The sequence below is a fragment of the Bombina bombina genome, chromosome 9, assembly GCF_027579735.1.
Source record: "Bombina bombina isolate aBomBom1 chromosome 9, aBomBom1.pri, whole genome shotgun sequence".
NCBI lineage: Eukaryota > Metazoa > Chordata > Amphibia > Anura > Bombinatoridae > Bombina > Bombina bombina.
The window spans coordinates 208,384,240-208,672,597 of NC_069507.1; the positions used below are offsets into that span (position 1 = coordinate 208,384,240).

General features: G+C 37.0%; 1 protein-coding gene across 1 annotated transcript; it reads left to right on the forward strand.

The window, feature by feature from the left end:
- Positions 1-207,736: 207,736 nt before the first annotated feature.
- Positions 207,737-209,251, forward strand: LOC128640499 (putative nuclease HARBI1). The gene is made up of 2 exons (XM_053692977.1): positions 207,737-208,346; positions 208,878-209,251. The coding sequence occupies exons 1-2, from the start codon at positions 207,737-207,739 to the stop codon at positions 209,249-209,251; spliced, it is 984 nt and encodes a 327-aa protein (XP_053548952.1).
- Positions 209,252-288,358: the final 79,107 nt, after the last annotated feature.

The window sequence follows — 288,358 nt, forward strand, 5'->3', positions numbered from 1 at the left end:
AAGAAAATTTTACTACAGCTCCCATTCTAGTTATGCCAGATTTTGATTCAGAATTTATCCTTGAAGTAGATGCATCCGACTCAGGTATCGGTGCAGTTTTATCACAACAAGATAAGAACAAGACTGAGATTCATCCTATTGCTTTCTATTCAAAAATGTTAACTAGTGCTGAGAAAAACTATAGCATAGGAGATAAAGAACTTCTAGCTATAAAACGTGCTCTAGATCATTGGAGACATTTATTAGAAGGTTCTAAGCTACCTTTTAAGATTTATACTGACCATAAAAATCTTGAATTTCTAAAAACAAGTAAGACCTTGTCTGCAAGACAAGCAAGATGGTCTATATTTTTTGATCGTTTCGATTTTCTCTTAACCTACAGACCAGGACATTTAAATACCAAAGCCGATGCCCTCTCTAGATTACATGAACAAGACACTCATAATCAAATTTACCAAATCATTCCAAAAGAAAAAATTATAGGTTTATTAACACCTTTAGAAGAGGAGATCTTAAAAGAATTAAAACATGAACCACCACATGGAATAGACTGTCAAAAAGATTCCAAGACTGGTCTTTTCTATCATAATTCTAAACTATATATCCCCAAACAAATTAGATCTTCTATTCTTAAACAAACCCATGACGGGACACTAGCAGGCCATCCAGGTATTTCTAAAACTATAGACCTAACCAGGAGAAATTATTGGTGGCCACTCATGGATACCTATATTACAAACTATGTAAAACATTGTGATACCTGTGCCAGAAACAAGTTAACACACAAAAGACCATCAGGTCTTTTATCTCCTCTGCCTATTCCTGACAAACCCTGGAGTACCATATCAATGGATTTTATTGTCGAGTTACCTGAATCCCACCATTACAATACTATTTTAGTTGTCATTGATCATTTAACAAGACTGGCTCATTACATTCCCCTAAAAGGTCTCCCTACAGCTTTCACTACAGCTCACGTTTTCCTAGACAACATAGTTCGCTTACATGGACTGCCCAAAGTTATAATAACTGATCGTGGTACACAGTTTACCTCTAATTTTTGGAGATCCCTATGTAAGTTAATCAAAATTGATTCTAGATACTCGACTGCTTTTCACCCTCAGACAAATGGCCTTACAGAACGACTCAACCAAACCCTTGAGCAATATCTTCGTTGTTATATATCTCATCTGCAGGATGATTGGTCATCCTATTTACCTTTGGCTGAATTCTGTTATAACAATACTACTTCTACATCTACTAAACTATCCCCATTCTTCGTTACTTATGGATATCATCCTACTACTATTTCATTGTCCTCTCAACAAGTGAACTCTCCCTCAGCATTGGATTTCGCAACTACCTTACAAGAAAGACTTAACATCCTGAAAAAACATCTTTCGGAAGCTAAAGATTATCAAAAAAGGTTATATGATACCCATCACACTGCTAGCCCGGCTTATCAGATTGGAGATTTGGTACTACTCTCGACAAAGAATCTCAAACTGTCAGTCCCTAGCAAAAAGTTAGCAAATCAATATGTGGGTCCTTTTAAGATTTCTAAAATAATCAACCTCAATGCGGTGAGATTAGAGCTTCCCCAGGATTTTAAGATTCACCCCTCTTTTCATGTCTCTCTGTTAAAGCCATATCTTCCTTCACCTCAGTCTCTCTCCTTGTCTCGACCACCTCCAATACTCGTTGATGATCGAGAGGAGTATGAAGTTGAAGCTGTATTGGATTCTAGGATCCATAGGAAGAGGTTGGAGTATCTTGTGAAATGGAAAGGTTATGGTTCGGAGGATAACTCTTGGCAGCTTCATTCAGATCTTCGCACTCCCCGTCTTCTACGAAATTTTCATCGCCGCTATCCTGAGAAACCTAGTTTGGAAACCCCTGGGGTGCTTCCTTGAAGGGGGGGAGATGTGGTATACCTTTAACTATAACCCCTCCTATTTGGTCTCCACCCTATATAAGGATTACCTGTAACACTCATTTACTGCCTGATTATTGAAGTCTTAGCTACTCTGGTGTAGCTTTCCTTATCTCAGGTCTCCTATTGCTTGTATCCTGTGCAAGGTGGTTTACTTTGTTTACTCTAGCCTTTGTCTTGAATCTCTTATGCTCAAATCGTTACTTTGTCATTACCGACTTTGGATCATTCAACGGCCGGATCTACTTTTTCACCGCTACCCGGAAGTAAGCCGCATTCACACACGCTGCCTCTCCAAACACGGATCTTCCAATGCGGTAACAGAAATATCACGGTCCTCAAGGTGGTAACGTATACGAACAATGCTAAAGCCTTTAAACTTCTTACCTGCTTGTTTTTGTTACCATACTGAATTATTGGACATCTCCTTTTACCTGCAACATCCAATATGAACAAACATTGTATGTCTGTGGAATGTCTGAACTTGTAAATATTTTAGGCTGTGTGTGATTGCGTGAAGTAAGAAGAATCATTTGTTTCTACCAATTCAGATTCTGAGCTTGTCAGTATTTCTGTTTCATCTGTGGCCTCCGGTTATATATATATATCTTGAACATAAGATATATATTATATTAAATAGTCCTTATATTTTATTAACACTTAAGTCAGTAGTTAATATACAAATTCATCATATATTAAATGTCTCATATTGTTTAATCAGGCTACATAGAAGTTGTTTTCTGATTACTACAAAAAAGAGCAACAAGCTCTAATTTTAGAGCTAACCTTTATAACCAATGTGCAAATACTTGTTTATTTAAATACGAAGCTCAGAATACCACAAGAAGTCTTCATCCAGGCGGCATCTTCTATCTTCATCCATCCGGCGCGGAGCAGCTCCATCTTTAAGACATCCGACGCGGAGCATCATCTTCAAACGAAGTCCAACTGAAGAATGAAGGTTCCTTTAAATGACATCATCCAAGATGAATTCTATCAGCCAATCAGAATTAAGGTAGAAAAAATCCTATTGGCTGATGCAATCAGCCAATAGGATTGAGCTGGCATTCTATTGGCTGATTGGATTTGTTCTACCTTAATTCCGATTGGCTGATAGAATTAGGGGGGTTTAGGGTTAGGGTTAGACTTAGATTTAGGGGTTAATAACTAATATAGTTGCGGCGACGGGGGCGGCAGATTAGGGGTTAATAAAATCCTATTTAGTTTTAAATAGGATTTATTTAGTTAATGATAGTTATTTTATTTAGATTTATTTAAATTATATTTATGTTAGGGGGGTGTTAAGGTTAGGGTTATACTTAGATTTAGGGGTTAATAACTTTAATATAGTTGCAGCAATGTTGGGGGCGGCAGATTAGGGGTTAATAAATGTAGGTAGGTGTCGGCAATGTTAGGGACGGCAGATTAGGGGTTAATAAAATTTAACTAGTGTTTGTGATGCGGGAGTGCGGCGGTTTAGGGGTTAATATATTTTTTACAGTGGCGGTGATGTCCGGTTCGGCAGATTAGGGGTTAAAAAATTTATTTTAGTGTTTGCGATGTGGGGGGGCCTCGGTTTAGGGGTTAAAATGTAGTTTATGGGTGTTAGTGTACTTTTTAGCACTTTAGTTAAGAGTTTTATGCTGCGGCGTTAGCCCATAAAACTCTTAACTACTGACTTTTAAATGCGGTATCAGTCTTGACAGGAGAGGCTGTATCGATCACTTTTTGGAAGTCTCGTAATACCAGCGTTAGGTAAATTGAAAAAAGAGGATACGCAATTGACGTAAGTGGATTTGCGGTATTTTCGAGTTTGGCCAAAAAAGTGAGCAGTATACCTGTACCTGCAAGACTCGTAATACCACGGGCGTTAAAAAGCAGCTGCTTTTTAAGGCTAACGCAAGACTCGTAATCTAGCCGTTTCCAGAATATAAGAAATTGGTTTTAATTCTGCAGTTTTATTAGATCTTACTTCCGATTTGTGATATACTTGTATTCACCTTAGGGTTTTATGTTATATCCTTTAGTGGAGTTATATATTATTATTCTCCCCCACAGGCCACAGCCACTTGCTAAATGTTTGTCTTTGTACTCCCTACGGAAGCTGCTGTGTTATGGATAAGCAAAAGGCCACTCGTAGTCCTGTGGGACCTCTGTCCTTTATTTAATCTGCAGTTGTATTGAGTTGAGGATTATCGTTTCATAGCGCCTTTATGCCGATCCCAGCCACAAAAAAATATTCTGCAGTGGCACTATTTACCCTGTTTTTGTAGGCCTAATTGCATGTTAGGGTTAAATGCTATTTTCAGCCCTCTGCAGCTAATACTTTTTCTCAGCTGACTTCTTTAAGGCTAATGTGGTTGGTATTTTTGTTTATATTGATGTCCCTTCTACTGCGATATTTATTTACCCCTTAGCTATCATCTGTGCAGTTCACGCTCTTTTACTTTAGTCTGCCAAGGCCTGTTATGTCCTAAGGTTCCCGGTCCAGTCCCCTAAGCTGTCTCCTTATGTGCCATTTCCGGTATTATCACTGATGATGGTAATGCTTATATGCTTGCTAGTCTGTGGGGAGTAAAACAAGGACCTGGGACTGAAAACTGTGAGGAGACTCCTTTGTTGTTCCGGTTCGTTAGCGGTCCATTATGGAGCCTTATTTAGAGCCTCTGGTAGACGTGCTGAGTGATGGGGTTATATTTTGTAGCTATAGGGTGAATTGACATGCCTTAGCTTTGTCCTCTAGCTAAACTCGGCATGGAGCTCCAACTAAGTGCGACCGTCCATGTCAGCAGTCGACTCCACCCCTAGAGAGCAAACATTTTAAGAACAATTTCCAGCATAGAAACTGGACAGGTTACCATAAAAATCACTCTTCCCTCGTATGTGGGGGTTATGTACATATAGAATATAAAAATGATAAACTTTATTAGTTGCTTTTAAAAAATGGGTAACATTTATTAAAACATTTGCAGCAAGTTCAGTGTTGTATCTAACTTGTTATTCTTGATTATATCTGGTAAGTAGTGGTTATCCTGGATTAATATTATCAGCCCACAGACAAATACTCATATTAAGGGCTAAAAAGGACTTTAATTGGAAATTTTTGGTTGGCAAATACTAATACAATTGTATGGTAGGTGTTCACAGTAATGGATTTGATAATGGCCAACAATTTTGTGCAGCATGCCCGGCCACACATGCCCGGCCACACATAACAGGACTAAGTATAATAATCAAATAGCACTGTTATATATAGTGCAATTGAAATTGTGCAGTCGGAATTGCAACTGTCTATATAAAGTATATTGTTGAGAGTACTATGATGCAATGGAGCAATAGCTGAGATACCACATATATGGTGGATATTGTGATTCAGTGGAGCAGTAACTAAGATGCCATACAGCTTACAATCAAGTCCAAATAATTAAATGTACAGATACTAGGAGTATAAATCTTATGCCTGTATTAACTCCACTGATAATATTTGTAACTCAACAGACTGATATACAATTCCCATTAGGGATTAACATGTGTAGTCGAGTGAGCGTGGAGGGAGTGCACTATTGATTATTGGCTACTGACAACTACGTAATGCTGTTGGCCTAATCCTGGGTGTTGGAATACTCCACTTGGCTAAAGTTAATAATAACCAGTATGAGATCCCCTACTGTTTTTTATGGTTAAATGCTCCACTCTAAATAGTATGTCAGTTGCGGTATGTCCGCTTTCAACTGCTCGCTAATAACTCAACAGCTGCTAAGTTTATTATGCTTCCACCTGCTGTGATCATATATTATGCATTGAGCCCTTATAGTGGTGTGTTCGTTTGAGCAATGCTACAAGTAGATAGGTATAGCCCGCAGTACCGTTAGCATATTCATCTATATATGCTCTCTACATAGAGCACAGTATTCATTATAAAAGCTACAGTGGTTGCTGTGGGTATACAAATGGCCATAAAAAGCCGGTATCAGTTACTGGATCGCACCAGAACTAAACAACAATTAAGTCATAAACCCCTTATATCAATTGGTAAGTTATTAGTGATACATTACAAAACTATTTGCAACTTTTATATTCTATATGTACATAATCCCCACATAAGAGGGAAGAGTACTTTTCATGGTGTCCTGTCCAGTTTCTATGCTGGAAATTGTTCTTAAAACTAATCAGTAGCTAGCGCCCTCTAGTGTAGGATATGTGCGTAGTCTTTTTCAACAAGTAATACCAAGAGAACAAATCACATTTGAAAGTAGAAGTGAATTTAAAAATGTCTTAAAATTACCTGCTCTATCTGAATCAAGCACGCTTAGTTTTGACTTTCCTATCTCTTTAAAGTAAAGCAAATGTCAATGTTTAACGAAAATTCCGTTTTCATTTTGTTTTAAATTAAACAAAAAACGGATAGTGCAGCCACTGAATATTCTGTCTTTTCTTTTTTTTAATTCATGTTTTTTTGTAAATCTCAATTAATAAAATCTGAGACCTTAAATCGTGTGCAAACAAGGATAAGGTTAGTATAGTAATACTTCACTTACTGAGGTGCCTACTTGTCGGTTGTATGTCCTACGGCAGAAAAAGCATGTGGGCATTATACTGCACGATAAAAGCCTCTCTTTTTCTTGACTATATAATAGCAAAGAACCAAACAACAGGACAGAAAAAAATGTTACTAAATCATAGAATAGTCATACAATAGCTCCATACAAATTTTTACATAAAAAATCCTTTCTTTTCTGTTCCTTTTGATGCCAAAAAAATTTCTTCACTGTTAAGATGTTTAAATGTTCATAAAGTTCCATCAGTCTAATTAAAATAACAATGTGTGAAGATGAAAGGAGTTGCTTTGAGTTTTGAAAACAGATCTAATTTCTTAAAAAAACTTTCTTAATAATATTGAGAAGTATAAGGTGTTATATACAAGCTATTTTTCATGTTCTTATACACAGTAGCCTTTCTATGATAAATACCTTACTATTTGATGGAAATAATAGGTTATTTAGGTATTTAACTCTTTGGAGCTATATGCAGTTTATATGATTATAGGTAAAAAGATCATGGAATGACAAAGTATTTTTTGTAAAATCAGTTGTTTTTTTCAATGGAATGGAAGCATTTTGGATTTTGGAACAAAAAATGGTCAATTGATCATAAGTGGAATGTGGTCATAAATTAATTACTTCAAACTTTTTAACTCATTCTTTAATGAAAAATGTTTAAAGGGACACTGTACCCAAAAATTTTCTTTTGTAATTCAGAAAGAGCATGCAATTTTAAGCAACTTTCTAATTTACTCCTATTATCAATTTTTCTTCGTTCTCTTGCTATCATTATTTGAAAAAGAAGGCATCTAAGCTTTTTTTTTGTTTCAGTACTCTGGACAGCACTTTTTTATTGGTGGATGAATTTATCCACCAATCAGCAAAGACAACCCAGGTTGTTCACCAAAAATGGTCCGGCATCTAAACTTACATTCTTGCATTTCAAATAAAGATACCAAGAGAATAAAGAAAATTTGATAATAGGAGTAAATTAGAAAGTTGCTTAAAATTTCATGCTCTATCTGAATCACGAAAGAAAAATTTTGGGTACAGTGTCCCTTTAACAAATTACAAACACTCTGAATGCTTCAAAATGCCTGGGATAAGCATGAGTCTATATGCTATGATCTAATTATGTTTACAATATTTATTGGCAATATGTTTTTTTTCTGCAGTAAACATCTATGTTCCTATGTTAAATACAGTTTGATAGACAATAAATTATAGTTTCATCTACATCTTTATTAAAATTTAGTTGAAAGGGACATGAAACCCCATTTTTTTCTTTCATAATTCAGATAAAACATACAATTTAAAAATAATGTTTCTGTTTACTTATATTATCAAATTTGCTTCATTATCTTGGTATGCTTTGTTAAAGGAGAGGCAATGCACTAATGGGAGCTAGCTGGTATTACAAGTTAGGCGCAATGCGAACACGACCTGGAAGCCTTACGCTCATGAGAGTGTGCTTCCATAGGCTCCAATGTGAGCTTCGTTTTCATGCCATGAGACAAGGCAAAGCACCTAGCATAGTGCAGTGGGTAATCTGCGCAGTGTTGGACAGCAAATGAAAAATATATATGTGTATATATATATATATATACACATAATAACACATACATATTTATGTATGTAAGCATATACATATATATTTACATGAAAACACAGTCCCCATTAACCTCCTCCTAACCACTTAGAGTGAAGTAACTTCCCTATTGTCTTCCTCACACCCAGTTTACCCTATTCCTTCACATCTAATACCTTCTCTGTCTCCCTCCCTCACTCCAGCTCTTACCCACATATTCAACCTATCCCTTTCTACCGGCTCATTCCCTGCCTCCTTCAAACATGCAAAGGCAACCCCCATCCTCAAAAAACCCTCCCTTGACCCTAACTCTCTTGCAAACTACTGCCCCATATCACTGCTCCCGCTAGCTTCAAAAATCCTTGAAAAACTAGTTTACAATCGCCTAACCCAATTCCTGTCCTCCAACTCACTGCTCGACCCCCTAAAACCTAGATTCCATCCCCAACACTCAACTGAGACTGCTCTCATTAAGGTTACTAACAATCTCCTTTCTGCTAAAAACAAAGGTTACTACTCTATACTCATCTTACTTGACCTCTCTGCTGCCTTTGACACTGTTGACCATTCTCTTCTCCTACAGACTCTCAGCTCTCTTGGGCTCTTTAACACTGCCCTCTCCTGTATTCACTCTTAAAAGATCCTTCTCTGTCTCTTTTGCTGGTGACTCCTCCTCTCCATTGCCTCTGTCTGTTGGAGTACCTCAAGGCTCTGTCCTGAGTACTCTACTCTTCTCTATTTACACTTCTTCACTGGGTAAACTTATCAACTGCTATGGCTTCAACTACCACCTATATGCTGATGAAACTTAGATCTACCTTTTCACCCTGCACTCTCTCCTTCTGTCAATTCTCACATCAGCGACTGCTTATCTGGCATTTCCTCCTGGATGGCCTCTCACCACCTAAAAATAAACATGTCTAAGACCAAACTACTTCTAATCCCCCCCTCTAACTCTACTCCAGTTTCTAATTTTTCCATCAATGTTGACGGCACCACTATCTATCCAGCACACCAAGGCCGCTGCTTCGTAGTCACAATTGACTCAAATCTGTTCCAGGAGGTGAGGACTGCAAGATTGAGAAAGATGTTAATGCAAAGTTAGATGAGGGAAATGTTGTTAGGTAAGAGAAATATTATTGAGTTGGGTGGTAGGCTTCTCTGAACAGAAAAGTCTTCAGAGAACATTTAAAGGAAGAAAGATTAGGGCAAAGCCTGACAGCATGAGGGAGAGTGTTCCAGAGGGTAGGTGCTGCATGACAGAAGTCCTGCAGTCTAGCATGAGAGTAGGTGATATTCGCAGATGCAAGGAGCAGGTCATTGTTAGATCTTAGTGGGCGGGCTGGAGTATACTTGTTGATTAGAGAGGATAGGTAGAGGGGAGCGGTGTTGGTGAGTGCTTTGTATGCAAGGGTGAGAATTTTGAATTTAATTCTGCTGTGAATGGGGAGCCAATGAAGGGACTTGCAGAGAGGTGCAGCAGATACAGAGCGATTGGAAAGGTGGATCAACCTGGCATAGGCATTTAGGATGGATTGAAGGGGGGAGAGGTGGGAAAAAGGAAGGCCAGTAAGTAGGTTATTACAGTAGTCAAGTTGGGAAATAACAAGGGAGTGGATTATTTGCTTTGTGGTGTTAGCGCACAGAAAAGGTTTAATCTTGGAAATATTGCGAAGATGGTTGTGGCAGGATGTAGAAAGCAATTGGATATAGGGCAAAGGATAGATTTGAGTCAATTGTAACTCTGAAGCAGCGGACTTGGGGCGATGGGGAAATGGTGATGCTGTCGACAGGGATAGAGAAGTCACAAGTCAGTGTAGAGCTTGAGGGGGGATAAGAAGGAGCTCAGTCTTGGAGATGTTAATCTTTAGGTGGTGAGAGGCCATCCAGGAAGAAATACCAGATAAGCAGTCGCTGACATGAGAAAGGACAGAGGGAGAGAGAGCCGGAGTGGAGAGGTAGATCTGGGTGTCATCAGGATAGAGGTGATATTTGAAGCAATAACTGTTGATAAGTTTACTCAGCAAAGAAGTATAAATGGGGAAGAGTAGAGGACCCAGAACAGATCCATGAGGTACTCCAACAGACAGAGGCATTGGAGAGGAGGAGTCGCCGGCCAATGACACAGAAAAAGACCCGTGGGAAAGATAAGAGTGAATCCAGGAAAGAGCAGTGTCACAGAGGCCAAAAGAGCTAAGGGTCTGTATGGGAGTGACTTTTGCATGTTTGAAAGAAGATGGGAATGAGCCGGTAGAGAGAGAGAGGTTGAAGATGTGGGTAAGAGCAGGAGTGAGGGTGGAAGATAGGGAGGATATTAGATGGGAAGGGATAGGCTCGAGTGGGCAGGTAGTGAGGCATGAAGAAGATAGTAAGGAAGAAACTTAATTCTCAGTGGCTGGATGGAAGATGCTGAGGGTGGCAAAAGGAGTAACTGGGCCTGTTGATGGAATATTGCAGGTTGGTGTTGGGATATTACTTTGGATAGTACGTGTTTGGTTTAACAAGTAGTCTGCCAGGTCTTGAGCATTAAAGACAGATGGGGGGGTGGAGCAGGTGGGTAGAGGAGAGAGTTAAAGGTGGAGAAGGGTCATTTAGGATTTGAGGAAAGAGTAGATATAAGAGAAGAGAAGTAGGTTTGCTTGGCTAAGTGAAGGGCAGAATTGTATGAATGAAGAATAAACTTATAGTGTATGAAGTCAGGTTCAGAGTGAGTTTTCCTCCAGACACGCTCAGCAGTACGGGAGCATTTTTTCAAGTAGCTTGTTTGTTGAGAGTGCCAGGGCTGCAACTGATGGCGAAGATGCTTGTGGCAGGATGTAGAAAGCAATTGGATATAGGGCAAAGGATAGATTTGAGTCAATTGTAACTCTGAAGCAGCGGACTTGGGGCGATGGGGAAATGGTGATGCTGTCGACAGGGATAGAGAAGTCACAAGTCAGTGTAGAGCTTGAGGGGGGATAAGAAGGAGCTCAGTCTTGGAGATGTTAATCTTTAGGTGGTGAGAGGCCATCCAGGAAGAAATACCAGATAAGCAGTCGCTGACATGAGAAAGGACAGAGGGAGAGAGAGCCGGAGTGGAGAGGTAGATCTGGGTGTCATCAGGATAGAGGTGATATTTGAAGCAATAACTGTTGATAAGTTTACTCAGCAAAGAAGTATAAATGGGGAAGAGTAGAGGACCCAGAACAGATCCATGAGGTACTCCAACAGACAGAGGCATTGGAGAGGAGGAGTCGCCGGCCAATGACACAGAAAAAGACCCGTGGGAAAGATAAGAGTGAATCCAGGAAAGAGCAGTGTCACAGAGGCCAAAAGAGCTAAGGGTCTGTATGGGAGTGACTTTTGCATGTTTGAAAGAAGATGGGAATGAGCCGGTAGAGAGAGGTTGAAGATGTGGGTAAGAGCAGGAGTGAGGGTGGAAGATAGGGAGGATATTAGATGGGAAGGGATAGGCTCGAGTGGGCAGGTAGTGAGGCATGAAGAAGATAGTAAGGAAGAAACTTAATTCTCAGTGGCTGGATGGAAGATGCTGAGGGTGGCAAAAGGAGTAACTGGGCCTGTTGATGGAATATTGCAGGTTGGTGTTGGGATATTGCTTTGGATAGTACGTGTTTGGTTTAACAAGTAGTCTGCCAGGTCTTGAGCATTAAAGACAGATGGGGGGGTGGAGCAGGTGGGTAGAGGAGAGAGTTAAAGGTGGAGAAGGGTCATTTAGGATTTGAGGAAAGAGTAGATATAAGAGAAGAGAAGTAGGTTTGCTTGGCTAAGTGAAGGGCAGAAGTGTATGAATGAAGAATAAACTTATAGTGTATGAAGTCAGGTTCAGAGTGAGTTTTCCTCCAGACACGCTCAGCAGTACGGGAGCATTTTTTCAAGTAGCTTGTTTGTTGAGAGTGCCAGGGCTGCAACTGATGGCGTAATGTTTTGCGCAGCTGGGGAGGGACAAGTGTGTCTAGTGCAGAGGAGAGAGTTTTGTTTTAGTGGGCTGTTGCAAGATCAGGGCAGGTTATAGTGGAAGTGTGAGGGAGGAGATCTTGAATAATTTTTGAAAATTGGAGCAGATCCACAGCATGTAGATTTCTGAAGGTGCAGGGGCGGGATGTAGGAGTAGGTTGATTTTGAGAGACCGAAGGAGGATGTGAGTTTAGAGGAAGCAGGGGCTGACGGGTTGTCAATAGGAATGTTGAAGTCCCCAAGAATTAGGGTTGGTATATTTGTAGAGAGAAAGTGATGAAGCCAGGCGGCAAAGTTGTCAAGGAATTGGGAGGTAGGTCCAGGAGTGTGATAGATTACTGCCACTTTGAGGGAGAGGGAGGAGAACAGGTGAATACAGTGGACTTCAAAGGAGAAGAAGGAGAGAGATGGTATTGGAGGTAGGTACTGATAAGTGCAGGAGGGGGAGAGCAGGATCTCAACACTGCCACCACATTTCTCACCTGGCCTAGGGATATGGCTAAAGTGAAGACCACCATGTATGAGAGCAGCAGTGGAAACGGTGTCGGAAGGATATAGCCAGGTGAAAGGGTGAAAGCATTTGAAATAAACAGGTCATTAATGGTTGTAAGTTTGTTGCAGACAGAGCAAGAGTTCCATATTGCGCAAGTGAAAGGAGTTTGTGCGTATGGGATGCATTGGATGGAAATGAGGTTATGTGTGTTGCTTTTATTAAAGTTAAGATAAGGAGTGCGTGATTGGGTAATGGTGGAAATGAGGATGGGCCCAGGATTTGGAGAGATGTCACATGATGCTAATAGCAGCAAGATGGAAAGTAAGAGTAGGTGAGAATGAGATTTATAGCAGTGGGTGCATGTCTGTGAGGTGGTGCAGTTTAGTGACATATATTTTAAAATAGAAAGTAGTTCATGAGAGCTAAGGTAAGGAGAGGAAAGGAGAGAGGGGCCTATAAAAACTGCATGTGGAGAAGTGTAAGATATGAGCATGTGAGCATGCCTGTGGAATAGGCATGAGGCTGTTAAAAGGAAAAGCAGTACTGAAAACATAGCAGAATTTTAAGTGCAAAATTTTGGTTTTGAAGAGAAAATATTTAGCTTGCCTCAAATCTTCTTCAAATCTTGTTCAATTATTGACTAATTCTTAGTGCTGCCACTTAAAGATATCACTTAGAGAGATGGTAGCTTAGAAATGGTGTTATCTGCAAATGCTAAACCCAGCAAATGCTACCCCTAAAGCTGATCTCACATTTATAGGGCTTCTGCAGACAGCTGAGTTAAATCAATGAACTGAGTGAATTAACTGAGTGAAGACAGGGAGATGAGTGACACACAGGTGAGAAAATTAATAACTAGAACTAGATCAAAAGGATAGATGCATATAAAACAAAATTGGGTGGGGATTAGTCAATTAACCCCTTAATGACCAGACCATTTATAATTTTCTTACCCTTAAGGACTAGGGCTATTTTTACATTTCTGCAGTGCTTGTGTTTAGCTGTAATTTTCCTCTTACTCATTTACTGTACCCACACATATTATATACCGTTTTTCTCGCCATTAAATGGACTTTCTAAAGATACCATTATTTTCATCATATCTTATAATTTACTATAAAAAAATTGGAAAAAACACACTTTTTCTAACTTTAACCCCCAAAATCTGTTATACATCTATGACCACCAAAAAACACCCATGCTAAATAGTTTATAAATTTTGTCCTGAGTTTAGAAATACCCAATGTTTACATGTTCTGTGCAAGTTATAGGGCAATAAACACAAGTAGCACTTTGCTATTTCCATACCACTTTTTTCAAAATTAGCGATAGTTACATTGGAACACGGATATCTGTCAGGAATACCTGAATATCCCTTGACATGAAAATATATTTTTTAGATGATAACCCAAAGTATTGATCTAGGCCCATTTTGGTATATTTCATGCCACCATTTCACTGCCAAATGCGATCAAATAAAAAAAATTAACTTTTTCACAAATTTTGTCGCAATTTTTAGGTTTCTCACTGAAATTATTTACAAACAGCTTGTGCAATTATGGCACAAATTGTTGTAAATGCTTCTTTGGGATCCCCTTTGCTCAGAAATAGCAGACTTATATGGCTTTGGTATTGCTTTTTGGTAATTAGAAGGCCGGTAAATGTTGGCGCACTACACATGTATTATGCCCAGCAGTGAAGGGGTTTATTAGAGAGCTTGTAGGAAGCTTGTAGGGCTAATTTTAGCTTTAGTGTAGTGTAGTAGACAACCCAAAGTATTGATCTAGGCCCATTTTGGTAAATTTGATGCCACCATTTAACCGCCAAAAGCGATCAAATAAAAAAAATTGTTTTCTTTTTTACTAATTTTTTCACAAACTTTAGGTTTCTCACTGAAAATATTTACAAACAGCTTGTGCAATTATGGCACAAATGGTTGTAAATGCCTCTCTGGAATCCACTTTATTCAGAAATAGCAGACATATATGGCTTTGGCGTTGCTTTTTGCCAACTAGAAGGTCGCTAAATGCCACTGCGCACCACTAGGGTTGCCACCTCAGCCATGTTTTCCTGGGCACTTATGAGTTACACATGCTGCAGGGTGTGCAAGGAGGAACATGTATTGTGTTTCTGGACAGCACTATTCATATTCCTCCCTGCACACCCTGCAGCATGTGTAACTTATAAGTGTTCTGTATTTTAAGGGACGGGTGGCAACCCTACGCACCACACTTGTATTATGCCCATCAGTGAAGGGGTTAATTAGGTAGCTTGTAGAGAGCTTGCAGGGTTAATTTTAGCTTTAGGGTAGAGATCAGCCTCCCACCTGACACATCCCACCCCCTGATCCCTCCCAAACAGCTCTCTTCCCTCCCCCACCCCACAATTGCCCCCCCCCCCCATCTTAAGTAGGTGTTTATTTTATTTATTTATTTTTATTTTTTTTAAAATATTTATTCAGCTGTGATGGACCCCTGCCTTATCCCCCAACCTCCCTGATCCCCCCCCAAAAAGCTCTTTAACCCTCCCCTCTACCTATTTGCCTCCATCTTAGGTAATGGCAGCCAGTTTTCCCCCCAAAACAAAGTTTTTTTTTTCATGTTTTTACACCAATAGCTTTATCTGTAGTGTAGCTGCCCCCCCCCCCCTCAAAATCCCCATCCCCCTCCCAGATCCTTTTAAATTTAATATTTATCTTGGGGTTTCCCCCCCTCCCTCTCAATTCATGAATCGTTGGTGGCAGTGGTTGCTGCACGCGCGCACACACACACGCGCAAGTCCCCGCAGGCCCCCTCCCGCACGCTCCCGGCATCTGGTGTGCACATTGCACTTACAGAAACCGGATGCCGGGTAGCGATGGACCACCCACCCGCCTCCCTGCTAAGCTCCCACCCACCAACGAATGGCACCATCGCTACCGGTGCAGAGAGGGCCACATAAATGCTCTCTCTGCATTGGATGCTTGTAAAAGGGTATTGCAGGATGCCTCAATATCGAGGCATCACTGCAATACCCTGAGAGCTGCTGGAAGCGATCGCAATTGCTTCCAACACTCAATTAGACAAATGACGTACCAGGTACGTCCATTGTCACTAACTGACAGTTTTTGCAGGACGTACCTGGTACGTCAGTTGTCATTAAGGGGTTAAATAAGCTAAGTTAAAAATTTGGAAATGCAAATGCTGGGAACAGGATGTGATCAGATACAGGTATAGAAGGAAGTTTAGATGGGGGACATACCATAGAATAAGTTATAAAGCACTGTTAAAAAAAGTAAATGAAATAGTAGCGCTAGTTTAGGCGTGAATAAGTAGCATTCTGTCCTGTTTGTAATTCTTGACTAATTCTTAGTGCTGTCACTTAAATATGTCACTTAGAGAGATGGCCGCTTAGAGCTGGTGTTCTCTGCAAATGCTGATCCTTGTAGCCAGAATCTGTTAGCGCTTTAACCCCTTATAACTGCTTCTTGCTGTTTTTTTTATTAAAAATTAAAAATAGTCATATTTTTTAATTTATATAAAACAATTGTCCACTTTATTTTGGGAGCAATTGGAGCACATTTGATTAATTAGCCAGAGGTTTGACCTCTGGTTAATTGCTCTAAGCGCAAAATGCTCCTGCGAGCTTGTGAGAGCGTTAACCAGCCACTTGTAATGGCTGGTTATTTAAAGTGCACCCGTAAAGGGGCGCACATTCAAATATCACTCCATTTGTAATCTAGTCCTACTTGTAAAGCAGATTGTGTATGAGAGTTTACAGCAACAAAGTATTTGCACAGTGATCTGAGATATGTTCGCTCATTGACTGCAGTATATACAGAATCAATGGTTCAGTTCCCTTGATAATATTTTCATCCTGCAATATTGGCAACTAGTGTGTTTATATTTTTTAATTACCTGTTTGCTTACATGTTGCACAGAGGAAATGATTTCCAATCAGAAAATTCCATTCAGCTGCGAAAATTGAAAATGTTATATAAGTAAAAATAAATTGCTTACATAAGTAATCACAATTGATAATATTCATAATCCTTCCGTTTTTGTTTTGTAGGACTCATGTATTAAAACATATGATAATATTGTTAAAATGCATCAGTTATATTACGTATGACCTAGATATTAAAATCAAATTTCCTTTTTAATAACAAATATTATTATTTTTTGTATTATGCAATACATTAATGGCATTACACAATTATTTATTTTGACTTTAATTTAAATCTGGAAAACTGTGCTTTATCTATGCCCTTCCAAGAATGGAATGTATACGCAACATTAAAGAGACAAAAAGGTCAGTAATAAAATGTGTTTAGTTTGGTTTAGTTCTAATATTGCAGTCGAACTATAACAAATGTGTTTCACGTTTAGTACAGTACAATCTTGATATTAGAACTAAACACATTCTGTACAGTGCGAACTTGTAGTGGCTAAACAAATACAATGTTAAAAAAGACTTCTTATTAAAACATGTTTTACATATTGCAATGTTTAAAAAGTTCACTATTACGTAACAAAAGTGAAAAAAACCTAACCTTTATCGCTATCGCTAACCCGACCGTATTTGACCAAGTGCACTCAACCCAATGTGAGTTATGAATATTTTACATTCCAATGTTCTTTTTTTTTAATAGATAGTTTTATACATATACAGCTTAGATTTATTTTGTAACATAAAACTCCAAGAAAATTGAGAGGGTGGTAGCAAAATTAAATATTTATTATTTAGAAAGTGAAAACAGAAGAGAGAGAGCACCTAATAGAGTAGTATCGTCTGAAACTTGGCGAACACAAACAATAGCGGCATCAGATAGATGGGTACTCACAAACTGGTTGGCACTCACAGGTAGTGCATGCGAGCAGGCTGACCTTTATACAGCAGTCAGTACGCTGGGGGTTTGTCCTGGAAGTCGTGCCCCTCTGACCGATTAGGCGGCTGCTTTTAGCTGCTGCAAATGCAGGCGTCTCCTCCACACACAGCGTGTGCGCTAATTGAGTGTCTGTAGTACAGCTGTTCAACAATGGGCGAGATTTTCCTCTACATGCAACATATGCAGTCTGTTAGTGCACCTTTGACAAAAGAAGCAGCTCTGGATACACAGTTACACACGGCGTGTGCTTGCCGTTTCTCCGTTGGTGGACCACCAATATAATTTGGGCTCAGCAAATAAAACAATGGTGTTTGAGAATAAATGACAGCAGACAAATGCTATATTTTGTATACTATTTTTTGATTATTTAGAAAGGCCACATTAATACATTTAAGGCTAGATTACAAGTGGCGCACTAACATTAACGTGGTTGTGATATTGCAATATCGTGACCAGTGCAAATTTATATTGAGTTAGCACAACTGAAAACCTTGTGTAAAGAGTTGCACTAAACTCGACATAAACACATTTAAATAAAGTGTTACACTCATATATACACTATCTAATAAAAATATTCATATAACTATAAATGAAAATATTTTATAAGGGCTAAAAGGTAAAAGGTATATCAGAAGGTGTTTGAATGGAAAGGCCTATATATATATTGTGTCTGTGTGTATTTTCTACTACTTTTTTTATTTTGCCTTACAAAGAAAATAATAGACTTTGATTTAGTGCGCTGCAGTGAAGTCCAGTAGCTGAGTATTAGCAGCAGCTTGCTTTAGCTTTAGTTTGCTTAGGTTTGCTTAAGTGCTATTTAATATAAAGTTAGTGTAGGGCCCAGCTGGGCCTGGAGCAGGCTAAGGGTTAAGGCTGTAGGAAAGTGGGATAGGAGATAGAGGGTTGGTTCTAGTGCAACAATGTTGCAGGTTAGGGAAGTCCCCTCCTTACCAGGCAAAAAGCTGATGTTTCCCTTCCAACTTCTTCTTCTCCATCCGATCCAGGCTGAGTAGTGATTTTTCCTGTAGCTGGTCCTCTTCAAACTTCAAATCTTTGAAAATGAATCGTTCCAGGCGTTCAATCCTTCCACCCAGGCGTTACCAGGAACTTTCAGGCACTGAAAATGCAAAACAACTGATAAGTATACAGGAAAATAATGTTGAATATTTAGACATTATCCCTCCTACCCAATATCCCAATGTGGTCTCAGCTCAAATTCATTCAGCCCCTTTGCAAGAAGTAATTCATGAAGATCTAGTGCAGGATTCTCAGTTAGCAGGGGGGGAAAAGCAAACTTCTTTCCTGGTGGCACAGCAGCCTCAGCAAGTGGTAGATGTAAACCTATTACTGGTTTATTGCATGGCCCACAGATTTCTACTCAATAAGCTAGCCCAGTGCCTATTTCTATGAACACACACAGCATTGGTAATGCTTCCTTGTGGCGGGAGGTCTCGGCCCTGTTGTGCAGGAAAAGGTTGCTAGGAGTGAGTGATGACCAGAAAGGGGAGGCGCGGTAGGCCTCATGTGCACGTGAGGTAACCCCCCTCTCTCCCCTTTGGGGGATGGTCACGTGATCTCTGCAACCTCTCAGCGTCATTTCCTTTTTGAGCAGAGACTCCTCTGCTGCTGTTTCCGTTGGGCCGTTGATCTCCTTGCTGTTCTGGGCCTTATTTAGCTCTATGCCGCCATTTTGTTTCTGTTGGCTAAAAATAGTAGTTAATAAAGTTAAAAGTTTTATAAAAATTTGACCTGTGACGGTCAAAATTTTACCCACTACAAAGTTGTCTGTCTTTATTTATCATTACATGTGTTTAATTTATGGTTAAAGGGACACTGAACCCAATTTTTTTCATTCGTGATTCAGATAGAGCATGCAATATTAAGCAACTTTCTAATTTACTCCTATTATCAATTTTTCTTCGTTTTCTTGTTATCTTTATTTGAAAAAGAAGGCATCTAAGCTTTTTTGGGGGTTCAGAACTCTGGAGAGCACTTTTTTATTGGTGGATGAATTTATCCACCAATCAGCAAGGACAACCCAGGTTGTTCCCCAAAAATGGGCCGGCATCTAAACTTTCATTCTTGCATTTAAAATAAAGATACCAAGAGAATGAAGAAAATTTGATAATAGGAGTAAATTAGAAAGTTGCTTAAAATGTTATGCTCTATCTGAATCATGAAAGAAAAAATTTGGGTACAGTGTCCCTTTAAGTAAGTTAAGTTAATTATGGGTTTCCTTCTCTCCTGGAAACGCCCCGATAAGCATTTAATCCCTTATAGCAATTTGTTTTAAAAATAGACTTTAAAAAAAAAACATCTGTTGCATAGCTGAGCTGAACTATTTGGTTTTGCACTTGTAGTCAGTCTTTCTGTCTAAAACAACAAACTAAAATAACTGATAAAAGTGTTTTAAAAGTCCTTTTTTTTTCTGAAATAGAGTAGTTTACAAGAACGTTAACTTTCATTAAAAAGAACCGTAAGAAAAGTTTAGCTGCATAGTGTATTCCATTGCAGTATTTAAAGGGACAAGAAACCCTAACATTTTCTTTCATGATTCGGAGAGAACACACAATTCCAAACAACTTTCCAATATACCTCTATTATCAAATTAGCTTCATTCTCTTGTTACCCTTTGCTGAAGGAACAGCAATTGCACTACTCTGCAGCTCTAGTTAGTCAATCATAAGAGACAAATATATACAGGCACCAATCAGCAGCTAGCTCCCACTAATGTAGGATATGTGTGTATTCTTTTTCAACTTGGGATACCAAGAAGTTTAATTTTGACATTACTATCCCTTTAAGTGTTGTCTATTTGTAAATCCTAGGTGTAGCCATCTGGCAGCAGTGCAACAATGTTTATAGCAGTATTATACATTGTTGCAAACACTCCTGTTGTAGAATGATACAGATATGTACACACTTCTAAACTACTAATCTAACCTAGATGTACCCTTCAACAAAAACATCAAGAGAACAAAGTAAATATAGTAATAGAAGTAAATTGAAAAGTTGTTTGAAATTGCATGTAACAGCAACACTACCAAATGTGTCCATAGCTTTAGTCCTTTTGGTGGCATGCCAAGTCCGTCTACATCAGGACCCAGATTACAAGTGGGGCGTTAATGATAGTGCAAGGTGTGATATCAATTTTGCTGGACCACGCTAACATTTGCACATATTGATATTACAAATCCATGGTAAAACAGATTTACCATAGAAGATTTAGCACGGCAGGCATCCCTTTAGCACGCCCTATACTTTAAATGGAGGTCACGACCTCACTAAATATTGCTCATACTACAAGGTGAAAGTTATAGGTTGCGTTAGAGTACAAGACAATATAGTGCTAGAGGAATTAGCGTGACCTGAGACCTGAAGTAGATATATAGCTATAGACATATATTTTACAAAACATATATACAGATAGATATAGAAATAAATATTTAAAAATTAAAAGAATAATTACTTCTTAGTGAAGAACAGAGTATTCCTAATGAACCTTCAGCTTTAGCACAGCTGGCCTAGTCTAGAACTAAATAAAGAGTAGACATGTGCGGTTCGTTTCGGATTAATTCGTAAATTCGGTAAATTCGGTAAATTCGGAGATTCGGATCGATTCGGATTTCCGAATTAAAATACTTCCGAATCTACCGAATGAATCCGAAATAGCTGCCGTATCTCCGAATAAATCCGAATTAGCTCGTTAAGATTCGGCATTTCCCCATAGGAAACAATGGGAGTTTCGGCTGAAGAAAAACTAACACCGCAGCCCCATTGTTTCCTATGGGGAAACACTAAGTCTGCACCTAACACCCTAACATGTACCCCGAGTCTCTAAACACCCCTAATCTGACACTTATTAACCCCTAATCTGCTGCCTCCGCTATCGCTGACACCTGCATTATTTTATTAACCCCTAATCTGCCGACCGAATATCGCCGCCGCCTACATTATAACTATTAACCCCTAATCTGCTGTCCCTAACACCGCCGACCCCTACATTATAGTTATTAACCCCTAATCTGCCTCCCCCCAACGTCGCCGCAATCTAACTACAAGTATTAACCCCTAATCTGCCGACCCGATATCGCCGCCGCCTACATTATAGCTATTAACCCCTAATCTGCTGTCCCTAACACCGCCGACCCCTACATTATAGTTATTAACCCCTAATCTGCCTCCCCCAACGTCGCCGCAATCTAACTACAAGTATTAACCCCTAATCTGCCGACCCGATATCGCCGCCGCCTACATTATAGCTATTAACCCCTAATCTGCTGTCCCTAACACCGCCGACCCCTACATTATAGTTATTAACCCCTAATCTGCCGACCGCAAATCGCCGCCACTATAATAAATGTATTAACCCCTAAACCGCCGCACTCCCGCCTCGCAAACACTATAATACATTTTATTAACCCCTAATCTGCCCTCCCTAACATCGCCGCCACCTACCTACAATTATTAACCCCTAATCTCCCGCCCCCATCGTCGCCGCTACTATAATAAGGTTATTAACCCCTAAACCTAAGTCTAACCCTAACACTAACACCCCCTAACTTAAATATAATTTAAATAAAACGAAATAAGTTTACTATAGTTAAATAAATGAATCCTATTTAAAACTAAATACTTACCTGTAAAATAAACCCTAAGATAGCTGCAATATAACTAATAGTTACATTGTAGCTATTTTAGGATTTATTTTTATTTTACAGGCAACTTTGTATTTATTTTAACTAGGTACAATAGTTATTAAATAGTTAATAACTATTTAATAACTACCTAGCTAAAATAAATACAAATTTACCTGTAAAATAAATCCTAACCTAAGTTACACTAACACCTAACACTACACTATCATTAAATTAACTAAATAAATGAATCATATTTAAAACAAAATACTTACCTGTAAAATAAACCCTAATATAGCTGCAATATAACTAATAGTTACATTGTAGCTATTTTAGCATTTATATTTATTTTACAGACAACTTTGTATTTATTTTAACTAGGTACAATAGCTATTAAATAATTATTGACTAATTAATAGCTACCTAGTTAAAATAATTACAAAATTACCTGTAAAATAAATCCTAACCTAAGTTACAATTAAACCTAACACTACACTGTCATTAAATAAATTAACTACAAGTACCTACAATTATCTACAATTAAATAAACTAAAGTACAAAACCCCCCCACTAAATTACAAAAAAAACCAAACACTAAATTACAAAAAATAAAAAAATATTACAAGAATTTTAAACTAATTACACCTAATCTAAGCCCCCTAATAAAATAACAAAGCCCCCCAAAATAAAAAAAAATGCCCTACCCTATACTAAATTACAAAAGTTAACAGCTCTATTACCTTACCAGCCCTGAACAGGGCCCTTTGCGGGGCATGCCCCAAAGAAAACAGCTCTTTTGCCTGTAAAAAAAAAACACAATCCCCCCCCCACATTACAACCCACCACCCACATACCCCTACTCTAACCCAAACCCCCCTTAAATAAACCTAACACTACCCCCCTGAAGATCTCCCTACCTTGAGTCGTGTTCACCCAGCCGGGCCGAAGTCTTCATCCGATGGGGCAGAAGAGGACATCCAGACCGGCAGAAGTCTTCATCCAAGCGGGGCAAGAAGAGGTCTTCCATCCATCATACAAGTACCAAAATACAAACAAACACTAAATTACCAAAAATAATAAAATATTACAATAATTTTAAACTAATTACACCTAATCTAAGACCCCTACTAGCTATTAATATAGCTTCAATATAACTAATAGTTACATTGTAGCTATTTTAGGATTTATATGTATTTTACAGGCAACTTTGTATTTATTTTAACTAGGTACAATAGCTATTAAATAGTTAATAACTATTTAATAACTACCTAGCTAAAATAAATACAAATTTACCTGTAAAATAAATCATAACCTAAGTTACAATTACACCTAACACTACACTATCATTAAATTAACTAAATAAATGAATCCTATATAAAACTAAAGACTTACCTGTAAAATAAACCCTAATATAGCTGCAATATAACTAATAGTTACATTGTAGCTATTTTAGCATTTATATTTATTGTACAGGCAACTTTGTATTCATTTTAACTAGGTTCAATAGCTATTAAATAGATATTGACTATTTAATAGCTACCTAGTTAAAATAATTACAAAATTACCTGTAAAATAAATCCTAACCTAAGTTACAATTAAACCTAACACTACACTATCATTAAATAAATTAACTACAAGTACCTACAATTAAATGCAATTAAAAAAACTAAACTAAAGTACAAACCCCCCCCACTAAATTACAAAAAATAAAAAAATATTACAAGAATTTTAAACTAATTACACCTAATCTAAGCCCCCTAATAAAATAACAAAGCCCCCCAAAATAAAAAAAATGCCCTAACCTATACTAAATTACAAAAGTTAACAGCTCTATTACCTTACCAGCCCTGAACAGGGCCCTTTGCGGGGCATGCCCCAAAGAAAACAGCTCTTTTGCCTGTAAAAAAAAAACACAATCCCTCCCCCCACATTACAACCCACCACCCACATACCCCTACTCTAACCCAAACCCCCCTTAAATAAACCTAACACTACCCCCCTGAAGATCTCCCTACCTTGAGTCGTGTTCACCCAGCCGGGCCGAAGTCTTCATCCGATGGGGCAGAAGAGGACATCCAGACCGGCAGAAGTCTTCATCCAAGCGGGGCAAGAAGAGGTCTTCCATCCATCAGAAAAGTACAAAAAAACAAACAAACACTAAATTAGCAAAAATAATAAAATATTACAATAATTTTAAACTAATTACACCTAATCTAAGCCCCCTACTAGCTATTAATATAGCTACAATATAACTAATAGTTACATTGTAGCTATTTTAGGATTTATATTTATTTTACAGGCAACTTTGTATTTATTTTAACTAGGTACAATAGCTATTAAATAGTTAATAACTACCTAGCTAAAATAAATACAAATTTACCTGTAAAATAAACCCTAACCTAAGTTACAATTACACCTAACACTACACTGTCATTAAATTAACTAAATAAATTAATCCTATATAAAACTAAATACTTACCTGTAAAATAAACCCTAATATAGCTACAATATAACTAATAGTTACATTGTAGCTATTTTAGCATTTATATTTATTTTACAGGCAACTTTGTATTTATTTTAACTAGGTACAATAGCTATTAAATAGTTATTGACTAATTAATAGCTACCTAGTTAAAATAATTACAAAATTACCTGTAAAATAAATCCTAACCTAAGTTACTATTAAACCTAACTCTACACTATCATTAAATAAATTAACTACAAGTACCTACAATTAAATACAATGAAATAAACTAAACTAAAGTACAAAAAAAACAAACACTAAATTACAAAAAATAAAAAAAATTACAAGAATTTTAAACTAATTACACCTAATCTAAGCCCCCTAATAAAATAACAAAGCCCCCCAAAATAAAAAAATGCCCTACCCTATACTAAATTACAAAAGTAATCAGCTCTATTACCTTACCAGCCCTTAAAAGGGCCTTTTGCGGGGGCATGCCCCAAAGAAAACAGCTCTTTTGCCTGTAAAAAAAAACACAATACCCCCCCCCACATTACAACCCACCACCCACATACCCCTACTCTAACCCAAACCCCCCTTAAATAAACCTAACACTACCCCCCTGAAGATCTCTCTACCGTGTCTTCACCCAGCGGGCCGAAGTCTTCATCCGATGGGGCAGAAGAGGACATCCAGACCGGCAGAAGTCTTCATCCAAGCGGGGCAAGAAGAGATCTTCCATCCATCAGAAGTCTTGATCCAGGCGGCATCTTCTCTGTTCATCCATCCGGAGCGGAGCGGCAGCATCCTGAAGACATCCCACGCAGAGCATCCTCTTCTTTCTTGATCCGACGACTAGGTGACTGTACCTTTAAGTGACGTCATCCAAGATGGCGTCCCTTGAATTCCGATTGGCTGATAGGATTCTATCAGCCAATCGGAATTAAGGTAGGAAAAATCTGATTGGCTGATTTAATCAGCCAATCAGATTCAAGTTCAATCCGATTGGCTGATGGAATCAGCCAATCAGATTGACCTCGCATTCTATTGGCTGTTCCGATCAGCCAATAGAATGCGAGCTCAATCTGATTGGCTGATTGGATCAGCCAATCGGATTGAACTTGAATCTGATTGGCTGATTGAATCAGCCAATCAGATTTTTCCTACCTTAATTCCGATTGGCTGATAGAATCCTATCAGCCAATCGGAATTCAAGGGACGCCATCTTGGATGACGTCACTTAAAGGTACAGTCACCTAGTCGTCGGATCAAGAAAGAAGAGGATGCTCTGCGTGGGATGTCTTCAGGATGCTGCCGCTCTGCTCCGGATGGATGAACAGAGAAGATGCCGCCTGGATCAAGACTTCTGATGGATGGAAGACCTCTTCTTGCCCCACTTGGATGAAGACTTCTGCCGGTCTGGATGTCCTCTTCTGCCCCATCGGATGAAGACTTCGGCCCGCTGGGTGAAGACACGGTAGAGAGATCTTCAGGGGGGTAGTGTTAGGTTTATTTAAGGGGGGTTTGGGTTAGAGTAGGGGTATGTGGGTGGTGGGTTGTAATGTGGGGGGGGTATTGTGTTTTTTTTTACAGGCAAAAGAGCTGTTTTCTTTGGGGCTTGCCCCCGCAAAAGGCCCTGTTCAGGGCTGGTAAGGTAATAGAGCTGATTACTTTTGTAATTTAGTATAGGGTAGGGCATTTTTTTATTTTGGGGGGCTTTGTTATTTTATTAGGGGGCTTAGATTAGGTGTAATTAGTTTAAAATTCTTGTAATTTTTTTTATTTTTTGTAATTTAGTGTTTGTTTTTTTTGTACTTTAGTTTAGTTTATTTAATTGTATTTAATTGTAGGTACTTGTAGTTAATTTATTTAATGATAGTGTAGTGTTAGGTTTAATAGTAACTTAGGTTAGGATTTATTTTACAGGTAATTTTGTAATTATTTTAACTAGGTAGCTATTAATTAGTCAATAACTATTTAATAGCTATTGTACCTAGTTAAAATAAATACAAAGTTGCCTGTAAAATAAATATAAATGCTAAAATAGCTACAATGTAACTATTAGTTATATTGCAGCTATATTAGGGTTTATTTTACAGGTAAGTATTTAGTTTTATATAGGATTAATTTATTTAGTTAATTTAATGACAGTGTAGTGTTAGGTGTAATTGTAACTTAGGTTAGGGTTTATTTTACAGGTAAATTTGTATTTATTTTAGCTAGGTAGTTATTAACTATTTAATAGCTATTGTACCTAGTTAAAATAAATACAAAGTTGCCTGTAAAATAAATATAAATCCTAAAATAGCTACAATGTAACTATTAGTTATATTGAAGCTATATTAATAGCTAGTAGGGGGCTTAGATTAGGTGTAATTAGTTTAAAATTATTGCAATATTTTATTATTTTTGCTAATTTAGTGTTTGTTTGTTTTTTTGTACTTTTCTGATGGATGGAAGACCTCTTCTTGCCCCGCTTGGATGAAGACTTCTGCCAGTCTGGATGTCCTCTTCTGCCCCATCGGATGAAGACTTCGGCCCGGCTGGGTGAACACGACTCAAGGTAGGGAGATCTTCAGGGGGGTAGTGTTAGGTTTATTTAAGGGGGGTTTGGGTTAGAGTAGGGGTATGTGGGTGGTGGGTTGTAATGTGGGGGGGGGGATTGTGTTTTTTTTTACAGGCAAAAGAGCTGTTTTCTTTGGGGCATGCCCCGCAAAAGGCCCTGTTCAGGGCTGGTAAGGTAATAGAGCTGATTACTTTTGTAATTTAGTATAGGGTAGGGCATTTTTTTATTTTGGAGGGCTTTGTTATTTTATTAGGGGGCTTAGATTAGGTGTAATTAGTTTAAAATTCTTGTAATTTTTTTTATTTTTTGTAATTTAGTGTTTGTTTTTTTTGTACTTTAGTTTAGTTTATTTCATTGTATTTAATTGTAGGTACTTGTAGTTAATTTATTTAATGATAGTGTAGAGTTAGGTTTAATAGTAACTTAGGTTAGGATTTATTTTACAGGTAATTTTGTAATTATTTTAACTAGGTAGCTATTAATTAGTCAATAACTATTTAATAGCTATAGGGTAGGGCATTTTTTTTTATTTTGGGGGGCTTTGTTATTTTATTAGGGGGCTTAGATTAGGTGTAATTAGTTTAAAATTCTTGTAATATTTTTTATTTTTTGTAATTTAGTGGGGGGGGGGTTGTACTTTAGTTTAGTTTTTTAATTGTATTTAATTGTAGGTACTTGTAGTTAATTTATTTAATGATAGTGTAGTGTTAGGTTTAATTGTAACTTAGGTTAGGATTTATTTTACAGGTAATTTTGTAATTATTTTAACTAGGTAGCTATTAAACAGTAAATATCTATTTAATAGCTATTGTACCTAGTTAAAATAAATACAAAGTTGCCTGTACAATAAATATAAATGCTAAAATAGCTACAATGTAACTATTAGTTATATTGCAGCTATATTAGGGTTTATTTTACAGGTAAGTCTTTAGTTTTATATAGGATTCATTTATTTAGTTAATTTAATGATAGTGTAGTGTTAGGTGTAATTGTAACTTAGGTTATGATTTATTTTACAGGTAAATTTGTATTTATTTTAGCTAGGTAGTTATTAAATAGTTATTAACTATTTAATAGCTATTGTACCTAGTTAAAATAAATACAAAGTTGCCTGTAAAATAAATATAAATTCTAAAATAGCTACAATGTAACTATTAGTTATATTGAAGCTATATTAATAGCTAGTAGGGGGCTTAGATTAGGTGTAATTAGTTTAAAATTATTGTAATATTTTATTATTTTTTGTAATTTAGTGTTTGTTTGTATTTTGGTACTTGTATGATGGATGGAAGACCTCTTCTTGCCCCGCTTGGATGAAGACTTCTGCCGGTCTGGATGTCCTCTTCTGCCCCATCGGATGAAGACTTCGGCCCGGCTGGGTGAACACGACTCAAGGTAGGGAGATCTTCAGGGGGGTAGTGTTAGGTTTATTTAAGGGGGGTTTGGGTTAGAGTAGGGGTATGTGGGTGGTGGGTTGTAATGTGGGGGGGGGATTGTGTTTTTTTTTTTACAGGCAAAAGAGCTGTTTTCTTTGGGGCATGCCCCGCAAAGGGCCCTGTTCAGGGCTGGTAAGGTAATAGAGCTGTTAACTTTTGTAATTTAGTATAGGGTAGGGCATTTTTTTTATTTTGGGGGGCTTTGTTATTTTATTAGGGGGCTTAGATTAGGTGTAATTAGTTTAAAATTCTTGTAATATTTTTTTATTTTTTGTAATTTAGTGTTTTTTTTTTTTTTGTAATTTAGTGGGGGGGTTTTGTACTTTAGTTTATTTAATTGTAGATAATTGTAGGTACTTGTAGTTAATTTATTTAATGACAGTGTAGTGTTAGGTTTAATTGTAACTTAGGTTAGGATTTATTTTACAGGTAATTTTGTAATTATTTTAACTAGGTAGCTATTAATTAGTCAATAACTATTTAATAGCTTTTGTACCTAGTTAAAATAAATACAAAGTTGCCTGTAAAATAAATATAAATGCTAAAATAGCTACAATGTAACTATTAGTTATATTGCAGCTATATTAGGGTTTATTTTACAGGTAAGTATTTTGTTTTAAATATGATTCATTTATTTAGTTAATTTAATGATAGTGTAGTGTTAGGTGTTAGTGTAACTTAGGTTAGGATTTATTTTACAGGTAAATTTGTATTTATTTTAGCTAGGTAGTTATTAAATAGTTAATAACTATTTAATAACTATTGTACCTAGTTAAAATAAATACAAAGTTGCCTGTAAAATAAAAATAAATCCTAAAATAGCTACAATGTAATTATTAGTTATATTGCAGCTATCTTAGGGTTTATTTTACAGGTAAGTCTTTAGTTTTAAATAGGATTCATTTATTTAACTATAGTAAACTTATTTCGTTTTATTTAAATTATATTTAAGTTAGGGGGTGTTAGTGTTATGGTTAGATTTAGGTTTAGGGGTTAATAACCTTATTATAGTAGCGGCGACGATGGGGGCGGGAGATTAGGGGTTAATAATTGTAGGTAGGTGGCGGCGATGTTAGGGAGGGCAGATTAGGGGTTAATAAAATGTATTATAGTGTTTGCGAGGCGGGAGTGCGGCGGTTTAGGGGTTAATACATTTATTATAGTGGCGGCGATTTGCGGTCGGCAGATTAGGGGTTAATACTTGTAGTTAGATTGCGGCGACGTTGGGGGGAGGCAGATTAGGGGTTAATAACTATAATGTAGGGGTCGGCGGTGTTAGGGACAGCAGATTAGGGGTTAATAGCTATAATGTAGGCGGCGGCGATATCGGGTCGGCAGATTAGGGGTTAATACTTGTAGTTAGATTGCGGCGACGTCGGGGGGGGGCAGATTAGGGGTTAATAACTATAATGTAGGGGTCGGCGGTGTTAGGGACAGCAGATTAGGGGTTAATAGTTATAATGTAGGCGGCGGCGATATCGGGTCGGCAGATTAGGGGTTAATACTTATAGTTAGATTGCGGCGACGTTGGGGGAGGCAGATTAGGGGTTAATAACTATAATGTAGGGGTCGGCGGTGTTAGGGACAGCAGATTAGGGGTTAATAGCTATAATGTAGGCGGCGGCGATATCCGATCGGCAGATTAGGGGTTAAATAATGTTATTATAGGGTTTGCGATGTGGGGGGGCCTCGGTTTAGTGGTTCATAGGTAGTTTATGGGTGTTAGTGACTTAGTGTACTAAATGGGTGTTAGTGTAGTAAAAACATACCGAATTTCGGAACGGAATAGAACCGAATTCAGCCGAATCCGAATAAATCCGAAACGAATTTATTCGGATCCGAATAAATCCGAAACGAATTTATTCAAATTTTGCCGAATCAGATTCGATCCGAAACGAAATTCTAAAAGTCCGAATCGATCCGAACCGAAAACGAACCGAATTTTTTAGCGGTGCACATGTCTAATAAAGAGAAGGCTTTTTTTAGCACACCACCTAGAAGTCTATATGAAAAAGGGTTTAGCGTGCTTGTGATATCTGACCTCCAGATTTTAGCGAGCTTGAGTCTTCGGCTCTTGTGCTAAATTTTAACTTTCAACTAATACCAACGCTAACATAGGAGCTTTAGTGATTTACTTTGAGTGCAGTCAGCGCTGAAGAGTGATAAAAAATCTTTGCTCCAAGGTCAGTTCAGAAAGAGTTCTATCTCCTGCAAGTACTTGGCCCAGTGCTCATATGCTACAACCACTACCAGTGACTCCACCACCACTAGCAGCAGCTATGCTTCCTCCTCATGGTATGAAACAGCTGCTTTAGAGCATTGTAGGAAAGTGGGATAGTATTTTGATAGTCTGGGAGATGGTCCAATCTCTAGGTGCAAAATGTGCGGCAAAGTCTGCTGTGCTTAAGTGTTACCAGCTCAGAGATGAACCAACACTTACGTTACTATCATATTGCTCCTCTCTCAACTCTGGCATTGACCGCTATCACCAGCAGTGCATGTGTGCATACAAGGTCAGTTTCTGAGAGAACGTCGGGTCAAATTAGTAGGCCGCAGAAGCAGCAGCCCACCTTTGAACAATTTGGTGGTTTCCAATCAAGGGGTATGTCATAACAGCAGTCCAAGGGGTTGGAACAGCTTATTTGACAGCTTATCACTGTAGGTGATTCTTCCTTTAATATGACTGAAGGAAGCCATTCAAACAGGTATTAGAGACTCTAACTCTGCAATACCACCTTCCATTGTATCATGAGGTAAAGGCTAGCAGTATAGATGGAAGGCAACAGGAACTGGGCTATAAATCTTTCTTTCTCTACACAGAGGTTATGAATCAACCTAGAGGTTAATTATCTATATTAATTTTGGAAAAAAATCATAAATGATTACTTTATACATCTGTCCAAAACACTCTGACTAGCAGACAATAGCAAAACATCTTAATTTTAACTGTCAGAATAAAATTATTGTAAACATAGTTTTGTGCCAAATAATATTGGAGATTTTCTACACTACAATAAAATGTGATGCATAGGAAAATTATCTGATTGTCAGCTTCAAGCTGTACCAGATGGTCAAGTTGATCATTATTTGAGGCACATACACAAGTTAATCTATTTTTGCTTTCCAAGGCACTAATACATTTTTATTGATAATGTTTGTGACAATGATACTAAGTAAGAAAGAAAACTTGATATGTGGAAATGTGTGTATAAATCAATACTACTAGTCATTCAACTCAAATTCAATTTCAATAGTTTTGTTTGTGTATATACACACACACAAGAGAGAGAGAGAGAGAGAGAGAGAGAGAGAGAGAGAGAGAGAGAGAGAGAGAGAGAATATGTCACTCATTCAGAATATGTCACTCAGTATGTGTATATATACACACACACAAGAGAGAGAGAGAGAGAGAGAGAGAGAGAGAAAGAGAGAGAGAGAGAATATGTCACTCATTCAGAATATGTCACTCAGTATGTGTATATACACACACACACAAGAGAGAGAGAGAGAGAGAGAGAATATGTCACTCATTCAGAATATGTCACTCAGTATGTGTATTTTACACACACGAGAGAGAGAGAAAGAGAGAGAGAGAGAATATGTCACTTATTCAGAATATGTCACTCAGTATGTGTATATACACACACACACACACGAGAGAGAGAATATGTCACTCAGTATGTGTATATACACACACACGAGAGAGAGAGAGAGAGAATATGTCACTCAGTATGTGTATATACACACACAAGAGAGAGAGAGACAGAGAGAATATGTCACTCAGTATGTGTATATACGCACACACGAGAGAGAGAGAATATGTCACTCAGTATGTGTATATACACACACACACGAGAGAGAGAGAGAGAGAGAGAGAGAATATGTCACTCAGTATGTGTATATACACACACACGAGAGAGAGAGAAAGAGAGAGAGAGAGAATATGTCACTCAGTATGTGTATATACACACACACGAGAGAGAGAGAGAATATGTCACTCAGTATGTGTATATACACACACAAGAGAGAGAGAGACAGAGAGAATATGTCACTCAGTATGTGTATATACGCACACACGAGAGAGAGAGAATATGTCACTCAGTATGTGTATATACACACACACACGAGAGAGAGAGAGAGAGAGAGAATATGTCACTCAGTATATGTATATACACACACACGAGAGAGAGAGAAAGAGAGAGAGAGAGAATATGTCACTCAGTATGTGTATATACACACACACGAGAGAGAGAGAGAATATGTCACTCAGTATGTGTATATACACACACAAGAGAGAGAGAGACAGAGAGAATATGTCACTCAGTATGTGTATATACGCACACACGAGAGAGAGAGAATATGTCACTCAGTATGTGTATATACACACACACACGAGAGAGAGAGAGAGAGAATATGTCAGTCAGTATGTGTATATACACACACACGAGAGAGAGAGAGAGAGAGAGAGAGAGAGAGAGAATATGTCACTCAGTATGTGTATATACACACACACGAGAGAGAGAATATGTCACTCAGTATGTGTATATATACACACACACGAGAGAGAGAGAGAGAGAGAGAGAGAATATGTCACTCAGTATGTGTATATACACAAACACGAGAGAGAGAGAGAGAGAGAGAGAGAGAGAGAAAGAGAGCGAGAGAGAGAATATGTCACTCAGTATGTGTATATACACACACACACGAGAGAGAGAATATGTCACTCAGTATGCGTATATACACACACACAAGAGAGAGAGAGAGAGAGAGAAAGAGAGAGAGAGAGAGAATATGTCACTCAGTATGTGTATATACACACACACGAGAGAGAGAGAGAGAGAGAGAGAGAGAGAGAGAGAGAGAGAGAGAGCGGGAGAGAGAATATGTCACTCAGTATGTGTATATATACACACACGAGAGAGAGAGAGAGAGAGAGAGAGAGAGAGAGAATATGTCAGTCAGTATGTGTATATACACACACACGAGAGAGAGAGAGAGAGAGAGAGAGAATATGTCACTCAGTATGTGTATATACACACACACGAGAGAGAGAGAATATGTCACTCAGTATGTGTATATACACACACACGAGAGAGAATATGTCACTCAGTATGTGTATATACACACACACGAGAGAGAGAGAGAGAGAGAGAGAGAGAAAGAGAGAGAAAGAGAGAGAAAGAGAATATGTCGCTCAGTATGTGTATACACACAAACACGAGAGAGAGAATATGTCACTCAGTATGTGTATATACACACACACGAGAGAGAATATGTCACTCAGTATGTGTATATACACACACACGAGAGAGAGAGAGAGAGAGAGAGAGAGAAAGAGAGAGAAAGAGAATATGTCACTCAGTATGTGTATATACACACACACACGAGAGAGAGAGAGAGAGAGAGAGAGAATATGTCACTCAGTATGTGTATATACACACACACGAGAGAGAGAGAGAGAGAGAGAGAGAGAGAGAGAGAGAGAGAATATGTCAGTCAGTGTGTAAGCATATGCTAGTATAATAAGAGTCTGTTTTAGAACTTTATACATAACCTCTACTTTGCAGTAACAACTATCAGTATATGCTAGAACTGTTACTTAGCCAATAAGGTGGGTTTATTTAGGACTACGATTACAATGGAAATTATTTTAAAGAACTTTTTATCTTGGGAATGCATTGGATTTAACAGTGAGACTGATTTTTTATTCGACAGTTGCAACATTTTATTAAGCGTCCCTTCTTTCTTACGATTATATTATAACTATTGTTGTATTGTTTTAATACTTACATCTGATTAAATTGATTATCGGTTTATGTTTGGGTGTGTTATCATATATTGTGGTTTTGCTTTAGTGCCCTCCTTTCCTTTCTTTTTATTATTATCCTATGTTCTACCAGAGTGGGTAGGTTCTTCCAGGAGTGGCTCTCACATTTCCCCAATGCATCCTTATCTCTTGTTTCTTTTTGAAAACAAACCAATTGTGTTTTGTTTTTTTGTTTGTTTTTTGTATTTGTAATTCAGACATAGGAAATATACCAAACATGAACGACGCAACCCTAACTTAAAGGTACATTATATACAGTAGAATTGCATAATAAACAAATGCATAATAAAAAAGACAATACAAAATCACTAACTGACCATCAACAACAACAATCATAACAATCCTATTTCTTGTGTTAATCTGTAAAAGATAAATGAATGGTCCGTTAAAAAAAAAAAATTAAAAAAAATGCATGGGACAAAATTTTTTGTTGATTCATTCATATGGTAAAACTGTTACTTTAAATGGACAGTCAAGTCCAAAATAAACTTGCATGATTCTAATGGGGCATGTAATTATAAACAACTTTCTAATTTACTTTTATTACCAATTTTGCTTTGTTCTATTGGTATTCTTAGTTGAAAGCTAAACCTAGGTCGGCTCATATGCTAATTTCTTAGACCTTGAAGGCCACCTCTTATCTAAATGCATTTTGACCGTTTTTTTTACCACTAGAGGGCGTTAGTTCATGTGTGTCATATAGATAACATTGAGCTCACACACGTTGAGTTACCTAGGAGTCAGCACTGATTGGCTAAAATGCAAGTCTGTCAAATAAACTGAAATAAGGGGGTAGTTTGCAGAGGCTTAGATACAAGGTAATCACAGAGGTAAAAAGTGTATAATTATAACGGTGTTGGTTGTGCAAAACTGGGGAATGGGTGATAAAGGGATTATCTATCTTTTTAAATAACAAACATTCTGGTGTTGACTGTCCCTTTAAAGGGAGGAAATACTTTTCTAAAAGAGATAAATATTTTCTGTAGACGAGAAAGGCTTCAAATTTGCTCTGTTCAATAATGGTCGACAAAATTCTTTCTCAGTTGATTGATTCCTGTGTCAACCAAAACATTTTTTTTTTTTCTTGTTTAACAATTTTTCTGAAACAAATATTTTGTCTGTGCACATATCTATTACAAGTACACAATAACAGAAATGATTATATGATACTCAAAGCAGGCTGACTATATTATGCTCTTATTTATTTTTCTTTCATATCCAAGTAAACTAAACATGATTTGGTACACATTTGTTATATGATTGTTTTCTAGCAGATGCTATAAGAGCAATTAAATTATTTATATCTGCTAAATGATTTTGTTTATTTATAGAAAATAATATTAATTATACTGTGTTGACTTAAGGTTACATTTTAATTGAGAAGCATAATTCTTCTAATAATAAACAGCCATAAAGGAAAGTAAAAATAACTAAAACACATTAGCTATCTTGTGGTTTGCTCATTTACTACTAAAATGAGAAAGAACGTTTCTTCCGCACTAGGATACAGTAAAATATTAATGTAAAGAAAGGTGTCAAGGTGAGTTAATTAAAAAACCATTACAGAGAAAAAAACAGAGCCATATAATAAGCATAGTGGCATCTTGATGGACATATTTTCTTTAGATAAATGCAGTTTTTATTATATCTACTGAGTTCTTCAGTGTCTGGGACAATAGCTGGAAATGGATGTCATGGTTCATATCTTTTCTCTTTTATCAGAAGAATAATGGCAGATTTTTTTTATTTTTTATAAATTAAGTAAAATCCATTGTACAATTCTAGAAATAAATAGTTAAACTGCAAAGCCTCATTTATTAACTGCATATTTTATATTTATTGCATATATCAATGAAGAAAATGTAGGATTTATATAAAAAAAAACATATAAACATTTACTGTTTATGACATAAAATGTATCTGCTGCAGAAACGTCAGCAGATTAATTTGTAAAATCGGAGGGATGAAGAAATCAAGATTAAGGAATCAAAAACCTCTTTAAAATGTTGGTCCCCTTAAAGGGACATGAAACCGTAAAATTGTATTTCTTGATTTCGATAGAGCATATCATTTTAAACAGCTTTCCAATTTACTTATGTTATATAATTTGCTTAGTTCTTTTGGTATCCTTGGTTAAAAAGCATACCTAGGTAGGCCCAGGAGCTGTAAGGTAGCTGCTAAATTGCGGCTGCATATATATGCCTCTTGTCATTGGCTTACTGATGTGTTTAGCTAGCTCCCACTAGTGCATTTCTTCTCCTCCAATAAAGGATAACAAGAGAATTAAGCAAAATTGATAACAGAAGTGAATTAAAAATGTGTTAAATGTATGCTCTATCGAAATCATGAAAGATAATTGTACGGTTTCATGTGCCTTTAAGAGCGTTATAGTTGGGTAATTACTGTACAGACTGTTATTCTTATGGCTAACAAATATATGGGATTTATATGGATAGTGGTACAATAACTCCTGTTGTATCTTTCTGAGATACCCTGATACATGAATATAATAATGGTATACAATGAATCTGATAGGTATTCTGGAAAACAAAAACAAAAAAATAAATATATAATTTGCGCAGGTTTCACACTGAAAAAATAGTTACAGTCAAAACATCACAGGCCAGGGTGGTGAAATGGTTTAGCAGTTAAGGGGTTAAACTTTGATGATTCAGCTTGTGCATTATATTTAAAATTTCCTTATTGTATCAATGTAACCACTTTATCTTGGTCTCCATTGTTGAAATTACAGAGGTAGGCTCAGGAGCTATCCCATGTCTTGTGTAATATATGTCAACTGTGCTTTTAACAATAGGGTTGATTCTTGATACTCCATAATAAGAATGAAAACAACAATATCATTTTTGGAAAATATTGGAAAAATATTGGATTGATTATTGGAAATGTCCCCCCCCCCCATGCGTTGCTTGGACAGCATTAAAGATGTGCAGCGAAGAAAATTGTATTTCAGATAAAATTTTGGTTCTGAATATTCAGGGAAATTTGTTTCCCCAAATATTTGGCGACTGCACTATTCAGTAATTATTTAGTTTAAAACAAAATGAACACTGAATTTTTTGTTAAACATTTACATTTGCTTGCGTTAAAATGAATGTAAATGTGTCAAACTTACAGGTAAAAAGTTAAACTGTAGCTACAATACTTACCTTGATGCGCTCTGGAGAGCACGGAGATCGCTAAGGTAAGTATTAACCTTTAAAAAAAATAATAAAGTAAATGAATAAATATTGACAATTTTGATTTTTATCAATATTTTTTCATTTTCTTTCATTTTCTTTGTGCATTCATTTGGGTTTTCGTTTAGTTGAAAGTAAACGAAAATCAGATCTTCGTGACGAATATGAATTTGTCTGAAAATGAATGCTCATCTCTAGACAGCATCAACTTTGGAAATCGCAATCTCCCTGACCAAAAGTTATCCATTAAATATGGGCAACAAAATATACACATCAAAATTTAACAGTCAAAAGCACAACTATAATGTTTTCAGCTACCGATCTGCTCGTGCTCAGACTTTAAAAACAAGATGGCACTGCCCATGCTGATAACTAGGGATGGGCGAATGTTTCGCAACATTCGAAAAATGAAACGAATTTTAACATATTTGTTCATTTTGAATTTTGAATGTTTGTACATCATTCTAACATATGTTTGATGTATTCGAATTATGCAATATTCAAATTAAAAAAATTTGAATTTATATATTTTTAATAGTATTTCTAATGCTTTCTTTAAATGTATTATTCAAATTATACAATATTCAAAATAGAAACATTCGAATTGATATATTTGTATCTATTATCTTTCAATTGACTAAATTACCCTACCACATGAACTATTGAACTTCTGAATAGTATTTGTTAAATCGAATGTTACACTCGAAATTTAAAATATGGGCATTTGATCTAAATATAAACATTCAAATTCGAAAGTGACATTAGAAAACTGTAAATAGCATTCGATTATAGAATTTTTAAGGATATTTGTTCTTATCAACATTCTATTATGTAAATAGAATTTCTACAATAGCATTCATTCTAACATTCCAATTTGAATATAAACACATTCGCCCATCCCTACTGATAACAAGAGAGTTTGAAACGAGCCAAATAACAAACAATACTGAGCACCTCTCAACACCATCAATTAAGTGTAATAACAAAAAGAAAACATATTTACAACACAGTTGTAACATGTAGAGAGGACTGAATCAGTGACCTGCTCAGATGGTGAAAGTGGCTAAGTAGCCGGGAGAGCAGTTGTATTTTTTTTATGTATCATTTCGGTTTTCAGTGATCGACAGCCATTATCAGTCAATGGCCCAACGCTACGGAATTGATGATAATAATAATAATAATAATGTGTGTGTGGAAATGAAGATTGAGTATAGTGGCATTTATCAAGTTCGGCTGTTTAAAATAGTAATTGTTTTGATAAAAAAATGAATAAAATTAACCCTTTGATGACAGGGTTAATTTGTCTACATCAAAACAACTTTCCGATGTAAACAAATTGAAATCCTGCGATCGTGCACGCAATCCCGAGATTTAAATGATGGGATCAGGTCAGGGGGTGTCCCTATGAGGCACACCCTCCAGACCGCGATCGCATCCTGGAAGCGCTGTTGGCTTTAGGACAGCCAAGTAGCCAGGACGTTCTATTTCATTTTGCTGCATATAAACATTTTGAAGTAATATTATTATTACAATTTTTAATGTACATTTTAATTCTAACTTACTTTCAATACATATTTTATACTGCTTATTTTATCGATCACTATATCGTCAGTGTCTCTCCACTGCATATGGAAATACAGGCTACAGCCTTTAACAAGATACACAGCGCTCAATGTAATTGGTTTAGAGAATGCAGCGATTTATTTAGCAGCATCTCTTTAGATAATTACGCCTGAGTAATTTTAGAAATGGATATCAAGAGAAATAGATAACTAATAATAAAAGTAAATTAGATTTTTTTTTAATTGCACTCTCTATCTGGATCATAAACATTTAAAGGGACACAGAATCCAATATTTTTCTTTATAATTTACGTCTGTTATCAAATTTGCTTAATTCTCTTCATATATTTTGTTGGAAAGTATACCTAGGTATGCTCAGGGGCAGTAGTGCACTACTGGGAGCTAGCAGCTGATTGGTGACTGATATGCCTCCTGTAATAGGCTCCCTGGATGTGTTCAGCTAGCTCCCAGTCGTGCATTGCTCCTCCTTAAACAAAAGATACAAAAAAAAAATTAAGCACATTTGATAATAGAAGTAAAGTGAAAAGTTGTATAAAATTGTATTCTCTGTCAGAATCATAAAAGAAAACTCTGGGGTTTCATGACCCTTCAATCTGACTTCCATGTCCCTTAAAACATTTTTAAAAGGGCAATATATTTTCATTATTTATGTTGAGTCCTTTTAAGGTAATTTAGCTCTGAGAATTGTGGATTTTGTAATCCTCAGAACAGGAAATGCACAATGCTAACGTCTCAAGGCTTACACTGCTAACCTTGTCTTCTCTAAATAAGACAAGTGACATTTGGCTATTTAAAAACAATTGCAGCAAACAAGATGCTAATTTGTTTTTTCAAAATGTTTAGACTTGGCTGATATGTTATTCTTTACCAGCACAACAGAAATGCTTTGTAGTGTTAAGTATATTTGTGACAAATTGTATTAATCAGCAAACCCGCATAGTTATATTTAGAACCCCTTGCTCTGTCAGTAAATAATGACTGTCTGGAATTTACAATAATTTAAAAGTAATGGAAAATGCTTTTAAATACATCTCTTTGCTTTTTTGTGCACTATGTAATATGATTAGTTACCAATTCATTAGCCTCCCTTTTATTAGTATTTCCTTCTTATAAGGTTGTTAACATGAAATGCAGATATAAATCACGGTAAAACCTGTATTGAAAGGTATATTGCGGTTCTTTGCGTATGTCAGAAGTAGCACGCGTATCACCAGCTGAAAGTAAATGCATTTGCTTGAGTACAATCGAATTTAGCAAGCGTCAGGTTAGCGCGACTTTAGAGCTCTGGTTAACTGTTACGTGAGACAAAAAAGTGGCACAAAAAAATCAAAAATACCTTTAAAAGTACAATTACACTTACTGTATATTGAAATTGATAAAAATTATTTAAAAAAAATTGCATTAAAAAGTTATTAGGGCTCGAGGATAGGAGGTCTCAGGTGTTAGAAAAAAAAGGACTACAAAGGGCTTTAATATAGAGATACATACATATGCATGTCTAAATATATATATATATATAAATGTACATATGTATTTATGTGTTATACTGTATATTTACTGTACATATTTAACATTCCAATGTTCTTCACTTACAGAAAAATGTCCTTTTATTGCAAATATATATATATATATATATATATATATACACACCTTTGCTTGCATACCTATTCCTATAGATATTTAGGTATAGATATATATGTTACATGAACAGTATCAGATATATCTAGAAATATATATTTAATAATAAATAGTAAATTATTTTCTATGTGAAGATATATACATTTTGTGCATCGTGTTTTGCGATTTAGATCTTTTTTTTAAAAAAAAAAAGATTTTTATTGAGGTGTACGACGTATATAAGAACAAACAACAAAGTGTTACAGGCATAAAAGTGCTATACAGATGTTACTCTTAGGTGATTGTAGGAGATAACATTTCTAGGTCTACATAGACTGACTACCCTTTAAAAGTTAGAAGTGTACCTGAAATAATCCAAGTTCTTCTTAGAAATAAAATAACTTCAGTTAATTGCGTGAAATATACAGAATAAATTCTGGTTTGTGTAGCATTGGGGTGACTACTATGAAGGTCATATCTAGACCAGTAGAATGTAGACATTAATGTTAAATTCTAGTTACATAAGTAAGGCGGGAAGATGGGGAAAGTACAGCGGGCCAGAGCCGCTCTAATGAGAGTTTCCGGTGTCTAGGATTAGAAGGGGATAAAAATAAAGGGGTAAATAAGTGTAGAATTGGGGGTGAAGCGGAAGACTGAGATATGTGATCTAGAGCTATATATGAGCTAGACCCTTATATTTACTATTGCACTTTGGTAGAACATGTGCAATGATTATCCCTAAATAAAATGGTCTCTTGGAGTAATGTAGTGCTAGTTGGAGACCAGATATATACATTAATATAATTGTAGATATAGGTACATATAGTAGGAGGGTATAGATGAGAGAGTAGAGCTCAAGCAACACCCATGAGGGAGTGATTAGTGTGATGAATGGTGCCTTAAAAGTCACCGATCTGTACTTCGTAGCTGAATGTTTGTATGGTGTCCATTAACTACCCTTTCTCTCTCAGCCCCCCTAACATATAGCGCTGCCTCAGCCGCAACCAGCGCCCCTTACTTGAAAGCATTGTAGCGGTATGATTGCATGGAGTTAAGGCTATTCTTATCCCTCACAAAAACTAAGGGTCCCATGGAGTTTATAATGAGTTAATTCACAACCATATAGGGATCAATTCTAGAGAGAAATAGCTACTTTAACTATCTCTATTATTTCAGCTGGCACTCTTGGTTCTCTTCTTTTAGTATGTTAGTTCTTAGTGTAAGTATATGGTATCATTAGTGCCAAAAGAGCTCTATGAATCTAATCTAGAAAACTTAAATAAAGCTTAAATAACCTACTTCAGTAATAACAAGGAACAAGTAAAGAAGACAATCATAATGCATTCTGTCAGAACAACAACCTGCTGAGCAAAATGTAATCGCATAGCATAACTTAACCATGCCATTGCCTTTAAAAAACTGGCAGTATAACATATAAAGTGGAAAAGATCATCCAAACCAGGGAGTCATTAATGTCCAGTACAACACCTAAATACAAATGTGGATCTATAAATCCGCTTAACCCACTGCAGATTTTGAGCCAACTAAACAAAATCGAACAGGTTTATGAATGCGGGCCTGCGGCTCGAAAGTTGTCTTATGTCCCATCTCAGCACTAACTGAAGGGCAAGAGAATCCCCTGTAAAATGGAAATGTAACTTGCTTAGCCCATCAAACGCTGTTAAGTCCTGTATGGGTATTTTCTCTCTAGCACAGCTGAAGAGCCCCTGAGGGAGGGGAGTATGCGGCCCAGTGTTAGTTACAGCTGTGGAACACCAATTAGTGTTCCGGTGTCTAAGACCTTAATGTGGAGTGGCTCACCTACAACCCCTGAGGAGTTTTGGTCAGTAGATGCTTCATCTTCTCTTAGAGCTCTCTTTCTAGCCATCAGGAGGGAGATCCCCATACTTCCATGTTGCAGGGTTGTCAGTGACACTTGCGGTAGTTGTCTAGCCAACGCCATTACCGCTAGCAAGCTTTGCTTGAGATCGGCAAAAAGTTCCTCTGAGTGTTGCAGTAGCAAGATCTCTTCCTCTTCCTCATGCTCCATGTCCTTGTTAATCTAAGAGGAATGCACAAAGACAGCCACCAAAAAGTGCTGCAGAGATCATTATCGATTATTCCCCGTTGATAAGGCTGTGGCCTAGACACCAGTAAGAAAGGGAGGGGGAAGGCACAGGGGTTCAGCAGCTCAATTTTCCTGTTAAGCAAGGTAGGTATGTTAAAAATAGAGGAAGAAGTCCGGTTGCAGGTCCAGATTTTCTCCTTCTAGTCTGTCCGCCTGCTGCTTGTTGCGTGTCGTTATGATAAAATGTACCACTTTACCATGCTGTAAAGAAAGGCTTAAGATGGCGTCTTAACTTTTTAGAGCTTCAGAGCTGCTTCATGTAGGAGCGTTGCGTCGGAGCTATGTCCCTTTAGTCTCTGTTAAATGAACCGGAGTAAGTACACAATGGAGACAAGTTAAGGTAGAGCAGGAATTGGTTATTTTCTCAGAGAAAAAACAACTTTTGGGTAGCTTAATATGACATTTGGTCTCGGAGCTCTATATGAAAACGTCTGCTCCATTCGGCAGTTGGCTCCGACCCCCGCACGATTTAGATCTTAACGTGGTTGGGTTAGCACACACATAAAAACTTAGTAATCTTAAAGGTGCCTTATTGAAATATTACATATAAAATATAAAAAAAAAATAAGAAGATAGATATTATTTATATTATTTTACATAAGTTTAATAACTATTATATATATATATATATATATATATATATATATTTAAATTTAAATAATTTATATAGGAATATAAGTATATACAGATATATTTAAAAATATGTTTTTAAGAATAAATAGAACATATTATGCTATGTGAAGAACATTGGAATGTGAAATATTAATATTTCATGTCCGGTTTAGCACTATTTAATATACACAGTCAGGTTAGTCCGCGAGTATGGGTGTTTTATTTGCCATTTTCACGCTCCATGTCTTCTATGGTAGAGGAAGTTAACGCAGTTGCAATACATTTTTTTGCACACGTCAGGTTTATGCTTGCTCAAAAACGTTTTACTTTCAACTTGTAATATGATTGCAACATGACGCTCTCAAAAAGCCATCTATCAAAGTTAATGCTCTAGCAGGAGCGCTATATAGTGCTCTACTTGTAATTTAGGCCAAAGTAGGCACTAAGCGACACGGTTGCACAATCAAATTTTGGATAAGATCTATGGGTTGATTCTATAGTCAAAGGACCTTCTTTATCATTGATCTGGAAAGTGTTATTAGATTAATAGATACTTTATAAAGAAATGCAATGCTATTAGGCCATGTAGAACCTGTAATATTCTACATATAAATAGACATTCATGCAGCATTAGTAAAATTGTGCTGCATTCTTGCTAATATGTTAATAGCATTGGTTTGGTTCCAGTGTCAGTACTAAATAATACAAAGGAGGTTTAGCAGTGATTCATTTGCAATGATTTTATGTTCATTTAAGTTTGGCTGTATTGTTAGCACAAGGGAAAAAAGCATTAATACATATGGAACACCTAGCTAGTGCTTGATTAATTGCTCTGTTCTTTAATGCCTTTTAATATTGTAAGATAAAGTACAAAAGGAGACTTTTGATGTGCAGTATTATGTATTCAGTTTAGTTATTAAAGTATCATAGTATTTCAAATTTGAAATATAGCTGCAAGCAGCAATAGAGGTGGCCAAGCGCATCGCCTTTGCAATGGCATATAAGCAGCTAAGTCACAACATAATAGTATACATCAAGTTTAACAGCTCTATCATAAGAGGTTGCAAAGAAAACTACATTTTTTAAATGTTCACACAAATGAAGATGACTGCCTGACCATGTGACTAATACTTTCATCATGAACAACTCTGACTCTAGGTCACAATATAAGTTTATACAGCAAGTTTCACAGTTCTAACATACGCGGTTGCAGAGAAAATAGATTTTCAAAATTTTTGTATAAAACAAGATGGCCACCAGATCATGTGATATACAGTCTCCACATTACGCACAATAGTCCTCACTATAGATGTCAATAAACGTGGCAAAAATAAAGCATTTTTGTCAAACGGTTTTTGTTTTATTATTAGTTTAAAAATATCGTTAAGCATTTTTGAACAATTCAAAATGGCTGCCAAACCACATGACCTATCAACTTCTCTTGAAAAAATTTGAATGTTGGTCATAAGATATAAACAAAATTTCAAGTCTGTCCCATAAGCAGTTTCGGAGAAGAAGATTTTTGTAGTTTTTAGAAACAGCGCATACGAAACAAAATGGCCACCACGCTATGTAATGTATGGCTTTTAAACTTTACACACGAATGCTCACTATAGACCTTTACAATTTGCTGAAGTTTCATGAAATTTTGTAAATGTTTTATTTCACGAAGGCGACTGCGCAATGCAAACTTTGACGACAATATTGTCTTTGGGGGTCATGGCTATGTGTAATCATGTGTCTACTACACTGTAATATAATTAAATAGTGTAAAACTAATGCATAAAGTGCCAATTTAAAGGGATAGGAAACTCAAAAATTATTTTAACTTGTTTTAAAACCTCATTATATATAAAATATATTTGAAATTGTTACCTATTAAATGTTTCTGGTAATTTTCCTGCAATTTGTACTCCAAAATGCAAATTTTGCCAAACACAAGATTGTCCTCATTATGCGGGCCCTATAATGATGTTCTACCTAGGTAGAAACACCATGGCAGTTTGCATGCACATTCAAATATTTGTCTGGTTAACGCATGCACATATCTGTTTCCCTCTGTCCTCTCTCCTAATCAAGTGCTAGATGTGGACGGGACATATTGTAAGCAATAGTAAGTATGTAACATCCACTTAGCTATTGCTTACAATCTCGCTTATGACATATGAAAGAACAGTAAAGATGGCATCTGGGTCATTTAGTATCAAGCGCGCATGCAATTGCCCTTACAGTGTACTGCGCATGCGATCTTCAGTGAGATAGTACATTATAAATATTCAAATTACATGTGTAATGCTGCAGCACGATTGGACTATGTTTTATCCACTAGTTCAGTCTTCTTATGGGCAGTCGTCGGAGCAGTTTATTGGGGAGGGGGGAAAGTACAAAATATATATAATTAGAAGCTATATTTTTAAATATAAGTAAGTGGATTTAAAACTGTAACTATTAATGTATCAAAGCATTTATTTTATTTTCATGCAATTTAGTAAACATTTCTATACCTTTAAGCAATTAAACATTGATAAAAAGATTAAAGGGGTAGTCAAGTCCAAAAATTTTTTTCATGAGTTAAATAGGGCATGTAATTTTAAACAACTTTCCAATTTACTTTTATCCCCAATTTTGCTTTGTTCCCTTCATATTCTTAGTTGAAATCTAATTCTATGAAGTTCATATGCTAATTTCTTGCCTCTAATCTGAATGCATTTTGACCACTAGAGGGCATTAGTTCATGTGTTTCATATAGATAACATTGAGCTCATGCATGTGAAGTTACCCTGGAGTAAGCACTGATTGGCTAAAATGCATGTCTGTCAAAAGAACTGAAATAAGGGGGCAGTTTGACTGGTGTTGACCGTCCCTTTAATGTCTCATGGCAACCATGTTGATTATGGAAAAATCGCAGTTTGAACAACGTAGTAGATGACCTTGCAAGGAGCATATGTTCAAAATTTTGCTTCATTGTACTCAGCAGTTTAAGAGAAGATGTTTGACGATTTTTGCAAAATCTAAGATGGCTGCCACATCATATGACCAAGGCACTTCTCTTTAACAGTAGCAAGTCTAGGTAATAGCAGCAGTGAGCACAGCAAGTTTCAAAGTTGTAACATAAGCAGTTGCAGAGCAATAGATTTTTAAGCATTTATCGAAATTAGGTAAAACAAGAAAAAACACCAGCGCTCTAGATGGGACACAGGGCGAAAGGGTATGGAACTGGAAGCTGAATATATTTCTAAGGGGTATATGTCTCTCTGAATACTACCCCAACAGAAGTGTATAATAGCTTAAATTCTGGTATGTTGATATATAATTACCTTGACCAGATGTTGGAAAAAGTGTAGAAGGGTGGGGGAAACTATAAGTGATGCCCAACACAAATAGGTAATAAATGTTTACACTTCTGTGCAGTTGGTGTGAAAAAATCACGAATATCAATTAGAATGCTACTAATCACAACAACAGCAGATATTAACCCCTTAGTGACCAGAGCACTTTTCCATTTTCTGTCCGTTTGGGACCAAGGCTATTTTTACATTTCTGCAGTGTTTGTGTTTAGCTGAAATTTTCCTCTTACTCATTTACTGTACCCACACATATTATATACCGTTTTTCTCGGTATATAATATATATATCGGTTTTTCTAAAAATACCATTATTTTCATCATATCTTATCATTTACTATAAAAAAAATTATAAAATATGAGGAAAAATGGAAAAAAACACACTTTTTCTAACTTTGAACCCCAAAATCTGTTACATATCTACAACCACCAAAAAACACCCATGCTAAATTGTTTCTAAATTTTGTCCTGAGTTTAGAAATACCCAATGTTTACATCTTCTTTGCTTTTTTTGTAACTTATAGGGCCATAAATACAAGTAGCACTTTGCTATTTTCAAACCATTTTTTTTCAAAATTAACACTAGTTACATTAGAACACTAATATCTTTCAGGAATCCCTGAATATCCATTGACATGTATATATTTTTTTTTAGAAGACATCCCAAATTATTGATCTAGGCCCATTTTGGTATATTTCATGCCACCATTTCACCGCCAAATGCGATCAAATACAAAAAATTGTTCACTTTTTCACAAATTTTTTCACAAACTTTCAGTTTCTCACTGAAATTATTTACATACTGCTTGTGCAATTATGGCATACATGGTTGTAAATTCTTCTCTGGGATCCCCTTTGTTCAGAAATAGCAGACATATATGGCTTTGGCATTGCTTTTTGGTAATTAGAAGGCCGCTAAATGCCACTGCGCACCACACGTGTATTATGCCCAGCAGTGAAGGGGTTAATTAGGGAGCATGTAAGGAGCTTTTTGGGGTAATTTTAGCTTTAGTGTAGTGTAGTAGACAACCCCAAGTATTGATCTAGGCCCATTTTGGTATATTTCATGCCACCATTTCACCGCCAAATGCGATCAAATTAAAAAAAACGTAAAATTTTTCACAATTTTAGGTTTCTCACTGAAATAATTTACAAACAGCTTGTGCAATTATGGCACAAATGGTTGTAAATGCTTCTCTGGGATCCCCTTTGTTCAGAAATAGCAGACATATATGACTTTGGAGTTGCTTTTTGGTAATTAGAATGCTGCTAAATGGCGCTGCGCATCACACGTGTATTATGGCTAGCAGTGAAGGGGTTAATTAGGTAGCTTGTAGGGAGCTTGCAGGGTTAATTTTAGCTTTAGTGTAAAGATCAGCCTCCCACCTGAAACATCAGACCCCCTGATCCCTCCCAAACATCTCTCTTCCCTCCCCTACCCCACAAATGTCCCCGCCATCTTAAGTACTGGCAGAAACTCTGCCAGTACTAAAATAAAAGGTATGTTTGGGCTTTTTTGTGCATTTTTTGTTAGCATATTTACATATGCTTCTGTGTAGGGATCCCCCTTAGCCCCCAACCTCACTGATCCCCCACTAAACAGCTCTCTAACCCTCCCCCTCTGACTTAATGTGCGCCATCTTGGGTACTGGCAGCTGTCTGCCAGTACCCAGTTTAGTGAAAAAAAATGCTTTTTTTTTTATAAAATATGTCCCTTTTCTGTAGTGTAGCTTTCCCCCCCCCCCAAGACCAACCCCCCACCCCTTCCAGATCCCTTAGATGGTTTTGAAAAAAGTTTATTTCATTTTTTTTTTACTTTAACTTTTTTACTTTTCTGTAGTGTAGCGGTTCCCACCCGCTCCCGCCCCGTGCACGCGCCCGCCCGCCACCCCCCGTGCACGCGCGCGCGCCCGTGCGCGCCCCCGACGGTCCCGTTCCCGATCCCGCCCCCCGTGACGTCACGCGCAACACCGATGGCCGCCCACCCGCCTCCCAATTCGGCTCCCACCCACCAACGATACCGGCCATCGATGTCCGGTGCAGAGAGGGCCACAGAGTGGCTCTCTCTGCATCGGATGGCCATGTATGGTTATTGCAGGATGCCTCCATATCGAGGCATCACTGCAATAACCGGAAAGCAGCTGGAAGCGAGCAGGATCGCTTCCAGCTGCTTTCCACACCGAGGACGTGCAGGGTACGTCCTCAGGCGTTAACTGCCTTTTTTTTGAGGACGTACCCTGCACGTCCTCGGTCATTAAGGGGTTAATATACACAAATATGTAAAGTGCAGCAAGAAGTGGAGATGATCAGTGTACCCCTGACACTGTAATAAATAACAATAAAAGAGAACGAAAATCTTTATACTTCTGCGCAACTTCGAACTGTTTAAGTCTTATACTATAAAGGTTGTTAGTATAGTCTTTAACCATGTGTATTTAAGATAGATGTATAAATGGTATATGTTCTGAGTTCATATGCAACACATCCAAGTCAGAAAAGAGTATAGGTGTCCTCTTACCGGAAATTACCCCAATCATATGAGGTAATGTATAGTCATGTAGTTAAAGATGTAGGTCTATAGTCTGCCGCTGTGGGTGCTTGTTCTTTCCGTGCAGCCTTGTGTATGGTAGTCCTGTGTCTGGAACTTCCTTAATCTTGTGCTTGGAAAACTCTTGGCAATATGGTAGTTTTCATCCCGGGGTCTTTCCCAGATGTTGGTTTATTAGATATTTATTTTCATGTATTTCATCTTCCAATTTCAAGCTCAGTTTTTCATTTTCAAATTGCAATTCCTGTATAGCTTTACGTTGTACATCAATTGTTTTTTTGTTTTCCTGCAGTTTTTTCTCTTTTTGATTTATATCAGACTCTATGGTAAATTTCCATTTTTTTATTCTTTCTGCCTCTCTGTACAGCTTGGAATATAGCTGATTGACTGATTCTGTGTTCTCCAGCTATGTTGAGAGCTTGCAAGAGAATGACCCTGGAGTAAGCACTGATTGGCTAAAATGCATGTCTGTCAAAAGAACTGAAATAAGGGGGCAGTTTGACTGGTGTTGACCGTCCCTTTAATGTCTTGTGGCAACCATGTTGATTATGGAAAAATTGCAGTTTGAACAACGTAGTAGAGGACCTTGCAAGGAGCATATGTACAAAATTTTGCTTCATTGTACTCAGCGGTTTAAGAGAAGAAGATGTTTGAAGATTTTTGCAAAATCCAAGATGGCTGCCACATCATATGACCAAGGCACTTCTCTTTAACAGTAGCAAGTCTAGGTAATAGCAGCAGTGAGCACAGCAAGTTTCAAAGTTGTAACATAAGCAGTTGCAGAGCAATAGATTTTTAAGCATTTATCGAAATTAGTCGCAAATAGCAATATGGCTGCCAGACCACATGATCTATGAGCTAAATCTTGCATGAGATGTAGCAGAGCAATAGACTGCAACAGCATACCTGATTTCAAGAGCTTAGCAATAGCTGTTTAAGAATTATGCGCAATAGAAATGCAGCGGAATAATAATAATAATAATAATAATAAAAATAATAATCCTGACAATAACAATAGGTTGTCCAGCAACTACGTTGCTTGACCACCTAATTAAACCATTTTTTTAAAAAAATATATTAATTTGTTGATATATGGCTGCTTTATCCAATGCAGGAGCTCACTACATTAAAGTGTATTGAGAAATTAAAGGGACAGTCTAGGCCAAAATAAACTTTCATGATTCAGATAGAGCATGTAATTTTGAACAATTTTCCAATTTACTTTTATCACCAATTTTGCTTTGTTCTCTTGGTATTCTTAGTTGAAAGCTTAACCTAGGAGGTTCATATGCTAATTTCTTAGACCTTGAAGCCCACCTCTTTCAGATTGCATTTTAACAGTTTTTTACCACTAGAGGGTGTTAGTTCACATATTTCATATAGATAGCACTGTGCTCGTGCACGTGAAGTAATCTGTGAGCAGGCACTGATTGGCTAGACTGCAAGTCTGTCAAAAGAACTGAAAAAAGGGGCAGTTTGCAGAGGCTTAGATACAAGATAATCACAGAGGTTAAAAGTATATTATTATAACTGTGTTGGTTATGCAAAACTGGGAAATGGGTAATAAAGGGATTATCTATCTTTTAAAACAATAATAATTCTGGTGTAGACTGTCCCTTTAAGTGGGTTCTCATTCAAGAACAACTCAGTGATGCGTTTTAAAAAAAAATATACAGTGCTAGGAGGGCTATAAGGAATACATTGAGGGATTTTGGGGGTACTTAAAATAGAGGACAAGATCTTTTTCAAAGGTGGGCCTCACTGAGCTTCTTAATTGTGTACATACTGCAAAATTATGTAGACATTTTTTCATTATTTACTCTCCCTTTAAAACTACTGATTAGATTTACTTGACATTTTTAGGATTAATAGACACTGCTATTCCTTGATGAAATGTCATTTCAAAAACATTTCAGACAGTTAGAATTCGCTAAGCTTAATTTAACATGTAATGCTTTCTTTTGTTCATCAGGTCCTAAGCAATACTGATCAATATGACTGAATGAACAGATTATGGCCTCAATCACAATCTATCGAGAGCTGCATTTTTGTTTGTTTTGTTCGGGCAAAAATGTTTTGTTTGATTTGGTGCAATCACAATGGCGTGATTTAAAAAAAAAAGCCCTGTCTACTCTATGGAGATAAAAACGTTTCTGAGATCACAATCCGTTTTCAGCACTTTTTGAGCCCAGTTTAGGCTTAACGTATTTGGCACCTTTTGCACTTGATAAATCCTTGGAATGGTCACCTGTTAGACTATTTCACAGCTAAAACAGTAATGATTCTAAGTGCATATTTTCTAATATCTAAATATTGTGACACCTTATGAATAATCGAATATCTTTACATAATAGTGTAACATCAGCTATAGCTCTTGTATATTATACATTTGCAATATTAGTGCACATAAATAACACACCACCAGTGATATTCTAAACTTGAAATTATGATTTATACTATTAAGATACTCTTAAGGTTCAGTTAATTGCTTAATTTGCCTTACCTGGATATCACAATTACATGCTAGGTTGTACCTTAATGCAGACTAAATTACTCTTTTCTTTGCATAATTATCTATAAAATAATACAATGTGACAATACAACAGCTAAGATAATAACTTTTTTACTATGAATATATATATACTCACCGGCCACTTTATTAGATACTCCTTGCTAGTAATGGGTTGGACCCCCTTTTGCCTTCAGAACTGCCTTAATTCCTTGTGACTTAGATTCAACAAGGTGTTGGAAACATTCCTCAGACATTTTGGTCCATATTGACATGATAGCATCACGCAGTTGCTGCAGATTTGTCGGCTGCAGATCCATGATGTGAATCTCCCGTTTCACCACATCCCAAAGGTGCTCTATTGGATTGTAATCTGGTGACTGTGGAGGCCATTGGAGTACAGTGAACTCATTGTCATGTTCAAAAAAACAGTTTGAGATGGTTTGAGCTTTGTGACATGGTGCATTATCCTGCTGGAAGTAGCCATCAGAAAATGGGTACACTGTAGTCATAAAGAGATGGACATGGTCAGCAACAACTTCTGCAACTCACTTCCTCTTTTGGTTTGTCACAATGGACTGATTCTCCCACTCATAAAGATGGTCACTCCCTTGACCTGATCTTTAGCTATCGATGCACCCTCTCAAACTTCACAAACTCCCCCTTTCCTCTTTCTGACCACCATCTCCTTACTTGCAACATATCATCCCTCCCTACAACTCTCCCTCCTTCTGCTCCTCACACCAAACTTCACAGAAACATTACGTCATTAGATCAACAACAGCTTTCTAATTCCATCAAACCTCTCCTCTCATCCTTCTCCTCCTTTTCATGCCCTGACCAATCTATCTGCCACTATAATTCCACCCTTACATCCGTCCTTGACAATCTCGCCCCTCTTACCATAGCTCGGAAATCAAACACTCATCCTCAGCCCTGGCATACTCCACTGACACGATACCTACGCAGATGTTCCCGTACTGCTGAGCGGCACTGGAGAAAATCTAGGAGTTCAGCTGATTTTCAACACTACAAATTTATCTTGAACTCCTACTACTCTGCCCTTAATTTCCATAAGCAACACTACTTCTCTACTCTTATCTCTAATCTTTCTTCAAACCCAAAACGTTTGTTCTCCACTTTCAATACTCTTCTCCGCCCTCCCCCACCTCCTAATACAACTTCTCTGTCAGCTCAAGACTTTGCCAACCACTTCAATAACAAAATCGACTCCATCAGAAATGAAATCAGCTCTCAACATAATTCCATTCCCTCACCCCCTCAAATGCTCTCAATCAACCACAACCCACATAACCTTAAACTTAGCTCATCCTCCCCTGTTACTGAGGAAGAAGTTTCGGCACTTATACTGCGCTCTCACCTCACTACCTGTCCCCTTGACCCTATCCCCTCACAGCTACTCCCCTCCCTCTCTGCCACCCTTACCCCTATACTCACACACACTTTCAACCTCTCCTTCAGCACCGGTATATTTCCCTCATCGCTGAAACATGCACTGGTCACACCTATCCTCAAAAAACCTTCCCTTGATCCTACCTCCCCATCCAACTACCGCCCTATTTCCCTCCTCCCTCTTGTATCAAAGCTTCTCGAAAAACTAGCTTATGCACGCCTTTCCCATTTCCTTACAATAAACTCCCTTCTTGACCCATTGCAATCTGGATTTCGTCCCCATCACTCCACAGAAACAGCAATTGTTAAGGTTACCAATGACCTACTTACAGCAAAATCAAAAGGCCACTTCTCTCTGCTTATTCTCCTTGATCTGTCCGCAGCCTTTGACACTGTTGACCACCCTCTCTTGCTCCAAACCCTCCAATCCTTCGGCATATGTGACACAGCCCTCTCGTGGCTCTCTTCCTACCTGTCAAACCGTACCTTTAGTGTAGCCTTCTCTGGGGCCTCCTCTGCCCCGTCACCACTTTCTGTCGGAGTACCGCAAGGCTCTGTTCTCGGTCCCCTTCTCTTCTCAATCTACACGTCATCACTAGGTTCCCTAATAAAGTCCCATGGTTTACAATATCATTTGTATGCCGACGACACCCAAATCTACTTCTCTGCACCAGAACTTTCTCCTTCCTTGCTAACCCGTGTCACTAACTGTCTTTCTCACATCTCCAACTGGATGTCATCTCACTACCTCAAGCTAAATCTCTCCAAAACTGAGCTCCTTATTTTCCCCCCTTCTTCAAAACTCTCCACCCCCAATCTCTCTATAACTGTCGACAACTCCACCATTACCCCTACCCCGCACGCCCGATGTCTCGGGGTCACATTTGACTCAGATCTTTCTTTCACTCCTCACATTCAGACTTTGGCTAAAGCCTGCCGCTTCCACCTTAAAAACATCTCTAAAATTAGACATTTCCTTACACAAGACACAACTAAGATTTTAATCCACTCTCTCATCCTCTCCCGCCTCGATTACTGCAACTCTGTCCTCTCTGGTCTCCCCACCTACCGCCTAGCTCCTTTACAATCCCTAATGAATGCCTCTGCCAGACTCATCTTCCTTACAAGTCGCTCTTCATCTGCTGCACCTCTCTGCCAATCTCTTCACTGGCTTCCTCTTGCCTCTAGGATCAAACACAAAATTCTCACTCTAACATACAAAGCCCTCAACTGCACTGCTCCCCCCTATATCTCTGATCTTGTCTCCAGATACTCTCCTTCCCGTCCCCTTCGCTCTGCTCAAGACCTCCTACTCTCCTCCTCTCTTGTCACCTCATCACACTCCCGTTTACAGGACTTCTCCAGACTGGCTCCCATCTTGTGGAACTCTCTGCCTCGCTCCACAAGACTCTCTTCTAGTTTTAAAAGCTTCAAGTGCTCCCTAAAGACTCTACTGTTCAGGGATGCATACAACCTACGCTAACCTTACTCTATACCAGTTCCTCTCCTCCATTGCTATCCCGTGATCCCCCCTAGCATGTAAGCTTAAGAGTCCAGCTGTTTGTTGATCACCTTCTCAAGAGCTGACTACAACAGTGCAACTCTTGGCAGGGCCCTCTACCCATTTGATCCCTATAACTGTTTATTTTTTTTTTTATTTTTTTTTTGTACTCCGCCTTTGTTAATAGCGCTGCGGAATCTGTTGGCGCTCTACAAATAACCGATAATAATAATAATAATAATAACAATAATCAGGTAGGCCGTGGCATTTAAACAATGCTCAATTGGTACTAAGGGGCCCAAAGTTTGCCAAGAAAATATCCCCCACACCATTACACCACCAACAACCTGAACCATTGATACAAGGCAGGATGGATCCATGTTTTTATGTTGTTTTTGCCAAATTCTGACCCTACCATCTGAATGTTGCAGCTGAAGTCGAGACTCATCAGACCAGGCAACGTTTTTCCAATCTTCTATTGTCCAACTTTGGTGAGCCTGTGCGAATTGTAGCCTCAGTTTCCTGTTCCTAGTTGACATGAGTAGCACCCGGGGTGGCCTTCTGCTGCTGTAGCCCATCTGCTTTAAGGTTCGACTTTTTGTGCATTCCGAGATGGTATTCTGCATACCTTGGTTGTAATGAGTGGTTATTTGAGTTACTGTTGCCTTTCTATCATCTCAAACCAGTCTGCCCATTCTCTTCTGACCTCTGACATCAACAAGGCATTTTCGTCCACACAACTGCCGCTCACTGGATATTTTCTCTTTCTCTGACCATTCTCTGTAAACCCTAGAGGTGGTTGTGCATGAAAATCCCAGTACATCAGCAGTTTTTTAAATTCTCAGACCAGCCCGTCTGGCACCAACAACCATGCCACGTTCAAAGTCACTTAAATCCCCTTTTCTTCCCCATTCTAATGCTCAGTTTAAACTTCAGCAAGTCGTCTTTATCACGTCTAGATGCCTAAATGCATTGAGTTGCTACCATGTGATTGGCTGATTAGCAATTTGTAATACCAAACAATTGAATAGGTGTACCTAATAAATTGACGTTGAGTGTATATTGTTTTATGAAAGGCATTTTGACCCCAAAACACAAGCCTTTTTTAGCCTATCAGGGTTAGTGTAATGTTAGTTTTTAGAAAATAATGATAAAGTAAGTCCATTAGAATTCACCTGCTAGGTGCCTCATGTTTTTCACAAGGTCAAGACTGATAGCATTTATAATGGCTACCGAAATATTTACATATATGTCAGATTTTTATTTCCCACTTGCCAAAGTACAGCAGCAGAAGGTTGTATTTGGCTCCCATTAAAGTCAATGAGAGGCAAAAAAATAAATGTTACTTTCAGTTTACAGAGAGATTACTAAAAGCTTTCTGCTTGTTTTATGTGGTATTTAATGCGCTCAAGTTTTGGCTTTCACTGCTAAGCGTAAAGGTTCAAAATTCCATTTATATTTGGTATTACAAATTGTGAAGCAATTTTTAAACAGTAAAACACATTTTCTTTCTTTCTTTCTCTCTTTCTTCCTTTACTGTGTACTAGATGTACCAAACTAGTTGTGACTGGCTCTGCATTTAGCTCTCAGTTTGCATGACTTTGCTAGTATATAAACTTTACAAAATGTCACAAGTCTGCCACAGGCATGCTGGTTTATCACAGATCTGCTGTATCCTTCTGTTGCTGTAAAAAAAAACTCTACTATAAATAACGCATTCCTCCAGTTCCCATATGAACTCACTTTTGCTTACATTCCAATATAAACAAGAGTTAGATTTCTGAAATACACTTGTATTTTCCTGATATCAGTGCATATTGGTCAATGCTCCATGACAAACATTTTCATGCTGCTCAGTGTACCCATTACACCACAACCAGTCTGCACTTGCTGGATGAAACATTTAATTCTTGCTTCTGCCGTCATATACTGTTTTTTCCTCAGCGTGTAGCATTGTGCAGACAAGATGACATTTATCTTTTCCTCTGTTTTGCAGTGCTCATGTGCCCCTGTGCAAATTGTTTTCCTGCTTTCAGCTGGTATAAGTAGAACACATTGCAGTTGGTTGCTGCTGTCCAAAGTACCTTTTTTTCTGCTGCACTGCAGAATTATTTAACCAAAGAACATAAATAGATTGAATGCTAAAAAAGATAAAAACATTTATTAGTTATATAATTATCAATGATGACTATAAATGAGTGAGATAGGAATCCAATATATATGTGTGAATGAAGAGATTTTAGGCATTTTGATTGATTCTATTCTTTTCCGAAGCATAAAATCATTAACATTTGAAAAATAATTTTGCACAAAGATTATCAGAAATAGAACCCAAACATAAATAAGGAGTGTCTAAGGTCCATGACCAGTTGTATTGATATTTTTCAACATCAAATGAGATTTATTAATATATTATTATATTTATTATTATTACTATTAAATATTTGTAGAGCACCAACAGATTCCGCAGTGCTATAAACATAGGCAGAGTACAACAAAACATTTATAGGGATCAAACAGGTAGAGGGCCCTGCCAAGAGTCACACTGTTGTAGTCAGCTCTTAAGAAGGTGATCTACAAACAGCTGGACTTTTAGGCTTGCATGCTAAGGGGGTTCAAGGGGATAACAATGGAGGAGAGGAACTGGTATAAAGAAAGATTAGTGTAGGTTGTATGCATCCCTGAAAAGTAGAGTCTTTAGGGAGCGCTTGAAGCTTTCGAAACTAGGGGAGAGTCCTGTGAAGCGAGGTAGAGAGTTCCACATGATAGGAGCCAGTCTGGAGAAGTCTTGTAAATGGGAGTGTGAGCAGGTAATAAGAGAGGAAGAGAGTAGGAGGTCATGAGCATACCGAAGGGGACGGGAGGGAGAGTATCTGGAGACAAGGTCTGAGATATAAGGCTTTGAAGGCTTTGTATGTCAGAGTGAGAATATTGTGTTTATTCCTAGAGGCAAGAGGAAGCCAGTGAAGGGATTAGCAGGGAGGTGCAGCAGATGAAGAGCGACGTGTATGGAAGATGAGCCTGGCAGAGGCATTAATTATGGATTGTAAAGGAGCTAGGCGGCAGCTGGGGAGACCAGAGAGGACAGAGTTGTAGTAATTGAGGCGGGAAAGGATAGGAGTGTGGATTAAAATCTTAGTTGTGTCTTGTGTATGGAAATGCCTAATTTTAGAGATGTTCATAAGGTGGAAGTGTCAGGATTTAGCCAAGGACTGAATGTGAGGAGTGAAAGAAAGATCTGAATCGAATGTGACTCCAAGACATTGGGCGTGCGGGGTGGGGGTAATGATGGAGTTCTCAACAGTTATAGAGAGATTGGGGGTGGAGATTTTGGAAGAAGAGGGGAAAATAAGGAGCTCAGTTTTGGAGAGATTTATCTTGAGGTAGTGAGAGGACATCCAGGAAGAGATGTGAGAAAGACAGTTAGTGATGCGGGTTAGCAAGGAAGGAGATAGGTCTGGTGCAGGGAAGTAGATGTGGGTGTTGTCGGCATACAAATGATATTGGAACCCATGGGACTTTATTAGAGAATCTAATGATGACATGTAAATTGAGAAGAGAAGGGGACCAAGGACAGAGCCTTGCGGTACCCCGACAGAAAGTGGTGACAGGGCAGAGGAGGCCCCAGAGAAGGTTACACTAAAGGTACTGTTTGACAGTTTGGAAGAGAACCAGTAGAGGGCTGTGTCAAAAATGCCGAAGGATTGGAGGATTTGGAGCAAAAGTGGGTGGTGAACAGTATCAAAGGTTGTGGACAGATCAAGAAGGATAAGCAGAGAGAAGTGGCCTTTGGATCTTGCTATAAGTAGGTTGTTGGTAACCTTAACAATTGCTGTCTCTGTGGACTAATGGGGATGAAATCCAGATTGCTGTGGGTCAAGGAGGGAGTTTAATGTAAGGAAATGGGATAGGCGTGCATATACTAGCTTTTTGAGAAGCTTTGAGGCAAGAGGAAGTAGGGAAATAGGGTGGTAGTTGGATGGGGAGGTTGGATCAAGAGAAAGGTTTTTGAAGATAGCTGTGACCAATGCTTGTTTCAGAGATGAGTGAAATAAACCGGTGCTAAGGGAGAGGTTGAAAATGTGTGTGAGTATAGGGGTAAGGGTAGAAGAGAGGGAGAGGAGTAGCTGTGAGGGGATAGGATCAAGGGGAGGGATAGTGAGGTGAGAGTACAGTGCAGAAACTTCTTCCTCAATAACAGGGTAGAAAGAGCTAAGTTTATGGCTATGTGGGTTGTGGTTGATTGTGAGAGTTTGAGGGGGTGAGAGAATGGAAGTATGTTGAGAGCTGATTTAGTTTCTTATGGAGTCGATTTTGTTATTAAATTGGCTGGCAAAGTATTGAGCTGATAGAGAAGTTGTATTAGGAGGTGGGGGTGGGCGGAGAAGAATATTCAAAAAGTGGACAACAGACATTATGTGTTAGAAGAAAGAGTAGAGATAAGAGTAGAGAAGTAATGTTGCTTATAGAGATTAAGGGCAGAATAGAAGGAGTTCAAGATGATTTTGTAATGAAGAAAATCAGCTGAACTCCGAGATTTTCTCCAGTGCCGCACAGCAGTATGGGAACATCTGCGTAAGTACTGTGTCAGAGGAGTATGCCAGGGCTAAGGCTGAGTGTATGATTTCCGAGCTATGGTAAGTAGGGGCCAGATTGTCAAGGACGGATATAAGCGTTACATTTTAGTGGCAGATTGGTCAGGGCAGGAATAGGAGGAGATGGATGAGAGGAGAGGTTCGAGGGAATTAGCAAGCTGTTGCTGATCTAATGACATAAGGCTTCTGTGAAGTTTGGTGTGAGGAGCAGAAGGAGGGAGAGTTGTTGGGAGGGTTGATATGTTGCAAGTGAGGAGATAGTGGTCAGAAAGAGTAAAAGGGGAGTATGTAATGTTTGAAGTAGTGCTTTGATAGCTAATGATCAGGTCAAGGGAGTGACCATCTTTGTGAATGGGAGAGTCAGTCGATTGTGACAAACCGAAAAAGGAAGTGAGTTGCAAAAGATGTTTTGCAGAGGAGGCAGTGGGATTGTCAAGAGGGATGTTGAAGTCGCCAAGAATGAGGGTGGGGGTGTCTGAGGAAAGGAAATAATGTAGCCAGGCATCCAAGTGATCTAGAAATTGAGTTGAGGGGCCAGGGGGTCGGTATGACTGCTACACATATAGAGAGGGGAGAGAATAAGCTAATCATGTGGGTTTCGAATGAGGAAAATGTGATGGAAGAGATGGGATGTATTTCTTGAAAGGTGCATCGAGAAGAAATTAAAATACCTACACTACCTCCTTATCTATTACCAGACCTAGGAGTGTGGTTGTAGTAGAGACCCCCATGTGACAGAGCAGCAGTGGGTGCTGTGTCTAATGGATAGAGCCAGGTTTCTGTTAGGGCCAGAAGGTTAAGGTAGAGGGAGATAGAGAGGTCATGTATAGAGGTGAGCTTGTTGCAAACAGAGCAAGAGTTCCAGAGTGCACAAGTGAAAGGGGTAGTGACTTTAGATGCAAGAGGAATGTGAGTAAGGTTATAGAGCTAGATCTAAAATTAGAAGGATGTTGTTGCATCTGGGTCATAACATAATGTGAGTCTTGCTAGTGCCCATCCCAAATCTGCATAAAAACTTTGATTAAAAAAGTCAGTACTATAAAACATACTGAAGTGGAAAATAATACTATACATTGGACATGCTGTATTTTCCCTAATATATTTTCAGAAGCATTCAAAAATAAATAACTTGATTCATGTCACAGTAGTCACACATGTTCACTGGCTTTATCAAATGGAATGATCTTTAGTACTTTATAAGTCAGATGTGCTTAGTCTTTAGAGAACAGGTATCTGCTTGACAGTGTGTTTTACATACATTTTTTTCTGTAAAAAAAAAAACAAAACACTTGTTTGTGAATATACAAAATGTACTGAAAATGTTTCTACAGCTTAATGTGTTCCCAATAATCCATTTACATGTTGGAGTGTATAAAATAGATTTGTTTACATATAGCTCCTTAACATTTACAATTGCTGCTTTTGACTATTGAAATCAGCTCATGTACTATATACCCACAAACCACGGCTTATATAGTTTTATTATTAATGTTTTTTATTCTTTATTAACAATGGACATCCCATATATAGCAAATAGTATAGGTTTTTGATGGGAGTAAACTGTATAACAATGGGAAACGTTGCAGGTATGTTCTAAAAACAATACCCACTAGCTTAGGTGAACATTTCCCACATACCTACCTTTCCACCCTTTTCCATGGTGAGATGAGCATTTGTGAGAAATATATTTAATTTACTGTGAAATTTAGGATTAATTTATAGAGAGATAGATAATCTTGGGATAACTGCTGTTTCTGAAGGCTCATCCAATTTATGTTCTTGAGAACAATAGACTGAGGCTATAATCAGCAAATACAGCTATTTCATATACAAAAATAAACCCATGGAGCAATTTCCCATTAATATTATACTCTGTAACTACTATAACAAGTTGTTGGGTTACCCAGTACAATGTCCCTTTAAATTCTGGCAGGGAATACTGTGTTGGAAACTATGAAGGTGTAAGGACAGGTTTCCTCTCTAGAAACATTGGCCCCTATTTATCAAAGGTGATGCGGACCTGATCCGACAGTGCGGATCAGGTCCGCAACACCTCGCTAAATGCGGAGAGCAATACGCTCTCCGCATTTAACATAGCACCAGCAGCTCACAAGAGCTGCTGGTGCAACGCCGCCCCCCTGCTGACTCGCGGCCAATCGGCTGCCAGCAGGGGGTGTCAATCAATCCGATCGTACTCGATCGGGTTGATTTCCGGCCTGGGTCTTTAGACCACTGCTTCATAATTTGTGTTTCTGGCGAGTCTTCAGACCCACAAGCTCCGTTCGGCGCTTGATAAATGGGCACCATTGTCTGCACACTTATTGCTACGTTGGGGGCATAATTTGGATTAATAGATTAACTATTCTAGGTAGCATCTGTTGGTATTAAAATGAAACATGACAAACTACAGATAATTTGATATAGACCACAGGAACTTTATTCTCATGGGAAAGTAAAACATAAAACTCTTGCAAATCTCCAATACAGCTGCTTAGCAAAAAATTGAATATTTTCAGCTGATGCAGTGTGTAAAAACATGTTTATGGGCTCCATGTACGAAGCAGCGAGAGCTGCTCTGGAGCCCTTGCAGGACAGGATTGCATATGCAATGTAAGAAGCAGCGATCATTAGACCGCTGCTTCTTACTCCCTACGCCACCTCTGAGGTGGCAAGGGAAAATCACCAAGAGCTCGCTCACTCTCGGTGATTGACAGCCCCTTCAGGGGTGGGCATTACACACTGAGAGGAGTGTGTAATGATACGTACGGGCTAGCGGACAAACAGATCCGCTGCCCGTTTGTAGCGAAAGTGGGCGGACAGCTTTGCAAGTTGTGAAGCTGTCCGCCCGCCTCTTAGTACATGGAGCCCAAAGTTATAAATAAGGTTAATTGAAGGTAATATGCTGAATGCTGATTGAAAATTAAACTTAGCAAAAAGGTCTGGTCTGCTTACTCATTTTACTGGTCATATTCCATTATGACATTTTCAAGAAGGGTTTTAAATTGTTTGTTTCTAGTTACAATGGATTCCTTTCTTATTGTTTGTTTTTTTTTCTAATTTTTAAATAGGCCAGTAATTCTTACATTTTTATTTTGATCTCATCAGATAATCAGATAATTCATTGAAACGTTTTTTTCCACAATGATATTATTAAGTTTGATTTTCTAATCCTGATTGCTGCAGTAGAGTTGGCATCAGTTTGTGATAGAATTAGACCAAGTAACATCTACTGAAAGAGAATCTTAAAGGGTTATGAAACCCCAATTTTTTTCATGATTCAGATAGAGAATATCATTTTAAACAACTTTCTAATTTTCTTCTATTATCTAATTTGTTTAATTCTCTTGGTATAATTTGTTGAAGGAGCAGCAATGCACTCATGGTTTCTAACTGAATACATGTGTGAGCCAATCACAATCGATATATATATATATATGCAGCCACCAATCAACAGCTAGAACCTAGTTTCTCTGCTGTTCCTGAGCTTGCCTAGATAAACATTTAAGCAAAGGATAACAAGAGAAGGAAGCACATTAAATAATAGAAGTAAATTGGAAAGTTGTTTAAAATTGTATTCTCTATCTGAATCATGAAAGAAAATTTTTGGGTATCATGTCCCTTTAACAAAGTTAAATGTTGCTGCATGTAAAATAAGGCTTTTGCAAAACAAGATTTCATATAATACACCAGCTTGTTTTTTTAATACAAATGCAACCCCTTTTTTCTTCTTAATATCAAGATTACTGTAAAAGGGATAGAAAGGTCACCATTGAAATGTGCAGGTATACATTTTAATTTTAAATAGAAGACTGTTTGCAATATACTTCCATTAGCAAAAATGCTTCTAGTAAGAGATATTTTACTGTTTCGCATGCGCTCATACGGTGTGAGTGCGCCGTATGCCAGCACTAAAACACCACACCTTTTCAAAGAGTCAGCAGTGGCTTGTTTGACACAAATGAAATCTTTACTGATGCAATACACACCACTGCCACCTCTCTGTGCAAGAATGGGACCTGATGCTCAAACAATTTCTACAATAGTGATATGTTGTAAAGGTATCCACATTGATGAACAAGTTTATTTTTTTTTATAAAAACATTTTTATTGAGGAAAAAAGAAGAAGTTTACAGGCATTGAATCAGGTTACGATTTCCATAATTTCATATTTCCTAATAACATCATGAAACCTAGATGGAAAATACACAATAAAACAACCTACTGTATAGGTACTACCTGTATGCTGTAACAAAAGATAACAAAGTCTAATCCTCAGTTTTCTATCTCCATAACATAGGTACGGTTATTCTTGGACCTTCAACATATATATTATATAGAGTAGCAGGAGGGCTACATTAATATAGGCCACTTTTGGACCTTTAATAGGCCAATGAAACATAGCAGTTATGAGTATAACATATACTTTTAACTTGTAAAATAAATATGATAAAGTCCCATCCTATAAGTATTATCAACTACGAGAGACAGGATAAAAGGGGAACAAATATAAGAAGAGGGGGTTACCAGCAATTGTAAATAATAATAAACCTCTAAACAGTTGTTTAGGATGGGCTAATAACTAGATAGGTATCCCTAGAGGAGTATACTATTATAAGAGTATGTCAATGACCGCTACAGAATAGCAGGAGTCAATCCTATAAACACATCATACTTGAATATTTGGGCAAAAATCAGTAAGAAAAAAAAAAATATTAGCTATCCTCTATAGGGAAGTAGAAAAAAGAGCTTAACCGTGAGTGGGGCTGTAGGTATAGAATTTTTTGGATACATATTTCAACTTGAGTGGGTAATCACATATGTTTTACGTGGGATTTTAAGGAGCAAAGCCTATGATTTTAAAATATGCGTGACATTAGCTACCTTATACAGTAAGAGGAGCTAAAGGTTAAAAAAAGGTAAGTCATCATCTTCTGGAATAAGATGTACTCTGATCAAACTATACCAGGAATCTCTCTATTCAACTGTGGATATTGTGTTTAACCCATATTAATATAACTATTATTGTACCTCTATAGGGATTAAGAGCAGGTATTTTTACATATCCTCCCCAACCCTGACATCAATCCTGCATATTAAAATCACTAGTGGGGTTTTCTACCAGCATAGATATTTAACATGTACTACATTCATACTGTATTGTAACCATATACATTTATCCCACAGGTTTACGCATCACCTCCACCTATGAGACTGAAAAACATATATAAGATTCAGTAATGGGTGTTGTCACTGATAAGCATTTCTCACTGTTCACATATAATCCTTAACCCCTTTCCTAAACATAGTGTATCGTGTCCAGAAGGTTAAATGATTGCATCCAACTAAAAAGTCCTCATTAATCATTTGTCCGTCATATGTGTATAATCATGGCCTAGGGATCTTACCCTTAACACTGGACATATATATCACTCATAAATGTCCCCGTAGGAGCTTAAAAGCTTAACCAACTCCAACCTTTATTGGCATCCATGGAAATAGGAGCTTGGGCAGCTGTGATAGGAATAGATTCTATCCGTGAAAATCTCTATCGGGCCCCAACCTCCTCTGGTCTGTAACCACATGGGCCATCCAAATTGGCTGCGGAACCCCTGCAAACTTAACAGGCTTTCTGTACGGTCCTAAGTGGTTGACCGCATCGCTCCACACATAGGACCAGACCAGATACCAAACAGATTTGGTCATGGAGTCGGTCAGTACGAGCTTTATGATATTCTGTGACCTCCGCACTTTCCATCCAGTACTGACCTCTCTCTGGGTCTCCTCCAGAGTCTCTGTGAGGTCTGGGGCATGAGCAGCCATGGCAGAAGAAAATTGGTGCATGGATAATGATCTACACAGACCCTGCACCTGAACCACCATGGTGCCACTCCTCTCTGGACCCTGCCAACTTGTAGCTGCCCCAAGATTGTGATCTCCTTTAGGATCCTGGCAAAACAGCTCACCCGTAGGTGTTCCCTGGTTTAGGGGTTTCATTGTGTCTGTTAAAATGTTGCGCATCTGAAATTCAAAATGATCCAGCAAAGCCTGTAGCGCATGGTAGGTCTCTTCCATAGCTGGATTCAGTTTTGTTGCTCTCCTTAAAGTAATAGTAAGGCAGAAGTTATTTCCATGGAGTTTCATAAGCTACTTTTCAATGAATCAAGACAGCTCGTAAGGCTGTTACTCCTGACATATCAGGACTCAGGGAGGGTAAATGAGGAGTCAGGTCTATTACTAGGCCTCCACTGCATACCTAACTTATTCCAGTCTGCTTGGCTGGAATTCAAAGTTGAAAAACATATGAGTCCGTTCTTTAGATATTAATCTACAGATCAACTGGAATTTAGGACTTGAATTATATGCTTGAGAAGTGATAGGCAACGGATCCATCAGCTCCAGAATTCAGCCTAAGTTAAAAGCAGCCATCTTGGTCGGTGTTCGGACCCGCCCCCCGAACGAGTTTATTTTTAGTACAGTGGTCACACTTTACCAAATTTTATTAAAAGTATACAGCTATACATAACACACTATATACACTTGCATAATATACACTTTTTAGTAATTTATTTCAATAATAAACATATATATATAAAATGTACTTTGATTTAAAACTGGAGAGTGCCTTTATATATATATATATATATATATATATATATATATATATATATATATATATATATATATATATATATATATATATACTATTTTAATTGGCTGGTCATTATTATAATTCAATAGGAAAGTCACAATAGGGTAATACTTCATAATTATATTTTGGTTCTGGTCATGTTTCTTAGGAAATAAATGATATCTTTAAATAAACTGATACTACACTAAACAAATTATGCTAAACATATATGATAACTTTACAAGGATAAGTACTTCCTTTCAAGTGACGTTTAACAATGAGGAAAACCCATTTTGCATTATTTTATTTACATAAATAGCACTGACTAAAAATTATGCAAACCATTTATCATGAAGACATTTTTTTTATCCGATATTCATTTATGGAATTGTTTATAATTAGTTTGTTAATAAAAAAACATTTACCTTCTATTTGCACAGAGATAATATCTTCAGGGCAGCAAAGGAACAGTTGGATACAAGATTAAAATAAAGTTAAAGGACCATTAAATACAGTAGAATTGCATAATCTACAAACTTTCTTTGTATTTCAAATTACTAGTGCATTTTTCATCTAAAGAAAGATAGAAGATTTAAAGATTGCTTCCCTTTCCCTGCCCACTGTGTCATGTGACAACATTCAGTCAACTACAGTCTCATATACATATGTACTGTGAGCTCCTGCACATACACATAAGGACTGGTGCCACAGAAAGTATGTATATATATAAGAATGTATATATATAAGAATAAATTGATAATAAAAGTAAATTGGAAAGTTGTTTAACCCTTTGAGTGCTAAGCACTTTCCCACCTGGTTTTTTTTTTTTTTTTTTTTAACAATTTTTAAAAAAATTTACATTGTTGGAGAGGTTAGGCGATTACCTTTCCAACGGTGGGTCTTGGGGGTCTGTAGCTGCTTAGATGCCTGAGATACAGGCTTCTAAGCAGCATGCCCCCAGCTCCTATACTTAACATTGTTAAGTATAAATAAATTTGTGTAGTGACATCATCACGTTATTACACGTGACGTCACCACACAAAACGGTAAGGCCCCGCGATGCCTGTCACTCTACAGGCATGATCGCCGGGGTAGGAGCGGGTGGGAGCCCCCAGATCTCCCTCAAGGTGGGAGAGTGCTAGTGACGGCTCTGAGCCGTCATTAGCACCAGAGTGGGAAACTCTGTGACGGCTCAGAGCCGTCAGTAGCACACAAAGGGTTAAAATTAAATCCTTTATCTGAATCATAAAAGTTAAATCTTGACTTTAATGTACCTTAGCTCCTTACCCCAATTGGAATGTAGATCTATGTCATGCTGTACAAAGCCCATTGAACTGCCTAATGTGGTGCTACATCTGGCATGCTGGAATCCCAAGCAGTCTCAGTTGTCTGTGCTCCCAGAGAAGTTTTTACAACGATTTGTTTTATGACTGCACAAGTAATATGTAAATAATTTCAGTGACAAACCCAAACTTTGAGTTAACAATATTTTATATCATCACATTTGGCAGTGAAATTGTGGGATGAAATATACCAAAGTGGACCTAAATCAATACCTTTGGTTGTTTAGTTAATATCTATATTTATATATGTGTCTCTATAGATACAGTATATATATATATATATATATATATATATATATATTTATGTATATATATATATGTATATATGTATGTATATACAGTATATATATATATATATATATATATATATATACATATATACACACACATAATATATTGAGAGTTGGTCCAGCACTAATAGAGCTTAATCTAACACTTATTATGTAGCTCTGTTTTAAACAAAAACAATATTTGAACAGAGCTACAGTGCACGGGAGGGACGTGTGATATTATTAGATAAAATACAAAAGAAAAAACAATAGATCACCCTATCTGGTACCTGAGTATATCTCTAATAAAAAAAAATTAAGTAATATATTTAGGAATTATATATTCTCAAAGTAACATATGACCTGGAACCAGCCTAGCTAGGACTTAGAAAACAATTCCTAAGCATAATCAAAATGTCAAAATCAAACTAAGTCTGACTTTTAAATATGAATAAGTAAGGATTCCACTTGAAATCTTAAAGTCCCGGCTATTACTGAAGTGAAAATTTCCTGATACATCCAAACATGCTTCAATCACACCAATCCTAAAAAGCCCTTGCTTGACCCCTCCACCACTTCTATCGGCCGATCTTCTCACCTCCCTTTGCTTCCAAATTATTGGAACGACTGTTCTATAATCACCCACTCAATTTCTCACAACTAACTTCTTAATCCACTTCAATTTGGTTTCCGCCCTAAATACTCAACAGTGACCACTCTCACTAAAGTAACAAATTACCTGTTATCAGCTAAAGCAAGGGCCACTACTCCTTACTAATTCTTCTTCACCTATCCGCTGCTTTTGACACAGTTGACTATCCTCTCCTACTAAAAATCCTACATTCATTTGGCATCCGAGACACAGCCCTCTCCTGGTTTGCTTCATATTTCTCAATCACCTTGTTTTCAGTTTCCTTTAACGGAATATGTTCTGATCCTTTGCCAATCTCAGTTGGAGTACCACAAGGCTCTGTCTTGGGTACCTTGTTTTTCTCTATCTATATATATATCCACCCTTGGAAAACTTGTATCCTCCTTTGGGTTTAAGAACCACTTATATGCTGAAGATACCCATATCTATCTTTCCTCTCTTGATATCTCTCCCTCTTTACCAACTGTCTCTTGGATTTCCTGTTTGATGTTCTCACACTATCTCCAACTCAATCTGTCCAAAACTGAGCTGCTTCTTATTCCCCCTTTTCAAGACATCCGACAACTGACATTTCTATGACGCTCGGAGACTCTATTCTCAACACCTCACCCCAGGCCCAATGTCTTGGGGTCAAAATAATTCATCCCCTAAGTTTGTCATGCATTGACTACTGCCATCAACTTCTAAAACACCACCTCTCTTCCCTCCAATCTATTATGAATGCTTCAGTTAGACTTATCCACCTAAGTCGCCGATCTACATCAACTGCTTCGCCCTGCCAATCTCTACACTGGCTCCCCATACACTTCAGAATACAATTTTAAGTATTAACCCCAACATAAAAGCAAGCAAAAGTCTCACTCTCAGGTATATTTCCTCTCTCATCTCCAAATATTCCCTGACCTGTCCCCTTTGATCAACCTCTGACCTATGCCTTTCCACTCCTAATATTTCTACGTCCAAGGTTTCTTACGTGCGGCTCCTGTCCTCTGGAACTTTCTACCCCACTCCATAAGACTATCTTTAACTTTGTATAGCTTCAGACGCTCCTTCAAAACACACCTTTTCAGAGAAGCTTACCATCTCTCCTCATTTTTTCCATCCTAACCAAAATAATTCTTGAACTGCCTGACTCACTGCTGCAACTACATTCCATGGGGTATATTTATTATTCGTATTCGTATTCGATCGGGTTGATTTCTATCCGCCACCTCAGAGCAGGCGGACAAGTTATGGAGCTGCGGTCTTTAGACAAGGGGTATCATACAGAGCTTGATAAATTGACCTCTATGTTAAAAGCTGCCCCAAACAGTATGTCTCTGTAAGACTGTAAGCTCTCCAGAGCAGGGTGCTCTTCCTCCTGTCCTAGATTTGTTTAGTCTATTATATATTTGTATTTTATCACAAATCCTTGTCATTGTATATCCCTATCTTTGTACCCAGCGCTACAGAATTTTGCAACGCTATTCAAATAATTACAATAATAATCGGTTTATATATATATATATATATATATATATATTATAGGTAAATTTAAAAAAAAGCAAGTTTTTCTCGGAAATTCCAGGTAGTGAAGGGGTTAAACATTATAAATTTAAGACAGTAACTCAGAGAGCTTGCTCAAAAGTGGATTGCTAAACTATTTCCCTGTTAAAGTGAGTTTCTCTGTTTAACTGAAGCATTGGAAAACTAATGGCTAGATTACGAGTCTTGCATTAGCCTTAAAAAGCTGCGTTGAGGGGTCCCAACGCTGCTTTTTAATGCCCGCAGGTATTACTAGTCAGGCAGGTACAGGTGTACTGCTCACTTTTTTTCCGCGATTTTCACATACCGCAAATCCCCTAACGTCAATTGCGTATCCTATCTTTTTAATGGGATTTTCCTAACACTGGTATTACAATTTCTTGAAAAAGTGAGCAGTAGACCCTCTCCTGTCCAGACTCCTACCGCATTTAAAAGTCAGTAGTTAAGAGTTTAATGGGCTAACGCCGTACAGGTGTACAGCTCAATTTTTTGGCCAGACTTGGAAATACCGCAAATCCACTTACGTCAATTGCGTATCCTCTTTTTTCAATGGGACTTGCATAGCGCCGGTATTACGAGTCTGCCAAAAAGTGAGCGGTACACCCTCTCAACACTGGTACTGCATTTTAAAGTCAGTAGTTAAGAGTTTTACACTACAACACCATAGCATAAAACTCTTAACTAAAGTGCTACAAAGTACACTAACACCCATAAACTATCTATTAACCCCTAAACCGAAGCCCCGCCCCCACATCGCAAACACTTAATTAAAATTTTTAACCGCTAATCTGCCGACCGGACATTGCCGCCACTGTAATAAATATATTAAACCCTAAACCTAAGTCTAACCCTAAGACTAACCCCCCTAACTTAAATATAATTTAAAGAAAACAAAATAAAATAACTACAATTACCTAAATTATTCCTATTTAAAACTAAATACTTACCGATAAAATAAACCCTAAGATAGCTACAATATAACTAATAGTTACATTGTAGCTATCTTAGGATTTATATTTATTTTATAGGCAACTTTGTATTTATTTTAACTAGGTAGAATAGTTATTAAATAGTTATTAACTATTTAATAGCTACCTAGTTAAAATAAGTACAAATTTACCTGTAAAATAAATCCTAACCTAAATTACAATTACATCTAACACTACACTATCATTAAATTAATTACATAAACTAACTACAATTAACTACAATTAAATTAAATAAACTAAAGTACAAAAAAAACCACTAAATTACAGAAAATTACAGAAAATAAAGCTAATTACACCTACTCTAATCCCCCTAATAAAATAAAAAAGCCCCCCAAAACAATAAAATTCCGTACCCTATACTAAATTATAAATAGTCCTTAAAAGGGCCTTTTGCGGGCCATTGCCCCAAAGTAATCAGCTCTTTTACCTATAAAAAAATACAATACCCCCCAACATTAAAACCGACCACCCACACACCCAACCCTACGGGTCCATCTTGAAGACATCCGAAGTGGAGCATCCTCTTCCATCCGATGGCGACTGAAGAATGAAGGTTTCTTTAAGTGACGTCATCCAAGATGGTGTCCCTTCAATACTGATTGGCTGATAGAATTCTATCAGCCAATCAGAATTAAGGTAGGAAAAATCCTATTGGCTGATGCAATCAGCCAATAGGATTGAGCTCACATTCTATTGGCTGTTCCAATCAGCCAATAGAATGCAAGCTCAATCCTATTGGCTGATAGGATCAGCCAATAGGATTTTTCCTACTTTAATTCCGATTGGCTGATAGGATTCTATCAGCCAATCAGAATTGAAGGGACGCCATCTTGGATGACGTCACTTAAAGGAACCTTCATTCTTCAGTCGCCGTCAGATAGAAGAGGATGCTCCACATCAGATGTACCCGCTCCGGATGGAAGAAGATAGAAGATGCCACCTGGATGAAGACTTCTGCCAGTCTGGATGTCCTCTTCTGGCCGGATCAGATGAAGACTTCTGCCCCTCTGAAGGTCCACTTGTGACCGGCTGGGTGAAGACGTCTTAAGGTAGGGTGATCTTCAAGGGGGTAGTGTTAGGTTTTTTTAAGGGGGGATTAGGTGGGTTTTAGAGTAGGGTTGGGTGTGTGGGTGGTGGGTTTTAATGTTGGTTGGGGTATTGTATTTTTTTTTACAGGTAAGAGAGCTGATTACTTTGGGGCAATGCCCCACAAAAAGGCCCTTTTAAGGGCTATTTGTAATTTAGTATAGGGTAGGAATTTTTTTTTATTTTGGGGGGCTTTTTTATTTTATTAGGGGGATTATATTAGGTGTAATTATCTTAAAATATTGTAATTTCTTTTTTATTTTCTGTAATTTAGTGGGGGTTTTTTGTAATTTAGTTTATTTAATTTAATTGTAATTAATTGTAGTTAGTTTAGGTAATTAATTTAATTATAGTGTAGTGTTTGTTGTAATTGTAACTTAGGTTAGGGTTTATTTTACAGGTAAATGTGTACTTATTTTAACTAGGTAGTTATTAAATAGTTAATAACTATTTAATAACTATTGTACCTAGTTAAAATAAATACAAAGTTGCCTGTAAAATAAAAATAAACCCTAAGATGGCTACAATGTAACTATTAGTTACTATTTACAGGTAAGTATTTAGTTTTAAATAGGAATAATTTAGTTAATTATAGTAAATTTATTTAGATGTATTTAAATTATATTTATGTTAGGGGGGTGTTAGGGTTAGGGTTAGACTTAGGTTTAGGGGTTAATAAATTTAATATAGTTGCAGCGACATTGGGGGGGGCAGATTAGGGGTTAATAAATATAATGTATGGTTCGGCGATGTTGGGGGCAGCAGATTAGGGGTTCATAAGTATAATGTAGGTGGTGGCGGTGGCGGGAATGCCAGATTAGGGGTTAATAAGTGTAAGATTAGGGGTGTTTAGACTCAGGGTTCATGTTAGGGTGTTCGGTGTAGACATAACTTTTATTTCCCCATAGGAAACAATGGGGCTGCGTTAGGAGCTGAACGCTGCTTTTTTGCAGGTGTTAGGTTTTTTTTCAGCCAGCTCAGCCCCATTGTTTCCTATGGGGAAATCATGCACAAGCCCGTTCAGCCAGCTCACCGCTGACTTAAGCAACGCTGGTATTGAGGTGAGATGTAGAGCAAAATTTTGCTCAACGCTCACTTTTCTGAGGCTAACGCCAGCTTGAAGAAAACTCATAATACCAGCGTTGTCTTAAGTGAGCGGTGAGAAAAAAGGCTTGTTAGCCCCGCACACCATTACCGACAAAAACTCATAATCTAGCCGTAAGAGAGTTGAAGTGATTTTAAATTGTTGCATAGGGGGGTTTGCAAAGTTTTTAACTTTATATTTAACTTTAAATTAGCTTTTTAACTAATTCAGATTTTTTCAATTTATTTCTACATTGTGGTTTGGATAATTAAGGGGAGTCACAACAGTATAATTTTGATCCTATAAGATAGGGGGCGCCCTAAATTAATTGGGTGTAACTATAATGTGAAATAATTATACTAAATACAAAATACAAACAATCAGATCATAAGTAAAATAAATTAAGTAATATAAAATAAGATAAAACAATTTGTGCAGCGAATTGAAACAATTCATAAAAGTCGTAAGAACAATTCAAAAAAGTCTCTGAGAAGTAGATAGAAGATATCAAGGCAGCAATCTGTAGAGAATCCGGCCAGGATCCTAAGAAGATGATCTATAAAACATAAGAGAGACAGATGCGCCACATGGCCCAATATTGTTTGTGATTCTTTTTAGCTGACATCAGGCTCAACCAAATGACAAGGACATTACTAAATAGTTACAAGTCTATATAATGCCAATTTGAACTTTCTTTCATGTAATTAGCAAGAGTCCATGAGCTAGTGACGTATGGGATATACATTCCTACCAGGAGGGGCAAAGTTTCCCAAACCTCAAAATGCCTATAAATACACCCCTCACCACACCCACAATTCAGTTTTACAAACTTTGCCTCCGATGGAGGTGGTGAAGTAAGTTTGTGCTAGATTCTACGTTGATATGCGCTCCGCAGCAAGTTGGAGCCCGGTTTTCCTCTCAGCGTGCAGTGAATGTCAGAGGGATGTGAGGAGAGTATTGCCTATTTGAATGCAGTGATCTCCTTCTACGGGGTCTATTTCATAGGTTCTCTGTTATCGGTCGTAGAGATTCATCTCTTACCTCCCTTTTCAGATCGACGATATACTCTTATATATACCATTACCTCTGCTGATTCTCGTTTCAGTACTGGTTTGGCTTTCTACAAACATGTAGATGAGTGTCCTGGGGTAAGTAAATCTTATTTTCTGTGACACTCTAAGCTATGGTTGGGCACTTTGTTTATAAAGTTCTAAATATATGTATTCAAACATTTATTTGCCTTGACTCAGAATGTTCAACTTTCCTTATTTTTCAGACAGTCAGTTTCATATTTGGGATTATGCATTTGAATTATTCATTTTTTCTTACCTTCAAATTTGATTCTTTTTTCCCTGTGGGCTGTTAGGCTCGCGGGGGCTGAAAATGCTTCATTTTATTGCGTCATTCTTGGCGCTGACTTTTTTGGCGCAAAAATTATTTTCCGTTTCCGGCGTCATACGTGTCGCCGGAAGTTGCGTCATTTTTTTACGTTATTTTGCGCCAAAAATGTCGGCGTTCCGGATGTGACGTCATTTTTGGCGCCAAAAGCATTTAGGCGCCAAATAATGTGGGCGTCTTATTTGGCGCTAAAAAATATGGGCGTCGCTTTTGTCTCCACATTATTTAAGTCTCATTTTTCATTGCTTCTGGTTGCTAGAAGCTTGTTCTTTGGCATTTTTTCCCATTCCTGAAACTGTCATATAAGGAATTTGATCAATTTTGCTTTATATGTTGTTTTTTCTCTTACATATTGCAAGATGTCTCACGTTGCATCTGAGTCAGAAGATACTACAGGAAAATCGCTGTCTAGTGCTGGATCTACCAAAGCTAAGTGTATCTGCTGTAAACTTTTGGTAGCTATTCCTCCGGCTGTTGTTTGTATTAATTGTCATGACAAACTTGTTAATGCAGATAATATTTCCTTTAGTAAAGTACCATTGTCTGTTGCAGTTCCTTCAACATCTAAGGTGCAGAATGTTCCTGATAACATAAGAGATTTTGTTTCTGAATCCATCAAGAAGGCTATGTCTGTTATTTCTCCTTCTAGTAAACGTAAAAAATCTTTTAAAACTTCTCTCCCTACAGATGAATTTTTAAATGAACATCATCATTCTGATTCTGATGACTCTTCTGGTTCAGAGGATTCTGTTTCAGAGTTTGATGCTGATAAATCTTCATATTTATTTAAAATGGAATTTATTCGTTCTTTACTTAAAGAAGTATTAATTGCTTTAGAAATAGAGGATTCTGGTCCTCTTGATACTAATTCTAAACGTTTAGATAAGGTATTTAAATCTCCTGTGGTTATTCCAGAAGTTTTTCCTGTTCCTAATGCTATTTCTGCAGTAATTTCCAAAGAATGGGATAAATTGGGTAATTCATTTACTCCTTCTAAACGTTTTAAGCAATTATATCCTGTACCGTCTGACAGGTTAGAATTTTGGGACAAAATCCCTAAAGTTGATGGGGCTATTTCTACCCTTGCTAAACGTACTACCATTCCTACGTCAGATGGTACTTCGTTTAAAGATCCTTTAGATAGGAAAATTGAATCCTTTCTAAGAAAAGCTTATCTGTGTTCAGGTAATCTTCTTAGACCTGCTATATCATTGGCTGATGTTGCTGCAGCTTCAACTTTTTGGTTGGAAACTTTAGCGCAACAAGTAACAAATCATGATTCTCATGATATTATTCTTCTTCTTCAGCATGCTAATAATTTTATCTGTGATGCCATTTTTGATATTATCAGAGTTGATGTCAGGTTTATGTCTCTAGCTATTTTAGCTAGAAGAGCTTTATGGCTTAAGACATGGAATGCTGATATGGCTTCTAAATCAACTCTACTTTCCATTTCTTTCCAGGGTAACAAATTATTTGGTTCTCAGTTGGATTCTATTATCTCAACTGTTACTGGTGGGAAAGGAACTTTTTTACCACAGGATAAAAAATCTAAAGGTAAAAACAGGGCTAATAATCGTTTTCGTTCCTTTCGTTTTCAACAAAGAACAAAAGCCTGATCCTTTGTCCTCAGGAGCAGTTTCAGTTTGGAAACCATCTCCAGTCTGGAATAAATCCAAGCCTGCTAGAAAGGCAAAGCCTGCTTCTAAGTCCACATGAAGGTGCGGCCCTCATTCCAGCTCAGCTGGTAGGGGGCAGGTTACGTTTTTTCAAAGAAATTTGGATCAATTCTGTTCACAATCTTTGGATTCAGAACATTGTTTCAGAAGGGTACAGAATTGGTTTCAAGATGAGACCTCCTGCAAAGAGATTTTTTCTTTCCCGTGTCCCAGTAAATCCAGTGAAAGCTCAAGCATTTCTGAATTATGTTTCAGATCTAGAGTTGGCTGGAGTAATTATGCCAGTTCCAGTTCCGGAACAGGGGATGGGGTTTTATTCAAATCTCTTCATTGTACCAAAGAAGGAGAGTTCCTTCAGACCAGTTCTGGATCTAAAAATATTGAATCGTTATGTAAGGATACCAACATTCAAGATGGTAACTGTAAGGACTATCTTGCCTTTTGTTCAGCAAGGGAATTATATGTCCACAATAGATTTACAGGATGCATATCTGCATATTCCGATTCATCCAGATCATTATCAGTTCCTGAGATTCTCTTTTCTGGACAAGCATTACCAGTTTGTGGCTCTACCGTTTGGCCTAGCTACAGCTCCAAGAATTTTTACAAAGGTTCTCGGTGCCCTTCTGTCTGTAATCAGAGAACAGGGTATTGTGGTATTTCCTTATTTGGACGATATCTTGGTACTTGCTCAGTCTTTACATTTAGCAGAATCTCATACGAATCGACTTGTGTTGTTTCTTCAAGATCATGGTTGGAGGATCAATTTACCAAAAAGTTCTTTGATTCCTCAGACAAGGGTAACCTTTCTGGGTTTCCAGATAGATTCAGTGTCCATGACTCTGTCTTTAACAGACAAGAGACGTCTAAAGTTGATTACAGCTTGTCGAAACCTTCAGTCACAATCATTCCCTTCGGTAGCCTTATGCATGGAAATTCTAGGTCTTATGACTGCTGCATCGGACGCGATCCCCTTTGCTCGTTTTCACATGCGACCTCTTCAGCTCTGTATGCTGAATCAATGGTGCAAGGATTACACAAAGATATCTCAATTAATATCTTTAAAACCGATTGTTCGACACTCTCTAACGTGGTGGACAGATCACCATCGTTTAATTCAGGGGGCTTCTTTTGTGCTTCCGACCTGGACTGTAATTTCAACAGATGCAAGTCTCACAGGTTGGGGAGCTGTGTGGGGATCTCTGACGGCACAAGGAGTTTGGGAATCTCAGGAGGTGAGATTACCGATCAATATTTTGGAACTCCGTGCAATTTTCAGAGCTCTTCAGTTTTGGCCTCTTCTGAAGAGAGAATCGTTCATTTGTTTTCAGACAGACAATGTCACAACTGTGGCATACATCAATCATCAAGGAGGGACTCACAGTCCTCTGGCTATGAAAGAAGTATCTCAAATTTTGGTTTGGGCGGAATCCAGCTCCTGTCTAATCTCTGCTGTGCATATCCCAGGTATAGACAATTGGGAAGCGGATTATCTCAGTCGCCAAACGTTGCATCTGGGCGAATGGTCTCTTCACCCAGAGGTATTTCTTCAGATTGTTCAAATGTGGGAACTTCCAGAAATAGATCTGATGGCGTCTCATCTAAACAAGAAACTTCCCAGGTATCTGTCCAGATCCCGGGATCCACAGGCGGAGGCAGTGGATGCATTATCACTTCCTTGGAAGTATCATCCTGCCTATATCTTTCCGCCTCTAGTTCTTCTTCCAAGAGTAATCTCCAAGATTCTGAAGGAATGCTCGTTTGTTCTGCTGGTAGCTCCGGCATGGCCTCACAGGTTTTGGTATGCGGATCTTGTCCGGATGGCCTCTTGCCAACCGTGGACTCTTCCGTTAAGACCAGACCTTCTGTCTCAAGGTCCTTTTTTCCATCAGGATCTGAAATCCTTAAATTTAAAGGTATGGAGATTGAACGCTTGATTCTTGGTCAAAGAGGTTTCTCTGACTCTGTGATTAATACTATGTTACAGGCTCGTAAATCTGTATCTAGAGAGATATATTATAGAGTCTGGAAGACTTATATTTCTTGGTGTCTTTCTCATCATTTTTCTTGGCATTCTTTTAGAATACCGAGAATATTACAGTTTCTTCAGGATGGTTTAGATAAGGGTTTGTCCGCAAGTTCCTTGAAAGGACAAATCTCTGCTCTTTCTGTTCTTTTTCACAGAAAGATTGCTATTCTTCCTGATATTCATTGTTTTGTACAAGCTTTGGTTCGCATAAAACCTGTTATTAAGTCAATTTCTCCTCCTTGGAGTTTGAATTTGGTTCTGGGGGCTCTTCAAGCTCCTCCATTTGAACCTATGCATTCATTGGACATTAAATTACTTTCTTGGAAAGTTTTGTTCCTTTTGACCATCTCTTCTGCCAGAAGAGTTTCTGAATTATCTGCTCTTTCTTGTGAGTCTCCTTTTCTGATTTTTCATCAGGATAAGGCGGTGTTGCGAACTTCTTTTGAATTTTTACCTAAAGTTGTGAATTCCAACAACATTAGTAGAGAAATTGTGGTTCCTTCATTATGTCCTAATCCTAAGAATTCTAAGGAGAAATCGTTGCATTCTTTGGATGTTGTTAGAGCTTTGAAATATTATGTTGAAGCTACTAAATCTTTCCGAAAGACTTCTAGTCTATTTGTCATCTTTTCCGGTTCTAGAAAAGGCCAGAAAGCTTCTGCCATTTCTTTGGCATCTTGGTTGAAATCTTTAATTAATCTTGCCTATGTTGAGTCGGGTAAAACTCCGCCTCAGAGGATTACAGCTCATTCTACTAGGTCAGTTTCTACTTCCTGGGCGTTTAGGAATGAAGCTTCGGTTGATCAGATTTGCAAAGCAGCAACTTGGTCCTCTTTGCATACTTTTACTAAATTCTACCATTTTGATGTATTTTCTTCTTCTGAAGCAGTTTTTGGTAGAAAAGTACTTCAGGCAGTGGTTTCAGTTTGAATCTTCTGCTTATGTTTTTCATTAAACTTTATTTTGGGTGTGGATTATTTTCAGCAGGAATTTGCTGTCTTTATTTTATCCCTCCCTCTCTAGTGACTCTTGTGTGGAAAGATCCACATCTTGGGTAATCATTATCCCATACGTCACTAGCTCATGGACTCTTGCTAATTACATGAAAGAAAACATAATTTATGTAAGAACTTACCTGATAAATTCATTTCTTTCATATTAGCAAGAGTCCATGAGGCCCGCCCTTTTTTTGTGGTGGTTATGATTTTGTATAAAGCACAATTATTCCAATTCCTTATTTTATATGCTTTCGCACTTTTTTATCACCCCACTTCTTGGCTATTCGTTAAACTGAATTGTGGGTGTGGTGAGGGGTGTATTTATAGGCATTTTGAGGTTTGGGAAACTTTGCCCCTCCTGGTAGGAATGTATATCCCATACGTCACTAGCTCATGGACTCTTGCTAATATGAAAGAAATGAATTTATCAGGTAAGTTCTTACATAAATTATGTTTTTTGAAGTGCAGTAACCCGTTCTCTAATTTACAGTAATAAGTCAACTAACTTTTCTTTGTTGAACGTTTTTGTCTAAGTGACCACTACTTGATCCCTTTCAGTCTAATACAACAATAAATAACACAAATATAGTTGTTTTTTTATATTTGTAGCACATTTGTCTCAATTTGAGTTGAATTACACACATATATATAAACAAATTTGTCAATGTATTTTAAATAAATATAATTCTTTTACCACACAACAGGAACTCACTCAGAGAGGGATATGTAAAAGCTTTTGAACGCAAGTAATAATGAGACTATGAAAATGTCATTCCATGTCCGAAAAAGAACATGGCAATTCCTTGTTGAAAGGTTATCTGTTTATTTATCTGAAGCAAAAACTGTCTTCTATGTGTACTTATTAAATCCATTAAATAAAAGCATAGTATGAAGCCTTTTACAATAGGTCATGAGGAATATTGCCATAGAGCAGGACTGTATTTATCAGTTTTCAGTTAGGCAGTCTGGCCAGTAATGACTAAAAAAATAATTATTTTTTTTAACATTTGTTTATGGTGATATTTAAATTCTTAATTAAACACCTAATTCCATTAGTCCATATTCTTACTTAGTGCTTTAACATTTTTATGACAGACTAGTAGATAAGCCTGCCCAGAGGGCAATCTATTTGTTAAAAATGAAACCCCCCAAGCTACAAAAAAATAAAAAAGTAAAAATACAGAGAAAAAAACAAAGCTATCCAAAATAATAAAATTAAACCTAAACTAATACCCTTATAAAAATAAAAAATCTCCCCCCTGAAATAAAAACACCCCCTAATCTTATAATAAAATACCAATATCCCATAAAAGGGCTTTTTGTATTGTATTGCCCTAAAGAAATCAGCTCTTTTACATTAAAAATAAACAAATTCCCCCCAAACAGTAAAACCCTTCACCCACCAAACCCCCCAAAATAAAGAAACCTAACACTAATAAACCTAAACTACCCATTGCCCCTAAAGGGGCATTTGTATGGGCATTGCCCTTAAAAGGGCAATCAGCTCTTTTTCACTGTCCTTAAAAGGGCATTCAGCTCTTTTTGAAATTGCCCAAAAAACCCTAATCTAAAAATCAAACCCTCCCCCAAAAAAAATACTAGCACTAAAGCCCCAAATAGGTACTAATGTTTTCAGAAGTCCGGCGGAGAAGGTCTTCTTCCAGGCGGGTCCATCATCTTCATCCACAGTAAAGGCGGTGTGGAGCAGAGGTCTGGAGCGGTCTTCCCAGATGTGGCGATCCTTGGTGGTGGTCATCTGTGGTGGCGTCAGTGGTTCTCGGCGGCAGCAGTCCTTGTGGCGGCAGTGGTCCTCGTGACATGGAGGCTCCTCTTCATCCGATGTCCGTCATATACTGAATATTGAATGCAAGGTACCACAATCAATTTGGGGTACCTTGCATTCCTAATGGATGAATTTTTCAAAACAGCCAATAGGATTAGAGCTACTGAAATCCTATTGGCTTTTTAAATCAGCCAATAAGATTTCAGTAGCTCTCATCCTATTGGCTTATTTTGAAAATTTCTGCCAATAGGAATGCAAGGTACCCCAATAAATATGGGGTACCTTGAATTCAATCTTCAGTGTGTGGCGGATGATCGTATGAAGAGGAACCTCCACACCTTTGCCGAGGACCACTGCTGCTGATGACCGCTGCCAAGGATCACCACATCTGGGAAGACCACCCCGGACTTCCACTATGTGCTGCCTTCGCTCTGCGCACATCTGGGAAAACTGCCACATCTGGGAAGACCGCTCCGGACCTCCGGAGCGCGCCGCCTTTGCTGTGGATGAAGATGATGGACCCGCCTGGAAGACGACCTTCTCCGTCGGACTTCTGAAACCGTGAGTACCTATTTGAGGCTTTAGTTTTAGTTAGTTTTTAATTTTTTTTGTTTTGTTTTGTTTTTTTAGATTAGGGTTTATTGCAAAAAGAGCTGAATGCCCTTTTAAGGGCAGTGAAAAATGCCCTTTCAAGGGCAGTGAAAAAGAGCTAAATGCTGTTTTAAGGGCAATACCCATACAAATGCCCCTTTGGGGGCAATGGGTAGTTTAGGTTTATTAGTGTTAGTTTTTTTATTTTGGGGGGTTTGGTGGTTGGGTGGTTTTACTGTTAAGGGGGACTTTGTTTATTTGTAATGTAAAAGAGCTGATTTCTTTAGGGCAATAGCCTACAAAAAGCCCTTTTAATGGCTATTGGTAGTTTATTCTTAGATTGGGGGTGTTTTTATTTTGGGGTGGCTTTTTTATTTTTATAGGGATTAGGTTTAATTTTATTTTATCTTGGATAGTGTTGTTTTATATTTTTTGTAATGTTAGCCTTTTTTATTTTCTGCAACATCAGATTAATGTAAGGTAATTATTTGTTATTTTAATTGTAATGTAGTATTTTTTTTATGTAATTAAGGGATTAATTTAGGGTGTGTTAGGTTAGGGGGCTTAGTCATTAAATTAGTTTTTGTGTTGTGGGGGATGGCGGTTTAGGAGAACTTTGTGTACAAATTTGTATAAAGTTTATTTTTTTTGTTTTGTTCTTGTATTAAATTAGGTTTAATGCATTGTGGGGGGATGGCAGATTAGGGGTTAATAGATGTATTAGTTAGTTTGTGATGTTGTGGTTTAGGGGTTAATAATTATATTGGGTATTTTATATTTTTTTTCTTAATACTTTGTGCGGGAGTTTTTAAAAAAAAAATTATTACTTATTGTGAAGTTAGGTTTATTTTTTTTAATACTTATTGCGAGGAGTTATTTATTTCTTTTTTAAATACTGATTGCGGCAGTTATTTTTTTTTTTGTAATGCTCCATGTGCCTTCGCTGCATCCCGGTGGATTCCGAAAATGGCAGGGTGGTGAAAGAATCAACCTGCGGTGGATTCTTTCACCACCCTGCCATTTTTGGAATTGACCTGGATGAATTATTTTGGCTGTGCACATAGCTAACATTCTTTTGGATGCCTTGCGCTGCCAACATTCCTTTGAGGATGCATGTGCAACTGCCGACGGCAACGGACGTGGTACAAATGCGATTATAGTAAAGATTGGCAATATTATGTATGACATAGCATATCAAACTGCAACACTTAATTTAAAATATTGTTTTCATGAAACAAAAATTAATATTAATATTATTATAATTGTTATTTTTTATAATGTGTCAACATATTCTGTATTGATATACAACAGTCCAATAAATAAATCAAGGCAGAAAAGAGTAGTTTGAGACAAAATGATTAATGGACCCTGCTCCTTAGAGAGTTTGCAATTGCTTAGTTCTTAGAGTGTACTAAAAACATTTCTACCACCATTGACTATCATAACTAATCACTCATGCTGCATTAAAAACTTCCCTAATCCCCTGTACTTTTTCATCATGCACAAGACTAGAATAAATCATTACCTTCCTGTCACTGTTTATTGTAATCTCATTTGCAAAGCAGAACAATGAGGCTACAAACGCTCTGCAATTGTTGTAACTTTAGTACATTTTAGTATCTCTCCTGATAGAGAGTTATTTAAACAGACATATCATAAATTAAAAGGTGCTTCTTGAAATGTGAATTCATTGATCCAGGTGCATTAAAGATCATATTTAAAACAAGTTGATAATGCAAAAGCAGTTAATTCTGCAAGGTCCTTTTTGGAATTCATTAATTATCATTATATATAAGCTATTTTGTTCCATATTGTAGTATTTGTACATATGTGAATTTAAATAGCTGTATTTGATATCTGAACAGAAAGAAAGAAAGAAAGAAAGAAAGACGGACAGGCAGACTGATAGACGGACAGGCAGACTGATAGACGGACAAACTGATAGACATATAGAGGTGTGAGAAATTATGACTATGGTCAGAAAAGAAAAGAGGTTACTAGCCCAAAAGGAAGAAGCACATGAGTAATGCTAAGACCGGAAAGTGCCTTCCTAATTTGTGGTACATTTGAATTTGACGAGTGCCACAACAGGGTAAACTGTGGGTGCTAAGCCACTTGGACATTATATATATATATGAACAAGAAAACTGGAGGGATTGAACTAAATCAAAACCTCTGGGACTACGCTACGGTAGTCTAATCCAGTGTTTTTCAACCAGTGTGCCGTGGCACACTAGTGTGCCGTGAAAGATCCTCAGGTGTGCCACGGCAGACTGACAACAGTGTGACATATTTTTTAAACTTTGCTTGTTTTTTACTCCCAGTGCAGGGGTAGTTTGTAGGAGGCATGGCATAACAGCACAATACATACAGTATGTGTGTGTTTGTGTGTATGTGTATATATATATGCTGTATTAGGCTACAATATGTGATTTTTTTTAAAATTTTGGGATGGTGGTGTGCCACAGGATTTTTTAATGTAAAAATGTGTGCCACGGCAAAAAAAAGGTTAAAAATCACTGGTCTAATCAATATTGTGAACAGTATCTTACTATCACAATAGATTAGAACATAAAAGAATAATTAGCTGATGTAGTAGCTAAAATAAACTAAAAAACTTAAAAAGCTAATCTGTGCACCTGGAAACAAACACCTAGATTACGAGTTTTGCGTTAGAGGCTATGCGGTGCTAACGAGCAGTTTATGCTCATCGCTCACTTACAGACAGCGCTGGTATTACGGGTTTTTACAACCCAGACAAGAAGTGAGCGTTGAGCAAAATTTTGCTCCTTACCGCACTCCAATACCAGCGCTGCTTACGTTAGCGGTCAGAAGTACTGACAATCAGATAAACTTCCTTAACAATACTACATTTTGGAGTGCTCTATATTTTTAACTATATATTTTTATCATATCTGATTTTTGACTTTTAATATTGATTATCATTGATAATACTTTTAACTACTCTTATACGCATTTATACTTTTGTTTTACCAATAAGAGTGTAGTAATGCATGTTATCACTTTGACTTACTTCATAAATCTGTAAGTATACTATTTCTTGTGCGCTAAGAACATATTCCTTGTTTTACAATATATATATATATATATACAAATATATATATATATATATATATATATAAATAAATAAATTATTTATATATATATATATATATATATATATATATATATATATATATATATATATATATATAATGTAGAACAAAGCACTCTCTGGACTGGACTTGCAAAATATCAAAACAAAATGTATTTCTTAGTGACGTTTCAGGGTGTTCACCCTTTCATCAGACCAACACTGGACTGATGAAGGGGTGAACACCCCAAAACGTTACTAAGGAATACATTTTGTGTTGATACTTTGCAAGTCCAGATCATGCTTTGTTCTACATCCATTATCTACATTTTCTTAGCACCCTGGCATTTAAATACCTGTTTGTAAGAGTGCACTTACCCTACAATATATATATATATATATATATATATATATATATATATATTAAAAAATTGAACTGTCCCTGCAGTCACATTTCTAAGACATATTCATATCTCTGTATATTCGTACACTCTGTCTGAATAATTAATTTTGACTTCCATATCCCTTTAACATAGTTTCTTTTGAGCCTGGCCAGCAAAATCACTAATAAATGAATCAATTTAAGTCTCAGCACTTATCCCTGGGGCAACACCAGATACAATTCCTCTTTTGAATCTACTCTGTAAAATACTCTGTCATTTCTACTTTTGACATTATTATACCTATTCAACTATCCCTGAGACAAGTCCCATCTAATTACATTTATGGATTAGTTTACTGAGGAGGAAATTCCCAGGTGAGATCCTTATATAGCTGAAATCTATATGCAAATGGTCTTCTGTAGTAGAACTACATTTGAAAATATTGAGTTTTATATATCTAAGTTTTTAGGCGTTTAAAGGGGCATGAAACACATTATTATGATTCAAATAGAGAGTGCAATAAAAAAAGACTTTTATCAATTTTAGTTTGTTCTCTTTGTGGCCTTTGTTAAGGATCATGCATAAATCAGGAGTGTGCCTGGAGATTTATATGGCAGCAGTTTTGCAAGAATGCTTTTATTAATGTTATACATTTAGCAAATACTGCTGCCTTCTTGTGCTCAAAAGTATATAATATTGTTAAAAAAACATTCTTAGAAAACTGCTGATATATAGTGCTCCAAACATGCTCACATACATTGAGCCCACCGAAATAAGCTCTTCAACAATGGATACAAAGAGAAAAAAATACATTTGATATTTGTAGTAAAATTGTACACTCTGGGCCTGGTGATATAAAACTTTCTGCTCAAGTGAAATTATATAAATGATCCCCCAGTACTTGTGAGATTCCTAAAATACTGATTTTGCTATACTTCTCCAAGGGGCATTCCCTGCATTTTTGTTTGTAAAGGATAAACAAGCCCAGTGCCTGAGGAAACGGTGATGTGCCACTGAGAAACGCGTTGCTGTTTTAACATTTCTATTAAAACTTTTTATACTCATACATCTTCTCGCTGCTGCATCTTATTTTTCCTTAGATTGCTGATTGATGACTAGCTGCTGGGTGCCCTTTGTGGCTTCTAGTGATAATCTCTGGACTTCCTATCATGGTGGGACGAGGATTACCCCTGCTCCAGTTGTGCCTAAGAGTGCAGATCAGCTCTGACAGACATCACTGAATGCGGAGAGCAATACGCTCTCCGTATTCAGCATTGCACCAGCAGCTCACAAGAGCTGCTGGTGCAACGCCGCCCCCTGCAGACTCGCGGCCAATGGGCTCCCAACAGGGAGGTGTCAATCAACCCAATCGCACACGATCGGATTGAATTGTGGCGATTCCTGTCCGCCTCATCAGAGCAGGCGGACAGGGTTATAGAGCAGTGGTCTTTAGTCTGAAGACTTGCCAGAAACATGGGCCCTCAAGCTCAAGCTCTGTACTTTAGTGCCTCTCATCACGTGAGTAGGACTGGCTCCGTTTACACTCTATTGTCTGGTGTGACTAGCTGATTTGCACTATGTGGCACCCTCTATCTTTTGTATTTTAGAACCAGTACAGTATAGCACTGCATGACATGAAAGATCTGCTACATTTACACTTTGTGCTTTATATTTTATATTACATTACATTTAAACTTTACACTTATATTTTGTATTTTGTTTTGTACACTTCAGTTTTATTTAGGTTAGCATTTTACAAATTATGATTATGCTTTCACAGTTTCTGTGTAAATTTAACAAATTAGGATAATAACTTGCATATGTACAGTATGTGTATCTTTAATAAATTACATTGCACTTCTATTTATAATAAAACTGAAAAAATTATAGTTTCAGTTTTCCAGAGAGATTTATTATTTTCTATGGGCCTGATAAGCAAATATTCTCTAATTTGGAAAGGCATTATATTGCAGATCTCACAGTGGCTGAACTCACTGAATTCTTAAAGAAAAAGGGCAGAACCTTAAAGCCACAGAGAGATGAGAGATTCTTTTCATAGAAAGTAATGAGGCTCTCTTGGATACAGACTTTTACAGGGGAGATAGAAGTTAACAGGAGAGCACCTGGGGCTGATAAAAAGTCTCCATTTGTAGCAAATACAAAATAAACTGAATTGATTTCCCTATAATTTAAAGGGATAGTCTAGTCAAAATTAAACTTTCATGATTCAGATAGAGCATGCAATTTTAAGCAACTTTCTAATTTATTCCTATTATCAATTTCTCTTCCTTCTCTTGGAATCTTTATTTGAAAGTAAACGTAGGAGCCAGACCATTTTTGGTTCAGAACCTGGGTAGCGCTTGCTGATTGGTGTCTAAATGCGGCCACCAATCAGCAGACACTTCTAAGGTGCTGAACCAAAAATGGGATGGCTCTTAAGCTTATATTCTTGTTTTTTCAAATAAGGATACCAAGAGAACAAAGAAAAATTGATAATAGTTGTAAATTTGAAAGTTGCTTAAAATTGCATGCTCTATCTGAAATTTTAATCTTGACTAGACTATTCCTTTAACTGTTGCCCCTAGTTTAATGTATATTACTTTTTCAGTCAGTTAAATAAATGTGATGTGAATACCCTGTGAGGTTGTGCACATGCTCAGTAGGATCTTGTACCCCAGAAAGTGTGAATATAAAAAGATTTTTCAAAATCTGATATTGGAAGTAAAAGTAAAGAGTCTTAAAGGGACAGTCTAGTCCAAAACAAACTTTCATTATTCAGAAAGGGCATGTGATTTTAAATAATTTTCAAATTTACATCCATCACCAATTTTGCTTTGTTCTCTTGGTATTCTTAGTTGAAAGCTAAACCTACAAGGTTCATATGCTAAGCATGTTCATATGCTATACACTAAGCCCTTGAATGTTGCCTCTCATCTCAGGGAATTTTGACAGTTTTTCACCACTAGAGGGTGTTAGTTCATGTGTTTCATATAGATACACTGTGCTCATGCATGTGGAGTTCCTAGGAGCCAGCACTGATTGGCTAAAATGCAAGTCTGTCAAAAGACCTGAAATAAGGGGCAGTCTGCAGAGGCTGAGATACAAGATAATCACAGAGGTAAAATGTATATTAATTAAACAGTGTTGGTTATGCAAAACTAGGGAATGGGTAATAAAGGGATTATCTATCTTTTAAAACAATAAATATCCTGGTGTAGACTGTCCCTTTAAAACTGCATGTATATATGCTGTATATATAATTTCAATAAGTAGACATAATATAGACAGGATTTTTAATGTTAAAAATACCTAATAACAAATTATAAGTGAATTATTCTGTACTTTATAGTAACTCAAATCAACAAATCAATCTGGGTTTAATCTATAGTTGTGCTTTTTTCCCCGTGATATATTTACTAAAGTGTCACTGAGATACACAAAGGACAGACAGTATAATAATGAAAGTATTTTTTTCATTTAAACTATATACGCTACACACCCAAATTAGACAGCATATTTTTTTTCACTGTACTTTACACAATCTCCACCATCACTGCATTACAGTACAAATAGTAAATACAAACATTGAATACTTAATGCTATTTTAAAATTGACAAACTTTAATTCCAAAAGTGCATGTAAGAAAGAAAATTCCAGGCAGTAAAAAGTTGTGGGACTCTTGGACTTTAAGGGTCAGGAAAATTTGTTGAAAAGATACCAGGTAGTGATGCACAGCTGGAAGAAGCCACACATCATGTCCATACACTGGCATAAGTGGAACTGGGGACACCAGGCCCAGAGTAAAAACAGAATTATTAAGACACCTAAGCCCTGATAATCAAATCTCAACAGCATGGAGATAAACCACACCAAATCTCGAGGGGCTTTGCTTGATCATCATAGAACCTCTGTTGCAAGTTAAAGAGTTCTAAATATAAAATGTGTCTTTATTAAATTCTTTGAGAGACCTATCAGTACTTATGAGGCTCAGATAATCTTTCTATAGTGGAGATCTTTAAATCACCAGGCCACTGGTCATGAAATAGAAGTAAAAATATGTCTCTTTCTTCTGTGTTGAACATAGGTGATATAGATATCATTTTCTTTGTAGTTAAAAAATGATTAATGTTTAAGAAGAAAAAAATTATGTAGGAAAAAATAGTATTGATATCACTGTCACAATAATTGATTTTATTACTTTGGAGATAGAAATATTTTCATATAGAAATATGTTAAATAAAAAAATGTTAATGATTTAGATACTCACATGCAAAATTTATCATCTGTAAGCCTGCCAGAACCTTGCAATTATAAACCCAAGTCAGTATCATACTTATGAATATTTTGTATTTATACCAAGGGAGAAAACAACTTAATGCCGAACAGTTTTGTTTATTTATTTATTAAAATAAAAAATGAGAAAAAGTATTAATATGGCTCACAAAATAGGATATTCCAAACAAACAATACTTCTGGTAAAAAATATATTTGCTAGTTACACACGTCTGTAATATTTATCCCCAATAACGTGAATTGGGGGCGATTTATCAATGTTTGTCCGACATGATAGGCTGTAGCGTATCATGTCCAACAGACATCACTGAATGCCAACAGCATACGTTGTCGGCATTTAACATTTCACAAGCAGTTCTGGTGAACTGCTTGTGCAATGTTTACCCCTGCAGATTTGAGGCCAATCGGCAGCTAGCAGGGGGTGTTAATCAACCCGATTGTATAGGATCAGGCGGATTGATGTCCGCAGCCATAGAGGCAGTAGACCAGTTAAGGAGCAGCGGTCTTAAGGCTGCTGCTTCATAACTGTTGTTTCTGGCGAGCCTGAAGGCTTGCGCGGAAACAGGGGCATCAAGGGCCATCCAGGCCTTGATAAATCGGCCCCTTTGTCAACTTTAAGATTAACACAAACAACAGTGAAATTTAGATGGCATGTCTGCAAGAGGATTAGGAAAAGGTTAGAAAGAAGGAAAGGGGTGGGGAAAGGGATTTAGATAAGTTGGGAGAGAAAGAGGTCCATGAATAAACAGGACATTAGATAAGATAGACAGTTAAGATGAGAAACCCACAAAAATAAATTTCTGACACAATAATTACTATACGGCTAGATTACCAGTTTTGCGTTATGGGTGAAAAAGCCTTTTATGTTACAAAGCTGTACCATAAAACTCATAACTAAAGTGTTACAAAGTACACTAACACCCATAAACTGCCTATTAACCCCTAAACCGAGGCCCTCCCGCATCATCAAAAACACTAAAATTAAAATATTAACCCCTAATCTGCCGCTCCCAACATCGCCACCACTAGAATAAACATATTAACCCCTAAACTGCCATATTCCCGCATCGCAAACATTAGTTAAATATTAACCCCTAATCTGCTGTCATCGCCGCAACCTACATTACTGTTATTAACCCCTAATCTGCTGCCCCCAAAATCACTGCCACTATACTAAAGTTATTAACCCCTAAACCTAACCCTAAGTCTAACCCTAAGTCTAAGTCTAACCCTAACCCTAACACCCACTAACTTTAATATAATTAAAATAAATCTAAATAAAAATTATAATTAATGCCTAAATAATTCCAATTTAAAACTAAATACTTACCTATAAAATACACCCTAAGCTAGCTACAATATAACTAATAGTTTTATTTTTATTTCATAGCTAAGTTTGTATTTATTTTAACTAGGTAGACTAGTTAGTAAATAGTTATTAACTATTTACTAGCTACCTAGCTAAAATAAATAGAAATTTACCTGTAAAATAAAACCTAGCCTGAGTTACACTAACACCTAACCTTACACTACAATTAAACAAATTACATTAATTAAATACAATTAACTAAATTACAAATAAGAACAAACACTAAATTACACAAAATAAAAAACAAAATATCAAGTATTAAACTAATTACACCTACTCTAATAGCCCTATCAAAATAAAAAAGCCCCCCCAAAATAAAAAAAAAACCCTAGCCTAAACTAAACTGCCAATGGCCCTTAAAAGGGCCTTTTGCAGGGCATTTCGCCAAAGAAATCATCTCTTTTACCTGTAAAAAAAAATATACAAAGAACCCCCCAACAGTAAAACCCACCACCCACACAACCAAACCCCCTATATAAAAAACATAAGCTCCCCATTGTCCTGAAAAGGGCATTTGGATGGGCATTGCCCTTAAAAGGGCATTTAGCTCTTTTTCAGCCCAAACCCTAAGCTAAAAATTAAACCCACCCAATAAATCCTTAAAAAAACCTAACACTAACCCCCAAAGATCCACTTACAGTTTTTGAAGACCGGACATCCATCCTCAATGAAGCAGGGAGAAGTCTTCATCCAAGCGGCAAGAAGTGGTCTTCCAGACGGGCAGACATCTTCATCCAGACGGCATCTTCTATCTTCATCCTTCCGACCCGGAGCGGCTCCATCTTCAAGACATCCGGCACGGAGCATCCTCTTCTGACGATGGCTACTGAAGAATGAAGGTTCCTTTAACCCCTTAACGACACGCGTCGTACAGGGTACGTCTTGCACAAACTGGTCTTTAAAGACCAGCGACGTACCCTGTACGACGTTGGGGTTGAAAGCGGCTGGAAGCGATCCTGATCGCTTCCAGCCGCTTTCCGGTTATTGTAGTGATGCCTCGATATCGAGGCATCACTGCAATAACATTTTTCCCCATCCGATGCAGAGAGAGCCACTCTGTGGCCCTCTCTGCACCGGACATCGATGCCGCGATCGTTGGTGGGTGGGAGCAGACGTGGGAGGCGGGTGGGCGGCGATCGATGATGACCGGTGGGCGGGATCGTGGGCGGGATCGTGGGCGGGATTGCTGGGGGGCGCGCACGGACGCGCGCGTGCACAGGGGAGGCGGGCGGGCGCGTGCACGGGGAGGGAGCGGGTGGGAACCGTTACACTATGGAACAGTGGTTTATATTTAGAGGGAGAGAGGGGGGATAAATATGTTAATCGAAGGGATCTGGGAGGGGGTGGGGGTTTAGTCTTGGGGGGGGGGGAAGCTACACTACAGAAAAGTGGGGAAAAATTAAAAAATATACTTTAAAAAAAAATATATTTTTTTTGTAAACTGGGTACTGGCAGACAGCTGCCAGTACCCAAGATGGCTCCCAATAATGTAGAGGGGGAGGGTTAGAGAGCTGTTTGGGGGGGGATCAGGGAGGTTTGGGGCTAAGAGGGATCCTACACAGCAGCATATGTAAATATGCTCCCCAAAAAAAAAAAGATACCTTTTATTTTAGTACTGGCAGACTTTCTGCCAGTACTTAAGATGGCGGGGACAATTGTGGGGTGGGGGAGGGAAGAGAGCTGTTTGGGAGGGATCAGTGGGTCTTATGTGTCAGTTGGGAGGCTGATCTCTACACTAAAGCTAAAATTAACCCTGCAAGCTCCCTACAAGATCCCTAATTAACCCCTTCACTGCTAGCCATAATACACGTGTGATGTGCAGCGGCATTTAGCAGCCTTCTAATTACCAAAAAGCATTGCCAAAGCCATATATGTCTGCTATTTCTGAACAAAGGGGATACCAGAGAAGCATTTACAACCATTTGTGCTATAATTGCACAAGCTGTTTGTAAATAATTTCAGTGAGAAACCTAAAATTGCGAAAAAAATTACGTTTTTTTTAAATTTGATCGCATTTGGCGGTGAAATGGTGGCATTAAATTTACCAAAATGGGCCTAGATCAATACTTTGGGTTGTCTACTACACTACACTAAAGCTAAAATTAACTCTACAAGCTCCCTACATGCTCCCTAATTAACCCCTTCACTGCTGGGCATAAAACACGTGTGGCGCGCAGTGGCATTTAGCAGCCTTCTAATTACCAAAAAGCAACGCCAAAGCCATATAAGTCTGCTATTTCTGAACAAAGGGGATCCCAGAGAAGCACTTACAACCATTTATGCCATAATTGCACAAGTTGTTTGTAAATAATTTCTGTGAGAAACCTAAAGTTTGTGAAAAAGTGAACATTTTTTTTTATTTGATCGCATTTGGCGGTGAAATGGTGGCATGAAATATACCAAAATGGGCCTAGATCAATACTTTGGGATGTCTTCTAAAAAAAAATATATACATGTCAAGGGATATTTAGGTATTCCTGACAGATATCAGGGTTCCAATGTAACTAGCGCTCATTTTGAAAAAAAGTGGTTTTGAAATAGCAAAGTGCTACTTGTATTTATGGCCCTATAACTTGCAAAAAAAGCAAAGAATATGTAAACATTGGGTATTTCTAAACTCAGGACAAATTTTAGAAACTATTTAGCATGGTTGTTTTTTGGTGGTTGTAGATGTGTAACAGATTTTGGGGGTCAAAGTTAGAAAAAGTGTGTTTTTTTCCATTTTTTCCTCATATTTTATAATATTTTTAATAGTAAATTATAAGATATGATGAAAATAATGGTATCTTTAGAAAGTCCATTTAGTGGCGAGAAAAACGGTATATAATATGTGTGGGTACAGTAAACGAGTAAGAGGAAAATTACAGCTAAACACAAACACCGCAGAAATGTAAAAATAGCCCTGGTCCTTAAGGGAAAGAAATTTAAAAATGGCCGTGTCCTTAAGGGGTTAAGGGACGTCATCCAAGATGGCATCCCTTGAATTCCGATTGGCTGATAGAATTCCGATTGGCTGATAGAATTAGGAATTATTTAGGAATTATTTAGGTATTAATTGTAATTTTTATTTAGAGTTATTTTAATTATGTTCAAGTTAGTGGGTGTTAGGGTTAGGTTATGGATAGCCTTAGGGTTAGGGGTTAATAACTTTAGTATAGTGGCGACGTTGGGGGCGGAAGATTAGAGGTTAATAAGTGTAGGTAGGTAGCGACGATATTGGGGGCAGCAGATTAGGGGTTAATAAATGTAGGTAGGTAGCGGCGATGTTAGGGGAGGCAGATTAGAGGTTAATAAGTGTACTGTAGGTGGCGGCGATGTTGGGGGCGGCAGATTAGGGGTTAATAAGTGTACTGTATGTGGCGGCGATGTCGGGGGTGGCAGATTAGGGGTTAATAAGTGTAATGTAGGTGTTGGCAATTTCCGGGCGGCAGATTAGGGGTGTTTAGACTCAGGGTTTATGTTAGGGTGTTAGGTGTAAACATAAATTTTGTTTCCCTATAGGAATCAATGGGGTTGCGTTACGGAGCTTTACGCTCCTTTATTGCAGGTGTTAGGTTTTTCTTTAGCCGGCTCTCCCCATTGATGTCTACGGGGAAATCATGCACGAGCACGTAAAACCAGCTCAAAGCACTGGTATTTGAGTGCGGTATGGAGCTCAATTTTGCTCAACGCTGCAATATTGCCTGCTAACGCCGGGTTTATGAAAACCTGTAATAGCAGCGCTATAGGGAGGTGAGCAGTGGAAATAACTTGCAAGTTAGTACCGAGCCGCTCATAACGCAAAACTCGTAATCTAGCCGATTGAAAGTAATGGACACTGAACAAATGAAATTAAAAAAAGAACTAAAAGGTAAATCATTTTAAAATTATGAATAATACATATTGGAATTATTTCTATTAAGTATAACTGACTGCTAAGTGTTTTTTAATTACAACAATTAAAACATACTGTTTTATATATCTTTAATAAAATGTGACCCATTTCAGAGAACAATAAGGAAAAAATAGAGAGAATATAAAAAAACCCTGGTCACATTACTCCTCTTGTGCATCCAGACTTCACTGATGAAATCTCAGTGTATAGCATCATCTTATCTCTGTATACATTAACCCCTTAATGACAACTGACGTACCAGGTATGTCATGCATTAACAAGTAGTTAATGATAATGGACGTACCTGGTACGTCAGTTGTCTAAGAGAGTGCTGGAAGCGATCGCAATCGCTTCCAGCAGCTCTCAGGGTATTGCAGTGATGCCTCCATATGGAGGCATCCTGCAATACCTTTTTAGAAGACTCCGATGCAGAGAGGGCCACTCTGTGGCCCTCTCTGCACCGGTAGCGATGGTGCCGGTTCGTTGGTGGGTGGGAGCGCAACAGGGAGGCGGGTGGGCGGCCCATCGCTACCCGGCATCCGGTTCCTAGAAGTGCAATGTGCACGCCGGGTGCCGGGAGCCACTGACACCAATGAGGAGGGAAGAGGGGGGGGGGAGATTTTTTTTAAATAATATAAAAGGATCTGGGAGGGGGAGGGGGGTAGGGGTATTGTGGGGTGCTGCTACACTACAGAAAACCCCCAGAAAAAGCAAAAGAGCAAAAAATACTTTTGTTTTTGGGCAAATTGGGTACTGGCAGACAGCTGCCAGTACCCAAGATGGCCGCAATTAGATAGGGGAGAGGGTTAGAGAGCTGGGGGGGGGGGGGATCATGGAGGTTGGGGCTAAGGCAGGAGTCCATCACAGCTAAAATATTTTTTTTTTTTTATAAAAAAAAAAAAAACTCCTTTTATTTAGTACTGGCAGACTTTCTGCCAGTACTTAAGATGGCGGGGACATTTGTGGGGTGGGGGAGGGAAGAGAGCTGTTTGGGAGGGATCAGGGGGTGGGATGTGTCAGGTGGGAGGCTGATCTCTACCCTAAAGCTAAAATTAACCCTGCAAGCTCCCTACAACCTACCTAATTAACCCCTTCACTGCTGGGCATAATTTACGTTTGGTGCGCAGCAGCATTTAGCGGCCTTCTAATTACCAAAAAGCAATGCCAAAGCCATATAAGTCTGCTATTTCTGAACAAAGGGGATCCTAAAGAAGCTTTTACAACAATTTGTGCCATAATAGCACAAGCTGTTTGTAAATAATTTCAGTGAGAAACCTAAAATTGTGAAAAATGTAAAGTTTTTTTTTTATTTGCTCGCATTTGGCGGTGAAATGGTGGAATAAAATATACCAAAATGGGCCTAGATCAATACTTTGGGTTGTCTTCTAACAAAAAATATATACATGTCAAGGGATATTCAGGTATTCCTGACAGATATCAGGGTTCCAATGTAACTAGCGCTAATTTTGAAAAAAAGTGGTTTGGAAATAGCGAAGTGCTACTTGTATTTATGGCCCTATAACTTGCAAAAAAAGCTAAGAACATGTAAACATTGGGTATTTCTAAACTCAGGACAAAATTTAGAAACTATTTAGCATGGGTGTTTTTTGGTGATTGTAGATGTGTAACAGATTTTGGGGGTCAAAGTTAGAAAAAGTGTGTTTTTTTCCATTTTTTCCTCATATTTTATTATTTTTTTTGTAGTAAATTATAAGACATGATGAAAATAATGGTATCTTTAGAAAGTCCATTTAATGGCGAGAAAAACGGTATATAATATGTGTGGGTACAGTAAATGAGTAAGAGGAAAATTACAGCTAAACACAAACACTGCAGAAATGTAAAAATAGCCATTGTCATTAAGGGTAAGAAAATTGAAAAATGGTCCGGTCATTAAGGGGTTAAAGGGACATGAAACCCAAAAATGTTCTTTCATAATTAAGATAGAGAATACAATTTTAAACAACTTTCCAATGTACTTCTATTATTTAACTTGCTTCCTTCTCTTGTTATCCTTTGCTAAAAGGTTGAACTAGGTAAGTTCTGGAGCAACAAAAAAACTTGGTTCTAGCTGCTGATTGGTGGATGCATGTATATACCGATTATCATTGGCTCACCCATGTGTTCAGTTAGAAACCAGTAGTGCATTGCTGCTCCTTCAACAAATGATACCAAGACAATGAAACAAATTAGATAATAGAAGTAAATTAGACAGTTGCTTAAAATTGTATGTTCTACCTAAATCATGAAATACGTTTTTGGGGTTTTATGTCCCTTTAAGCTAAGGCTGTTAAGAAGCTGAAAGTCAGAAGAACAAAAAACATCCACAAATAGACCAGTACAGATACTAAATTGACCAGTACAGATACTAAAGAGACCATCACAGATACTAAATACACCAGTACAGATACTAAATACACCAGTACAGATACTAAATAGACCAGTACAGATACTAAATAGACCAGTACAGATACTAAAATCAGCAAGCTAGCATCAACCATAAGAGCAAACTCAGGGCATAGAGTAAAATCAAACATAGATATAATGCTTAAAGTACCTTAAAGGGACAGTCAACACTTCATTTAACATGATTGTATATTGAAAATAAAAAACCGAAGATACGCCTGCACTATACCCCTCCCGCCTTGCCTCCTTGCTTCTTTCCTAATCAGCATTGCTAACCTCTCTAATAACCGGTAAATATGGCAGCCAAACTCCCCCCACCGCTACATAGCTGCCTTCTTCTTCAACTGATAAGCAAATCAGAATCCAGTCCTCGGACAGAAATTGCAAGCGCGTGCAATTGGAAAGTCTTTTAGAACTGCATTCTCTATCTAAATCAAGAAAGTTTAAATTTGACTTTAGTTTATCTTTAAATATGACTTGGAGGAGATATTATGATTAACACATAATGGAGTAAAATAAAATATTATCAGACAGCAGGTAAAAAATAATCCAAGCCAGATTTTACTTGTTTGACAAATACACCCTACAGCTGGTCTCTGATATACTAAAATATTAAAATTCAGATAGGGCATACAATTTTAAAAAAACTTTCCAATTTACTTTTATTATCAAATTTGCTTCATTCTCTTGTTAACCTTTGTTAAAGGAGCAGCAGTGCACTACTGTGAGCTGGCTGGACACATATGTTGAACTAATGACACCATAAAATTGCAGGTGGGAGGAAACCATAGTGTTTCATGAATCTATGTCTAGATTCACATCTTGTATCTCCCACTGGTCCAGGTACATAGACGATATCTTCTTTGTATGGGAGGGATCTAGTGATCTACTGTCAGAATTTGTGTCAGTATTGAATAAAAAACCCCTAGGATTATATCTCACTATGAATAGTGACAATTTGAAAGTGGAATTTCTAGATCTTACTATTAGTAATGTTGATGGCCATCTGATGACTAAAACTTACAGAAAACCAACATCAACTAATAATATATTAAGGGCAGATAGTTTCCATCACCCTTATACGATCCGGAGCTTACCATATGGAGAATATCTAAGAATGCGACGTAATTGTTCTGATATAGACTCCTTTAAGGTAGCTGCAAAAGAACTAAAAATGAGATTATTACAGAAGGGATATTCTAAGAAGGCACTAGCAAGGGCCTACAATAGAGCACTTAATAAAGACCGAAGTGAACTTTTAAAACCAAAAGAGACTAAACCATCTAACCCACTCAGATTTATATCTACCTACATGAGCCAAAGCCAAACAGTGTCAAATATAATCAGTAAACATTGGCACATCCTTAAAAGTGATGAGGTGCTACATACTATCATTCCTGATAAACCTCTCTTCACGTACAGAAGGTCTAACAACCTTAGGGACTGTCTAACCACGAGCCATTTCAACCGCAATGCTAAAAAGGCACCATTACATAAAGGGTCCATAGCATGTGGGCATTGCAATATATGCATACACATGCAGAAGAAAAAATATGTAGTGGACAGATTCAGTAAAAGATGGTATATTAATAGTCATATTAATTGTAAAACCATGAATGTTATCTATTGCCTATCTTGTGACTGTGACAAATTATACGTGGGTATGACCACTAGAAGTCTAGGTACCAGGATGACTGAGCACCTCAGTAATATAAGGTTGGCAGCTCGAGATGTTGAAAATGGTAAGAAGATTACCAGTGTGGCTAAACACTTCTTAGAACAACATAATGGTAAAACCCAAGGATTTAAATGTTGGGCACTTGAAACCTTTAAAGTAGGAATCAGAGGTGGGAATACTGAGGACACACTTCTTAAGAAGGAAGCCAAATGGATTTTCAGACTTAACACAGTTATGCTATTTGGTATGAACGAGTACAACAATTTTTGGGTGTACCTGTAATATGTTAGAAAATATTAGAGTATGTGGTATGGAATTTTATTTTGTAGTTTTAAATTTGAGAATAATTTAAACTACTAGTACCAAATCAGTACACCCTTAAAATATGTGCACCCAGAACAGGGGTAATTTCAGAGTATTTTATGTCACAGGTTCATAAGTTGAGTTTACAACTACACCTGGGATATTTTAAATACATTTGACTACCCCCTTATATGTATACTATTTTTAAACACTTTAGTTACATAGCTGTGTTTTTTACAGTGACATGGAGAGCATGTGGCGACTGAGTGCTGAATCATGTCACACTGTAATATTAGTATACACAATAATTTGTTTCAATAGTGCACATTTAAGAATGTATCGTCACTATCCTTCATTAACCCATCCATGTTTTAATTTAAGCATATCTAGACCTCTTCCCATCTCAAAACATGCACCCCCTCTCCAATACACTGTCCTCAACAAATAAAAATATTCAGACTATGTCTTGTTAACTTTGTATAAACACTTTATCTTTGTCCTTAAGAATAATGATATGCATGTGAAAACACTTTATCTAGTGGGGCATCACATATACCATTAGGAGATGATCACATCTGTCCAGTGGTATTAGAGGGAGGCCGTACAAACATCTTTATACCTAAGATAACTGGAATAGATAATGAGTATAATCGTGACACATGCTATACTTTATTCATTTCCGACTATGTGTTCAACATGTTTTACAAGACATCATTACTTTTGAATGAAACCACGTAACAATATTTTTATATATTTTTATTGTAACCTGATGAAAAATATACTGTCTCTTAAATGACAGAAATATCTTAAGAACAGGCATTGTTATAAATAGTAACGATAGACACACGCTTAATAATATAACCAGGGCTCATTGCTTGACGAAGTTAAGTATAAGGTTTGACCAGGGTTAGGATCACAATTATATTAGTGTGGGCAGATCGTCCACATATTTATACATGAAAAGCTAACCTGTCAAATGAAGGGCGGTTTTATGTATTTACATTTAACACAGGCGTGTTCATAGAAGTACTAACCAATGAACTCTGACTCTTCATTTGGTATCAGCCAATCAGGACTAAGGGACTATCCCTTTGTTTCATTCAATTGTATGTTGCTATTTGTTTTTTGAGGTTGGATTATATACAGGAATGTATTGGCATTCCAATCGAAACTCTGATTTTGATTACATAGAAACTAGATGACTTTAAATGCATATGACAGAGCGATCGCGGACCCACTAAAGTATGTTATAAAAGAAGAACGGGATTTGCATCCTACAGTTGGAGAAACGGATAAACGTCCCATATTGCATTTAGAGTTTTATATTCTGGCTAAGGTATTTTGCGATATATATCACTAACACACACAATTTATAAAATGTGTTTTGGTCATATACACATTCCGACTTGCAGGTTTGGATATTTAAAATAGGAACCGTTTAAACAATAGGGCGTTAACTTACACACCCCTACCAATGAAATGACGACCGGTCTTTTTGTTAAACCAATCAGGAACAAGATATCACGTTGACACCTCTATCTTTAATACACTACGGACTATCGTGGATAATATACATACTAGTGCAGGAATGATCGTAGGTGAATTTATGATTTAGATCTTTCGATCCTTCTATCTATGAATGTGTACCTATAATATGACAATAATTAGACTAACTACAGACACGGACCTTTTGTGATATATTATACTAAATACAAGGGAGGCGGGATTGTGTGACACAACACCCTGATTGGTGCATTACAGGGGTGTGTCAAGAAAAGGCTTCAGATTGGCTAACGGAAACATGGGTGGGATACAAATAGAAGCCGCTCTCGGTCATTCGGCTTGACAATTTTTCAGTAAACATTGAGAAAGGCCGGCTCCACGGCCGAAACGCGTTTGTTCAGGGGTTCTTTGAACCCACCTGGTCCCTTGTAACTTAGGGATTCTACCTGTCCTTTTATACAGCCACACGTACCAATTCTCTACATTGGGGTTTTGGTCCTGTCACCTGAAGCGACGTATCCAGCTATCGGCCAGGAATACAGGGGGGCTTATACCACAGGGCTTTGGTACGTTCCTTGGCTTAGCTTATTAGGTTGTTTTTATCTCATTATCTATCTGTGCACGGTACTGTGTGTAGGGGAATGTTTGATCCCCACCAATTTTTTAAATTGACCAAATAAACTTCTATTGTTTTTATTACCCATTATTATAACTTTATCCACTGTTTAAATACATGGTGTCACATTAATAGGAATGTGAGTGCTACAAACCCCTCTTTTTGTCCCCTCTTTTCCCTACCCTTTACTGTACCATAAAGTTGCAGTTACCAATTAGCAGCTAGTTACCAGTAGTGCATTGCTGCTCCTGACCCTATATTTTCAACAAAGAATACCAAACAAACAAAGCAAATTTGAAAGCAGAAGTAAACTAGGAAAAAAATTAAATTGTATGCTCTTTCTGAGTTATCAAAGAAAAATAGGTTTCATGTCCCTTTAAGCATAATAATGAATCTAGTTTGGCCGCAAGTATCTTATACTTGGCACTAGAAAAACTGTCAGCACATAGTGATAAAATCTTGAACATGTACAAAAATATTGAATACAATGATGGACTGACCAGAATCAGGGTGAATAATTTATTTCCCATGGTACAGAATATTTCGGTCTTATATTATATTTTCTTGGTTTGAAATGACCTCTGAACTTAGGTAGTATTCATAATCTACTTTTAAATTAGTGAGATACAAATTAAACTAAACAGATCACATATGAATTCAACAATGCCCTTTAAAAGTCACCAATCTGCCCAGTATGGTAGAATACCAAAACATCTCTGTGTTCCTTAGAGAGACATTCTAAAGAAATAGTTATATGCTCAAATTCATTATAGCATGTACATTTTGTATCACTGACCCTAACACACTTTTGTGCTACGAAAACAAACATTGCTGGCTACATGGACCTGCTACACCCAACTGGCTCACAAACCATGTGCTTCTCAGAAACGACAAGGATTGTGGCTCCAGAGTGGGACTTTACTTATGTATTTAACTTTGTGCGTGTTAATCCACCTTGTGCATGTTAGCTAAGATTCCTAACATAAAGATGGCATGCTCAAAGATTACATGTATTTTTTCATTAGAATGTCCCTTTTAGGGAACAATGAGTAGATCTCTGTATCCCCATCAGTGTTATTTCTTTTGAAATTTTGGGCATATTCCATTCTCATTTGTGTCATGCTCCTCTGATCTGTCCAGTAACATCTGTCACCTATAAGAGAATTGGTCTCCATTTAACAAGGAGCATGTGGATTAGTTTAAAAGCAGGGAACCTGTTTGCCTGTTCTTGCTGTCAGGGATGCAAACATTACTGTGAGTAGTTAACCTTGCCCTGCTCTCACACAACTAATTAAATGAGAATATGTGTTGTCAATCACTCCAGTTGTATCTGTCAAGGGTATTTTAATACATCACTTTAGAGATTTAAGACAGCAGCTTCTTAACTTGCAGTCACAATGTCAAGGCTTCATAATTCTTGTTCAAATTTTCTTCTTGTGTACTCTTTCCTTAGATAGGCATATGGTTATTTAATCACTTGAATAAAACATCCTGCTTTCTTATCCCCTTTTGGTAGATGGGGAAGAGGAATAGTCCATTATTTATACTTATGTAGGTGTACAAGGTTCTCAACTAGGAACCTGTTAAGCTGTGATTGTGGAAAGCAGGCAGGATTGTGGTGCCCGCACTTATAATTGCAGATGATCATACAACATCATCTCCTCTCCTGCAAACAATTGGTATAAGGATGGTGCTGTCAACCAACCCAATCAGATTATTCCAGGGGTAACTTTAAACTACTGGGCTCATTGGTGGCCGAGAGATTAAGAAACAATGGTCTTAAAATAGCCGCTTCTTAGCTATTGACTGCAGGCTTGTTTATGCAAGTTTGCAAAGCAAGAGCTTCAAGTACAGTTCTATGGCATTAAAATAATAATAAAGAAGTTAAAAGGACAGTAAACACCAGAATTGTTGTTGTTTAAAACGATAGATAATCCCTTTATTACCCATTCCCCAGTTTTGCATAACCAACACTTTTATAATAATACACATTTTACCTCTGTAATTACCTTGTATCTAAGCCTCTGCAAACTGCCCCCTTATTTCAGTTCTTTTGACAGACTTGCATTTTAGCCAATCAGTGCTGACCCCTGGTTACTTCACGTGCATGAGCTCAATGTTATCTATATGACACACATGAACTAACACCCTCTAGTGGTGAAAAACTGTCAAAATGCTTTCACATAAGATGCAGCCTTCAAGGTCTAAGAAATTAGCATATGATCCTACCTAGGTTTAGCTTTCAACTAAGAATACCAAGAGAATACCAAAGCAAATTGGTAATAAAAGTCAATTGGAAAGTTGTTTAAAATGACATGCCCTATCTGAATCATGAAAGTTTATTTTGGACTTGACTGTCCCTTTAACTACATGAACTCATGCTTACCTACATATCTTATTATATGGGAGATGTATTTTTAATTAATATCAAACATATGTATCTTATGTACATTGAAGTTATACATAAAATATGTGTAAATCTAAAATAATGTAAATGCTTTGATAGAATGGATTGCTTTTTAAATCATGCATCACTATACAAATTTATATTAACATATTTAGCAGAAAGAGAGGATCATTTTAAGCTATAAAATGTAAGACTTTATCTGTCTTGCCTGCAACATCTATATGGTATAGACGTTAGGTTTTAGTGACTTATGTTTTTTCATTTTGTTAGTTTCAAAGCAAAAGTTATGATTTAATTAAAACATATATTTTATCCCAAAGAAGAGTTTAAATAATATATATAAACTGTACTTATTTTGTTGTATACTGTATGTAGGCAGAACATCAAGTAAAATAAATTACCCTTGTACAATAAAGATGTATTTTTAAATAATGTGATATCAGTCAAACCCATGACCTTTTAATGTAACAGTGAAAGATGCTAAATTAAAGAAGGTTTGCAATAATATCTCTAAATTGTCCCATTGGGAGGAAAGCTCTGTATGAGTTATTGCTGTTGTCTAGAGCTTCAGTGAAAATATGAGAATGGGTCGAGTCCTGTTTTAAATGATAGATGTCTTATTATCTTTGTACAATTATATATAAATGTAATCTCTGGTAATAACCATTGTTCTTATTGTCTATTTTCAAAATATGCCCTGAAAGCAATACAATGCATGGCCAAAAGTTTTATAAAATATGAGATCGATCCACCTTAAAGTCTTTAAATTTGCAAACTGAAAGGTGAAAAGATGAATCAAAATATTTTATAGCTAAGGATGCACAAAAGTCAGTCTATTCCAACAGAATATTGCTGAACTTCTTTTTAAGAAGCATATAAATAAAAGAAATGATAAAATACAGGCAAGCAGTGGAGATAAAGGGCAAACTCACGCCAGAATACAAATGATATAAACATTAATCACAGTAGGTTCTTTATGTAAAACTTTACGTGAACTATATTTTGCATATTTAAAAACAATGGTGCTTAAAGGAATATTTAATACCAAAGAAATGCACAATCAACAGACATATAATAAAAAGACAATTCAAATAGCACTTAGTCTGAATTTTAAATGAGTAGCAGATTTTTTTATAACAAATGTCTAAGGTAATTCCATTTCCTTCCACCTGCACCATGTGACAGCCATTAGCCAATCACAAAATGCAAATGTGTATATAAAATGAATACTTGCACATGCTCAGTAGGCGATGGTATTTCGGAAAATGTGCATATAAAAATAATGTGCACATTTTGCTAATGGAAGTGAATAACAAATGTCTTTAAAATTGCATGTTCTATCTGATTCTGAATCATGAAATTTTGACTTTCATGTTCCTTTAGCTATAAAATAGTAAAGTGTTTTAGGGAATACATGATATATTATGATCATATTGTATTATATGCACTAATAACATAAATCAAAATAAAGATCTTGCACTATCATAACTCTTTATTTACCAATACACAGTTTCCAGTAGTGTAGTTCTTCCGTCCATGTCTGTAAAGTGTTGAATGAAATCATTTTTTGAACCACATTTTAAATCCCTTACATATATTTTAATGAATGGAACAGCTTGGTTGCAAAGAGATCAGGCACTGCACTACAAAATAAAGTATAATTCCCAAGACACCACTATCATGTAAATAGTCCATAATTCCACCTACTGATATTAGTTATATAGGTTCACATACACATGGGAGATATGTACCGTGTAATTCCATATTCAGAGAACAGTTTTAATGTTCAAAGGTACATACACTACATATCAGTAGATCAATTTCTTTATAAAGGAAGAATGTTAGCATATCATAATAAAATAAATAGATATCAACCTTACTGAATTTGATGGTGCACAAGTAAATTACTAAGGACACTTCCTTCACTTCAACTAACAATCAGGTCTTCAACCAATAGTAGTGCTTCACAAGCACCCAAACCAAATAAACTCATAGACATACAAAATACATTAATTACCACTATCATTAACCTATGGGAAACTTTCGGCTAGTTTTAGAGTTTTGTCGGTAACGACCCGCATAGCTAACGCATGCTTTTTTTTCCCCGCACCTTTTAAATACCGCTGGTATTTAGAGTTCACAGAATGGCTGCGTTTTCAGTGTGTTAGGCTCCAAAAAAGGAGCGTAGAGCATAATTTACCGCCACTGCAACTCTCGATACCAGCGGTGCTTACGGAAGCGGCCAGCTTCAAAAACGTGCTCGAGCACGATTCCCCCATAGGAAACAATGGGGCAGTTTGAGCTGAAAAAAAACCTAACACCTGCAAAAAAGCAGCGTTAAGCTCCTAACGCAGCCCCATTGTTTCCTATGGGGAAACACTTCCTAAGTCTGCAACTAACACTCTAACATGTACCCCGAGTCTAAACACCCCTAACCTTACACTTATTAACCTCTAATCTACTGCCCCCGCTATCGCTGACCCCTGCATATTATTATTAACCCCTAATCTGCCGCTCCGTACACCGCCGCAACCTACATTATCCCTATGTACCCCTAATCTGCTGCCCATAACACCTCCGACCCCTATATTATATTTATTAACCCCTAATCTGCCCCCCACAACGTCGCCGTCAGATACCTACAATAATTAACCCCTAATCTGCCGACCGTACCTCACCGCTACTATAATAAATGTATTAACCCCTAATCCGCCTCACTAACCCTATAATAAATAGTATTAACCCCTAATCTGCCCTCCCTAACATCGCCGACACCTAACTTCAAGTATTAACCCCTAATCTGCCGACCGGACCTCACCGCTACTATAATAAATGTATTAACCCCTAATCCGCCTCACTAACCCTATAATAAATAGTATTAACCCCTAATCTGCTCTCCCTAACATCGCCGACACCTAACTTCAAGTATTAACAAAAAATAAAAAAGCTAAGTTACACAAAATAAAAAAATTAATTACAAACATTATAAAAATATTACAACAATTTTAAGCTAATTACACCTACTCTAAAAATAACAAAGCCCCCCAAAATAAAAAAATGCCCTACCCTATTCTAAAATTAAAATAGAAAAGCTCTTTTACCTTACCAGCCCTTAAAAGGGCCTTTTGCGGGGCATACCCCCAAAGAATTCAGCTCTTTTGCCTGTAAAAAAAAACATACAATACCCGGATAGCATGAAGACTTTGGAGCCTCTTCTGGACCTCTTCAGCCGTCGCTTGATAGAAGACTTCAGCCGGATGATGGATCTCCAGCCCCCGCTTGGGCTTGGATGAAGATTTCAGAGCCTGGAGCGATCGGTGATACCTGGCATGGTGAAGACAAGGTAGGAAGATCTTCAGGGGCTTAGTGTTAGGTTTATTTAAGGGGGGTTTGGGTTAGATTAGGGGTATGTGGGTGGTGGGTTGTAATGTTGGGGGGGGGTATTGTATGTTTTTTTTTACAGGCAAAAGAGCTGAATTCTTTGGGGTATGCCCCACAAAAGGCCCTTTAAGGGCTGGTAAGGTAAAAGAGCTTTTCTATTTTAATTTTAGAATAGGGTAGGGCATTTTTTTATTTTGGGGGGCTTTGTTATTTTATTAGGGGGCTTAGAGTAGGTGTAATTAGCTTAAAATTGTTGTAATATTTTTATTATGTTTGTAATTAATTTTTTTATTTTTTGTAACTTAGCTTTTTTTATTTTTTGTACTTTAGTTAGTTTATTTAATTGTATTTATTTGTAGGTATTTAATTTAATTTATTTATTGATAGTGTAGTGTTAGGTTTAATTGTAGATAATTGTAGGTATTTTATTTAATTAATTTATTGATAGTGTAGTGTTAGGTTTAATTGTAACTTAGGTTAGGATTTATTTTACAGGCAATTTTTTAATTATTTTAACTAGCTATTAAATAGTTCTTAACTATTTAATATCTATTGTACCTGGTTAAAATAAATACAAAGTTGCCTGTAAAATAAATATAAACCCTAAAATAGCTACAATATAATTATAATTTATATTGTAGCTATATTAGGGTTTATTTTACAGGTAAGTATTTAGCTTTAAATAGGAATAATTTATTTAATAAGAGTTAATTTATTTAGTTAGATTTAAATTATATTTAACTTAGGGGGGTGTTAGGGTTAGGGTTAGACTTAGCTTTAGGGGTTAATAAATTTATTAGAGTAGCGGTGAGGTCCGGTCGGCAGATTAGGGGTTAATACTTGAAGTTAGGTGTCGGCGATGTTAGGGAGGGCAGATTAGGGGTTAATACTATTTATTATAGGGTTATTGAGGCAGGAGTGAGGTGGATTAGGGGTTAATACATTTATTATAGTGGCGGTGAGGTCCGGTCGGCAGATTAGGGGTTAATAATTGTAGGTAGGGGGAGGCGACGTTGGGGGCGGCAGATTAGGGGTTAATAAATATAATATAGGGGTCGGCGGTGTTAGGGGCAGCAGATTAGGGGTACATAGGGATAACGTAGGTGGCGGCGGTGTGCGGTCGGCAGATTAGGGGTTAAAAAAATTTAATAGAGTGGCGGCGATGTGGGGGGACCTCGGTTTAGGGGTACATAGGTAGTTTATGGGTGTTAGTGTACTTTAGAGCACAGTAGTTAAGAGCTTTATGAACCGGCGTTAGCCCAGAAAGCTCTTAACTCCTGACTTTTTTCTGCGGCTGGAGTTTTGTCGTTAGATTTCTAACGCTCACTTCAGCCACGACTCTAAATACCGGCGTTAGAAAGATCCCACTGAAAAGATAGGATACACAATTGACGTAAGGGGATCTGCGGTATGGAAAAGTCGCGGCTGGAAAGTGAGCATTAGACCCTTTCCTGACTGACTCCAAATACCAGCGGGCGGTAAAAACCAGCGTTAGGAGCCTCAACGCTGGTTTTGACGGCTACCGCTAAACTCTAAATCTAGGCGTTTGTTTTTCTTGTTTGCTCCCACCTTATTCACAGCAGCATTAATAAAACTAGATAGTAAATTATTTATAAAAGAAAGAATGTATTTATGGATAATTGTGCTACAAAATGCATAAAGTAGTCATAAATATTATAACTGGTAAAATGCCAAATATCAGCACCTTGGACAGTTCCATATTTAAAGGGATACTGAACCCAAATTTTTTCTTTTGTGATTCAGATAGAGCATGAAATTTTAAGCGACTTTCTAATTTACTCCTATTATCAAATTTTCTTCATTCTCTTGGTATGTTTATTTGAAAAGCAAGAATTTAAGTTTAGATACCGGCCCATTTTTGGTGAACAACCTGGGTTGTCCTTGCTGATTGGACATCACCAATAAAAAAAGTGCTGTCCATGGTCCGAACCAAAAATTTGCTGGCTCCTTAGCTTAGATGCCTTCTTTTTCAAATAAAGATAACAAGACAACGAAGGAAAATTGATAATAGGAGTAAATTAGAAAGTTGCTTAAAATTGCCTGCTCTATCTGAATCACGAAAGAAAAAAATTTGGGTTCAGTGTTCCTTTAAGTAGTTTTTTTTTAATATGGAAACGTCAAATTCAGCCTTTAATTCTCTATACCAAATGTAATTATTTTTTAGCAAATATTTTGCAATGCACTTCATTATTTTTCCCCTGTCTTTCCATGTAATTTAAAGGGACAGTCTACTCCAGAATTTTTATTGTTTAAAAAGATAGATAATCCCTTTATAACCGATTCCTCAGTTTTGCATAACCCATATGGTTATATTAACCTCTGTGATTACCTTGTATCTAACACTCTGCAGACTGCCCCCTTATTTCAGTTGTTTTGACAGACTTGCATTTTAGCCAATCAGTGCCCTCTCATAAGTAACTTGACAGGCGTGAGCTCAATGTTATCTATATGGCACACATGAACTAATGCCCTTGAGCTGTAAAAACCTGCTGAATGCATTTAGATAAGAGGCAGCTTTCAATGGCTTAGAAATTAGTATATGAGCCTACCTAGGTTTAGCTTTCAACTAAGAATACTAAGGCCTAGATTTAGAGTTCGGCGTTAGCCGTGAAAACCAGAGCTAGAGGCTCCTAACGCTGGTTTTAGGCTACCGCCGGTATTTGGAGTCACTCAAAATAGGGTCTAACGCTCACTTTTCAGCCGCGACTTTTCCATACCGCAGATCCCCTTACGTCAATTGCGTATCCTATCTTTTCAATGGGATCTTCCTAACGCCGGTATTTAGAGTCGTTTCTGAAGTGAGCGTTAGAGCTCTAACGACAAAACTCCAGCCGCAGGAAAAAAGCAGGAGTTAAGAGCTTTCTGGGCTAACGCCGGTTCATAAAGCTCTTAACTACTGTGCTCTAAAGTACACTAACACCCATAAACTACCTATGTACCCCTAAACTGAGGTCCCCCCACATCGCCGCAACTCGATTAAATTTTTTAACCCCTAATCTGCCGACCGCCACCTACGTTATACTTATGTACCCCTAATCTGCTGCCCCTAACACCGCCGACCCCTGTATTATATTTATTAACCCCTAACCTGCCCCCCTCAACGTCGCCGCCAGCTACCTACAATAATTAACCCCTAATCTGCCGACCGCAAAGCGCCGCCACCTACGTTATCCTTATGTACCCCTAATCTGCTGCCCCTAACACCGCCAACCCCTATATTATATTTATTAACCCCTAATCTGCCCCCCTCAATGTCGCCTCCACCTGCCTACACTTATTAACCCCTAATCCGCCTCACTAACCCTATCATAAATAGTATTAACCCCTAATCTGCCCTCCCTAACATCGCCGACACCTAACTTCAAACATTAACCCCTAATCTGACGACCGGAGCTCACCGCTACTATAATAAATGGATTAACCCCTAAAGCTAAGTCTAACCCTAACACTAACACCCCCCTAACTTAAATATAATTTACATCTAACGAAATTAATTAACTCTTATTAAATAAATTATTCCTATTTAAAGCTAAATACTTACCTGTAAAATAAATCCTAATATAGCTACAATATAAATTATAATTATATTGTAGCTATTTTAGGATTTATATTTATTTTACAGGCAACTTTGTAATTATTTTAACCAGGTACAATAGCTAATAAATAGTTAAGAACTATTTAATAGTTACCTAGTTAAAATAATAACAAAATTACCTGTAAAATAAATCCTAACCTAAGTTATAATTAAACCTAACACCACCCTATCAATAAATTAATTAAATAAAATACCTACAATTACCTACAATAAAACCTAACACTACACTATCAATAAATAAATTAAATACAATTTCTACAAATAACTACAATAACATAAACTAACTAAAGTACAAAAAATAAAAAAGAACTAAGTTACAAAAAATAAAAAAATATTTACAAAAATAAGAAAAATATTACAACAATTTTAAACTAATTACACCTACTCTAAGCCCCCTAATAAAATAACAAAGACCCCCAAAATAAAAAAAATGCCCTACCCTATTCTAAATTAATAAATTTAAAAGCTCTTTTACCTTACCAGCCCTGAACAGGGCCCTTTGCGGGGCATGCCCCAAGAAAATCAGCTCTTTTGCCTGTAAAAAAAACATACAATACCCCCCCCCAACATTACAACCCACCACCCACATACCCCTAATCTAACCCAAACCCCCCTTAAATAAACCTAACACTAAGCCCCTGAAGATCTTCCTACCTTATCTTCACCTCACCGGGTATCACCGATCGGTCCTGGCTCCGATATCTTCATCCAACCCAAGCGGGGGCTAGACATCCACTGAAGAAGTCCAGAAGAGGGTCCAAAGTCTTCCTCCTATCCGGCAAGAAGAGGACATCCGGACCGGCAAACATCTTCATCCAAGCGGCATCTTCGATCTTCTTCCATCCGGTGCGGAGCGGGTCCATGTTGAAGCAGCCGACGCGGATCCATCCTCTTCTTCCGGCGTCTCCCGACGAATGACGGTTCCTTTAAGGGACGTCATCCAAGATGGCGTCCCTCGAATTCCGATTGGCTGATAGGATTCTATCAGCCAATCGGAATTAAGGTAGGAATATTCTGATTGGCTGATGGAATCAGCCAATCAGAATCAAGTTCAATCCGATTGGCTGATCCAATCAGCCAATCAGATTGAGCTTGCATTCTATTGGCTGATCTTACGAAGATCGAAGATGCCGCTTGGATGAAGATGTTTGCCGGTCCGGATGTCCTCTTCTTGCCGGATAGGAGGAAGACTTTGGACCCTCTTCTGGACTTCTTCAGTGGATGTCTAGCCCCCGCTTGGATTGGATGAAGATATCGGAGCCAGGACCGATCGGTGATACCCGGTGAGGTGAAGATAAGGTAGTAAGATCTTCAGGGGCTTAGTGTTAGGTTTATTTAAGGGGGGTTTGGGTTAGATTAGGGGTATGTGGGTGGTGGGTTGTAATGTTGGGGGGGGTATTGTATGTTTTTTTTTTACAGGCAAAAGAGCTGATTTTCTTGGGGCATGCCCCGCAAAGGGCCCTGTTCAGGGCTGGTAAGGTAAAAGAGCTTTTAAATTTATTAATTTAGAATAGGGTAGGGCATTTTTTTATTTTGGGGGCTTTGTTATTTTATTAGGGGGCTTAGAGTAGGTGTAATTAGTTTAAAATTGTTGTAATATTTTTCTTATGTTTGTAAATATTTTTTTATTTTTTGTAACTTAGTTCTTTTTTATTTTTTGTACTTTAGTTAGTTTATGTAATTGTAGTTATTTGTAGAAATTGTATTTAATTTATTTATTGATAGTGTAGTGTTAGGTTTTATTGTAGGTAATTGTAGGTATTTTATTTAATTAATTTATTGATAGGGTAGTGTTAGGTTTAATTATAACTTAGTTTAGGACTTATTTTACAGGTAATTTTGTTATTATTTTAACTAGGTAACTATTAAATAGTTCTTAACTATTTAATAGCTATTGTACCTAGTTAAAATAATTACAAAGTTGTCTGTAAAATAAATATTAATCCTAAAATAGCTACAATGTAATTATAATTTATATTGTAGCTATATTAGGATTTTTTTTACAGGTAAGTATTTAGCTTTAAATAGGAATAATTTATTTAATAAGAGTTAATTAATTTCGTTAGATTTCAATTATATTTAACTTAGGGGGGTGTTAGTGTTAGGGTTAGACTTAGCTTTAGGGGTTAATACATTTATTAGAATAGCGGTGAGCTCCGGTCGGCAGATTAGGGGTTAATAATTGAAGTTAGGTGTCGGCGATGTTAGGGAGGGCAGATTAGGTTAATACTATTTATGATAGGGTTAGTGAGGCGGATTAGGGGTTAATAACTTTATTATAGTAGCGCTCAGGTCCGCTCGGCAGATTAGGGGTTAATAAGTGTAGGCAGGTGTCGGCGACGTTGAGGGGGGCAGATTAGGGGTTAATAAATATAATATAGGGGTCGGCGGTGTTAGGGGCAGCAGATTAGGGGTACATAAGGATAACGTAGGTGGCAGCGCTTTGCGGTCGCCAGATTAGGGGTTAATTATTGTAAGTAGCTGGCGGCGACGTTGTGGGGGGCAGGTTAGGGGTTAATAAATATAATATAGGGGTCGGCGGTGTTAGGGGCAGCAGATTAGGGGTACATAGGGATAATGTAAGTTGCGGCGGTTTACGGAGCGGAAGATTAGGGGTTAATAATATAATGCAGGGGTCAGCGATAGCGGGGGCGGCAGATTAGGGGTTAATAAGTGTAAGGTTAGGGGTGTTTAGACTCGGGGTACATGTTAGAGTGTTAGGTGCAGACGTAGGAAGTGTTTCCCCATAGGAAACAATGGGGCTGCGTTAGGAGCTGAACGCTGCTTTTTTGCAGGTGTTAGGTTTTTTTTCAGCTCAAACAGCCCCATTGTTTCCTATGGGAGAATCGTGCACGAGCACGTTTTTGAGGCTGGCCGTGTCCGTAAGCAACTCTGGTATCGAGAGTTGCATTTGCGGTAGAAATGCTCTACGCTCCTTTTTTGGAGCCTAACGCAGCATTTTTTTGGACTCTCGATACCAGAGTTAATTTTATGGTGCTGCCAGAAAAAAGCCCACGTAGCGTTAACAGCCCATCTACCGCCAAACTCCAAATCTAGGCCTATGAGAACTAAGCAAATTTGATGATTCAAGTAATTTGGAAAGTTATTTAAAAGGACATTCCAACCAAAATTGGAATCCACATGGATGCATTTAAGTTTTGAATAGAAGCATTTTTTAATATATACGTATTAGCAAAAATGCTTCTAATAATAGCTGTAGCTGCTTCAAAAGTGTATTTAAGTATGCACCGTGCACCAGCATTTTAAACACAGCACTTGCTCAGAGAGCCTATGGTGATTGTACCATATGGTAATGACTCAATTTGTTAATTGCTGACAGGATACAAACCCCACTGGTTCTCTGTGCAGCTACAGTATTTAAAATGCTGGTGCACTGAGAATATCTAGTTATGCGTCACATGCTCGTGCAGAGAAAAATATTAACACTAAAACAGTGATACATTTTACAGGAAACATTTTTGCCAATACATTTATATTGCAAATATGTTTTTATTCGAATATGTAATTCATCTATGTGCGTTTTAATTTTGACTGGAATGTCCTTTTAAAATTGCATGCCCTTTCTGAATCATGAAAGTTTAATTTTGACTAGACTGTCCCTTAATAATATGAACAATTTAGTTTATTTGAATAGTATAGAAGTTAATGTACAGTATTCATTTTTTGAATTGACTACAGCAGAGGGGATAAGATAAACTCTGAAAAGACTTTTCATGGTGTGCTTGATATTGTAAAATAATGCTACAAAAGTACATTTTTAAATGCTTTAAAACATTTGTTTTGTTTTCACATTGTTTACAATGTAGTACTTTCAGGTTTATATGTAAAAAATAAAATAAAAAAAATAACATTTTAATTTTCCATTAAATCAACATATCATTCCAATCTATTCAATGAGAAAAAAATGTGTATGTATTAATTAATTAATTATGTAAAAATTGCTATTTTTCCTTTTTTATAAACTAAACAAGTTTTGTATTCAAATTTTGCAGTAAAATAATAATAATACTTTTAGCATTAAAAGTTGGAAATCCATCTTTAACATGGAAGCCTTATAGTTAACCAATGTTCTATTTTAATAATATGTTTAACTTATTTTTGAAATTCAGACATCAGTCTGATTCCATATTTAAATAAATGCTCATAATGTTTGCATTTATTGTCAAAAATGTTTAATATCTTTGTTAGCTAGTCATTAGGGATGGGCGAATGAGCAAATTTTCGAATTTCGAATGTAGAACGAATGTTATTACCGAAATTCGAATTCTAAATTCGAATGTCGATAAGAACGAATATTCTTAAAAATTCGAAAATCAAATGTTATTTACAGTTTTCGAATGTCACTTTCGAATTCGAATGTTTATAATGATATTGAATGTCTACATTCAAAATTCAAATTTTTCGAATTCGAATATAAATTCGAATTTATCGAATTCGAATATAAATTTGAATTTTTCGAATTCGAATATTGCATAATTCGAATATTACATTTAAAAGCATTAGAAATACTATTACAATCTAAATTTGAATTTTTCGAATTCGAATACACGTATTGCATAATTCGAATATTACATTTAAAGAAAAAGCATTAGAAATACTATTACAATCTAAATTCGAATTTTTCGAATTCAAATGCACGTATTGCATAATTCGAATATTACATTTAAAGAAAAAGCATTAGAAATACTATTACAATCTAAATTCGAATTTTTCGAATTCGAATATTGCATAATTCAAATATTATATTTAAAGAAAAAGCATCAGAAATACTATTACAATCTAAATTCGAATTTTTCGAATTCGAATACACGTATTGCATCATTTGAATATTACATTTAAAGAAAAAGCATTAGAAATACTATTACAATCTAAATTCGAATTTTTCGAATTCGAATACACGTATTGCATAATTCGAATATTACATTTAAAGAAAAAGCATTAGAAATACTATTACAATCTAAATTCGAATATTTTGAATTCGAGATTACATTTAAAGAAAAAGCATTAGAAATACTATTACAATCTAAATTCGAATTTTTCGAATTCGAATACACGTATTGCATAATTCAAATATTACATTTAAAGAAAAAGCATTAGAAATACTATTACAATCTAAATTCAAATTTTTCGAATTCGAATATTGCATAATTCAAATATTACATTTAAAGAAAAAGCATTAGAAATACTATTACAATCTAAATTCGAATTTTTCGAATTCGAATACACGTATTGCATAATTCGAATATTACATTTAAAGAAAAAGCATTAGAAATACTATTACAATCTAAATTCGAATTTTTCGAATTTGAATATTGCATAATTCGAATATTACATTTAAAGAAAAAGCATTAGAAATACTATTACAATCTAAATTCGAATTTTTCGAATTCGAATATTTTCGAATGTAATCGTAAAATTCGAAACCGAACATTCGAAAATCGAATGTTAGAATGTTATGTAAACATTCGAAATTCGATTCGAACGAACGAATGTGTTAAAATTCGTGCCGTTTTTCGAATGTTGCGAAACATTCGCCCATCCCTACTAGTCATATTGCAAATTGTAAATAAGTGTAGCCAAAACAAAAGATCAAAAAAATTTAATGAATCACTGTAATCATTTTTTTAAATAATTTTTATCATTTTAAAAATGTTGCATAGAGAATGTGCATATTGTTGCTTAAAGTAAATGTAAATTTAGATGAATCGGTGCCCAGTTTTTAATAATCCTATTAAAAACAAGGGCACTTTAATTCATCAAAATTTACATTTGTTTTCTTCAAATACTTACCTTTTAATCCTGACAGCCACTACAGCGCTTCCTCCGCCTGTTGCAAGCCCTCTTTGCGGGTCCAAAATGACCAATCCGGCTTCTTCCAATCACAGCTTCCCCCCTGGGGGAATCTTGGCCTGAGGCCACACCGTGATTGGAGGAAGCCGGATTTGTCATTTTAAACCCGCAAAGAGGGCTTGCGACGGGCGGAGGAAGCGCTGCAGTGGCTGTCAGGATTAAAAGGTAAGTATTTGAAGAAAACGAGTGAAATGTAAAATTTGATTAATTAAAGTGCCCTTGTATTTAATAGGATTATTAAAAACCCGGGCACCGATTCATCTAAATTTACATTCACTTTAATTTTATATTTAAAGAATATGCATTATTATTAATAAAGAGAGATATTTAACTTTAAATTGAGCTTTCACAAAAATCTATTTAAGCTTTGAAATTGCTTATCAATATCTATTTTATTATTATTATTATTATTATTATTATTATTACAGTACCAAAATACTTTATCTACAGATTGCTAATATATTCTCAATAAATGATAAGGGTACAATTTTCATATTAGAGAATAATGCCCATAATAAAATTGCCTAATCATGAAATATTTGGTCATTTTGTAAAAAGTGGCACTTGTACAGTGTGATTCCATCAGCGAAAACCACCCAAAATACAACAGTTGATTCTCTATTTAAACCACTCTTTTAGTAAAGCATAGTAGTATTTTCTCATTTAATTTTTTTAATAAATATATTTAATTTTCCCTTTTACTTCCATTCCAACTCTTTGCTTCCTCCTTAGATGGTTTGAAAAGCCCAACAGAGACATATTTTATTTTAGTTTTAGAGTTGTAATCTTGATGACGCATTACATGGCTCTGCTCATTTTTATTTGATTGGATACTGCAGTCTGGCTCCTGCTCTGTGGCCTCAGGCATTAGTCATAGGTTAGCCAATCAATAATTTAAATTCAATAATATGAAAAACAGATAGATAGATAGATAAATACAGAAAGAAAGATAGTAGATCAGGCTCAACGAGATCTACCTACTAAAAATGGGCAGGCTCCTAAGCTTACATTCCTGCTTTTTCAAATAAAGATACCAAGAGAATGAAGAATAATTGATAATAGGAGTAAATTAGAAAGTTGTTTAAAATTGCATGTTCTATATCTGAATCATGAAGAAATTAAATGTGTGTTTCATATCCTTTTAAGATTGCATGATTTAGCAACACATGGATGTGCAAAACCATAAAGATACAACAGATTAATCCTGACGACAAGGGTAGCACTGACTTTAATTCGGGTTAACAGGAGCAACCCCTTGTGCCATGCTACAAACACTGCATTCATATTACTGCCACTGGCCCCCTTTACTTTGCGCCGCAGGTTTGGCCTGATATGACCCAGTGAGGCTTACACAAATAAATTTCAATAACGCGGCATGCAGACCATTTCTTACTGGGTCAACACGTTCATTTGCCAGACGTCAATCAGACTTCTTCCTTTAGCATAGCAAAGCAGCTTTCGCCTTAACTTTTTCTATTGATGCTTAACCACCTAACTATACTATACCACCATATCCATTGGGAGAGTACTCACTCAACCATGCTTTTTAATAGGCCAATTGTGTTGTCATTCGAAAATCATCTACATTGATTGGCTGAAATCAATGTCCCTCAAGATCCAATCCTGTAGCACTTTTCGTCTCCGACCATCAGACTGCTTAATGACCCGCCCCTTTACACACTGCGGTAGATAAATCGGTATCCCTTTTAACCATACTCTACTGCGGTAGATAAAGCAGCATCCCTAGCAACCATATTCTACTCACGCCCCAGTGTTAAGATCGTTTAACTTGACCACATTATTTTGATCACATCAGTCGCAATCTACCAGCAGCACCTTCTCAATCTACTGGTAGATCGCAATCTACCTATTGGGCACCCCTGTAGATAGATAGAATATAGAAAGATAGATAGATTATAGATAGATTATACTGTAGATAGATAGATAGATGATACTGTAGATAGATAGATAGATAGATAGATAGATAGATAGATGATACTGTAGATAGATAGAAGATAGCTAGAAAGATAGATAGATAGATAGATAGATAGATAGATAGATAGATAGATAGATACTGTAGATACTGTAGATAGGTAGATGATAGGTAGGTAGGTAGATAGATAGAATATAGAAAGATAGATAGATTATAGTTAGATTATACTGTAGATAGATAGATGATATATTGATCGATAGATAGATAGATAGATAGATAGATAGATAGATAGATAGATAGAAAGATAGACAAATGGATAGAATCCATTGGTTTTGTTCATTATTTTTTCTAATCAATGACATTGTTCTCAATGATAGATAAATAAATAAATAAATACATAAATAAATAAGCATCTCTCTGAATAATTCTGCAGTACTGTTTGGTTTATTCATTCTTCCAGGAATAAAAAAAATGAATGAAAACGAAATGCTTGGAATAATAGGTTCTGAGTTGAAACTACAGCCTTATCTGACTGCTCGTGTATCCTCATCAACCTTTAAAAATGTTTAATCTTTTACTATTTAAGACAGCTCAAAGAAAATCTTTTGAAGTAACTTGTGATTGGAGCAGTATTGCATATGAACTGCTACCAATGTTGTGAATAAACAGTTATATCCTCATAGCTTTAGTCTGGCTCTGCTCTATTACATAATAAAATATTGCAAGTATCTATCTAGATTAATAAAGTTTTTTTTTTCTTTTGAAAAGTTAAATAGATGGCCATAGGGCACACATAAAAGGTTAGTCTAATGAACCTTGCCCCTTAAATTACTTTAGTAGATGGTGTAATTATAATCCTTATTAAATGCTATGTTCTTAGCCAGAAGCCTGAAATTATCTTCCAGTAAAGCAGCTCTACAGTGTAATTAAAATATAATTAAATTATCATTATTTTTAATCAATAAACATGTTGTAATTTTATAGAGATTTGTGACTTAAATTTTCTATGTATGAAGCTCATTATTAATTAGTGTAATTTAAATTTTTTATATAAAAAATATAACAAATTATTTCAGATAGTTACTGCTAGATTAGACAAGTAATTGTTAAAAAAAATTGTATCATGTGATGAAAATGTTGATATGTGAAGTTCTTACTGTGGTATTTGTCAATAACAATATTACTTTTCAACACTGGCAATATAAGGTCAATGTTTATGATAATGATGATCTTTAAAGAGTTGCATCACCTGGCATTAATAATTATAAACAAAAGAAGAAAAATGCTCAACAATGGATACACAGACCAGCTCAGTTTCAGATTTTACCTGATCAGTGGTGATCAAATAGCTATATCGTAAGGCATCACACATTTGCTTAAAGGGACAGTTAAAGGGACAGTCAACACAGAATTTTTGTTGTTTAAAAAGATAGATAATCCCTTTATTACCCATTCCCCAGTTTTGCGTAACTAGCACAGTTATAATTATACACGTTTTACTTGTGTAATTACATTGTATCTAAGCCTCTGCAGACTGCCCCCTTATTTCAGTTCTTTGACAGACTTGCTTTTTAGCCAATCAGTGCTCACTCCAGGGTAACTTCACGTGTATGAGCTCGATGTTATCTACATCAAACACATGAACTAATGTTCTCTAGTGGTCAAAATGCATTCAGATTAGAGGCAGTCTTCAAGGTCTAAGACATTAGCATATGAACCTCCTAGGTTTAGCTTTAAACTAAGAATACCAAGAGAACAAAGCAAAATTAGTGATAAAAGTAAATTGGGAAGTTGTTTAAAATTGCATTCCCTATTTAAATCATGAAAGTTTTTTTGGGACTTGAATGTCCCTTTAACAATTTTCAAATAATTGCTTTCTTTTGAGGGACATGCTTGCCATACTGGAATCTTTTGGACACATTTTAGAGACTGAAGATTTCTACTGCATGTGGTTTAACTGTCAAATGGATATGAAACACACAAATCTTATTTTGTGATTCAGAAGGAGCGTACAATTTTAAATTTTGCAATTTACTTCTGTTATCAAATTTGTATTCTTCCCTTGGTATTCTTTGTTGAAGAGATACATGTAGCTTGGTGTCTGAAGCACCAAATGGCATGAAAATTGTGCTGACATCTAGTGCTCTTGCAAATCTGCTGCCATGTAGTGCTTCAGGCACGTGCACACTCCTGAGTTTACATACCTGCTTTTTAACAAAAGATACCAAGAGATGTAATTTTTGGTCTAGACAAGGCATGCTGTTCTTATTTTGTTAGTCAAATTTGCAGCGCTTCCAATGTTGCAGGCTTAGACATAAAATCTTCAGTGTAAATGTTAAAATCTCAGAATTGGGGGGAAAAAACACACAATATTTAGATTTAAAGGGAAATTGAACACTGCTTTTTTTGAGTAACATTTGCACTTTTCCCTACACTTTAAAAAGAGGCCAAAAAGCAAAATCTGTAATCCATGTTGTCTTTATAGGTGGCATTGGACAAACAATTTTCAACAAAAGCAAGAAGTATTCAAACCCTTCACTACTGGGAATTTCAGAGAAGAACTTGCCGAAAATAATGGAGATTTTTTTAGCATTTTTGCTATCACTCCATTTGAACAGAAATAAAGCCATGTTATTTTTTTTTTTTTTTTTTTTTTTCCTTAAACCTATATATATTTTTAAGTAGACAACAGAAGGTATTGATCAAGGCCCATTTTGGTGTATTCCATGCCACCATTTCACCGCCAAATGTAATCATATAAAAAAAAATGTTTTTAACTTTTTCACAAACTTTGGGTTTCCTCACTGAAATTATTAACATACAGCTTGTATAATCATGACACAAATGATCGTAAAAGCTTCTCTGGGATCCCTTTTGTTCAGAAATAGCAGACATATGGTAATTAAAAGGTTACTAATTGCAGCTGGGCACCACAATTCTATAATGTCTGTCAGTGAAGGGGTTAATCATGTAACTTGTATGGTAAATTTAAGCTGTAGTGTAGTGATTGCCCTCCAACCTGAAACCTCCCACCCATCAGCTCTCTTCCCCACCATCTTAGGTACTGGCAAACAGTCTGCCAGTATGCATTTTAGTCTTTTTATTATTATTATTTTCTGCAGTGTAGGGATCCTCCTTAACCCACACACCTACCTACCGGATCCCTCCCAAACAGCTCTCTAACTCTTCCCCTCCCACTAATAGTGGCCATCTTTAGTACTGGCAGCTATCTGCCAATAACTAATTTATATATATTGTATATATTTTTTCAGCTTTATATATATATATATATATATATATATATATATATACATTTTCTGTAGTGTAGTGGTCCCCCCACTTCCCCCTCCGTCCCTGCAATTGTTACATATGGGAACTCCCATTCTCCATGTCACCCCTTTTCTGTAGTGCAGCACCCCACCCCTCCCCTCCCTTTTTTCCTGCTGTTTAGGAGCCATTTCCCGTCAAATGCCTGGAAACATAAGGAAACCTTTATTTTAAATATTAATACAATTTTCTGTGTTTTACATGTACATATTTTACATTCCAATGTTTTTCATTATATATAAAAAATATAGGTATAGATATTTATTTTCCAAAAATTATTTTATCTGAAGAACATTGGAATGTAAAATAAGAATAACTACCTCTATGGTTAGTGCTGTAGATCTAACACAGCTTAGGGATAGTTTCCTCCACTAAAGTCTAGGGGGAGAAGAAGTTAAGTATATCCAAAGTCCTGAGGTTATCATGTGTTGGGTTTCACTCACAAGCAAACCATTTGCTTTTAACTTGTAATACGTGCTAACTTGTGCGCTTTTCAAGTTTACTTCTGGGGCTGTTCATGCACAAGTGAAAGCACTAAATAGCGTGTTACTTTAAATGCTTCTCAGGAAATTATCTTCATAGGAAACATTTCCTTGAAGTTGAAATTGGAATTATATTGCAGTCTTGTGGCCTGACAGCATGACCAGGCAGCACACACAAAGTAGAGCTTGATACAGCTCTGTCTAATAATGTAGTTACAACTCTGTGGCATTTACGTATGTTATTTTATTCTTTTGAGGGACATGCTTGCCATACCATATTGGAATCTTTTGGACACATATTTTTAGTAAATGAAGATTAAGTGTATTTATTGTATGTGGTTTAACTGTTTTATTTATACAATATCCCTTTACAGATATATCCCCTCAGGGATAATGTTTTTAGCTCCAGTGTGTTTGTTAGTTTCGTATGGATCACTGAACAATGACTGTGAAATTAAGGCAATAATTAAAGCTGTATTATGGCACATGCTATGTAATAACACATCAAAGGAATGGCCATTTTTTCTTTTAGAAACAAATCTAAGTTGATGACTTTTCTAAGCTAACTAATAATCGGCTAGATTACGAGTTTTGCGGTAAGAGCTGCTCGGTACTAACTTGCAAGTTATTGTCACCGCTCACTTACCTACAGCGCTGGTATTACAGGTTTACAAAAACCCGGCGTTAGCAGGCAAGAAGTGAGCGTAGAGTAAAATTGAGTTCCATACGACACTCCAATGCCAGCGCTGCAATAAGCTGCGGTAAGATGGTTTTACATGCTCGTGCACGATTTCCCCATAGATATCAATGGGGAAAGCCGGCTGAAAAAAAGCCTAACACCTGCAATAAAGCAGCGTAAAGCTCCGTAACGCAGCCCTATTGATTCCTATGGGGAAATTAAATTTATGTTTACACCTAACACCCTAACATAAACCCAGAGTCAAAACACCCCTAATCTGCTGCCCCCAACATCGCCGCCACCTACATTACACTTATTAACCCCTAATCTGCCGCCCCAATGTCGCCGCCAACCACCTACACTTATTAACCGCTAATCTGCCGCCCCTAACATCGCTGCCACCCACCTACATTTATTAAACCCTAATCTTCCGCCCCTTCCGCCCCCAATGTCGTCGCCACTATACTAAAGTTATTAACCCCTAACCCTAACCCTAGACTTCTGCCCGGTTGGATGAAGACTTCTGCCGCTTCATTGAGGACTTCTGCCGGCTTCATTGAGGATGGATGTTGGGTCTTCAATAACTGTAAGTGGATCTTCAGGGGTTAGTGTTAGGCTTTTTTAAGGGTTTATCTGGTGGGTTTTATTTTTAGATTAGGGTTTGGGCGGAAAAAAAGCTAAATGCCCTTTTAAGGGCAATGCCCATCCAAATGCTTTTTCAGGGCAATGGGGAGCTTAGGTTTTTTAGTTAGGATTTTATTTGGGGGTTGGTTGTGTGGGTGGTGGGTTTTACTGTTGGGGTGTTGTTTGTATTTTTTTTACAGGTAAAAGAGCTGATTTCTTTGGGGCAATGCCCCGCAAAAGGCTCTTTTAAGGGCTATTGGTAGTTTTGTTTAGGCTAGGGTTTTTTTTTATTTTAGGGGGGCTTCTTTATTTTGATAGGGCTATTAGATTAGGTGTAATTAGTTTAAATATCTGATCATTTCTTATTTATTTTGTGTAATTTAGTGCTTGTTTTTTTTTGTAATTTAGTTAATTGTATTTAATTTATGTCAATGGGGAGAGCGGGCTAAAAAAAGCCTAACACCTGCAATAAAGGAGCGTAAAGCTCCGTAACGCAGTCCCATTGATTCCTATGGGGAAACAAAATTTATGTTTACACCTAACACCCTAACATAAACCCCGAGTCTAAACACTCCAAATCTGCCGCCCCCGCCACCTACATTACACTTATTAACCCCTAATTTGCTGCCCCCAACATCACCGCTACCTACCTACACGTATTAACCCCTAATCTGATGCCCCCGATATCGCCGCCACCTACATTACACTTATTAACCCCTAATCTGCCGCCCCCAATATCGCCGCCACCCACCTACACTTATTAACCCCAAATCTGCTGCCCCAATGTCGTCGCTACCTACCTACACTTATTAACCCCTAATCTGCCAGCCCCAAAATCGCCGCCACTATAATAAAGTTATTAACCCCTAAACCTAACCCTAAGTCTGACCCAAACACCCCTAACCTTAATATAATTAAAAGAAATCTAATTAAAAATTCATATAATTAACTAAATAATTCCTATTAAAAACTAAATACTTATCTATAAAATAAACCCTAAGCTAGCTACAATATAACTAATAGTTACATTGTATCTAGCTTAGGTTTTATTTTTATTTTACAGGCAAGTTTGTATTTATATTAACTAGGTAGAATAGTTTGTAAATAGTTATTAACTATTTACTAGCTACCTAGTTAAAATAAATACAAATTTACCTGTAAAATAAAACCTAACCTGCCTTACACTAACACCTAACATTACACTACAATTAAATAAATTACATTAATTAAATACAATTAACTAAATTACAAAAAAACCCCACTAAATTACACAAAATAAAAAAGAAATGATCAAATATTTAAACTAATTACACCTAATATAATAGCCCTATCAAAATAAAAAAGCCCCCACAAAATAAAAAACCCTAGCCTTCAATTAACTACCAATGGCCCTTAAAAGGTCCTTTTGTGGGGCATTGCCCCAAAGAAATCAGCTCTTTTACCTGTAAAAAAAAAAAAATACAAACAACCAACCAACAGTAAAACCCACCACCCACACAACCAAACCCCCCAAATAAAATTCTATCTAAAAAACCTAAGCTCCCCATTGCCCTGAAAAGGGCAATTGAATGGGCATTGCCCTTAAAAGTGCATTTAGCTCTTTTTCTGCCCAAACCCTAATCTAAAAATAAAACCCACCCAATAAACCCTTAAAAAAACCTAACACTAACCCCCGAAGGTCCACTTACAGTTTTGAAGACCAGACATCCATCCTCAACGAAGCGGCAGAAGTCTTCATCCAAGCGGGCAGAAGTCCTTAACAAAGCTGGGAGAAGTCTTCATCCAAGCGGGCTGAAGTCTTCATTCAAGCCGGCAGAAATCTTCATCCAGACGGCATCTTCTATCTTCATCCATCCGGCACGGAGCAGCTCCATCTTCAAGACATCTGACGTGGAGCATCCTCTTCTTCCGACGGCTTTTCTTGAATAAAGGGTCCTTTAAGCGACGTCATTCAAGATGGCGTCCCTTGAATTCCGATTGTCTAATAGAATTCTATCAGCCAATTGGAATTAAAGGTGAAAAAATTATATTGGCTGATGCAATCAGCCAATAGGATAGAGCTCACATTCTATTGGCTGTTCCAATCAGCCAATAAAATGCAAGCTCAATTCTATTGGCTGATTGGATCTGCCAATAGGATTGAAGCTCAATCCTATTGGCTGATTGCATCTGCCGATAGGATTTTTTCACCTTTAATTCCGATTGGCTGATAGAATTCTATAAACAATTCGGAATTCAAGGGACGCCATCTTGGATGATGTCATTTAAAGGAGAGTTCATTGTTCAAGAAGATGTCAATTGAAGAGGATGCTCCGCGCCGGATGTCTTGAAGATGGAGCCGCTCCGCGACGTATGGATAAAGATAGAAGATGCCGTCTGGATGAAGACTTCTGCCGGCTTGGATGAAGACTTTGGCCCGCTTGGATGAAGACTTCTCCTGGCTTCGTTGAGGATTTCTGCCTGCTTGGATGAAGACTTTTCCCGGCTTGATGAGGATGGATGTCCGGTCTTCAAAAACTGTAAGTGGATCTTCGGGGTTACTGTTCGGTTTTTTTAAGGGTTTATTGGGTGGGTTTTATTTTTAGATTAGGGTTTGGGCAGAAAAAGAACTAAATGCCCTTTTAAGGGCAATGCCCATCCAAATGCCCTTTTCAGGTCAATGGGGAGCTTAGGTTTTTTAGTTAGGATTTTATTTGGGGGGTTGGTTGTGTGGGTGGTGGGATTTACTGTTGGGGGGTTGTTTGTATTTTTATTTACAGATAAAAGAGCTGAATTCTTTTGGGCAATTCCCCGCAAAAGGTTATTTTTAAGGGCCATTGGTAGTTTATTGTAGGCTAGGGTTTTTTTTATTTTGGGGGGCTTTTTTATTTTGATGGTGCTATTAGATTAGGTGTAATTAGTTTAAATATTTTATAATTTATTTTTTACTTTGTGTAATTGAGTGTTTGTTTTTTTTTGTAATTTAGTTAATTGTATTTAATAAATGTAATTTATTTAACTGTAGTGTAAGGTTAGGTGTTAGTGTAACGCAGGTTAGGTTTTATTTTACAGGTAAATTTTTATTTATTTTAGCTAGGTAACTAGTAAATAGTTAATAACTATTTACTAACTAGTCTACCTAGTTAAAATAAATACAAACTTGCCTGTGAAATAAAAATAAAACCTAAGATAGCTACAATATAACTATTAGTTATATTATAACTATCTTAGGGTTCATTTTATAGGTAAGTATTTAGTTTTAAATATGAATTATTTAGTTATTAATAGTAGGTTTTATTTAGATGTATTTTAATTATGTTAAAGTTAGTGGGTATTAGGGTTAGACTTAGGGTTAGGTTTAGGGGTTAATAACTTTAGTATAGTGGCGGCGATTTTGGGGGCAGCAAATTAGGAGTTAATAATATTTAACTAGTGTTTGTGATGCGGGAGTACGGTGGTTTAGGGGTTAATATGTTTATTCTAGTGGTGACGATGTCCGGAGCGGCAGATTAGGGGTTAATAATTTTATTTTAGTGTTTGCGATGCGGGAGGGCCTCAGTTTAGGGGTTAATAGGTAGTTCATGGGTGTTAGTGTAGTTTTTAGCACTTTAGTTATGACTTTTATGTTACGGCGTTGTAACATAAAACCCATAACTACTGACTTTCATTTTTACAGTATGGATCTTGACGGTATAGGGTGTACCACTCACTTTTTGGCCTCCCAGGCAAACTGGTAATCCCGGCGCAAAGGAAGCCCCATTGAAAAAGGACTTTTTGAAAGCTGCGGTAGTTACGTTGTGTGACGGCCAAAAAAGTGTGCGGTGCAGCTAAACCTGCAAGACTCCTAATACCAGGGGTAGTGAAAAAGAGCCTTAACATTGCTTTTTTACTCATAAAGCAAAACTCGTAATCTAGCCGGCATTTATTAATTCGAAAATCATTTAAAGCAGGACCTATTTTTAATACTTTTGGAATGAAGAAATATGTTCCAGATTACAAGTGGTGTGCTATTTAGCACTTTCGTGCACAAACACTGCCAGAAGTAAACTTTTAACATGCACTGGCTAGCACACATATTACAAGATAAAAGTAAAATGTTTGTGTGCGAGTGAAAGCCAATTAAATCTAACTTCAGAACTTTGGAAATCATGACTGCATTAACTTATTCTTCGCATAGACTTTAATGGAAAGTGCAAACTGAAAACAAAAAACACTTTTCACTTGCGCTCTAACCCAACAGAAGTTAAACCTACAGTGCCAAACTGAAGATCACATTTACTTTCATGTATATTTCAATATGGAGCGTGCCCTGATGTTAGCGAGCCACTTGTAATCAAGCCCTATATGTTTTAATTCCTGTGAGTGCCTCCCTGCAAAAAAAAAGCTTTATATATATGGGGAGAAATTCCCCGAAAACGTTTCATTAAAAGTATTTTATTTGCTTTATCCAAAGACCTGTGAGTGCGACGTTTTTCCAGGAATATTTAATACATGTTTGCACCCAGGCAGATGACCACTGGAGGGTAACACTGTACACCGGATGGGATTATATATATATATATATATTTGCATGTGTGTGTATATTTGTGCATATGTATATTTACACATACAGACATACACATACATTCATATTTATGCACATAAATACACACACACACACACACACACGTATATCTTTATATATATATATATATATATATATATATATATATATATATATATACCAGCCACTTTATTAGGTACACCTTGCTAGTACTGGGTTGGACCTCATTTTGCCTTCAGAACTGCCTTAATTCTTCGTGACATAGATTCAACAAGGTGTTGGAAACATTCCTTAGAGATTTTGGTCCATATTGACATGATAGTATCACACAGTTGCTGCAGATTTGTCGGCTGCACATCCATGATGCGAATCTCCCGTTCCACCACATTTCAAAGGGGCTCTATTGGATTGAGATCTGGTGACTGTGGAGGCCATTGGAGTACAGTGAACTCATTGTCATGTTCAAGAAACCAGTTTGAGATGATTTGAGATTTGTGACATGATGCATTATCCTGCTGGAAGTAGCCATCAGAAAATGGGTACACTGTATAAAGGAATACTAAGGGGCCCAAAATGTGCCACAAAAATATCCCCCACACCATTATACCACCACCACCAGCTTGAACCATTGATACAAGCCAGAATGGATTCATGCTTTCATATTGTTTACGCCAAATTCTGACCCGGCTACCATCTAAATGTCTCAGCTGAACCCAAGACTCATCAGACCAGGCAAAGTTTTTCCAATCTTCTATTGTCCAATTTTGGTGAGCCTGAGCGAATTATAGCCTCAGTTTCCTGTTCTTACCTGACAGAAGTGGCACCCAGTGTGGTCTTTTGCTGTTGTAGCCCATCTGCTTCAAGGTTCGACGTGTTGCGCATTCACAAATGGTATTCTGCATACCTTGGTTGTAACAAGTGGTTATTTGAGTTACTGTTGCCTTTCTATTATCTGAATTCTCACATCAACAAGGAATTGCAGTCCACACAACTGCTGCTCACTGGATATTTTCTCTTTTTCTGACAATTCTCTGTAAACCCTAGAGAAGGTTGTGCTTGAAAATCCCAGTAGATCAGCAGTTTTTTAAATACTCAGATCAGCCCGTCTGGCACCAACAACCAAGCCACATTCAAAGTCACTTAAATCCCCTGTCTTTCCCATTCTGATGCTCGGTTTGAACTTCAGAAAGTTGTCTTCACCACGTCTAGATGCCTAAATGCATTGAGTTGCTGCCATGTGATTGGCTAATTAGCAATTTGTGTTAACAAGCAATTGAATAGGTGTACCTAATAAAGTGGCCAGTGAGTGTTAATATATATATATATATATATATATATATATATATACACACACACACACAAACACTTACACAATGTTGAACCCTTCAAAGTCATACATGTTGACTTATTAAATATCCCTTTTAAAAAAACGTTAAAGGGACAAATTACAAGAAACGTGCTAATGATAGCACAAGAATCAATACATAATATTACTGCATCACACTAACATTAGCAAGACTAATTTACCAGAGAATGGTTAGAGTGACCAACAGTTGAAATTTATAGGTTGTGCTCAATTGAAAGCCAAAACTATGCTAGAATATTTAGTGCAAATTGAGACAAAACACATCAAAAACATATTAAAATAAACTATTTACACCTGATTTGAACAGCCAATAGGATTTCAGCAGCTCACATCCTATTGGCTGATTTGAAAATATCAGCCAATAGGAATGCAAGGTACCCCAGTATAAATGGGGTGCCTTGCATTCAATCTTCAGTGTGTGGCGGACACGTCGCTGAAGACCACCGCCGCTGAGGAGGATCAGCACTCCGGATCCTTGCATCGGCAAAGACCGCTCCACATCTCTGGCAAAAGGAAAGAAGATGGTCCTGCGATGGATGAAGATGGAGCCGCCTGGAAGAAGACCTTCACTGCCAGACTTCAGGAATGGTGAGTACCTATGTCGGGGTTAGTGTTAGTTTTTTTTTTTTGGGTGGCTTTATTTTTAGATAAGGGATTCTTTTTATTGTTTTATTTTATAGTTAGGTCTTTTTTTTGGGGGGGTTGGGTGAGTGGGGGGGTTTTATTGTTAGGGGTTAATTTGTAAAAAAATTTAATGTAAAAGAGCTGATTGCTTCAGGGCAATGCCCTACAAAAGGGCCTTTTAAGGGCTATTGGTAGTTTAGTGTTCTATTAGAGGGTGTTTTTATTTTAGGATGGCTTTTTTGTTTTTATAGGGGTATTAGATTAAGTTTACATTTTTTTATTTTGGATAATTTCATTTATTTTTTTCTGTAATTTTAGATTTTTTAAAAATTTTTGTAATATTAGATTGATCTTATTTTTTTATGTAATGTTAGGATTTTTTTATTTTGGTAATTTTTAATTAATTTATTAGTAAGGTAGTTTTTTTATTTTATGTAATTGAGGTTAATTTAGGGGGTTTTAGGTTAGGGGGCTTAGTGATTAGATTAATACTTTGCATTGTGGGGGGATGGTGGTTTAGGGGTTAATAGGTTAATTATGGGTAAATAGGTTAGTTTATTAGTAAGGTAGTCTTTTTTTATTTTATGTAAATGAGGTTAATTTAGGGGGTGTTAGGTTAGGGGGTTTAGTGATTAGATTAATACTTTGCCTTGTGGGGGGATGGTGGTTTGGGGGATTTATAGTTTTAAATGGTAGATTGCGTTGTGGGGATTGGCGGATTAGTGGTTAATAGTGTAATTAGATACTTTGCGTTTGGGTAGGTTGTGGATTAGAGGTTAATAACTTTATTATGTACTTTGCGATGTGGGATTGATGGGTTTAGGGGTTAATACATTTTATTTAGTTATTGCGGTGGGGGGATGGTAGATATTGTGCATGTGTTAGGTGTTTGTTAAAACATCCAGGGAGTTACGGTGCTCATATACTCAGTGCAAGGCTTGCTGTGCCTGCCTATATGTGGCGAGGTGACAATGGAGTCAAATTTCTCAATTTTCGCCACGTAAGTCCTTGCGCTGAATATGTGATACCAATTTGCGATGCCGGTTCTATGTTAGTTTATGGGAGTAAAAATAGCGGGCAATGGGTGAAATATACGTGCCACATTTGTATGCGGCGCCGTATATGTGATAGCAATATCTGCCAAAAAATAGCCGACGCTAGCTTTTGCGGGCGACGCCACATATGTGATTGAGCCCACGAAGAGAATGTTGTATAGCATATCTTCATATCATAAAACTATGTCAGGAGTCATAAACTGATATTATATCTAGTTTAGGTACACTTTTTACACAATATTGTATTGAAAAAGAAAGCCATGAATGGAAAAGGGCTTAGTCCATTTCTTTCTCTATTAATAAAAGTTCAGTATTTTTAAGAAAGCTTAAAATAAGAGAAAATAGATGCTGCAAAATAAAAGAATAAATGTTAGTTGTAATATTTCTGCTTGAAACTGATTTTTCATTTAAATGAAAGAAATTGAAAAGAGCAGTAGGCACTTGGAAAGCACCTTTCTTAAGAGACTAAAACTAATTGTGCAGCAAATTATATCTTCCAGATGGTACGTATTCCATGTAAATCTAGCAAATTATAAATATCCTCAGGTGTTTTCATAAACGTATCTAAAAACCAAATGTATCTACTGAACCGTGTTCTCCATCAGAGGAATTACCAAATTATTTATTTTAAGAAATGTAAAAAAAGCTTATTGCTTCATCTTGATATTTTAACTGCTGTAAACATATGACATTTCAAATAGTTGTTACTTACCTTGCAGCTAATTACCAATACCCTAGAATATAAATGTCAAATTTAATAATTTGCAAGATGGGCTTCTTTAGCAATATTAGTTTCCATGCGAAAAATAATGATTTAAAATTGACAATTTTACTCACAAGGTAGTGTTTTCTGTACTATCCAATGAGAGCAGACAATGGATGATAAAAACCCAGGATGAATCTGGAGTAAACATCCTTGAAAAAGCTGTACTCATTGGTGAAACGTACATCGGAATGAGCAGTTGAAAAAGGAACACCACAAGGAGGGGAGCAAGCCAGTTAAAGTGAATTATATGTGGAGGTTCTGTAATACAAACAGGACTGGTGCAGATCGTTCTATTGATGTACATATTGCAATCAACAAACTGTAATGTTCTGTGCCTTTAAGAGGTGGTTCATTGTTATCTGTCCTTCCCTTTAAATAGTGGGCTGAAACCACTTCTAATTGCTTGGAAATTTTTTTTTACAGTTTTCCTGCTGGACCTGTGTTCATTCTACAGAATTTCTCCTGATACTTGTGTTTTCTATCTCCTAGGTCTATCAGGAGTTTCCTCGTGATCATAAGAATTTCCCTTTCATCTTATTACTTTGTATGATTGATACTTAGTAAAAGAATTATGCCAAGTCTCTGATCGTCAGTTACTCTCTGTGACGTCAGACACCAACTACCAAACATTTAGTCTTCATTTCATTTTGCTGTAAGCTTTTCCGAGCTTCCGTGCTGCAGATTGATCTTGTCTCCTCTGAAGACTCTACTCTCAGAAGCTTACCAACATAACAACTTCAATTACAGACCACACAGTATCAGCTCACCAAATGTAGCGGCCGCTACTGAAAACCTCCTCTGTAATTCTGGATCTGACAGATCGCCTAAACTCCTCAAGGTAGTATTTTCTGAACTTATAACTAGACTGAAATTGTTGTTGGCCTGCTATTTTGCAATTCTATCTATTTCTATTTATCTTTTTTTTTTTTTTTTAAATAGTTTTAATTTTTATTAAGATATGCAAAATACATATACAGTAAATATATATAAAACAATAATGTCAAAGAGCTATTATCAACAGGGGGTCCAGTATGAGAAGCGTGTTTCATCAGACCAGCGTCCAGCATCCTTAGTTAGCATCAAGGAATAAATGTCCATGCTCAATGACAGTATAAGGGTATGACAGCATAGAACAACGTGTAACAGAATAATTGTAAAACACTAGAATTAGCATATGATATACAAACATATCTCAAACAGAAGGTAGTAAATTTATCTACTGCAGGATCTTTAATCAACCAATGGTTATTTATCTGAAAGGGATTGTCGACTAACAGGGTATCACTGAGTGAAGAGAAAAGAAAGAGGAGGAGGGGAGAGAGAGACAAGAAGAAAAAAATAAAAATAAAATAAAAAAAAAATGTAAAAAAAAGGGGGGGAGCAGCTGTAGGGACATAAGTGGTACAGAGCATGTCCCTGTCATATTAAGTATAGTTTTAATCTGGGGTGTTATACAATGAAGGCGGAGGGAAGCCTCACATGGGGCCATAATCCCAGATCAGGGCTTGGAGGTTTTCAGAGCCGTGTATGTGGGATACACATGATTTCATCGATTTAATATACCTCAGGGTATCTACAACCTGTTCCCAGAGCGGTGAGGCCGACTGACGCCACATTCGGGCTATGGATAGTTTGATTGCTAAAAATAGATAGATGCAGAACATTTTTTGTGGGAGAGTTAAGTCTGCAGGTAAAATGTGGAATAGGCCTACACTGGGTGAAGACAATATCTGAATGTTTTTCGTGGTGCAGTGTTGAATTGCTTTCTGCCACAAGGGACTGATTATTGGGCAAGTCCACCACACATGTAGTGGAGTACTCAACTCATCGCAACCTCTCCAACATTTGGGAGAGTTAGTGTGTGTGATTTTAAACAGAGGGACAGGCGTCATGTGCCATTGTAGTAAGACTTTAAGGAACAGTTCGTATAGAGTGATGCAATGGACCGCTTTTTTGATTAACTGAATCGCTGATTTCCACAAAAGTTGTTTGTGTGTCATATCAATGGCAGATTCCCAGTGTTTTACCGGTGGAGACTTATAAAAGAGTGGAGGGTGCAAAATATCCTGGTATGAGGATGAGAGCAACTTTTTGAGGGAGATTTTTGAATCCCACCTCATTTCCCACTTAGTTCTAGGTCTCAACGGGCCCCCATCTAAACTCCAAGACCGGAGAAAGCTCCGTAATCTCCAGAATTCAAAGTGTAGTAATAAAGGCGGTTAAACTGTCTGGGTGCCAGGAATCAGACTGAGACGAGAAGTGCAAAAATAATCACACCTTTATTAATAGTAAAAAAATAATAAAAAGTCCACAAGTCAAATAACAAGCCAGGAGTCAAAACCAGAGCTGATAGTCAGACGTGCCAAGTGAGGAGCCAAAGCGAATAGTCAGACGAGCCGGAATCAGGAACAAGGAAAACAGCAGAGTCAGGAACAAGCCAGGGATCAGGAACCAGGAAGGACATCAGGCAGCCAGGTAAAACACATGAGCTCTCACAAACAGGTGTGAGACAACGCAAAGGCAAAGCATACTGAACAGAGGCACATTAAATAATAAGTGATGACATCACAATTCTGAGACTGCATCCTGTCTCACACGGAGGATGCACACCAGTCTGGCCATGAAAGGAAGTGCAGGAAATGAGCAGCATCCCCCAAAATGCACCACAGTCAGCAAGAGAGGTGAGTAAAATGGCTGCCAGCAGCACATGGCAAACAAAACAGGGAAAAAACCCTGACAGTACCCTCCCCTCAACGACCCCTCCCCCTGGGGAAACGGACATGGAAGGCACAGAGGAGGGTTGGAGCATGATTAGAGGAGGGAACCCAAGAATGCTCCTCCGGACCGTAGCCCCTCCAGTGAACCAAATACTGTACACGGCCCCTGGACATACGAGAGTCAATAATGCTGCTGACCTCATACATGTCAACAAAGATAGGACAGAGATGAGGCAACACAGTGGTAAACCGATTACAAACCAATGGTTTCAAGAGGGAGATATGAAAAACATTGGAGATGCGCATAGCAGGAGGAAGGTCAAGAGCGTAGGCCAGAGGATTAACTCGTCGGAGTATTCAAAAAGGACCAACATAACAAGGAGCCAATTTATTGGAAGGCACACGAATGTTCAAGTTGTGGGAGGTCAGCCAAACTCTCTCACCAACCTGGTAGGAAGGTGTGGGCAGACGCCTACGATCAGCCTGGATCGTTTGGCGCTGCATAGAACGATGAAGGCAATCCTGAATCTGCACCCACGTTGAACAGAGTTGCCAGAGATGCTCCTCCAAAGCCAGAATACCCTGAGACATGAATGAATTGAGCAACAAGGATGGTTGAAACTCATAATTCGCCATGAACGGGGATAACATGGAGGAAGCATTAATAGCACTATTACGAGCAAACTCTCCCAAGGTAACAGTTCCGACCAATTATTGTGGTGATCTGAGACATAGCAACGGAGGAACTGTTCCAGAGCTTGATTAGACCGTTCCGCAGCCCCATTGGATTGAGGGTGATATGCTGAGGAGAAGGAAAGCTGGATCCCCATTTGAACACAAAAGGAACGCCAAAATCTGGAGACAAACTGTCTACCCCGGTCCGACACTATCACCTTGGGTAACCCATGTAAACGGAAGACCTCTCGGGCAAAAATTGAAGCAAGCACCTGAGCGGTAGGCAGCTTCATCAAGGGAATGCAATTTGACATTTTAGAAAAACGGTCAACCACTATAAAGATAACAGTATTGCCATTGGAAACAGGGAGCTCGACAATGAAGTCCATGAAAAGATGTGTCCAATGATGCTCACCATTAGCAATAGGTTGAAGAAGACCCACAGGAAGACATAGAGGAGTCTTATTATGTGCACAAACTGAGCAGGAGGCAACATACACAGCAACATCAGAACGAAGACCTGGCCACCAGAATTGTCGAGTGACAGACCAAATAATTTGGTTCTTGCCTGGGTGACCTGCGGCTTTAGGATAGTGGTAAGTGTGCAAAGGAAGATTCTCAGGAACAAAACTCTTACCACTAGGTTTCTCAGGAGGTGCATTGGTTTGTGCAGCCAGGATCTCCTCCCCCAAGGGAGAAGTCAAATTAGTACGTATGGTAGCCAAAATATGGTCAGGAGGTATAACAAGAGTAGGTTCAGACTCCTCCTTGGACAGAGGCGAAAATTGTTGAGAGAGGGCATCAGCCCTAACATTCTTACTACCAGGCAGGTAGGAGACCACATAATTAAACCAAGACAAAAATAGCGCCCATCTGGCCTGTCGGGGCGACTAACATTTTGCTTCAGATAGATAAGTTAAATTCTTGTGGTCAGTAAGAATGAGCACTGGCACGCTAGTACCCTCGAGAAGATTCCTCCATTTCTTGAGTGCCAAAATTATGGCCAGTAATTCCCTGTCGCCAATATCATAATTGCACTCCGCTGGAGACAATTTCTTAGAGAAGAAACCACAAGGATGCAAGGAACCGTCAGGCGTAGGACATTGAGACAAGAGGGCACCTACTCCAGTCTCAGACACATCAACCTCAAGAACGAAAGGCAGGACAGAGTTAGGATGAGACAGAACTGGAGTGGCAGCAAAGGCAGTCTTAAGACTATCAAAGGCCTTAATGGCAGTAGGTGACCAATGGAGTGGATCATTCTCTTTACGGGTCATGTCTGTGATAGGTTTGACCAAGGAAGAAAAGTTTTTAATAAACTTTCTATAGTAATTGGCAAACCCCAAAAAACGTTGAATAGACCGAAGACCAACTGGGCGAGGCCACTGCAGAACTGCAGATAACTTGTCAGGATCCATGGAGAACCCTGCAACGGAGATAACATAACCTAGGAAGGTTACTTGAGTCTGATGGAACTCACATTTCTTGAGTTTACAAAACAGGCCATTCTCACCTAGTCTCTGAAGAACCCATGTAACATCACTACGATGAGCCTCAAGTGTGGGTGAGTGTATGAGGATGTCGTCTAAGTACACCACAACACACTATTGCAACATATCTCATACAACATCATTAATAAATTCCTGAAAAACAGCAGGAGCATTACATAGGCCAAAGGGAATTACAAGATACTCATAATGCCCACTCCTGTTGTTAAATTCTGTTTTCCATTTGTGGCCCTCCTTAATCCTAACCAGATTGTACGCTCCTTTCAAATCAAGTTTAGTAAAGACCGTAGCTCTCTTGAGGCTGTCAAAGAGTTCCGTAATGAGCGGAATAGGGTAAGCATTCTTAATGGTAAGACGATTAAGACCCCTATAATCGATGCATGGTCTTAACCATTTATATATCATTGCCTACTTTTCTAATATTTCCTTACCCCTATCACTCGATCCAATATACAGACTCTCATTCTACAAACATTTTTATTTTTATTCACAATCAACTAATGCCTACTTTTTCTATTATCCCCCTACCCTCATCACTCGATTCAACATACCCACTTACATTCATTGTATAACATAATCATTGCTTCCTGTAAGCCTAGTCTTTTTCATATTTTAACACTGCTCATTTTTATTTCTCAAGCACTTATCGTCCCCCTTTTTACCCTCTTCACGTCCCCTTTTTACTTTTTTTGTCCCTCTAAATATTCAGTTTATATACGTCATATTACCCATATCGCGTTCCATCACGTTCAGATTCTTTTGGCTTTAAAATACACCCTACATTCGTTTTCACACTGACCATACATTATTATTACACCTATCTATTATCATCCTCCATACTACTCTGACACTTAGGTAGCTCAGTTTCGTCTATTTATATGTTTTGATACATTCACATGCATATTATACCCATAGTTTTATTCTCTTAGCTCTGCAGAACCATTTTTCTATGCACTAAGTTTTAGTCTGTAACTATATTAAAGGAAAATGTATTTATTTTATTTTATTTATATTTAATTTATTCATCATTTTTTCACTCACCAAAAATTATATATACATATATGTTTCATCCATTCTTACACATCAAGTTGTTTTAGGTTACAAACTATTTACACAGATCGGAGCTTTTCATTCCAGATAATGAGCAGCATTCCCTGCTTTTGTATATTTTCTATATTCAGTGAACAATCCCCTATCCATATTTTTTGCATATTTAGTTTTTTTTATGTCAGTTGTTTTTTTATGTCAGTCGCTATTATCAAGCATTAACAAGGATTCTGTATCCTATTGTCCTCATATTTTTATATACATTAATTTTTTAGTATAGGATTCTAGTGAATACAATTGTTGAGTATCTCTTATCATAGATTTGTCCATGTTTGCCCATACCTATACTGGATAGATTTTTAGTCCGATTTTTTACACAAAATTTTTTTTTAGTATGTTTATAACTCTTGCTTCATCAGTTTTACCAAAATGTTTTTAACCACACGCTTTTTATATATCAATCATGTAGTAATTTCCATACTTCGTTTTTTATGCACTACTGCTCAAATACTTTGTTTTTACTTGATACACTTTGTAGCAGATGTATTGTGTTAGTTCATTAGTGGTTGTTATATCCAATCACGATTGTTTAGGGTATTTTTAAAGCCTGGCTCATGGCTATACCTGTCATATTACCTGAGGAAACGGCCAGAGAGCTTAACAGCAGAGAAACACGTTGTTTGCTCTTAAAATAAATGTTCTACTTTTAATTCCAATACATCTGACTCTGCTGTGAGTGTTTTTAAGCATTACCCCCCTTTTTACAAACATCAGTGTTTTTTCTAAGTCACACGGACTGTTTGTTGTTAAAACACTGAACCGTTTCACACACGCTGTGTGTTTAGAGATTCCCAACACCTACCAAGCTGACCAATTGGGACTGCAGACGTATCTACAACACACACATTCTGTGTGCAGAGGAATTCCTTTTACCGCAGCATTCGATTGGGACCGCCAACGTACCTACAATACACACATCCTGTGTGCAAAGAAATCCTCTTCACTTCAGCATTCACGATACCCATCTGAGGTGAATCTTGTACAGGATAGATCCCCCAGCGTACTGACTGCTGTCAAAGGTCAGCCTGCCCGTATGCACTACTTGTGAGTGCCAACTCTTTTGTGAGTACCTTTCCAATGTTACTGTCATTGTTTTGTTCCTGATTCACAAGTACGATATTGCACCATTAGGCGCTCTCTCTTTCCTGTCTCCACATGGTCTTAACTCGCCACCCTTTTTCTTCACAAAGAAGAAGCCAGCCCCTGCAGGAGAGCAGGATTTGCGGATGATCCCCCGCGACAGAGCATCGGCAACATACTCCTCCATAGCACAATTCTCTGCAACAGACAGAGGGTACACCTGTCCCAGAGGAAGAATGGCTCCGGGTTGCAGGTCTATGGCACAATCGTAAGACCAGTGAGGAGGCAACGTACTGGCACGCACCTTGTCAAAAACGTCTAGGAACTCTCGGTACTCATCTAGCAAATTAAGATACCGAAGAAGTGCACAAGACTTTAACTGGTTTCCGAAGACAAGTGGAAATACATTGCAGGGACCACGACAAAATTTCAGACCTGCACCAGTCAAGACTGAGATTGTGCTTTTGGAGCCAGGGATAAACCAGAACAACCGGAAAATGCGGAGAGTTTATCACCTGGAACTGGAGGGTTTCAAAATGGAGAGCCCAAACAGCCATGGACAACAGAGCAGTTTCGTGAGTAACGAGTGCGGGCTGAAGGGGCCTGCCATCAATGGCCTCAATAGCAAGTGGAATGGACCAAGGCAAAACAGGAAGGGAGTGCTTTGATACAAAAGCACTGTCAATGAAATAGCCCGCAGCACCGGAGTCAACAAGAGCCTGAGTGACTATGGAGGAGTCCACCCAGGAAAGGACAACCGTGACCAAAGGTTTCTCCTTAAGCAGTTCTGGGGACGAGGATAAACCACCCAAGGTCTGCCCCCAACAGGACCTTAGGTGTGAGCCTTTCCCGGCCGTGTAGGACAACACTTCAAAAGGTGGCCCTGTAACCCACAAAAGAGGCAGAGCCCCGCTCCTCCTAAAGGCACTCTCCACCGTGGAGAGACGCGTGAATCCCAACTGCATCGGCTCAGCAGTACCTGGTGACTCGGGACCAGGAGGCATGGGAGGAGAGGGAGGCATGGGTGGGAAGGAACACGTAGGAGACAACAGAACAAGAGGCTTCCGCAAGCGCTCCTTGAAAGAGGGCCTCTCTCTGAGTCTGATGTCAATTAGAATCAAAAAAGACACCAATGCCTCAAGATCCTCTGGTAAATCTCTGGCAGCAACTTCATCTTTAATCACATCAGAGAGCCCATGAAAGAAGGCAGCAACAAGGGCTTCATTGTTCCAACCTACCTCTGCGGCAAGTGTACGGAACTCAATAGCATACTGAGCAACAGATCTTGTACCTTGCTGAATGGACATGAGTTGTTTAGCAGCAGAGGAGGAGTGAGCCGAAACATCAAATACCCTTTGAAAGGAGGCCACAAATTCAGGGTAATTAGAAATCACAGGTTTATTAGTCTCCCACAAGGGATTAGCCCAGGCAAGAGCTGTGTCAGAGAGTAACGAGATGAGAAATCCCACCTTAGCTGTCAGAGGGAAATGCCTGAGGTAACATCTCAAAGTAAATGCCCACCTGGTTCAAAAACCCTCTGAGGTAGAGGTGCAGAACCGGACATGCTCCTGGTAGGCATAGGTGCAGCAGCGGAAACAGGAGCAGCCATAACTTGCGGGACACTTTGGTCCAAATGTGCAGTGCGAGTCAGCAGGGTTTGCAGGGCTAGTGCAAATTGATCCAAGTTGTGATCCTGTACATCCATCCTGGAAATAATGGCAGGTAAAGGTGGATTATTAGCACCATCAGGAATCATGGCCTTTGCATAATGTCAGGGTGCCAGGAATCAGACTGAGATGAGAAATGCAAAAATAATCACACCTTTATTAATAGCAAAAAATAAAAAAAAGTCCACAAGTCAAATAACCAGCCAGGAGTCAAAACCAGAGCTGGTAGTCAGACGAGCCGAGTCAGGAGCCAAAGCGAATAGTCAGACGAGCCAGAATCAGGAACAAGGAAAACAGCAGAGTCAGGAACAAGCCAGGGATCAGGAACCAGGAGGAACGTCAGGCAGCCAGGTAAAACACAGGAGCTCTCACAAACAGGTCTGAGACAATGCAAAGGCAAAGCATACTGAACAGAGGCCCTTTAAATAATAAGTGATGACATCACAATTCTGAGACTGCATCCTGTCTCACACGGGTGATGCACACCAGTCTGGCCATAAAAGGAAGTGCAGGAAATGAGCAGCATCCCCCACAATGCACCATAGTCAGCAAGAGAGGTGAGTAAAATGGCTGGCAGCAGCACATGGCAAACAAAACAGGGAAAAAAAACTGACATAAACCTCTGGAGAAAGGTTTGGTACGTGATTAGATGGTTACCTTCGTAGAGGTCTACAATACTAGTAATGCCTAAGTCAGACCAGAGTGATGGATGAGTATCTGGCAAAGCAAGAAGCAGCCCCTTTTTCTTATGGGATGGAAACGGGTGCGGAGCTATGGTAGTCAAATTAATTTCAAATTTCAAATTTGAAACTATAATGGGATTTAAGAGCAGGGCTTGTGGTCTGGAGTGTTTAGGGAGCCAAAACAAGTCCCCCAGAGTAACCTGGTGGAAGCGAAGCCTGCTCTATCTTCGTAATTCTATCTTGAACTACTTTCAGGATTGTTCCTAGAGGACATTACTGATTTAAACTCTGTCTCTGTGATATTCATCGTATCGATGTCAGCTGCTATCTACTTCTCTTCGGTGTTGAATAATATAGCAGGTTTTACCAATTTGAGAGCTTCACTAAATTATTCCAATAATATCAATCAATATCCTACATTACTATAATGTCTTCTAGGATCATTCTACTATAAGAATTATGTGTATTTTATATACATATATACTCTGAGATTTTCTTTAGTGAATTGTCTTAAAAGAACAGCAATTTGGTTCACTATTTTTTCTCTATATAAACTGTTGCAAGAGATTGAACGATAGTATTCAAGCTTTGTATTATTGTTCTATTATTTGCTACATTTCTGAAATTTCTATAGATAGAAGACTTTGTGAAAGACATAAGGAACAAGCTAACATAGATTACATTAAATATAAGTCTCCAGTACCTTTCAGTCCTTCCACTTCAAGAATCACTGAAGAACCAATGGAAGTAGGAGTTGTGAGAGAACAAACTCTGCTTATACTGCGCAGCAAAGAACCATGAAGTAAAAAATTGTCCACTCCTGGCAAAAAAAAAAAAAAAGGTAAAATTTGTAACCTACATTCACTGTATTCAAGTAATCCCGAGACTACCACTCATTGTCAAATTTTTTTCTCCCTACAGTGGGATCAACATCAGATACAAACTAAAGGCATCATAGATTCCGGAGCTTCTGGGTAATTTATTGATTCTCGTATAGTTGAACAAATAAAATACCTATCATTAAGAAAACTAATTCTGTTGTCTTGCAAGTTTTTAATGGTACCCTCTCCTCTAAAGGTCTAGTCACACATCACATTCTAACACTCACAACCAACGATGGTCACAGTGAGTCTATTGTATTTGATGTTACATCTTCACCTTTGTTCCCCATAGTACTAGGCCTAAGTTGGCTTCAAAAACATCAACCACACATTAATTGGAGAACTTCTCAGGTCACATTTAACTAAGTATTTTGTAAACATAATTGTTTAAATTCATTAGAAATATATCACGTAACTGAAAAATCTATACCATCTGAATATTCTGAATTTTCAGATGTTTTTAACAAAAAAGATGCCGAAACTCTACCACCATATAGGTGCTATGATTGTCCCATAGAATTAAGTCCTGGCTCATATATACCATATGGCCGAATATATCCATTGTCTCCACCTGAATTAAAAGATTACATAGATGAAAATCTAAAAAAGGGTTTTACTCGTCCTAGTATCTCACCAGCTGGAGCAGGTATTTTTTTTTGTCAAAAACAAAGATAACACATTATGCCCTATAATAGATTACCGAGAAATCAATAAATTAACTATAAAAATAGATGTCCACTCCCATTAATTCCGGAACTCATAGAACGTTTAAGCACAGCAAAAATTTACACCAAATTGACCTCAAAGGGGCATACAATCTTATAAGAATACGAGAGGGAGACGAATGGCTCACAGCTTTCCGCACCAGATATAGTTTATTCGAGTATAATGTGATGCCATTCGGGCTTTGTAACGCCCCAGCCACCTTTCAGAACTTTATAAATTATATTTTTAGAGATTTGCTTGATGTTTATATAATTGTCTACTTAAATGACATACTCATATATTCTGATAACTTAAAAGAGCATATCACCCACGTCTCCACAGTACTCTTCAGGTTAAGACAGCACCAACTGTATGCCAAACCAGAGAAGTGCATATTCCATTCAACTGAATTGTCCTTCTTAGGTTATAAAATAAGCCCCACAGGATTACAGATGCAAGAGGATAAGGTATCTGCAATAACCTCTTGGCCAATTCCTAAAACCAGGAAACAATTGCAAAAGTTTCTTGGGTTTTCGAATTTCTATCGACCATTCATAAAGGGTTTTTCTCATATTGTGAAACCATTAACTCAATTAACAGGCAACACTTCCAGATATCACTGGTCCAACGATGCTCAAAGGGCTTTTGATTTCTTAAAAAAAAGCCTTCACATCAGCACCCATACTACATTACCCTGACCTTGAATTGCAATACACCATGGAAGTTGACGCATCGGATGTAGCTATAGGGGCAATCCTGTCACAAAGGAAGTCGCTTAAAGACCCTCTACATCCAGTCCCATACTTCTCTAGATGTATGAATCAAGCAGAACAAAATGATCCAGTTGGAGAAAAGGAGCTGTTAGCTATCAGAGCTTCCTTGGAACATTGGAAACATCTCTAAGAGGGAACACCATCTCCAATCCTCATATACACAGACCACAGTAACATTGAATATTTACAAACCAGCAGATCATTGTCAGCCAGACAAGTCAGATGGAGCTTGTACAGATCTTGATTTAACTATCAGATTTTGTATAGGCCAGGATCAAAAAATGGAAATGCTGACCCTTTATCTAGATGATCTGAACAACAAACAGTAATTAGACCACCTTCCACAATAATCCCTACAGATCATATCATGATGTTATCAACCAGATTTCTTCTCAAAAATACTCTTTGCTCAACAAAGAGAAACTCAGCCACCTAAACATCTCATTAAAGGATCAAATGGGTTATTACAATTCAACAAGTTATTAAATAAGTTCATGCATGTTTATTGAGTGTTTATTGAGTGGTCATCCAGGGATAAACAAGACATTGGACTTACTTCAACGTGAGTACTGGTCGCCTAAGATGAAATACACCATTATATCCTATATAAAATCATGCCCAACTTGTACTCAGACAAAACTAGATAAACAAAAAACTTATGGATATATGATAAGTCTACCCATACCAGAAAGACCATGGGAATCCATTGCTATGAATTTCATAGTAGTGTTACCAAAATCATCTAATAACACTGTTATACTTGTGGTAGTTGATTATTTATCCAAAATGGCTCACTTTATACCATCACACAAACTTCTCAAACTGTGGAGTTATTCATGAATAACATTGTAAAACTACATGGGTTACCAACCTACATAACATCTGACAGAGGAAGTCAATTTACTTCCAAATTCTGGAAGGAATTGTGTAAAAAAACTTAAGATTCAAAGGAGATTAACCACTGCATACCATCCCCAAAGTAATGGTCAATCCGAAAGAACCAATCAATGTATTGAACAGTATCTCAGGTATTAATGTTCATTAAAACAACATGATTGGTCAGAATTTTTATCCTACGCAGAATTTGCGTATAACAACAGCATGAATTCTTCTACCAAATCTTCTCCTTTTTACGTAAATTATGGTTTTAATCCCTCTTTTCATATTGAATCTTAAGACCCCAAAAACTCACCTAATGTTGAAGAATACACTAACAACTTATCTCAGAATATTTGGATTTTGAGGACTCTCATTGCGGAAGCTCAACAACGACAACAGTATTACTTTGATCTTCGAGGAAGAAGAAGACCCCCAGATTATAAAGTCGGAGACAAAGTTTGGTTGTTATCTCTGTTTCATAATCGTCACCCAGATCGGCCCAGGCCGTGAACCCCTGAGGGGTTTCTAGACAGGGGGATCTGTAATGTTCTATGTCTTTAAGAGGTTGTTCATTGTTATCTGTCCTTCCCTTTAAATAGTGGGGCAAAACCACTTCCTAATTGCTTGGAAAATTGTTTCTACAATTTTCCTGCCAGACCTGTGTTCATTATACAGAATTTCTCCTGATACTTGTGTTTTCTATCTCCTAGGTTTATCAGGAGTTTCCTCGTGATCCTAAGAATTTCCCTTTCATCTTATTACTTTGTATGATTGATACTTAATAACAGAATTATGCCAAAGTCTCTGATCATCAGTTACTCTCTAAGACGTCATACGCCGACTACCAAACATTTAGCCTGCATTTCTACTTTCAGAAGCTTCCCAACATAACAACTTCAATTACAGACCCCAGAGTATCAGCTCACCAAATGTAGCGGCCACTACTGAAAACCTCCTCTGTGATTCCGGATCTGACAGATCACCTAAACTCCTCAAGGTAGTATTTTCTGAACTTATGACTAGACTTAGATTGTTGTTGGTCTGCAATTTCGTAATTCTATCTTGAACTACTTTAGGATTGTTCCTAGAGGACGTAACTGACTTAATCTCTGTCTCTGATATTCATCGTATCGATGTCAGTTGCTATCTACTTCTCTTCAGTGTTGAATAATATAGCAGGTTTTACCAACTTAAGAGCGGCACTATATTATTCTAATAACATCAATCAATATCCTTCATTACTATAATGTCTTTTAGGATCATTCTACTGAGAGAATATATATATATATATATATATATATATATATATATATATACTCTGAGATTTTCTTTAATGAATTGTCTTAAAAGAACAGTAATTTGGTTCACTATTTTTATTCTCTATATAAACTGTTGAAAGAGATTGAACGATAGTATTCAAGCTTTGTATTATTGTTCTATTATTTGCTACATTTCTGAAATTTCATTGTTGATGCTAATATTAAATGCTCATTGTCTCTACATATATATACAGTCAAGAGAAACCCTTGACACAAACAGAGTTCTTCCAGCTAATACCCTTAATGTGGTGGTGACTTGGGTTAACTGCTCTTTGGGGTAAATTAAAAGGAAACTAGTGTTAATTACTGTTTAGGAGCTAAGCAGAGGGGGTAAAGGTTATTTTCTGAGGGAGGTAATGGTTTTAGTTTTTCTAATGGGGAGGTACAATCATTATGAAATAACATTCAGGAGCATTTAGACTTAAAGGTGGTTTAAGAGGTTAATGGTAGTAGGTACAGATTTCACCTTTTACAGAAGGTAGGTCATCTCATTCCAGACAATCTTTGGGAAGCTATATGAACTAAAGCTGTTTTAGAAACAGAAACAAGGGTAAATTGCTGTGGAGGAGGCGACAGCTATTATTTTCTCAAAGGGACAGACTAATTGATTTTTTTTTATTGTTTACAAAGATAGATAACACCTTTACTACCCATTCCCCAGCATTGCACAACCAGCATTGTTAGATTAATATACTTTATAACATCTAAAACCCTAAATATCTGCCTCTTATCTCAGTGCATTTTATTAGCTTTTCACATCAAGACTGTGCTAACTCCTGTGGAGTTATGTATGAGTCACAACTGATTGTCTAAATTGCAAGTTTGAAAATAGCATTCAAATAAGGGGGCAGTCTGCAGAGACTTAGATACAAGGTAAACACAGAGGTAAAAAGTGTATTAATCTAACAACAATGTTGTTATATAAAGTTGGGAAATGGGTAATAAAATAATTATCTATCTTTTTAAACAATAAAAGATTTCAAGTAGACTGTCCCTTTTACTCACTGAGTAGGATTATTCATTAATAATAACTTAAATGTTATGTTGTACTAAGACTGGTGTAAATCATTTCACTTACACTGAATGTTGGTGTTCCATAGAAGCAAACTCTTCATTTCTTAGTATTAAAAGTTCTTAAAAAAATTCACATTTGGACTTGATGCCTTAATCAATGTAATGACATCAGTCAATTTAAAAACTCAAACACGATTGATTAAAAAGGCATGTGATTGTCAAAAACCATACAAAGTGTTCTTAAGGAGGACAAAACAAATAGCTGAATAGCTAAAAATAGACAAAATTATAATGGCAATATATATATATATATATATATATATATATATTTATAAATATATATATATACACAGTATCTCACAAACGTGTGTACACCCCTCACATATTTGTAAATATTTTATTATATCTTTCCATGTGACAACACTGAAGAAATGACACTTTGCTACAATGTAAAATAGTGAGTGTACAGCCTGTATAACAGTGTAAATTTGCTGCCCCCTCAAAATAACTCAACACGCATCCATTAATGTCCAAACCAGAGGCAACAAAAGTGAGTACACCCCTAAGGGGAAATGTCCAAATTGGGCCCAAAGTGTCAATATTTTGTGTGACCACTATTATTTTCCAGCCCAGCATTAACCCTCTTGGGCATGGAGTTCACCAGAGCTTAATAGGTTGCCACTGAAGTCCTCTTCCACACCTCCATGGTGACATCATGGAGCTGGTGGATGTTAGAAACCTTGCGCTCCCCCACCTTCAGTTTGAGGATGCCCACAGATGATCAATAGGGTTTAGGTCTGGAGTCATGCTTGGCCAGTCCATCACCTTCACCCTCAGCTTCTTTAGCAAGGCAGTGGTCATCTTGGAGGTGTGTTTGGGGTCATTTTCATGTTGGAATATTGCCCTGTGGCCCAGTCTCAGAAGAGAGGGGATCATGCTCTTCTTCAGTATGTGTGACATCTACTTTACCTATGTTCCTCTCTCACTGCCCCTTTAAGTGGGTGTACACCTTTTTACACCAGATTACACCTGAGACCTATATCAGTCTGCCTTTACCACTCTAGCTTTACTTGGTATTGGTTATTTCTCAGTGAATCGTATCCTGTCTACTTCTAACCAAGCCTGAATACTAACCGCCAGTGATACTCTAGCTTTTAACTTGCATTCCGGACTTGTGCTTGAGTTAATCCTTGGTCGGCTTCTTAATTACATATTCTTTCCTCCTGCCTGCTAACTTGTATACGGAAGTTACCAACTGCCACAGCATACTGTCTCTCAGCTGCTCTGACGTCATCCCTGCAGCCTGTGAGTTGGTTATCCGTATCCTGCACCTTTGCGATAAACCCAGCTGAAGTTCATCTGCTCTTGCTGCTAAAAGTCGCTCCTTACATCCTGCTGTCGACTGAAGTCTTCCTTCCACCACTTGACCTATTCCTCCGGCAGCTCCACTTCCAATTAACCTCCTGCTGCATTCTCAGTCTGTGAAAGCTTTTTCCAGTCCTCCCTGTTCCTCGTTAGGGTAAGAATTTGTTCCTTTTTGTTTTAAGTCTCAAATTATATAGTTAACCATACCACTTTCCTATAGATTTACTCCTCCTACATTTAAATAGGTATATGCTGTCTCTCCACTGCTGTGACATTCATAACATCAGGTACACAGCATTAGTGGAGCAGAAGGCTAGAGACCATATATAACCTGCCTACATATCATCTGAAATTAGTACTTGTTCTTCTAAGAGCTTTTTACTCTTTTCTATGTTATATTTGCAACACACATATCTTATGTTAGTTCTGCAGTTGTGGTTCAGTATTATAGCACGCTCTCAAAATATAGTAGGTGTTTCACTCGCAGTAACCTTGTTCTCCTATATGGAAAAGTCTCTATCTGAAACACCACAGGAAACACCACAGGAGTGTTACAGAATTACCAAGCCTGGAAAAAGAAATCAAATTGACCGTGGACCCAGCAGAACTCGCAAATCATCTAATGGCATTATCCCAAAAAGTGGAGCAACTCACTCAGGGAATGAGAGAACTACTGATGGAAAACCAGACCCTGAAAAGTGTGCTTAGGGAGAGTTTACTAAATAAAAACCCAACTCCTGATATTTCTCCTGAACCTCACGTTAGTACATTCACAGGAGACTGCAACCTATTTAGGCAATTTTGTGATTCTTGCACTGTTTTTTGCATTAAAACCTAAAACCTTCCCAACAGAACGTATTAAAGTGCTGACTGTTATATCTTTCCTTAGAGGAGAGCCCAGGCCATAGGCTGATACATTCTATGAATTAAATGACCATATTCTAAATTCTTTAGAGCAATTTTTTAAGGCAATGTCTGATCTTTACCAAGACCCCCATAAGCAGATAACTGCCAAAAATAAGATAAGAACCCTTAAACAAAATAAAAGCCCAGTTGAGGACTACATTTCTGAAATTAAGACCTGGCAAAAGGACTCTGAGTGTAACGAGGTGTCTCTTAAAAATCAATATTGCCTCAGCCTCTCAGAGAGCATTAAAGATGACTTAGCAAGAGTTGATATTCCAAAAACCCTTGAAGCTCTCATGTCCTTAACTATAAAGATAGGTAGAAGATTCAGGGAAAGGAGACATGAAAAATACTCTCATGATAATGTACAGAAAATAAATCCTTATTACCCCTCTCATACTTCCACTAAACCAAAGACGTGATTAAAATCTATGCATGTATTGTGCATCCAAGGGACACCCAGTATCAGATTGCCCTTCACTGAAAAGACAGAAGAATGGTAAGCTTGAATTTAGTTATGACTGTCTCTCTATTGCAAGTTCCCCCAAACCTTACTGTCTCCTACCTATCTCCTTACAGTGGGATCATCACCTCCTCAAGTTTGATACTGTCATCAGTTCTGGAGCTTATGCTAATTATATAGATTATACTATCACTGTACATAATAAAATCCCACTGGTTGAAAAAAGAAAACCTGTTTCTGTGCATATCATTGATGGCAAATAATTATCCACTGGTCCGAATACACACCAAACCGTTCCTATACTCGTTACTACACATGAAAATCATTTTGAATACATTACATTTGACGTTATTTCATCCCACATTTTTCCTATTATATTTGGTTTACATTGGCTTTGTTTACATCAGCCTACTATACAGTGGTCTAATAATAACATACTTTTCCAATCACAGTACTGTAAAACCACCTGTCTCCCCTCTATTCCTTTGTTACAGATCTCAGAGGTTCAAATACCGCTTGAATACACGGATTTCAAACATGTGTTTGACAAAAAAGATGCTGAGACCCTTCCGCCTCATAGGGACTATGATTGTCCAATTGAGAATATCCCTGGTTCTGATATTCCCTATGGCCATATCTTCCCTCTTTCAAAACTAGAATTACAAGAATTAAAGAATTATATCAATGAAAATTTATAAATAAAACGCTTCATATAACCATCAACCTCACCAGCAGGTGCAGACAATTAAAGAAGAGGACCATAAAAAAATGCTACCCTCTTCCCCTCATCCCTGAGTTGATCAACAGGTTACAAGGGGATACAGTTTTCTCTAAATTAGAACTACGTGGAGCCTACAACCTTATCAGGATACGCTCAGGTGATGAGTGGCTTACAGCCTTCCGCACACTGTTCTGAAAACAGTACACAAATCCAAACCTGGCTGGACATCCTGGTACTCAAAGAACTATTAAACTCCTTAAAAGACCTTTTTAATGGCCTAACATGAACAATGATGAATTGAAAGATGTTCAAACATGTCACACCTGTAACTCTTGCAAGGTTGATAGGAAGAAACCATCTGCTTTTTTTCTTTCTCTGCCCGTACCAGAAAGGCCTTGGATGGACATCACTGTTGACTTTATTGTTGACCTACCAGCTTCACAGAATAATAGAACCATAGTGGTTATTGTAGATATTTTCTGTAAAATGGCACACTTTGTACCCTGCCATAAACTTCCTACTTCCTTGGAAACAGTTAATCTTCTAATTAAACATGTAATAAAGCTTCATGGATTGCCAACCAGCATAACTACAGATCATGGAACTCAGTTCACCTCCAAACTATGGTGACAACTATGTTCAACCTTGAAAATAGAACAACGGTTAAGTACCTAATTTCATCCACAGAAAAACGGACAGACCTAGAGAACCAACCAGTGGTTGGAGGAATACATACGTTGTTACACCACATTTCAGCAGAACAACTGGACTTCCCTACTTCCACTAGTTGAGTTTACTTACAACAGCTAACATCATACCAGCCTACAGACAACACCATTCTTTGCTAATTATGGATTTCATCCAACTTTCCATTTATACCTTGAACTCCAGAGTGACTGTCCGGTTGTTAATGACCTAACTAATACAATCTCTGAAAATTTCACAACTCTTAGCGAGAACATTAAAATTGCCTCAGGCATAGACCCTCTCCTCAATACGCTATCGGAGATCTAGTCTGGTTATCAACAAAAAATCTGATGTTATCTACTCCCTTGCAGAAACTAAACAGGTTCTACTTTGGACCGTTTCCTATTACGAAAGTAGTCAACGCAAATGCTGTTAACCTCCAGTTGCCACAGGATTATAAAATACATCCAACATTTCATGTGTCTCTCCTCAAACCCTACAAATCGATCTGGAATGTCTTCTCTGTGCCATCATCCCAGGTCCCAATTCAGCCTGATCGGGAATTCGAGGTCGGCAGTATTCTGGATTCTAGAAGGGTGTCGGGACGTTTGCAGTACCTGGTTAACTGGAAGGGCTATCCGCATGATGGGGAATCTTGGGAGCCATCTACGAACCTTTTGGCTCCCAGGCTCGTATCTCTCTTTCACAGACAAAATCCCGACTGTCCTCGACCTTGAGCCACTGAGTGGTTCTTTTGGGGAAGGAGTATGTGACATCTACTTTACCTATGTTCCTCTCTCACTGCCCCTTTAAGTGGGTGTATACCTTTTACACCAGATTACACCTGAGAGCTATATCAGTCTGCCTTTACCACTCTAGTATGGCTTGGTATTTGGTTATCTCTCAGTGAATCGTATCCTGTCTACTTCTACCCAAGCCTGAATACTTTTGGTAATTCTGAAGCCTCTGCAATTCTGGTGTTCTCCTCTGCTAACCACCAGTGATACTCTAGCTTTTAACTTGCATTCCAGACCTGTGCTTGAGTCAATCCTTGGTCGACTTTCAAATTACATGTTCTTTCCTCCTGCTTGTTAACTTGTATATGGAAGTTACCTACCACTACAGTATACTCTCTCTCAGCTGCTCTGAAGTCGTCCCCGTAGCCTGTAAGTTGGTTATCCGTATCCTGCACCACTGTGATAAACCCAGCTGAGGTTTATCTGCTCTTGCTGCCAAAAGTCGCTCCTTACATCCTGCTGCTGACTGAAGTCTTCCTTCCACCGATTGACCTATTCCTCCAGCAGCTCTGCTTCCAATTAACCTCCTGCTGCATTCTCAGTCTGTGACAGCTTTCTCCATTCCTCCATGTTCCTTATCAGGGTAAGAATGTGTTCCTTTTTTGTTTTAAGTCTCAAATTATATATTTAACTATACTACTTTCCTATAGATTTACTCCTTCTACATTTGAGTAGGTCTATACTGTCTCTCCACTGCTGTAACACTCAGAAGGCTAGAGACCATATATAACCTGCCTACATATCATCTGAAATCAGAACTTGTTCTTCTAAGAGCTTTTTACTCCTTTCTATGTTATATTTGCAACACACATATCTTATGTTAGTTCTGCAATTGTGGTTCAGTATTATAGCATCTCTCAAACTATAGTAGGTGTTTCACTCACAGTAACCTTGTTCTACTATAGGGAAAAGTCTCTATCTGAATGTCCAAATTGGGCCCAAAGTGTCAATATTTTGTGTGACCACTATTATTTTCCAGCCCAGCATTAACCCTCTTGGGCATGGAGTTCGCCAGAGCTTAATAGGTTGCCACTGAAGTCCTCTTCCAGACCTCCATGGTGACATCATGGAGCTGGTGGATGTTAGAAACCTTGCGCTCCCCCACCTTCAGTTTGAGGATGCCCACAGATGATCAATAGGGTTTAGGTCTGGAGTCATGCTTGGCCAGTCCATCACCTTCACCCTCAGCTTCTTTAGCAAGGCAGTGGTCGTCTTGGAGGTGTGTTTGGGGTCATTTTCATGTTGGAATATTGCCCTGTGGCCCAGTCTCAGAAGAGAGGGGATCATGCTCTTCTTCAGTATGTGTGACATCTACTTTACCTATGTTCCTCTCTCACTGCCCCTTTAAGTGGGTGTACACCTTTTTACACCAGATTACACCTGAGACCTATATCAGTCTGCCTTTACCACTTTAGCTTTACTTGGTATTGGTTATTTCTCAGTGAATCGTATCCTGTCTACTTCTAACCAAGCCTGAATACTAACCGCCAGTGATACTCTAGCTTTTAACTTGCATTCCAGACTTGTGCTTGAGTTAATCCTTGGTCGGCTTCTTAATTACATATTCTTTCCTCCTGCCTGCTAACTTGTATATGGAAGTTACCAACCGCCACAGCATACTGTCTCTCAGCTGCTCTGACGTCATCCCTGCAGCCTGTGAGTTGGTTATCCGTATCCTGCACCTTTGCGATAAACCCAGCTGAAGTTCATCTGCTCTTGCTGCTAAAAGTCGCTCCTTACATCCTGCTGTCGACTGAAGTCTTCCTTCCACCACTTGACCTATTCCTCCGGCAGCTCCACTTCCAATTAACCTCCTGCTGCATTCTCAGTCTGTGAAAGCTTTTTCCAGTCCTCCCTGTTCCTCGTTAGGGTAAGAATTTGCTCCTTTTTGTTTTAAGTCTCAAATTATATAGTTAACCATACCACTTTCCTATAGATTTACTCCTCCTACATTTAAATAGGTATATGCTGTCTCTCCACTGCTGTGACATTCATAACATCAGGTACACAGCATTAGTGGAGCAGAAGGCTAGAGACCATATATAACCTGCCTACATATCATCTGAAATTAGTACTTGTTCTTCTAAGAGCTTTTTACTCTTTTCTATGTTATATTTGCAACACACATATCTTATGTTAGTTCTGCAGTTGTGGTTCAGTATTATAGCACGCTCTCAAAATATAGTAGGTGTTTCACTCGCAGTAACCTTGTTCTCCTATATGGAAAAGTCTCTATCTGAAACACCACAGGAAACACCACAGGAGTGTTACAGAATTACCAAGCCTGGAAAAAGAAATCAAATTGACCGTGGACCCAGCAGAACTCGCAAATCATCTAATGGCATTATCCCAAAAAGTGGAGCAACTCACTCAGGGAATGAGAGAACTACTGATGGAAAACCAGACCCTGAAAAGTGTGCTTAGGGAGAGTTTACTAAATAAAAACCCAACTCCTGATATTTCTCCTGAACCTCACGTTAGTACATTCACAGGAGACTGCAACCTATTTAGGCAATTTTGTGATTCTTGCACTGTTTTTTGCATTAAAACCTAAAACCTTCCCAACAGAACGTATTAAAGTGCTGACTGTTATATCTTTCCTTAGAGGAGAGCCCAGGCCATAGGCTGATACATTCTATGAATTAAATGACCATATTCTAAATTCTTTAGAGCAATTTATTAAGGCAATGTCTGATCTTTACCAAGACCCCCATAAGCAGATAACTGCCAAAAATAAGATAAGAACCCTTAAACAAAATAAAAGCCCAGTTGAGGACTACATTTCTGAAATTAAGACCTGGCAAAAGGACTCTGAGTGTAACGAGGTGTCTCTTAAAAATCAATATTGCCTCAGCCTCTCAGAGAGCATTAAAGATGACTTAGCAAGAGTTGATATTCCAAAAACCCTTGAAGCTCTCATGTCCTTAACTATAAAGATAGGTAGAAGATTCAGGGAAAGGAGACATGAAAAATACTCTCATGATAATGTACAGAAAATAAATCCTTATTACCCCTCTCATACTTCCACTAAACCAAAGACGTGATTAAAATCTATGCATGTATTGTGCATCCAAGGGACACCCAGTATCAGATTGCCCTTCACTGAAAAGACAGAAGAATGGTAAGCTTGAATTTAGTTATGACTGTCTCTCTATTGCAAGTTCCCCCAAACCTTACTGTCTCCTACCTATCTCCTTACAGTGGGATCATCACCTCCTCAAGTTTGATACTGTCATCAGTTCTGGAGCTTATGCTAATTATATAGATTATACTATCACTGTACATAATAAAATCCCACTGGTTGAAAAAAGAAAACCTGTTTCTGTGCATATCATTGATGGCAAATAATTATCCACTGGTCCGAATACACACCAAACCGTTCCTATACTCGTTACTACACATGAAAATCATTTTGAATACATTACATTTGACGTTATTTCATCCCACATTTTTCCTATTATATTTGGTTTACATTGGCTTTGTTTACATCAGCCTACTATACAGTGGTCTAATAATAACATACTTTTCCAATCACAGTACTGTAAAACCACCTGTCTCCCCTCTATTCCTTTGTTACAGATCTCAGAGGTTCAAATACCGCTTGAATACACGGATTTCAAACATGTGTTTGACAAAAAAGATGCTGAGACCCTTCCGCCTCATAGGGACTATGATTGTCCAATTGAGAATATCCCTGGTTCTGATATTCCCTATGGCCATATCTTCCCTCTTTCAAAACTAGAATTACAAGAATTAAAGAATTATATCAATGAAAATTTATAAATAAAACGCTTCATATAACCATCAACCTCACCAGCAGGTGCAGACAATTAAAGAAGAGGACCATAAAAAAATGCTACCCTCTTCCCCTCATCCCTGAGTTGATCAACAGGTTACAAGGGGATACAGTTTTCTCTAAATTAGAACTACGTGGAGCCTACAACCTTATCAGGATACGCTCAGGTGATGAGTGGCTTACAGCCTTCCGCACACTGTTCTGAAAACAGTACACAAATCCAAACCTGGCTGGACATCCTGGTACTCAAAGAACTATTAAACTCCTTAAAAGACCTTTTTAATGGCCTAACATGAACAATGATGAATTGAAAGATGTTCAAACATGTCACACCTGTAACTCTTGCAAGGTTGATAGGAAGAAACCATCTGCTTTTTTTCTTTCTCTGCCCGTACCAGAAAGGCCTTGGATGGACATCACTGTTGACTTTATTGTTGACCTACCAGCTTCACAGAATAATAGAACCATAGTGGTTATTGTAGATATTTTCTGTAAAATGGCACACTTTGTACCCTGCCATAAACTTCCTACTTCCTTGGAAACAGTTAATCTTCTAATTAAACATGTAATAAAGCTTCATGGATTGCCAACCAGCATAACTACAGATCATGGAACTCAGTTCACCTCCAAACTATGGTGACAACTATGTTCAACCTTGAAAATAGAACAACGGTTAAGTACCTAATTTCATCCACAGAAAAACGGACAGACCTAGAGAACCAACCAGTGGTTGGAGGAATACATACGTTGTTACACCACATTTCAGCAGAACAACTGGACTTCCCTACTTCCACTAGTTGAGTTTACTTACAACAGCTAACATCATACCAGCCTACAGACAACACCATTCTTTGCTAATTCTGGATTTCATCCAACTTTCCATTTATACCTTGAACTCCAGAGTGACTGTCCGGTTGTTAATGACCTAACTAATACAATCTCTGAAAATTTCACAACTCTTAGCGAGAACATTAAAATTGCCTCAGGCGTAGACCCTCTCCTCAATACGCTATCGGAGATCTAGTCTGGTTATCAACAAAAAATCTGATGTTATCTACTCCCTTGCAGAAACTAAACAGGTTCTACTTTGGACCGTTTCCTATTACGAAAGTAGTCAACGCAAATGCTGTTAACCTCCAGTTGCCACAGGATTATAAAATACATCCAACTTTTCATGTGTCTCTCCTCAAACCCTACAAATCGATCTGGAATGTCTTCTCTGTGCCATCATCCCAGGTCCCAATTCAGCCTGATCGGGAATTCGAGGTCGGCAGTATTCTGGATTCTAGAAGGGTGTCGGGACGTTTGCAGTACCTGGTTAACTGGAAGGGCTATCCGCATGATGGGGACTCTTGGGAGCCATCTACGAACCTTTTGGCTCCCAGGCTCGTATCTCTCTTTCACAGACAAAATCCAGACTGTCCTCGACCTTGAGCCACTGAGTGGTTCTTTTGGGGAAGGATTATGTGACATCTACTTTACCTATGTTCCTCTCTCACTGCCCCTTTAAGTGGGTGTATACCTTTTACACCAGATTACACCTGAGAGCTATATCAGTCTGCCTTTACCACTCTAGTATTGCTTGGTATTTGGTTATCTCTCAGTGAATCGTATCCTGTCTACTTCTACCCAAGCCTGAATACTTTTGGTAATTCTGAAGCCTCTACAATTCTGGTGTTCTCCTCTGCTAACCACCAGTGATACTCTAGCTTTTAACTTGCATTCCAGACCTGTGCTTGAGTCAATCCTTGGTCGACTTTCAAATTACATGTTCTTTCCTCCTGCTTGTTAACTTGTATATGGAAGTTACCTACCACTACAGTATACTCTCTCTCAGCTGCTCTGAAGTCATCCCCGTAGCCTGTAAGTTGGTTATCCGTATCCTGCACCACTGTGATAAACCCAGCTGAGGTTCATCTGCTCTTGCTGCCAAAAGTCGCTCCTTACATCCTGCTGCTGACTGAAGTCTTCCTTCCACCGATTGACCTATTCCTCCAGCAGCTCTGCTTCCAATTAACCTCCTGCTGCATTCTCAGTCTGTGACAGCTTTCTCCATTCCTCCATGTTCCTTATCAGGGTAAGAATGTGTTCCTTTTTTGTTTTAAGTCTCAAATTATATATTTAACTATACTACTTTCCTATAGATTTACTCCTTCTACATTTGAGTAGGTCTATACTGTCTCTCCACTGCTGTAACACTCAGAAGGCTAGAGACCATATATAACCTGCCTACATATCATCTGAAATCAGAACTTGTTCTTCTAAGAGCTTTTTACTCCTTTCTATGTTATATTTGCAACACACATATATTATGTTAGTTCTGCAATTGTGGTTCAGTATTATAGCATCTCTCAAAATATAGTAGGTGTTTCACTCACAGTAACCTTGTTCTACTATAGGGAAAAGTCTCTATCTGAATGTCCAAATTGGGCCCAAAGTGTCAATATTTTGTGTGACCACTATTATTTTCCAGCCCAGCATTAACCCTCTTGGGCATGGAGTTCGCCAGAGCTTAATAGGTTGCCACTGAAGTCCTCTTCCAGACCTCCATGGTGACATCATGGAGCTGGTGGATGTTAGAAACCTTGCGCTCCCCCACCTTCAGTTTGAGGATGCCCACAGATGATCAATAGGGTTTAGGTCTGGAGTCATGCTTGGCCAGTCCATCACCTTCACCCTCAGCTTCTTTAGCAAGGCAGTGGTCGTCTTGGAGGTGTGTTTGGGGTCATTTTCATGTTGGAATATTGCCCTGTGGCCCAGTCTCAGAAGAGAGGGGATCATGCTCTTCTTCAGTATGTGTGACATCTACTTTACCTATGTTCCTCTCTCACTGCCCCTTTAAGTGGGTGTACACCTTTTTACACCAGATTACACCTGAGACCTATATCAGTCTGCCTTTACCACTCTAGCTTTACTTGGTATTGGTTATTTCTCAGTGAATCGTATCCTGTCTACTTCTAACCAAGCCTGAATACTAACCGCCAGTGATACTCTAGCTTTTAACTTGCATTCCAGACTTGTGCTTGAGTTAATCCTTGGTCGGCTTCTTAATTACATATTCTTTCCTCCTGCCTGCTAACTTGTATACGGAAGTTACCAACCGCCACAGCATACTGTCTCTCAGCTGCTCTGACGTCATCCCTGCAGCCTGTGAGTTGGTTATCCGTATCCTGCACCTTTGCGATAAACCCAGCTGAAGTTCATCTGCTCTTGCTGCTAAAAGTCGCTCAATACATCCTGCTGTCGACTGAAGTCTTCCTTCCACCACTTGACCTATTCCTCCGGCAGCTCCACTTCCAATTAACCTCCTGCTGCATTCTCAGTCTGTGAAAGCTTTTTCCAGTCCTCCCTGTTCCTCGTTAGGGTAAGAATTTGTTCCTTTTTGTTTTAAGTCTCAAATTATATAGTTAACCATACCACTTTCCTATAGATTTACTCCTCCTACATTTAAATAGGTATATGCTGTCTCTCCACTGCTGTGACATTCATAACATCAGGTACACAGCATTAGTGGAGCAGAAGGCTAGAGACCATATATAACCTGCCTACATATCATCTGAAATTAGTACTTGTTCTTCTAAGAGCTTTTTACTCTTTTCTATGTTATATTTGCAACACACATATCTTATGTTAGTTCTGCAGTTGTGGTTCAGTATTATAGCACGCTCTCAAAATATAGTAGGTGTTTCACTAGCAGTAACCTTGTTCTCCTATATGGAAAAGTCTCTATCTGAAACACCACAGGAAACACCACAGGAGTGTTACAGAATTACCAAGCCTGGAAAAAGAAATCAAATTGACCGTGGACCCAGCAGAACTCGCAAATCATCTAATGGCATTATCCCAAAAAGTGGAGCAACTCACTCAGGGAATGAGAGAACTACTGATGGAAAACCAGACCCTGAAAAGTGTGCTTAGGGAGAGTTTACTAAATAAAAACCCAACTCCTGATATTTCTCCTGAACCTCACGTTAGTACATTCACAGGAGACTGCAACCTATTTAGGCAATTTTGTGATTCTTGCACTGTTTTTTGCATTAAAACCTAAAACCTTCCCAACAGAACGTATTAAAGTGCTGACTGTTATATCTTTCCTTAGAGGAGAGCCCAGGCCATAGGCTGATACATTCTATGAATTAAATGACCATATTCTAAATTCTTTAGAGCAATTTATTAAGGCAATGTCTGATCTTTACCAAGACCCCCATAAGCAGATAACTGCCAAAAATAAGATAAGAACCCTTAAACAAAATAAAAGCCCAGTTGAGGACTACATTTCTGAAATTAAGACCTGGCAAAAGGACTCTGAGTGTAACGAGGTGTCTCTTAAAAATCAATATTGCCTCAGCCTCTCAGAGAGCATTAAAGATGACTTAGCAAGAGTTGATATTCCAAAAACCCTTGAAGCTCTCATGTCCTTAACTATAAAGATAGGTAGAAGATTCAGGGAAAGGAGACATGAAAAATACTCTCATGATAATGTACAGAAAATAAATCCTTATTACCCCTCTCATACTTCCACTAAACCAAAGACGTGATTAAAATCTATGCATGTATTGTGCATCCAAGGGACACCCAGTATCAGATTGCCCTTCACTGAAAAGACAGAAGAATGGTAAGCTTGAATTTAGTTATGACTGTCTCTCTATTGCAAGTTCCCCCAAACCTTACTGTCTCCTACCTATCTCCTTACAGTGGGATCATCACCTCCTCAAGTTTGATACTGTCATCAGTTCTGGAGCTTATGCTAATTATATAGATTATACTATCACTGTACATAATAAAATCCCACTGGTTGAAAAAAGAAAACCTGTTTCTGTGCATATCATTGATGGCAAATAATTATCCACTGGTCCGAATACACACCAAACCGTTCCTATACTCGTTACTACACATGAAAATCATTTTGAATACATTACATTTGACGTTATTTCATCCCACATTTTTCCTATTATATTTGGTTTACATTGGCTTTGTTTACATCAGCCTACTATACAGTGGTCTAATAATAACATACTTTTCCAATCACAGTACTGTAAAACCACCTGTCTCCCCTCTATTCCTTTGTTACAGATCTCAGAGGTTCAAATACCGCTTGAATACACGGATTTCAAACATGTGTTTGACAAAAAAGATGCTGAGACCCTTCCGCCTCATAGGGACTATGATTGTCCAATTGAGAATATCCCTGGTTCTGATATTCCCTATGGCCATATCTTCCCTCTTTCAAAACTAGAATTACAAGAATTAAAGAATTATATCAATGAAAATTTATAAATAAAACGCTTCATATAACCATCAACCTCACCAGCAGGTGCAGACAATTAAAGAAGAGGACCATAAAAAAATGCTACCCTCTTCCCCTCATCCCTGAGTTGATCAACAGGTTACAAGGGGATACAGTTTTCTCTAAATTAGAACTACGTGGAGCCTACAACCTTATCAGGATACGCTCAGGTGATGAGTGGCTTACAGCCTTCCGCACACTGTTCTGAAAACAGTACACAAATCCAAACCTGGCTGGACATCCTGGTACTCAAAGAACTATTAAACTCCTTAAAAGACCTTTTTAATGGCCTAACATGAACAATGATGAATTGAAAGATGTTCAAACATGTCACACCTGTAACTCTTGCAAGGTTGATAGGAAGAAACCATCTGCTTTTTTTCTTTCTCTGCCCGTACCAGAAAGGCCTTGGATGGACATAACTGTTGACTTTATTGTTGACCTATCAGCTTCACAGAATAATAGAACCATAGTGGTTATTGTAGATATTTTCTGTAAAATGGCACACTTTGTACCCTGCCATAAACTTCCTACTTCCTTGGAAACAGTTAATCTTCTAATTAAACATGTAATAAAGCTTCATGGATTGCCAACCAGCATAACTACAGATCATGGAACTCAGTTCACCTCCAAACTATGGTGACAACTATGTTCAACCTTGAAAATAGAACAACGGTTAAGTACCTAATTTCATCCACAGAAAAACGGACAGACCTAGAGAACCAACCAGTGGTTGGAGGAATACATACGTTGTTACACCACATTTCAGCAGAACAACTGGACTTCCCTACTTCCACTAGTTGAGTTTACTTACAACAGCTAACATCATACCAGCCTACAGACAACACCATTCTTTGCTAATTATGGATTTCATCCAACTTTCCATTTATACCTTGAACTCCAGAGTGACTGTCCGGTTGTTAATGACCTAACTAATACAATCTCTGAAAATTTCACAACTCTTAGCGAGAACATTAAAATTGCCTCAGGCGTAGACCCTCTCCTCAATACGCTATCGGAGATCTAGTCTGGTTATCAACAAAAAATCTGATGTTATCTACTCCCTTGCAGAAACTAAACAGGTTCTACTTTGGACCGTTTCCTATTACGAAAGTAGTCAACGCAAATGCTGTTAACCTCCAGTTGCCACAGGATTATAAAATACATCCAACATTTCATGTGTCTCTCCTCAAACCCTACAAATCGATCTGGAATGTCTTCTCTGTGCCATCATCCCAGGTCCCAATTCAGCCTGATCGGGAATTCGAGGTCGGCAGTATTCTGGATTCTAGAAGGGTGTCGGGACGTTTGCAGTACCTGGTTAACTGGAAGGGCTATCCGCATGATGGGGACTCTTGGGAGCCATCTACGAACCTTTTGGCTCCCAGGCTCGTATCTCTCTTTCACAGACAAAATCCCGACTGTCCTCGACCTTGAGCCACTGAGTGGTTCTTTTGGGGAAGGAGTATGTGACATCTTCTTTACCTATGTTCCTCTCTCACTGCCCCTTTAAGTGGGTGTATACCTTTTACACCAGATTACACCTGAGAGCTATATCAGTCTGCCTTTACCACTCTAGTATTGCTTGGTATTTGGTTATCTCTCAGTGAATCGTATCCTGTCTACTTCTACCCAAGCCTGAATACTTTTGGTAATTCTGAAGCCTCTACAATTCTGGTGTTCTCCTCTGCTAACCACCAGTGATACTCTAGCTTTTAACTTGCATTCCAGACCTGTGCTTGAGTCAATCCTTGGTCGACTTTCAAATTACATGTTCTTTCCTCCTGCTTGTTAACTTGTATATGGAAGTTACCTACCACTACAGTATACTCTCTCTCAGCTGCTCTGAAGTCGTCCCCGTAACCTGTAAGTTGGTTATCCGTATCCTGCACCACTGTGATAAACCCAGCTGAGGTTCATCTGCTCTTGCTGCCAAAAGTCGCTCCTTACATCCTGCTGCTGACTGAAGTCTTCCTTCCACCGATTGACCTATTCCTCCAGCAGCTCTGCTTCCAATTAACCTCCTGCTGCATTCTCAGTCTGTGACAGCTTTCTCCATTCCTCCATGTTCCTTATCAGGGTAAGAATGTTTTCCTTTTTTGTTTTAAGTCTCAAATTATATATTTAACTATACTACTTTCCTATAGATTTACTCCTTCTACATTTGAGTAGGTCTATACTGTCTCTCCACTGCTGTAACACTCAGAAGGCTAGAGACCATATATAACCTGCCTACATATCATCTGAAATCAGAACTTGTTCTTCTAAGAGCTTTTTACTCCTTTCTATGTTATATTTGCAACACACATATATTATGTTAGTTCTGCAATTGTGGTTCAGTATTATAGCATCTCTCAAAATATAGTAGGTGTTTCACTCACAGTAACCTTGTTCTACTATAAGGAAAAGTCTCTATCTGAATGTCCAAATTGGGCCCAAAGTGTCAATATTTTGTGTGACCACTATTATTTTCCAGCCCAGCATTAACCCTCTTGGGCATGGAGTTCGCCAGAGCTTAATAGGTTGCCACTGAAGTCCTCTTCCAGACCTCCATGGTGACATCATGGAGCTGGTGGATGTTAGAAACCTTGCGCTCCCCCACCTTCAGTTTGAGGATGCCCACAGATGATCAATAGGGTTTAGGTCTGGAGTCATGCTTGGCCAGTCCATCACCTTCACCCTCAGCTTCTTTAGCAAGGCAGTGGTCATCTTGGAGGTGTGTTTGGGGTCATTTTCATGTTGGAATATTGCCCTGTGGCCCAGTCTCAGAAGAGAGGGGATCATGCTCTTCTTCAGTATGTGTGACATCTACTTTACCTATGTTCCTCTCTCACTGCCCCTTTAAGTGGGTGTACACCTTTTTACACCAGATTACACCTGAGACCTATATCAGTCTGCCTTTACCACTCTAGCTTTACTTGGTATTGGTTATTTCTCAGTGAATCGTATCCTGTCTACTTCTAACCAAGCCTGAATACTAACCGCCAGTGATACTCTAGCTTTTAACTTGCATTCCAGACTTGTGCTTGAGTTAATCCTTGGTCGGCTTCTTAATTACATATTCTTTCCTCCTGCCTGCTAACTTGTATACGGAAGTTACCAACCGCCACAGCATACTGTTTCTCAGCTGCTCTGACGTCATCCCTGCAGCCTGTGAGTTGGTTATCCGTATCCTGCACCTTTGCGATAAACCCAGCTGAAGTTCATCTGCTCTTGCTGCTAAAAGTCGCTCCTTACATCCTGCTGTCGACTGAAGTCTTCCTTCCACCACTTGACCTATTCCCCCGGCAGCTCCACTTCCAATTAACCTCCTGCTGCATTCTCAGTCTGTGAAAGCTTTTTCCAGTCCTCCCTGTTCCTCGTTAGGGTAAGAATTTGTACCTTTTTGTTTTAAGTCTCAAATTATATAGTTAACCATACCACTTTCCTATAGATTTACTCCTCCTACATTTAAATAGGTATATGCTGTCTCTCCACTGCTGTGACATTCATAACATCAGGTACACAGCATTAGTGGAGCAGAAGGCTAGAGACCATATATAACCTGCCTACATATCATCTGAAATTAGTACTTGTTCTTCTAAGAGCTTTTTACTCTTTTCTATGTTATATTTGCAACACACATATCTTATGTTAGTTCTGCAGTTGTGGTTCAGTATTATAGCACGCTCTCAAAATATAGTAGGTGTTTCACTCGCAGTAACCATGTTCTCCTATATGGAAAAGTCTCTATCTGAAACACCACAGGAAACACCACAGGAGTGTTACAGAATTACCAAGCCTGGAAAAAGAAATCAAATTGACCGTGGACCCAGCAGAACTCGCAAATCATCTAATGGCATTATCCCAAAAAGTGGAGCAACTCACTCAGGGAATGAGAGAACTACTGATGGAAAACCAGACCCTGAAAAGTGTGCTTAGGGAGAGTTTACTAAATAAAAACCCAACTTCTGATATTTCTCCTGAACCTCACGTTAGTACATTCACAGGAGACTGCAACCTATTTAGGCAATTTTGTGATTCTTGCACTGTTTTTTGCATTAAAACCTAAAACCTTCCCAACAGAACGTATTAAAGTGCTGACTGTTATATCTTTCCTTAGAGGAGAGCCCAGGCCATAGGCTGATACATTCTATGAATTAAATGACCATATTCTAAATTCTTTAGAGCAATTTTTTAAGGCAATGTCTGATCTTTACCAAGACCCCCATAAGCAGATAACTGCCAAAAATAAGATAAGAACCCTTAAACAAAATAAAAGCCCAGTTGAGGACTACATTTCTGAAATTAAGACCTGGCAAAAGGACTCTGAGTGTAACGAGGTGTCTCTTAAAAATCAATATTGCCTCAGCCTCTCAGAGAGCATTAAAGATGACTTAGCAAGAGTTGATATTCGAAAAACCCTTGAAGCTCTCATGTCCTTAACTATAAAGATAGGTAGAAGATTCAGGGAAAGGAGACATGAAAAATACTCTCATGATAATGTACAGAAAATAAATCCTTATTACCCCTCTCATACTTCCACTAAACCAAAGACGTGATTAAAATCTATGCATGTATTGTGCATCCAAGGGACACCCAGTATCAGATTGCCCTTCACTGAAAAGACAGAAGAATGGTAAGCTTGAATTTAGTTATGACTGTCTCTCTATTGCAAGTTCCCCCAAACCTTACTGTCTCCTACCTATCTCCTTACAGTGGGATCATCACCTCCTCAAGTTTGATAATGTCATCAGTTCTGGAGCTTATGCTAATTATATAGATTATACTATCACTGTACATAATAAAATCCCACTGGTTGAAAAAGAAAACCTGTTTCTGTGCATATCATTGATGGCAAATAATTATCCACTGGTCCGAATACACACCAAACCGTTCCTATACTCGTTACTACACATGAAAATCATTTTGAATACATTACATTTGACATTATTTCATCCCACATTTTTCCTATTATATTTGGTTTACATTGGCTTTGTTTACATCAGCCTACTATACAGTGGTCTAATAATAACATACTTTTCCAATCACAGTACTGTAAAACCACCTGTCTCCCCTCTATTCCTTTGTTACAGATCTCAGAGGTTCAAATACCGCTTGAATACACGGATTTCAAACATGTGTTTGACAAAAAAGATGCTGAGACCCTTCCGCCTCATAGGGACTATGATTGTCCAATTGAGAATATCCCTGGTTCTGATATTCCCTATGGCCATATCTTCCCTCTTTCAGAACTAGAATTACAAGAATTAAAGATTTATATCAATGAAAATTTATAAATAAAACGCTTCATATAACCATCAACCTCACCAGCAGGTGCAGACAATTAAAGAAGAGGACCATAAAAAAATGCTACCCTCTTTCCCTCATCCCTGAGTTGATCAACAGGTTACAAGGGGATACAGTGTTCTCTAAATTAGAACTACGTGGAGCCTACAACCTTATCAGGATACGCTCAGGTGATGAGTGGCTTACAGCCTTCCGCACACTGTTCTGAAAACAGTACACAAATCCAAACCTGGCTGGACATCCTTGTACTCAAAGAACTATTAAACTCCTTAAAAGACCTTTTTAATGGCCTAACATGAACAATGATGAATTGAAAGATGTTCAAACATGTCACACCTGTAACTCTTGCAAGGTTGATAGGAAGAAACCATCTGCTTTTTTTCTTTCTCTGCCCGTACCAGAAAGGCCTTGGATGGATATCACTGTTGACTTTATTGTTGACCTACCAGCTTCACAGAATAATAGAACCATAGTGGTTATTGTAGATATTTTCTGTAAAATGGCACACTTTGTACCCTGCCATAAACTTCCTACTTCCTTGGAAACAGTTAATCTTCTAATTAAACATGTAATAAAGCTTCATGGATTGCCAACCAGCATAACTACAGATCATGGAACTCAGTTCACCTCCAAACTATGGTGACAACTATGTTCAACCTTGAAAATAGAACAACGGTTAAGTACCTAATTTCATCCACAGAAAAACGGACAGACCTAGAGAACCAACCAGTGGTTGGAGGAATACATACGTTGTTACACCACATTTCAGCAGAACAACTGGACTTCCCTACTTCCACTAGTTGAGTTTACTTACAACAGCTAACATCATACCAGCCTACAGACAACACCATTCTTTGCTAATTATGGATTTCATCCAACTTTCCATTTATACCTTGAACTCCAGAGTGACTGTCCGGTTGTTAATGACCTAACTAATACAATCTCTGAAAATTTCACAACTCTTAGCGAGAACATTAAAATTGCCTCAGGCGTAGACCCTCTCCTCAATACGCTATCGGAGATCTAGTCTGGTTATCAACAAAAAATCTGATGTTATCTACTCCCTTGCAGAAACTAAACAGGTTCTACTTTGGACCGTTTCCTATAACGAAAGTAGTCAACGCAAATGCTGTTAACCTCCAGTTGCCACAGGATTATAAAATACATCCAACATTTCATGTTTCTCTTCAAACCCTACAAATCGATCTGGAATGTCTTCTCTGTGCCATCATCCCAGGTCCCAATTCAGCCTGATCGGGAATTCGAGGTCGGCAGTATTCTGGATTCTAGAAGGGTGTCGGGACGTTTGCAGTACCTGGTTAACTGGAAGGGCTATCCGCATGATGGGGACTCTTGGGAGCCATCTACGAACCTTTTGGCTCCCAGGCTCGTATCTCTCTTTCACAGACAAAATCCCGACTGTCCTCGACCTTGAGCCACTGAGTGGTTCTTTTGGGGAAGGAGTATGTGACATATACTTTACCTATGTTCCTCTCTCACTGCCCCTTTAAGTGGGTGTATACCTTTTACACCAGATTACACCTGAGAGCTATATCAGTCTGCCTTTACCACTCTAGTATTGTGTAAGAAATCACTTGTTTATGTGACAATTCTTTACTTATCTTTAGTACTTTAGAAGTAGAACTGTGGTAATATGTTAATGTAACAAACTGGGAAATATGCTTGCTAGTAAGGAAGCATATAATCCTAATCTGTATTTATATTGCCTCAATAAGCTTCCAATATCAAAGAGTAATGAATACAGGAATGCTTTAGAGGCAGAACAAAGGATATATATTTCTCAAGACAGGAGCAGTAACTAGTTAAGGAAAATACCCTGATTAGTACTCATAGCATGTTTAATATGGCACACTGCAGGTGAGGAGTTAATATTACCATTTAGTAATGGTAGTGCTAGTAGCTTGCTGGCAGATTTATACAGTGTAACACATAGAGGAATGTCAATATTATGGCAAGCTTAAATATGGAAGTAGTGAGAGTAGCAGACTTAGAACACTACAAGTAAAAGCTTATACGGAACCTGATAACCTCATGTGTCGCTATACTTGTTGCAAGCTGAAGGCACTGTGAGTGCTTGAGATCCGGAAGGCTGTGTCAGAGCAGCTGGAAGTCTGTGCACGCTGTGAAGTTGGAACGCTGCCAGGCCTGAGCAGCGTGTGAGGAGTGAATGGCTTGCAGTGACGTCAGAGGAAGCCAGGTAGGAAGACAACAAGCAGCGCTTTTGCCAAGGTGTGCAAGTGAAGTAGTTTAAATGCAGCCGAGTACTTTCTTTCACCAGGATACAAGCTGGAGTTGTGAGTTAATCACTTCAATAAACCAGCAAAGAGTAATTAGACAGTGCAGGCTTTATAGGCAGGAGGAGACAATGTTAAGGTGGTATAGGCTTGATATGGCAAAGTATATATTAAGGTGGAATGTGTAAGATAGGACCATGACATACTCCCCCCCCAAGGAAACATCAAAGAGGTTTCAGGGAGAAGGACGATCCGGATGCCTCCGATGAAACAAAGAGACCAACCTATCTGCAGAGAGATTTGAAGCGGGTTCCCAAGAGTCCTCCGAAGAGTCGTACCCGGACCAATGAACCAGATACTGCAGTTCACCATGCCAACGTCTAGAGTCCAGAATGGCCTGGACCTCGTACTCAGGATCCGGGGTAGGAGAACCCAGGGAAGTGGCTGATAGAGGGGTAGAAGAGTAGCAAGGCTTGATGAGGGACACATGAAATGTCGGGTGAATGCGGTAAGTGGGAGGAAGCTGTAGAGTCACCGTAACCGGGTTTGGAAGAGCAATGATAGAAAAAGGACCAACAAAAAGTTTGTTAAACTTCTTGCAAGGAGTTGGAATCCTCAGATTCTTTGCCGATAACCAGACTTTTTGTCCTACAGCGTAGGTAGGATGAGGGCGATGGCGTAGGTCATAGAACCTCTTTTGGGTGGCCTGTGCTTGCTTGATGTTATCCTGTATGGCGACGTAAGTCTGCTTGATGGAATTGACGAGATCATTCACCTGAGGACAAGGTGAGTGTGTCATAGGCAATGGATGAAATCGGGGATGGTAGCCTGAATTGATATAAAAGGGAGAAAACCCCGTAGAAGTATTGGTGGTATTATTATATGCAAACTCAGCATGTGGGAGGTACGTGGCCCAAGATTCTTGTTTGTGGGAACAGTAGCAACGTAAAAATTGCTCCAGCCACTGGTTGGTTCTCTCACACTGTCCATTGGTCTGTGGGTGGTACGATGTGGTCAAACACTGATGTATGTCTAGTGAGCTACAAAGATGTCTCCAAAATTTTGAGGTGAATTGTGAGCCTCTGTCGCTGAGTACTGTAGTGGGTATTCCATGTAAACGAATAATCTCTCTAAGAAATAACTGAGCTGATTTTTGTGCAGTGGGTAGAGTTTCGGTTGGAATGAAATGTGCCATCTTTGACATGAGATCCACAACAACAAAAATGACGGTGTAACCTTCAGATTTAGGCAAATCAACTACAAAGTCCATGGAGACAGAAGTCCACGGAAATTCGGGAATAGGGAGGTTCTGTAGTAAACCCAGAGGTGGTTGGTGTGAGGGCTTACAGGTTTGACAGGTAATGCAGAGTTTGATGTATTCTTTAACAGTGGTTCTCATAGAAGGCCACCAAAAATACCTCTGTAGAAGGTCAAGTGTCTTGTGTATACCCATATGACCTGCTAATAATGAATCATGGGCAATGGACACTGCCTGATCTCGCAGCGAGGGTGGAACATATAGCCTTGAATCCTTGTAGAGGATTCCAGCATTATCAGGGGTAAGCGTGTAAGCGGTCTTAGTAATGTCTTGTTGTTGATGTGTTTTTAGATCTGTGAGATCATTTGATAGAAGACCTACAAAAGAAGATTTTGGAATGATGGTGGATGGAAATTGAGTAGACTCAGGCTTTTTATCCCTTCTAGATAAAGCATCTGCCTTTCCATTCCGTATGCCAGGACGGTAGGCAATGTGGAAGGAGAAACGAGAGAAGTAGAGGCTCCAGCGGAGCTGTCGAGCAGAAAGAGTTCTGTTTGTCTGGAGATACTGTAGATTCTTATGATCAGTAAATATCACTATAGGTTGCTCCGTACCCTCCAATAAATGCCTCCATTGGTCAAAGGATGACTTAATAGCCAACAACTCCTTTTCACCCACTGGATAATTCAGCTCAGCTGGTGTCAGGAGCCTAGAGAAATAAGACACAGGATGTAATGAGTCCTTAGGAGTGGATCTCTGGGATAACACGGAGCCAATGGCATATTCTGATGCGTCAACCTCTAATACGAATTGACACTTTGTGTTTGGTAGATGGAGTATCGGAGAGGTGGTAAAGAGATGCTTCAATTGGTCAAAGGCGGTTTGAGCCTCAGGTGTCCAACAAAATGGAGTCTTTCCCTTAGTCAGATTTGTCAGGGGTTTTGTGATGGCAGCAAAGTTTTGAATAAAGCGTCTATAAAAATTTGCGAAGCCCAAGAACCTTTGAACTTCTTTCACAGAAGAGGGTATAGGCCATGATGATATGGCTGAAATTTTGTTATCCTCCATCTTTATCTGACCCTTACTGATGTGATAACCCAAGAAAGACACCTCTGTGACGTGAAACAAACATTTTTCTAATTTAACATAGAGTCTATGTGTTTGTAGTCTAGACAACACAAGCCTGACATGTTGTATATGTTCTGTCAAAGAGGGTGAGTAAATAAGAATGTCGTCTAAGTAGACAACCAAAAACGTGTCAAGGACATCTCTAAAAATATCATTAATGAAGTTCTGGAATGTCGCCGGGGCATTGCACAGACCGAATGGCATAACCGTATACTCATAGAGACCATACCTAGTCCTAAATGCGGTCAGCCACTCGTCCCTGGCTCTTATTCTGACAAGGTTATAGGCACCCCTCAGATCTAGTTTAGTGAACACTGTGGCGCCACGTAACCTCTCAATCAGTTCTGGGATGAGAGGTAGTGGGTATCTGTTTTTTATTGTTATTTTGTTCAGCTCGCGATAATCTATTATCGGGCGTAAAGACCCATCCTTGTTCTTTACAAAAAACATAGCTGCTGCTGCAGGTGAGGTGGAGGGACGGATGAACCCTTTTTTTAAATTCTCAGTAATATAAGTTTTAAGGTGTTGTAACTCAGGTCTTGAGAGGGGATAAATATGACCATGAGGTATGGTTGCACCAGGCAGCAGATCTATGGGGCAATCATAGGCCCTATGGGGAGGCAATACCTCTGCCTCTTTTTTATCGAAAACGTTTGAAAAATCAGAATATTCAACTGGTATGACAGGAGTGGATGTGATCAAAATATGTTTCCTAGGGAAGCAAGTGTTAGAACAGTAAGAGGAGGGGAAGGAGAGAGAAAGAGTGGACCAATGCAGAGTGGGTTGGTGTAAACGAAGCCAAGAGATTCCCAGTACAATAGGGTAAATAGGAGAGGATATGATATCGAAAGTAATTGTTTCAGTGTGACCAGAGGGAGTTGTGACTAACAGAGGGACAGTTTGATGTGACACCGGACCAGAAGCTAAATGTGACCCGTCAATGACTTTGAGAGGCAGTGGAATGCTTTTTAACTGAAAAGGAATTTTATTAGAATGAACCAAACGAACATCAATGAAATTGGTACAAGCGCCTGTATCAACGATGGCGTTACTGCTGATCCTGTGCTGATCCCACTGTAATTGTAAAGGTAAGGTAAAGTAAGTTGATGTAGCTGACTTTGTGTGAAGACAGTTACTATTTGATTTTGTCTTACCTCGCTTTTGCTTCAGAAGCAGGGGACAATCCTTAACCACATGCTGCGTACCAACACAATACATACACAGATTGAGATTACGGCGTCTGGTCTTTTCTTGCATAGTGAGAGGTCCTCTCAGAAAGCTAATGTCCATAGGCTGGTCAGGGGGAGCAGTAGCAGTAGGCGGAGTCGGGAGCAAGCGGGGTGTGGGGTGGCTAGAACTACCTTTTTCCTGCCTTCGCTCTCTGAGCCTGCGATCTATAGTAGTTGTTAAAGTATAGAAATCCTCTAGGCGATCTGGTATGCCAGTTCTGGAGAGTTCGTCCTTTACTTCCTCTGACAACCCCATTCGATACTGATTCTTGAGAGAGACCTCATTCCAGAGCGAATCTCTGGCCCAAATCTTGAAACGAGTAATATACTCCTCCACTGGAGCTTTTAACTGTTTGAGTCCTCTGAGTTTAGTCTCAGCAGTAATCTGACGATAAGGATCATCATAAAGGTTGGATAAAGCCTTTAAGAAGGCATCAAAAGAATTCAGAATTGGGTCCTGGGACTCATAAAATGAGTCAGCCCAGGCCCGAGGTTCCCCTCGCAGGTATGAGAGAACAGTTAATACTTTGGATCTGTCTGTAGGATAAGTTCTCGGTTTTAAATCGAATAACAACAGGCAGGCGTTTCTGAACTGGCGAAAAGTGGATCTATCACCAGTAAATTTCTCAGGGTAAGAAACCTGGGGCTCAGCCTGGTGGTCATTTCCAGCATTCCTATTGGCCAACACTTCTTTAAGACAGGCTTTGAGACTTTGGTTTTCCACCTGTATATCTCTAAATGCCTGAGTTAAGTTGTCCAGGCGCTGGTTTAAATTATGTAGCTGGGGGGCCACATCTGATGGCTCCATAGTTACAATTTTTTTTTTTTTTTTTTTTTTTTTTTTTTTTTTAAGGCTGGTTTATTATGTAAGAAATCACTTGTTTATGTGACAATTCTTTACTTATCTTTAGTACTTTAGAAGTAGAACTGTGGTAATATGTTAATGTAACAAACTGGGAAATATGCTTGCTAGTAAGGAAGCATATAATCCTAATCTGTATTTATATTGCCTCAATAAGCTTCCAATATCAAAGAGTAATGAATACAGGAATGCTTTAGAGGCAGAACAAAGGATATATATTTCTCAAGACAGGAGCAGTAACTAGTTAAGGAAAATACCCTGATTAGTACTCATAGCATGTTTAATATGGCACACTGCAGGTGAGGAGTTAATATTACCATTTAGTAATGGTAGTGCTAGTAGCTTGCTGGCAGATTTATACAGTGTAACACATAGAGGAATGTCAATATTATGGCAAGCTTAAATATGGAAGTAGTGAGAGTAGCAGACTTAGAACACTACAAGTAAAAGCTTATACGGAACCTGATAACCTCATGTGTCGCTATACTTGTTGCAAGCTGAAGGCACTGTGAGTGCTTGAGATCCGGAAGGCTGTGTCAGAGCAGCTGGAAGTCTGTGCACGCTGTGAAGTTGGAACGCTGCCAGGCCTGAGCAGCGTGTGAGGAGTGAATGGCTTGCAGTGACGTCAGAGGAAGCCAGGTAGGAAGACAACAAGCAGCGCTTTTGCCAAGGTGTGCAAGTGAAGTAGTTTAAATGCAGCCGAGTACTTTCTTTCACCAGGATACAAGCTGGAGTTGTGAGTTAATCACTTCAATAAACCAGCAAAGAGTAATTAGACAGTGCAGGCTTTATAGGCAGGAGGAGACAATGTTAAGGTGGTATAGGCTTGATATGGCAAAGTATATATTAAGGTGGAATGTGTAAGATAGGACCATGACATATTGCTTGGTATTTGGTTATCTCTCAGTGAATCGTATCCTGTCTACTTCTACCCAAGCCTGAATACTTTTGGTAATTCTGAAGCCTCTACAATTCTGGTGTTCTCCTCTGCTAACCACCAGTGATACTCTAGCTTTTAACTTGCATTCCAGACCTGTGCTTGAGTCAATCCTTGGTCGACTTTCAAATTACATGTTCTTTCCTCCTGCTTGTTAACTTGTATATGGAAGTTACCTACCACTACAGTATACTCTCTCTCAGCTGCTCTGAAGTCGTCCCCGTAGCCTGTAAGTTGGTTATCCGTATCCTGCACCACTGTGATAAACCCAGCTGAGGTTCATCTGCTCTTGCTGCCAAAAGTCGCTCCTTACATCCTGCTGCTGACTGAAGTCTTCCTTCCACCAATTGACCTATTCCTCCGGCAGCTCCGCTTCCAATTAACCTCCTGCTGCATTCTCAGTCTGTGACAGCTTTCTCCAGTCCTCCATGTTCCTTATCAGGGTAAGAATGTGTTCCTTTTTTGTTTTAAGTCTCAAATTATATATTTAACTATACTACTTTCCTATAGATTTACTCCTTCTACATTTGAGTAGGTCTATACTGTCTCTCCACTGCTGTAACACTCAGAAGGCTAGAGACCATATATAACCTGCCTACATATCATCTGAAATCAGAACTTGTTCTTCTAAGAGCTTTTTACTCCTTTCTATGTTATATTTGCAACACACATATCTTATGTTAGTTCTGCAATTGTGGTTCAGTATTATAGCATCTCTCAAAATATAGTAGGTGTTTCACTCACAGTAACCTTGTTCTACTATAGGGAAAAGTCTCTATCTGAAACATCACAGGAGTGTTACAGTATGTCACAGTACATGTTGGCAATTATGGTTCCCTCAATGAATTGTAGCTCCCCAGTCCCGGCAGTACTCATGCAGGCCCAGACCATGACACTCTCACCACCATGCTTGACTGTAGGCAAGACACTTGTCTTTGTACTCCTCACCTGGTTGCCACCACACACGCTTGGCACCATCTGAACCAAATAAGTTTATCTTGGTCTCATTGGACCACAGGATATGGTTCCAGTAATCTATGTCCTTAGGCTGCTTGTCTTCAGCAAACTGTTTGCGGGCTTTCTTGTGCATCATCTTTAGAAGAGGCTTTCTTCTGGGACGACAGCCATGCAGACCAATTTGATGCAGTGTGCTGCGTATGGCCTGAGCACTGACCCCCCCCACCCCTTCTGCAGCAATGCTGGTAGCACTCATACGTCTATTTCCCAAAGACAACCTCTGGATATGACACTGAGCATGTGCACTCAACTTCTTTGGTCGACCATGGTGAGGCTTGTTCTGAGTGGAACCTGTCCTGTGAAACTGCTGTATGATTTTGCCCACCGTGCTGTAGCTCAGTTTCAGGGTCTTGGCATATACATGCACATGAGGATAAAATTATATTAGCAGTATATGCAAAAAACAGGACTTTCAGTTAATGCTAGAATACCTGTCCTATTCCCAAATGGTTTGTCCATGTAGCAGTAAACAACCCCACTGGAAATGTGATGTTTCCAAATGGTCCTAGGGATCAATTTACTTTAAACAGCATGCTAATATGTTTCAGTTTATTGTACAGTGATTTTAACTCATGCTGGTTGCCCCACTTTCTGGTCACCCTTTCCATATTGTCAAACCTCCAGTTATTAGTCTTTTGTGATAATATAACTGAAGAAAAACAAAGTCCTCGAAGATCTTCAATATTGCATTCTTTATTCAATATGGTGATTTGAGTGACAAGATGCAGAAGTGGCCCTTATTTCAATGTGTTTCATGCTATTTACGTTGTTGGATTGGGATCCAGCAAATTTGCTGTCACTCAGATTACTGTTTTAAATGTCACAATAAAGAATGCTATGTTTGAAAAAATATATTTGAAGGCCTGGCTCCACTTAAATAGACCATCTTAGGTTAAGGTTAAATGTGCTTAAGGGCAAACTCTATGAGTAAAGGATTTACATCTGATTGACATGAAACTATGATCAAAATGCGTTGTGAATCTCTTTGTAATTTTAGGACATGTCATATACTGAGCTTTCACATTTAATGCGATAAAAGTTCAAACTGCCTTGAGAGGTACTTGAAAAAAAAAAAAAAAATCAGTAGCAATGCACTTTATACCTTGTATTATGTGGACACTTAGCAATACTTGCTTCAGCTTTCCATTTTAAAATGGATTTACAAAAGAAGACACTTTAACCATGATAGAAGGAGATAGACAATGAGATTTCAATGCATAGTATATTCAATCGAGGGGCGAGATTACATATACGGCGCTGGCTTCAGCGCAAGAGCTGCAACCCGCACCGCCTGTAATTTCACCTTGCACATTGGGGTATCCAATAAACCCTGTCGGCAGTTCATAAAGTGCCGTAAGTCGGATAAACTAGCAATGTCCAGAAATGACCATGAATACAAATTTCTGGAGTCGCCAGTGACTTACAGCACTTTAGAAACTGCCGGCACCTAAGAAAAGTAAAAAAAATATCAAATCTCCCGTAAAAGTCTAACGCGCCTCCCAAAAAAAAGCCTGACACGTAAAACCCTTATATCCGCCATCAAACCCACATTGGAACTAATACAAGTATTAACCCCTAAACCGACAACCCCCACAATGCAATATTCCTATTTAAACTATTAACCCCTAAATCCACCAACCCCAACATCGCAAACTACCTATTAAAGTATTAACCCCTAAACCGCCAAAGCCCACAACACAAATAAATAATTAAATTACTAAGCCCCCTAACCTAACACCCCCTAACCTAACACCCCCTAACCTAACACCCCCTAAATGAACCCACATTACCTAAATTACAAAATTCTAAAGTTACTAACTATTAAAATAAAAAAACTAAGTATAAATTAAAGGGACAGTCTAGTCAAAATTAAAATTCAGGTGTAGACTGTCCCTTTAAGCTACAGTTACATAAAATAAAAAAATCTAAGATTACAGAAAATAAAAAACAGAATATTAAGTTTTAAAAAATTATACCTAATCCGTATGAAAATAAAATTGCGGGCGACGGGTGAAATATATACGCATGTAACTTGTATGCCCTCAGCTAGAGGGCATTAGTTCAATGGTGCCATATAAATAACATTGTGCTCATGCCCATGGAGTTACTTATGAGAGGGCACTGATTGGCTAAAATGCAAGTTTGTCAAAAGAACTGAAATATGGGGGCAGTTTGCAGAGGCTTAGATACAAGATAATCACAGAGGTAAAAGTATATTAATATAACTGCGTTGGTTATGCAAAACTGAGGAATGGGTAATAAAGGGATTATCTATCTTTTGAAGCAAAAAAAATCTGAGTAGGATGTCCCGTTAAGTAATGTTTGTTATTTAAATCTAAAAATATAGTGTGAGTTTTCTTAAAAATATATGTTATGAAAAGACTAAAGAATAGTTTATATCTCCTACTATCTTTTGTGAATTATCTCACCCACCTACCTCCCCAATCCCAAAACTAGACATATTAAAATCAAATTAGGAATACAAGATCAGCATAATGTATAAACCAATATAAATTACATCACTTGGAAACATGAAATATAATTTGATTCAATCTTCTTGGGGAATTCATTTTGATATAAAAATGTATTTTGACCTAGTAATGAAAATGGCATTTGCAAGTCATTTACTACATGAGCACTCACAGGCAAAATCAAAATTACTCTACTTTTATGTTTTGGGCTTCTTTACTACACAGTTAAGGATGCTTTGGAGCCCTTGGAGTGCTAGTTTGCTCATATGCTTCTTAAAGGGACATGAAACCAAACATTTTTCTTTCATGATTTAAAAAGAGCATGCAATTTTAAGCAATTTTATAATTTAATTATCTAATTTGCTTTATTCTTTTGATAACCTTTGCTAAAAAAGCATATTTAGATAGGCTCAGTAGCTGCTGATTGATGGCTGCACATAGATGTCTTGTGTGATTGGTTCACCCATGTGCATTGCTATTTCTTCAGCAAAGGATATCTAGTGAATGAAGCAAATTAGATAATAGAAATAAATTGGACTTTTGTTTAAATTTGTATTCTCTATCTGAATCATGAAAGAAAAATCTTAGGTTTACTGTCCCTTTAACCTCTCCACCACCTCGGAGGTAGCAGATATACATCCCTTCAAAATGTGTTTGTTCAGGATAATTGCTATGGGAACCACTGTGGAGATAGGAGAAAACAGGTTCACTAGCTGGGAACTTTGTCCATCTGTTACATAGTAAATGGGTCTCTTTAAATCTAAATCATCAGCTTTTTGTACCTTTGCCTAAAAATCCTCATATGGGTATATTGCAAAATCACTAGGACAAAGGTTAGGTGTGGTTATCTATCTGCTTTAGGTTTAACAGTATTGCCTGCCTCAACAGTTACTAATTCTCACAGATTAGTAACAATGGGGAAAAAACAGTGATGAAAGTTGTGAGGTCAGGTGGAGCCTACAGCTAACTGTTTTATGAATTAACCATATACGGAAATTTACAGTTTAAATTGATTCTTAATACTGAAAAATGACCTTAACACATTTCATATATATATACAATGATTATATCGTTTTATATATTCAAGAGACTCTGTTAAATATTAATGATGATTTTCAATTAGTCAACACAATGTATACAAAATAACAATATATATTAAAAATGCATGAAGGTTCATTAATTTGATTATAACTCTATAAATTTAATATCATTTATAAAATGTTGATTCAAAAATATATAGTGTTAAAAAAAGTTTCTTTCAAAAAATTCTTACAAAAAAATCATCGACACACTGGCTTAGAAATCGATTTCAAAATTCAGACTGCAAAAATATACAGCTGTGAAAAAATGTCATATGATGTTAAAAAACTTTTTGGCATCTGTTGTTTCAATATTCTACTCTCCTGTTTCCTTCCTTTGAAAAAATTGTGTCAATTAGTTAAAATTTGTGACTAGACACAATGTCTTTATTTGAATGTCTTTCTGGTGTGCTGTCAGTTAGGCAAGTGATACTTTATTCCACTTTTGATGATATTTCTTCAATACATTAACCCTGTAGTGAATGGGTAAGAGTTCCTTCTGTCTTTTATACAACTGTGTTTAAATTATTCTTATTCTTATAATTTTAAACTTACTGGTGTACTGACTTTTGTCAGGTTTCTTACCGGACAGGAGTGGGTGCTGGGCAAATGAACAATCCTTTTGGGACTGATGCACTTTCCGCCAATTAGCCTGGCTCGCCCTGATTTTGATGGCATCCTCAAGCTGGCACCTTGATGTCATGGGGTTCTTTGCAAGCAACTACTTCGGTGTCACTTCTTCCTAGGTTTCACCAAAGGACTCCTATTGGATATCTTCTCCTTGTGAGCAAGTTTGATCTGTCTCCTAACGCCAGCTGTGGTTAAGTATACTCACAGGTATGGCGATCTTGGGAGTATCAGCAACACAGCTCTTCTTGTGAATAGATTCTGTTTGTCTCCTAACGCCAAATTCCGAATTTAGTGATACACAGAAGTGGCGGTCCTGGGAGTGTTGGTAATTCCACTAACTGGCCAGTTAGAACCAGGTGGTTTGCTGGAGCTTCGTACTGGAGCTAGTTCTTTTCTACGTGTTTTGGCTCTATGTATATGGTGTGAGCCTTTGTCAAGATATATTGCAAAATTAATCAATTTGCTCCAAATGTTGACGGTGTGTTATAGCAACTATAGCTGCATAGATTTTTTGTTCTTGATGTATATCCTTTATATTTATCATATTCTCTTCTAGTTTAACTTTTGTTCTGTAGAATAACCATATGTTTAAATAAACTAGGTATTATAAATTCATAAATATAAAGATTAATAGCTCACTCCAGTATTAGTGGAACCTCTGTAAAAGACAGGCTCTGATAATTTACCTAAAGCATGAAATGAGAAATGTACATTAAAAACACATTTTCATTCTAGTTTAGCAATTAAAAGATATTTTCATTCTATAGTAATTCTTGCCTTTTTGTTCTTGTGTTCCTTGCTTTTCATTTTAGTCCATAGAACTAAATGTTTAGACATGGAAAAAGTAATTAACTTTAAGCTTAAAAATATAAATTTAAAAAAAATCTCCCAATTATACATAATCTTCTTTTTTGTGTTTGTTGCTGCTCTATTGTATTTATCTAATTAATTTCTCTTCCAATTTTAAGGTATGGCAATCTTTTGTTTTGCTAACACTTTATTGTATAAATATTACATACATATATAGTTCATTGAAATACTACGAAAAGCAAAGAAAATTAAAATTCTATACCAGTGATAAAGGAATTTTCATAAATAATGTTAAAGAACATTGTCAAAGGAATTCAGTGTCATTGCAAAATATAATTTTTAAGCTACCGTTGTCAATATGTGAAATATGTTTTCCTACAACAACTTATATTTCTTTCATAAAAAAATACTGCACTCAGAATGAGAAAGGAAAATGTTTCAGAAATAATTTTATTAAATAAAAAAGTAACACTCAAAATATAACACTTTACCTATAACCTTGATGGACAAAAAGGTTACTTCCTGCTTAGCAATTCAGTCTTTTGTATATTTGTATATTATTATTATTATTATTATTATTATTATTATTATTATTATAGTATAATTACAAAAAAAACCCCATAATTTTAGAATGCAACACAAAGGCTTATTAAATTCATAAGTATACAATAGTTGCAATGATAGATTATGTTTGTTACATTCACTACAGAGGTTACTTAAAAATAATTAAATAGTACATATAACACTTATAATGACAAACTGAAACAAAAGGATGGCCAGCACTTGAGCACCATTAGTAGCAGGTGCACTTTAATACAATTTGACCTATGTAGAGGGGCTTCCAATCTTACAATCTGAAGGAGAAAAATATATGGCATAAAAGAAGATGAGAAACATTGTCATTGATAAGAGGTGATTGCTGGAGCAAGAGTAGAATACAAAGGAGCAATGGAAGAGAATGTAGGGTGTTTATTGGGATAATGCACCTGATTGCAATTAAACAGGGTGGCTATATACAGGTTATATACCTGTAGCTAGGTAAACAATAGTTTGGGTGTAAAGTGCCTGTTAGCATTGGAAGGGGAGGAAGATTGACATTTGATAATGTGATCAGGTGTAAGCTGGAAAGAAAGATACAGTTAGTATGTATTGAATTTTACGGTGTTGGGGAGGATTCAGAGTAGGATAATGAAAGGAAGTATGATTTAAAAGGGACAGTAAAATCAAAATTACAGTTTCATGATTCAGATAGAGAATGCAATTTTAAACAACTTTCCAATTTACGTATTTCACAGCTAGAGGGTGTTGGTTTATGTGTGCCATATAGATAACATTGTGCTCATGCACATGGAGTTACTAATGAGAGGACACTGATTGGCTAAAATACAAGTCTAACAAAATAACTGAAATAAGGGGGCATTCTGCAGAGGCTTAGATACAAGGTAATTATTACAGAGGTAAAAAGTATATTAATATAACTGTGTTGGTTATGCAAAACTGGGCAGTGGGTAATAAAGTGATTATCTTTTTAAACAATATAAATTCTGCAGTAGACTTTCCCTTTAAAGGGACATGAACCCCAAAGCTTCCTTTCATGATACGGCTAAAAATACAATTTTAAACAACTTTTCAATTTACTTCTGGTATCATTTGTTGACGGAGCAGCAATGTTTTAGTGGGAGCTAGATGAACACATAAGGTGAGCCCATGACAAGAGACATACATTATATGTGTATCCACAGGCAGCTAGATTCCATTAATGTGTTGTGGCTCCTGAGCCTGCCTAGGTATTTTTTTGAACTAAAGATACTAACAGAATGGAGGTAATAATTGGAAAATAAAAGTAAACTGGAAAGTTGTTTAAAATTGAATGCTCTATCTGAATCATGTAAGTTTTATTTTTACTTTACAGTTCTTTTTATATAAGAGATTAAAAAGGAAAGAGTAAGTTGGATAATGACCTGGAAATCATGGCCTCCATTACATATAGAGTGTCACCCGCAAAAGCAGGTGAAGCCAGATTTTACGCGATTTTGGTATTACATATACGGCGTAGCATACAAGTTACGCGCGTATTTTTCACCCTTCGGCCGTATTTTTTTTAACCATAGACTAACATAGAACAGACACACAATTTGGTATCCAATATACAGCGTAAGGACTTACGGGCGCAGAATTCAGAAAATCTACTCCATTCTCATCTCGCCACAAATTGCATGCGCAGCAACCCTTGCACTGACTAAAAAAACAACGTAACACCCTGGAAGCCTTAACAAACACATACATTTAAGCAGCATCTCAAGGTTAAAGGGCCAGTATACTATGATATTGTTTTTTTAAGGTTTATTTGTGTATTTGAAATAGTTTGAAGCCACAACATAATCAAATAGATTGAGCTTGTAGGTACTTTATCACATTGTGGACATATACTTGCTTATTTACTTTAAATTTCTTTTCAAAACAATCAACAATACTTGGAGGAGAGAACAATGGGAAATCATAATTGTATTACCTTCATCTCTTTATATATGGGTTTATATATGAATTTTGAATAGCATAATTACGTGTCGCATTTATTTGAAATCGCGGTTCATTTTTTATTTTTTTTAAATTCTCTTTTTATTGCAAGAAACAAAATCTTTATGACAATACATATTGCAACATGAAAATGACTGACAAAAATATAATCACTCTATGGTGCGCATATCCACAGTGTTTAAGTTAGCAGACATGTGAAGAGTCAATAAGCACAGATAGGATCTGTAGTGTCCATAGATTCTTATAGATTCCATTTCCTCACAAGTTTTTCATAAACACAAACATTTAAACAACATAACTATAAAACAGGAGAGACAAGGCAATAGTAGAACAAACAATTCAGTAATTCCTACGCTTCCATGCGTAACTGTTTATATCTAGGGGTTGGCAAGGTGGTAACATGGGAGAGATGAGGCAGAAAATTAGGAAAAGGGAGGGGGATAGCCTGAATGGATGGAGAGGGGAAAGGAAAAAAAAAAAAAAATTTTACCAAGGTTGTTTCTTTCCGCTAGAATAGCATCAACTCCACCTGATTTTGTTCGGGATTTTGATCATTTGTCATGTCTATGATGTTTTGCCATTCAGCATTCAAACCTAATCGGAGCATAATCTCCAAATGGGCAAAGGGCTTTAAGATTTGCTTCTGTATGGGTGGATCCAATTTATCTATGAATGGTTTCCATTTTCTCAGGAAAGGACGCAATCTATGCATGGTATCAAGTCTTGTATCGTATTGTTCTACAAAAAGTTGCCTGAGTAGTGTGTGTCTGAATTGTGCTATTGTTGGAGCCTGTCTATTGATCCACATCTTAAGAATACAGTGTCTTGCGAGTAGCATGCAAAGCGTGAGTAATCTATGAAATTGTTTGTGTGTATCGTCCCATTTAAACAAAAAAATCTCTGCCTCTGAGAGCTCAATCTCCAAGCCAAATGTAATCCTCAGCAAATACTGGCATTGTCCCCAAAATCTCCTAATCTTTGGGCATGCATAAAAATAATGTTGAAGTGACGGGGCTGCGGCACTGCACTTAACACATATGTCGGGAAGTTGTCTGTTCCATTTTGATAATCTATGTGGCGTAATGTAGTCTGTGTGTAACAGTCTCACTTGTTTTTACCATCTGAGGTTTTGTCAGGGTTGCCAACATTCTACCTGCTCTGTCACCGTATCTATAAAATTTATCTGCAGATTTCAACAAACCTGCCGAGGCCTGCTGTTTCGCAAATGCCTCTAGCTCCATTTTAGCGGCTAAGTAAGTGTCATATGAGGGTTTCGATTTATTTAGGAGATACAATTGATAAGACTGTCCCAATTGCTTTTGCAGTGTTCTCTGTCTGTGTTGCTTATTGCGTTTGACCTTGGCAGTGTATGAGATTATGTGCCCTGCTAACACTGTTTTCGCCGTTTCCCATAGGAGTTGAGTATTGTCCATGTGTGCTGCATTGTCTGTCATGTAGTCTGTCCATGAATGTTGTAGGAACTTAACAAAAGCTTCTGACTTAATAAGATATGTAGGGAACCTGAGTGTGTTTCTATTCATGCGTGGGCCAACTGCTCCTACAACCAGTTCGACTGGAGAATGATCCGATAACAGTATGTCATGTATTTTACAATGGCTGATCTGGTCAATGAGTCTATTAGCTACCAGAAACAGATCTATTCTGGACAGCGTGTGCTTAGCTTTTGACAGGCAGGTATAATCTCTGCCTTCAGGATGGAGAAGTCTCCATATATTTCATGTGTCCAAATCGCTACCAAACATGTCAAATATTTTAGTTTCATATCTGGCTTTATAGTTTCGTCTGGGGTCTTTAATGCTAAAGGTCTCCAACCATTGCCTGTCTAAATGGTGTGTGGGGGAAATGTTATAGTCCCCTCCTATTATTAACTTCGAATCTATGTACGGGGCTAGACTTTTTATCAAGTCCTTCCAGAACCCTAGATTTCTATGATTAGGGGCATATAGGTTGCAGAATACATAATCAATCGTGTTTACTCTAGCACAAACTATCATATATCTATGATTGGGATCCAAGTGCGTGTGACCTACAGTGACCGAAATCCTCTTTTCAAATGCTATAGCCAACCCACGACTAGCACTCGTGTGTGATAAGTAAATCACCTGACCTACCCAGTCCCTTTGTAATTTCTGGTGTTCGGTGTCAACTAGGTGTGTCTCCTGGAGTAGAGCAATATCTGTACCCAGCTTTCTAAGATGAGTGAGGATAGCCTTACGTTTTATGGGGGAGTTAAGACCTCCCACATTCCACGTCATTACCTTTAACGCCATGTCTGATGAAAATTAGTAGTATTAAAAAAAAAAAAAAAAAAAAAAAAAAAAGGGGGAAAGGGAGACTGGGGGGGGGGGGGGTAGGGAGCAACAAGAGGTCTGAGCTAGTTGGGGGGGGTGCCCACAGGGTTGGGTACAGTAGGCTATAGTGTGTAATACAATCATTAAAACCACACCAAGGAACCAACATGTGTGACTCCCAGGCTGCAAGGCAATATGTAAATCCCCTTTCCTCAGATCGTCCCTGATTATCTGTTTTATCTGTGTTGCATTGAGAGTGTATGCTACCCTCCCCTTTAGTGTAGAAAAATTCATAGACCCCCTCTACCTCTCTTAGCTTGAGTCCAGTGTAGCTATGGCCTAACCCGCTACTGAGGCCTTCCGCCCAGTGAGGGTTTCATATAACATATGTTTAATCCCTATTTCTAGCATGTGAAGTATATTAAGGATTAACAGTGATATTGACGGAACTACTCTGCTAGACAGTATGAGTCTAGTAGTCTCAACTTCTCTCTTAACCTGGATAATTACTGCACCTCTCATTCCAGAGTAAAGTGGCTTTTCTCTCCAACCTAGTATTCTGAGGATGTTGAAATTGAAACATAATTTTTGACATTGTACAACCTCTGTGAGAAATTATTCTTTTGCTTAATGAACCAACCCTTGGTGTGAAAAAATTGTTCTACAAGCAATAACCTAAGAACAGTAAGGTGCAACAACCTAATCCTGTTAACAAACAATACAATTAACATAACCTTGCACGTTATTTATAACCATACATTTTTGGATAAGTGAAGCAGCCATAATAAAAAAAAAAAAAAACATTTCAAAATATAACATTTCAAAATATAACATTTTAACATTACCCAGGAGGTCCGGACTGACCTCCACCTCCAGTCTCCCCACTTTGAAGTCCCAATACATCTACCACCCTCAAGGGTGCCCTTAAACACATAGCACCCAGCCATTTGTTGTGATATTTGGTGGTTCAATAACTAAAGATTCAAGAGTGAAGTCTACTGACTCCAAACAAGGACAAAGTGCATCCTCTCAAGCCCGGTGCCGTTGCTGTTCCGTAGCTAGGTAGCTCTTTAGCGCTTGTGGTGAATGAAAGAGTTTGACTCCATGGGGTGTCTGCAACCTAAGCTTCGCTGGGTATAATAAGGCAACTTGTCTTCCCTGTTCATGCAGCTGGGAGCACATTGGGGCGAACTCTTTCCTTTGCTTTGATATCTCCATGGAAAAATCTTGGAAGAGAAGAAGTTTTGCACCTTCATATAAGACCTCTTTGCACGCCCGATAGGCCCTCAAGATTTTTAGCTTCTCCTGAAAATTCAGGCATTTAAATATGACTTGCCTGGGTCTAGCCCTAGCCTGGTCGAGACCTCTTTCGGGCCCCACACGGTGCGCCCTCTCAACGTCGATTGGAAGAATATCAGGGTGCACCCTTAAGAGTTTGGGGAATGTCAGCGCAGTAAATTCCAACAGATTCTTGCCCTTGATGTTCTCAGGCACTCCTACTATGCGCAGATTGTTGCGACAACTTCTATTCTCCAAGTCGTCGATGCGGTCCTGGAGAATCTGTGTTTTTTTGACCAACTGCTTGATTGTGGTGTCCGTGGAAGATTGCCTGTCCTCTACCTCCGAAATGCGATTTTCTGCTGTAGTCAGTCGTGAAGAAAACTGTCTGACCTCGCAGGTCAGGGTATCCACTCCCGCCTGGAGTGAGTCCATCTTAGGGAGAAAGAAGGATTTCAATTCATGTAGTAAGGCCGAGTGGTCTAGACCCTGAACCAAAATCTGTTCTGGGGGGGATGAGGGTTCTGTGTGTATCTCAGCTGAGTGTTTTTGCTGTTTTTTGTTATCCGCATTTTTTGATCTATGTGACATGTCTGCAGCAGCAGCAGGGGAGAGTTTGTAAAAGAATTTGTCAACTTTCATCGGCCTTGATAAGCCAAGACCTCTTATAATGTTTTCTAGTGCAGCAGACAATGTAGAAGTTCAGGGTAGTAGCTTGAATAATGTGACCAAGCAGCAAAACCACTTTTCCACAGCCTTTATCTGTCTTATTTGCCTTTAAATTCAGACCTGTTTAATTGATTAGGATGATGGGGTAGAGTAGGAGCTTTGTTTCCAGAGCCCGGCGATACTCAGGCCTGTTGGAATTTGCAATCCAGCTCTTAATATGAGACACCACCCTGTGGGTCCTAATCTGCTTTATTCTTTAGTCTCTCCCTCAGGCTCTATGTGTACTAGGCCTCAGTTCTCACAGCCCGCTGCAGCTCTGTGACACCTCCACACCGGCTGGTATTCAGCACTCTAATGCGGTGAGATAGCCAATATCCTTGATAACTGCTTTAGTAATTACGTTTGTCTTTACTTTTATAGAGGGGGGGGGGGTCAGGGTTGTGCTTAAATTTCAGGGCCGTATGGAAACTGCTAACAGCCTCTGAGTCAAAGTCTTTGCGCCTGTACTCCCTTTATGCCCTCTGAGAAGTGTCAGGCTGTCTTTAATGTTGGCCGCCTTGACCATCAAAGTGCCCCGCCTGAGCCGCGCTGCAAAGTTCAAGTTACCTAATTTGCAGAGTGTTGGTCGCCCGCCCTGCGGTCTTATGCAGGCCAAGATGGCGATGTGGCGTAGAAAAGTAGCTGTGCCTTTGTGATGGGCTCCCGGTCGCCGGATCAGGTGTTTAGATCCGCACTCTCCAGATTGAAGTCGGCGAAGGGTTCAGCAACCCGACAAGTCCCCAGAGTGTGGCCAGGCAAGCAATTCAAAGACGGTATGTAGGTTTATTTTTGCTCCGATATACAGAGCTCACTTAAGATGTGCCTAGCCGATATGCCCGCCTACCGGAAGTCCATCGCGGTTCATTTTTATGAGTGTTAGCCTAATTTGCATAAAACTACTCTATATTGACACTTTCCGTGGACAAAATACTGGCGTAAGTTACTTACGACTACGAAAATGTGTATTTGCGCACATTTCAGAAGATCGCCAGTTTTTCCTACTTACGCCAGTTTAGCATCTGACGGCGCAGTATATGTAATACCCCGATGTGCGAGGTGAAGTTACGGGCGGCGCGGGTTCCCTCACTTGCGCCAAAACCTGCGCTGTATATTTGATCGCGCCCCCTTGATTTCTTAAGGTCTTGCAGGTTCACTGGAAACCTCCTGTTTTCCTTATGATAGAATAAGAATGGAGCAGTTCAGCTATATTTGATTTTGACTTTGAAGTAAAACTTGTTGACCATGCAACTTTGCAACCACAGTGCAAACCACACTGATAAAATTACTTTTCCTTTAATGGCAAAAGATGTACGAATTCAGATAACAATACACAACTTTTATTGTTTTTCCTGCTCATTTAATCTTGTTAAAGCCAACAAAATGAATACTTAATACTTGAACCTTATTGGAATAGATGTTAATATTTATTAAATATCTATTATATAGTTTTGGTGTGAGTTAACTGTTGAATCCCTTTAATCTGCTTTGCTTGACCTTCAGTCTTTTGAACCTCTTGTTTGTAGAAATGGCAAGATAAACAATGGTCAAGACATTTTTTTTATTATTGTTAACAAATCCTTTATAGAGGAATGACTGCTCACCCACCTTCTTGATCTAGCTTAGTCATCCTCAGTACCTTAAAGGTCATGGATAATTGATACATTAAAATGCATATCTTCCTTTTATCTTTGGTGACATGTTGATATCAACAATTTCCATGTTTAAATTATTTTATCACCAAGTATGTTTTATGGATGTTAGAAAATTATTTTCCTTACAGCTCCCGCTGTGTCCATACATTTTCTTTCTTTTTTAATGAAATCTGACTTTTTCCTTCCTTGTTTAATATATAAAACTAATCAACGAAGGGAACAAATTTTATTTACGTGTCTTTTTTAAAATATTATTAAAATCACGTCTCACCTCTCTTTATTAAAATTTCATCTTTCTGCTTGATACTAAATAGATCAAACATTCTATTTTTACTTATTTGGATTTGGTAATTAATGCATTTTATCTATTTAAGCATTGTGTATTAGTGTGAAAAGATTTTTTTTTTTCATATTTAGGTTGATAGTTACTGATAATTAGCATTTGTAAAATGTTAAAAATATTGCTTTATTCTTTCGTTTAACACAGTTTAACTGGATTGGATCCTTAGCAATTCTGGTGTTCATGTCATTGTTTTGTTTTATGATTGACATGGATCTGAAATTGAGTGGGGTTGGATTAAGACAGCAGTCAGACATCTAATCAGTGTTTGCCACATTGGTACCTCTTCATATTATGGAGAACTGAGCTACTTCTGTTGAGTTACTAAAGGACACAGCCTTTATTTTTGGATACATTGTTATATTACTAGAGATACTACAAACACTTTTTGAGCCCTGAGGAAATACTTTGCAAAGGAAGAGAATGAAACTCCAGTAGGCAGTTTGGATGAGATGTCATTTCTATGCCCGTTGTTTGCCTGTTTTCTTGAAATTGTGAATCATTCATCTCTGGCAATCAGTTTTGTCAAATCCTCAGAGGTGCCATGGAGAGAACGAGAAGTAGAGTGGCTGGCTGCTGGCAATTCATATCCTGCGGTTATGTGAGTATACCGGATTTTTTAAGATCTATTGCAATAAGCTTGAGATCTCAAAGTACTAATGACTTTTGGAAAAAGTCGCTATACACAGTTGGAAAAAAGTTATAATGGCTGTGCTTTCTAAAGTGCATGATTCTGGATACCTTTAAAGCACTGATGACTTTAGGGAAATGTGGCCATACACAGTAGTCAGAAAGCTATAACAACAGAAGTGCTTTGTTTAATATATTTTTTTAAGTGCATGACTCTTGGCATTCAGTAATATAGTCCAGTGCCAAGGTTTGACATTGCTGATATGCTTTATGAGTGCAGGGTATATTATAACTACTTAGAGGCTATAATTAGGGAGGAGGGAGTATTAAACCTCTGGTGACATAAGGTGCATTTGTGATGGAAGAAATTGTAAATATTTCCCTTAGGCGACTACATAGATACTAAATTTATACCATGGTAACAGGTCCCTTCAAAATTTGGTTTGGGTTACCTTCTGGTAGAGGTGTTGTAGGTCCCCTATGAGAAACTATATCTTCTATATATTATTTGATTTTTATGGCAAACTTTTCCTGCTAAAGGAGATGTCTATTTTAATATGGGTTGTGACTAATTTGGACAACTTTGGTTTTGGCTCAAAAAATCTAAAATATTATTGGGTGAGATTTGTAGTATAAAAATTAAAAGTGTTTTGAATATTTTAAGAGTGCTGAAGTCCCTATCTTTTTGAAAAGGGGTAACTGTCCTTTTAAATCGGACTAATCGTTGTGTAATAAATGTCGTCTTCTTAAGGGTCTGCACCAAGGAATATATATTCATTTTGAAATGTGTAGTACATCTCCCTTCAAATAGTATTATAAGATAAAAACACTTTTTGATACTTTGTTCCAACAAGTTACAATTATTTCTGCAATCAGTGAGCTGTTACAGTATATTATTATAAACACTTAAAATGAATATGGAAGAGAAACATTTTATAACACTTTACTTTGATTACACAGCCCTGTATAAACATTAGTGAGTTTTCGGTTTGATTTTCACATATTTAAATATATTGGCTAGATTCATTAAACTTATATTCATCTCTATTGTACAGTCTGGCAGTATTTGGCAGGGCAGAATTTTATGTATGTATATGTATTTTATGATTTCTCTTACAGCTGAGATCTGCAAGAAACACAAGAAAACATAAAAATGACAGCAACATCTGGACAAGGCATTTAGCAATTGTGTTCTTAAAATGTTCCTTTTTATTTCATACTTCTGTTTTTTTAATTGTAATGTACATTTGCCTTTTTTAATAGGATTTCTATCAGCAGTCTCAACATTGTGATAGGGATTTAAAAGTTTGTCTTTCCATCTTGTTTTTTGTTTTTGTTTTATTTAAAAAAAAAAAATCCTAGAATTTTTGTTTGGACTAATCGTGATTTACAACATCTTGTACATTGTTTGCCATATTCTTATTGTAACACTGTAAAGGAAATTTAATGAGTTTATAAAATGTTTTTACATTTCTTAAACAACTTAAACCTGTCATGATAGATGATTTTAAAGAGTTTTAAAAGAACAATAATTTTTTATTAAAAAACATATTTTTATGCCATTATTTGATAAAAGGTTAACCTTGTTCTTTACAGTGAGGTTTGGAGCATTTAGTGAGATTTTAACCCTCATCACATAACACTTTACAGTTTCAGAATTTACAGTGGGAGAACTATTATACATGATATCGATTTACCAGACTGTTCTTCTTGATTGTAAATGCCAAATAGGAAAACTATGATTTAAAACTATTTAAAATAAGATACTTTTAAAAAATGGAAATTTAAATAACAAAAATCATTGAACAAACATACCCAGTAAAATCCATCAACTCCATATACAATTGGTATTCACATTGTGTAACATTTATGAGGATGGTTTCTGTAAACAGAGGGCAAATTAAACACGTACAGTAAATTATTATTTTCTTTTAGAAAAAGATGAATCCAATGTTTTTGTTTATTTTTTGTCCTAGCATTTCTTGAATTTTTTTATACCTTACTGTCTTGTTTTGTGAGATGCAATTTTTGCCCAAGGGTTGGCAGTGGTTAAACAATAATTACATAAGTGCAAATTCAGTGCAAATAATTCTTTATCAGTTTCCATTGGTGTCAATTGATGGAATAGTAAAGAAATCAATTAGCAAAGAAAAAATAATAATAATAATAATGGTTATTGATTTCTGCTTATTCATTTTTAGTCCCTATGGACCAGATTACATATGGCACAAAATTTAGCACTTTCACTCACACACAAACGCAGCTGGAAATAACATTTTAATGTGGGTGGGTATTACAAGTTGAAAGAAAATGTTTGTGCATGAGCGAAACCCTTTGTGTTAACTTCAGGACATCGGAAATCACATTAGCTTCTTCTTCTGCATGTTAGTGTGAATGCTTGCATACAGCAGCTTAGTCATGAAAACCTATTTTATGAAGCTTCCAATGCACAATTATTAAGCTAATGTTGCTTCCAGATGCAGTTTAGAATTCTGTAGTGAGTGATGCAACATCTGCACTATGCACTTCGGCACTCTGAAACCTCACTTTGTACGTTTGTGCAGTCTATCACTTTGGGGCTGGGATGTTGTAAATCCTAGATTTTTACACCCCACAAATAATAGTGCTTGCAGTTGAGGCAGATATAGTATGGCAGAAATTTCATGAAATTACTTGGGACAAAGGTGGTGTCAGGAATGCTACTACACTACCACGCCAAAGTTCACCCACCCTATTCCTGGCCACTAATCAGCATCAGTTGGAGGGATTCTTATAACGGGAGTGACAGTGACCAGTCTACAGCATACTAGAGCAAACAGAGGCTGAAGATGCGAGAGTCTTGAAAAAGGAAGGTAGCTGGCAAGGCAGCATCATTATATAATCCAAGGTCAGGGCTGATGGCAGACAAGGCAAGGTTAATGAACAATCCGAGGTCAGGGCTGGACAAAGAAAAACAGTCTAAGTACAGATATAATGCTAGATTGCTGGAAACTTGACATGTCTACTTGAGCAAAGCACTGGAACATAAGTTAGTGGTTCCCATGCAGTCGCACAACCCTGTGGACCAAAAATGGGCACCCACCTACCTGGCAGGGTAGGTACCTGACAGCGGGCATCCTATGACATTGCCACACTGAGCTCTTCAGTATGATCAATTCTACTGTCAATGTTTGTCTATGGAGATTTCATGGCTATGTCCTGGATTTTATACACCTGTTAGCAATAGGTGTGTCTAAAACACCTGAAATAAATATTTAGTAGGGGTGCCCATACTGTGTTAAGCAAACTTATATACTTCATAAATGTTTGAATTGAATATGCAGTTTTCTTACTCTAAACTGTTTAAAATATTTTGTTGTTAACTGGAAAACATTTATTTGATTAGCTATGGTACAGGTTTTCCAGTGTGTTCATATTTTAACATTCAGCACTTATCGATTGTTTTCTTTTTTAACATTATCACATATTGCTGTTGTTGACACATCCTAAGTAATTGTCTTAGAATATACCAACTAAGGAATTGGATAATACAACCTTATTCAGATATAAAACCTGTATTAAATCCAAAAGCCATAAGTTCACCTGAAAATGGACAAAATAGCTTTTTTCATTCAGTTTTATAATAAAGGATGTTATGTGTATGGGGCGTATGCTCTTTATGGTCCTAAAACCTCTGTAAGTAAGAAGGACCCCTTCACTGAAAATCTCACTAGTGCCTGTGGGGCCCATTTGTCACTGTGATCTAGGTCATAAGTGGGTAGAGCGATCTTGCGCTTCTCACACAAAACTCCCCCAGTGCCTGAATCTCTTCAATCCCATTGCATACTGGAACTATAGAAGCAGACAATAAAAAAAGCATTAAAGAATAAGAGAGTGGCATATTAAACAAAATAATGGGACATAAAACCCATTATTCAGATATGCAATTTTAAACAACTTTGAAATTTACTTCTATTATCAAATGTTCTTTGTTTCTTCTTATCCTTTGTTGAAAATCAGGAAGGTAAGCTCAGGAGCATGCACGTGTCTGCAGTACTATATGACAGCAGTTTATACATTAGCAAGAGCACTAGATGGCAGCACTATTTCCTGATATGTAGCGCTCCATAAATGTGTATGCTACCTATCTAGATATCCCTTCAACAAAGAACAACAAGTGAATGAAGACAATTTGACAATAAAAATAAATAAACCTTTTTTTTTTAAATTGTGTTTGAATCATGAAGGAAATAACATTGGGTTTCGTGTCCCTTTAAGGAAATTGCAGGGCAACAAGGCATCATCCTTTATGATAAAACACCTAAGTACATTTTACTTCATTTAAATAATATTAATAAACCAAAAATCTGTAATGTACAAAAAATTGAGGCAAGCGAAGGATACAATCCCAAATATTGGTGAGAATTTGAATATCCACTGGGAGATACCCTTGAAGAAAAGAGAAAAACAATAGTAAAATTCCATCTGGAAAGTGAATCCTATGGTAAGTGGGATATTACTCACGTGGGTGAGAGCTAAGACTGAGCACTCAGGTTATAAGACTTTCAGAGGGTCACCCCCTCTACAGATATCCCTCCGGACACCAACTGGATTAACAAGTATAACATTTATTTTTGAAAACAATGATACAGGTGCACTTGGTTCTACAGCAGCAGAACGCTTACTAGTGTTTGACGTTCTCTGCCGATTCTGGAACCGACACAGTCAGACTGCTTCGACGTGTTATGCCCATTATGATGTAGTGTCCTTAGTATACCCTGTGTTTCTCCAATGTACTTTTCTGTGATTACATTTGGCTTTTTCAAGGAGAATTTTCTGCCATCCAGTTCCTGCTTTTTAAATGTCCTATTGGTTAATTGTCCACCAATCACAGATCTAACAATTTCTCAGACAAGCAATACAACTCGTTTTCAGTGATCAGTTTTCAATATATATTTCTACACAGTTTTTACAAACTACAATGCTATGTGACAACATAATTCATTAACATATTTCTGTGCAGTAAGAATTAAAACAATTCTAAAATACACGTTTGTCTTGTATACCTTCTGGGAATCAAACCCAGGGTACACAGTCAGAAAAAAGGGTACGGTTGGGGTCCGTTTGTGAACACTTAGGGTACAACTGCTGTGGTTGTACCCTCAATGAATCATAATTACACCTTAAGGAACTAATATGTACCATTTAGCGGTAAATAAGGTACAAATATGTTTCCAACTGTCAAAGGGTCCATGTCTGTACCATTTAATCCCCCAAAAAAGGTACAATTACTTGTGTGACTAAAATGTTGAGGGAGATGGGTGGTTCAAGGCAACCAAACCCTGCAAGTCCATAACATTTGTACACATCAATTATTCATATTAACATAACTGTCAGTCACCCAAAATGAATGCAACATACATGTTGTACAGCAAAATAATTATGTTCAATCGTTGTTGGTAATATGCCAGAAGTGGGCAAAGCAAAAAAAAAGGGACAGTCTACACCAGAATTGTTATTGTTTAAAAAGATGGATAATCCCTTTATTAGTATTACCCATTCCCCAGTTTTGCAGAACCATCACAGTTATATTAATATACTTTATACCTCTGTGATTACCTTGTATCTAAGCCTCTGCAGACTGCCCCTTATCTCAGTGCTTTTGACAGGCATGCAGTTTAGCCAATCAGTGCAGACTCCTAAATAACTACATGGGAGTGAGCATATTGTTATCTATATGACACACATGAACTAGTACTGTATAACTGTGAAAAACTTTCAAAATGCTCTGAGCTAAGAGGCGGTTTTCAACGTTTTAGAAATCAGTTTGAGCCTACCTAGGTTTAGCTTTTCAAAAATACCCCCAAGGGAACAAAGCAAATTTAGTGATAAAATTCAATTGGAAAGTTGTTTACATTTGCATGCCCTGTCTGAATCATGAAAGTTTAATTTTGACTAGTCTGTCCCTTTAATAACCCATATATTCAATGATACTGTGTTGCTGGTTCTAAATGGCAAACTCTTAACATTTTAATGTTTATATTTAGAGCATCAAGATGTTAACTCTTAAACATAAAGCAAATGTATTAACTAAAATTACAAAGAAAAAAAATTGTTTTAAACTCTATAAAATAAACAAGAGCTGTTTAAGAACCAGTTTTAAAAAAAATAAATTAAAATTGTAACCATTCCCCAGTCACATACATGGACATATTGTGACATGTCATAGCGCCATCTGTTGGTTGAAAGTTCCTTGACATGTGTAACACAGCTCCATCTATTGGTAGCAGGTTCATCACCAAAGTGTGTACTAGGGAAATAGACTAATTTGCATATATTTTGCATAGAGTGACAATTCAATGTATGGTTGTGAGTTTTATCGTTTATCCCTCCCCCGAATCCCCCTTCATTTCCTTAGAGTTATATTTTATTATTATGTTGTTTTCTATATGTTTTCTATATATTTATGTTTTATGTGACATGTCACCCTAAATTAAATGGGGTGTTTTTAGAGTCTAGTACAGAATGATATAAAACCAATTTAGAAGTTCATTTCAGAACTAGTTGTGTAGCCTTGCTTTTTCAGGTGGTTTTGTAGTAGTCAAAATTGGAATTGCTACAGTTAAGTAAACAAAAACTTTTTTTTTTTTAAAGCTGTAGTGTCAGTGTGGCTATTGTAATACTGCCTGAAAAAGTACACATTGAATGCATATTTGAATTAGTGATGTGCAGTTCGGTTCTTTTAGGTGAACCGGTTCATTTCGGACGGTTCGATTAACTGAACCGGTTCATGAACCGATTCACCAGTTCACCTACTGAACATCAGGTAGAGGCTCTACCTCATGTTCAGTAGGTGAACTGTAGAGCCGCAGATTCGTTTCCTGCAGTGCTAAGTGCTGTATGTAAATGACTCAGTGTACTGTAACTCTAATGAATCATTTAGATAACAGTACACTGATTCAAATAACAGGTCACACTCGCGGTTCTCAACAGACCCCTGCAATTACATTAACCCATTCAGCATCCCATGTTTGTGTATATATATATATATATATATATATATATAATTTGTAGCTGTTGCTAAGTAAAAGTTAACTTAGATATAGAGGAAGAACAACAAATTATATATATATATATATATATATATATATATATATATATATATATATATATACACAAACATGGGATGCTGAATGGGTTAATGTAAATTCAGGGGTCTGTTGAGAACCGCTGTGAGTGTGACCTGATATTTGAATCAGTGTACTGTTAGCTAACTCGTATGCAATGAATCAGTCTGTTAACAGTACACTGAGTCGTTTGCTAACAGTTCACTTCTTTTGAATCAGTGAACTGTTAACAGACTGATTCATTGCAGACGAGTTAGCTAACAGTACACTGATTCAACAACACTGGTAATATGATCCTAGAGTGAGATTCTGCTGTGTGATTCATTACAGGAGGAGTTAGCAGAGCAGAACTCACTCTAGGATCGTATTACCAGAGTGCTGCTGATGACTCAGGAACTGAACTGTTTCAAACGAATCAGTTCAGTCTGATGTACTGATTCATTCAGTTCAGTGAAAAGATCCGGTTCAAATGAACGATTCGTTCATGAACCGGACATCACTAATTTGAATGTTATATGATAAATTTAATGGAACAGCATTTACAATATGCTGTGATGAGTACAAATTAGCCATCATGAGGTACAAAGGGCTTGTCACTGGGGCAGTACCCTTATAAGGCCAGATTTGCACCATTTTTTAAGGGTACAATATGGTACCATAGGACTGAGGTCCAATCTAGTCACCAAAGGTACATATTTGCATTTGAAAGGTACGATCTGCAAGGGTACCTATTTGTACCCATTTTAAAGGGTACAGCAGGTGTACCTTTGAGGGTACTGCCCCAGTGACAAGCTGTTGTACCCCTAAAGGTACAATTTTTGCACATTTTTTCTGACAGTGTAATAAGTTACAAAGCTCAGGTTCATACCACTTAACCACACTATACATCCAAAACATGCAAGAGTTTTTTCAAAGTTATTTTTCTATCTCAATTCTTTCTTGGTTTCACTAATCTTCCTGTAAACAAGGTTTTTTATATACATTTATTTCCCAATGTAGTAAAACTGTTTGTTTCTAAAAATTGAGATTTTTTTTTTTAAAAGAAAACTTTCTATAAAAGGATTTGTCTAACTTTCCAAAATTGAATTGAACCAATGGCCTTTCTCCAAAATATAATTTTCCGCTAACTCTCTAACCATTGTACCACCTTTACAATATAAAGTCTTATAGAATACAATTTGCTTTTATCTTGCAATTTCCACACAAATGGATCTTTATGAAAAGTGATACAATTAAAAATCTTTATTTAATCCCTTTGGTATAAATGTGTATAGATGGTATATCAATTTAATTTCTTCCTGACCTAGTTTACCTTCATAATTATCAACTCTTCAACGGGTGTTACTTTTTTATCCCCATAAACTTAAAGGGACATGCTAGCCAAAACTTGAATCCACATGGATGCATTTCAGTTTTGAAGAGAAGCATTTCTGTAATATACATGTATTAGCAAAAATGCTTCTAACAAAAGAAATAGCTGTTCTAAATGAGTACTTAAGTATGCACCATGCACCAGCATTTTAAACAAAGCACTTTCTCAGAGAGCCTAAGGTGCTAGTATCATCTGGTAATGACTCAATTTGTTAATTGCTAACATGATACAAGCCCCACTGGCGCTCTGAAAAGCTGTAGTATTTAAAATGCTGGTGCACTGAGAATATACAGCTATCCTTTACATGCACATGCAGAGAAAATGTTAACACAAAAACAGTGATAACTTTTACAAGAAACAATTTTGCCAAAACAAATATGTTTCTATTCAAAGATGTAATTGCATTTAAATATTGATCAATACCCCTTTAATTATATTTCTAGAATTTATTTTTTATGTACAATTCTAAAGTGTTTGGAAAGAGATTACAAAAGGGATTAAATAAAGATTTTAAAGATTTTGAATATATATTTGAAAGTATTTATAATAATTAAAAAAAATGTATTTTTTTCATGTATATTTAATATTTCAATAATGTGCATTGAAGATAGCAATTCTTTATGTGCCCTAACCCGACCACGTTAGTTCTAAATTGCTAACCCCTTGCGCGCTACACATATTTTACATTCCTATGTTCTTCACATAAAAAATGATGTACTTTTTATTAAATATATGTTTCAATATATATCTGATAATGTTCACGTACATGTAAAATACATTTATAGATAGATAGATAGATAGATAGATAGATATCTATAGGAATTATAGGTATACATATATATTTACAATAAAAAGTACATTATCCTGTAAGTAAAGAACATTGGAATGTGAAATATGTACAATACAGTAAACACATAAATACTTAAATACATATGTACACATTTAAACATATATTATATGTATCTATATGTTAAAGCCCTTTGTATGTCTTTTTTCTAACACCTGAGACCTCATATCTTTGAGCCCTTATAACTTTTTAATTCAATTTGTTTTAATAATTTTTATCAGTGGTTTTATGAGTGAAACTGTATATTTAAATGTATTTTTGATGTTTTTTGTACATTTTTTCTTGTGTACCATTTAATCAGAGCACTGAAGGTGTGCTAACTCAACCCACATTAAATTTAATTGCACTCAAGCGAATTCGTTTCCTTTCAATTCATAATACATGCCTTATTTCCATTGCGGGCAAAGAGCCGCAACATACCCTATATCACTTATGCGCTACAGTTAGTGCGCCACTCGTAATCTAGCCCTTAATTATTTTCTATTAACACTGAAATGATATCATATAGCAGAACTTTTCCTAATTAAATGTGCACCGCTACTTAGGCAGATATCTTCTCTGTACTTTATTAGCATAAAGCACCTATTACTTTGCATGCAAAATCATCAAAAAGCCCTAGGTAGATTTTCAGAAGTTAATTGAGCTATTTGATTGTGACAAAAGTAATCCAGTTATGTTGTTTCAATAGAAAATATCCATGTTTTATCTACAATGCTTTAACATTCTTTAATCATGTTTAATTTTAGAATCTACTGTATTTTCTTTGAAGTTGTGTTCAGATTCAACAGGGAACAAAAACAGTAGAAATTATTTTGGCATTACAGAAACCTAAGTAAATAATCTTTTTTTTTTAGCAAATAGTGCAATGAAAAGAATTTAAATTGGCTTGTTGGTTTGATGCCACATGCCACCCAAGGGGCATTGTTACTTTTTTAGATTAATACGCTGGCCTTCATGCTTTACTGTTTTGTCTCCAGGGACAGAATTTCATTCCAATTTTGAGTGATGTAACAAAAGGTCAAAGCTTAAAACCCCATCTACTTACTAAGGAAAAAGTGTTGTGAAAGTTTTTATAGTTGTTATTTATTTTTTATTTTTTTTGTAAATGTGATTTGATTGCAAATGCTGATATTATTAGTGATGTTATGGAAGAAAAGCACAGGGGATCTTAGCTCACATCCTAACTGCATTGGTTTAATAAAGAGTATTAATTGACAAAGTTGTTTTAATTAAAGGGACACTCAAGTCAAAATTAAACTTTCATTATTCAGATAGAGCATGCAATTTTAAACAACTTTTCAATTAACTTCCATTAAGAAAATGTGCACAGTGTTTTTATATTTAAACTTTTTGAGTCACCAGCTCCTACTGAGCATGTGTAGAATAAACGTGTATGCATTTGTGATTGGCTGATGGCTGTCACATGGTACATGTATGCATTTGTGATTGGCTGATGGCTGTCACATGGTACAGGGGGATTGGAAATAGACATAACTTTTAAAATTGTCAGAAAAAAATCTACTACTCATTTGAAGTTCAGACTAAGTGCAATTACATTGTCTTGTTATCTTGCATTTGTTGATTATGCAAATCTACTGTGTTGACTGGTCCTTTAACTGGTACTTTTAATTCAATCACAACTTTTTATTAAGAATGATGTTTAAGTTCTTGATAAAATATAGAAGTTCCTTCAATTCCTCATGTATGTGTTTGTCAAATTATGTCTTGCCACTTACAAATATTGTAACATTGTTTTACTTATATCACTCGTACCCATGGACAGCATTGCAGAATATGTTGGTGCCTTATACTTAAAGTATAATAATAATAATAAAAATATGCTCACTTATAAAATTTCAGACATAGAGGGGAATAATAATGATAACAAAATAAGCACAAGTTAATAGCACAGTGCCCTCTTATGCCACCACCCAAATATTATTAATGAGCTACTCAGGCAATAACTGTAGCTAACATGGGTGTAACCGCAGAGGTCTGTGAAATATGTTGAACTGCGTACCCATGACACAAATTGTACCATTGGAACAAATAAAGGGGACTTTCAGTCATAAAGTATAAAATATTTTATGCTGAAAGCTCCTTTATTTGTTTGCAGCGTTCGCCGCACTGAGCTGCTAAGGTAGTCCACGGCAGAACGCTATTTGGCTGAGAGGTGATGTTTCCACCTCTTAGCCAATAGCCGTGCGGGAAATCCGGCTTGGCAATGGCTAGTGCCGGATTTCACGCATGGCTATTGTCTAAGAGGTGGAAACGTCACCTCTCACCAAAATAGCTTTCTGCCGTGGGCTGCCTGAGCAGCTGAGTGCAGCTAACGCTGCAAACAAATAAAGGAGCTTTCAGCATGAAGTATTTTATACTCCATGACTGAAAGTCCCCTTTATTTGTTCCTATGGTAAATTCTACCATTTCACAAATTACAAAGTACTTATCTGCTGATATTAGATTATGATAGATCGCTCATTGTACTGTGTTATTCCAAAATTTCAAGAAAAATTGAACTACTCCAGAAAAACATAATTTTGTTTTTCTGTTTGTTTATTTTTTAACCTTTTTATCGTGCATAGCCAAATAGTTTATCAGCCCTAATAGATTTTGCATCACACTTACACGTTGCTTTAAAAATCACCAAGGCATTACATCGTGTTCCTGGAAATTATTTTTGACTTGTACGATTTACCCTACAACTAGAAGTGGGGGCTAAATTCCAAGACAAAACTCAGTGACCCTTAACTGAATTGTCTATTTTTTCATTGTATTTTTAGCTTCATATATTGCAAGTAATATATTCTGAGACATTAGGCTAAATTTATAGACCTTTTTTATGCTGTTCAGGTCAACTCATGTTCAAAATCCATTTAGAATTAACTAACCTATATTTAGTATCTGTTCAGCAGTGAGTATATCCATTATCCTTATATAGTTATGTTAAATTGCCTAATACATAATATCTCGCACAACAAACATGAACCACTGGAAAAACTATAAATACTACTGCACCACTTAAAAACACGTTGGCAAAACAGGATCTGCAAATGTATGTAAATGTTAAACATTTGCACGTCTATTTTGTTATGTTAAAGTAGCCTTGCTGGATAGAATTTCCATTGGCAAACTTGCAGATGCAAAAAGGTGTTGAAAAAGGCTATTATGGGGTCTTTGGGAGTGATCTTGAGGTGTGATCAGGATTTTTTGCCTAAAAAGCGACTCAACATACAGGATTTAGAAAGACACAATTGAATGTGTTAAGTATCTTGTTTCACAACTTTTTCTTTTTTTTTAAAATAACTTTTTTTTCTAAATTTCTTTATGCATATAATACAAATCTCTATGAATCTTACAATTTCCCAGCAGAAATGTTGCAGCAAGATTTTTTTCGGTGAGATTTTAGTTTAACAATATTTTTATGAAACTAGACCATAGTATTACATAGCCAGTTTTCTTGATAGGAAATGGAAATGCAAAAAGAAAATGCTCTAACCTCTGATATAATGTTGTTATTGCTCTATTTCTGCATATATCTATGGGGTCAATTAAATTCCTTTGCTTTGTGTTTTGTTTATATAGTATAATACAAACTGTTGAAACATAAATTAGCAACATGGTGCATTGAACATAAATCAGCAACGAAAAAAATATTATGCATGTCTTCTTTGTTTAAAGAAAACTCCATATGGTTTGTCTGTAACAAAGTACCAATACGTAATCTTATTTCTCTAATTATTTATACATGGAGAGAGAAGAAGTGTAAGCCAAGTAAGAATAGGTTAAGGGAGAGTAGCATAGGAAGGGATAGAGTGGAATCATCCACTTATGTAAGTTTTCCATCATTGTTCTCATGTAAATTAGAAAAATGACTATATCATAAAGCTCAAAAGTTAAAAGAAGAAATCTTAACTCATCGTTTAAGATTACAATCCTTTAGAAAAATGTATCTGATGATGTCTATATAAAAATCTACTTAGACTTTAATGGTATTTTTCTGCTGAAAATCATAAGGTAAGTATTGCTAAAGTTTTATAGAAGGATTGTGATTGATCCCCACGTGTTTAACCTCTGAAAGGGGTTTAACATATAGTTAAAGTCTGCTCCAGTATATCAGTGCAGTACTGGAACTGAGCAGAACACACCTAGGGCTCGATGATCAAAAGTTCTCCAACATAGAGAGAAATTATAGTGCTGAACCCACTGAATTCTCTAAGAAAAAGGGTAGAATTTGAAAATATGAAAGATGAGATCTGCCTCCCATAGAAAGTAAGAAAGCTCTCAGGGAAAGAGAATTTCACATGGGAGAGTGAAATAAACAAGGGAGCACCTGACACTGACATAAAGTCTTACGGCTAGATTACGAGTCTTGGGTTATGAGTAAAAAAGCAGCGTTAAGCCTCATAACGCTGCTTTTTTACTACTGCTGGTATTATGAGTCTTGGAGATTTAGGGGCACCACACACTTTTTTGGCCTTTACGCAATTTGCGTAAGTTGATTTGCGGTTAGTCTTTTTTCTATGGGATTTCCATAGCGCCGGTATTACGAGCTTGTCCTGGGAGGCAAAAAAGTGAGCAATACACCCTATCCTGTCAAGATTCGTACCGCATTTTAAAGTCAGTAGTTATGAGTTTTACACTGCAAATCCGTAGCATAAAACTCATAACTAAAGTGCAAAAAAGTACACTAACACCCATAAACTACCTATTAACCCCTAAACCGAGGCCCTCCCGCATCGCAAACACTAAAATAAAAATATTAACCCCTAATCTGCCGCTCCCGACATCGCCGACACTATAATAAACATATTAACCCCTAAACCGCCGCACTCCCGCCTCGCAAACACTAGTTAAATATTATTAACCCCTAATCTGCTGTCCCTAACATCGCCGCCACCTACCTAAATTTATTAACCCCTAATTTCCCGCCCCCAATGTCGCTACCACTATATTAAATTCATTAACCCCTAAATCTAAGTCTAACCCTAACACCCCCTAACTTAAATATAATTAAAATAAATCTAAATAAAACTTACTATAATAACTAAATAATTCCTATTTAAAACTAAATACTTACCTGTAAAATAAACCCTAAGCTAGCTACAATATAACTAATAGTTACATTGTATCTAGCTTAGGGTTTATTTTTATTTTACAGGCAAGTTTGTATTTATTTTAACTAGGTAGAATAGTTAGTAAATAGTTATTAACTATTTAATAACTACCTAGCTAAAATAAATACAAATTGACCTGTAAAATAAAAACTAACCTGTCTTACACTAACACCTAACCTAACCCTACAATTAAATAAATTCCCTAAATTAAATACAATTAACTAAATTCAAAACAATTAGCTAAATTACAAAAAACAAACACAAAATTACAGAAAATAAAAAACAAATTACAAGATCTTTAAACTAATTACACCTAATCTAATAGCCCTATCAAAATAAAAAAAGCCCACCCAAAATAAAAAAAACCCTAGCCTAAACTAAACTACCAATAGCCCTTAAAAGGGCCTTTTGCAGGGCATTTCCCCAAAGAAATTAGCTCTTTTACTTGTAAAATAAAATACAAACAACCCCCCAACAGTAAAACCCACCACCCATGCAACCAACCCCCCAAATAAAACCCTAACTAAAAAAAACTATTCTCCCCATTGCCCTGAAAAGGACATTTGGATGGGCATTGCCCTTAAAAGGGCATTTAGCTCTATTGCAGCCCAAAGCCCTAACCTATAAAATAAAACCCACCTAATACACCATTAAAAAATCCTAACACTAACCCCCAAAGATCCACTTACCGGGAGAAGTCTTCATCCAAGCGGCAAGATGGCCTCAACAAAGCCGGCAGAAGTGGTCCTCCAGACAGGCAGAAGTGGTCCTCCAGACGGGCAGAAGTCTTCATCCAGATGGCATCTTCTATCTTCATCCATCCGGCGCAGAGCGGGTCCATCTTCAAGACATCTGGCACGGAGCATCCTCTTCCAACGACAACTACCCAACGAATGAAGGTTCCTTTAAGTGACGTCATCCAAGATGGCGTCCTTTAGATTCCGATTGGCTGATAGAATTCTATCAGCCAATCAGAATTAAGGTTGAAATAATCCTATTGGCTGATGCAATCAGCCATTAGGATTGAACTTCAATCCTATTGGCTTATCCAATCAGCCAATAGGATTGAGCTCGCATTCTATTGGCTGTTCCAATCAGTTTAGGATAGGTATTTTTTTATTTTGGGTGGGCTTTTTTTATTTTGTTAGGGCTATTAGATTAGCTTAAAGATCTTGTAATTTGTTTTTTATTTTCTGTAATTTAGTGGGGGGTTTTTGTAATTTGCTAATTGTTTTGAATTTAGTTAATTGTATTTAATTTAGGGAATTTATTTAATTGTAGGGTTAGGTTAGGTGTTAGTGTAAGACAGGGTAGGTTTTATTTTACAGGTCAATTTGTATTGTAACTAGGTAGTTAGTAAATAGTTAATAACTATTTAGTAGCTATTCTACCTAGTTAAAATAAATACAAACTTGCCTGTAAAATAAAAATAAAACCTAAAATAGATACAATGTAACTATTAGTTATATTGTAGCTAGCTTAGGGTTTATTTTACAGGTAAATATTTAGTTTGAAATAGGAATAATTTAGTTAATAATTGTAGGTTTTATTTATATTTATTTTAATTATATTTAAGTTAGGGGGTGTTAGGGTTAGACTTAGGTTTAGGGGTTAATAAATATAATATAGTGGCAGTGACATTGGGGGTGGCAGATTAGGGGTTAATAAATGTAGGTAGGTGGCAGCGATGTTAGGGGCGGCAGATTAGGGGTTAATAATATTTAACTAGTGTTTGCGATGCAGGAGTATGGCAGTTTAGGGGTTAATATGTTTATTATAGTGGTGGCGACATTGGGGGCAGCAGATTAGGGGTTAATAACATTATGTAGCTGTCGGCAATGATGTGGGCAGCAGATTAGGGGTTAATAAATATAATGTAGGTGTTGGCGATGTTGGGGGCAGTAGATTAGGTTCATAAGTATAATGTAGGTGGCGGCGATGTCCGGAGTAGCAGATTAGGGTTAATAAGTATAATGCAGGTGTCAGCGATGTCGGGGGTGGCAGATTAGGGGTTAATAAGTGTAAGGTTAGGGGTGTTTAGACTCAGGGTTCTTCTTAGGATGTTAGGTGTAAACATAAATTTCGTTTCCCCATAGGAATCAATGGGGCTGTGTTACTGAGCTTTACGCTGCTTTATTGCAGGTGTTAGACTTTTTCTCAGCCGGCTCTCCCCATTGATGTCTATGGGGAAATCATGCACGAGCACGTACAACCAGCTCACCGCTGACTTAAGCAGCACTGGTATTGGAGTGCGGTATGGAGCTCAATTTTGCTCTACGCTCACTTCTTGCCTTTTAACACTGTGTTTCTGAAAACCTGTAATACCAGCGCTGTAGATAAGTGAGCGGTGACAATAACGTGCAAGTTAGTACCGCACCCCTCATAACGCAAAACTCGTAATCTGGCCGTTAGTTTGCAAAAAATGTAACTAAATTTTTTCAATAAAATTAAAATTAATTTGCTTCTAGTTTAGAACACTTTAATTTTCTAATAGTAAAATAAATGCATTCTAAATTTTGAGCAAATTTCACTTGCATACAACTGGTGAGATGAATCTATGAGACCTGCAGGTGTAAAATGCTTAGTGAATATTATGAGTTGTGAGAGAGCTTCAGACACACTCTGAGCAGCACAGGGAAACCCCTGCCCCTGCCACTTTCTGAAACTGTCAGGCTTGTTTCAAATAGAACAAATATAAAGCGCAATGCAATTTGTAAAAGATACAAATAAATATATAAAGTATGAGGCTAATTGCTTAGTTACTCAACAACTTTCAAAGCATAATCATAATTTGTAAAATTGAAATCCTAAATATACTGTTACATGCAGAATCTAAATGTATTAAAATATAAAACATAAACTGCAGATTTGAAATATAATGAAACAAAGGACACAATCTGAAGTTTAAAGTTATATAAAATACAAAGCACAAGTGTTAATGTAACACAATTCTCAATTCATGAAGTGCTATATTGCACTAGGTGTGTCTCTTTCAAATCTAGAAATGCAGGGAACACTCCTTAGAGAAGTAAAGCAAAATGTGCCTTTCTAAGAATCTTGTGAGAGATCCTACAGTGCTGGGTGATCATTTTAGATTATCTTACCTGAGCAGAGAGCTTTAGATCATTGGCCCCTAGTGAGCATATGTGCATAACTAGGTTCCAGTAGTGCATTGCTACTCCTTAGCCTACCTAGATATACTTTTCAACAAAGGATGCCAAGAGAACAAAGTAGTTTTAATAATAAATTTAACTGACTATAAAAGTCTATTAACATTTCAAGCTCTATCTGGACCATTAATTTAATATTGATGTACCTTTAAATAAAAGTGACTCATAAGGTGGTGGTTGAGGGCTTTGGGAATTGTAAAAAGGGGTTGGTTTTCAATGCTTTTCCAATGAGTGGTGGCTACTAAAGGAAACTGGTGCAGTAGGGTTAATGCAATAATCTGCAAAAATGTTTTATTGTAATAATTCTTATAAAAACAAGCAGAACTTCAGCTATTTAGTTTATCTTTATATTCATGCTTCACAAGCACAGTGCAATTTGCATTTTGCAGACATTAGTTAAAACCATTCTAACACTGTATATGAAAAATGCAAGTTCATACTCCTATCCACAGAAGAGTATCTACTATTGCTGTGAATAACAAGATTTAAATGATTTTCTTTTTTCTTTTGTCTATTGCCTTGCCTAATATTAATGGACATCTAGAAGTTTGAAGAGCTTGCAAGACTTTATAATACATTAATTTCACTTCTCATTTCACTTCCCATTAGTCATTAATTTGAGTTGTAACAAAAACAAGAGCTGCTGATTAAGTCTGATCATTGAGGAACAGCTATAGTTTTGCACTGAACAAAATAAATGAGCATTTTTACAGTGCCAGTTTGTTTTACATATTCCTTTAGTTTATGGGGGAAATTTATCAAGCATTCAACACTGTATTCTCAATATTATCCGCATCTAAATTCACTTCCGAATTATTAATCTAATTTATGAAACAGTAATTGGTGCTTAGAAACGATATATTTCTAAATCCGTCAATATGTCCGCAGCTCTAACGCCGAGATACGTTCGAACATCTATACGATTATTTTTCTACAGTATTCGATGTAATCTACGCTATTATTCAATTTATCATCCTGTCAACAATTCTATCCGGGCATCGTATTTCCTCACGTATGCGCTTTTCTATACGCATATTCTGTGGTCGCGAAATATATCTTCAAGCAGCATTTATAACGCATATATTAATCAGTTATGGAAATTGTTATTGCAATGTTTCATACTATTTATATGCGTCGAATGGAACGAAGAATAGATGGTCAAGCTGTTCAACAGATAGATAGGCTTCAAAGAAGGCGCAGAAGGATTCCAAGGTTTTTTCGTCCCAGATCAGGACTTGATGCACTTTCTGACATTGACATCATCAGGCGTTTTAGATTGAGTAGAGAATCAATTGAAAGGCTATACAATCAAATATCTGGTCAACTTGAACCCATTACTTTTCGGACACATGCTCTGCCCGGAATGTTGAAGCTGTTGGCTGTTTTACATTTTCTAGCAACTGGTTCCTTTCAATCAGTTACTAGTGTAGTTGTTGGCATGAGCCAGCCTTCTTTTTCACGCCACCTAACTACAGTGATTGATGCTCTTTTGTCAGTTTTTAAACGGTATGTTTTTTTACCAAATACTGCTGAAGAATGGCATTCTGTAAAGCTTAATTTTTTTAGACTTGCTGGAATCCCAAATGTGTTGGGTGCAATTGATTGTACTCATGTCAGAGTAAGGCCACCACATCTAAAAGAAGAAATGTATCGCAACCGCAAGTTTTATCATTCTTTGAACATCCAGATGGTTTGTGATGCTGGTTTGAAAATCATGAGTGTCCGTTCAGGATTTCCAGGATCATGTCATGATTCATATATTCTCAAACAGTCTGCCCTGTATAATAAATTTGAGGAAGGACAAATGCCTGAAGGATGGCTACTAGGTATGATTATGAAAATTAAAAACGAAACCTTCTAATGTGCGTTAATATTAACTCACAATATTGTAATTTTTTGTGCAGTGTATAATATCAATAGATTTTAAAATACAGTATATACCCTGTTTTTATTTATTTATTCTGTTTGCTGCAGCACCAAGGTCAATGGATTTTTAGTTCCATACCTTTTTTAAAATACCTATCTATCTATCTATCTATCTCTCTCTCTCTCTCTCTATATATATATATATATATATTTATATATATATATATATATATATATATATATAGCGATATAATTAAATTTTTATTAATACCAATATATATGTACAATTTAAAACATAAAAATGGTTGCAAGTAAAAAGTGTATCTGAACACATTTAAATTTGTATAACTCTTTTTATTTTTCAAAAGGAGATGCAGGATATTCCTGTAGGAACTGGCTACTTACTCCTGTAAATATTCCACGCACAAGATCTGAAATGCGGTACAATGATGCACACAAAACAACTCGATGTGTGATTGAGAGGACCTTTGGAATGCTCAAAAGCCGTTTTCGTTGTCTAGATGAATCCGGAGGCACTCTTCAATACGTTCCTGAGAAAGTGGCTGTTATGGTGTTGGTCTGTTGCATGTTGCATAACATCGCTTTGCGACAATCAAACAGAGAGGAACTGGAAATAATAACACCAGATGAAGATGGTGTTGAATCTGTTCCTCAAGATGTAGTTGAAGGGGGTACACATGCACGTAACCAGTTGATACAAACTCATTTCGTAGGTGAATAAAATAAAAATTATGTATGATTTATGTATTGATTCTATAATTTTTAGCAATAATTATTTATAAACAATATCTTCTTATATTCACAGGTTAACTAGAAAATTTTTCTAAGTTCAAGCATGAAAATCTATAATTCAAAAATGAAAAACGTTCTCCACAAAATTATTCACAATTTAGATGATGAGAGTGATGTGTAATTCAAAAATAAATATGTTCTGATTGATACAGTTGAAAAAAAAATTATTTGCATATGTTGTCTTTTCTTCTATTTGTTATTTGTTTAAAAAAATTAAAATAAAATCAAATTTTTTTTTAATTTTTTTTTTTTACTAACGACTTACAATATAGTTGTTGAAAATAAGTTGTATCCTTGAACAGTGTGCAATTAAGAAAACAGGTTCTGTGATTCTAAACTTTTTATTATTGTTGAAAACAAGCACTAGCTTTGTATATATTTGCAAGCCAGATACAGCTTTTGGAATCTATAAATTAAGAACAAACCTTGCCTAGACGTATGGCAATGCAATTGGAATAAAATGTAAGCTAGTCAAGTATAAAATGCATAAAACATATCAACCCCCTAGCTATAGTGTTGATGCTACACACTGCAAGAAAACAAACCTTGACAGGAGAGATGTTTTAAAAATTGAAACAGTCGAATTACATTTTATTGCATTCAATAGTAACCTTTTCATAACTATATGAACATCATAATATATTAAAATTTTATCAAAACAAGAAGGCAACATATAAAAACATTTTATTAAAATTTTCTAATAACTAGATAACCATCAATATATAATATAACAATGCAATTTAAATAACTAATAAACTTATTTAAACATATATGAAACTTTCGCTAATAATAAGATGCAAGAATAACAATTGAAACAGAATTTAATATACATGTATTGAATAACATTCTAATCTAATGAGGATGCAAATTATGTGAACCGAATAAGTTTTAACAAACTATCTGTCTCTTAACACATTTATCATAAAATAATATAAACTCAAACATTGATTTATAAATAAAAAAAGTTTTCCTGAATTTACTCAAATGATTGACATATTACGTCATTTCCTTCAAGATTAGAAACTCGTTAGCAAGATGTCGCAACGTTCTCCGTTCACTGCTGGAGAGCTAATTATTTTAGTTTATGGGATGGAGAAATATTTTCCAAAAAGAATAGGAGGTGTTAGATCTGTCAAACAAGATCAACGCGATTATCTTGTTTATGAGATAATACGCAGGATGTATCGGGTATCGGGAATAAAAAGAACAAGAAGACAGTGCCTTCAACGCTATTCGGATCTACGTAGACGTGAAAAGGAGTACCATACTAGGATTAGAAGTCTCATTAGAGTTTGTAAGTGTTGACTACATACACTATTTCTAATAGATATTGTATTTTGATTCAATTTCTACGTTTAAAACGGTTTAGTTAAATAATGTTATGCGTTTGTTCTGACGCATTTTGATAATTTTAAAGATAGATATAAATAAAGTGATAGAACTTCATAGATATAGACAGATATACTATATATAAATAATAATCAATATATAGAACTATAATGAGAGATAAAAAGATAGATCTAAAAATATAAAGAAAAAGAATATAGAAAAATATAGATCTAAAGATAAAGGGATAAATAGTGATAGACTTAATGGTTGTTAATTTAATCAAAGAGAAATAGAAAGAGCTATAGAGATTTGAATTACAAATTGATAGCGATAAACAGAAATAGATATAGAAAACTATACATCTAGAGATAAAAACACAATGAAAAATTAAGTCCCAGAAAAAAAAGATACAAAGTTATAGATAGAGAATATAGTTTTTAAAGAGTAAACTAAATTAATAAAGAAATACAAAGAAATAGGACAGATTAAGAGAGTTCAATTAATAGAAAAAAGAGAAAGAGAGACACATATAGAAAGTAATAAAATTACTTTGTTCAAAATAATATTTATAATAACAGTGACAGAAATAGAAAGCAATATTGGAAGAGAGAGATAGAGAGAAATATAGTGCGAGGGGGAGAGAGAGAGAAATAAATAGATAAAAATATTTACAATTAGAAATATAAATAATAAGAAATAGGAGAGAAAGTGAGAGATAGAGCTAGCAAAAGAGAGAGATAGAGAGAGAGAAAGAGAGAGGGAGAGAGAGAAATACAAAGATAGATAGAGATAGATATAGATAGATATAGACTTGTAAATGTTGAGATATGAAAAGAAAAATAGAGAGAGATACAAAGATAGATATAAATAAACAAAATGATATCAAATAAATGATAAATCTAGAAATATGAAATAGAAAGAATGATAAGAGATAGAGAAAGATAAAAGAGTTCAAGAGATTTATCTTTATATATAAATAGTAAAGTTTAGATAGATATAAATAATATAATTGAAAAATAGATTCAACTCCAAAAAATAATAATTATTATAAATATATATATATATATATATATATATATATATATATATATATATATATTTATATATATATATATATATATTTATATATATATATAGAGAGAGAGAGAGAGAGCTCTATCTCATTCTATCTTTTCTTATTAATCTTTGTTCAAAATATTTATTTATTCTGATTTTATTCATTAATGAAAATGTGATTACAGATACCAAAAGAAGAAAGGAAAAGAATAAGAGTGCTCCACGATACCTGAGACCAATAATGGCTTTTACCCCAAACAGTAATGCACAATCTCCTCCACTTCCTATAACTTTAATGGAAAATAATGATCTGAACACAGAAATTCAAGATCCATTAACTACTGATATGGACAATCAATATGAATGTGAAGTAACTTTGACAGCTGAAAATGATCAGGAAAATGTCATTGATGGAATTGGATCTAGTGAATGTGAGTGTCAATCTAATTATACATTTTTTCACTGTATAAAAATAGAGTAAAGATAAGTAATTTTCTTTAGTTGATAAAGATGTTATAAAATCGAAATACATCAAAATGTGTATATCTCTAAATTCTAATTCCATTCATTTTCTTCAATATAAATTAATAATTTTGTTTTGTTCTTATTTATCTTCCTTATATTACAGCCGTGCCTGAAAAAAAGCAAGATACAACAACCAAAAATAGTTTTGTAAAAAAACTAAAAAAATTTAAGAAAAAATTATTGAAGATGAACAAGGAGATTGATAAAATGATTTCAATACTAGAAAAATGTTGATTGAAAAAATAATAATTTTACTTTATTATAATTTGTGAATGTTCTATTAATATTCTATGTCAAGACTATTATATATGTCATTTTTATTTTTTAAATATGACTTATTGATGTTCAGTAATTTTGAATATTTTGATAAAAATTAGTGATTAAAACTAATTATTAAAGAAAAAATAAATATTTTGTTTCAACCGTTCTAATCTTTTTTTTTAATAGCGTTCACATATATTTTTTGGCTTAGTAGTTCAAATGTTATAAGTTCTACAACTTGTATTCAAACAACGATTATAATGCATAGTGATCAATATATTAATTTATAATTTTGTTTTATTATTTCAAGACCAACATATATATTATTGATCACATTAGCATATATCTTGAAAATTATATATATATATATATATGTATGTATATATTGTTCTCTCTATATATATATATCTATATACACACACACTGAATAATATTTATATTTATATTAATGAACTAAAAATATCTAAATAAATATATATATATATGTATAGTTACCTAACTATATATATATATATATATATATATTGATCAAAGATCTCTTTTTATATCTATCTATCTATCTATCTATCTATCTATCTATATATATATATATATATATAAAAATTATATATATATATATTCATCAATATATATATATATATATATTTTATATATAAAATAACTCATTGTAATAAGTAATAATTGTAATTGTTATATATATATATATATATATATATATATATATATATTTTTTTTTTTTTTTTATCCATGACTCTATCAATCAATACTATTAAAATATTAATAGTTTTGGTTGATTATGTACAAACAAATACAACATATACAAACCTTGCAATCTATGTTTATGTATATAACTCACTCTCTCTCTGTCTCACTATATATATATATATATATATATATATATATATATATATATACAATTATAATTTATATATAGACATTGAGAGAGAGATAATTTTGATATATTTATATATATAGACATACATATTTGGATTGTAAATTATATATAATTATATTGAATCTAAATATATATAAATATATATATAGAGAGTGATATAAATATATTTATCTAAAGAAACATATGTATGTATGTATCAATATATATATATATATATATTATAATTTTTTTTTAAATTATTAGATTTCTATATTTAAATAAATAACTTGTTTATAACAATTTAAATGAGAACAGAATAAACTATATTCAAACATTATTATTATAAAATTTAAATAGCAATGTAAAATTATGGCTATTCTTGAAATTGTGGGTTTGGTGATGATGATGCGGAGAATAAGTTTGTTATTGATTCTACGCATTTACTTAAATTTTCAAAACCAGCTCTAAATATCTCATTTCTTTCCCTTTCAATTTCTATTTTTTGCTCCTCTATTCTTATCCTATCCTTTAAAAAATTTCCAAACATCTCAATTACTTTGTTTTGTTCATCCCTAAAATTGCGTGCTATTCCCACCATCTCCTGTAATGCGTCTGTCTCAGGGGCAGCTTCAATTGGATTATTAGCTATATTAGCAGCATTTTCAATTTCAGGTATTGGTGTAGACATTGTAGACTCTGGTTGTTGATGGGACCTTGATTGGGCAGATGTATTTGTCCCTGACAAGGACTCTTCAATTATAGTCATTTGTGAATCTTCTTCTAAAGGGTCTACAGTCCTTAGTATTATTTCCCCACTACTAATATCATCTTGTGTGTTTTCTTCTTCGTTACCTACAAATAAATATAGAAAATAAATATATAGATAAAACATCGAATATATGTATGTAATTTATGTTTTACATATAAATTTGACAATAAAAACATTCTAAAATATTTAAAATTAAAAATATATATATATATATATTCATTTTTATTAAAAGATAGCCAATACAGATCTTACTCAATATTATTTGGAAAAAAAAAATAATTTTGATTTTCAAATCAATTTCTAAAAATGTAAGATTTGTATATGATTATCATTTTTTCAAAAAGAAAATTAGTACATCAATAACGATTGTGAATGTTCTCTGCCATTTCAGGAAAATCAATTACTGAAAATAAGATATTTGATATGCAGATTGATTTACCATGGAACATATCTTTTTTCACATTACAAAACATGATACTACATTAAAGTTAAATAAGGACAAAAATATCTTTAAATTTTGCCAACAATAGAATAAATGTACATAAAGCTATATAATTACCTTCTTCTATACCTCCGGATATAATTTGATTGAAGATATTCATGACTTCTGAAAATAAAAAATAACATTTATTTTTTAGGGTTCTTTTAATTTGTTAACAAGAAAAAAAATACAACAATACAATTTAAAAAAAAAAATACCTCTCGAATTTCTGGCATTGTCAACGGGTGTACTGCAGGGAATATCAGGCAATGTATCCGCTGATCCTAAACTATGTGTTGTTATCGAAGATGACGAAAGGGTTCTTTGACAAACATTTTCTGTAGGCCTCATTTGGCTTGTAGAAGCTAATTCCTCAATTGACTCTGTAGCTTGTAGAGAAGATTGGCTAGAAGGTTGTGCTATAATAGTTAAAAAGAATACATATATGTGTTAGAGGGACATTTTACTCAAAAATAATATTTCATGTTTCAGATTGAGAATATAATTTCTGAAAACTTATTTTTTGTTAAATTTTTTATTAATTCTCTTGTGATTCTTATTTTAAAGATAAACCTAGGAGGTTCATAGACTAATTTATAAGGCCTTATTTTCTGTTTTTTAACAATATAGGTTGTTAGCTCATGAGTGTCAAAAGTTATAGACAATTATCTTGGTATATTGATTCGAAAAGGAAAATTGTAATTTTAGAAACAGGACCATTTTTGTTGAAAAAGTAAAATTGTATTTGCTGATTGGACAGAAACAATTAACAATTGCTGTCCATGGTCTGAAAAAAAAATGGTCTGTCGGCTTAGCTTAGAGACCTTCATTTTAAAATCAAGATAGCAAGAGAATGAAGAAAAATGTATAATGTTTGTAAATTATACTTGTTTACAATTACATAGTATATGAATCAGAAAATAATTTTTTAGGGTTGAGTGTCTATTTATTTTCATCATAATATTTATGGCCTTTTTGGAACTTAAAAAAGCCTGCAACGTATGAAAGATGTATACTTGTGAATCCATACTCCATGATTTGAAGTGCACATGAATATAAGTAAATGTAATTTATCCTAATCTTACTTTAAAATAAGTAAGAAATTATAAACTAACAAGGTCAATAATTCAGTATCACATATCACTGTTGTGCGTCTATAGATACGCTGTTTGAACATGTAATTTGTATACAAACCTGGAAAATCATCGGAATCACAAGGCACATCAAGACCATCTACTATTTCGTTCCCCAATCGAGACAATACACGTCGTTCATAGTTGAGAAGATCGGAATCCATTGCTGGGCCACCGCCGGTAGCCCTAGCTGCTTTTTTTTCTTTGGCATATTTTGACTTTGTGATTCTTTTAATGTCAGAGAAACGCTTTTTGCAACTATCAACATTTTTGGGAAAACGTGATACTGCTGAAACAGCGCGACTAATCTCTTCCCACAAAAACTTTTTTCTGCTATGTGTGGTAACACGCTGCTTATGGCCGAGAAGAACATCATAATGCTCTAGTACACTCTCTACTAGAACTTCATTTTGTTCTAAAGTAAATTGGACATTACGTCCACTTTTGGTTCTTCCAGCTTCAATCGCTGCCATCTTGTCGAAATAAATATTAATCTGACTAATAAAGTAATAGGCGTAGGCTAACATTCGCGCCGTAATGACGTCTTAGATTCATTTTAATATCACATGTAAGTAACGTCCACTAAGTTGTTCGCTTTATCATATTGAATGCTTCATAAATTAGAACAATTAGGGAGTGATATTTATCATAGATACGATGATATTCGCTTCAAATATGACGCAAATAATTACGGATTGAAATTTGATAAATAAGTACTAGTCAAGTTAATACGGAGTGTGCGAATAATGGCGTTATAATTGCCGATCGTAATTGCGTGATAATTCACATAGTAATAAATTTCGCCCTATATCTCATAAGCTGGACAACCAACTGGACACCAATGGCACTGGGTGTACTAATTCATCAAAAAGGGGATGTGACCTAATAAAAAAAATCAGATTAAATTCTTACGCTAGATTTAGAGTTTTGTCAGTAACGACCCGCGTAGCTAACGCTGGCTTTTTTCTCCCGCACCTTTTAAATACCGCTGGTATTTAGAGTTCACAGAAGGGCTGCGTTAGGCTCCAAAAAGGGAGCGTAGAGTATATTTACCGCCACTGCAACTCTCAATACCAGCGGTGCTTACGGACGCGGCCAGCTTCAAAAACGTGCTCGTGCACGATTCCCCCATAGAAAACAATGGGGCAGTTTGAGCTGAAAAAAAACCTAACACCTGCAAAAAAGCAGCGTTCAGCTCCTAACGCAGCCCCATTGTTTCCTATGGGGAAACACTTTCTAAGTCTGCACCTAACAATCTAACATGTACCCCGAGTCTAAACACCCATAACCTTACACTTATTAACCCCTAATCTGCCGCCCCCGCTATCGCTGACCCCTGCATATTTTTTAACCCCTAATCTGCCGCTCCGTACACCGCTGCAACCTACATTATAGCTATGTACCCCTAATCTGCTGCCCCTAACACCGCCGACCCCTATATTATATTTATTAACCCCTAATCTGCCCCCACAACGTCGCCGTCAGATACCTACAATAATTAACCTCTAATCTGCCGACTGGACCTCACCGCTACTATAATAAATGTATTAACCCCTAATCCGCCTCACTAACCCTATAATAAATAGTATTAACCCCTAATCTGCCCTCCCTAACATCGCTGACACCTAACTTCAAGTATTAACCCCTAATCTGCCGACCGGACCTCACCGCTACTCTAATAAATGTATTAACCCCTAAAGCTAAGTCTAACCCTAACACTAACACCCCCCTAAGTTAAATATAATTTAAATCTAACGAAATAAATTAACTCTTATTAAATAAATTATTCCTATTTAAAGCTAAATACTTACCTGTAAAATAAACCCTAATATAGCTACAATATAAATAATAATTTTATTGTAGCTATTTTAGGAATAATATTTATTTTACAGGCAACTTTGTAATTATTTTAACCAGGTACAATAGCTATTAAATAGTTAAGAACTATTTAATAGCTAAAATAGTTAAAATAATTACAAAATTACCTGTAAAATAAATCCTAACCTAAGTTACAATTAAACCTAACACTACACTATCAATAAATTAATTAAATAAAATACCTACAATTATCTACAATTAAATCTAACACTACACTATCAATAAATTAATTAAATAAAATACCTACAAATAAATACACTAACTAAAGTACAAAAAATAAAAAAGCTAAGTTACAAAAAATAAAAAAATTAATTACAAACATAATAAAAATATTACAATTTTAAGCTAATTACACCTACTCTAAGCCCCCTAATAAAATAACAAAGCCCCCCAAAATAAAAAAATGCTGTACCCTATTCTAAAATTAAAATAGAAAAGCTCTTTTACCTTACCAGCCCTTAAAAGGGCCTTTTGCGGGGCATGCCCCAAAGAATTCAGCTCTTTTGCCTGGAAAAAAAACATACAATACCCCCCAACATTACAACCCACCACCCACATACCCCTAATCTAACCCAAACCCCCCTTAAATAAACCTAACACTAAGCCCCTGAAGATCTTCCTACCTTATCTTCACCACACCGGGTATCTATCACCGATCCGTCCAGGCTCCGAAATCTTCATCCAAGCCCAAGCGGGGGCTGGAGATCCATCATCCGGCTGAAGTCTTCTATCAAGCGGCAAGAAGAAGTCCAGAAGAGGCTCCAAAGTCTTCATCCTATACGGGCAGAAGAGGAGATCCGGACCGGCAACCATCTTCATCCAAGCGGCATCTTCTATCTTCATCCGATGACGAGCGGCTCCATCTTGAAGACCTTCGGCACGGATCCATCCTCTTCTTCCGACGTCCTAAGTCCAAATGAAGGTTCCTTTAAATGACATCATCCAAGATGGCGTCCCTCGAATTCTATCAGCCAATCGGAATTAAGGTAGGAAAAATCTGATTGGCTGATGGAATCAGCCAATCAGATTCAAGTTCAATCCGATTGGCTGATCCAATCAGCCAATCAGATTGAGCTCGCATTCTATTGGCTGATCAGAACAGCCAATAGAATGCGAGCTCAATCTGATTGGCTGATTCAATCAGCCAATCAGATTTTCCCTACCTTAATTCCAATTGGCTGATAGAATCCTATCAGCCGATCGGAATTCGAGGGACGCCATCTTGGATGACGTCATTTAAAGGAACCTTCATTCGGACGTAGGATGTCGGAAGAAGAGGATGGATCCGCGCCGGAGATCTTCAAGATGGAGCCGCTCGTCATCGGATGAAGATAGAAGATGCCGCTTGGATGAAGATGGTTGCCGGTCTGTATCTCCTCTTCTGCCCGGATAGGATGAAGACTTTGGAGCCTCTTCTGGACTTCTTCTTGCCGCTTGATAGAAGACTTCAGCTGGATGATGGATCTCCAGCCCCCGCTTGGGCTTGGATGAAGATTTCGGAGCCTGGACGGATCGGTGATAGATACCCGGTGTGGTGAAGATAAGGTAGGAAGATCTTCAGGGGCTTAGTGTTAGGTTTATTTAAGGGGGGTTTGGGTTAGATTAGGGGTATGTGGGTGGTGGGTTGTAATGTTGGGGGGTATTGTGTTTATTTTTACAGGCAAAAGAGCTGAATTCTTTGGGGCATGCCCCGCAAAAGGCCCTTTTAAGGGCTGGTAAGGTAAAAGAGCTTTTCTATTTTAATTTTAGAATAGGGTAGGGCATTTTTTTATTTTGGGGGGCTTTGTTATTTTATTAGGGGGCTTAGAGTAGGTGTAATTAGCTTAAAATTGTTGTAATATTTTTATTATGTTTGTAATTAATTTTTTTATTTTTTGTAAATTAGCTTTTTTATTTTTTGTACTTTAGTTAGTGTATTTATTTGTATTTATTTGTAGGTATTTTATTTAATTAATTTATTGATAGTGTAGTGTTAGATTTAATTGTAGATAATTGTAGGTATTTTATTTAATTAATTTATTGATAGTGTAGTGTTAGGTTTAATTGTAACTTAGGTTAGGATTTATTTTACAGGTAATTTTGTAATTATTTTAACTAGGTAGCTATTAAATAGTTCTTAACTATTTAATAGCTATTGTACCTGGTTAAAATAAATACAAAGTTGCCTGTAAAATAAATATAAATCCTAAAATAGCTACAATATAATTATAATTTATATTGTAGCTATATTAGGGTTTATTTTACAGGTAAGTATTTAGCTTTAAATAGGAATAATTTATTTAATAAGAGTTAATTTATTTCGTTAGGTTTAAATTATATTTAACTTAGGGGGGTGTTAGGGTTAGACTTAGCTTTAGGGGTTAATACATTTATTAGAGTAGCGGTGAGGTCCGGTCAGCAGATTAGGGGTTAATACTTGAAGTTAGGTGTCGGCGATGTTAGGGAGGGCAGATTAGGGGTTAATACTATTTATTATAGGGTTATTGAGGCGGGAGTGAGGCGGATTAGGGGCTAATAACTTTATTATAGTAGCGGTGAGGCCCGGTCGGCAGATTAGGGGTTAATAAATATTATGTAGGGGTCGGCGGTGTTAGGGGCAGCAGATTAGGGGTACATAGGGATAACGTAGGTTGCGGCGGTGTGGGGTCGGCAGATTAGTGGTTAAAAAAATTTATTAGAGTGGCGGCGATGTGGGGGGGGCCTCGGTTTAGGGGTACATGGGTAGTTTATGGGTGTTAGTGTACTTTAGAGCACAGTAGTTAAGAGCTTTATGAACCGGCGTTAGCCCATAAAGCTCTTAACTCCTGACTTTTTTCTGCGGCTGGAGTTTTGTTGGTAGAGGCTCTACCTCTCATTTTCCTACCTTAATTCCGATTGGCTGATAGAATCCTTTCAGCCAATCGGAATTCGACGGACGCCATCTTGGATGACGTCATTTAAAGGAACCATCATTCGGCGAGTAGGCGTCGGTAGAAGAGGATGGATCCGCGTCTGCTGGAAGAAGAAAGAAGATTGAAGATGCCGCTTCATAGAAGACTTCATCCCGATGATGGACTTCTTCAGCGCCCGCTTGGATCAAGACTTCAGCCCGATGATGGATTTCTTCAGCCGCCGCTTGATAGAAGACTTCAGATGGATTATGGATCGCCAGCCCCCGCTTGGGCTTGGATGAAGATTTCGGAGGCTTGGATCAAGACTTCGGAGGATGGATCGGTGAACCTGGCATGGTGAAGATAAGGTAGGAAGATCTTCAGGGGCTTAGTGTTAGGTTTATTTAAGGGGGGTTTGGGTTAGATTAGGGGTATGTGGGTGGTGGGTTGTAATGTTGGGGGGGGGTATTGTATGGGGGTTTTTTTACAGTCAAAAGAGCTGAATTCTTTGGGGCATGCCCCGCAAAGGGCCCTTTTCAGGGCTGGTAAGGTAAAAGAGCTTTTCTATTTTAATTTTAGAATAGGGTAGGGCATTTTTTTTTGGGGGGGGGGGCTTTGTTATTTTATTAGGGGGCTTGGAGTAGGTGTAATTAGTTTAAAATTGTTGTAATATTTTTCTAATGTTTGTAAATATTTTTTTATTTTTTGTAACTTAGTTATTTTTTATTTTTTGTACTTTAGTTAGTTTATTTAATTGTATTTATTTGTAGGTATTTTATTTAATTAATTTATTGATAGTGTAGTGTTAGGTTTAATTGTAGATAATTTTAGGTATTGTATTTAATTAATTTATTGATAGTGTAGTGTTAGGTTTAATTGTAGATAATTGTAGGTATTTGGATTTAATTAATTTATTGATAGTGTAGTGTTAGGTTTAATTGTAACTTAGGTTAGGATTTATTTTACAGGTAATTTTGTAATTATTTTAACTAGGTAGCTATTAAATAGTTCTTAACTATTTAATAGCTATTGTACCTGGTTAAAATAAATACAAAGTTGCCTGTAAAATAAATATTAATCCTAAAATAGCTACAATATAATTATTCGTTATATTGTAGCTATATTAGGGTTTATTTTACAGGTAAGTATTTATCTTTAAATAGGAATAATTTATTTAATAAGAGTTAATTTATTTTGTTAGATTTAAATTATATTTAACTTAGGGGGGTGTTAGTGTTAGGGTTAGACTTAGCTTTAGGGGTTAATCCATTTATTAGAGTAGCGGCGAGATCCGGTCGGCAGATTAGGGGTTAATAATTTAAGTTAGGTGTCGGCGATGTTAGGGAGGGCAGATTAGGGGTTAATACTATTTCTTACAGGGTTATTGAGGAGGGAGTGAGGCGGATTAGAGGTTAATAACTTTATTATAGTAGCGGTGAGATGCGGTCGGCAGATTAGGGGTTAATTATTGTAGGTAGCTGGCGGCGACATTGTGGGGGACAGATTAGGGGTTAATAAAAATAATATAGGGGTCGGCGGTGTTAGGGGCAGCAGATTAGGGGTACATAGGGATAACGTAGGTTGCCGCGGTGTACGGAGCGGCAGATTAGGGGTTAAAAAAAATATGCATGGGTCAGCGATAGCAGCGGCGGCGGCGGCATAATAGGGGTTAATAAGTGTAAGGTTAGGGGTGTTTAGACTCGGGGTACATGTTAGGGTGTTAGGTGCAGACATAGGAAGTGTTTCCCCATAGTAAACAATGGGGCCGCGTTAGGAGCTGAACGCTGCTTTTTTGCAGGTGTTAGGTTTTTTTTCAGCTCAAACTGCCTCATTGTTTCCTATGGGGGAATCGTACACGAGCACGTTTTTGAAGCTGGCCGCGTCAGTAAGCACCGCTGGTATCGAGAGTTGCAGTTGCGGTAAATATGCTATACGCTCCTTTTTTGGAGCCTAACGGAGCCCTTCTTTGAACTCTAAATACCAGCGGTATTTAAAAGGTGCGGCCAGAAAAAAGCATGCGTAGCTAACACACCCCTTTGGCCGCAAAACTCTAAATCTAGGCGCATGTAATTACAAGACATTTCTGTCATGTTGCTTTAGAATAACATATCATTCAAACCTTAAAGGGCCACTAAACCCAAAATCTTTCTTTCATGATTCAGATAGAGAATACAAATTTAAACAACATTACAATTTACTTCTATTATTTATTTTGCTTCATTTTTTAGATATCCTTATTTGAAGAAAAAGCAATGCACATGGGTGAGCCAATCTCACAAGGCTTCTAAGTGCAGCAACCAATCAGCAGCTAGTGAGCATATCTAGATATGATTTTCATCAAAGAATATCAAGAGAATAAAATAAATTAGATAATATAAGTAAATTAGAAAGATGTTTAAAATTGCATTCTCTTTCTAAATCATGAAAGAAAAAATGGGGGTTTCATGGCCCTTTAATGTTTTTTTAAATAAATTAACATCCTTTTTATTTCTAATTATTTTTCAATAGGCAAACTCCACCTACTATTTGCCATATTTGGAGGAGCCAATCGCGGCTTTAGCCCACAGACAACAAGGCTAGCTATGGTCATTAAGTTAGTATAAAATGCATTGTTTTGCAGTTGTTAACTGATAAATCCAACTTTGGATAGATATGTATCACAGTTAGCCTTGATAATTCAGCAGGGTGTATTTTAGGTTCTGAGAATTAGAAATTGCTCAATTTTCAGAACTGTTACATTAAAAAGGAGCAAACTGAATATTGAAATTAAACTGCAAATTTGCTTTATTATGCATAAACTAAACATTTATGAAACAAATCTCCCTTTAATTTGCAATGTTTCAAGTTTTTTTCCACAAGATAATTGTTTTACAAATGGCTTATATTGAATCTAGGCTAAACCATAAGCTATTATGTTCCTGTCTATACATATAGGGCTAGATTATGAGTGGAGCGCTAGGTTAACGGGCACATTTTCCTGTTTACGAGCGCACGTTAAATAACCAGGCATTACAAGTGGCTGGTTAATGCTCCCATGATCTTGTGGTTTCACTTTGCACTTAGCGCAATTAACCCAAGGTCAGACCTCTGGTTAAAAGTTAAAATATGCCCCAACATTTTTTTTTAAATTAGTTTAAATAAAGGTTATGTTTTATTTTTAACGATAATGCAATTTAGCTATATTCTTTAAAATGTAATGGTGTACACAACTTTCCTTAGCCAAGTTCTTTTGGAATTAGTTATCTAAGTAAAAGCATTCTAGTTAGTTACACCCCTCCACATTTGTTCAGGATTATACTATAGCTAATAATTATTCACCCTCCATTTCTGTGTATTTAATGTTTAATACTGCAGCTACTCAGAGAGCCAGTGGGGCTTGTATCATGTCAGCAATTAACAAATTGAGTCATTGTCAGATGGTACAAGCACCTTAGGCTCTCTGAGCAAGTGTTGTGTTAAAAATGGTGCACAGAGCATACTAAATAAACTCAAAAATGCTTCTTCTCAAAAGTGAAATACATCCATGTGAATTCCAATTTTGGCTGGAATGTCCCTTTAAGTTTGCATCATACTGATTTGCATTTTTAAAAAAAATAATTGGCCCAAGATTACTGCTTGTTTGATGTCAACTGGTATATCCAAAGCATGTTAAGGGGGGGGAAATCAACACTAGCTCATAACAAATATCATTAGAAAAGAAAAGTAAAACAATCAAATCATGATTTAATGAATATTTAGATTATTATTATAGATTTATATTTAACTGTATGTGCTATTAATAAATATACATTGCAATAATGTATTATTTTGATAGGTTTAACATCTTTTTTGTCATTATTAAAATAAGTATAGGGACATTTATATTACATAGCATTTTATTTTTTACTTTGAAATTAAATAATTTATAACAATTTTTTAAACCTCTAACAAATAAAGATATGACCCACAACTATCCATTCAAGCCTGAAATTTGTTTGCATGATATTACTTTCTACAGTCTCTAGAGATGTGCACAGCAATATTTGTTTGCCTTAAATTATGTTTAAATTCAGCCAAGTGGTTTCTGGAATTTAGTTTTCCAGGTTTCCACATTTTCACTTGTGGGATATGGATGTGATAAATTCAATTTAATGCATCACTTCCAGTCCACTTAAAGCAATACACAAGTGTATACAAATAATAATAAAAAATAAAATAAAAAATGATATGCTGTGTTTTGCAATATTTCATTGTAAAGTTTTCTATCTTGCCAGTTCTAGATGACTTCCAATCCTGTATTTGTTTTTTGTTTTGTTTGTTTTTTGTCTTTAAAGAAGGTTGGGGATAACAATTAGAGGCTCTATGACTCAAGGAATGGGAATGAGCTCCTGGCTAACGGAGGAAGTGAGAAGAGAGATATAGAGAGAAAGAGATAGATAGATGATAATAGGTCGGTAGATAGATAGATAGATAGATAGATAGATGATAGATAGATAGACCGTCATGGAAAGAGATCATGCAAAATCTTTGGGATTTTTTTAGACCTTATATTGTAATGTAGGTATCTCACCTTCACATAAAAAATGCATGGTTAGGTAAATATCTTTCAAATCAAAATTTGTGTTTCTAACATTTTTTAGCAACCTCTCCATGAAGATAAGATTTCTTAGATCATCTCACCCGAGAGGAGAGTTTTTGATTATCAGGCCCAGAGAGAGAGAGCAAAGTCGAACTATACCTTTTCACACCAATCCACTATCCAAATCTCCCTCCATGAGAATAAACAATACCTCAAAAGGAAACATCAAAAGGAGTACAAGTACCAAGGAACAGTAAGCTGGGACACTGAGAGAACCCAGTAGGTCCCACTAAGCACAATTTGGTACTGCTATCATTGTGAGTACGATTCTAACATCACATATAATCATTGTTGTGTAACTATATAACACTAGGAGGCGCCCTTTTTTCTTGTGTGTTTTCTCACAGAAATCGTTTTACATTTCAATGCTCCATTTTACCTGCTGGAGTGTATTCAATTGTTTACAAGTAGCTCCTTTACCATTATTTTGGCCCTTGAAATAGCCAATTTAGCTTGTGGTTTCCCAACCTATACTGAAAGTTTTGATATTGGAGTCTCAGTTATTGAATAGCCTAAGTAAACACAGCCAGCAGATGAAATTACACTCCCAGTGGGGTGCAGGATAGTTAAGTAATAAAATTATATGTATTGAGCTTTAGTTTTCCAAACAAATATAAGATAAAGAAGCAACTGTGTGTACACAAAGTGATAACATAATGAGATCTGATTTTACCTGAAGCTCAACCCATTGTAATAGGCTGTGGTTTAAAAGCACAAAACCAGCTACTTCATATACACAAATAAACCTGAAAATAAAATTTCTCATACATTTTATCTTCTGCAACTCTTAAATCAAGTCATTGAAAGTACATTAATATAAAAACAATTTTACAGTGTACTGTCCCTTTAAACCTTAAGAAGCAAATTTAAAATATTTTAATTAAATGTAAATGTTAAAAATTCAAATATCTCCTGAATGGTATATGTTAATTGATTTGTGTATGTTTAAAACTTCCAAGAATTTCCACAATTGTTTAATATATATAATTATTCAATTCTCTCTAATAATATAGTCATAACATTTTCAAATTGGGGGTATGTTTGTATAATATTTATTAAACTGTTTTTCAGAAAGGTTTAAAGGGCCACTAAACCCAAAATCTTTCTTTCATGATTCAGATAGAGAATAGAAATTTAAACAACATTACAATTTACTTCCATTATATATTTTGCTTCATTTTTTAAATATCCTTAGTTGAAGAAAAAGCAATGCACATGGTGAGCCAATCACACAATGCTTCTATGTGCAGCAACCAATCAGCAGTTAGTGAGCATATCTAGATATGCTTTTCATCAAAGAATATCAAGAGAATAAAACAAATTAGATAATATAAGTAAATTAGAAAGATGTTTAAAATTGCATTCTCTTTCTAAATCATAAAAGAAAAAATGTGGGTGGCATGTCCCTTTAAGAGTATTATTAGCGTAGTATGCTAATTTAAAACTATACAACTAATCTACAAAGCTTTCAGCATTTACTTCTAATATTAGATCAGCATCATTTCTGTAGGTGCTTTTTTTATCTAGCCATACAAATGTATAGTGCATAATTTTAAGTGGTCAAAACTGAGAAGAACTGCAATTTGTTGAAGATAAAATATAGTGAAATCCATGAGCTTTGAGCTGAACATGCGGCATATTCAAATACATCAATAGAAATGAGAGAGTCTGGTACTGCAGAAAGACATGGAGACCAACGGGAACAGCTATCAGAGAACTGCAGAGAACTGCCATATATCAGAGCTGTTATAAAAATGCAGATTATGAAACAAGGGACTTTAAATGTTCATATAAGCCAATAAACATATGGAGTTACAAGGTAATCTGTAATGTAAAGTATGCAGACACCTATAGATGTAGTTTACCTAACTTTCAGCTAGATTACAAGTTTTGACCGCTATAGGGATTTTAACGACCGCCACAAAAGCGGCGTTATTTTACCTCCCTATGGCGCTGCTATTAGAAGTTTTAAAAAAGCAGGCTTGTACGGGCGATATGGGTGGCGTTGAGCTCCATACCGCACCGAAATCAATCACTGCTTTGACGTGGTCGTGCATAATTTCCCCATAGACATTAATGGGGAGAGCCGGCAAAAAAAAAAACTATCACCTGCGATTGCAGAATGAAAAGCTCTGTAACGCAGCCCCATTGATGTCTATGAGGAAAGAAAAAGTTACGTTTAAACCTAACACCCTAACATAAACCCAGAGTCTAAACACCCCTAATCTGCTTCCCCTGACATCACCGCCACCTACATAATGTTATTAACCCCTAATTTGCCGCCCCCGACATCGCCATCACCTACATACAGTTATTAACCCCTAATCTGCCACTCCCACTAGTTTTAAATAGGTATTATTTAGTTAATAATTGTAACTTTAATTTAGCTCTATTTTAATTATGTTAAAGTTAGGGGGTGTTAGGGTTACGTTAGGGTTAGGGTTACATTAGGGTTAGTGTTAGGTTTAGAGGTTAAAGGATTTATTTAGTGGTAGTGATGTGGGAGGCTAGAGTTTTTGGGGTTAATAACTTTAGTGTAGTGGCAGCGCTCATCCTATTGGCTGTTCAAATCAGCCAATAGGATGAGAGCTCAATCCTATTTTCTGATTGGAACAGCCAATAGGATGAGAGCTGCTCAAATCCTATTGGCTGATTGAAATCTATCAGCCAATACAAGGAATGCAAGGGATGCCATCTTGGATGACGTCACTTGCATTGAAGTTCCAGTTTACGGTGGCGACCGTATGAAGAGGATGCTCTGCGCCGTATGTCTTCAGGATGGACCTGCTCCGCGCCGGGCGGAAGATAGAAGTTGCCGCATGGATGAGGACTTTGCCGGCTGGATATGGAAGAGGCTGCCCGGATGAAGACTTCTTGCCGCATGGATGAGGACTTCGCCTGGATCCTTCAAGCGTGACTTCAAGAACTGCAAGTGGATAATCGGGGGTTAGTGTTAGGTTTATTTAATGTTTTTTGGGTGGGTTTTATTTTTAGATTAGGGTCTGGGCATGTAAAAGAGTTAAATGCCCTTTTAAGGGCAATGCCCATACAAATTACCTTTTCAGGGCGATGGGGAGCTTAGTTTTTTTTAGATAGTTATTTTATTTGAGGCGGTTAGTTGTGGGGGTGGTGGGTTTTACTGTTGGGGGTATTTGTAATTTTTTACAGGTGAAAGAGCTGATATTTATGGGGCAATGCCCACAAAAGGCCCTTTTAAGGGCCATTGGTTGTTTATTGTAGGCTAGAGTTTTTTTGTTTGTTTTTTGAGGGGCTTTTTTATTTTGATAGGGCTATTAGATTAGGTGTAATTCTTTTTTAATTTTTGATCATTTGTTTCTTATTTTTCGTAATTTAGTGTTTGTTTTTTGTAATTTAGTTTCATTTTTTTGTAATTAGATACTTTTTAGATACTTTTTAGTGTTAGGATTTTTTTAATGTGTAGTTTAGTTTAATTTAATTGGTAGTTAGTTTAATTGTAGTTTAATAATTATCTTAGTTTAATTGTTAGTTTAAAATTAATTTATTTAATTTGACAGGTAAGTTTTTTAATTTAATTTTAGAAAGGGAAATTGTAATTTTAATATAAAGTTAGGGGGTTGTTCGGTTTAGAGGTTAATAGTTTATTTTAGTATATTTAGTTGTGGGGGGCTTGCGGTTTAGGGGTTAATAGGTTTATTATAGCGGCGGTGTGGGCGGATGGCAGATTAGGGGTTAATAATATTTAAATAGTGTTTATACCGGCGGTTTAAGGGTTAATAGGTTTATTATAGGGGCGACGGTGTTGGGGAGCGGCGGAATAGGGGTTAATACATTTTAATAGTGGAGGCGATGCCCGGAGCGGCAGATTAGGGGTTAATACATTTATTATAGTGTTTGCGATGTGGGAGGGCCTCGGTTTAGGGGTTAATAGGTAGTTTATGGGTGTTAGTGTACTTTTTAACACTATAGTTATGAGTTTTATGCTACAGCTTTGTAAGGTAAAACCCATAACTACTGACTTTAGATGGCGGCACGGATCTTGTGGTTATAGAGTGTACCGCTCACTTTTTGGCCTCCCAGGCAAACTCGTAATACCGGCGCTATGGGAGTCCCCTTGAAAAATGACTTTTTTAAAAGTGCGGTACTGACGTTGCGTGACTGGATAAAAGGTGTGCGGTACACCTATACCTATAAGACTTGTAATAGTAGCGTTTGGGAAAAAGCAGCGTTATGGGCCATAATGCTGCTTTTTACAATAATAATGCCAAACTCCTAATCTAGCTGTTTAAATCTTGCTACTGAGTAATTGCTTCTTGGATGTTGCTTAGAATAAAAGAGAAAAAAAAATTGATAGGTGTATCCTTGAAGTATTTAGAAACAAAACAAAAAAACTGCAAAGAATTCTACCAATTGGACTTGCAAAACATTTATTTTTTATGAATTACATAATTGTTTATATATCCCCTGATTTTTATTAGACTGATGAACAATGTTACCATCTAAAGAACGTGTCTGCATTTCTTTACAGCAAGCTGGCAGTGGATGCTGTACAAATACAAACAGAAAGAGAAGCAATCTACCAGGAATGAACAACAGCTCAGTGGCTTGTTCTATGGCCCAGTTACCACCGTGAGTAGCTTCTTTTTTGCCCAATTATGCTTTTAACAGAGAAAAACTTTCCTGAAGTATAACAGTCTGATCCTACTTAACAAGGTCAGTCGACCCCCGAAATACAAGGCAAATCTTCTCTGAACAAGGAAACCAGCAATCCTAAATGATCATTTTGGCCTTCTTTGGGCCTCGACAGTAAGGTGCAGCCATATCCCTTCAAACACATTGGGCAAGGAGTAAACGTCTGGTTTACCCCATCACCCATAGGGAGACTTACCCCAGGATCATAACACAAATATAAACAGAAAAAGAAACAATCTGCCAGGAAAGAACAACAGCTCAGCGGCTTGTTATATGGCCCAGTTACCACCTGGGGGTAGTTTCTTTTTGCCCAATCATGCTTTTTCACAGAGAAAAACTTTCCTGTAGTATATCAGTTTGATCCCGCCTACAAAAGGTCAGTCCAGCCACGAAATACCAGGCAAGTCTTCTTTGAGCAAAGACACTGCCAACCCCAGATGATCATTTTGACCGTATCAGTGATGTGAAGGTATATCCCTCTAAGCATATTGGGCAAGGAGTCCACATCTGGATCCCTCATCATCACACTAAGGGAGACTTTACCCAGGGTCATCAGTGACGTGCAGTGACGTCAGAGGCTGGTGAGGCAGTGGCAAGATACGCCTTCATTCTTTATATATCCTTTGTTGAAGAAATAGAAATGCACATGGGTGAGACAATCACATGAGGTATCTATGTGCAGCCACCAATCAGCAGCTACTGAGCATATTTAGATATGATTTTCAACAAAGGACATCAAAAGAATGAAGAAAATTAGATATTAGATGTAAATTGGAAAGTTATTTAAATTTGCATATGGGTTTCATATGGGTTTCATGTCCCTTTAAATGGTGTCTTGGAAAACTGGTCAACTAAGTAAACATCTGATTTTAGTCTAAAAGGATTGTAACAGAAACTCTTGCCAGATAACACAATGCTTGCTCTGATTATGAGATCTAGAAATCCATGCCCATTAAAATATGTTTAATACATACTTTTTACTTTAATGCTGCAAATTATGCTTATAGATTCTTTCATTACATAAGGGATGAGAGTCAGAGGGGGAGGAAGAGAGACAGAGAGAGAAAGAGACCATGGGGGAGAACAACACATAAGGAGAGAGATGGCTAGATAGATAGAGAGAGAGACACACACACACACACACAAGGGGGGGGGGAGAGGGACCACTGCATTTTAAGTAATAAAACAGCAGAGCTACAGAGAGTTCATAAAATGAGTCTATAATTTAGTGTGAAGTACAGAGGCAAGCTGCTAAGTTAGTGGGTGTAAAGTTTGAGTAAACAAAATACAAAAACGACCCTGCTGTAAAAGAGTAACAAAACACTAAACCACATTCATTAAATTATCATTTTCACTAACAGAATCCCTTTCAGTAAAATCTTACTTTAATAAGATGTGGCTGAAACACTGCTCTCTGTGCCTCTTTTCCTGCTCTGTAAGGATTCAGGAAGTGACAGTGGCACATTCCACTGCACTTAGAGGGGAAGAACAGAACTCTCTTTTTCACTTTAGCAAAGCTAGCAGGTTCACAGGACAGCAACAAAATATATGAAAGTTGTTTTTTTCCGTTTTTGTTTTGTTTTATATGATTTAACATCCAGCCCCAACTCTATGTTCCACTTACTAATGCCTCTCGCTGGATTGGTTCAGCCCAAATAGGACTGCCTCAAATAAGCAGTTAATGGGCCATGCAATGATCTTAACCACTTGCATCCAGTAGGTGGCGCAGCATGTTGTGTAATGGTGGGCAGACCTGCTTGTGCCTCTTCATTGCACAACATATAGCTGTGAGAAAAAAAAATGGTGGGAAAAAAAATAAAAAAAATTTTTTTTAAAGCCAATAAAAAAATATATATTTTTGCCCATATGAGAGGTGAAGCACTGCCTCACCTGCCTCTAGTGACTGCACATCACTGAGGGTCATAATACAAATACAAACAAAAAGAGAAGCAATCTTCCAGGAGACTGCACCCTGAGTGGCACTGGACTTGCACAGAAGTTTTTCTAGCTTTTGTTCTGTCTCAGTTGAGTGTGTTTCTCTATTTTCTTGAGTGAGTGCTGTACATCAGAAACATTTGGCCTGCTGGGAAGCCATGAGAAATCATGATGCGCTGGAGAAGCTGTGGCCAGCAATGTTTTAACATGCATTAATTACTCTTTAATTCTAATTTCAAATGATATAAACCCTATTAGCCCCAGCTTCCCAAATTTATGTTTTAATATGAGAGTGGGCTGGGCAATTGCCCACCCCCTGGGCTGGCATCAGTTGTGTAATAATGGCTGGAAATAAATGGACTAGTGTGTGCCTTTTAGAAGGCATTGAAATGTTAGCAAGTACACATAGATGCCTGTTTTTACATACTTTGAACACATAAATCGTAATGCACAGTTTCCATTTGTAGGCTGTCCATTATACTGTGCAGGGAGTGTGCTGCAGTGTGAGTTATTAAATAGAAATCTCTGTGTCTCATCTTCACCCAAAACACCAGGTCCTCCACAATCTTATATAGATCCGCAGACCGGCACTTCTTCTGTCTTTATGGTATAAACCATATACACTGCAATGGGGGGGTACAAAAGAGAGAGGTCATATTTAATTTTCAAAAATAAATATATGTTGTGTCATACATTATGTGATGGCCCATGGGAAGAACATTTATAGGCGAGATTACAAGTGGCTCACTATGGTTAGCATGTGGAGCGTAAACACGATTGCAAAATGTAGGTGTTTTTTACACTTGAATCCATATTACCATTTTGCACAAACTCAAGGTAATTTATGCTTACCATATTTTCTATGGCAGCATGGAGGAGCAATGTGTGCTCATATTGCAAGCTGAAAGTAAATGCTTTCGCTCAAACGCAATCGCATTTAATGCTCAAACTTTTTAAGGACCTGAACATTTGTGTAAAGAGTTTGGCTGAAGGAAAAATTTGCACCAAATTATACTATACTATTAACCCCTAAACCACCACATAGCTCTCTTTAAGTACCCCCTTACACTATTAACCCCTAAATTGAAACACCCCCACATCGTAATGTACCGCTACAATTTTAACCCTTTAACCGCCACACACCCACATCGCAAAGTACCTGCTACACTATTAACCCCTAAATTACCACCCCCTACATCATAATGTACCCGCTGATTGGAACAGCCAATAGAATGTCAGCTAAATCCTATTGGCTGATTGCATCAGCCAATAGGATTTTTCCTACCTTAAATCCAATTGGCTGATAGAATTCTATCAGCCAATCGGAATTGAAGGGACGCCATCTTGGATGAAGTCAATTAAAGGAACCTTGATTCCAGAAGAGCCATCGGATGAAGAGGATGCTCCGCGTCGGATGTCTTGAAGATGGACCCGCTCCGCGGCGGATGGATGAAGATAGAAGATGCCGTCTGGATGAAGACTTCTGCCCGTCTGGAGGACCACTTCGTCCGGCTTGGATGAAGACTGCTCCCGGCTTTGTTGAGGACTTCGGCCCAGTTGGATGAAGACTTCTCCCGGTAAGGTGATCTTCAAGGGGTTAGTGTTAGGTTTTTTAAGGGGGTTTTAGAGTAGGATTGGTTGTGTGGGTGGTGGGTTTTAATGTTGGGGGGGATTTTTTTTACAGGTAAAAGAGCTGATTAATTTGGGGCAATGCCCCGCAAAAGGCCCTTTTAAGGGCTATTTGTAATTTAGTGTAGGGCTTTTTTTTTTATTTTGGGGGGGCTTTTTTATTTTGTTAGGGGGATTAGATTAGGTGTAATTAGTTTAAAAATCTTGTAATTTGTTTATTATTTTCTGTAATTTAGTGTTTGTTTGTTTTTGTACTTTAGATAATTTAATTTAATTGTATTTAATTGTATTTAATTTAGGGAATTAATTTAATTATAGTATAGAGTTAGGTGTAATTGTAACTTAGGTTAGGTTTTATTTTACAGGTACTTTTGTATTTATTTTATCTAGGTAGTTATTAAATAGTTAATAACTATTTAATAACTATTGTACCTAGTTAAAATAAATAAAAACTTGCCTGTAAAATAAAAATAAACCCTAAGCTAGATACAATGTAACTGTTAGTTATATTGTAGCTAGCTTAGGGTTTATTTTATAGGTAAGTTTTTAGTTTTAAATAGGAATAATTTAGTTAATGATAGGAATTTTTATTTTGATTTCTTTTAATTATATTTAAGTTAAGGGGTGTTAGGTTTAGGGTTAGACTTAGGTTTAGGGGTTAATAACTTTAATATAGTGGCGCGGACGTTGGGGGCGGCGGATTAGGGGTTAACAAATGTAGGTAGGTGTCGGCGATGTTAGGGCCGGGAAATTAGGGGTTAATAATATTTAACTAATGTTTGTGAGGTGGGAGTGCGGCAGTTTAGGGATTAATATGTTTATTATAGTGGCAGCGACGTTGGGGGCGGCAGATTAGGGGTTAAAAAGTGTAGGTAGGTTGCGGCGACATTGGGGGCAGCAGATTAGGGGTTAATAAATATAATGTAGGTGTCGGCGATCTTGGGGGCAGCAGATTAGGGGTTCATAAGTATAATGTAGGTGGCGGCGGTGTCCGGAGCGGCAGATTAGGGGTTAATAATTATAATGTAGGTGTCGGCGATGTCGGGGGCAGCAGATTAGGGGTTAATAAGTGTAAGATTAGGGGTGTTTAGACTTGGGGTTCATGTTAGGGTGTTAGGTGTAGACATAACTTTTATTTCCCCATAGGAATCAATGGGGCTGTGTTAAGGAGTTTTACGCTGCTTTTTTGCAGGTGTTAGACTTTTTTTTCAACCGGCTCTCCCACTTGATTCCTATGGGGAAATCATGCACGAGCACGTTACACCAGCTCACTGCTAACGTAAAACGTAAAATTTTGCTCAACGCTCACTTCTTGTCTGTTTTGTAAAATCCCGTAATACCAGCGCTGTCTGTAAGTGAGCGGTGAGACAAAACTGCTTGTTAGCACTGCACAGCCTCTAACGCAAAACTCGTAATCTAGGTGATTGTGTTGTTCTTAGCACCAAGCACAAGATGTGCTATCAATTGCACTCCACTTGTAATCTAGCAATAAAAATTCAATATATCTATAAAATTTAATTATCGACAATAAAATATGACATAACTTTTAACATTTTCTATATGTTGCTTTATTTACTGATTAAGATATAAGGGGGGTACAGACATTCTTTGAGAACTAAGACATAAAAAAAAAAGAGACTAAAAAATAAATACATAAAATGCTGCATATTATCTTTTGCCTTATCAAAAGTTGTGACTTCTGCAAATAACAAAATAGCTAAAAGTAACATGTTTTTTATGGTTTTTTAAGTAAATGTCACATTTGCTGAAACAAACCTAAAACCACATGTTCTAAAAACTGCCTTTCTGAAAGCAATTAAAAGCACGTTTCTGAAATCACAGGAAATATGAGATCTTTCTCAAGGTTTCAGTAACTACCTACGTAAGAACAATTTAAATAAATAATAAAGACTCACACAGTCTATTAAACTAGACTCTTATATGCTGTGCAATTCTGTGAAATATTAACTACAAAAACAATTAAAAATTTAACAGGTGAAAAAATGATACCATCTATTTTCCACTAGTACACTTTTAGTTGACATTTCCCAGAATACACCTCGATGTATAAAGTCACAAAGCTTATTTGATAATCAGTACACGACATATAAAGTTGCTTAAAGGCAAGTCCTTTGTTTAGAAGTATTCATTAACTAACATTAAAGTACTTATAAATTATGCATTTCTGTAGATGTGTGCAAGGGCAATGAAGAGATCCATCATTTTGATCAATGTGATTATGATATTGCATCAAATTATAGCAAAAGCTTTTAATCATGTTTATAAGTGTAATATTACAATGTATGAAGGGCAGAATCTATTGAAGAACATAAAACTATGTATATGTAATTATTTTGATTATAATTAAATTACAAGGGAATATAGTTGTGTTTTCAAGCAAAGATAGTGTCCCATATTAAAGTTTCATAAAACATGTGGAGATTTATTTTTTTCTCTTCTTCTCTCATAGAGCTTATTAGTGGTTTGGTAATAACCCTAGTTTAAATTATAGGCCCCCTATTTTTTTTTTAAATACATAGCCCCCCAATACCTGCAGTTAGTTAGGGAAAGGAGTTGATATTTAAAAACAGATCTTCATATGTTATAACTCATGTTGAAGCGGAGAACAGCATGTTTTGTCCCAATACTCCTTTTTGATTCAAATATATTCATTATGGGCATAAAAGCTGAATTTTTGTTTGTGAGAATCCCCCATTAAGAGTAAAATACTATAAGTCAGTAAGGTAGTTACCAAGATTAGTTTCTGGTTTAGCTGGCCCGGTAGTGGCCTCAATATCAATTATTTATAAAATGTTGCATAAATGTATAAAAGGAGGATTCCACTCAGTTAAATTTGACTGAACTCATGTTATATTTTCTCATTTTTGTATTGATAATACACTGATACACAATTTCATTGTGATTGTATACGTTGGTAAGATGTCAAACTGATTCTTTTTTTCTTTTTCTTGTCTCATATCTTTTCAATCCTCAATAAAAGTATTTAAAAAAAAAAAACATGTTGATATCTGTGCATATCCTAAAAGGGTTAATTAAGTAATAAAAAAATGAAAAGGGCATAAAAAAAATTGTTTAAAAATTTCTGGCAAGAATTTTAAAATAATTTTTGAAAATAAGCAATATTACTTATATAGACATGCAGTCTGGAATAGTCTGTTCCACCCCCCTTATCAGTGTTTAGCATCAGAAACACAGGCATTGTATTTCAACTGATTAAAGCAATTTATTGCCTCCAGACATGCTCCAGCTGATAATGAGTGTTAAAGTCTTGCATTCTACCAAAAGGTGGATATAGATATAACCATAGAAGGAATTGTGTGGGGGGAGTTAGAGCTGTACAATTCGAGAAATTAAAAGAAAGGGTTATTGGCGAGGCACTGAAGTATAAATTTGCAGGTAAAGTAATTAAGTATATCTTATTATATTTTGTCTCTATCCCAACTTATTTTCTCTCTTTAAAGGGCCAGTCTAGTCAAAATTAAACTTTCATGATTCAGATAGGGCATGCAATTCTAAACAACTTTCCAGTTTACTTTTATAATCAAATTTGCTTTGTTCTTTTTAGTTTTTTGTTGAAAGCTAAATGTAGGCTAATTTCTAATACCTTTGAGGCTGTCTCTTATCTCAGTGTATTTTAACAGTATTTTTTACAGCTAAAAAACGCTAATTCGTGTGTGCCATATAGATAACATTCTGCTCACTCCCGTGGAGTGCCAAAAGAAATTAAATAAGGGGGCAGTCTGCAGAAGCTTAGATACAAGGTAATCACAGAGGTAAAAAGTATAGTAATATAACAGTGTTGGTTATGCAAAGCTGAGGAATGGGTAATAAAGGGATTATCTATCTTTTTAAGCAATACAAATCTGGAGTATACGGTCCCTTTAAAGAGAAGTGATAATTCAAATTGAATAATTTGCCAACAGAAGCAATTCAAGTTTGTTTTTTACTTAAAATATACTTTATTATAATGACTAGGCAATAAGCCTGCCCAGTGGGCAGTCTATTTAAAGAAAAAAATACAAACCCCAAAGCATAAATTACAGAAAATAAAAAATGTAAAATTACATAAAAAAATAAACAGAGCTATCCAAAAAAAAAAAAATAAACCTAAACTATTACCCCTATAAAAATCCCCCCAAAAATAAAAATACCCCCTAATCTAAACTACCTATAGCCCTTAAAACGGCTTTTGTAGGGCATTGTGGTTTAGGGGTTAATAGGTTAATCAGGTGTATTGCGATGTGGGGGTTTGGCAGTTTAGGGATTAATAGGTTAATTAGGTTTATTGCAATGTTCGGGTTTGGTGGTTTAGGGGTTAATAGGTTAATTAGGTTTATTGTGATGTGGGGGTTTGTCGGTTTAGGGGTTAATAGGTTAATTAGGTTTATTGCGATGTGGGGATTTGGCGATTTAGGGGTTAATAGGTTAATTAGGTTTATTGCTATGTGGGGGTTGGAAGTTTAGAGGTTAATATTTTAATTATGTTATTTGCAGATTAGGGGTTAATTACTTTATTATTTTGCCAATGTGGGGGTTTGCGGTTAGGTGTTTGTTAATACTTCGTGCTGGAGGTTAGGTTTTTTTGTTACACTTCGTGCGGGTGGATACGTGTTTTTGATTTATTTCTTGCGGGCGGTTGCATGGTTTTTTTTTTACGGCTTCGTGTTTGCCTAAGCTGCATCCATGTGGATTCCAAAAATGGCAAGGTGGTGAAGGAATCCACCTTTAGTGGATTCTTTCACCACCCTGCCATTTTTGGAATCCACCTGGATGCAGCTTCGCTGCATCCAGGTAGATTCTTTTGGCTGCCTCGCACAGGCAACATTCCTTTGAGGATGCATGCGCAACTGACGACAGACGCGTTAAAAACGAGATTATAGTATAGATTGTGTTTTTTTCTACAGATTCAGTGCTTTGTAATAAATTACCAACGTTTCAGGGTTTTTTTCATATTATAAATAGTGAAAACAAAATTGTTTTGGTACTGACAAACCAGTCATATGATCTTCAAGGCTATAGAATTTGGAATCCTTTAATTTAATTAATAATACATGTCTAATCAAATGATATAGAAGGGGTAACTTGTCACATTGTTTCCAGATTCACTGATCATAAATTATTTTAAAATAATATTGAAGTTCTATAAAGGAATCATACAAATATTAATTTTTGCAAAAACATGAACTTTAGAAACTTTATGTAAAGATTACACAGCAAATCGGCACTTGTAATGCTTCATCCTGATTGACAAGAGAATACAATCTAAAATTTAAGTCTGAAAAAGCAATGATAGGAATTTAGAAATTGAAAACCTTTAAGTGGATTATAGATTTGATTACAAGGACATATCTTGCATTGAGTTTACTATTAAATTAAAATCTAATAATATAGTAAACAGCAGATATCATGACCAATAGGAATATAAGAAAGCAAATAATTATGTAGAGCAGCCAATCATATCCTGTGTAACCCCTATTGGTTGTACTATCCGGAATTCAGTTAATTGATTCTCTTTTTTTGATCCACAAGAAAAGTAATGCTTAAGAAGAACTCAAATCTGGTATCAATAATTATAAAAAAAATATATAAAAATCTATTTCTCCCTTCTTTTTTTTTTGTTATTCAAATGCTTAGTGTCATTATTTCTTTGAGTTACCTAATTGCTTAGGCTTCTTTCAGTTCCTGTCAACCTCCAGCGGCTATCTTTATAGTGTTTCTATCAGAGCACTCCTAACGCATTCACTCAGCACAGCTCACCGTAGAGTCACTGACAGTGTATTTGAAGGTATATCTCTAATTCCACTTGTTTCATTGTAATTATATAATTGTTACCTGCTTTTCTGTCATCTCTGTTATAGTTTTAAATATCAGTTACATTGTTCTCTTCGCCTTTACCTAATTTACAGCTCATTTTCTGGGCTATCTGCCAATGCAGTTTAAATACATACTATTTGTCACTCAAACCTTTCAGTTTTTGATGTTTCTTTGGGTCTGACCTTCCTTTTTGTCAGTTTATAGGGATGTGTTTTGGTTTTTTTTTAAAAGAAACATACTTAATTGTTTTCCTGCATTGAATTTTGGGTAAAAAAATAGTACATAACCACAAATTAATTCTCTGATTTTTTTTGTTTGATTTTTTTTGCTAGCATTACAATTGGAATTGCTTGCTAGTTACAAAATGTGTTTAGTATTTCCATTTGTTTCATGAGTTTAAGATATTAATATTATTTTTCTGGAAGAAATTTTGAAAATGATTTGCATCACAAAATCTTTCAGTCTTCATGTAGACTAAAGAGTGAACAGATATATAATTTATATGACCTCATACATTAAAAGTTCACTAACTAATTTGTTCTAGACTTGACCGATATTGATCAAAAAATGATTGGCAGGTGGCAATTGTTAAATTAAGGATTTCATAGGATTAATACTGGCAGAATGATCTTTAAGTGTAGTGACAGTATGTCTCATATACCTCACTGCTCGTGTGCACTGAAAGCTCAATTTGTAAAACTAAATCTATACCGGATTCACACAATTATGATATATAAATTAATACTATATTATCTATAGCTGTTCAATTGCTTAGCTGTAAGAGCATCTGAGACATGTGCATGTGAACATTGTCAATCCCATAACAAAAAAAAATAATGTGAAGAAATAATACACAAACATGTGTTGCTAGTCTCCCCCTTTGTAGCTTAAAGATTCCCTCCATTTTTTTTTTTTATTTTTTTTTCTGTTTTGATGCTTCATTTAACCCAGAACATTTATTGAGGATATTCAGCTCCCAAAGTTGCAAATGTTATTAAATAGCTCTAAAAGAATCTGTTAAGTAGAATCTGTTTTTACATGCAAAGCATCTCTGAGTAGTTTTAATTTGCATATTCACATTTATGCTAATATATCTGCTATTTATATTTATTCTAAAAGTCTCCTCAAGTAGAATAAAGAGTGCATATATATATTATTTATATCAACTTCTTTTAAGTGTAATCTTCATTTAGTACTTTTGTATATAGTTAGTAGTCAATATATAGATGCACGCACTGCACGCATGCGAGAAGTTGGGACATCTCAGCCTCTCATTCTCCATGGCCACTTGACTTCCCCCCTGTGATGTCCCTGGTGTGGGATCCTCCTTCCCCCCCTCTGTCCCTCTCCTAGATGTGCCTGCTCTTTGGGGCTCTCGGGCATCTTCCCTCCCATCTGGCTCTCCCTGTCCCCACTCCACTTACTCCCTGACAGGGACCCCACTGCTCCTCTTGTTCTCTCCAATACTCCCCTCCCCTTCTCCCTACCTCTCCCTGCCATCCTCACACTAAATCACACACTCATACTCCCAGTTCAATCACACACAATCACAACCAAACACTCAGCCTATCACACTGTAAAATTCAAATAAAATATGTGTGAGATGTTAGAAAAAAAGCGTGGTGTATTTGTATATGTATGTATGCAATATGTGCAATATGTAAGAATATGTGTAAGTGTACAAGCTTACTCAACAACAATGCGACCTAACAAACTCCTCTGTTTGCGCCTCTCTCTCTACTCTCACTAATCCTCCACTCCAGTGTAGTGTGCTGTAGCTCAACGAACAATTCAAACACACTGAAGAAAATGGCGGCTGCACATGGGTTTATATATGAATTTGAATATCGTAAATACGTGTCACATTTTTATTTGAATTCCGGATTCTATTTTACGCGTGTTAACCTAATTTGCATAAAGCTACTCTTTATTGACACTTTCCGTGGACACAAGACTGGCGTAAGTTACTTGCGATGACTAAAATGTGTATTTGTGCACATTTCATAAGATCGCCAGTTTGTCCTACTTACGCCAGTCTAGCATCTAACGGCGCAGTATATGTAATACCCCGATGTGCGAGGTGAAATTACAGGTGGCGTGGGTTTCAACACTTCCACCGAAGCCTGCATCATATATGTAAAGGAGCCCCCGGTGGCTAATGTTAGATTTAGATCTTTGTAAGATTAATATTCTTTGAATGAAGAGTGACTTTAGATCTTGTATACTTTACCTTCTTGCTAGTTTGTGCTGTAAGCAACATTTTTGTAGTTTACAGACTATATTATCTTTAATTGTTTACTTGCTTAGCTGTTTGAGAATCTGCAATAGTTTTGCATATTATATGAGAGAAGGCTGTCAGTCCCTGATAATGCAGGATAATTGTTTCATAGTCTAAGGCTCAAAAACATGCTGATAGGTATTTGTCCTGCCCTTTATAGCTTGCAGTTTCCCTCTAAAAACAGATTATTTTTAAATTTGGTGTTCCATTTCACACAGAACATTTATTGAGGATATTCAGCTCCTAAATCTGCAAAATGTTATCAGATAGGTCTAAAAAAAAGTCTGTTAAGTAGAATCTGTTTTTACATACAAAGCATCTCTGGGTTGTTTTAATTTGTATATTCAAATTTATGCTAATATATTTGCTATCTATATTTAGTCTAAAAGTCTCTTCATTTAGACTAAAGAGTGAACAGATATAATTATTTATATCAACTAAAATATTAATCTTTCCTCTTCAGCTTTTATTTTAGTTTGGAGGAGATGGTAATCAATAAATAGCCAATGTTAGGTTGAGATTCTGATCTCTAAGCTTTGTATACCTCACCTCCTTGCTAGTCTGCAATGAAAGCTCAATTTTAAGTTTAACCTTTTAATGTCGTTCTATTCCGTCATAATTACACTGGGTTTGAAAGCCGTTATGACGGAATAGAACGGCTGTCCTGAAGCCTTCTGTGCTTCAAGGACTTGATCGTGGTCTTGAGGGCATTCCTAGGGTTGTAGGGACGCCCCCCAGATGCGATCCAATAATTGAAATCTCACGATCGTATGCACGATCGCGTAGTTTCAATTTGTCTACATCGGAACAGGTGTTCCGATGTAGGCACTTTAACCCTGTCACGAAAGGGTTAATATATAGCTGATTCACACTATTTAATAATGTTCAGACTATATTATATATTAATAGTTAATTGCTCAGCTGTCCAAGCATCTGACTTGGCTTTACATATATGAAAACCGTTATCAGTCCCTGAATATACTGGAAAACTAGTATGAAAGAATAAAACAGAAAAACTTGCTATTGGATATTGGTCTCCCCCTTTGCAGCTTGCAGATCCCCTGAAAAATGATTTTTTTTTTTCTATTTTGATGATTTATATCACCCAAAACATTTATTGAGGACATTCAGCTTCCAAATCTGCAAATGTAATTAAATAGCTCTAAAAGAATCTGTTACGTTGAGCTTATATATTTTTTTCTTCATGCAAAGCATTTCTGGGTAGTTTTAGTTTTTATATTCAAAATTATGCTAATATATCTGCTATCCTTAAATAAAATATAGAATGAGCAGATATATAAATTATATTAACCCCACTAAATAATATCAGCACATTACTTTGTGTACCTGTGTAAAAATGATGTAAGTGATAAATCATTGTCTGTGCCAAAAGTAATTTTTCATTACAGTAGAGAAGAAACAGGAACATGTACTGACTTACGTATTAAAGGGCCACTTAACCCAAAATCTTTCTTTCATGATTCAGATAGAGAATAGAAATTTAAACAACATTACTATTTACTTCCATTATTTATTTTGCGTCATTTTTTAAATATCCTTAGTTGAAGAAAAAGCAATGCACATGGTGAGCCAAAAAGCTGTAATAGTGTTTCGTCTATCCACAACACATTCTCCCAAAAGGATTTTGGCTTCCTCAGGCACGTTTTGGCAAACTGCAATCTGGCTTGTTTTTGTTTCTGTGTCAGCAGTGGGGTCCTCCTACCATAGCGTCCCTTTTCATTCAGATGGAGACGTATAGTGCAAGCTGACACATTTGTACCCTGTGCCTGAAGGTCAGCTTGAATTTGTCTGGAAGTTAATCAAGGTTCTTTATCCACCATTCAATCAATCCTTTTTTGCAATCTTTGATCAGTGGACACATGAACATTAAGATCTCTGGAGATGGACTTGTAACCTTGAGATTGTCCATGCTTTTCCACAAATCCTTAGACAATTTTTTGCTGCTCTTTCTCTTCTCCATGCTCAGCGTGGCGCACAGAGATACACAACAGAAAGGTTGAGTACATTTTTCACCATTTTAACTGGCTGCTGGTGTGATTTCTATATTGTCAACACCTGTTAATTGATACAGGTGAGTTTAGTTACAAATTACAGAAGCATCAAAAACTTGGAATGCAATTACTTCTTACAATTTTGAGAAGGTGCCAATAATCTTGTCCAGTCCATTTTTGGAGTTTTGCTTGGAATATGTCAGATTTGGCTTTTTTTCTCCACTTTTCTGGGTGTCATACCAATACAAACAAAAGAATGCCTAAACATTTGTAATTGCAACCATTTTTTATTTATAAAAATATAATATATATATATATATATATATATATATATATATATGTATATATATATAAATGTTATATGAACTATAATTATATACATAGTGTCGGATGGCCCTGCACTACAGAAAAAAATAAAATAAAAGAAGAGGGAGGGATAGGGAGCTACACTACAGAAAAAAGGTATGAATTGGGGTGGTGGTGGGCGCTAGACAAAGATAAAAAAAAAAAACTTAACTGCATACTGGCAGACTGTCTTCCAGTAACTAAGATGGTGGTAACCAGTGGGGGGGTGAGAGAAGGAAGATAGCTGTTTGGGAGGTGTCAGGTGGTAGGATCATCTTTACACTTATGCTAAAATTATCATTACAAGCTACCTGATTAACCCCTTCACTGCCAGGAATAATAGAAGTGTGGTGCGCAGCTGCAATTAGTGACATTCTCATTACCAAAACATAATGGCAAAGCCATGTATGTCTGCTATTTCTGAAAAAAGGGGATCCCAGAGAAGCTTTTACAATAATTTCTACTATGATTGCAAAAGCAGTATGTAAATAATTTCAGTGAGAAACCCAAAGTTAATGATTATTTTTTTTTATATGATCGCATTTGGTGGTAAAATGGTGGCATGACATATACCAAAATGGACCTAGATCAATACCTTGGGTTGTCTACTTAAAAATATATATAGTTTTGACAGATAAATAAAAAAAACAAGGCTCTGTTTCAATGGAGTGATAGCAAAAATGCTAAAGATTCTCCAGTATTTTGGGCAAGTTCTTCTCTGAAAGTCCTGGTAGCGAAGGTGTTAATCATTATACCATAAATCGTGATTGCACTCACATATTCTAATTTACTTTTAACGTGTAATATGAGCGCAATTTAATTTGCTCTTGTGGGCAAATGATAGCGCTTCACTTGTAATCTGGTCCTATATGAGGAGGAGGTACAGAGATGTGTCTGCCTACTGAGGCCAGGATATCAGGACAACGGGGGCTTATACATTCATAAGTAATGAGGAGCTAAACTTTATTAGACTATATTAACAATAACATAAATCAATAACTGAATAAAATAATTTTTTTTACCACGAGAATACAGTATAAAAATTATTTGTATTTTAATTATTACTTGCAGTAGAAAAATACACAATTAAAAAGACAACAGAAAGCCACAAAAAATATCATTATTTGCAGAAACTAATTTCTGGCTGAGAAAATAACAAAACAAAATATTGCACAAGTGCAATTTGGAATTACTAACTAAAAAATATTAAATGTGCACTACTAAACTGTTATACAAGAACAGCTAACTGGACAGGAAGAAAGCTGTGGGCAGCGCTTGGTGGCCATTTTCAGTTGTAAACAATGATTATTTAAACGTTTCATGCACTTCTTACAAGCTTATACACTGTCAGACAAAATGTGCAAAAATTGTACCTTTAGGGGTACAACAGCTTGTCACTGGGGCAGTACCCTCAAAGGTACACCTGCTGTACCCAGGGCCACCACTATTAATTTTGGGGCCCCTGACTTAACCATTGATCAGGGCCCTCTAGCTGTGAAAAACTGTTAAAATGCAATATGAAAAGAGGTGGGCTTCAAGGTCTAAGAAATTAGCATATGAACCTCCTAGGTTAAGCTTTCAACTAAGAATACCAAGAGAACAAAGCAAAATTGGTGATAAAAGTAAATTGGAAAATTGTTTAAAATGACATGCCCTATCTGAATCATGAAAGTTTATTTTGGCTTAGACTGTCCCTTTAACTGTAGCAATTCCAAAGACTACTACAGAACCTCCTGAAATAGCCAGGCTAAACAGCCAGCTCCAAAAAGAACTACTCAATTTTTTTTTGTATCACTCTGTACTAGACTCTAAAAACACCCCATTTAATTTAGGGTGACATGCCACATAAAACATAAATATATACAAAACATATAGAAAGCAACGTAAAAATAAAATATAACTCTAACGAAAAGAAGGGAGATTCGGGAGAGGGATAAACGATAAAACTCACAACCATACATTTAATTGTCAAGCTATGCAAAATATATGCAAATGAGTCTATTTCCCTAGTACACACTTTCGTGATAAACCTGCTACCAATAGATGGAGCTGTGTTACACATGTCAAGGAACTTTCAACCAACAGATGGCGCTATGGCATGTCACACAATGTCCAAGTATGTGACTGGGGAACGGTTACAATTTTATTTTATTTTTTTAAAAACTGGTTCTTAAACAGATCTTGTTTACTTTATAGAGTTTAAAACATTTTTTTTCTTTGTACTTTTAGTTAATACATTTGCTTTATGTTTAAGAGTTAACATATTGATGCTCTAAATATAAACATTAAAATGTTTAGTGCCTGTTTGCTATTTAGAACCAGCAACACAGTATCATTGGATATATGGGTATTAAAGGGACAGTCTAGTCAAAATTAAACTTTCATGATTCAGATAGGGCATGAAAATTTAAACAACTTTCCAATTGATTTTTATCACTAAATATGCTTTGTTCCCTTGGTGGTATTTTTGAAAATCTAAACCTAGGTAGGCTCAAACTGATTTCTAAACCATTGAAAACCGCCTCTTAGCTCAGAGCATTTTGAAAGTTTTTCACAGTTAGACAGTACTAGTTCATGTGTGTCATATAGATAACAATATGCTCACTCCCATGTAGTTATTTAGGAGTCTGCACTGATTGGCTAAACTGCATGCCTGTCAAAAGCACTGAGATAAGGGGGCAGTCTACAGAGGCTTAGATAAAAGGTAATCACAGAGATATAAAGTATATTAATATAACTGTGTTGCTTATGCAAAACTGGGGAATGGGTAATAAAGGGATTATCCATCTTTTTAAACAATAAGAATTCTGGTGTAGACTGTCCCTTTAAGTATTTTTTTTTTGCTTTGCCCACTTCTTGCATATTACTAACAACAATTGAACATAATTATTTTGCTGTACAACATGTATGTTGCATTCATTTTGGGTGACTGCCAGTTATGTGAATATTAATAATTGAGCTGTACAAATGATATGGACTTGCAGGGTTTAGCAGCCTTGAAGCACCCACCCCCCTCAACCTTTTAGTCACACAAGTGATTGTACCTTTTGGGGGGGATTAAATGGTACAGACATGGATCCTTTGACAGTTGGAAACATATTTGTACCTTATTTACCGCTAAATGGTACATATTAGTTCCTTAAGGTGTAATTATGATCCATTGAGGGTACAACCACAGCAGTTGTACCCTAAGTGTTCACAAACGGACCCCAACCGTACCCATTTTTCTGACAGTGTAGATATGGAAACCATTGCAAGATGCTTGTCTGGTATGTAACAATAAGTAATAAAGAATACGCTTTTATGGCCCCATCTACAAAAGGTAGAGCGGACAAGCTTCTTAACTCAAGATGGTGTCCGTTCACCTCCGCAACATACAGGCAGCATGTATTTCCCGCCCCATGTCTCGCACAACCAATTGCGTGAGAGAAATTGTCAATCACTGAGAGTGAGCAAGCTCTCAGTGATTTACCCTCACCACCTCAGAGGTGGTGTAGAGTCTAATCACCACTGTTTCTTACATTTCCGGAAGAGGCTTGCATATGCGAACCTGTCCCTCAAGGGCTCCAGAGCAGCTTTCACTGCTCAGTAAATAGAGTCCTTGGTCAAGACTGTCCCTTTACATTTAAATAAATTATTTTTAAAAATGCACCTTAAACTATCCTATTAAATTCTGTATTTCTAAGAAGATATCTTCTTTTATGGTTTGACTTGATTGTGTTTTCAATGCTGGGTTTTTTTTTGTTTTGTTTTTTAAAAAAGAAGTACGTTTACTATTCTCTTTTCACAATATTTAGTTTGATGATCCTCTGAACATCATATTATTTTGAATCCCACAATGACAAATAATAATTTAGCATTGATGGCATTGAAAGATAAAACTGAAGCAAAATATGTTTTGAAATATGTCACACACAATTGTTATCATAATTAATAATATATAATGTATCAAGTAAGCCTAACTAGGTATTCAGAAAAGGATATCAGGAGAACAAAGCAAATTAGATAATAAAAGTAAAATTGAACTTCTTGTTTTAATTATTTGCACTATATGAATCATAAATGAAAATCTTTGGGTTTCAAATTCCTTCAAAGGGCCAGTAAACGTACCAAATAATGTTATATAATGTTGCACATAGTGCAGAATTATATAACATTAGCTTAGTGATAGCTTTATAAAACAAAGGACTGCATAGATATTTACCTAAGAAAATGACTTTTACAGAACGCCGCTCTTTTTTCAAAAATGCTTCTAATAAAAGCTATATTGGTTTCAAAAGTGTATTTAAGTATGCTCTGTGCACCAGCATTTTAAACTCAGCACTTACTCAGAGAGCCTAAAGTTCTTGTATGGTAAACACTCAATTTGTTAGTTGCTGACATGATACAAGCCCCACTGGTACTCTAAGAAGCTAAAGTATTTAAAATGCTGGTGCACTGAGATAATTTCTCAATTCTTCATGTATAGAGAAATATGTAAACACTAAAACAGTGATAAGTTTTACTAGAAGCATTTCTGTCAATGCATGTATATTGCAAATGTGTTTCTATTCTATTTAAGTGCTATTTATTTCAAACTATGTACTTGTCACTGGCTCTAAGAACATACAAATACCATAATCTAGTGATAGTAGTTTCCATATGCTAAGTTTTATTTGAAGAGGTGAAAGCTCATGATATTTTTTCAAGTTACATCATCTTTTCTGTTTACACACATACTGTGATTTTATAATACATTATAAAGAAGGGAACAGTAAATTTACCAGCAGTACCAACAAATAAACACATTTCCAATTATATTTCTTGTGTGCCTTCATTCTTCATTAACTCAATTTAAAAATCTATGGAAAATTAATTTCTTCTGTGTTTCTTCATTGTAGTTTTAGATAACCATATTACCTTCATCATTCAGCGATTGCAAGGGAATTGAGCCGATCTCTGTTTTGCATTTCTGCAATCTATTCCTTATGATTATAGGTCTAATGTTCCGTATATATTGACAAAGTAAAGACATTTTGCAGTTAACAATGGTAATTCTAAACAACGTTTGATACACAAAGGAAATGGATAATTAAGGAAACCTTTAGACGTACAATATTTGATACACTTTGATTCACAAAGAAAGCAGCTTCCATCAAACAACATTATTGTCTTCAGCATTAATATCATTTTGTATAACACTAGTTTTGTTGCTGAGGCTCAAACAACAAATTAAAGGGACAGACTACTCCAGAATTTGTATTGTTTAAAAAAGATAGATAATCACTTTATTACCCATTCCCCAGTTTTGAATAGCCATCATGGTTATATTAATATATTTTTTACCTATGTGATTACCTTGTATTTAAGCTTCAGCAGACTGCCCCCTTATTTCAGTTCTTTTGACAGACTTGCATTTTCACCAATCAGTGTCCTCTCATAAGCAACTCCATGGGCGTGAGCCTAATGTTATCTACATGGCACACATGAACCAATGCCCTCTAGCTGTGAAAACTGTAAAATGCATTCAGATAAGAGGTGCCATTCAAGGGCTTAGAAATTAGCATATGAGCCGACCTAGGTTTAGCTTTCAAATAAGAATACCAAGAGAACAAAGCAAATCTGATAGGGCATGTATTTTAAACAACTTTCCAATTGACTTTTATTTTCTAGTCAGCTTTTTACAGCTATACTACATCACTTTCAAGTGTTTAGACATTTGGGTATTATGGCCCTTTAAGTGGGCCCTTTAAATTGCTTTTTTAGCTCTACCTTATATTTTGTGTATGTTAAACTTTTATATAATACAATTATAGTAATGAATACAATATAAAATATTACACAGCTAAATATATATTCATACAAAACTTGTTGAAACCCTCTGCTCTTATTGTAGACAGAGACATCAGGGGGTCGATCCGATAAAAATCGTCGCCCGCAAAAGCCGGCGACGCCAATAATTGCGCGGATTTGGTATCCTATATACGGCGTAAGCTAGAAGTTACGCGCGTAGATTTCTGGCGTCGCCCGTAGTTTTTTGGCCCATAGACTGACATACAAAACACGCGCAATTTGCTATCCTATATACGGCGTAAGGACTTACGCGCGCAGATTTTTCAAAATCTACGCCATTCTCAGCTCGCCACAAATTGAAGGCGCAGGTACCCTTGCACTGACTTAGAAACCAACGTAACTCTCAGAAGGCCTAACAAATGCATGCCTAACAATATACATAGCAGCAGCTTGTTCACAAATAGTTAACCTCTTAAAAGCATTTATTATTCCTGCCCCTGCAAGTGTGTCAAACCAATCACAAACAGCACAACCTCTCACCTGCAGCCTTAAAACACCTGCAAATGCACACCCTCATTAGCCACCATGTTTCCCTTGCAGTATATAGCATTTAGAGTGAGACAGCGTCGTGGGGCACAAGGGGTGCTGGAACCCCTACAAGCCCCTGTTTTGGATGGTATCCCTGCTGCTGAGGTCCCTGGTCATGGTGCTGTAGCTGTCCCTGCTCCAGCTGCTGCTGCTGCCCTCCCTGCTCCTCCTGCTGTTGTCCCTGTTCCTGGTGCTCCCCATGCTGCTGTTGCTGCAGCTGCCCATAGGCCAGCAGGGCCTATAAGACGAAGGCATCAGCAGAGGGGAAGAGCACCAAGGGTACACAGGGTTAGGGTCACCCTGTTTGGGATGACAGAAGTGGAGGTCAGGGAAAAATATCGCTTGACATCTGCAAGCCTCATTAACCTATATGAGGTGTTGAAGGATGAAATTGACCCTCAAGCGTATAGGAACCGAGCTCTGACTGGTATGCAGAAGCTGTTGTGTGTTGTACACTTCCTGGCAACTGGCTCATACCAGTCAACAGAGGGGCTTGTGTCTGGCCTAGCGCAGTCTACCTTCTCCAGGATTCTAGGGGAGGTTCTGACTGCTCTAGATAACCAGACACAACGATACATTCATTTCCCCCATACCCCCCAGGAATGGAACCGTCTTAAACAAGGCTTCTATCGACTGGGGGGTATTCCTAATGTCATGGGGGCAATTGATTGCACACATGTGCGTATTGTGGCCCCACATGAGGAGACAATCCTCTATATTAACAGGAAAGGGTTTCACCCATTGAATTGCCAGATGGTCTGCGATACCAATCTGAAATTCTTACATGTGTATGCAGGCTTCCCAGGGAGTGCACATGATTCCTACATCCTGCGCCAGACCTCTTTATTCAATATGTTTGAAAATGGAACACTTTCGGGAGGATGGCTGCTTGGTGAGTACCTTCATTCTGTCTGTATATTTCTAATAAAGGGACACTAAACACATATTGTCATCTCATGTGTCAGATAGAGAATACAATGTTAAACAGCATTACAATTCACTTCTCTTATATCATTTTATTCATTCTTTAAATATATATTTTTTTTAAATTTCTAATTCACATATATGAGCCAATCATATGAGGCTTCTATGTGCAGCCACCAATCAGCAGCTATTGAGCATATCTAATATGCTTGTCATCAAGAGTTATCTATAGAATGGAGAAAATGATCTAATCAAAGTTAATTATCAAGCTGCTAACAATTGCAGGTTCTTATTAAATGGACAGTCTAGTATAAATTGCTCTTCCATTATTCAGATAGGCCTTTTAATTTTAATTAACTATCCTGATTACTTCCATTAATGTTTGGATTAAATCTATCTTTTATATGTGATTCATGTTGTGTCCCTTTAAAGCACATGATGTACCTGTAGTAATCCAAACACATATGTTACATGACAGGTGACGCAGGGTACGGCTGCAGACCATGGCTATTAACCCCCTTGGTGCACCCCATTACAGAGCCACAACTCAGGTACCAGGAGGTACACATAAGAACAAGGAATGTCATTGAAAGGAGCTTTGGCCTATTAAAAACCAGGTTCAGGTGTCTGGATGTTACAGGCGGAGCACTACAGTATAACCCCAACAAAGTGTGTTCCATTGTCAATGCTTGCTGTAGTCTACACAACATTGCTGTGGACACACGTTTGTTGGGGGACATTGACCCAGAGCAGCAGCAGCAGCTGGTTCCTGTACTTGAGGATGTGGACAGGGGGACACTGAGGGGGAATGAAGTGAGGGATTATGTCATCCGGGAATACTTCACCTGTAAGTTACTTATTCATAATTACAGTAAACCGTAACATTCACATGTATTATGATGTTTGACAGTACCTCACCAACCATTGCATGTGTATATATCATGTCTTGCAGAATGTAAAAGTTTGGATTTCCACTGCATGTAAGTGAAACTACTACATCCCAACCCCCTTCCCTTAAAGGGACACTATACCCAAACATATTGTTTCATGATTAAGGATAGAGAAGATAATTTTTAAAAACCTTATAATTGAAATCAATTACCTATTTTCATTATTTATTTATATATACTTTAATGAAGACATAGAAATGCACACAGTGAAGAAATTGCAGGAGGCATCTATATACAGCTACTAATCATCAGCTACCAAGCATATCTTGATATTGTTTTCAGAAAAGAATATCAATAGAATGAAGCTACAGAAATAATAGAATGAAATCATAGTTTCTTTTTGAAATTATCTTCTCCTTCAAAATCATGAAGTAAAAATATTTGCTTTAATGTCCCTTTAACAACCCTAATTACTGTATATTTATAATTTGTTTAATTCATGTTTAGTTCACTATCATTAAGAATGAGGATAATGGATATTTATACCTTATGTTCACACCTTCTTTAAATATATTATTAGTTATATATACCAACGTGTCAATTTATATTGGATGTGAGAAACCTTGATGTACATCTTAGAAGTTAATATTACTATATGTACCGTTGAGACACAACCATGTCATGTTGTTTATTGAGCATGAATATGTCATAAACATTATAATAATACCTTTTTGGTCCATTTCAACACAGGTATTATTATATGTTTTACCAATATTACTGTACTAAAACACAACTCACATGGATGTGGATGACAATTAGATAGTAAATAACAGAGGACAAGATTTTCAATGAAATTGAATAATATTTTTTTTTTAGGCCTCTTAGATGAGGGGCCTGGTGTGGGTCTTCTGCCTCTCCTGGGTTGTGTGGATACAGTAGGAGTGCTGGTCACAGAGGATATACTTGATGCCATGTCCTGCTGTTGGGTGAAATGCTCCACCAAAGCCCCCAACAGTTGATTCTGTTCCCTCCATCTTTGGTCACTTTGGATTTGCATGTCCAATATTACACGTAGCATTTGGTTCTGATTTTGGACCATAGCTGATAGCGATGCTGCCATGTCCCTTTGCAGCTCATTCGACCTCTGTTGCAAACGGTGTTGGGTTCTATGGAACCTGTGTTGTTCCCTCTGCATATTCTGACACGTTTCCGTTAGAGTCTCACAGGTCAAAGTTTGCCTCCTCTGTAGTGAGATATATTCATCACCCATGGCAGAACTCAATTGATCCATGGGCTCTTCTTCAGCAGGGACAATAGGCACTCTTTCAATGACGTGTTCCTCAGCTGGAGGTGCCGGAACAACAACCTCAGTTGGAGGTGCCAGAACAACAACCTCAGTTGGAGGTGCCGGAACAATAACTTCAGTTGGAGGTGCCAGAACAACAACCTCAGTTGGAGGTGCCGGAACAATAACCTCAGTTGGAGGTGCCGGAACAATAACCTCAGTTGGAGGTGCCGGAACAATAACCTCAGTTGGAGGTGCCGGAACAAAAACAGCAGCTGGACGTGCAGGAAGAGATATCTCAGCTGGAGGTGCAGCCACAGGGATATGAGCTGGAGGTGCAGGGCGATGGATTACAGTTGGTGGAGCCCTTCCAACTGAAGATGATGGTCCAGATGTCGGGATGGACCGATAGTCCCAATGGCCGCTGGTGTGCATCCACTCAGCCTGCTGGTATACTCCTGTAGTGCCCTGATATTCTTGGCGGGGGGAAAAATACATCTACCCTTTGGGGCTGGTGGGGCTCCCCCTCCAAGCCATAGGAATATTCCTCCTGCCAGGGGTCCTGCCAGGTATCCTCCTCTAATGCAGGTGGCATGATATGTGGATTTTCGATTGACGCAGTCCAAGACATCTCATGCCTGGCATACTCCTGCTGTCTTATCTGTACCGGTGGTTGTGGTGGACATATATTTAGAACCGGTGTTGGGGGATTCATGGGCGTAGGCACCCTGGTGACTGGAGGTTCTGTGAAGGAGTCAAATGATGAGAGTGATTAGTACAGTCACATATCTATCCATGTGGGCATACAATTTACATGCTAGGGCCTATCCACATTCTCATGTCAAACTCTATAACATGCTTGTGCACATTGAGATTTGTGATATGAGGGTTTGTAATATGCTAATTATACATGTATGTGTTTCATACAATAGTTCTGTGTACATGTCAGTGATGGAGAAAATGTGTTCTTTAAGTGACACTATGGTTGTGATGACTATGGTGTCCATTTACTGAAAGGTCTACATGTGGCTTGTGGCCTGTGTTACTCTGAGACATGTTAGTATTTCACTATTCTACCTCATATCATGATTTTCAATGTGTTAAGTAGCATTAAATGGACATGCAAAACATATTTATTATTTCATGATTCAGCTAGACAAGCATGGAATTCTCTAAAAATTGTAATTTACTTCCAGTAGCTAATATGCTTCATTATCTTGATATTCTTAGCTGATATGCATTTCTTGATAGGCTCAGAAGCTGCTGATTGGTGGCTGTACATCAATGCCTCGTGTGATTGCCTCACCCATGTGCATTGATATTTCATAAACTAAGATTTTCAAAATAATAATTAAATATAGATAATGGAAGTAAATTTGGATGTTGTTTAAAACTATATTCTCTATCTGAATAATGAAAAAAATTCTTTGTGTTTCATGTCCCTTTAATGTTAAATATCATTGTATATTTAGTTGTTAGTAATCAAAATACCATGATCCTCATTGTGTACATGAATGTGTGACAATATAGGATGTTATAACTCAAATACATATTATACTAGTGTGTGGGATGTTACTCACCAGCATGCTGTGCTGATGTTGCAGTCCCTGAGTCACGAGCCCCTGGAAGTCCACGGACTGCTGTGAGGCTCAGGGACCTACGAATGAGCTGCTGCCACTCATTGTATTCGGCCTCATAGTGAGGCCCACCTCCTGTTGCCCTCTGGGAGATTGCTTCCTGGCCCATCCTCTCCTTGACTCTCCTCTTGCAATCATTCCATCTCTTCTTAAGCCCGTCAACATTCCTCCTCTGTTGGGACACTCCATTGACGGCCTCCACCACCTTCTGCCAAGCATCTTTACGCCTCCGGGCAACTCCTTTGCCCTTCTCTTGTCCAAAGAGGGCATTATGGTTCTCCAGGACAGCCTGGACGAGAGCGAGGTTTTCGGCAAAACTGAAATTGGGACACTTCATACGCTCCTCGTCCTGGGCTGCCTGGCTCCCTCCCTGGGATGTCCCTGGTGTGGGTTCCTCCCTATCCTCTCCCTCCTCCCCCCTTCTATCCCCATGTGCACCCTCTATCCCTCTTCTCAGTGTGCCTGGCCTTTGGGCAACCCCACTCCCATCCTCCCTTCTGGCTCTCCCTCTCCCCACTCCGCTCACTCCCTGACGGGGACCCTGCTGCTCCTCCTGTACATAATCCTCTCCCTGCGACTCCCCTTCCCTCCTCCCCCCAGCCCTATCTCTCCCTGACATCCTCACACTACACACACTCACACTCACTCCCACTTCAATCACACACAATCACAACCAGACACTCAGCCTTTCAAACTGTAAAAGATAAATAAAGAGTGTTGGGTGTTATAAAAAAAAGTGTTGTGTATTTTGTATATGTGTGTATGCAAAATGTGTGCAATATGAAAAAAAGTGTAAGTAAATGTACTGGCTTAACAATCCAACCAACAATCCGACCTAACTAACTTGATGATGCTCCTTTCTCACTACTCTTACCACTAATCTCTATACTCGCTGTAGTGTGCTGTAGCTCCAAGAACCAACCAAACACACTAAAGAAATTGCGGCTGCGCAGGTGTTTAAGTATGATTTTTGAATCTCGTCATTACGTGGCGCATCTCTTAGAACTGGCGTAATTTTTTACGAGTCGTAGGCTAATTTGCATAAAACTACACTTTATTGAGACTTTACGTGAACAAAAAACAGGCGCAAGTACTTGCGACGACTAAAAGGTGTATTTGCGCACATTTTGCCTGCTCGTCGGTTTTTCTCACTTATGCCAGTTTAGCATCTGACGGCGGTGAATATTGGATAGCTCGAGTTGCGAGCTGAAACTGCGGGCGACGCGGGTTACCTCGCTTGCGCCGAAAACTACGACCTATATCGGATCGCGCCCAAGATGGACAATTGATTGGTGAATAGGGGTCACATTGCAGATTAGAATGTGTTGGAGAAGGTTTCTATAATTCAGAGAAAGCTATGAAATAAAGAGTAAATGACAAATATACATATTAAATAAAGATTTGTGACAATTAAAAAAAAAAAAAAAACCATGAAACACCTTAAGGTTGTAATAAAAAATGATTAACTATACACATTGAAAATAAATTAGCAACATTTTTTCATTATTTATTCAACCCCCTTTTCCTATAAAATAATTGTGAACTTTGTTTTCCAGTAAATACAGCAGTAGCCTTTCAAGGTCCATGTCTGGCCACAGCAGATGTAATACATTTTGTTAACAAAATGACAGTCTTAAGCCTTATTTACACTAGTAACAAGTCTGAATGAGTTCCTCCAAATAATACAAGTTATCGGAAGGGTTTGGCCATTAAAAACAACACAAGGTGTTAGTGTATTCAAAATGTTTTAACATTTGGCCAGTATATTCATTGATTGCAAGGCTACAGAAAGGGCTTGTAATTAATAATCTTTTTGTCCGTTTCAAGATTGATCTACAGCACATGATCAGATTTCTAAGTATAAGTATTGGAAGGGAACTAGATGCAGAATAGCACAGAAGAAAGTTCTACAGCTGGATTCTGTGAACTTCCACAAGCTAGAGCCGAAATAAAAAGGGTCAATCACATCTTTTAGAAAAACTTATCAAATTATTTTCAGCAGAAAACACCATTAAAGTGATGGTAAATTTCAGACTTGAAGATTGTGGCAATGATAAATACATTACTTTTCAAGCAAAACCACATTTAATTATTTCTAAATGTTTTTATTTATTTTATTATCTGTTTCTCTTCCCCCTTCATTTCCTATTTCAGCTAAGCTGTGACATAGAGAGCAGTCCCACTTGCTTGCCACAAAGTCTTCAATGCGCTGGACTTAATGAGTGCCTTATGGCATACAAACAGATTGAATGATCTTTGAAATCGTCACCAAAAAAAAAAGAGCTCTTCCCAGAGGGCTGGCATAGGATTGTAATAAAACTATTGCTATCGGCATGGATTTAACCCTTTTACAGATGGGTTTTATTTACTGGCAAAGATGACATATAAGCATTACATTAGCTACAGTTTACCATCACTATAAAGTCTATGGAGATTTTTGTAGATAGATCAAAGGTTTATAGGGAAGCACTGATTAGTCTGAGAAGAGCAGCTGATGTTTAACTTTAGAAGGTGTTACACGTGCCTGAGCTTAATGTTATCTATATGAAACACATGAACTAAGGCCCTCTAGTAGTGAAAAACTGTCAAAATGCTTTCAGAATAGAGGCAGTTTTCAAGGTCTAAGAAATTAGCACATGAACCTCTTAGATTTAGCTTTCAATTAAAAATACCAAGAGATCAAAGCAAAATTGGTAATAAAAATAAATTGGAAAGTTGTTTAAAATGACATGCCCTATTTAAATCATGAAAGATTTTTTTTTACTTTACTGTCCCTTTAAGGGTAACTTGGAATTGCTGAGGCTTTTCACCTGTAGCTTTGAAACATTTACATTTATTTAATGAAAACGAAATTTAAATCTTTAACGAACATTCAATTTTCTTTCATTTTAAATTAAATAAAAATCGAATAGTGCAGCCAACGAATATTCAGGCATTTGAGTTTCCTAGAATATTCAGAACGAAAATTTTGTCCAAAACAAAATTTTCTAGGCTGCACATCTCTAAAGCAACATTATGAAATGACTGTAAATAAACACAATTGATATTCAGCCTTTTTCTACAATAGACTGTAAGTTATCTTCCAAATTTACTTTAAGAAGACTAATATTACTATTATCTATTCATATTAACCAATGAAAGTTGTACCAGTTACACAGGAATTACCCATTACAGAGGAATATGTTCTAAATTTACAGTAAGGACAAACAGAGGCATAAGATATTGCTCTTGTGAAAATGCTTTCTCAGCTTTCCCTTAAGCCTGTTTCTCAATATTATGTTTTTTATTTGCTACTTTTTATATGTCAATAAATTTCCCTTCTGCTAAAGATGAAAGTGTTGCTCAGTTCTGTGAAAGATTTTAAAACTTTTTGCAGGAACCTTAATTTATATACCAAAGCACTAGGAAAAAGTGGCATTAAATCGACATTTATTATTATTAAATAATTTTAAGTAATACATTAATAAACTAACATTGAAACAACCCTTATGGCAAAGTTCTTTATTTTAATCTATTGTTCTCCAATCCAATTTTTTAGCCAGCTCCCAGAGACCACAATTATATTTACAGGGAAGAGCTGGCTAGTTAATTATTTGGACTGGTTATAGGAATTTTTCACTAACCAAGGATTTTAACAACCAAGTGTTATTATTATTATCGGTTATTTGTAGAGCGCCAGCAGATTTCGCAGCAAAGTGTTTCAGTTTTTTTCTGTTAGCTTAAAACCAATATTTCTGTTATCTGTCCTTATAAATATTGTTGTTTTTTTCAGTAGTATGAAGCTTCCAAAATCGCAAAATAACATAGTAAATAATGTGTATTACTGATTTATTTCCTACTGTAATAGACAAATATAACTTAGAAGAAAATAAAATGAACTCAGTGGATAATGAACTGGTAATAAAATAAAACTCAGCATCATACTTCTAGAGGAAAATAACAACCTTTCAATTTTGTGATTTGAATGAAAGTTAGCTGTTTTTCACCATCATTAAAAACTACATTCCAGTACCTGCAAAACGTTTATGTTTAAATTTGTTAAAGGGACATGAAACCCCAAATTTTTATTTCATGAGTCATAGAGCATATAAATTTAACACTTTCACTGCTGAGTTATTTCCACACATGTGCTGAGCTGTTTTGGAGTGTTTAGATGTTGCCTATATATAATTCCTACTGTATGTTATTTGTCAGTGAGAAACCCATACTGAATTGCTTTATCAAGAAGACCTACTATCATTTTATGTATATATCATGACTTGTGAGACCAACAAAATGTGTTAAAAATGTATACTTTTAATAACAAAGGTTGTAAAAAATAGTTTGTGTGTTTTCTAAACTTTATAGTAAAAAAGAAGGGGTTATCATAATATAAATAAAGGCCTTTAGGTATGTATATAATTTTGATCTGTACACTAGGTCTTAATGACCTGTTATGAGTGCCTAGATACCCCTAGCCTGCAAACAGTGGGCTAGATTAGGAGTGGAGCGCTATTTATTACTCCCAGTTATGCGCTAACTGTGCTCCATCTCGGCTTTTTGCGCGTATCCTATAACATGCATATTACAAGTAAAAATTAAAAAGTTTTCTCGTGCACGCTAATCCAAATTGTGCAAGAAGCTGAAGTTACAATATCGTCACCGCATTATCATATTCCCCCATAGACTTCAATGGAGAGCGAAAAGTGGAAAAAATAAGCACCCAAAAAATTGTGCAAGCCTGATCACATTTTTTCAAGTGTGTTAATCCAACATGAAGTAATATTTTACATTCCAATGTTCCTCACATAACAGAATATGTTCTATTTATTCTTAAATACATATTTCTATATACAGAATATCTGATTTTTTTTGGTTAAATATATTTCTATATCTATATAAATGTATGATAATATTTAGTTATAGATATATACAGAAATATAGTATTATCTATTTAAAAATATTTCCATATGTGAAGAACATTGGAATGTGAAATATTTACAGTACAAACACAGTTAAAGGGACACTGAACCCAATTTTTTTCTTTTGTGATTCAATACTTTCAAATTGTATTATGCGTGCTAACCCGTGTACGCAAAAAGATTAAATCTACGGATGTTTACGCTCAAGCAAGAGTGCTAAATAGTGCACCATATTTAATCTAGCCCTGTATGTTATCCTTTCTGCAAAGTCCCACGAAAGATAATGATGCACACTTCACTATCAATTGCACTGTACATATAATCTCGCCCTATGTATATTGTAATATTTCTATCAAATACAGGTTATATGATTACAAAGCAACTATCAACCAAAAAAATGGGTCTTTTAGACAGGTTAGCTAAGCAAACAAGTGGTGATTCTTATATAGATGCAGTTTTCAGTTACTAGAAAGCAATTAGGACTAACAGATGAAGAAGACTTGTTTAATATTATCCATAGACACTGAAAATGTACTTAAAACATCCACAGGCTGATTAACATGACAAATGAAAAAAAAATATTGTTGTAACTCAGTAGAATTTAATTACCATTACTACTATTAAGTTATGATATACCTAGAGATAACACTCACGTTAGTGAAACAGTTATCAGAGTCAACATTTGGGTAAATGTAAATATTAGTCAAACACTACATAACCCTCTCCCAAATTACATTCATTATAAACTATTACCAGGAAGTCTACGGTTATAATTACCATCTATTGCATTTTTAGATTGTGTGTGTGTGTGTGTGTATATATATATATATATATATATATATATATATATATATATATATACACTCAAAAACAAATATATATTTTAAAAGTTTTTTCCTCAACAATAGATTACTATATAGGATAATAGCTGATCATTTTTTAAAGATTTATCACAAATGACCTTTATAAGAAAAGCTATTTCTGATCTACTAGTACCAAACAAAATCTTTAACAACATGATGAAAAATTGATAATATCATTGACATTTAAAAATGTCTATTTATGGGACTGTAGGGGTCAAATGCCATACTATTGCTGTACATAGTCTATTTATTTAAGGCATAGCTGCTTATGTTGCTTTTTTTCTACACTAGATGCTATCATTAAAATTACTTTTTTATAAAATATGCATTTAATATTTAATCACTGTGTAAGTAAATTAAGACATAACAAGTGACTTCTGATGTTGTTAAGGGATACAAATAAAAACCTTGCTTATGTATAGGAGGTAATGTTATGGGGGCTATGGAAAATTAGCTATTTCACTTTAACAAGCAAAATATATGTAGACTTACTTGCTTGGTAGCAGAATATATATATATATATATATATATATATATACTGTATATAAACATCCAGATGGTCACTAAAAGAGTTGACATACAACTAAAAAGCAAAACAGAATGAGAAGCAGTCTGCCAGGAACGAACAGCAGCATCAATAGCTTGTTCTATGGCCCGGTTGCCACCTGGTAGTAGCTTCTTTCTACCCAATTGTGCTTTTCACAGAGGAAAACTTTCCTGTAGTATATCAGTCTGATCCCGCTGACATGGTCAGTCCAGCCCCGAAATACCAGGCAATTCTCCTCTGAACAAGGAACATGACAACCCCATACAACTAAAAAGATCTGAATATACTATGTTATTTAGTTTTGTAGCTCACATAATATCTCACTGGAATGTAAATTGCTGTTGCTCAAAAAGTGGGAGCTGTGCAATATAACTTGATATTAAGGGTTCCATTTATTATTAAAATATCAAAAACACCTTGGCTCTTCAACACCGCTTGAATAAGTATGTAGTCTAATTAATGATCAGTCCTAATATAGTAACTAAGATAAACACCTCAATGAAATATGGTATACAAAAAACACAAAGGATTAATACATAAATTCTATAATCACTTTAAAATGTCCAATGTATACATATGTGATCCAAGATGGGTAATCACATATGTGCATAGATGCATGTCCTAATCTTTTCCCGTTATAGTCTGGGTGCAGTCATGAGAAACAAAGAGTGAGGAGTGGATATCTCTCTGGGGGGAATGTCTGTAAAATAAACAACAAACAGCGCATTAAAACATAAGTAAAATCCAATAACAAATTAGACTTATTAGATTTTAGACTTATTATCAGATATGTCTTGGATAACATCACAAATATATGTAAAAGTCCTTTGAAGTAAAGCGCCATGGGATGTAGCAGTCCGTAACCTCTCAATGTATCCGGATCTGTAACAGCCGCTCAGCTTAAACTCTCTGGTAGAAGCCGGCTTCCAAACTCCAATTGCGGATTCCCATGTGGAATAAAACATCTTTATGCATTTCAGGCAGACTTCATCAGAAGGAAATGTAACATTGCCCAAGCCGCTGCTTACGCAATGACATCCCTTGCTCGCATATGGCCAATCTTAAACAAGCATGGGCTGTCAATTATCCTGATCAGATTGAGATAATTCAAATCTACCACACTTTAGTAGCAGATTAAGTAGTAGTGGTCTTAAGACCACAGATATTTGACCATTTTCAGGCATATTAGAAGTTGAAAGTAAATGCAACTGCCAAAGCACAAAATAAAAGTGCGCTTGTCGGGTTAGCGTGACTGAAGTCCCTACATAAAGTGTTAGGGCTAAAGAAAAGTTGAATTAAACACATAAATACATTAAAATAAAGTGCTAGACTTATATATACACAATTTAATTAAAAGTAATCATATAAATATTAAAAATGTTATAAAGATAAAAAGGTATATTTGAATGGAAAGGACTATAATGGATATATATATATATATATATACACACACACGCACAGAAACAAACAACTGGCTCAATACCATTGTTAGCCTGTTCTTTGGTGATTTACCACCTGGGTGCAACTTCTTTTAGCCCAGTAATTCTTTTCACAGAGTAGAACTTTCCTGTAGTATATCAGCCTGATCCCACCTATTACGGTCAGTCTAGCGCCGAAATACAAGGAACACAGCAACCCCAGACAACCATTTGGGCCTTCATTGGGCCTCGTCAGTGAGGTGTAACCATATTCCTCTAAGCACACTGAGCAAAGAGTCCACGTCTGGATTCCCTTTTTCCCATAGGGAGACTAAATACACACAGAGAACCACACTCACAGGAACAAACAACCAGCTCAATACCATTGTTAGCCTGTTCTTTGGCAATTTACCACCTGTGTGCAGCTTCTTTTAGCCCAGTAATGCTTTTCACAGAGTAGAACTTTTCTGTAATATATCAGTCTGATCCTGCCTATTACAGTCAGTCCAGAAATACCAGGCAATTCCTTTCTGAACAAGAAACACAGCAACCCCAACGATCGTTTCAGTCTTCATTGGGCCTTGTCAGTGAGGTGTAGTAATATTTCTCTAAACACACTAAGCAAAGAGTCCACGTCTGGATTCCCCTTTTTCCCATAGGGAGACTAAATACACACAGAAGCACACTCACAGGAACAAACAACCGTCTCAATACCATTGTTAGCCTATTCTTTGGCAATTTACCACCTGGGTGCAGCTTCTTTTAGCCCAGTAATGCTTTTCACAGAGTAGAATTTTCCTGTAGTATATCAGTCTGATCCCGCCTATTATGGTCAGTCCAGCGCTGAAATACCAGGCTATTTCTCTCTGAACAAGGAACACAGCAAGCCCAGACGATTGTTTCGGCCTTCATTGGGCCTTGTCAGTGAGGTGTAGCCATATTCCTCTAAGTACTGAGCAAGGAGTCCACGTCTGGATTCCCTTAGAGGAATATGGCTACACCTCACTGAAGAGGCCCAATGAAGGCTGAAACGAATGTCTGGGGTTGCTGTGTTCTTTGTTCAGAGAGGAATTGCCTGGTATTTCGACACTGGACTTACTGTAATAGGCGGAATCAGACTGATATACTACAGGAAAGTTCTACTCTGTGAAAAGTATTACTGGGCTAAAAAGCTGCACCCAGGTGGTAAATTGCCATAGAACAGGCTAACAATGGTATTGAGCCAGTTGTTTGTTCTTGTGAGTGCACTTCTCTCTGTATGTATTTAGTCTCCATATGGGAAAAAGGGGCAACCAGATGTGGACTCCTTCCTCTGTGTGCTTAGAGGAATATGGCTACACCTTACTGATGAGTCCCAATGAAGGCTTAAACGATTGTCTGGGTTTGCTGTGTTCCTTGTTCAGAGAGGAATTGCCATAATAGGCGGGATCAGACTAATATACTACAGGGAAGACCTACTCTGTGAAAAGCATTACTGGGCTCAAAAGCTGCACCCAGGTGGTAAATCGCCATAGAACAGGCTAACAATGTTATTGAGCCAGTTGTTCGTTCCTGTGAGTGCACTTCTCTCTGTATGTATTTAGTTTCCCTATGGGAAAAGGGGCAACCATACGTGGACTCCTTGCTCAGTGTGCTTAGAAGAATATGGCTACACCTCACTGACGAGGCCCAATGAAGGCCATAACGATCATCTAGGTTTGCTGTGTTCTTTGTTCAGAGAGGAATTGCCTGGTATTTCGGTGCTGGACATACCGTTATAGGTGGGATCAGACTGATATTCTACAGGAAAGTACTACTCTGTGAAAAGCATTACTGGGCTACAAAGCTGCACCCAGGTGGTAAATCACCATAGAACAGGCTAACAATGGTATTGAGCCAGTTGTTTGTTCCTGTGAGTGCACTTCTCTTTGTGTATATATATATATATATATATATAAAACAAAAAGGGTACAGGACAAATGGCTACTATAAATGTGTCTTTTTTTTTATCAAACTTTAGAAAACATTAATGTTATGCTAGATTATAATTTTAATGTGGTGCAGACCCTATAAAAAATTATTTGTCAACAAACTACAAGAGGAGAACAAGGACCATCAAAAATTTCCTAAGGCCCTTTATAGATAGGGAATCAAGCACTCTTTTTTTTTTTTTTTTGTTCAACATACTTTACTTTGTGTTGCTAACATATACCCGAGGCCAGCGCACAACTGGCCTATTGCTATGTTTGGACAGTTAGGATTTACTTCTTTCTGTACTATTAATAAATAGTTTTTTGTTCTCAGTGATTGTACTGGTCAGAGATTCCTTCCATTTGTTTAATTTAGCTACACTTTTGAGCTATTTTTTTTATAAAAAAAGAGTGCTTGATTCCCTATCTATACAGGGCCTTAAGAAAATTTTGATGGTCCTTGTTCTCCTCTTGTAGTTTTTTAAAGAATATATATATATATATATTTACACAGATGTACCTGAGATTTTGCGGGTTTGGTTCAAGACCACCGCACAAAAGAAAATTTAGAAATTAAGCAAGTGACACTACGGGGCCTATCTAATAAGCTCTGTAGGGAGCTTGAGGGCCCATGTTTCTGGCACGCCTTCTAAAGACCACTGCTCCAAAACCTGTCCGCCTGCTCTGAGAAGACGGACAGACATCGCCGCAATTCAACCCAATCGAATACGATCGGGTTGATTGACACCCCCTGCTAGCAGCTGATTGGCTGCGAATCTGCAGGGGGCAGCATTGCACCAGCAGTTCATAAGAGCTGCTGGTGAAATGCTGAATGCAGAGAGAGTATTGCTCTCCACATTCAGCGATGTCTGTCGGACATGATCCGCTGATCGGATAATGTCGGACAGACACATAATAAATAGGCCCCTAAGTGTTTTTGGTTTCCCAGTGCATATAACAGTTATATTTACACTATATTGCAGTGTATTAAGTGTGCAATAGCATCATGTCTAAAAAAACACAATGTACAAACCTAAATTAAAAAATACTTTATTGAGGAGGTGTGGCTAAGACTTGACCATGTTAAGACGCAAAATATGAAGCTCCTGATTTCCTCATACTAATTTATGGAATTTCCTTGTAAAACCTAGACATCCAACCTTGAAAATACCTCATCTAGCTGCTAAATTATTAGCCTATTCTAAGGATGTCAAGCTCATCTCTTTGGATCCACCAGGAGCGGATTTACCTAACTTTGAAAGTAGACTGAGGCCTCCTTTCCCGATTGCAACTTTCTCCTTAGGTTATCTGGGTTGAGTGCTTTTATTTCACTGAAGTGAGCGACAGCTCTATAGCCTGCAACTAACTAAGATGGATAGAGAGGTTCTGTACGCACTTTCTGCACTTGAGATCCGGATGGAGGCCCACTTCAGCTCGCTCCTACACTGCATATCCCCAGACCAGGAGGATACCACAACTATCGCAGAGTGCGTCCCTGAGAATCCGCCTTACATGGTTACCTGCCCACAGGAGACCCTTCTGTGCACTTACCTCTCAGCCGATCTACCTAAAATGGCGCTGCATCTTACCTGCATAGACTCTCAGGATGGCATCCTCACTATCCTGCAGAACTATCCCGCCTTTACCCCGGACACCGTCGCTGTTGCCCAGGTCCTCGCTCCGACGTGGCCGATTGGGGCGGGGCTTACAGCCAAAACACCCGCAACAATATCCTCATACAGCGACCTGTCTGCCTGTGCCCCACATGGAACTATCGGCTCATTACCAGCCTTTGTGGCCCCATCGAGGTACGCAACTATTCTTAGACAAATGGAGGACCTCACAAAGGGTGGAGGTCACAGGATTACAAGCACCACTCTCTCTCATAGAGAAAAGATTAAGATCTACACACCTTGCGAATTGCAGGCTTTGGGGAGAACTTTACTTCGATCATTGTGACAAACGCTTGAGGAGAACTGGTATTGGCTAAATTCTTAAATTTTTAATAGGCAACTAGGAACTGCAGAAACTGTATCCACAACCCTTACAACGTTCCTTCCTGTTTCAAGCAGTGGCTTTCTTGATTTGAGAGACATGGACTATATAGCCCTATATATTGTTGGTTTCAAATTGGCACTGTTCCTAATGTTGCAGATTAGTTTTTCTGATGTTATATTTAGTGCCCCTCCAGATTCTCAATAGTGAAGGTTTATCAGTGTATTTACTTCTTTCTTTTATTGTGACTCACTAGATGTCATAGTTTGTACCATACATGTATCCTCTTTACTCAGGGCTCTAACTTATACCCCTTAAAAGCTTATACCTAGGACTTTGCTCAATATCTATTTGTTTATGACATGTATTCTTTTCAGGTAGTCCTGGTGTGTCTCATGGTAAATGCCCATTTACTCTTAACACCTACTCCTTTAAATTTTAAACATAAGGGATGTTTAGTTCCACAACACCACAGGACATACACCAGTACTGCACTTCTTAAGGATATTTTCTATGTCGGATGATATATTCAATACTGTTCACACAACCCTTAAGCTTAGATACATTAGCACATGTGCTTCTTTAGTTCCTAACACAACCGATATATTAGTATTACTTTATACCCCCCCTAACTTAACCACACTAGCAATCAGTTGAAACCTAAGATGGGGAGAGATATACTCCTTTTTTTCTTAAGGCCATGATTTATACCAGTCACAAACTTAAAAACAGGTCATCATTATATATTCATCCCTATGTCTTATATACGACTCTCAGGCAGGTTGAAATAGCATAGTGGATATTTACGCTGCCATTGAGATAGGACTCTTACATGTAGCATTTGACCCTACTTAACTAGAGACCTACTGACGCACAGCATACGAAATATTTATTTTTCAATTATGATTTTCCAGAGTACTGTGTCTAATTATTATCTATGAGGGCTTAGATCCCTGTAAGCTGTACGCTTAATTTAGCATTGACACATACTGTGACTCCCCAGGTTAGAAAACCACATAGCAACATGTCTACCTATTTCATTGGCAGCTAAGTCACAACTAAGGTCACAAACAGGTCGTATATGACATACAGTGACTATATCTCTATGCTTAGATGCTGATACTAAACACAACCTAACACCACTTATATAGTGCAATAAACCCTGTCTGAATGGGTACAGGTGGTTATTTGTCAGTTGCACAAACTATTCACGTCTACTTGCTTATGGACTTAATGTCATCGTCATATATTCCTATTAAGAAATAACAAAAAGAGCTACCGCACTATATGTCACCCACACCTCATAAATGTGCTAATCATTAAGATCTTCTAGACAATGCCCTTAGTAGCAAAATACTGACAAATGAGTCTCAGATCCTTCTCAATAGTTTGTGGTAATATGCACTCCCTATAACCCATAGCTGCTATTATTGTGCTATTCTTAGGTGAGTTAGTCCTCTAAATCATATATATCATGGACTATATAAGGATTTCAAGAGAATCTTATCTGTTAATAAACCTCATCATACTAACCTTGGCCACACCCCCTTCCCCTCCCTTTTAACTTCCAGGCAGCTTTGGACTGCTGATATCCCCCTAACTCCTTATCTATTTTATTTACTATAACATACTAAATTAAGTCTTTAACAAAAAAACAAAAAAAACAAAAAAAAGAAGAGATCTTTTCAAGCTCAGTCCACTTACTTTTTCATTGGTTGATCCGTAGACTCGCCTATGACATGCCTACAATTGAAAATCTGTGTCCCTACCCTGATACATAGGGGTAGATCCTTATATATAGAGGGAGCTTTGCTAGGTATTCTCCCTTAAATATTCTCTCTATTCTTTTAAAAATAACCCCTACAGACATATACACCAATGGGTCTACCAATTTATTGTATGGCTTATCATATACTATATCAACCTTCTGTACCTATATTATATACATTCACTGTTATTGTAACTGGACAAAAGTTGTGTATGTTAACTATCTTATATCTCAATAAAAATATATTTTAAAAAAAATAAAAAAATACTTTATTGCTAAATAATGCTAACCATCATCTGATCCTGCAGTGAGTCATACTTTTGTTGGTAATGTATAAGTATATATAGGTGTGTATATACTGGTGTGTATTTATGATAACTCATGTGTATTTTTTTGTTTATTTGTATATATATATGTTTGAAAAATGGTGCTGATAGACTTGCTCAAGAATGGGTTGCCACAAACCTTCAATTTATAAAAAGAGCAATATCTACGAAGTGCTATAAAACAAGGTGTGGCTGTATGTATGTAAATATATATATATATATATATATATATATATATATATATATATATATATATATATATATATATATATACATAGACATATATATATATATATATATATATACACATACATACAGGTAGCCCTCAGTTTACGCTGGGGTTAGGTTCCAGAAGGAATGGTTGTAAATCGAAACCGTTGTAAATTGAAACCCAGCTTATAATGTAAGTCAAAGGGAAGTGAGGGAGTTAGGTTCCAGGCCCCTCTCAAAATTGACATAAATAACACTTAATACATTATTTTTAAAGCTTTGAAATGAAGACTTTAAATGCTAAACAGCATTATAAACCTAATTAAATAATCACACAACAGACTAAATTTAATGAACAAAAAAAATGTTTTACTTGCATTTTTCTGCAAACAGTTTTCTGCATTGTTAGCATGTTAGATAATATTGGTTCTGCACCTATTCTATGCATTTCAATCTGGAGTGATTAATTAGCAGTTAGACACCCTCACCTCAAGCAGCTGGGCAGGAAGATAAAAGGGAAGTGGCTGCTAGATCTTGTTGCTCGATAGCTGAGGTCTGTTCTGTGTACACAGATTAATTTAAGGCTGCTAAGCTTGCATAACTTTGCTGCAACACAAACGGACAGCTCCACCTACTGGCTATTTTAATTAGTGCATTGCTTTTCAATAGCAGTCACATGACTGAAAAAAAGGTTGTTACTCTGAAATGGCGCAAAATGAACCGGCGTAAACTGAGGGCCACCTGTATATATATATATATATATATATATATATATATATATATATATATATATATATACACAATATATATATATATATATATATATATATACACACACACATATATATATATATGTACTTTGGAGTCCTTTCCACTCAAACCATTTACACCTAAAAAAATGAAAAATAATTCTTTTTTTCCAGTTTGTGCTCTCCATTGAAGTCTATGGGGTAAAGTTATCTCAGTCGCAATATCTACTTGTAAATACACACTCTAACCAGTGCACATTAAAAGTATACTTCTGGATGGTGTTTGTGCAAGCAAAAGCACTAAATAGTGCGCCACTTGTAATCTGGTCCCTAGTTGTGCGGAGTGTTCAGGCTTATGCAATCAAAGTGTTGACATAGTTATTTATTTAAAATGTTCCTAATAATTAACTAATTAACAAAGTACTAATTTCCAACTGTCCCAACAGAAAACACACATGGAAACCAACATTAATCAATGCACTATTGACTGCAAATATATCTCTATTTCAAAAGATAATCCCTTTTTATTCTCAAGAGAAGTAGAATACATTATTTTTAGATTTGGCATTGATAGAAGAAAGCAATAGTTTAATCAAAGCCTTTTAATTCATTTATAAACTGACAAAGATGTAGCTAGTTGAAATGTCTCTGTGTCTACTTCAATGATTCTATAGTCATTGCCTGGACTATCCATCCTAAAGGTCAACCTTAAGCAAACTGTAAACATTTGTCAGAAAACCAACACTGCATTTATAGCCATGGATCCATTTAGCATCCTGATGCAGTGAAATATAAACAGATAAGACATTAGAATAGCAAATATACTGTAATTTATTAGATAAACCAGGCTGCCTAAAAAATAGAAAATGCTACAAACAAAATTTCTCTTCAGACACATAAAAAATGTGAGCCCATTTCCAAACCAATTAAATAACCACTTTTGTATATTTAAATACAGGATACGTATGAATAAACATATCAGTGATAAACAACAACATGTTTTTTTGTTGTTTTTTTTCATGGAAAAAAAACAACAACATTAAGGGCCAGATTAGAAGTGGAGCACAAAATATTGCTTTCATAGAAGCGATATTTGCGCTCCACTGTGTAATACCAGTGCCTGATAATGTGCGCCGTTATTGCAAGTTCACAGAAATGCAAACGCGACCTCACGTTCATATTGCTGGGAAGCATTGTTCTCATGAGAGCGCGCTTCCATAGGCTCCTATGGGAGTCTCGTTCTGATGCCGTAAGAGATGTTATCAGAACGTCTGCACAGCGAAGGGGGTAAGTCATGCAGCGATGGCAGCAATTTTAAATATATATGTACAGGTAGCCCTCAGTTTACGTCGGGGTTAGGTTCCAGAAGGAATGGTTGTAAATCGAAACCGTTGCAAATTGAAACCCAGTTTATAATGTAAGTCAATGGGAAGTGAGGGAGTTAGGTTCCAGGCCCCTCTCAAAATTGTCATCAGTAACATCTAATACATTATTTTTAAAGCTTTGAAATAAAGACTTTAAATGATAAACAGTATTATAAACCTAATAAAATTATCACACAACACAGAATATATAATTAAACTAAGTTAAATGAACAAAAACATTTGCTAAACAGCATTATAAACCTAATAAAATAATCACGCAACACAGACTTCACTTGCATTTTTCGGCAAACTTTTCTTTCTATACATTCCAATCTGGACTGATTTATAGACAGGAAGATCTTGTTACTTTGAAATCTGCTTGATAGCTCAGAACTGGTTAAACTGATTTAATTTCAGCTTGCTTGGCTTTGCTGCAACACAAGCGGACAGCTCCACCTACTGGCTATTTTAATAAATGCACTGCTTCTCAATGCTTTTCAATAGCAGTCACATGACCGGGAAAAAAGGTTGCTATTCTGAAACGGTGTAAATTGAACCGTTGTAAAACGAGGGCCACCTGTATATGATTATATACTGTACATTTATATATTTATGTGTTAATATGTGTATATACACATATTAACACATAAATATATAAGTATATAAGCATATACATCTATATTTACTGGGAACACACAGTTCCCATAGACTGGTTAATTTTATAAGCGCTAATTGCTACCGCGAGCTTGCGGCAGCAATAACCAGCAACTTTTAATGGATCATTAATTAATCTAGCCCTAAACCCATATTCAAAAAGCAATAACATGCTATTTTGTTGAAAAAAAACATTGGCCCAAATTGAAAGTCTGAACCTTATTCCCTTCTATAATGTAGTATAATGTATTATTAACTAGAGCTTTCAATGTTATTTTAATCAATACTAAACATAAAAAAATAAATATTTAAAAAAATATTAAGGGCTCCAATCTGCTTTCTACAATTTTAGAAGCAGCAGTCATCATAAGACACACACACATACACAGAAACACAGACACACACACACCTACAGACACAGACAGACACACACACATACACAGAAACACACACACACCTACAGACACAGACAGACACACACAAAAAACACACACAGACACACACAGGCAAAACACACAGACACACACATGCACACACAAACACGCAGATACTATCTATCCATCTATCTATCTATCTATCTATCATCTATCTATCTATCTATCTTGTCTGTCAGTCCGTTTGTCCGTCTGTCTGACAACCAGCCTATTTTGTCTATCTATCTGACTGTCTTTGTCTGCCTGTCTGTCTGTCTATCTATCTATCTATCTATCTATCTATCTATCTATCTATCATCTATCTTTTTCCTATTTAGCACATACAAGCTCATGACACAACTTACAGGTTATAATTTGTTTTCTTTACCAGCTTCTGTATTATAAAAACTGACCTAAAATATATTTCAAAGTTTCTATGGTAATTGTGCTGCTGGAAATATCTTTTTAACTAAAAAAACACAATGCAACACAACAATACAGGGTTAGATTACTACTTTATGAATATACAGTATTTATAGAACTAAAGTTAAATGCATAGATTTTCAGAAGACCTTTATGCTTATTATAATGACATAATAAGAGGGTGACCAGAGGCTTGAGAAACTGTCCCTCTGGGTGTTTTTTTTGCTCCTATATCTTCTTTAAAGCACATTTTAATATATCATTTTGTTTTACTTAACAAATTTATATATATAAAGGCTTTTTTTTTCCTACTTCTGTATGTTACACTAAGACCAATTTAATATAGATTTGCTTCTGGACATATGTTATGTTCTTTTAAGGGAATCAAACCTAAAGAGACACGAAACCCCAAGTTTTTCTTTTATGATTCAGATAGAGAATACAATTTTAAACAACTTTCCAGTTTACTTTTATTATTTAAGTTGCTTGCTTCTTTTTTTATCTTTTCCTGAAAGATTTATTTAGGAAATTTGAGGAGGAGCAAATAACCTAGGTTCTAGCTGCTGATTGGTGGCTGCATGTATTTACTGATTGTCATTGGCTCACCCATGTGTTCAGTCAGCAACCAGTAGTGCATTGCTGCTTATTCAACAAAGCAATTCACGAGAATGAAGCAAAAATTATCATAGAAGTCAGAAAGTTGCTTAAAATTGCTGCTCTATTGGAATCATGAAAGAAAAAATGTGGGTTTCATATCCCTTTAACCCCTTAAGAACAAAGGAGTTTCTGTATTTAAATGACAAAGGCAATTTTGTTCTTTTTGTTCTGTATTGGTTTCACCATAACTATCTGCTCTCCTTTTAAGGGGGGAATGAAACCCAATTTCTTTATTTTTTGTGATTAGGGCAGAGCATTCATTTTTTTAAAGTTTCTAATTTACTTCCATTATCAATTTCATTTCTCCACATGGTATTCTTTGTTGTAAGATACCTAGGCAGGGTTCTATAGCATAACATGGCAGGAAATAGTGCTGCCCTCTAGTGCTCTTGCAGATGGACAACATTCTAGCAAAACTGCTGCCCTCTAGTGCTCTTGCAGATGGACAAAATTCTAGCAAAACTGCTGCCCTCTAGTGTTCTTCCAGATGGACAACATTCTAGCAAAACTGCTGCCCTCTAGTGCTCTTGCAGATGGACAACATTCTAGCAAAACTGCTGCCCTCTAGTGCTCTTGCAGATGGACAACATTCTAGCAAAACTGCTGCCATATAGTGTTCTAGACAAGTGCACACTTAATTACTTACTTCTCAACAAAATACACCAAAACAACAAAAGAAAAAAAAAAGATAATAGAATTATATAAGGAAGTTGTTTAAAATGGCATGCGCTATCTGAGTCATGAAATAATAAAATGGATTTCATGTCCCTTTAAAGTGAAGGTCAATTTTGATGAATGAAAGCCCAGTTTTTAAAAATACTATTAAAACAGAGACACTTTCATTCATCAAAGTTTACAAAGCAGCCGTTTTGTTTAAAAACATACCCCTCTCCTCTTCACAGCCGGAGCAGCTTCCCCCGCCCGCAAAACCTCTCTTCATACGTCAGCTATGAAGAATCCGGCTTCCTCCAATCACGGCATGGCCTCAGGCAATGTTTGCTTTGGGGGATAAGCCGTTATTGGAGGAAGCCGGATTCGTCATTTCTGACGTATGAAGAGAGGATCTGCATGCCGCATGCGGGGGAAGCTCCTCTGGCTGTGAAGAGGAGAGAGGTAAGTTATTAAACAAAATGGCTGCTTTATAAACTTTGATGAATGAAAGTGCCCCTGCTTTTAATAGTATTTTTAAAAACCGGCTTTCATTCATCAAAGTTGACCTTCACTTTAAGTACACCCACACATATATTATATACTATTTATACCAAACAGACCTTCCTTCTGATACAATGGGGCCTATCTATCATGCTCCGTATGGAACTTGACGCCCCGTGTCTCTGGCGAACCTGCAGGCTCGCCAGAAACAGCAGTCTAAAGACCGCTGCTCCATAACCCTGTCTGCCTGCTCTGAGCAGGAGGACAGACATCTCCACAAATCAGCCCGATCGAGTACGATCGGGTTGATTGACTACCCCCTGCTGGCAGCCGATTGGCCGCGAATCTGCAGGGGGTGGCGTATTGCTCTCCGCATTCAGCGAGGTCTGTCGGACCTGATCTGCACTGTCAGATCAGGTCCGACAGACCCTTGTTAAATAGGCCTCCTTATATGGGCACATAAAATAACAATAAATAGGAGTTTAAAATTGGGGGGAAAAATAAAATAAAAAAAATATATATTATCATTTCTACATAACTAGTGTAGCTAAAAAAAATAGATAAATTATTTTGTCCTGAAAAAAAGTTCAATTTTACTTCCGTTGTCAATTTTTTATTTCTTTTATTTTTTAGTATATTTTGTTGAAATGTATCTCCTTTCCATTAGTGCATGCTGAGGAAAGCTCAGGAGTGTTCATGTTTATTTGAGCACTATATGGCTGCAGTGTTTGCAACAATCTTTGTAACAATGTTCTACAAATAGTGTTCAAGGTACATGCACTATCTTGAGCCTACCTAGATATTTTGTTATGGAATAAAAGCTGTTTTAATAAAGGATACCAAAATAATTAAGTAATTTTGATATTAAAAGAAAAGTAGATTTATTTTTACTGCTCATTATTTTTTACATATTTCTTTAAGGGTTGAACTTCTATGTGACGAACAAGTTTAAATAGGTTAATAGAATTTATTTAACAAGTTTAAAAATAAATACAGCATAACATATTAGATACTGGTGAGGCTATTATCAGCAAATTCTGTCTTTGACAAGTTTAATATGGATTAGCAGTGAAAACACCAGTTCTCTGGCATATTTGAAAATGAAGTATTTTACTTTGTCTGAGGTAATTAGAATAAAGAGTGAGGTTCTGAACAAATAAATAGATGCTGAAGACATACCTAGGTGTATTGTAGGGTCAATATTCACTGTGCTCCCTCTAGTGGATACCATTATGTGCTGGTTAGTCCAATAGGTGTCTAAATCATTAACTATATGCATGACCCCCAGGCTTGGAATTGAGTCAGTCTTGTTCAATTATTCTGCATACAAGTAAGTCAATAGAACTTTAGAGAGTTGGCGCATCAAATTGATACATTTAAATAGACTTTATTTAATTGATTTTATGAATTGTCTACACTATATTTATATGCCCATACAACATACTTAGCTAATTAAATCTTAGTCTTCCAGGGTTTAAAAGATAAACTTATTTCTTCAAACTAATTAGAAATACAGCATGCATGTAGTTGGTAGTATATATCAAGAAGTGGGCATTTTTTATTCATATTAATTGAATATAATTAACTTACTACTGTGGTAATTGTTTAATTATATTTATGAAAATAAACTTATTGTGTATACCATTTTTATTATAAAATACTGTTGAGGTGTAGACCTTTTATTAACCTTTTCTAATAAATATACTTATTTTTCAGGTATATTTTTAAAGTGGCCAAATATAAAAAGACTAAACATATTATTGAGATGTAAAATCTCACAAAACTTATATTTCATCTTCCTATATATGGGAAATCTGTACATATATTATAAATTATATTTCAAGGGTAAGTATACTTTAAACACACAAATGTTATACTATTTAATTAGCTTGTAATATGTTTAAACACTATGGGATAGTGCACTTGTAATAAAGCTGGTGAGTTAAGTGCTGCACTCAAGCGCAATGCAAAATACGGCTGTGTTTAATTATAATTTGCTAGTTTGTATAACAAAACACATGCAAATGCTAATAAAATATTTAGGTTATATGAAGACTTAAAGGGACATGGAACACACATTTTTCTTTCATGTTTCAGATAGAGCATGCTATTTTAAGCAACTTTCTAATTTACTTCTATTTTTAAATTTTCTTAATTCTCTTGGTATCTTCTTAAAAAGCAGGGACGTAAACTCAGGAGTGTGCATGTGTCTAGAGAACTCTATAACAGCAGTTTAGCAAGAATGTTACCCATTTGCAAGAGCACTAGATGGCAGCACTATTTCCTGCCATGTAGTGCTTATGTTACCCATTTGCAAGAGCACTAGATGGCAGCACTATTTCCTGTCATGTAGTGCTTATGTTATACATCAGCAAGAGCACTAGATGGCAGCACTATTTCCTGCCATGTAGTGCTTATGTTATCCATTTGCAAGAGCACTAGATGGCAGCACTATTTCCTGCCATGTAGTGCTTATGTTATCCATTTGCAAGAGCACTAGATGGCAGCACTATTTCCTGCCATGTAGTGCTTATGTTATCCATTTGCAAGAGCACTAGATGGCAGCACTATTTCCTGCCATGTAGTGCTTATGTTATCCATTTGCAAGAGCACTAGATGGCAGCACTATTTCCTGCCATGTAGTGCTTATGTTATCCATTTGCAAGAGCACTAGAGGGCAGCACTATTTCCTGCCATGTAGTGCTTATGTTATCCATTTGCAAGAGCACTAGATGGCAGCACTATTTCCTGCCATGTAGTGCTTATGTTATCCATTTGCAAGAGCACTAGATGGCAGCACTATTTCCTGCCATGTAGTGCTTATGTTATCCATTTGCAAGAGCACTAGAGGGCAGCACTATTTCCTGTCATGTAGTACTAATGTTATACATTTGCAAGAGCACTAGATGGCAGCACTATTTCCTGTCATGTAGTGCTTATGTTATACATCAGCAAGAGCACTAGATGGCAGCACTATTTCCTGCCATGTAGTGCTTATGTTATCCATTTGCAAGAGCACTAGATGGCAGCACTATTTCCTGCCATGTAGTGCTTATGTTATCCATTTGCAAGAGCACTAGATGGCAGCACTATTTCCTGCCATGTAGTGCTTATGTTATCCATTTGCAAGAGCATTAGATGGCAGTACTATTTCCTGCCATGTAGTGCTTATGTTATCCATTTGCAAGAGCACTAGAGGGCAGCACTATTTCCTGTCATGTAGTACTAATGTTATACATTAGCAAGAGCACTAGATGGCAGCACTATTTCCTGTCATGTAGTACTAATGTTATACATTTGCAAGAGCACTAGATGGCAGCACTATTTCCTGTCATGTAGTACTTATGTTATCCATTTGCAAGAGCACTAGATGGCAGCACTATTTCCTGCCATGTAGTGCTTATGTTATCCATTTGCAAGAGCACTAGATGGCAGCACTATTTCCTGTCATGTAGTACTTATGTTATCCATTTGCAAGAGCACTAGATGGCAGCACTATTTCCTGCCATGTAGTGCTTATGTTATCCATTTGCAAGAGCACTAGATGGCAGCACTATTTCCTGTCATGTAGTACTAATGTTATACTTTAGCAAGAGCACTAGATGGCAGCACTATTTCCTGTCATGTAGTACTAATGTTATACATTTGCAAGAGCACTAGATGGCAGCACTATTTCCTGCCATGTAGTGCTTATCTTATCCATTTGCAAGAGCACTAGATGGCAGCACTATTTCCTGCCATGTAGTGCTTATGTTATCCATTTGCAAGAGCACTAGATGGCAGCACTATTTCCTGCCATGTAGTGCTTATGTTATCCATTTGCAAGAGCACTAGAGGGCAGCACTATTTCCTGTCATGTAGTACTAATGTTATACATTTGCAAGAGCACTAGATGGCAGCACTATTTCCTGTCATGTAGTACTTATGTTATCCATTTTCAAGAGCACTAGATGGCAGCACTATTTCCTGTGATGTAGTACTTATGCTATCCATTTGCAAGAGCACTAGATGGCAGCACTATTTCCTGTCATGTAGTACTTATGTTATCCATTTGCAAGAGCAAACTTGCCTATGTATCTTTTCAACAAAGAATACCAGGAGGAATGAAACCAATTTGATAATAAATGTAACAGAACTTTTTTTTAAATTGTATGCTTTGAATCACAAAAGATATTTTTTGGGGTTACAATCCCTTTAATACTTATGGAACAAAGGTTTATTCATGAAGAAAGGTTTTAGGGCAAAATGAAAGGAATATGGTATACGACAAGGGGCGGTACTTAGAAGTTGTTAAAGGTGTATGTGGATATGCGTATATATCACCCAGGGGCCGATTATCTAAACCTCGCCAGATAAGATGTGATTTTTATTCCGATCCTCACACGGGCTGCCTGGCGGAATTATCTTTAAAAAGGGGCAGTCCCTTTGAGACGTCTCCAATCAAAATTAATTGAGCTCACTGGAAATGGAAACTTTGTTGTGTAGGGCAAAGTTAGCAGTGATTTAAAATGAAATCCTGCATCCAAATAAATTACATTGCGCTGCTTTCTGCGTATAGCCTATATTTTTGTATGCATGTGTTTTTTCTATTAGTGTATTAAATATTTTGAGTATTTTGACACAACCTTGCTACCTTTTCATTGCGAGAACAAACAATGTGAACTGTAGGGTGGAAATATTTACAGCAAAACACTGGGATTTGAGAGTGACTTTATGAGAATCATTGAGAGTCATTTTACAATTAAACAACAATTACGCTTTGTATTTTGTACTTATAAGTACAACTTTCTATCGCCTAGATTTAGAGTTTGGTGTTAGCCGTCAAAAGCAGCGTTAAGGGCTCCTAATGCTGCTTTTTACTGCCCGCTGGTATTTAGAGTCAGTCAGCAAAGGGTCTAACGCTCACTTCCAAGCCGCGACTTCTCCATACCGCAGATCCCCTTATGCCAATTGCGTATCCTATCTTTTCAATGGGATCTTCCTAACGCTGGTATTTAGAGTCTTGGCTGAAGTGAGCGGTAGAGCCTCTACCGACAAGACTCCATCCGCAGAAAAAAGTCAGTAGTTAGGAGCTTTCTGGGCTAACGCCGGTTCATAAAGCTCTTAACTACTGTGCTCTAAAGTACACTAACACCCATAAACTACCTATGTACCCCTAAACCGAGGCCCCCCACATCACCGCCACTATAATACATTTTTTTAACCCCTAATCTGCCGACCGCACACCGCCGCCACCTACATTATCCCTATGAACCCCTAATATGCTGCCCCTAACATCGCCGACACCTACATAATATTTATTAACCCCTAATCTGCCCCCCTAACGTCCCCGCTACCTAACTACACTTATTAAACCCTAATCTGCCAACTGGACCTCGCCGCTACTATAATAAATGTATTAACCCCTAAAGCTAAGTCTAACCCTAACCCTAACACCCCCCTAAGTTAAATATAATTTTATTCTAACAAAATAAATTAACTCTTATTAAATAAAGTATTCCTATTTAAAGCTAAATACTTACCTGTAAAATAAACCCTAATATAGCTACAATATAACGAATAATTATATTGTAGCTATTTTAGGATTTATATTTATTTTACAGGCAACTTTGTATTTATTTTAACTAGATACAATAACTATTAAATAGTAATTTTCTATTTAATAGCTACCTAGTTAAAATAATTACAAAATTACCTGTAAAATAAATCCTAACCTAAGTTACAATTAAACCTAACACTACACTATCAATAAATAAATTAAATCAATTAACTACAAGTACCTACAATTACCTACAATTAAATAAACTAAACTAAATTACAAAAACAAACAAACACTAAATTACAAAAAATTTAAAAAGATTACAAGAATTTTAAGATAATTACACCTACTCTAAGCCCCCTAATAAAATAACAAAGCCCCCTAAATAAAAAAAAATCCCTACCCTAATCTAAATTAAAAAAGCTAACAGCTCTATTACCTTACCAGCCCTTAAAAGGGCTTTTTGTGGGGCATGCCCCAAAGAAATCAGCTCTTTTGCCTGTAAAAAAAAAACACAATACCAACCCCCAACTTTACAACCCACCACCCACATACCCCTACTCTAACCCTAACCCCCCTTAAATAAACCTAACACTACCCCCCTGAAGATATCCTTACCTTGAGTCGTCTTCACCCAAGCAGGCCGAAGTCTTCATCTGATGGACCAAAAGAGGGCAGCCGGAGCGGCAGAAGTCTTCATCCTATACGGGCAGAAGAGGACATCCGGACTGGTAGACATCTTCATCCAAGCGGCATCTTCTATCTTCATCCATCCGGAGCGGAGTGGAGCCATCTTCTTCCAGCCGACGCGGATCCATCCTTCTGCCACGACGCCTACTCGCCGAATGCAGGTTCCTTTAAATGACGTCATCCAAGATGGCATCCCTCAAATTCCGATTGGCTGATAGGATTCTATCAGCCAATCGGAATTAAGGTTGGAAAAATCTGATTGGCTGATTCAATCAGCCAATCAGATTCAAGTTCAATCTGATTGGCTGATCCAATCAGCCAATCAGATTGAGTTCGCATTCTATTGGCTGATCGGAACAGCAAGTGGGCACAGTATACACTGTGAGCCTGACACAAAAAAGCAGACTGATGTTTCACAGTCAAAAAAGTTTTTTTTTTTAAATGTACACTACTATTAAACAAGATATGAGTGGTGGCACTGGGCAAGTGGGCACAGTATACGCTGTGAGCCTGACACACACGCTGGCAGGCAGGCAACTGCAATTAGATTACACAAGCAGACTGATGTTTCACAGTCAAAAAAGTTTTTTTTTTTTTAAATGTACACTACTGTTACACCAGATATGAGTGGTGGCACTGGGCAAGTGGGCACAGTATACGCTGTGAGCCTGACACACACGCTGGCAGGCAGGCAACTGCAATTAGATTACACAAGCAGACTGATGTTTCACAGTCAAAAAAGTTTTTTTTTTTAATTTACACTACTGTTACACCAGATATGAGTGATGGCACTGGGCAAGTGGGCACAGTATATGCTGTGAGACTGACACACACGCTGGCAGGCAGGCAAGTGCAAATAGATTACACAGGAAAAAAAAAAAGCAGCCCTAAAAAGGGCTTTTTGGGGTGCTGTCCTTACAGCAGAGATCTGATGAGTCCTTCAGGACTGTAGTGGACACTGAATACACTAGCCTAGCTATAGATTTCACTACTAAATCAGCAGCAGCTACACTGTCCCTTCTCTCACTAAGAATGCAGCTTCCGAATGAATCTAAAATGGATGCTGTCCAGGAGGTAGGAGGGTCTGGGAGGGAGGGTCTGCTGCTGATTGGCTGGAATGTGCCTGCTGACTGTGAGGTACAGGGTCAAAGTATTACTCAATGATGACGAATAGGGGGCGGATCGAACATCGCATATGTTCGCCTGCCGCGGAAACTATTCGCCGGTGAACTATTCGCGACATCACTATTGTAGACTAGAAATACTATTTCAAATTCGAATGTGACATTGGAATTCGAATGTAGTATTCAAATATTACATTTATTAAGCACAGTTGTAGACTAGAAATACTATGTCGAATTCAAATCTTAAATTTGAATTCAAATAACACATTCAAAATTGAATATTACATTTTAAATTGAATGAATACATAGCTAAACATTCTATTATTCGAATAAATATTTTCGATTTTTTTAAAAAAAATTGAAAACGAAAATTCGAAAATAGAATGTTAGAATGTTATATAAACATTCAAAATTCGATTAGAACAATGAATGTATCAAAATTCATTTTAAATTTAAAATTTTTAGAAATATTTGCCCATCCCTAGTTCCGATATGGGAATGATAGCCGATATAGGGGGTTTTACGTTTCGGGTTTATTTTTGGGAGGCGAGCTAGACTTTTACTGGAGATTTAAAATTTTTTGTATTTTCTTGCCGTAAGTCACTGACGACTCCAGAAATTTGTATTTACGCACATTTCTGGACATCGCTAGTTTATCCGACTTACGGCACTTTATGAACTGCCGGGGGGGTTTATTTGATTCCCCAATGTGCAAGGTGAAATTACGGGGGACGCGAGTTTCAGCAGTTATGCTGAAGCCTGCACCACATATGTAATTTTGCCCAGAAAGAGAGAGAGTTTGTATGAGTGTGGATAGATAGATAGATGGACGGACGGACAGACATACAGACAGGTAGACAGAGAGCTAGCTGATGATAAATAGATGATGATGATAGATAGATAGATAGATAGATAGATGTGTATGTTTTGTTTGTGTGTTTGTGTGTGTGTATGTGTTGTATGTGTGTATATATATGTGTGTGTGTGTGTATGTGTTTGTGTGTGTGTGTGTGTGTATGTGAGTGTGTGTCAATGTATGTGTGTGTATGTGAGTGTGTGTCAATGTATGTGTGTATGTGTGTATGTGTTTGTGTGTGCTATTCAGATACATAAGAGACAAACTAATATTTATAAATCAACACTGTGTCTGCACATGGAATGTTATTGCACTACATCCTTTATTACACAATCATTGTCTAAATGAAAGAGTTAAATGTTTTCAATTTAATCAAATATGCCACCCTTGTATTTTGCCTTTCAGATGATGTTAGAAGTAATTTGTTGCTGTTGCCTTTAGGGCATAAACAATCTGTATTCATGAGTGGTGGGAGCCAAGTCAAGAGAGAAGCAAGTAAAACACATTTTTAGGAAAAGTGTTGACAATTACAGACTTTTAAACAGAACTGTGGCTCAGAGGACTAAAGCAATTTTGATTCTGTTTTTTACACACAAGGTGAATGCTGCTCATGTGAGCCTGAAAAGATATGGTCTGGAATTCTATCAGGTTGTCATCTGCATGCTATGCAGTTCCTGCACACTGAGTCCATTACTGGACTATCTTCAAATAGACAGAGTATATAAGAGAGAGGGAAAGAGAGAGAGATAGAGAGAGAGAAGCGAGAGGGAGAGAAAAGAGAGGGAGAGAAGAGAGAAGGAAGAGATGAGAGGGGGAAGAGAGAGGGAGAGAAGAGAGAGAGGGAAGAGAGAGAGGGAGAAGAGAGAGGGAGAGAAGAGAGAGAGGGATGATATGAGAGTGAGGAGAATAGAGAAGTAAGAGATGAGAGGGAAAATAAGAGAGAAGAAGAGAGAGAGAGAGACAGAGAGAGAGGGAGAAGAGAGAGGGAGGAGAAGTGAGAGATGGAAGAGATCAGAGGGAGGAGAAAAGAGAGAGAGAAGAGAAGGGGAAGAGAGGTGAGGGAGGAGAAGAGAGAGAGGAGGAGAGAGGGAGATGAGAGAGGTAGGAGAAGAGAGAGAGAGGAGAGAGGGAGATGAGAGAGGGAGGAGAAGAGAGAGAGGAGAGAGGGAGATGAGAGAGGGAGGAGAAGAGAGAGAGGAGAGAGGGAGATGAGAGAGGGAGGAGAAGAAAGAGAGAGAATAGAGGGGGAAGAGAGGTGAGGGAGGAGAAGAGAGAGAGGAGAGAGGGAGATGAGAGAGGGAGGAGAAGAGAGAGAGGAGAGAGGGAGATGAGAGAGGGAGGAGAAGAGAGAGAGAGGGAAGAGATGAGAAGGAAGGAAGGGAGAGAGGGAATAAAGAGAGGGATAAGAGATAATTTTTTTCTCTTCTAAATCCATATATCATGCAGTTGTTTGTTTATTTTCAAATCCAGAGAGTATTATTTGTTGATAGTATTAGTGAAATCCAGCTGAGGCACAGTTGCAAAAAACAAACTGATGACATTAAAAATAAGCTAAATTATATTGTAAAATCACTCAATCTGAAACTATTAACATATAGCTGATTAGTTAATTTTCTGTGTGGTGAATTAATTGAGTGGATGACGTACCTTAGGGGAAAGGCATAATGATTTCTGTTGTAAGCGTCCGTTTTCAAATTCCATTAAGAAACTATTTTTTAGATCATGGTCTAGGCCTACAATTGGGTGTGGAAATGTACTCTTCACTTGTCCTATGGAAAGTTATGAAATGCAAAATATTTGAACTCTTCTCCAAGTAGCAAGATTACTTCATATCCCAGCAGCTAATATCAGACACTGCATTAATAAGCAGTGAGAGTGTCCCTGTATTGCCAGCCATGATGCAGTGACTAGTTTGTGGGGCTGCCTTATCCAAGCTAAAGAACCTCACCTTTTGAGGAAGCAGGGTCATAACATTCAATAATATATACTTTACTAATCAGGAGGACTATTAATTATAAATATTCAATGACATCTAAATAAAATAAAGGACTAGAAATGTTCAGATATTAAGCTAGATAAACCTTCCTGTAGAGACCACAGCCTCATTGCAGGGCTAAGACAGGAAGTAATGGACAAGTTAAAAAAAAAGTGATAAATAATCCATATTTAAATTATTTCTATTAAGTATAAGCCTTTGTGTAATGCTTTTTTTGTTGCAACAAACAAACTTTCATATCCCTTTAATGAAACTGTATCATGCTAGTGGCATCCCCTTGTTTATTAATTAATTAATTTATTTATTTATTTATTTGGAGATTCTGATTTGTTCGTTTCCCAGAAGAGGAACATCCTATTCAAGTGATACATAATTTGCTGAAATAGTATCAATTTAAGAATTGGGAAAAACACTTGAGACTTGCATTTATTGGACTTCAATTGTATGGCTGATTATTGTACAAATTTTGGGACTAAATTTATTTTCATATTGTTCATTTTGCATATATATATGATACATAAGGAAAAACGAGGACCCAGGAACTTGATGCCAAGTGACTTTATTTGATACACAAGGTGAGTAGCACTAACACAGGTGTGCAAGGGGTGCTAGATCTGACGCGTTTCACGCATGCTCACATGCGCTTCATCAGATTATTTATTTATCAGAAGAGGGCCCCCTATAGCTGAAATTTTGTTTTGGCTTTTATTTTTAATTCAAAAGAATTTTACTGTAAGCTTAACTTATGACTTTTGAGAGGGCTATTATATATGTCAGTTTTAGGATACTTCCCAGTTTCTATTAGAGACATGCATTCATGCTTATCATAACCTATCCAATGAGGAAATAGGCAGCCGCAAGTCGCATTCGTCTCGTTTTGGAGCAGCATTTATTCTTGTGAAAGTGAAACACACTGAGATCTGGATTTGCACACATTTCAGTGTGTTGCACTTTCCAAGATTAAATGTGACTCTGATAAGAGCCGAATGCGACTTGCGACCGCCTACTTCCTCATTCTTTAGGTTACAATGTGCACAAATGCACATCTCTAGTTACTATCATGATAAAAAGTACTTAACACACAAAAAGGTCTTTTAAGGAATTTTTCTGTTGAAAATTAATTAGCGGCTGCAGGCTTTTAATGCACATATTTTGCATTGTGATCACTCGAAAAGCACAAAGACCAATTCAGCTGGAAAGCAAAAAGCTATTTCGAAAGCAAATCGACAATAGATATGATTGACTCCTTAATTCGTATCAGTGGGTAAAATCTTCATAGGAAAAGAGTCTATTCTAGCCCTTAAAAATGAATTATTATATTACATTTATAATAATCCACATTCATATACAATTAAAAGCAATATATACTTAAGAAAAATTTAAATTGCATGCAGAACATTTACCTATTTCATTGAGAATAAATATGTATAAAAGTACTCACTGATTTACATTTATTTAACTTTTAATCTGGCACTGTCTATCAAGGATTTGATAGCTTTAACTTATATTATTAAAGGGCCATTAAATACTGTTTAATTGCATAATCATCAAGTGCATAATAAAAAGACAATGTAGTAGCACTTGGAATTTCAAACAAACATAATTTTTTTAGAGATTTTAAATTTCTTTGATTTGCCTTCTTCATGTGTCATGTGACAGCCATCAGCGAATCCCAGACTCCTATGTGCATACACTGTTAACTTATTGTGCATGGTCTATAGAAGCGGGTGCCTTAGAAAATGTGCAGGGAAAAAGATTGTGCATAGTTTATAACTCTTTGGCCTAGATTTAGAGTTGGGCGGTAGCCGTCAAAACCAGCGTTAGAGGCTCCTAACGCTGGTTTTTACCGCCCGCTGGTATTTGGAGTCAGTCAGGAAAGGGTCTAACGCTCACTTTGCAGCTGCAACTTTTCCATACCGCAGATCCCCCTACGCTATTTGCGTATCCTATCTTTTCAATGGGATCTTTCTAACGCCGGTATTTAGAGTCTTGGCTGAAGTGAGCGTTAGAAATCTAACAACAAAACTCCAGCTGCAGAAAAAAGTCAGTAGTTAAGAGCTTTCTGGGCTAACGCCGGTTTATAAAGCTCTTAACTACTGTGCTCTAAAGTACACTAACACCCATAAACTACCTATGTACCCCTAAACCGAGGTCCCCCCACATCGCTGCCACTCTATTAAAAAATTTTAACTCCTAATCTGCCGACCGCACACCGCTGCCACCTACGTTATCCCTATGAACCCCTAATCTGCTGCCCCTAACACCGCTGACCCCTATATTATATTTATTAACCCCTAATCTGCCGCTCCCAACGTCGCCGCCACCTACCTACAATTATTAACCCCTAATCTGCCAACCGGAGCTCACCGCTACTATAATAAAGTTATTAACCCCTAATCCGCCTCACTCCTGCCTCAATTACCCTATAATAAATAGTATTAACCCCTAATCTGCCCTCCCTAACATCGCCGACACCTAACTTCAAGTATTAACCCCTAATCTGCCGACCGGAGCTCACCGCTACTATAATACATTTTTTAACCCCTAAAGCTAATTCTAACCCTAACCCTAACACCCCCCTAAGTTAAATATAATTTTATTCTAACAAAATAAATTAACTCTTATTAAATAAATTATTCCTATTTAAATCTAAATACTTACCAGTAAAATAAACCCTAATATAGCTACAATATAAATTATAATTATATTGTAGCTATTTTAGGATTAATATTTATTGTACAGGCAACTTTGTATTTATTTTAACCAGGTACAATAGCTATTAAATAGTTAATAACTATTTAATAGCAAAATAAGAAAAAACAGTTCACAGAGTGAAACAGAAAGACTAGGGGGAGCTGTTACCATGCGCAACTGGCAGGGAGTGTATGAGAAATAAACAATGTTCATTCAGGATTTCAACTACGAATCCAAAATAACAGCCAATAGAATGCAATCTCAATCTGATTGGCTGATTGGATCAGCCAATCGGATTGAACTTGAATCTGATTGGCTGATTCCATCAGCCAATCAGAATTTTCTTACCTTAATTCCGATTGGCTGATAGAATCCTATCAGCCAATCGGAATTCGAGGGACGCCATCTTGGATGACGTCCCTTAAAGGAACCGTCATTCGTCAGGAAGTCATCGGTGAAGATGGATGGATCCGCGCTGGAGGTCTTGAAGATCAGCCGGTCCGGTTGTCCTCTTCTGCCCGCTTGGATCAAGACTTCAGCCGGAGGATGGACATTATTCTTCAGCCCCCGCTTGGGCTTGGATCAAGATTTCGGAGGCTTGGATCAAGACTTCGGTGGACGGATCGGTGAACCTGGCATGGTGAAGATAAGGTAGGAAGATCTTCAAGGGCTTAGTGTTAGGTTTATTTAAGGGGGGTTTGGGTTAGATTAGGGGTATGTGGGTGGGGGGTTGTAATGTTGGGGGGGGTATTGTATGTTTTTTTTTACAGGCAAAAGAGTAGATTCTTTGGGGCATGCCCCGCAAATGGCCCTTTTCAGGGCTGGTAAGGTAAAAGAGTTTTGAACTTTTTAAATTTAGAATAGGGTAGGGCATTTTTTTATTTTGGGGGTCTTTGTTATTTTATTAGGGGGCTTAGAGTAGGTGTAATTAGTTTAAAATTGTTGTAATATTTTTCTAATGTTTGTAAATATTTTTTTATTTTTTGTAACTTAGTTCTTTTTTATTTTATGTACTTTAGTTAGTTCATTTAAATGTATTTATTTGTAGGTATTGTATTTAATTAATTTATTGATAGTGTAGTGTTAGGTTTAATTGTAGATAATTGTAGGTAGTTTATTTAATTTATTTATTGATAGTGTAGTGTTAGGTTTA

Excerpts from the sequence above, each read along its gene's own strand:
- LOC128640499 (XM_053692977.1), top strand. The coding sequence starts at position 207,737 with ATGGAAATTGTTATTGCAATGTTTCATACTATTTATATGCGTCGAATG. Across the intron at positions 208,347-208,877 it reads CCAGATGGTTTGTGATGCTG|GAGATGCAGGATATTCCTGT; the intron begins GTTTGAAAATCA and ends ATTTTTCAAAAG.